At 34.9% G+C, this 286579-nt stretch overlaps 30 protein-coding genes, 1 long non-coding RNA gene and 1 pseudogene across 40 annotated transcripts; 20 read left to right on the top strand and 12 right to left on the bottom strand.

The window, feature by feature from the left end:
• Positions 1-10021: 10021 nt before the first annotated feature.
• On the top strand, positions 10022-13016 carry LOC145594626 (leucine-rich repeat extensin-like protein 7). Its single transcript, XM_081650954.1, has one exon. It carries the CDS (start codon positions 10639-10641, stop codon positions 12844-12846), a length of 2208 nt encoding a protein of 735 aa, XP_081507080.1. The 5' UTR covers positions 10022-10638; the 3' UTR covers positions 12847-13016.
• A 2706-nt stretch (positions 13017-15722) lies between these two features.
• Positions 15723-20989, bottom strand: LOC145594008 (uncharacterized). Its single transcript, XM_081650355.1, has 5 exons — positions 20815-20989; positions 19046-19185; positions 17806-17839; positions 17553-17698; positions 15723-16193 (listed from the first exon to the last, which is right to left on the bottom strand). Exons 2-5 carry the CDS (start codon positions 19182-19184, stop codon positions 15958-15960), a joined length of 555 nt encoding a protein of 184 aa, XP_081506481.1. The 5' UTR covers position 19185; positions 20815-20989; the 3' UTR covers positions 15723-15957.
• Positions 20990-22966: 1977 nt separating this feature from the next.
• Positions 22967-28220, bottom strand: LOC145595970 (putative plastid-lipid-associated protein 8, chloroplastic). Its single transcript, XM_081652400.1, has 5 exons — positions 27964-28220; positions 25728-25787; positions 24977-25100; positions 23711-23890; positions 22967-23505 (listed from the first exon to the last, which is right to left on the bottom strand). Exons 1-5 carry the CDS (start codon positions 28177-28179, stop codon positions 23315-23317), a joined length of 771 nt encoding a protein of 256 aa, XP_081508526.1. The 5' UTR covers positions 28180-28220; the 3' UTR covers positions 22967-23314.
• Positions 28221-39066: 10846 nt separating this feature from the next.
• LOC145595815 (DNA-directed RNA polymerases IV and V subunit 2-like) lies at positions 39067-44052 on the top strand. Its single transcript, XM_081652241.1, has 7 exons — positions 39067-39576; positions 39672-39884; positions 40018-40898; positions 41198-41492; positions 41884-42831; positions 43077-43348; positions 43551-44052. Exons 1-7 carry the CDS (start codon positions 39067-39069, stop codon positions 44050-44052), a joined length of 3621 nt encoding a protein of 1206 aa, XP_081508367.1.
• A 6354-nt stretch (positions 44053-50406) lies between these two features.
• LOC145594624 (glycosyltransferase BC10-like) lies at positions 50407-59057 on the top strand. Its single transcript, XM_081650952.1, has 11 exons — positions 50407-50627; positions 51808-52289; positions 53861-53959; positions 54808-54908; positions 55024-55095; positions 55735-55825; positions 57005-57085; positions 57950-58012; positions 58099-58221; positions 58304-58342; positions 58467-59057. The coding sequence occupies exons 2-11, from the start codon at positions 51909-51911 to the stop codon at positions 58593-58595; spliced, it is 1179 nt and encodes a 392-aa protein (XP_081507078.1). The 5' UTR covers positions 50407-50627; positions 51808-51908; the 3' UTR covers positions 58596-59057.
• A 1001-nt stretch (positions 59058-60058) lies between these two features.
• LOC145595177 (organelle RRM domain-containing protein 6, chloroplastic-like) lies at positions 60059-63181 on the bottom strand. Of its 2 annotated transcripts, none has more exons than XM_081651557.1 (5): positions 63023-63181; positions 62532-62838; positions 62375-62443; positions 62129-62235; positions 60059-60293 (listed from the first exon to the last, which is right to left on the bottom strand). In XM_081651557.1, the coding sequence occupies exons 2-5, from the start codon at positions 62620-62622 to the stop codon at positions 60213-60215; spliced, it is 348 nt and encodes a 115-aa protein (XP_081507683.1). In that variant the 5' UTR covers positions 62623-62838; positions 63023-63181; the 3' UTR covers positions 60059-60212. The 2 variants fall into 2 exon arrangements, with proteins under 2 accessions (XP_081507683.1, XP_081507682.1); XM_081651556.1 differs by having other exon boundaries at positions 62532-62751.
• Positions 63182-71941: 8760 nt separating this feature from the next.
• Positions 71942-75670, top strand: LOC145595784 (uncharacterized). Its single transcript, XM_081652206.1, has 4 exons — positions 71942-72425; positions 74171-74273; positions 74980-75045; positions 75194-75670. The coding sequence occupies exons 1-4, from the start codon at positions 72097-72099 to the stop codon at positions 75275-75277; spliced, it is 582 nt and encodes a 193-aa protein (XP_081508332.1). The 5' UTR covers positions 71942-72096; the 3' UTR covers positions 75278-75670.
• A 2423-nt stretch (positions 75671-78093) lies between these two features.
• LOC145594007 (fasciclin-like arabinogalactan protein 14) lies at positions 78094-78954 on the bottom strand. Its single transcript, XM_081650354.1, has one exon. The coding sequence runs from the start codon at positions 78952-78954 to the stop codon at positions 78094-78096; it is 861 nt and encodes a 286-aa protein (XP_081506480.1).
• Positions 78955-95987: 17033 nt separating this feature from the next.
• LOC145594005 (flowering-promoting factor 1-like protein 2) lies at positions 95988-96326 on the top strand. The gene has a single exon (XM_081650353.1). It carries the CDS (start codon positions 95988-95990, stop codon positions 96324-96326), a length of 339 nt encoding a protein of 112 aa, XP_081506479.1.
• Positions 96327-102021: 5695 nt separating this feature from the next.
• Positions 102022-106066, bottom strand: LOC145595280 (replication protein A 32 kDa subunit A-like). Its single transcript, XM_081651665.1, has 10 exons — positions 105893-106066; positions 105678-105791; positions 104525-104622; positions 104166-104207; positions 104010-104087; positions 103249-103327; positions 103047-103145; positions 102881-102960; positions 102537-102605; positions 102022-102392 (listed from the first exon to the last, which is right to left on the bottom strand). Exons 1-10 carry the CDS (start codon positions 105974-105976, stop codon positions 102311-102313), a joined length of 825 nt encoding a protein of 274 aa, XP_081507791.1. The 5' UTR covers positions 105977-106066; the 3' UTR covers positions 102022-102310.
• Positions 106067-107012: 946 nt separating this feature from the next.
• Positions 107013-114524, bottom strand: LOC145594619 (elongation factor Tu, mitochondrial-like). The gene is made up of 12 exons (XM_081650946.1): positions 114236-114524; positions 112698-112773; positions 112455-112547; positions 112297-112371; positions 111577-111681; positions 110791-110881; positions 110441-110646; positions 109955-110038; positions 109716-109781; positions 109563-109625; positions 108142-108382; positions 107013-107339 (listed from the first exon to the last, which is right to left on the bottom strand). The coding sequence occupies exons 1-12, from the start codon at positions 114424-114426 to the stop codon at positions 107269-107271; spliced, it is 1362 nt and encodes a 453-aa protein (XP_081507072.1). The 5' UTR covers positions 114427-114524; the 3' UTR covers positions 107013-107268.
• Positions 114525-122954: 8430 nt separating this feature from the next.
• On the top strand, positions 122955-129236 carry LOC145594618 (histone-binding protein MSI1). 2 transcript variants are annotated; one of them, XM_081650944.1, is made up of 8 exons: positions 122955-123103; positions 123348-123415; positions 123510-123880; positions 125567-125893; positions 126223-126375; positions 127406-127530; positions 127658-127753; positions 128800-129236. In XM_081650944.1, exons 3-8 carry the CDS (start codon positions 123536-123538, stop codon positions 129032-129034), a joined length of 1281 nt encoding a protein of 426 aa, XP_081507070.1. In that variant the 5' UTR covers positions 122955-123103; positions 123348-123415; positions 123510-123535; the 3' UTR covers positions 129035-129236. The 2 variants fall into 2 exon arrangements, with proteins under 2 accessions (XP_081507070.1, XP_081507071.1); XM_081650945.1 differs by having other exon boundaries at positions 123023-123037; positions 123346-123415.
• Positions 129237-131704: 2468 nt separating this feature from the next.
• Positions 131705-140289, top strand: LOC145595965 (protein ACTIVITY OF BC1 COMPLEX KINASE 1, chloroplastic-like). The gene is made up of 14 exons (XM_081652397.1): positions 131705-132232; positions 132835-133041; positions 133881-133970; positions 134060-134206; positions 135246-135410; positions 135706-135846; positions 135938-136117; positions 136577-136772; positions 137961-138088; positions 138961-139032; positions 139324-139436; positions 139543-139684; positions 139757-139826; positions 139911-140289. Exons 1-14 carry the CDS (start codon positions 131960-131962, stop codon positions 139970-139972), a joined length of 1986 nt encoding a protein of 661 aa, XP_081508523.1. The 5' UTR covers positions 131705-131959; the 3' UTR covers positions 139973-140289.
• Positions 140290-140601: 312 nt separating this feature from the next.
• LOC145594616 (uncharacterized) lies at positions 140602-147905 on the bottom strand. 3 transcript variants are annotated; one of them, XM_081650939.1, is made up of 12 exons: positions 147631-147905; positions 147308-147439; positions 146787-146954; positions 145957-146181; positions 145739-145801; positions 143817-144244; positions 143623-143733; positions 143041-143528; positions 142477-142645; positions 141420-141659; positions 141203-141337; positions 140602-141088 (listed from the first exon to the last, which is right to left on the bottom strand). In XM_081650939.1, exons 2-12 carry the CDS (start codon positions 147426-147428, stop codon positions 140957-140959), a joined length of 2280 nt encoding a protein of 759 aa, XP_081507065.1. In that variant the 5' UTR covers positions 147429-147439; positions 147631-147905; the 3' UTR covers positions 140602-140956. The 3 variants fall into 3 exon arrangements, with proteins under 3 accessions (XP_081507065.1, XP_081507067.1, XP_081507068.1); XM_081650941.1 differs by lacking the exon at positions 145957-146181 and having other exon boundaries at positions 140605-141088; positions 147631-147904; XM_081650942.1 differs by lacking the exons at positions 145739-145801; positions 145957-146181 and having other exon boundaries at positions 140605-141088; positions 147631-147904.
• A 3242-nt stretch (positions 147906-151147) lies between these two features.
• LOC145595962 (uncharacterized) lies at positions 151148-154977 on the top strand. Of its 5 annotated transcripts, none has more exons than XM_081652393.1 (4): positions 151148-151235; positions 152490-153573; positions 154528-154586; positions 154697-154977. In XM_081652393.1, exons 2-3 carry the CDS (start codon positions 152621-152623, stop codon positions 154562-154564), a joined length of 990 nt encoding a protein of 329 aa, XP_081508519.1. In that variant the 5' UTR covers positions 151148-151235; positions 152490-152620; the 3' UTR covers positions 154565-154586; positions 154697-154977. The 5 variants fall into 5 exon arrangements, with proteins under 5 accessions (XP_081508519.1, XP_081508520.1, XP_081508521.1 ...); XM_081652394.1 differs by having other exon boundaries at positions 154694-154977; XM_081652395.1 differs by having other exon boundaries at positions 154681-154977.
• A 2532-nt stretch (positions 154978-157509) lies between these two features.
• On the bottom strand, positions 157510-161480 carry LOC145594615 (cytoplasmic 60S subunit biogenesis factor REI1 homolog 1-like). Its single transcript, XM_081650938.1, has 5 exons — positions 161239-161480; positions 159344-159925; positions 159061-159230; positions 157984-158202; positions 157510-157857 (listed from the first exon to the last, which is right to left on the bottom strand). The coding sequence occupies exons 1-5, from the start codon at positions 161341-161343 to the stop codon at positions 157698-157700; spliced, it is 1236 nt and encodes a 411-aa protein (XP_081507064.1). The 5' UTR covers positions 161344-161480; the 3' UTR covers positions 157510-157697.
• Positions 161481-164804: 3324 nt separating this feature from the next.
• Positions 164805-174913, top strand: LOC145595961 (protein KAKU4-like). The gene is made up of 11 exons (XM_081652390.1): positions 164805-165198; positions 167460-167527; positions 168123-168196; positions 169686-169750; positions 169854-169984; positions 170405-170575; positions 172941-173121; positions 173338-173402; positions 173583-173634; positions 174060-174141; positions 174252-174913. The coding sequence occupies exons 1-11, from the start codon at positions 164934-164936 to the stop codon at positions 174568-174570; spliced, it is 1473 nt and encodes a 490-aa protein (XP_081508516.1). The 5' UTR covers positions 164805-164933; the 3' UTR covers positions 174571-174913.
• Positions 174914-175686: 773 nt separating this feature from the next.
• Positions 175687-176145, top strand: LOC145594004 (putative F-box protein At3g16210). Its single transcript, XM_081650352.1, has one exon. The coding sequence runs from the start codon at positions 175687-175689 to the stop codon at positions 176143-176145; it is 459 nt and encodes a 152-aa protein (XP_081506478.1).
• Positions 176146-176452: 307 nt separating this feature from the next.
• Positions 176453-180036, bottom strand: LOC145594614 (putative disease resistance protein RGA1). The gene is made up of 2 exons (XM_081650937.1): positions 177132-180036; positions 176453-176736 (listed from the first exon to the last, which is right to left on the bottom strand). The coding sequence occupies exon 1, from the start codon at positions 179988-179990 to the stop codon at positions 177156-177158; it is 2835 nt and encodes a 944-aa protein (XP_081507063.1). The 5' UTR covers positions 179991-180036; the 3' UTR covers positions 176453-176736; positions 177132-177155.
• Positions 180037-186748: 6712 nt separating this feature from the next.
• On the bottom strand, positions 186749-188825 carry LOC145594003 (putative disease resistance protein RGA3). Its single transcript, XM_081650351.1, has 2 exons — positions 187571-188825; positions 186749-187428 (listed from the first exon to the last, which is right to left on the bottom strand). Exons 1-2 carry the CDS (start codon positions 188823-188825, stop codon positions 186749-186751), a joined length of 1935 nt encoding a protein of 644 aa, XP_081506477.1.
• Positions 188826-198485: 9660 nt separating this feature from the next.
• Positions 198486-200481, top strand: LOC145595464 (F-box/kelch-repeat protein At3g06240-like). The gene is made up of 2 exons (XM_081651883.1): positions 198486-199358; positions 199982-200481. The coding sequence occupies exon 1, from the start codon at positions 198659-198661 to the stop codon at positions 199325-199327; it is 669 nt and encodes a 222-aa protein (XP_081508009.1). The 5' UTR covers positions 198486-198658; the 3' UTR covers positions 199328-199358; positions 199982-200481.
• Positions 200482-203061: 2580 nt separating this feature from the next.
• On the top strand, positions 203062-206044 carry LOC145594002 (putative disease resistance protein RGA1). The gene is made up of 2 exons (XM_081650350.1): positions 203062-205494; positions 205616-206044. Exons 1-2 carry the CDS (start codon positions 203062-203064, stop codon positions 206042-206044), a joined length of 2862 nt encoding a protein of 953 aa, XP_081506476.1.
• Positions 206045-208617: 2573 nt separating this feature from the next.
• Positions 208618-210376, top strand: LOC145596196 (uncharacterized). The gene is made up of 4 exons (XR_014103081.1): positions 208618-208953; positions 209553-209597; positions 209806-209852; positions 209963-210376. It is a non-coding gene; the product is annotated as an uncharacterized LOC145596196 (long non-coding RNA).
• Positions 210377-211228: 852 nt separating this feature from the next.
• LOC145594001 (putative F-box protein At4g38870) lies at positions 211229-211759 on the top strand. Its single transcript, XM_081650349.1, has one exon. The coding sequence runs from the start codon at positions 211229-211231 to the stop codon at positions 211757-211759; it is 531 nt and encodes a 176-aa protein (XP_081506475.1).
• Positions 211760-212066: 307 nt separating this feature from the next.
• LOC145594649 (putative disease resistance protein RGA1) lies at positions 212067-216053 on the bottom strand. 2 transcript variants are annotated; one of them, XM_081650979.1, is made up of 2 exons: positions 212760-216053; positions 212067-212334 (listed from the first exon to the last, which is right to left on the bottom strand). In XM_081650979.1, exon 1 carries the CDS (start codon positions 215959-215961, stop codon positions 212770-212772), a length of 3192 nt encoding a protein of 1063 aa, XP_081507105.1. In that variant the 5' UTR covers positions 215962-216053; the 3' UTR covers positions 212067-212334; positions 212760-212769. The 2 variants fall into 2 exon arrangements, with proteins under 2 accessions (XP_081507105.1, XP_081507104.1); XM_081650978.1 differs by having other exon boundaries at positions 212067-212349; positions 212760-216052.
• Positions 216054-222991: 6938 nt separating this feature from the next.
• On the bottom strand, positions 222992-227588 carry LOC145595957 (disease resistance protein RGA2-like). Its single transcript, XM_081652389.1, has 2 exons — positions 224741-227588; positions 222992-224273 (listed from the first exon to the last, which is right to left on the bottom strand). Exon 1 carries the CDS (start codon positions 227586-227588, stop codon positions 224751-224753), a length of 2838 nt encoding a protein of 945 aa, XP_081508515.1. The 3' UTR covers positions 222992-224273; positions 224741-224750.
• An 11497-nt stretch (positions 227589-239085) lies between these two features.
• LOC145595179 (F-box/kelch-repeat protein At3g06240-like) lies at positions 239086-241290 on the top strand. Its single transcript, XM_081651559.1, has one exon. It carries the CDS (start codon positions 239256-239258, stop codon positions 240363-240365), a length of 1110 nt encoding a protein of 369 aa, XP_081507685.1. The 5' UTR covers positions 239086-239255; the 3' UTR covers positions 240366-241290.
• Positions 241291-243541: 2251 nt separating this feature from the next.
• Positions 243542-246511, top strand: LOC145594000 (putative disease resistance protein RGA1). The gene has a single exon (XM_081650348.1). It carries the CDS (start codon positions 243548-243550, stop codon positions 246509-246511), a length of 2964 nt encoding a protein of 987 aa, XP_081506474.1. The 5' UTR covers positions 243542-243547.
• Positions 246512-259505: 12994 nt separating this feature from the next.
• On the top strand, positions 259506-261472 carry LOC145593999 (F-box/kelch-repeat protein At3g06240-like; annotated as a pseudogene).
• Positions 261473-266488: 5016 nt separating this feature from the next.
• Positions 266489-270119, top strand: LOC145593998 (putative disease resistance protein RGA1). The gene is made up of 2 exons (XM_081650346.1): positions 266489-268583; positions 270013-270119. Exons 1-2 carry the CDS (start codon positions 266489-266491, stop codon positions 270117-270119), a joined length of 2202 nt encoding a protein of 733 aa, XP_081506472.1.
• Positions 270120-274481: 4362 nt separating this feature from the next.
• LOC145593997 (putative disease resistance protein RGA1) lies at positions 274482-277478 on the top strand. Its single transcript, XM_081650345.1, has one exon. It carries the CDS (start codon positions 274482-274484, stop codon positions 277476-277478), a length of 2997 nt encoding a protein of 998 aa, XP_081506471.1.
• A 2100-nt stretch (positions 277479-279578) lies between these two features.
• Positions 279579-280970, top strand: LOC145593995 (putative FBD-associated F-box protein At5g53635). Its single transcript, XM_081650344.1, has one exon. It carries the CDS (start codon positions 279579-279581, stop codon positions 280968-280970), a length of 1392 nt encoding a protein of 463 aa, XP_081506470.1.
• The last annotated feature ends 5609 nt before the right edge of the window (positions 280971-286579 follow it).

Raw genomic sequence — 286579 nt, 5'->3', positions numbered from 1 at the left:
TAAGGCGACCAGGACAGAGGAAGCCTAGCAACTAATGACTGTCGGTCGGCCAGATGAGTTGAGGCCCCAGCCGGCCGGCAGCCACCAGGATATAGTGCTTGACTCCAACCACCCAGAACGGACGGTTAGTGTCGGCACTATAGCCTTGGAATTGCTTGGGAATGAGTTAGTGCGGCTGTTAAGAAAATTCAAAGATGTGTTTGCATTTGAAGTTGGTGAAATGCCAGGAATAAGTCCTGACCTGGCCGTGCACAAGTTGGCCGTGAATCCTTTGATAAAGCCTGTCCGCCAGAAGAAGAGAAATCACGGGGAAGAGAGGAATCAGGCGGCCGCAGCAGAGGTAAAAAAGCTGCTGGACGCCGGTTTCATTCGGCAATGCTTTTACCCAGATTGGGTGGCCAATGTAGTTCTTGTGAAAAAGCCAAATGGGACTTGGAGGATGTGCGTGGATTACACGGACTTGAACAAGGCGTGTCCAAAGGATAGCTTCCCCTTGCCTAAGATCGACCGTTTGGTTGACTCTACGGCCGGACACGCCCTTATGAGCTTCATGGACGCATACTCCGGATTCCATCAAATTCCTTTGTGGGAAGAAGATCAAGAGAAAACAGCGTTTGTGACCGAGCAGGGGTTGTATTGTTACAAGGTTATGCCATTCGGCCTCAAGAATGCCCCTGCTACATTTCAGAGGCTTGTTAATACAGTCTTCAGAGACCAGCTCGCCCGGAACATGGAGGCATATATTGATGACATGATTGTCAAGTCAAAAGAGCCGGCCGACCATCTCAAGGATCTACGAGAAACGTTCGCCGAACTCAGGCGGCATAAGATGATGTTGAATCCAAAGAAGTGTGTATTTGGTGTTGAGTCCGGCAAGTTTCTCGGATTTTTGATTGACCAACGTGGAATCGAGGCCAACCCTGAAAAAATTCAAGCCGTCCTTGACATGAAGTCTCCAAGAACAATCAAGGAAGTACAAAGACTGACCGGCTGTTTAGCAGCCCTTGGAAGATTTTTGTCGAGATCAGGGGATAAGTGCCGTTACTTTTTTCAAACCATTAAGAAGAAAGCCCTGTTCGAGTGGACAGAGGAGGCCGAGGAAGCATTCGTACAGTTGAAAAATCACTTGCATACATTGCCTCGCCTCGTCAGTCCGCTCAAGAATGAGAAGCTATACATCTACCTTGCCATCTCTGAACACTCTCTAAGTGCCGTCCTTCTTGCTGAAAGAGACGGCCATCAGGTCCCAGTGTATTTTATCAGCCACGTACTTCACAATGCTGAGCTGAAGTACCCCCCAATTGAAAAATTTGGCCTGGCCTTGTACATGGCATCAAAGAAGCTGCGGCCATACTTTTTAGCACATTCAATCGTGGTCTATACAGACCAACCCTTGAAGAAGCCGTTCTCAACTTTGGAGGCAAGTGGCCGCATGCTCAGGTGGGCCTTAGAGCTCAGAGGTTTTGATCTTGTATTTGAGCCAAGGAAGGCAATCAAGGGGCAAGCCTTTGCAGATTTTTTGGCTGAAATGACACGGCCTGATCTTCAGCCGGCCGGGGACCGAGTTTGGAAAGTGTTTGTGGATGGTAGTGCAACAGCGACCGGGTGTGGCGCTGGTATTATATGTGAATCTCCTGAGGGAGACAAGTATGAGTACGCGTTGAGGTTTCAGTTCCAAGCGTCAAACAATGAAGCTGAGTACGAAGCATTGTTGGCCGGCCTAAGGATGTGTAAAGCGGCCGGGGCAACCAAAATTGAAGTATGCTCGGACTCCCGGCTAATAGTCCATCAGGTCAATGGTGGCTTTGAGGCCAGGGAGCCGGCCATGATGAAGTACATGCAGCTAGTTAAAAATGAGGCCGAAGGCCTAGAGCTTTTTTCTCTCAAGCAAGTTCCCCGTTCAGAGAATCATCAGGCGGACGCCCTCTCCAAATTGGCTTCCTCGGCGTCATGTGATACTCCAAGATCAGTGTTTTGGGAAGTAAAGGAAAAAAGGAGCATTGATGCCGAGCCCGTTCAGGTAATAGATAGAAGTTCAACCTGGATGGACGGAATTACTTCCTACTTAAGGGATGGAATACTTCCGGACGATCCGAAAGAGAGTTGGCTATTGAAGAGGAAGGCGGCCTGGTTTGAGATGAAAGACGGAGAGCTATTCAAAAGAGCCTTTGTGAAGCCTTACCTTAAATGTATAACTCCTGAAAGAGGGCATGATGTGTTGGATGACCTTCATCAGGGGCATTGTGGTTCGCATATTGGAGGCCGAGCCTTAGCTGAAAAAGCGACACAGTTGGGATATTACTGGCCGAGCCTAAAATCGGACGCCATGAAAATGGTGAAAAAATGTGACAAGTGCCAGAGATTTTCAACCCTTATTCATCGTCCAGCAAATAGTCTATCAGCCATCAGTAGTCCACTTCCCTTTGCCAAATGGGGCATGGACATTTTGGGACCGTATACTCCTGCATCCGGCCAGAGACGGTATGTATTGGTGGCAGTAGACTACTTCACCAAATGGGTTGAAGCTGAGGCCGTCCGGGGCATTAAATGGACGGATGTGTCAGCCTTCATTTGGAAAAGCATAATCACTCGGTATGGGGTGCCTCAGTCAATGATGTTCGACAATGGACCCCAGTTTGAGACGCGTCAACTCAAAGAGTGGTTGGGAGACCAAGGCATTACCCATTGCTTCGCCTCGGTCGGCCGACCACAAGCCAATGGTCAAGTTAAGGCCTATAACAAGTTGATTGCAAATGGGATCAAGCGCAAGCTTGAAAAGGCAGGCGGCCTATGGGCAGACGAGCTGGTCAATGTGCTATGGTCCATACGGACAACAGCAAAGAGTTCTACAGGGGAGACTCCATTCTTTTTGGTCTATGGAGCTGAGGCCGTACTCCCAATTGAAATGTACGAGCCCACTTTGCGGGTAATGCTTTATGATGAATCGGCCAATTGGGAGGCCATGAAGACCGCCCTAGATTTCCTTCCGGAAGCTAGGGGCAATGCGGCGCTTAGGCATGAAATTTATCGCTTAAGGATGACAAGGGCATATAACCGCCGAGTGACTAAGCGGCCGCTCAAGATGGGGGATCTAGTGTTGAGAAAAATGGAAGCTGTTGGCCGTGCCAATGAGGACGGCAAGTTGACTCCAAACTGGGAGGGACCGTACAGAATCAGGGAAGAAGTCCGAGACGGCACATATCGCCTTGAGGCAATTGATGGCCGTCAGATCCCACGGACATGGAACACTGATAACCTGAAGAAGTATCATGTTTGAGCTTAGTTTCTTTAAGTACTTAGCCAAAAAGCTGTTTATACAGCTAGGTCTACTGACCGAGCCTTGTAATTAAAGCCGTACGGCCACAACAATGTACTTTTGACAGAAATTAATGAAGTCAGGCATTGTTGAATTGTTTGTTGTTTTTATGTTTAAAGGCCGAGTTAATAAGGAAGCAAGGTTTCTTCCAATATAGTAACACGGCCCACCATTCTTTTTGAATGGCCGAGTTAAAAAGGAAGCAAGGTTGCTCCCAATATAGCAACTCGGCCACACACAAAAAAAAAAAAAACTGATTTAATTCAGAGATCAATGCGTCCGCCCAAATCTAGGCGGACGATTGAGGCAAGGTATCCCGAACTTGTGTAGAGAACAAGTGTCCTTTACAAATAGGGCAAGGGCATACCTAGGCATTTAGCCCGGCCAATCAAGGGATCTCTGAGTTGAGATAATACTCAGGATTTCTAGGGTACGTCCGAGCGATAGATTCAACGGACTACTCGTACAATGATAGCCGAACGGCCAATTAAATTAATTCGGTGCTTCACCTAGCCCAAGGGCAATCATTACTATGATTTGATTAACTTGCTAGCCGTTATGCCCTTTTAAGGCATAAAAACTACCAAGTTAATCAAACCACTTAAAGAATGGACTAGGCGAACACCGAATAAAGGGGCATACCCCTAGGAACGTACGAAAAGGCATAATACTGAGACGTACGGAAAACTTGCAAAAAGCATAAAATTTGCAAAAAATTGCTAAGTATGAAACAGAAGTAAGAGCCGCCAAAAGGCGGACAAAACTTTCATTAATAAGACCGCACAAAGGCGGCCGAAATGTTTACATAACCGCTTATACAGGCGGCCTCAGAAGAGGAACAAAAAAAAAAAAAAAAAAAAAAAAAAAAAAAAAAAAAAAGAGTAGTACAAAATAAACTAAGTACATAGTAAGCTGAAAGGAAAAGGAAAGCTGAACAGACGGCTGCTGGAGGACCTGAGCTCTACTTAGCCGTATTATCTGTGGCAGGCTCCTCCGCTGTTTTCGCGTCCTTGGCCGGGGCATCCTTTTCGGCCGCCTCCTCCTCCTCCTCATCCCCTTCCCCTCCAGACTCAGGGGAAGTAACTACTAGGCCTGGAGGAGGCATGCCGGCCTTCCTTGCCTCTTCTTTAAGGCAGACGTACTGAAGCCGCTTCTTGAAGCGTTCCTCGTAATAGGCGGCTTCACCTGCGTCCACCATCAAGTTGAAGGCATCAAAGAAGTATGCCTTAAGCTTGTCTTCAGCATTTTGCTCGATGCGGATGACTTCTTCAACGCTGATCGGCCGAGGAGTTTTAAGTTGCTCCTCATAGTCCGCAAGGGACTTCTTTAGGGTTTCCACCTCGGCCCTCAGCGCGTCCGCCTCATCTAGCGCAGACTTAAGGTTGGCTTGTGCCATCTTCAGCTCGCTCTTCAGGGCCTCGGACGCCTCGAAGCCCAACCTCCATTTTTCCTTTTCCAGGACGGCCTCGTCCCTTTCAACCCTCATGGCCTCCCTGGCCAAGGACTCCTGTTCGAGTGCCTGGCCCAGTTTGACCAGGTCCTCTGTTTGCCGCGCCGCTTTGTCAGACAGCGCGGTTATTTGGGTCTCAAAGTGTACCCTTTGGACGGCGGCCGTCCCAGTTACAGCGTCCTCGGCTTTCCTGATTTCAATCCAAGCGTTCTTCAACCGTTCGTTCTCCTTGTCCTTCCAATCTAGGAAGGCGTTCAAACGGAGGAAGAGCTGCGGACAGAAGGAAGGAACTTAGTCAAAAATATGGAAAAGTTGGCTAAGTGTTGGAAAGCAAAAACATAAGGAGATAGAAGTATACCTCGGCGTTACAGTTTAGCATGGGGCCGAGGAAGCCTTCGTTGATCCCCCGCAGCTTATCACGCTGCGCTTGTGGGACCGCGCGAACCATGGCCTCGCGCATGGCCTTCCTGTCCGCGCCAGTAAGTGACTGGCCGGGTACCTTCAACTGCATCTCCTCTGATATATCTGCGGACGACCGTGTAAGAAAAGTTAGCTGAATTTTTCAACAGACTTATAAAAAGTGAGAAAAAGATGGCTAACCAGTGGAGAAGGTTGGAGGAGAAAGATTGGCGGGAGGAGGCGGTAAAGGAGCTTCCTCCTCCTCCGGACGGCTCCCTTCTGCGCCGCTGGACGGCGGGTTGACCAGCACCGTCCCGATCCAGCGACCGGTCATTTGTTCTGGGGTTAACCTATCCCCACCGTCCGAAGGGACGGACTTCTCACGGACCTGACCAGCAACAGGTTCCGTGGACTTGGAGGCCCCGCTTTGTGTCAGCCGGGGTTGTTCTCCTTTAGACTGCGTTGTAGCAGTCTGCGACTTTGCCATGGCCGCTGCTTGAGAAGACGTCTTGGAAGCAACCGTCTTTCTCCTCTTGGATGCGTTCGCATCAGGAGTGGACGTGGCCGGCTGCTTCCGCCTGGCCTTCGGGGTGGAAGAGGAGGTCTGCAAAAACACCAAGTTAGAACAATTTGATGGCGTCCGTGCGATTTGGGAAAGGAGCTCCCTGCCAGCATGCATGAATGGACATAAAGCGTCCGTGCAAACTCAGGAAGTAGGCTCCTTCCAATATAGCAGAACGGACGCATTAAGAAATGAGAAATTCAAAAAATAAGCTAAGTGTTTACCTCTTTGAGTTGCTCGTACATCTTGAAGCGAGCCTTGTATCTGGCCAAGTCCACCTCGGACATCTCAACCTCCGCTTTTTGGGCCGAGTCAAGCATAGCGTACGCCTCCGCTGCAAAAACAGAAAGCAAAAGTGTTAGAATATTTTTCTGAAGAATTCTATGTGCGTACAGAAAAGTTTATATATCTAGGTGCCCACCTTGGGGCATGTTCTGGTACAGGCCGTACGCAGACATGAAGATAGGGTCCCTAAGCCAATTGGCAAGTGGAACCCAATGGCTAGGAACCCGTTCAGTTTTGTTGCCCCGCCTGACTCGATTAACTTTGAAGTACTCGAGCTGGTGTTCGTGGCTTGGGTGGATGGGCGGCTTGTCAGGCTTGAGGTCTCCGCGTCCGAGTTGAATAGGCTCTGGACGGCACCTGTTCATGCGGAGGTTGAACTCCGCGTCCTGAGTTTTGATACGGTAGAAACGGTGCTTCCAGTCCCTCCACTTACTGACACGGTCGACCACGACCATGTAATCCCTGGTTGCACTAAAGATAAGCCAACCATCCACCTCCTTTTCCAGCCGAGTGAGTGAGTGCATCTCACAAAAGACCGCAAAGTCTGGTGTAAATTTCTTAGCGATGCACGTCACTAAGTACCCAAAGATGTTCAACCAACTGTTTGGCGTCAGTTGGAAGAGGCCGATGTCATACTCGTCCAGGACAGTCCGGACGAATGGGTGAAGAGGGAAGCGGAGCCCCACATCAAAGGCGGCCCGGTAAACGCAAAACGCTCGTTTGCGCGGCTTCTCCTCATCCCAGATAGCCACAGAAATGGCCTTCCTGGGGACTTGAATTTCGAATCCCTCCCCCAAATGGAGGGACTCCTTATACTTCTCAAAATCCTTCTTTAAAAACTTTAGGGCTGTCTCCCCAACCGTACAGGCGTACGGGTCCCTAAAGTTATCAATGTTGGCGACGGTCTCTTCGGCCGCCTCCTCGCCCTCGGCCGTCTCACCCACGGCCTCTTTTTCCACTTCCTCCTCTTCCACTTGGTGAGAAGGGGCACTCCCAAACTCTGAAGACAGCACTCTGTCCAAATCTGCTGCCTCGGCCGAGCTTCGGCCCCTTGAGCTTGGAACGCCCATTGAAGAAGGAACGTCCTCCTCGACCATTGGACGCTTGCCTTTATCCTTGGCAGCGTCCGCCCCATTTCCCGAAGGAGGGGCGTTGCGAATAGGCAGAGCGGACGGTTCACGGATTGAGATTCCTGTCAAGGGTCTGTCCGCCCCACCCAGTTGAGGCCGAAGTTGAGAAGAAGGGACGGACGAACCAGAAGCGTCCGCCCCAGGATTAGAAGGGTTGTCCATACAGGCTACCAGTTCAGCCCCATCCATGACTGAATTGGCAAATTGAGGGAACCTAAGTTCCGGAGCGGGTGCGGACGAGGCGCCTTCAGCTCTAAGGCGTTCCTCGAAGGAAGAAGTGACCTCCACGGCCAAGTGATGAGAGCCAGTGGAGGCGATCGTTGTTTGGGCGGTGGAGTCAGTCTCCACCATTGTACTTGGATCACTAGGGTCATAAGGGACCCTAGGATGAACCAGACTTCCGTCTGGGTTCCTGGCCGCGTTAAGCTCACGCGTACGCATGGTTCTCGCCATTGCCTGTTGGGACAGAGAAGAATAAGTGGGGGTGAGTATGTACGCATCAGACATAGACTCACTCCAGGGAGGAGACAACTCTTCTCCGTCCACTCTAGATTCCTCAGTCCCAGGCGAACGGCCGGCCTCATGAGAAGAGTCGGACGAAGCCGAGTATGGATCCAGAATTGAAGTAAAAGAAAAAGAAAACGAGTAAAAGAGAAAACGAGTAAAAGAGAAAATGTAGACGGCCTACCTCTGTACGTTCTGAAAGTTCTGAAGGTGGTGGTGAAGTTCTTGAAGATTGACCGGAAAGCTCAAAAATGCCCGGAAAACTCAAACTCACGGCGGCGCTCTTGAAGATTAAGGGAAAAATAACTTTCTCTCACTAGAACGCTCTGACTTCTCTCTAGATTTCACAATTGGGTAAAGTGTGAAAATGAGAATTCACCTCCCATATTTATAGAGTGAATTCATGAGGGCAAAATGGTAAAACCATCTTTCCCGCCTAAACACTCAAACGGTAATTTCTTGAGAAATCACTCGAAGAAAGGGCCAGGACGACGTTAGGGTTCTGTTAACTTGTGAAAGAGACCAGATGAACAATTAACACCTTCAGCACATAGTCTCCAAAAATTGAGAAAATCTAAGAGGAAAAGCGTCCGCCCAGTTCTCAGACGTACAAAGCATGATTAGAAAGCCAGGAAGTACATCTGAAATCATGGAAGCCCAGATTACCCCAAAGAAGATATGTGGCCGTTCTGGGTGGTTAGGAGATAAGCTCCTCCCAGAGTACCAGAACGTCCAGACCCATTAAAGTGGTCGTTCTGGTCAGTTAGGAGATCAACTCCTCCCAGAGTACCAGAACGTCCAGTCCCATTAAAGTGGCCGTTCTGGTCAGTTAGGAGATCAACTCCTCCCAGAGTACCAGAACGTCCAGTCCCATTAAAGTGGTCGTTCTGGTCAGTTAGGAGATAAGCTCCTCCCAGAGTACCAGAACGTCCAGTCCCATTAAAGTGGCCGTTCTGGTCAGTTAGGAGATCAACTCCTCCCAGAGTACCAGAACGTCCAGTCCCATTAAAGTGGTCGTTCTGGTCAGTTAGGAGATAAGCTCCTCCCAGAGTACCAGAACGTCCGGTCCCACTAAAGTGGCCGTTCTGGTCAGTTAGGAGATCAACTCCTCCCAGAGTACCAGGACGTCCAGAGTGCAAGATCAGAGGAGGCGGCCAGTAAGTGTACGAGCTACCCCCTCTGAGAGGCAAATGTTTAGGGTAAAAATACCCCAGGTACGTGGCCCAATCTCATAGTGACACGTGGCCCAATAAACAGGTGACACGTGGCCCTATGAGAATGTGACACGTGTCCACTTGTCATAGTGACACATGTCAGCCATCTCTAAATGCCCCAATGCTGAAATCAGAAAGAGAAAAGGGCCCTGATGACCTCAGGCCCAAATCCCGAGAAAACCTTGAAAGCCGTAAAACGGCGCCCCCTACGACATGTGGCGACTTCTGATTGCGCAGCCAATCATGTCACGAAATTCTAGGGTAATAAACCCTAGAGGGGTACATGTTCTCACCCCTATAAATACCCCAATCATTTATGATGGGAGGGGGATTTTTGGCGACATAACATAAATATAGAGCATTAAAAAGCTCCAACTTCTCTCTACTTTCTCTCTCTAGCCTTTTCCGTTTCCGTTCACTAACTTGAGCGTCGGAGGCGAATATTCCGTACACCGGAATATTCGTTATTTTGCAGGTGTCCGAGTCTCATTGCCAGCAGAGCGTGACCAGTATCCGAGGGAATCACAAAAAACCCCGAAACAATTTCCTTCTCTCATAAACAGTTCAGTAAATGAGAGCAGACCCTTAGTAATGAAGTGCAACTTCAAACCTAAAAAATGAATACTGTGTTTTGTATAATCTTTCATTACCTTTTTTTTTTTTTTAGACGGGAATCTTTCATTACTTATGTCAAGCTAGCTAGCTTAAACATTGGTTTTATTGATCAAAATGTGATTTTATCATGTATATCTAAATTAAATTTAGTGCCAATTTAAAGAGTGTAATAAAGTTGCATTAATTTAAAAATAATAAAAAATAAAATAAAGTAATAAAGTCTTTTGACCAATATTGATTTGCAAACAAATTTAATAATTTGTAGATAAAATTAGATAAAATAAGTTCGTTCAAATTAAGGATTAATTAAATACAAAATACTACATATTCTAAATAGTAAACCGTATGTTGATATAAATTAAGTTTAGACAAAATAAGGCGAATAAAACAAGCCTAAACACTTATACGCGGTCTCTATTAAAATAAAAAAGGCACGATTTTCGGTGCAAGTAAACTAGGTTATTCGGTGGTGGATCCGCCATTCAAAATGGTCACAGCTAAGCCATGGTCTCCATTATTATTATATCTTCCTATCTCTTTGTTTTTTACCTCTTACCAACCAAACCCTAAACAACAATTTTTTTTATTTTTCAAACCAAATAAATTTCACAAAATATAAAAATTTAAAATTAGCCGCTGCCTGCAATCTCCGAGTATGGCCCCACACGCTAACTCTCTTATTTTCTTTTATTTTTTTTGCAAATTTTATTATTTTAATTATTATATTTTATGTTTATTATTTTTATTTTTTTGAAAGACGAGGAACTCACTAACTTAACATTCAATCAACACACAGACATCCAATGTATATTCTCCCAATCACAGCTCACCAACTCCTTTAATTTCCCTTAATTTTGTTCCTAATTTTTGTAATCATATTATATTTACAAAAATTATTTGAATAATAAAATACTAATAATGGGAAATAGTCTAACAGTACAAAAATTAAATGTCTATGTCAGGCCAGCAGCCCAATAAATATTAGCTTTAAATTGATATAAAAATAATTAAAACTAACTGGTAGTAGTCCAGTAAAACATTATTTTATATCACGTCAACAAATACCCAACAAAGTAACACCATATATCAACACCAAGATTCATTTCTAAACTTTCAAAAATTGTGCTTTCTTTCTTCTCTCTCTTTACACCACCCCAACATAGATGGCTCCTTCTCCATCTCCTCACATCCTTCTCTTATTGTTTTCCCTCTTTATTTTCTCATACGTACATTCGTCGATCGCTGATGGCAGCGACGACGGCTACTACAACCCGATGGACTCGTCGAATGGTCCCGAAAATGTAACGGTTGATCCTAGTATTCAGTTTGAGAATGATCACCTTCGTAAAGCCTACATTGCTCTCCAAGCATGGAAAAACGCTATGTTATCGGACCCCTCCAATTTCACGGGAAATTGGGAGGGTCCTGATGTGTGTTCGTATAATGGTGTCTTTTGTGCGATACTACCTAATACGACTTCTGACTCGTATTATGGTAGTACTTATGATAACACCCCAACCCGGGTTGTTGCCAGCGTGGACCTTAACCACGCTGACATAGCCGGGTACCTCCCCGACGAGCTCGGATTATTATCCGATCTCGCCGTGTTCCACATTAACTCTAACCGGTTTTGTGGGACCGTCCCAAAATCATTTTGCTCAATGTCACTCCTATTCGAGCTCGATTTAAGTAATAACCGGTTCGTTGGTAAATTCCCCCCGGCCCTCCTAAATCTACCCTCATTGAAATATTTAGACATCCGGTTCAACGACTTTGAGGGGCCGATCCCACCCGCCATCTTCGACAAGCCACTCGACGCCCTCTTCATCAACAACAACCGGTTCAAATACGGGATCCCGAAAAACATGGGTAATTCCCCGGTATCGGTTTTGGTCATGGCTAACAATGAGCTAGGAGGGTGCATTCCCTCTAGCATTGGTGACATGGGGTACACCTTAAATGAGATTATAATGTCCAATGATAATCTCTCAGGATGTTTACCCGAAGAAATTGGTAACCTCAAACATGTAACGGTATTCGATGTGAGCTACAACAACTTATCAGGATCATTGCCACTTACCATTAATGGAATGTCTAGTGTGGAGCAATTAGATGTGGGTTACAATCAATTTACTGGGGTTATCCCAGAAGCAATTTGCTTGCTACCAAATCTCCAAAACTTTACATACTCCCACAATTACTTCACTGGCGATGCACCCTCGTGTACCGCCTCGGCCGGGCTCGGTAAGGTTATTGATGGATCACAGAACTGTATCATTGGTGAGGCGAACCAAAGGTCCGCTGAGGAGTGTGCCTCGCCATTGGCTACACCCGTCGATTGTTACTCATTTGGTTGTATTAAGAAGCCTGTGTATACGCCTTCGCCATCATATACTCCTACATATTCACCACCACCTTACACTCCTAGCTACTCACCATCGCCGTCTTACACTCCAACTTATTCACCGTCTCCGTCGTATACACCACCACCAACCTCTTTCGGTGGGGCGTCATCAGGGTCGTATTCACCGTCTCCGTCGTACACACCATCACCAGGGTACAACACACCGTCTACTCCAAGCTATTATACTCCTTCCCCATCATACCAACCTCCTACACCACCAACTTACACTCCTTCACCAGATTACTACTACTCATCACCTCCACCACCGTCTTACAACACTCCTTCGCCTTCGAATTATCCACCATCATCCTTACCCCCACCACCACCACCCGCCTCAGGGTACACCCCTTCCCCTGCTTACTCAACACCCCCTCCTGTAGGATACACTAGTCCTTCATATTCACCTTCGCCGTCTTACACACCACCATCAACCACCCCTTCACAGAGTCCACCATCATATACCCCTACATATTCACCATCGCCATCATACAGTCCACCATCAACAACCCCTACATATTCACCAACACCGTCGTATAGTCCACCATCAAGCACCCCTACATATTCACCATCACCGTCATATAGTCCACCATCAAGCACCCCTACATATTCACCATCGCCATCATACAGTCCGCCATCAACAACCCCTTCACAGAATCCACCATCAGGCACTCCAACATATTCACCAACACCGTCATACAGTCCACCAACAGATACCCCTACATATTCACCAACGCCGTCATATGGTCCACCATCAACCACCCCTTCACAGAGTCCACCAACATATTCGCCAACACCATCATACACCCCATCAACACCAGAACAACATCACCATAAACAATCTCCACCACCAAAAGGAAAATGTCCATCAGAACAATCACCCCCGCCATCACACGGCGAAACACGAATGCCACCAGTTTACGGTGTTTCATACGGATCACCACCACCTCCAATCTTCCCAGGCTACTAATTAACTACAACATCACCCCATTATCATCATATCATATTTTGTAATATGTTATAATATGTTCATTAATTATTTCTTGGGGGTTCATCATTCATCACATTTTGTCATAACAAATCCTTCCAACGATGTCAGGAAGTTCAAAAAAATACTTGACAGATTCTTTAAATTATACGTTTGTTTGTTTTTTTTAGTAATAATATGTACTTTGATAGATTCATTTTATTTTACTTTTGTGCTTATTTGTGTTAATTACATACACATACATATACATACATACAGTAAATTATAATTATACAGCAATTATACATAATATACAAGTTGATTCTTCAATCTTCATTGACAGCTATAAAATTTTTGTACAATATTATTATTTATAAGCTATAGTTTATTTTCATTATTAGTAGTTTATTTTGTTGTTGATATGAATTAATAATGTTAGAATTATTACTATTAATGATATCTGTCAACTCCCTTATATTATTGCTTTCAATGTTGGCTCGTGCTACAAAATTTATGTTGTCTGCCCCATTCAATTGCTTTTATTTTTTTGATCGAGTAAAAGCACTTTAATGTCCTTCAAGTACGGATTATGCCCCCTCACTTCAAATTTGCAACGTTCATATTCCGATTTTTTTTAAGTTAGCTAAAGTACTAGGGTGAAAATGAGCTTATACATCGACTGTGTACTCGGGTGTATCATATAACAGTATCGGACTATCAATGATATTGTACCATTGTGCTTGTCTCATTGGGTACATATAGTAGCCCCTTTAGCTTCCTCTCTATATGTTCTTTCTATTTTGGCTTTGTCCCCTAAAAAAAAGTTAAAAAGGAAAAACAAATTGAGAAGAGAGAACAATTATTGTGAAGGTGAATAACCTCCGATCCAATAATTGAATATATTATATGATTAATGATTTGGTGCTTAAATGAGAATAAAGCCGAGTTATTAATATCATAGTTTTAAAATCTATAATTGAACGATGTTGTAACAAATTACTGCAACATCATATGACAAACCCATCTTTTTATAAGAGAGGTGACAAATTAGTGTGACACAATCTCGCCTGAAATTGATCTCTAAAAATTTTTAAGTGTATTACTCCTTATCTAATCGACCATTTAACAATATGAACAAAATTATTACTTGTACTACTATAAATGTTTTAAGAGCAAACAAGATTTATTCTTTCCCACGTTCTTCATTCTGAACTATTCTATATATTCCCAACTCTTACAAAACTTTCACACTTTATTTAATAGAATTGAAAGAAAAATAAAGATGAATAATCAAGAAAGCATATAGTACAAGTATAATTTTTTTTAGGTATGTATCAATGTGAAATTAACTTTGGATACCTTACAGGCCAAACTCTTATAACAAATTTCTATTAAAACAATATGTGACACACACTGACTCCCAAAAAGGAAAACCAAAATTTTTTGAGAAGTCCCCAAAATTCAGAAAAAAAATTTCAATTTCCAAAAAGATTGGAAAAATATTCGAGAAACCATTATATTATTAATTAATAATTTCAGGTGATCTAAATTGATTTGTCTGCCATTGTCTCCAAATGGTCTTACACCAAACTAGAATTTAACAAGAAAAATAGAGGGAAAAAAAATTTGTTCATGTAATTATATGATTAACCAATTTTCTTGAATTAATTAAATGGATTAACTAGGACAAAAACATAATAATGCCACAAATTATTGATCTAACTACTTCAAATCTTGAAGTTTTCTGCCTTCTAGATATAAATTATTTGCCGGCACTATTCAAGACTTTGACAAATTCGAGCATTAACTAAATAATGCATAAGAATTAGTATAAGAGCGTACTTGATCGCTTCTATAAATAATATACTCCGTAGTTAATTATAATCTTATCAGAAATTATGTATATTCGCCGTAGTAGATGATAAAATTCAGGATATTCTTCAATAAGATCATAATCATCATGGTCATATTATGTTACCTAATGGAGATATAGCCAATGATTAATTAAAGCCGGCCGAAAAATACATTATAGTCATGGTGAACAACTAAACATTTTACGTGATTGCAAGTAATACATTGATAATCAATTTACATAAAAAGAGTCTTAAATATATTTGGTTAAAATAAATTATAATTCGTACAAATTTGTAATTTAGCAGTAGGAAGGAATAGAGAAAGTTCATGAAAATGAATAAATGATGATAACATGTGGCCGTCTTTAAATTGCACGTAATATGATTAATAGTAACAATTATTGTTCATATACTGTCTTCTTTGTTATCAGCTGCATGTGTTCAGACCTTCTGATATAAATGTTTAATTATTTTTTTGGTGCAATGCTATTAATGTTAAAGCTGTAATTGTTACTGATATAAGTCACGAGATCTAATTTCCCCCTTACTTCAGATGTGAATAAAAAGTACAGTGAAAATTAACATCTGAATTTTAGTTGAAGCTGTAATTGTTACTGCTATAATTTCAATCACGAAATCTAATTACGAGTACTTCTTTTCTTCGGATATGAATAAAAGTACAGTAAAACTTACCATCTGAAATTTAATTGAAGCTGTAATTGTTACAGCTGCTATAATTTCAATCATGAAATCTAATTTTTTTTGTATGCGTGCTAGTTGCCCAACTGTTAGGAAATTAATTAGGAAATTAATCAGACTCATTTCCGTATCTTCCCAATGTGGGCAATGTGGTTGTAGTGCTTATGAAAGGTTGACTAAAATTGTGCAGTTTTCTGGATGAAAATTCAAGAAATGGAAACAAATGGTCAATTCGGCGGTTAACATTTTCCTCATCTGATGAATGCAGAAAATCTGCCTGCAGTTGCGGAATTTTAAGCAAAATCTGATAAGGTTTGAGATATGGCATAAATTAACTCTGATATTAACAATTATCATAAATCCAGCAACAAATGGCTACACTTCTCAAACATGTCTGCTGATTCATACAATCTGGATTTGATTCTAGGCATAATAACACACAACCCAGCTGCATAATGTGGCAGAATTTTCAGGTCTGTCATAAAATCTTAATCAACAATCAGAATCCTAAATCCAATTATATCACCTAATAGAAGTCAAACAATGTTAATTGATACAAAAATTAACCAGGTCCCACTTTTGGAATGTCATAGTGGTCACTCAGATTAGCCAGGTACTGGTTAAATCTTTGAACCCGATCACGGTGTGATTCGTTAGCACTCTTGAGCAGCCGTCTTACTTCAAGGTGCTTCCACTGCTCTAGGTATCGTCTCTCAGCTGGTGTGAGCCGTTCATCATAGTTAGCAGACACTTCGTTCCCATCGTCCACATTTTTCTCAGTATTCATCTCCACAAGATCTGTCAAAATTACCATTTGTTTCCAGTTTCAGCCATTTATGCAAAAAGACAGCAATAACACTGATGCTAATCCAGTTAAAAGAACACAATAGTAGACCACCGACATCAAGCACATATCAAATAACAGGTAAATAAGTCCTACATTCCTACTTTAATACCAAATTAGGATATATGTTAAGGGTTTATAGAATCAAAGTTCTAAGCATAAAAATTGAAGTTAAAAGTCTCGATTGACATTTTTAGTCAAAAAGGAACTCACACGAGTTGCACAACTTTTATCAGCAACACAGTCATCGAAGTAAAACATGATCATCAAAGGTATAGATTTCTGAGGCTAGCATTAGCCATAGTCCTCATATACCAAAAAATGTGAATACAGACACTTGTCAATCCTTATCATATTGTACCTGATAATTCTTAATGCTTCTTTATAAGGACATCACCTGCCTGCCCACCCACCTCCATACTAACACACAACAAAACAAAACAGGACTAAGGAATCCATTCAATTTAACTTTTACACTAAAGATAACTTTTTATGTGACAACAAAATTGAGAACATTACGACCCAACTCCTCTCTTCTTTGCTGACCAAGAGCAAAACTGTTAGAAAATCTAGTCTCTATATCAATACACCCAGCCAATGCAAAGCTTCTTATACAGGTGCCAACCAAATTTAGAGGCAAATATTAGCAATTGAAACTCTAGTTCTGAATTTTAATCCTCACCAGAATAGAAATATCAGTCAAGAGGTTTATATGACTGGAAAACACTCCAAGACAAATTCTCGCTAAAAACAGTAAAGACAATGGACAAACCCATATCGTACAGATACGTAGTATGAGGCAAAAAGGAACAAGGGCAGAATGAGAATAGAAAACTTGAGAAATGTTTTCAGTTCTTTGACCTAGCTATGGTGTCATGTCTAGAGTGATGTTAAAAGAAGCTTAGTATATCTAAATATTGAAACTACAAAAACATTAACACGAACAAAATAAACAGTTTTAAAACAATCATAGTTGAGGTAAGCTTAGGAATAGTTAATGATAAACCCAAAGAAATGAAACAATAATTGAAATACATGCAAGCCTAACAAGTTGTTCCAAGAAACCAATCAATGCAGTGGATTTTTAGGAAGACAAAGAAATATAGGCAGTCATATAACTGGTCAACAAGGTACGTAGGTAACTGATATCCCATATTCCCATTTCGTAGGCTACCAATGCAAAATAGGTTTCCAAGGTATTAAGGAAAAAAAGAAGCAATGAAGGCACCAATTTGTAAGCATTCATAGAAAGGATACGCATTTGATATTGAGTTGCAGGCTTGCAACATAATTGGTAGATATATATAACATACATGAGTTGGCAAATTTAAATAGCATTGAAACAGCACTAGACAAGTAGACAAGGAGGTTTGGTGGTGAGTAGTATACATCAATGCAAGGTATGGTGTATATAGATCCTAGATCTGCAATTCCTCTTTCTTCAAGCTTCACTTCAATCCTATTAAGACAAGAATGATTTAGAAGTAAAAGAACAATGTATACTTAACAATCATAAATACAAGTATACATATTAGCATCATGGTTCATAGAAGAGTTCAAACATACCAATGCACAATATAAAGAGCATCATGCCACAATTCTCAAAATTAGAAGTTATAAAAAATGCAATTATTTAAAAAAGGTGAAAAGTTGCACTACATGTTAAACATTCCCTCTCTCTTTTAATCAAAGGCTGCCAGATGATTATTGTTCATTTACACATTTTTCTGTAAGTTCAAATCAGTGATTTATCATGTAAACAGTCATAATTGCTATTATTATTAAATTAATTGTTAATGGGACCATCACCACCTCGATGAAATGTGAATTGCTCCTGTGTGAGACAAGGATGGTGCGTAGAATTGCTTAGGAGTTGCTCTATTTACATAAATATGCCTAATTATTCAGCAACAAGATTGCATACATGGCCTACTTCTATCTCTTGCATGCTTAAATGGATATAGGCATATAGTCAATGGGCTATATGCTCTAATGATACTGAAGGAAAATACAAATCACAACCCCCTGTTATGGATCCACATACTGCCCTGACCCAGGCAGCCCATACTCCAATACGAGTTTATACAATGAGGCCCAGGGCTGACAGAGGGTCTAACGGGTAGAAAGGAGAAAGGCAGCAAGAGCAAAAAGGAGAGGGACAAGAGGAACAGTGATATTTGGTTAGTAAGCCATATATGGAAAGAATCAAAGAAGACAAGAAGACAAGCTGAGAACTGATTTTTCCTTGGTGCCATGACCAAGGCAATTTGCTATGCTTTTGTAGGCTAGAAGACAGTTAATGTTAGGGCATTGTATTGCTTGAGAGTAGCTGTAGTGTATAAGGCATTTTGTTTAACAGTAGCATCCACCCAGAAATTGAGTGAACACTTTGTGAGATTAGTAATTTAGTAGCCTCAAGCTACCATGAGAGTTATAGCCTAAAGCTATATTTATCTTCCCTTGATCTATAATTCAAACTATAATCAATCAATACTCAAGCATTTGCCTTAATTCGTGACTAATTAGCGTAATTTGATTGTGCGAAATCTGGTCCATAACACCCCCCCCCCCCTTTCGGTGGTTCTCCAAGAGCCAAGAGTGCAAGAAAGGTAATATCTCATAGAATCATGGCCTTTTCTTTTTAAATGGTAGATATAAGCAACCAAATGTGCGTGTATGCAGATTAAAAGAAAAAAAAAGACAGAAGCGAAGAAGAAAGGAAAATATCCATCAAAAGAAAAAGATACAAGTAAAGACATAAAGTGAAATAGAAGGGGCTGGGAAATTATGGTAACACAAATATTACCTGTAGCAGTTTTTTCCGTTATGAACCGTTCAATGTTCTTTCTGTGTTTCTTTTTCTTTGTGATTCCACCTGCTTTCACGTCAAGTGCTTTTCCCTTTAACCTCAATTTTCCAGTGATGACATTTTCATATTCCGACATCCTACATATTCCATTAGCAGAAATTAAATCTCAACATTGATTTTATATTTCGAAATTGAAAGTATGTCTGATATCAAACATCTCTAATCCATCATAATTCCCCTCCCCAGATTCAAAAGATCCCTAAGCAAAACCAATATGGTAAATCAACTTTATGGAATAAGGAGATATTGTCTCCTTTCAAATGTGATCTAAGTGTAATTGTTCAAGTCATACTTAGTCCTGATCACAATGAGCTATTCACATTACTATCCTCAGCACACTAATTCTATGTTCTTTTATCACATGCTAATATGCCATGCTCTTTGATCACAATCCCATATTTTACTATTTGCGTTCTTTGTTCAAGCTCTTGAGCATAGGATATGAGCATTGCCTTTCTCCTTGCTTACACTTTTGTTTAATATAAATCACAATATGCATGAATTTCATTCAAACCAAAATTTTGTTTGTGTCAACCACATCGTAATACACTAAACAAGCAGAACTTAAAAGTTGAATCCACTAAAAGCTTAAATCTGTTAACCCAATAAGTTGGCATTAAACATAAAACGCTGCATAGCTAAGACTGTCAACCTAATTAGAAGTGTAATAACTAATATGATCAGTTTGTCCAACAAACGATATGAAATTTGTTTTCCCAAGCCAAAGGATGATATTCAGGAAATTATATCTGAACCTAGAATTTAATTGGCAAATCAGTTAGAAGTTAATAAGCTACAAAGCATGCCCAAGAAGTCTAAATCTTAATTCTTAAAACCTATAGCGTCAACGAAATATTGGCAAAAAACTTCATTGGCAGTGTAAACTGTAAAGTTATTGTATGTCTATCCCACAACTATCTTATTTGTTAGCTATCACGCCTTTTCTTATTCGCCACATCAATGCCTCGGAATCAAAATGAGGCAGGACACCATATGATATATGAGAGATGTCTTATATAATGCAAAAGAAGGTACAATTTAAACTATATTAGAATTCCACTGCTATATTTCAATCAAATGAATTAAGTTCACTCTTTGTTAATTTTCTCCTCCGTTGAGCTCACAAAAGTATTTCTTGAGCTCCAAAATCAGCAAGCAACGACGCTATCGTCACAATCAATTCACATCATCATTCATAAACCCTACCCCTACATTTTCTCGGAGAGAATCATTCTGTTATTGTTGATTTTCTACCCCTTCGATCTCACTATAGTCTTTCGTAAATTCCAAATTTAGTAATCAACAACATCAATTCCACAATCATATAATATCTCCATTCATGAACAAACAACGTACACAAAAATCAATTGCCGGAAATAAAATTCCAAATTCAAACAATATACAAGAAGCCAATTCGTCCTAATAATTTCATTGAAATAATTTTTATCAATCAATTAAGCACCAAACCCTAGAAATACAAGTAAAGCCATAATACCAATATTCACAACAGATCATCAAATAAACTCATTATAAACAGTGTAACTGTCTGACTGATGATACTAAAACAAAAAAATCAACAAATTATTCAAAAAATCGAAGAAAAATTGCGCGAATTAAAGGGACGAAAAATTAAAAGGCTTCGAAATTCAAGCTGCAATAGAAAATTAAAGCTTAATTAACGACTATGATGATGAAATTGGACGTACCTTAAGAAGAAAATTGCAGAAGAACGCAATTATAATCGCAGATGATGTTTTAAAATTGATGGAGAAGCGGAACAAAGTTTAGGTAGACAGTGAGAAAGAATAGGAGGTGTTGTTGAGAAAGAAAGAAATAGAGAGAAATCAGGAGAGCTCTTGTGAAGTACCCAGTAGGCCAGTAGTTTCCAGAATTGTCCAAAAACAATCGTTTCCAGAAACATCCATTCCATATTTAGTTTTTTTTTTTTTTACTCGTAAATGATAAGGAGGACCCTGAAGCCCTTACGAGACTTCAACTCTCACGAATTTACCTCAAACTTCTAAGATTTAAGGTATAAACCTTTCTAAATGAGTCAAATGTCACGGGTCATCTCCCAAGTTAGCACGTGACACAACAAATTGTTGGAATTCATTTTATATTTAATTACTATATTTACATTAGGATTCATAAGAATATACAATCAAGTACTCCGTAATACAAATACGGAGTAACATAACTTGAAGTATTATACTCCCATTTACGGAGTACCCAAGCAATACTCGATCTAATTGAAAAGTTAGCATTTTACAACTATGAGGTTGAATCAAATTCCACTAGAGACTTTTTTGGAGTTTTGGATGGGGTTTCCTTTTCCTTCTACTACTAAAGGGCTTGACCCGATAAAATTATGTACTCGTAGTATTTGTTTCCGATTCTCTTATTCTGGGAATCGTGAATTCATTAATTTAAGCACTAATTTTAACAAATTTACATTCCGATTTTCTTATATTGGAAACCTATATTGAGTAACTAAGTTACAACATATTCCAAGTTTGGTAATTTTGATAGGCTACCTTGTGTTGTTCACCGTGGATTAGTATTGGCGGCTTGGCGCATAGGCCTGTGTATGTAGCATTCAAATAGGATGATATTTTTGTAAATAATAAGAATCTGATGGTGGAAGATATGATGGCAAAAATACAACTACATGCATAATAGTACACAAAAAGTACTACTCCCCCCATTTTTAAATATTTGCTCCATTTCTCTTGGGCACGAATGCTGATGCTAATCTTTTATCAATAACATCTTTAATTATCAATAAGTATAAATTCTAACAATTGAAAATCAATAATCTATTTAACAATTCCAACAAGTACCCACAAGACTATATTTTTTTCTTATGTATAAGGGCCTGTTCATATTTACTGAATTGAGCTGAACTGAACTGAACTGATTGGAGCTGAACTGAACTGAACTGAACTGATTGGAACTGAACTGAACTGAATTGAGCTGAAATGAATATTTTATGTGAGGGGGAAATTAAGAGCTGAACTGAACTGATTAGAACTGAACTGAACTGAAATTAAGTAAATGTGAACATGCCCTAAATCACAAACAATTGTCAAAGTTGGATGAATGAATGGTGTAAAAAATAGAAATGGAGCAAGTATTTAAAAACGGAAGGAGTAATAAACAACTTATACTTTAATGGTACATTAATACATTGTACATGTATAGTAGTACACAAACATGTACCACTATACCATTAAGAGAGAGAAAATGTGCCACCAAATCCCAGATTACCCTCCAATGTGCATAATAAATACATAGGCCCTCTGCACCTAGATGCACTCATTCACCGTGTTTAGTCATTTACTTTCTCTTTACATATAAATACAATATACGGAGTAATTAAAAAATAATTATATGATTAATGTTTGTTTGGCTGACAAGTAAATTTCTCAAAAATAATTAAGTCAATTATCTTTTAGGAATAGAAGCTATCTAATCCTAACTTCCCATGCCTAAAAAATTATTATATATAACTAAACCTATTCCACATAAACTAATTAGGGACATTAATGACATGGGATGATAATTAACATTCCCATTTAACCTTCATATCAAACACTAAGTTGCTAGATTCTTGGTTTAAAATAAAACAAAAGTTGCTTAGTTCTTAGAAGTTTTTGTAACTTCTTTGTTGACAATGTAAAAATTTGAATTCCTATTTAATTTTGATAGACCATGGATTTTGGCAATTTAGTTCCCATTGTACAAGTTTCAAATTCTCTTGAATTGTATGCATGGAATGTAGATTCATGTACAGATTTACTCTTGTTTGGTTGGCAATCACAATTTCACAGGAGCTAGAACTTTCTTGTTAGTTTCAAATTTCACAAAGTAGGAATTGCTTACCTACTAAACATCCATTCCTCAGCTGAAAATAAATCCAGATTGTTCAAATATGATACAAAGACAATTACTACTGTTTGTACTTTGTAGCTCGGTTTCTGATAACAGTCAGCATCTCTTGATGAAAATCTGCATGCTGGTTGTTTACTGTCACTCTGTCAGGACGGACTTGTGCAGTATGCATCAGAATGACAACCGAAGTTTGCAGGATAATTGATTTGCACTGATATGACAAAAGGATCAACCCAAATTGTAGTACAAGACTTCTGGGCAGTTGTGTATAATTGGTAAACGAGGATGAATATACATAAATAACATACTCCTAATTCATTGACGTCTTTGGAAAACAAACAATGATCCTCTAGAACCTTTCCCCAATCTGACTTTCTTATCTACGTAAGTAATCTGCAGCTTGACCTCACTTTGTCCACCGTACTGAAATTCAAGTCCTCCTACCTTCAATTCAGGTGCCTCGAATATAACCTGAATCCATTTCTCATCCAATGCTATCAGTTTACCTGTACAATAAGAATTTTGGCAATTAGCCATGAGAATCTATAGGATTAAGCTATAGAACAAGATCCAAGATGAAATTTTGAGGCGTTGATGCCTCATATCAAAGTGCATAGATGGTTGCGAATCTTGGAATTTGGACTGAAAACTAACTACTATCCATAGAGTATTACAGTAGTTTTAACACATGATCAAGTATTGATTGCTTACCTTTCAAAGATACCTCACCATCAAGGAAACCGAAAGCAGAAAAGGATACTTTGTTCCTCACAGTATCAGGAGCTTCAATAACTTGAATCATTTCATTTGTCTTAAACACAAGACGTCCTATTGCACTCCGGTAGCCACCACCAGGTGAAGTTGGATTTGAACAGTAAACCACATCCCACTCTGCAACATTAAGAATTATACAAGTTAATTATTTGAACTTTCATGCCAATCATCCAATTTCCAACAATCAGTCAATCACTATAAGCATATAACTAGATTTAACATGGATTTGGAGAAAGGGGAGTAGTAGTTAGGGGACAGGAGGAAGAGGGAGGCAAACAGCAATTCATGTTCACATAATAGACCAATCTTCTAGAAGCATTCTTCTGCCATTTTTATTAAACAAAAACATCTCAATTTAGATAGATTTGGAAGGAAAAGAACTCCCTTTTCCTTCCGTTCCCAAATCTTCAGTATTATCTAGATAAAAAGAATAGTTTTTCTCCTCTCCTCTCACCTTTCCTTCTCTTCTTTCTGAAATTCCTATACAAATACACAGTAAAATGTAAATGAAATTATCCATCAACCCGTTTATAAGTTTGCTAAGAAACTTAGAGACGATAGTGTCTGTTATGCCACAAGAACAGAATGTGACTGCACTTCAAAGTGAGCTGAACTACATACCTTTATTTATTTATTTATTTTTTTACGGAACTATCTATATATTTATGAAATAAATTAATTAGTAAAAGGTACACGGGGAAGCTGTCTTTAATCTGAAACTTCTATTAACATACATAGCACAATTACTTTGAATCTCCAAATCAAGCAAGAAGCAATACTTGAAAGCCCCAAAAGCAAGCTACATCAGTTACCTATCCTGAGGTTAGAAGGATATCTTTCTACTTTTGCATGCTATTTTATGCAAAAAAATAATGCGTTAATGATAGTTGCTGCTGCAACATTTGTTTTGAGTGAGTTTGATACACTATTATTCAATATCTCTCTCAAGTTCAAACATTCTCTAGTTCTACGATAACAAAGTAACGACTGACAAGCATCATTCTACTAATTCGCAGATAAACTTGTCATTGAACATCTTTTCAGCAATTATAATGGAACATCAATAGCAGATACAAAACAAAGTACGCGACTATATAGGATGCTGAAAAGACCAAATACAAATCTAGAATTTCTCTATGTCGAGAAAGACAATAGTATCACCTGGGTGCTGCTAGAGACTCTTAAATAGTTAAATGTATTTACCTCCAAAAATGAGAGGACATTTTACTGGAGCATCAACACAATATTTCTGAAGTTCTTCAGCAATTTCACCAACTTCCTTTTGCTCTTCTTTTGTTAATAAAACACCTCGATCTGTTTCAGTAACCTGTAGGGGAAACAAGCTAAAATTACTACCACCAAACTATGCAAGCTTACCATAATAGCCTCAGATAAGGTATGAAGTACATCATACAGCCTCCACTAAGCTTTCAGTCTGTTTACTTCATGATTAGAGGAGATTATTGGATATATTTCTGAAGAAGATAATATGCCACATTTTACTCCCATTCCTTACCATATCCTCCTACTCTCCTCCCTTGCATCTACATTCTTCATTTCCAAAATTTCTAGTACGGAACCAAACAAGAGCAAATGAAGTTTGAAAATGGATTATCACTTTACTTTTCTAATGAAAAATCATTTAGATCAAATCAATTTTCCTTCAAACTACAGCCAGCAAATAAACTGTTGGGAATTGTACTTTTCAGTTTGTAAATATCAACATCAAAATAAAAGGGGTTATTTTGCTTGGTATATTGTCTGATCAGTGAGCAAAATTATAAGAAATACAATAACTGAGTCATTGTCTCTTACTCCTCTTTCTTCCTTCACACTTATACTGTGTGCACATCTCACCATAAAATCAACCACCCAGTAACATAAATGTATAATAGCTTTATACCAAAAAGGAAAAATCTAGGTACAAAGGGGAAGAACAGAAGCAAAATCAAACCTTAGAGAGGATGTCGGAGACGAGATCACCGGCATTATTTGGTGAGAATTTGGCTTTGATCTTTTCACCTCAAATAAATAAGATTCAAAAAAGATATAATCAGAAAAGGGCCCAACAAGTTCAAATAAGGTTTACCAACTTCACCTTGCAAGTTACAACAAAATACAAGTTCAGATATGCCATATATGCTCAGATACAATCTATGAAAGGAAAGTATCATGTGTTTAGGACGAAAGCAATATGAGCTTTACTGCTTCAGTATTTTAAATTACAGTATATAAAGTCAAAATTCTGTCTAGAAGACATTTTTTAAATTATTTTGCAAAATCAAAATCAGCACCGTACATAAAATGTGTAATGAACCAGCCTAGGGGAGAGTCAGAGAGGCATCAAGGGTAGTTTAATATTACGGGAATTTTGCTAGCAGTCATCAGATTTAGTAAAAAGGAAGAGCAGGCATAGAAAAAAAGGTACCCAGAGTATTTGAGTTGTCATTTCGTTAGCTTTGAGAGAGGGTCAAGTCTCTCAAGTACTTGAAAATTATCTTTAATTTTCTGTAATTTCAGCTTTAACCGATCAAAATCATCATTATCTCATTAGAATTTCTGTATTATGCTGGTTCGTTACAAAATGTCACCAGAATACGAATTTCATAGTTGAGTTCTATTACAGAATCTAACATTTCTTGTTACCGCCCTCTAGATTGAGATCACTGATCAGTCTGTTCACCTCATTAAAAAAAACTCAGGCATCTTCTTGTGAACGCTTCCTAAACTAAGATCACTCATCAGTCTAGCCACTTCACAACAAATCACAGGCATCTCTGATCATTTTAAACTATCAGTATACATACATTCCATTTAGGATAGCTTGAAATGTGTTTCGCATTATGCTTCCATCTTCATGTGCATAAAGAGTTTCATTGGGTATGCAATGTCAAACAAGAAAAGTTAAAGTGTGCTTAGAAGCAAAGCTATCAACTTTTCTATCCTGAAATTCTCATTACATGTAAGTATTGCAAAGGTTGATCATTTCCAAGAGTGGAAATATTTATCCTGATCTAAACAAACAAAAGCCCCATACATCTATCCCCATCCTTTAGCTTCGTCCTCCTCTCCTCTCTCCATCTGTAGTCTACTAGTCTTCATATCTTCTCTAGATTTTTCCATTAGAAACCAAAACAACGAATGAAGTTTTATAGTTTGATATATAATCCCTCCATATTTAAAAGATGCTCATGTTCGAAATGTCTCAATCAAACAGAAAAAAAACACTAACCACTAATACATAGACAATTTGACTTTACAAATCTCACACACTCTTAACCGTCTATTGTGATCTCAATTATATAAGTTGAGTAAGGTAGTGGTGTTTAGATGAAATACTTATAGTACCCTAAATAGGTACATAGTCAATACTCCTTTAAATGGTTGGTAACTTGGTTTACACTAATCTAAATTTAGAGATCTAAAGCATGCATGGTAGATTCATATCAATACCAAGATTTATAACTTTAACTAACCTGAATCAAAGGTATTTATGTTCAAAATTATGCACTGGTTGTTATTGGAGAATTTAAGAGATATTTGTGTAACATGATATCATATACGAAGTATGAAGTACTATTATTATTCTTCGCATATCTTTAATATTATTCTTTGTACTCGTTAATATGTATCTTAATGATTGCTTGTATATCTTAGTGATTATGTTAGCCTAAATACAGTAAATAGTTGTATCAATTCAAATATAGTTAAGCTTTCCGACATTCTCTTTTTCATTAGTCATAATTGAAATATTTTATACGCAGCCACTAACCCAAAGTTAGTTTTTGCTCTTCATTTAATCATGATTAAATGAAAAACAATCATCAAAATGAGAACAAATAATGTTCATGGGTGTACCGGCACCCGGGCGTAAATAACAATCGCTCTAATTATGTAGTTGGTAAGCCTAAAACTCCAGTTGTACATTATGTACATGGAATGAACGGAGGAAGTATAAGAAAAAGGCACAAGGGAATTCATATATTTGTAAAGTTCAAATTGATTATTCCCAGAACAAACACACCCTAAATAATGTAATAGTATAATTCAATTCAAACTGCTATATCAATGTAACGCTAGTCAAATAGCACAATTACAAGACCTAAAATAACTTGATCACAAATTTTCACAATTAATAACAAAAAATCCCAACAAACAAGGGGAAGAACAGAGAAGTGTAAAATTCAAACCTTAGAGAGAATAGAGGAGACGAAATCGGCGGGAGAAGATGGGACCGCCGGCGCCGGCGAAGACACGGCGGCGGAAACCTTGAGACGGCGGTAAGGGGGGCGGAATTGACGGCGAGGAAGAGAGAGAGTGGTGCGGTTGGAGGAGAGAGAAAATTGAGGTTCGAAAGTAGAGAAGAGTGTTGATGAGGAAGCTGAAGCTGTAGCAGAAGCAGCCATGGCGGAAAACAAGTGGAGTACCAGATGATGATTGTGGTTGGTTATTGTTATGGAGATGAGAGAGAAAATTTTGTTGGATTGGGTGATTTTGGAGATGCCACGTCGGATGGAAATCTGTTGGGGTCCCATTGTTGCCACGTGGATCTTAGCTAAGTTATCGAAACTAGAGATTTTTGACTTCTAATAAAACGTTTTGATTTTTTGCACTATTCACCTACGAGTAAACTTTTTTTTGTTGAGATGATTCACTTATTTTTACTCCCTCCGTCCCTAAATTACATTCATCCTTTCTATTTTTGGTATTCCAAAATTACATTCCTCCTCTCTATCTTTGGTAAGTTATTTTAGTAAATCAACTCTCTTTGTCTGTTTTATATTTAATGTTTTCTCACTCGTCCTTACCTAATATCACTCATAATCCTTGTGTCAAATTACAATGAATATGATTGGTTAAAATTTTTCAATTAGGACGTCCTTTTTTTTTTGCAAAGGATTGATGGCATGTCATGAGTAATAACTAATATATCTTTGTACTTCCCATTGCATTATCTAATTATTATTATTTGTCTTATTCTTCCCTCCTTAATTCCCGTGTAAATTTCTAAACAGGAATGTAATTTAGGGACGGAGGGAGTATTAAATATGTTACTCGTAGTGATTGGTAGAGTAAATAAGGAAAAATATACTCCCGTTGTATTGTTGAGGCACAACTTAGATTATTAATATATGAATAGTTGGATTAATTCAGGTTTAGGATGATGAAATTATTTACATTTTTAGCATTAAGGTAAAGATGGCACAAGGCCGGGTCAAGTGTACATGCTAACATTGAGGTAAAGATAGCACTAGATCGGGTCAACTCGAGACACGACACGACCCAACACGAAATGAAATTTTTTAACGAAAATTGACACAATGTTGGCGCAACATGACACATTATTATTTGGGAGAAGCAAGACTAAGTATGTCCCGACAAAACAAAGCAGGCTGAAATAGGGAAATTTGGCGTGAACAACCAAGTTCGGCACATGAACTTGGGCCATGCATAGCATGGATCGACTTATTGAAAATTTTGGCACGAAATTAGCTCATGAGTCAAGCCTACGCCGCCTAGCTAACCCAAAAGCATGCAAGTTCAACACGTGACTCGACAAACAGCTATTTTTTACATTAAGGATTAGTATCAAACCCTACTATTAAAAAATAAAAGAAAAGAAAAAGAAAAAGGGCAAAGCATATTAGTGTACGAATTCTCTTATCCCCCACCATATTTTACATTGAATGCTTAGAACACTCTCACTCATGGTCAAAAATATGCCCATGAAGAGAATTTCAAGGTAAAAACCCAAAAACATGTATCCCACTGGAAAATAAGAAATCCCCAAGGCCATGACATTTTTGTAATGCTACGGTAACTTGTGTACTCACTAATTAAATCTAAAAATAGCTATTTTGACCAATTTAACATATTTAAAAACAAAAATAAAAATTATCAATGTTCATAATTTATTTTTATCTATAAGTAGATACCCATTTTGTTATATTTCTGTGCACTTCGAAAAATCACAATTTTCTAATTAATTCGTTATCATTAAAAAATTTACTTTTGTCGTGGGTTTATTTTAGCCCATGAGTGTGTGAGGACTTGTAAAAAAAATGCCCATGAAAAAGTGGAAAAGAGGAGTGAGAAAGTGGGTAGAAAGAGAATGTCATTTTATTTTTTTAACCATGAGTGAGAGTGGTCTAAAGTTGCTAACTCATGTTGGGTTGACCTATGTGTAGTTTTTAGGTTAAGTATTGGCGCATAGCACCTATATGTTTTAGAAATATATAGGATGACAAAATGTACCACTACAGCCTAATAAGTGATAGGTGGTAGGTATTTTAGGAGAAAATAATCAACGACATAAGATAACAAAAAGTACCACCACATGTATAATAGTACAGAAAAAGTACTATTAATACAATTTATACCTTAATGGTACATTATAATACACAAAAATGTACCACTGTAGAAAAATATCAAATGAAAAAATATAATAAAAACCCCATACTGCCCTCCTATATGCATGCTAAACATATAGGTGTTATGCGCCTAGATGCACTCTAGTTTTTAATCTATTAAGACCTTCTCCTTACCTATCAAAAAATAATTTCTTTTAGTTTACAAAATGTGTAATGAATCGAATTGAGATTAATTTTATTTTCGCTCACTCAGTATACATGGTTAGAGTAAAAAAAAAAAGATTTTGGGCCCAGTCGATGTCTCTGATTATTACATGGAACTGATCATTAATATACGTTATTTATGATTCAATTTTCTTGTAATTAAATTTGTTGTTCATATTGTCATTTTCTACAAATTAATATTTTGCATTCAAAAGATTGCATAAAAAATCGAGTTAAGTATAAAACAAAGGACTCAATTTTTGCAAAATGTGGGGAAAGGGGACTCTATTTATTTTATAGAGAAAAAAGGGACTGGGCTAGAATGGGTTTGGGTTTTCGGTGGGTTCTAATTAAATAAGGGAAAAAATTGAGTCCCCTTGGTTAAAGAATTGAGTCCCCTTGGTCAACTAAAAAAAAGGAGTATGTTTTTTTTGTTTTTGTTTTTTTTTTTTTTTTTTTTTTTTTTTTGGTAAATATTTTAATTTAAGACCAATAAAAAGAAAAAAGAGTTCCTTCCTCTTTTTGAAACAAAAATAAAGCATAAAATTACAATACTTTGAATGTTTATTTTCTTCATCATCTTCATTACATCCTCGACCTTCTAACTCCACATTTCTCTTTAATTAAAATCATGACCATCTCATAAACTAACTCTGACTCACGTGGACTGTCAACCAACCTACCACCTAATATAATCACACCCATCCACTTGTTTATAGTTTGGGCATATTAGAAATCTCATAAAAGGATGCTTGACTTTCTTAGAAACTCTCCTTAATGACCTTCTGTTGCAATATACACTAGGCTTATCGATATTTTTTTTTTTTTAAAAAAAATTAGGGCCCTACAAGCCTTCACTAAAATTACGATGTGTGCTTCTACTACAAATGCAAGACAAATAAGCTACAAACCAAAGAGATGAAGAACATTAAAAAATTATTGAAAGAATTTTTTTTTTTTTTTTTTGGATAACAAACATTAAAAAAATTTCAAGAACAAAGCTTTTGTATTGTTGTTGTACTTTCTTAATTTCAAACAGCCATATTTTCAAAACAATCCGCAGAAATTATCAATGAAGGGATTGAATTTGTCTGGTATAATCAAGGCAATAATGAGGGTATTAAATCTTCTTGGGTTAAAGGTGAGTTAAGTCACCTGAAAATACCCCCTAACACCAGAAATTTAACCCTAGTCCCCTTTTCCTCTATAAAATAAATAGAGTCCCCTTTTCCCACATTTTGCAAGAATTGAGTCCCCTGTATTATACTTAACTCTAAAAAATCACATAGCTTGATGGTAAAATACTTAGTCAAATTAGAGATTGTGTGTTCAAATTAAATTTTGTGGAGAAGTTAGTGCTGATCATTAATATTTATTAGCCCCCTTTTTTTAATGATTTTATTTATCATTAGTTTTCTTTGAACTTTTCCAAACCCCCCCCAAATAATTTCCCATAGCTCTTAAATTTTTGTAATAATCTCCTACTCCCTTCGTCCCCTTTTGATCGTCCCTTATGAGCATTTTTCACAGGAATTTATAAACACAAATAAGAAAAGTTAAAGTACATTGAAAAAGTAAATTAACATTGGGTATGCAAAAAAGTAGAGAGACAAAGTAATAAAAGTACATGGGAAAACAAAATTTACATGGGAAATACCAATTTGCACAAGTATTGTTGCAAGTTGGAGGGAATTTTAGTAAAAAATTAATATTAATGGTTGTTGGAAAAAACAAATGGGGTGAACATTTTGGGACTAAAATTTGTCCATAAAGGACTATCAAAAGGGGACGAAGGTAGTATATATTTAATTCTACATATTAAATTTGATTGAATTTGTTATTCAATTCATTAACCCTTTATCATCTACTCCTATAACCTCTCTTAATATAAATTTGCGGAGTATAATTAAACTTTTTCTTCACCTAAATAATGGTTTTGTTGTACAGTTTTTTTGATACGAAATAACTATCATCAAGTGTAATGTTATAAGATGCCATGAGACTGTAAAAGTTATTTCAAGTAATTTATGATTTTTGTAGCATAAATAATAACTTATACACAACTCGTGTGTAAAACGGGCCCAAATTCTAGTTTTAATTAATAACAAAGCACATGTGTTATAAATTGTGGTTGGTGCACCCGGGTGCACCATGCACATGGTGCACCCAAAGAACATTTAATATATCTAAAAGAACATGGGTAAAAAATGAACATGTTGCATGGTGCACCCAAAGAACATTTAATATATCTTAAAAGAACATGGGTAAAAAAATGAACATGTTTTTATTTTATTGCAATTGCAAATCAATCACTCTCTTCTCCAGCAATTTCTCACTCCTCTTTCTCTTCCTATCACCCTCTTTCTTACTGCCAATTTTCTCTCTCCTTTACTCCATTGTTTTCATCTAAGAATTTCAATGAAGCTCTTAAATTGGGCTCATTTTGCTTCAATCTCGTAATATTGGTACTTCTTCTACTGTTTGGGTAAAAACCATTTCCAAAGTACTAATTTTCTCTCTCTAGAACTTTTCTCTCTATCTTTTTCTATTTTTCCAAAAAAAAATCAAAATAGCAAAATTGTTCATCTTCAAAGTGAAACCCAAGAAAAAAATTGAACTTGTTTCAACAATTCAACCTTCAAACTTGAACAAATGGTGGATTCAAGTAAAATGTAAGTATAAATTTTGTACATGCAAATTATTTTTCGTCAATAAATTTAAAGTCAAAGTGTTTAATTTTGTGAATTTGGGGTTTTTTTAAAAAAAAAATAAAACTAAAATAAAGCTATGAAGTACAATTTGTTCAAAAAAGAACAATTGGAGGAGAAAGAAGAATAGTAACAAAGTGAAGCCAACTGGAAGATAACCAAGCAAGGTTAATTTTTCAAACACTAGCTTGTTCTTTTTCAAACAGTAACATGTTCTTTTTATTTCATGTTCTTTAAAATATGCCTGATGTTCTTTTTGGAAACCATGTTCTTTGTCAAACACAAACATGTTCTTTTGTTGAAGGTTATAATGCATGTTCTTTTTCAAATATTAGCATGTTCTTTTTCAAACACTAGCTTGTTCTTTTTTCAAACACTAACATGTTCTTTTTATTCCATATGTATTCTTTAAGCTATGCCTAATGTTCTTTTCGGAGGCCATGTTCTTTGTCAAACACAAACATGTTCTTTTGTTGAACACTAGCTTGTTCTTTTTTCAAACACTAGCTTGTTCTTTTTTCAAACACTAACATGTTCTTTTTATTCCATGTTCTTTAAAATATGCCTAATGTTCTTTTCGTAGGGCATGTTCTTTGTCAAACACAAACACGTTCTTTTGTTGAACACTATTATGCATGTTCTTTTTCAAATACTAGCATGTTCTTTTTCAAACACTCGTATGTTCTTTTTTTTTTTCTCATGTTCTTTAAAATAAGCCTCGTGTTCTTTCCGGGTGCACCATGCGCATGGTGCACCCGGGTGCACTATACTATTTTCACATGTGTTAATGGAATTCAATTAAAATTGACAATTTTATAAACATGTATGTTTAGTCATCAATGTAGTCCCTTTTAAAAGTTCTACTTCCTAACACATTGTCATACATCTATTACTCTTTACTAAATTGGAGTTTCTTTTTCCCTTCGAACTCCCTACAAATCCCGCTTAAAACTCACAGGTGACTTATAGATATACTCACTCCATCCCTTTTTTATTTACTCATTTGAGCAATTTTATGAGAATTAAGAAGGGAAAAGAAGTACTCCCCCGGTCCCTAAAATTTCGACCCTTTTGACCTAATTTTATTCATAAAATGATCGACCTATTTGCATTAAAATACTCATCAATTTACAATAATATTTATGCAAAATTAGCTTCCTGTATAATATTTTGTTTTTTATATGTATTTTTAATACTTTCTCTACTTTTTTACAAACCCCGTGTAAATTTATCTTTTCAATATGTAAATTCATTTTATTTAAGTTTCTTAAAAACTGTGAAATAAACTCAAAATGGTCGAAGTTTTGAGGACGGAGGTAGTAGTAGTAAAATTACATAGGAAAGTTAAATTCACATGGGTTTGCATAATAATAGAGAGAGAAAGTTATAAAAATACATAGAAAAGCTAAAATTCACATGGAAAAGCTAAACTTTGCACAAATATTATTGCAAAGTAAAGGGTATATTAATGCAAATGAGATCATCATTTACCAAAAAATTTGGCCAAAAGAGTCAATAAAAAATGGACGAAGGAAGTATGAAAGTATATTGGAAATTGAAAATATTGAAAATATGTTCTTTCTCATGCTTAATATCGGTGCATAATAATTGTTATCACCCTTCGAAAGTGATTTAAAATAGTAGGCATACTTCGTAAGTTCGACCTTAAATGGCCAAAAGCTAGTCCCAAAATGATCATCTCTCATTTGCATTACTCCCTTTGTGTTTTTTTTAAGTGTTACAATTTGACCGGCACATAATTTTAAGCAATTTAATTGATTTAAATAAAATAAGAAGTTAGTGGGGTAGTTGGAGTGTTTAAAAAATTGTAAAAGAACAAAAGATTTTGTGTGAGACCGAGCTCAATAACAAAAGTCCAATAAAAAGACGCAGGCTAACTAAACCCGATTGCGAGGCCCGCACACCAAAAACATGATAGTGGACTCACGTGAGTCCGTCTCACCCAAAACTTTACCGTAAAATAAAGATAGTGGAGTTGATAGTTTATTGAAAAGTAATGAATGTGAGAGGAAAAATATAATAAAAAAAAAGTAGTAGTAGGTTTTGGTGGGAACTATGAGAGGAGTATTATATAATTTTTTAATGTAGTCTTTTGCCAAAAAAAAGTGTAACACTTATTAAAATACGATTGAATTTGATAAGTGTAACACTTATTAAAGCACGAAGGGAGTATAATACTATACAATTTGCAATAATATTTGTGCAAAGTTAATTTCCCCATACAAATTTTGTTTTTTCATGTAGTTTTATTACTCCCTCCGTCCCAAAAAGAATGACCCATTTGGGTTGATTACGCGGGTATTAAAGAAGTTAAGTAAAAAGAAGTAAAAATATATTGGAAAGATAAATTTACATGGGGTTTGTGAAAAAAATAAAGAGAGAAAGTAATAAAATAACATGGAAAATCAAATTTTAATATGGGGAAGCTAATTTTGCACAAATATTATGGCAAATTGGTGGGTGTTTTTAATGAAAATAGGTCATTCTTTTTGGGACAGAGTTTTGGCCAAATGGGTCGTTCTTTTTGGGACGGAGGGAGTACTCTATCTCTCTAATTACTCCCTCCGTCCCCTTTTTGATAGTCCCTTATGGGCATTAATAAACACAAATAAGAATAGTAAATGTACATTTAAAAGTTAAGTTGATATTGGGTATGCAAAAAAATAGAGATAGAAAGTAATAGAAGTACATGAAATTTTTAAGTTTGCATAAATATTGTTGCAAATTGGAGGGAATTTTGGTAAAAAATTTACGAGTAATATTAATGGTAGTTGGAAAAAGCAAATAAGTGAACATTTTTAGACTAAAATTTACCCATAAGAGACTATCATTTGGGGACGGAGAGAGTATTTACAAGCCCCATATGAATTAAACTTTTTAATGTACTTTTATTACTTCATTTTTTTTTTCCAATCTAAATTCACGTGAAATTTGTTTAAAAAGGAGACGGAACTACGGAGGGATTATATGACACTCCGTATTACTCCCTCCATCCCATTTTGATAGTCCCTTATGCGCAAAAATCACATGAATTAAGAAATTTAAATAAAAGTAGTAAAATTACATTGGAAAGATAAATTTACATTGGGTATGTAAAATAGTAGAGAGAGAAAGTAATAAAAGTACATTGTAAAACAAAATTTATATGGGAAAGATAAATTTGCACAAATATTGTTGTAATTAAGGGCCTGTTCACATTTACTTAATTTCAGTTCATTTCAGTTAAGTTCAGCTCAGTTCAGTTCCAATCAGTTCAGTTCAGTTCAGTTCAGTTCAGCTCTTAATTTCCCTCTCACATAAAATATTCATTTCAGCTCAGTTCAGTTCCAATCATTTCAGTTCAGTTCAGTTCCAATCAGTTCAGTTCAGTTCAGTTCAGCTTCAATCAGTTCAATTCAGTTCAGTCCAGCTCAATTTAGTAAATATGAACAGGCCCTAAAGGTAATTTTGATAAAAAATTGATAATTATGGTACTTGAAAAAAACAAATGGGATTATCAATTTGGGACTAAAAATAGGCCATAAGAGACTATCATTTGGGAACGGAGGGAGTAATAGTAATTGAATAGCTTAAATACAATTAATATCCATTTAAGGAAGGCTTAGAAACTTCTCTTCTTTCATGCAATAATTGTATCTTATTAAATACTCCACACCAGCTTCATCTTTTATGCATTGTACTTGTATCTGTTAATACTGTCTCTTACATTCCCTTTGAATGTTTATATAACTATTACTCCAAGTACAACATTAAAAATTCAGAATTTTCACTTGATCAAATGATACAAATTCCCTGTTTCTCCAAAAGGCAATATCCCAAATGACGCTAAATTCCCTGTTTCTCCAAATCATCACATGCTACCCAATTCCCTGCTTCATTTCTCTTTATTATCTCTCTCCTCTTTTCTGAATTTCTATCAAATTCCCTTTGAATTACAGAACCCTTTTTGATTTTCTCTCTCCTCATTTTCTGGGTTTAAGCTTTCATGGTATTGTTACATCTATCTCATCCTCTTTGGCTCTTTAGTTCATATATATACGTAGTATTTTAGACTTGGGTTTTGTTCAATTTCACCATTTTTGGATTTTTACTTATGGGTAATTCTTTGAATGTTGAAATCTGTGACATTGGGTGATTAATTTTTTTTTTCTTTCTTTTTTTTGGACAAGTTGGGTGTTTTTTTGTTTTTTTTTTATTTTTTTATTTTTTTATTTTTTTTTTTTAAAGCATGTTATTTGTTTGGAATTTTTGGAGTAGATTGTTAGGCTTTGTTTTATTCGCCTTATTTTTCAAGTTTAAAGTTACTTGTAAAATAAAAAGTTTTAAGTTAAATGAGAAAATACTACGTATAAGTTTAGATTAAATGAGAATAAATAAGTTCATATCATATCATATCACAGCTTGTTTTTATAGTTAAATATCTTTAATTTTACAATGAAAATTAGATCTTAATAAAATACAGATTATTATGTATCTAATAACACTCATTTAATACATTTTTTTTATAGATTATATACCCTTAAGGTTAAAGTGTGGTAAATTAAACAATCAAATCATATCAGATTAGATTAGACAAGCAAAAATAAGATGAATTAACAAACTGTTTTTTAGGGTTCGTTCTCCGCAAGTACTATATGCATTATAAAATAATCTTAATGTCGGATTTTTTTTTTTTTTTTAAAAAAAACACTTAAATATGAGTACTAAAGACTGTTTCACACTTTTTGTAAACCACAATCTTCATGTACGTAGTACGCAGTACACTAACAAGCTTAAAATCTTGTCTTTTGATAATTTGATAAACAATTATAAACTTTTTTATGGCAGAGGAATATAGACGACAAATAATAAATAACCATTATTGTGTTCTTTAAAAATTCTAATATAGTTGTATGAGTTTTGACTATTACAATTTATTTTTTTAAAATGGTTGTGATAGTTTGTTTTTTCATTTAACTCTAATTAATAATTTTAATTTTAAATAAAATAAATAAATAATCTCAACCGTCATTTTAAAAAAATTGTGGTAGTCAAAAGTCATATTTATATGTTCTTTGTATTTTTATTTAAAGTGAAAATTTTTAAAAATTATTTCATCTTGCAATTTAATGAAGATGAAAAAATAAGTTAAAAATCTAAAATTTCATCTGGCATGAGATGTTCATGCTGCGTAGCTCTGAAAAGTTGTAAGTAGATATTGAGTGTAGGTTTAAAACAAGGCTAAGCTTGGACAAATAAAATTAGACAAAAATTAAGTTGTCCTGTACTTAACTAAAATAGGAATTGTTGCTATCTGTGTACGATGTTTATTTCTTATGTTTTGGCGATTCATTCTACTCAATTTGAATATTTGATACTCCTTCCGTCCCAAAATATTATTTTTGTTTGTGAAATTTCATGCGGTAACTAAGAAATTGGGAGAATAAAGTATCATTTCCCTTTTTCTTGCTTATTTGAAACTTTTCCGTTTCATTTACTTATTTGAAAGTTACCTCCGGTATTTGTTACTTTTAGTCCATACTAAACATTTAGAAATGAAAATACTTAATTGAATCCGTTTTCTATATCTAAAATTACTAAACCAAACATCCCCGTGTAGCCGCGTATGATGATTAGTGATTCAGATACGGTGATTATAATTCACAATCTAAGAGAAGTTCAAAATACCATTCTTTTATTTGATGCTTACTTTTACTTATCTCTTAATCCAATGCTTAGCCATCTGTTACTTTAATACATGAGTTCACTTCAAACAACATGCAAAGTGTAGCAATTTAAATGTTAAAATCTTGTTGTTCCATATCTAGTTATTTAAATTTTATTGTACGAGCCAGTGTAAAACTTTGTCACATCCCTTATGACATGACTGGCTACAGTCTTGCAGTTGTGGTTTTTAGCCTTTATTGTTCGTTTAAAAGCTGCATCATCATGTTTTTCATGTATATGTTTAAATAAAATTCCCTGATACATGTTGATTCATTCCTAATAGATGGGACTTGAGGGAAAAGATGGCTTGGGCACCAGTAGTAAAGGTAAAGATAAATTTGATGATATTGATATGGATAACTGGGATGATGAGGATATGTATTCGTCGGATGATGATGGTGATACTATGGACATGAGCTTGCAAGACCTTGGTGAGGCTTCATTAATGAATTTCTGCAAGAAAGCTTCGTCGTCTTTCTTCAAGCAGCACGGTCTTATCAGTCATCAGATTAACTCCTACAACAGTTTTGTCCATGAAGGTATAAAGAGAGTTTTTGATAACATTGGTGAGATAACTGTGAATCCAGGCTATGATCCCTCAAAGAAAAGTGAGAGTGGATGGAGATATGCTTCGGTGAGATTTGGGAAATTCGAGCTTGAGCGTCCTATGTTTTGGACTGGAGAGAAGTTTCATGCTGATGGTGGGAAAGACTATATTAAGTTGCTTCCTCGACATGCTCGGCTTCAGAAGATGACTTATTCTGCTAGATTGAAAGTTGAGGCTCACCTTCAGGTTTGTTGATGTCACTAAAATAATTTATGATGGTAGTATATCATTGTTGTGTAATGTTTTCATTTGTTCGTTCGTGGTTGGTTTTTGAATCGTAGATATATACTCAAGAGAAGGTCAAGAGTGACAAGTTTAAAACTGGTAAGTCAGAGTATATAGACAGAACTATATTGAGCGATGAAACAACAGATGTTATCATTGGAAGGATCCCTGTGATGGTGAAGTCTGATATATGCTGGATGAGTCAAGCTGAGAAAGATGATTGCGAATTTGATCATGGTGGCTATTTTATAGTCAAGGGTGCTGAGAAGGTAGGTTGATAAACATTTCCTCGTATCTTATCCATGGGCTTTATTCATTGTTTATGTCTTAGTTCTTAAAAAGAATGATCATGGTAACTCTTTATTTCGCTTTGACCATATATGTTGGATATGGTAAGTGCAGACATTTATTGCTCAAGAACAGATCTGCTTGACTAGGCTTTGGATTTCTAGTGAACCTTGGAAGGTTGCTTATCGATCTGTGCTCACTAGAAGAAGGGCACATGTCAAATTGGTAGAGAATCCGAAAATTGAAAACATCCGAGGAGGAGAAAAAGTTATCAGTGTGTACTTTGCATTTGTAGAAGTCCCTATTTGGATTTTCTTTTTTGCCCTTGGTGTATCATCTGACAAGGAGGTGGTGGAATTAATTGACTGCAGCACGGATGATGGCCGCATCAGTAACATCCTCTTTGCATCCATTCATGCTGCTGATGAGAAATGTGATGGATTCCGTCGTGGTGGCAAAGCTTTGGAGCATATTGACCATTTAATGAGTCAATCTAAATTCCCTCCCTCTGAGTCTGCTGCAGAGTTTATCGAAGCAAACCTTTTCCCTAGTCTTTCAGGGACCAAGCAGAAGGCCCGGTTTCTTGGATACATGGTGAAGTGTCTTCTGCAAGCGTTTTTAGGCAGGAGAAAGTGTGATAATAGAGATGATTTCAGGAATAAAAGACTAGAGTGTGCTTCTGAGCTTCTAGAGAGGGAACTTAGGGTCCTTATGAAGCAGGCTGAGTGGCGAATGGTGAAGGGAATGCAGCGAGACCTGTATGGAAACCGTGATCTGCAGGCTATTGAGCACTACTTGGATGCATCAATCATCACCAATGGTCTTAACAGAGCATTTTCCATTGGCGCATGGGCGCATCCTTACAAGAGATCAAACAAAGTTTCTGGTGTATCTGCAAATCTCAGGCGAACTAATCCGTTGCAGAGTACTTGTGATATGAGGAAAACTCGTCAGCATGTTGCTTACACAGGGAAGGTTGGAGATGCCAGATATCCGTAAGTATTTCAAATCTTGTATTATACACATACATCTCTTATTTGGTTTAATATGTTCAAATTTTGAAATGAGTGATTTCTCTTTATTTTTTTCATTATTTGGGATTGGAGATCAATTAATTGTTTAGTTTGACTTATGTTCTGAAATCAGTCTCTTTATTAGGTATGTTTGAATATTTTGCTGATTGTAAATGTATTCTAAGACTGAAATGACTTTAAACCAGTGAATGAAAAGTCGAAATATGGCCAAACTTAAATTGCATTGGGTACTCTAATTAAAATTGCAACTATGATTTCAGACACCCTTCTCACTGGGGAAAAGTATGCTTCTTGTCTACACCGGATGGGGAGAACTGTGGGCTTGTGAAGAACATAGCTGCTACTGGACTTGTCAGTTGCAATATTAGTAAGAAGGATCTGCCTGATATTTTGGTGAAATGTGGGATGGAAAAATTAGTGAGCGACACTTGTACTTCGCTGTGTGGAAAGGAAAAGGTTTTTGTGGATGGCGATTGGGTAGGAGTTTGTGCTGATTCCCTTTCCTTTGTTCAGAAGTTGAAACAAAAACGTCGGAAGAAGAGTATTTCAAGCCAGGTACTATTCATTTTTCTACATTTGTTCTGGATTGTAAAGCTGAATATGTCAGGTTTGTTATTATTATTTGTTGGTGCCTGATGGCTGCTAGTTACTACTGTGTGTGTGCTTTTTTCCGGATATCTTTTCATTACATTCATTCATGATCCCACATTTATGGTGCTTGGTTTGTAACATCTTTTTTTGTATGCTGCTAAACGCTATGAATCTCCTTTGTCTGTCTCTCAAATTTGTTTATGCTATGATATCCTGTTAGTTTTTAAATTCATCGTGCTGTTGTCATTTTATCTGTAGTCTGAGCCTCGTTAGACAATGGCCTTTCACTATCTTAACCACACTTGTGTATTTGTGTATTATAAGTTCCTGTGTAACATATTGTTGGCACTTGTAGGTTGAAATCAAACGTGATGTTCAAAATTCTGAAGTGCGAATATTCTGTGATGCTGGAAGAATACTTCGACCACTTTTAGTAGTTGAAAATTTAAAGAAGACAAAGTTACTGAAAGGGGATGAATTTTCTTTTGAGACCCTTCTAGACAAAGGAATAATTGAATTGATTGGGCCTGAAGAGGAAGAAGATTGTCGCGCTGCATGGGGAATTAAGTTCCTCTTCGAAGACCAGGGAAAAGAAGCTGTCAAATACACTCACTGTGAGCTCGATATGTCATTTTTGTTGGGAATCAGTTGTGGTATTATCCCCTTTGCAAATCATGATCATGCTAAGAGGGTTCTTTACCAAGCTCAGAAGCATTCTGGACAAGCCTTTGGATATTCCAGCACAAACCCGAATATAAGAGTAGATACCTTGTCCCACCAAATGTACTACCCTCAAAGACCTCTCTTCCGTTCAGTGATTTCTGACTGTCTAGGAAAGCCAGAATATCCATTAGGCCGCAACCAGATACTTCCAAAGGCGGAGTTTTTCAATGGTCAAAATTGCATTGTGGCTGTAAATGTTCATCTTGGTTATAATCAAGAAGATTCTTTGGTCATGAGTCGAGCTTCCCTGGAACGAGGCATGTTTAGGACCGAGCATTTCAGGAGTTACAAGGCTGAAGTTGACAACCAGGAGTCATCAGAAAATAGGAGGAAGTCTAATGATACTGTTAAGTTTGGGAAAATACAGAGCAAAATAGGACGGGCTGACAACCTTGATGATGATGGATTTCCATACATTGGAGCAAACTTGCAGAGTGGAGATATTATCATTGGCAGGTGCGCGGAATCTGGGGCTGATCATAGTGTCAAGCTAAGGCATACAGAAAAAGGCATGGTGCAGAAAGTTGTCCTGTCAGCAAATGATGATGGGAAGAACTTTGCAGTTGTTTCACTTAGACAGGTAATGGTGTGCTACTTTTTTTTTTTTTTTTTTTGGAAAGAAAGTATTGATGTACTTTGGATCAATTATGTGGGTTTAAATATAAATGTGTGAACATATTTTGTGATGTGATATGTATGTAATTAATCATACAAAACTACAAGCATTATAGATGTGACAAAATGTATGATCTTGGTTAAATTTCATCTTGATATCCACTTCTGTTTGTGATTTATAAGTCAGTCTCATGCTGTCAATTGATGCAGGTTCGTTCACCTTGTCTTGGTGACAAGTTTTCGTCGATGCATGGCCAAAAGGGTGTTATTGGATATCTTGAGTCACAGGAGAATTTTCCGTTCACAAAACAAGGGATAGTGCCTGATATAGTAATCAATCCTCATTCATTTCCCAGTAGACAAACTCCTGGCCAACTACTGGAGGCTGCCCTTGGTAAGGGCATTGCATGTGGTGGTTCATTGAAATATGCCACCCCTTTCTCTACTCCTTCTATTGAATCCATAATGGAGCAGCTTCACAGGTCAGTTTATACTTTCGTATTCGATTCCCTCCTGTTATTCTGTCTGCATTACTGTATTTTTGCTGAAAATTAACTCCCCTCCCGTAACAGTTAGTGATAGAGTATAAAACATATTTCTGAGCCTCAACTATCAGCTTAAGCTTTTGGTTGAGAGGGAATAGAAAATGCTTGATTAAATTCTTCCACATCACAATGATTGTAGGGCTGGATTCTCAAGATGGGGGAATGAAAGGGTCTATAACGGAACAACAGGAGAGATGATCCGTACCCTCATATTCATGGGGCCGACTTTCTATCAGCGTCTGGAGCATATGGCTGAAGACAAATTAAAGTTTCGAAATACAGGTCCTGTACATCCACTGACCCGGCAGCCAGTGCTAGACAAGAAACGGTTTGGGGGTATCAGGTTTGGGGAGATGGAACGGGAATGTCTGATCGCCCATGGTGCTTCAGCCAACCTGCAAGAGCGACTTTTCACTTTAAGTGACGCGTCCCAGATGCATGTTTGCAGGAAGTGCCAGAACATTGCTAATGTGATCCTAAGGACAGTCCCTGGTGGCAAAAAGATCCGAGGGCCTTACTGCAGGTTCTGCGAGTCTGGTGAAGAAATCGTAAAGTTGAATGTGCCATATGGGGCTAAGCTGTTGTGTCAAGAGCTCTTTAGCATGGGTATTTCGCTTCGTTTTGACACCAAGCTCTGCTGATACTAACCAGTCTTTCGTTCAGTATATCAGTAGCTATCTTGTAAAATCTGGTAATATGCTTTTGAACCTGTTCTTGACTAACAGAGTAACAGTAAACAGATCTGTTACTCGTAGTATTTATGTAAGATCTGGTATTAAGCTTTTGAATCTGTTTGATCCTTCAGGAAAAGGTGGATAGTTTAGCCTAATTTTCCTGCAGAACATGCTTGGAATCGTGAAGATTGTTTTAATCTGACATCTAGTTTGATATAATTCCAATTCTCAATCTGTTAATAACTTGAATATGCTACATGTTGTATGGTTTATCTCTTTTAACTTTGTTCACTTATGTGTGATTTGTAAATGAGCTTGTTCTCTAGTTTGTCTCTATAATCTTAGCCTATTAAATAAACTAAGCTTGCTCTACCATGTATTCATGCATGACTGGTTGTAATTTAATACGAACACTCTATAATTTCTCTAGAATGTGTGATAATGATAATTTTAAGCTTTTCAGCTTTTGCAAGTTGTCATTGGTAAAATTGAACTTTTTGCGTTGGATTGGGTTATAATCAAGTTGCGTCAAAATACATTTGGTTTAATTAAGTCACAGGTTGAAATGACTATGGCCGAAACATGTTCATTGTTTGGGTCTAATTTGGTTATTTTTAGTCTAATGTTGTATATGGTATCAATTGCCATGATTTGGATTGTAAACGGATTTAGCCAGTGTTTGGTGTAAGCAAATTTGTCCAGCGTCTACTGCATGTAACAATATAACTGCCCCTTATTAGATGATGGTAGAAATGTAGATTATCCTTCAAAAGGCCTCTCTTTATAGTCATGTAATACGGAGTAACACGTATGGTTTCTGTTATTGTGAATGTTTGGTCACTTGGAGAGTGCATGAGAGTAACATTTTTACTTGTTATTTTAGGAATTGAGGGTGATTTTATTTAGCTGAGCTCCCAAAACCCATAAAATTATAATATAAATACTCCGTATTTGTGTTCATTCTTCTTTCCACTTTTATCTGGAGCCTAAAAGAGAAAGTAAAAATTGATATCAGATATCAACAAAATTTGTATCAAGGTTAATTTTGTAAATTTAGCCACCACACCAAGGGTAATTTTGTAATTTTAGCAACCACAACCCCTTTCTCTCCCCCCTATCACCACCGTGCAACCTCTACTATCACCCACAACACCACCTTTACCTTCACGAATCGACCCTAGCCGACCACTAATCGACCCCAGCCGACCACCACACGGCCGCCACACCATCGCCGCAACACCATCGCCGTAATACCACTAGCTACCACCCACAGCACCACCTTTAGCTTCACTAGCCTCTACCTTCGTGAATCGACCACCACAGGCCGCTACACCAACATTCGACCGCCGCAACACCACTAGTACAAGCAAATCCCTTTCCCTTAAGGATTTGTATGGCCCCAATTTTCATAAAGTGCTATTAGGGTGTCGTTTTTTGGCCGGCCGGCTGGCCACTTTAGATAATAATTTCCAATAGTGAAATTGTGCTTGAGAAACCAAGCCTGGCACATGAATTTAGGCCATGTATGGATCAACTATTTTATGAAATATTGGCACTACATGTAGCTCATGAGCTACCTAACTAACCCAAAAACACGTAAGTTCAAAACGAGGCATGATTAACAACCATCTTTATATTAAGGTCATACTTCATGGTATAAAAAAAAAAAAAAAAGTATTTTAGTGTACGAATTTGCTTAGCTCCCACCCCCCTTAAAAAGAGCATTGCATGCTAACTCATATCGGGTTGACTTATGTGGAGTTTCAATCATTAAAGATTTCTCCTTACCTACCAAAAAGAATTTAAAAAAAATGAAATAAAAGTATTGACTCATAATATTCTTTTTTATTAGGTAATACTCGTATTAGATAAAACACATTGGTTTAGGAATACACAAGGTGGCCAAATCAAACTGGTAAGGCAGTATTTTCATGTTTTCTGATAGAGAATATCCATAGAATATTCTCATCCTAGGTTTAGGATATATTTTGTATAAGATTATCTTTGATATCTGTACATATCTTATAGTTACCTAATATGATTAGGTTTCTCATTGTAACCCTATAAATATTGATCAATGGAAATCACTCTAATCGAGGAGTTTATATTATCTGACATGGTATCACAGTTTAGGTTAGATCTTGGGATTGTTTAGATCTAAAATTTTCTCTTCCCCTGCCGGTGGGTTAGAAAATTAAACCCACCGGCGGGATTCACAAACAATTACACAAAACACATTTTATTTTTTTGCTTCCGCGTTTTAATTATAGAGTATGATGGTTGACCATCACCGGGAACCCCCTTTTGTGCTCCAACTTTCCACCACACACAGGAGCTTTATGATCTACCTCTACCTCTTGGTTCTCCACCTAATACACCATCTAGATCACTCATAGTTCTCCTTCTTTAGCCTAATCTGTGAGTGAATTGCAATCTTGCATAGTGTATTCAATGACTGATATAGTAGTCTTGGATGAGCCAGACCCGCGAGACAAACCACCCCTTTGATAGTCTTCTTTTTCTCAATGTCGTTGTTGGCCTCCACCACCTTAGTTACGTTGTAGTCTTGTTCCTGACCCCTTCCCAACGGAGGTCTTCTACTTGGCTGGAGCCTTGTACAACTACACTATAATAACTTAAAGGGAGTGTTGGATTTTTGGCACTAACAACACTTTTTCTTACCTTTTCAATTTATTGTCAATTTTAATTATCACAAGTACATGCGGTGGAATTTCTTATTCTCTAAATCCAGCCACTACTTAGCTTGTTTTAATTTGGTGGAATTTATCTTGTTGTGTGGGTCAATTTTTTTTTAGAGGTAAACAGTTCCTAGTGGTTAAGTGGTGTAGAATTTAGGCTATCTTATTTGTTTTTTTCTTCAACTGTGATTTCCCGTAAGTAGTTTAGTGTCTTCTACCCGATGATGGTTTGATCCCTTAGCTTCTTCTTTTTTTGGATCTGCAACTTAGCCCAAGTCTGTGCGGCTCCTCTCCTTCTCCTCCGGCTTAGCAGTGCTTATCTCTACTCTACGTAGGTCGTGGCTGTTGCTTCTCATCATTGTCATCACCGGCACATGTCTACTACTTCTCTTTTGATCATGGGTTATCATACTATCCTTACCGTCCGATGCGTGATTCAGATGCAGTCTGAGCATCCGATTTTCTCCCGCTCTAACTGCGGGGGTGTGATAGAGAATATCCATAGAATATTCTCATCCTAGGTTTAGGATATATTTTGTATAAAATTATCTTTGATATCTGTACATATCTTATAGTTACCTAATATGATTAGGTTTCTCATTGTAACCCTATAAATATTGATCAATGGAAATCACTCTAATCGAGGAGTTTATATTATCTGACATTTTCTTTCTAATTATCGTAAATAGAGTCGCAAACTACAATAATTTAATATACTACTCCGTTTCTTATCATGTACAACAAAGGAATATTTTGTGTTTCACAAATAATACCCTTTTGTTGCACGTAATAAAAAACGGAGATAGTAAAAGAAATCTTATTTAGTATATTAAGTACCGGTACCAAATCCAAAAACTTTAATCAAATAAATTAATTGATATTACATCATTGTAAAAAAGAAATATAAATAAATACGTGCCACACTGCCACCACAATCATCTTCTAGCTTCCTCCCTTATATATTTCTCTATTCACTAATTAATATAACAAGTTATATTACTTTGATTTTAAAATTGACAAGATTTATTTCCTACACTTTGAGCATCTGCATCTTCACCAAACCATACTGCCTTTTCTTATCCTTCAATTTACGTTATTTCAATCACTCATTATCATCATCCTTTTTTCCCTTTGTTGCTTTTCTTGTTGATATACACATATATTTTCCGATATCATATCTCTAACATCTATCAATCCTATTATGTCACAATTATTTCCTTGTATAATGATGCTTCTTCCGCTCTCATATAAAAGTCTCATTTATTTTATTAGGCCCCGTTTGATTCACCTTAAAAAAAGGAAAAATAATATTAAGTAAAAATAATTTCATTTCAGTAAAATTAATTTCAGTTCAGTAAAAATAATTTTAGTTCAGTAAAAATAAGTTCAGTTCAGTAAAATTCAGTTTTCTTAAAGAAGAATTATAATAGAAAATCAGTAAAAATAATTTCAGTTCAGTAAAAATAATTTTAGTTCAGCAAAATTAAGTTCAGTTCAGTAAAAATAAGTTCAGTTCAGTAAAAATAATTTCAGTTCAGCAAAATTAAGGTGAATCAAATAGGGCCTTACACTCTTTTTTATATAGTACTCGTGAATACTCCCTTCGTCCCTTAATTATATTCATATTCTCTCTATTATGTGAGTAATAAATAAAGTAAAAATGACATATAATTAAGGGACGAAGGGAGTATTATTTTGTAACTTAGATACTAGAACTTGATTACTTAAAACTTAAAAGTAGACATACAAAAGTGTGGAGTTTGAATAATTAATTTTTTTTTTTTAAAAAAAGAAAATTATGATAAGAATTTGTATGTGTAGTTTACATGAAAATACTATATGACATTACACAAAAAAAAAAAAAACAAAAAAAACAAAAAAACAAAAAAACAAAAAAAAAAACATGACCTTTTAATTATAAGAAACTAGATTGGTTCCCGTGCCATGCACGGTTATTTTAATTACCCCATATTTTCTTTTGATAAATTAATTTATTTATAGCATAAAATATAAAAATTGTTTAAAATATCTTGAACAAAATTGAATAAGAATGGTAAATATTATTGCTCATTTTATATATTTGACAAAAACAAACATCTTTTTTTAAAATAATTTCCTTACCCTTACTCCATAAACATTTCAGTAGAAAAATGCATTTTTTTCTTATCCCCCATTCCAAAAGCATAGCTTTAGCTATTACAACCGTTTAGATAGAATTTCAATTTCATTTAGACAGTCTCATAATCAATCATTCATCGTTGGACAAATTATGGATACAAATAATATCCAAATACCAAATGCGCCCTCTATAGAATCCTCGTGAGATAGAAGAATTCTTTACAGAGGACGAAGAATTCTTTATAGAAGAATTCTTTAAATAAACTATACTTCGTAGTAATTAATTATTAAAAAATAATATACTAAGGACACACCAGAAATTGACATGTGTCATTGCTAGTGTGTCTATTGACCTTTTATTATATATTATTATTATTATTAAAATTATTACTATTACTATTATTATTATTATTATTATTATTTTAATCTTTGTTAAGTCTTTTGAAGGGTATCCTTCTTAATTCTGCAAATTTAAAATTAAATTTTCCTTATTTTTTTTAAGGGAAAAATTGCATAATTATATATCACTGTATATATGTTAGGATAATCATGGTATATTTAGTGAATATTTTCTTGGTGATTATTATTGTTACCTAAATTTTGTGAGATAATTGATGGTGGGAATATATATTCATATCTTTTTCATTATTGTATCTTTGTCATATTATTTGTTTCTTTAAATAAATTTTTATTTTTTAAAAAAATAAATAAAATATACTATGGACACACCAGGAGATGATACGTGTCATGGCTGGTGTGTCTTTTAGTATATATTATTGATTATTGATTGATTGATATCTATTGCATAAATACGATTAATATGTCTTTGAACTTTAAACTTGAGAATCATTTATTTTAATCACCATCCTCTAAATTGATTTTTTTGTCAAGATACTATGGATAGGATAAATGATGCATTCTTGTCAGCATACAAAATACGAGTAATTTTTAAGGCTAATGAGATCTAATTACGATTGATCGAATTCAATCGGGCGTAAAATTAAAACATAATAACAAATTAACGAGTGAATAAATTCATTTAGATTAGATGTAATAAGTTCAATTCACATAGGTTTGTGTAGGTAAACAAACACATCTGAACACCATGAAAAAAATCAGCATCCCCTAACAACAGTCAAAATGTCTAATACTGCAATAAAGTGACATTTTAAAAGTCTAATACAACTTAAATAGAGTTTAGACCATTAAACCCTTTTTTAAACAATACCTAAAAATAAAATAAAAAATGCACATTATCTTCCCAACAGTCCACTTGTTCAAACTTTACAATACTTTATAAACTTTCAAAAAAAACATTATTATATAAATTCCTTCCTTATTTTACTCAAGTTTTTTCTTGGACTACCCAATCAAAAAACAAAACCATTTTTATAAAATAATCACAAAATCAAACCTTAAAATATACAACTTCCAAAAAAAGAATATTAATACAGTATTAATTAGGGTATCAGTATAATATAATGTATAAAAATAAAAATAGAATACAAATAATTAAGACATAATATATGAATTAAAACTTACTATTATACGAACATATAAATTCGTCATTTTTATCATTAGATCAGTGTTATCGCTCTTCCTTTTTTCTCATCATCATCGATTCATCGTCTTCGATTTCGTAGATCGTACGAGAACCAATTTTCTCTCTCCTCTTTTTGGATTGATTCTTGCATTTTATTCTTCAGCTAATCCGCACTTAATCAGGTACTACATTTATTCTTCATTTTTTTGTCGAATTTTGATTTTGTTGATTTGTTTGATGATTGATTGTACTGAAAGAATTAGGTTTTTTTTGTTTTGTTGTTTTTTCGGAAATGATTGATGAGAAATTACGTTGATTTTGGAAAAATTAGGGGAATGTGTAGTAATGCTGTAATATGTATGTGAAATTTGTGTGAATTTGATTGTTTTTGAATTGAATTGTGAAGTTTTGTTGATTATTTTAATTTGGTGGTTGATTGTTTCAGTTTAAAAAATAGCACTTTTTGACGTTTGGTTTCCTCTTGTTCTTGGAATTAATTTGAATTTTTCTTGACTTGATTACATTATATTTTATGATGGTATTGTATAATTTGATGTGACACAAAACCTAAATTACTGGATATTATTCTCTTGCGTCATTTTTGTTCAAATTAGTGTGTATCTTGAAATAAACTCATTTTTAGTTGTAATTATTGGATTTGTCAGTTGTAATTTACATGGTGTATTATGAGCTTTTGGATTTTGGCAGTCTGAAGCCCTTGGATTGTCGTCTCATTCTGCGTGTATATTTAAATTGAGTATTTTAGCAATTGGGATGTAGATGTATTTGCATTGGTTATTTGGAAAAATGCAATTAGAAAACTGGGTTTGTTTATTCCTGTAATGGTTCTTGTTTCGAGCCTTGCTTGATTCACTGTTTCATTCCGTAAAAGGCGTTACAGAACATAATTATTTAATCGTAGCCACTGGGGTTATTTAGATGAAACTGAGTTGAAAATTTGCTAAGTTTTGTAGGGAATTATTTCTGGTGGCCTATGATTAATGGGACGCTGTTTTTAGGTAATTACGAGTAACTTTTTTTTTGCCCTGAGTTTTGTGGTCTACAACAAATATCAAGATATGATATATGTGTAGTTTGTTACTTAATTGTCAATAAATTTCATGTTTAGGCATCGTTGCCCTGAGTGCTTAAAGGATTTTGAGCCGGTGTGAAATTTCTTGTCAGCCACCTGATAAGTGATAACAAAAGCTCTATGCCCACCAATTAGAAGCTTTTTTACATTTTTGAATGTTTAGTATGGCATGGAAGTGAATACATCAATAGAAAAGACTGCTTTTGATTTTATTCTTGGAAACCAAGTGATTACTTGTCTTAATTTGTGAATTATGTCTTTCAATGCAGGGCAATCTGGTTAGGATACCATTTGAGCCAATCAAGACTATTGTTATGTGGGATTTGAATTGTGAATGATGTGCAATTCCAAGATAATGCCAGGTTTCTAAATGAAGACATCTCGTGCATGGCAGTTACGTGTAAGAGACCTGGTGACTATGCCTGGGTCGCGTCAGCGGCCACATATGAAGAGGCCAGTATGGATTATAATACTGGTCTCTATGGTGTGTCTTTTTCTCATTGCTGCCTATGTCTATCCGCTCCGAAATTCTGCCTCCTGCAGTTTCTTTTCCTCTAGTGGCTGTCTAATTTATGCTGAAGAAGAATCCACTCCTACTAGGGAGCTGACCGATGATGAAATTTATAGCCGTGTTGTAGTTAGAGAAGTCTTAAAAACACCTCATGTTGAATCTAAAAACCCAAAAATTGCCTTTATGTTTCTGACCCCAGGTACCCTACCTTTTGAAAGACTCTGGGATAAGTTCTTCCAGGTAACTGCTCATATCCCTTCTTTCCTTAGTTTTCTGTCATTATTTGGTTTATGTCTTGTTTCTCTTGGCTTTCATCTGAATGAGATTGTTTTTCTGGGTTGTGTGTCTTGACACTGCATTGAAGCATTTTTGTTTACATTGTCCTTATTTTCTTACTCATGTGAGGAGTTGATGTTTCTAATCTAACCTTGTGCAATGGATGCATCATCATGGTCTCCAATGCAACTGTTTGACCATAAATATCTTTAATTGTACATTAGTAAGAATTATAAAAATTTAATATTTGTATTATTGATTCCGTGGGTGGATTTACCTGTGAAAATATACATTGAGATGAAACTTAAAAGATATCACGTGACTATTTAAATGAGAATTTACGGTTAAAATAATATAAAATTGAAGTTTGACCCTCAAAAGAGAAACGGTGCAACTATAAGTGAACAGAGTAAGTATTGTATATCTCTCTGTTCACTTGTATGGAGATGTTATCCTCCCAAGGGCTAAAAGGTCCGCGAAGATTTTGCTCCCCTCATTCTTTGACTTGTATTTTGGAGGCTGGGAGGGGTTGATTGACTTTTGGAGATTAATTATTTAGGACATTTCTGTTGTAGAATATATGGGGTGAAGATGTAAGAGCCTGAGACTTAGTACACTGGTATTTGTAATTGTGCTTGTACGGTGCACATAATAATTTTCAGGTATTCTGGCCAATGTGTATTAAGGAGTGATTGAAAGAGTAAAGTAAACAGAAGAGCGCTGGCAGCATAGATGCCACATATGTAATGTCCTCTAAATTCACAATCAACTTGGGTTTAGGTGATTGCTAAAACTGTTACTTTTTCCTACTGGTATTTAGGCTTTATGCTTTATGTTTGCTTTCCTTCTTGGGGACATATGGCATAAATACCACACATCAAACACCCTTTACACACATGTTCATTGGACCAGCAATGTACAAGTGTCTTAGTTAGGAAGACTTGTATGTGAGATGATTGGGAGTTTGGGACTGAAACTCTTCTGTCACTTGTCTGATATGAGTAAACCGTGCTTGAGCTCGTCTACTTGCTCCAAAAGGCTTGAACAGCTCGAATTTGGATTTGAGGAATTCAATGCTTTTGGATTGAGTCATCATATTGCTTTCAAATCAAAGTATTATTTGCACGTATGTTTTACGTTGTAGTTTTTATATTTTCTATGATTGCTTATTCGGAATTTGATTCTCTTATGTGGTCATATAATAAAACATGTCTACATATTGGCATGAAATTTTTAGAATAAGGCCTATTTCTTTGATTGGGAATGTCCGAATACCATAGCCTTGCCAGCTATCCTAATTTTACACTAGCATATTAGGGTTACTATGGTTTTTGGAGTTGAATTTTGAATTCTACCAATACATGGGCTTACAGAGTTAATAGCATTGCTCTAGATTTAACACTTTATTGTCCTTCACTTTTGTCACGTTGATTTTAGATACTAAAAAGACTGGCATTTGTATAATTTCGGACTCACTGACCCGTCTTTACTCTAATCATCATATAAATGATATAACATGTTTTTTTGGTCCTCAGGGTCATGAAGGCAGATTTTCTGTATTTGTACATGCATCAAGAGAAAAACCAGTGCATGTTAGCCGTTACTTTCTTGGTCGTGACATACGCAGTGACTCGGTAAATTTGTTACTTTGCTGTTAATTGCTGAGTCTTACCTCATATATTTTCTTGTATTATCAGTGAACATTGTAACATGATTACTTTTAAAGACAAAAAAAAGCATGTGGATGGGAAAAAAAAAAAGTCATGGTCATATTATTTATTTGGCTGTTAATAGCAGCCAATGGACTATTATCAAATTAATATTCTTCTGTTGCAGCATAAGAACAAATCTTGAAGTGGTATTTGTTTTGAAATTTCCGCTAGAGTTACTCTAAAACATTAATAGTTGTTTGGACAAGGAAATGAAAGAAAAATCTCTTGGTCTATTCTTTGTCATTCTCTGTATTAAGGAAGCTTATTTATAATGTTCTACCAGTATTATGCAGCTCAATATTCTTTTATTGTGTTTCCAGCATAAGTTGCATATCCAATATTTCAACTATTATTTGTTGTCTGTATTTTTTGTGACTATTCAATGTATAGTGTTAGTAAAATTTAATTGGCTGCTTTCTAATGCTAAATCTCTTGAAGACCTATACCTATGATTAATTCACAAATCCTCCATGTGAACTGTGATCTGAGAAATGTGAATTGGTACTATTTAGTGGTTCATTTGTGGACTAATATAACATACAAGCCTACTAGGTAGCAAATCGTGTTCCCATACCCACACTTATACCACGAATTAGGTAAAACTACCCTGAACATAAGACATATTGCAGGTTTTGAACTTTTTTTTTTTTTTTTTTTTTTGTTTTGATGAGAAATTACCCTTTTTTTTTTTTTTTTATTTTGCATGTAATTTGACATCGTTTGGTAATTAAATAATATTCTGATATATACCTCTGTCAAAATTTTCACAGGTAGTCTGGGGTAAAATCTCAATGGTTGATGCCGAAAGGAGACTACTTGCTCATGCTCTTAAAGATCCTGATAACCAGCACTTTGTATTACTGTCAGACAGGTAGGTACTTTTGATTAATTGCTTTTGCTGTACCCTGGTACATATTGTTTGGACTTGGAAGATAAGCTCAATATCAAATGTCATCATGATAACATTTTTTTTTTGGTCTTTGCAGCTGTATACCGCTTCATAATTTTGATTATATCTACAACTATCTCATGTTCACAAATGTCAGCTTTCTTGACTGGTAAGAAGCTAATTCTGCAACGATAATATTGTGACTTAGTGCCTTAATTGTTCTCAAACACCACATGGTTTCTAAATTCTTGTATAATCATGGGAATTGGATGTTGTATAGCTTCCACTAATATCTATGAAACTCAGACCTGGCTGCTAGTTTATGGAAGCTACATGTTTAAGTGTCAACTTATCCATCCTTTGAAGTCTGGACATGGTTAAAATTGAAATGAAGTGTCAAGCATCCAACTCATGGGTGTTTGAGGTTAAATGAAGAGTTTGAGTAACGTAGGTGTTGAATTTGAGTGTTATTTCCAAAGTTCAGCATTAAAATCAATTGAATCTAACATATCTGCTTTTCATTTATCATTGTTTGTCACTAGAACATTTCATATTTCTGTAGTACAACTATGTTGTTTAGAGCTGATACTGCTTCTTTGTCTAATTAAGCAATCATATTTTACTGTTTTTTTTTTTTTATATTATTTTTTTTTTCAAGTTTGCTTGATGAATCCAATATCTGTATATGGCCTTGAAAATGAACATCAATATATGTTTATTGATGTTGATTTTACACTTCTTTTTCTGATATATTTGTACCCTTATTTTGTTGAGACAAAGCTAATCAGCCCTGATTTTCTCTTTTCAGTTTTCTTGATCTAGGACCACATGGTACTGGAAGATATTCTGAGCACATGTTGCCTGAGATTGAAAAGGATGACTTCCGGAAGGGATCACAGGTATTAATTAACTCAAATCTAGCTTATGTGACTATTGGACTGCCATATGTTTCACAGTTGATCTCCCTTTGTTAAGAATTATGCCACCATGCTTGTCAGAATTTAGTCAGATTGAGTTTGAATGTGTGATAACTTATGTGTCTTTTCTAACCAAAAATAGTAAAAAGAATGAAGGATTTCTGTGTGTATTTTTCTATCTCATTTGTATCCTTTATCCCCTTGTTTAAATTATGGTTAATACTAAGGATTCTTATTTTTGAGGTTCTTTAACCAAAGTTCTCATTTGTAACTCAATGTGTAAACTCGCTGAAGAGAATTTAGTTTCCATTTCAAATTATCCCACTAGCAATTCTTTTGGAAGGTTATTTATTTCTTTGTTTTCTGCACTATGCACTTGCATTAAATTAGTGTGTTAAATACTGAAAATCGAAATTATTCTGATAGGAAAACTAATTTGGACCTTTTGTGTATTTCTGAGCTTTCCTTCTGATTTTATGTGCTGTATAGGTCCTCTATAGAAGCATATATTCTGTTCAATAATCATAGTCAACCGTTGCCTATCTTGAAAGTACTGGTAAAGTCATGCATGTTAGAATATAGAAATTAGAGAAGAAAAGTTGTGGCCTTCAAGATGATAAATTTTCTTGTAGAAAACTTGTATTCAGGCCTCCTTGTCTTGTCAATTTCATGTTGCGGCTTCTGCCAACTTCACTTTTCCTGATTAGGGTAAGTTTAATCATCCTTGATTTCAGACAAAAAAAAAAAAAAAAAAAAAAAAAAAAAGGAGATTTGAGTAGGTTTTCCATGAGTTGATGTACTTAGGGAATGCTTTTTGAGTAAAAGTCACTCAATCCTCGAAGACAAACTAGTTTTTTTTCCCTCTGTTTTACAGTCGTATTAAGGAAACTTTGGGCTTAGTACTTTTTTGAGCATCTCTATCCTTTATTTACGGTTCTCGCAGTCTCTCTGTTTGCACCTTTATATCTGAATCTGCTGGTCATTGTGTGTGTGTGTGTGTGTGAAGGGGAGAGAGATAGAGAGAGAGAGAGAGGGATCCGTTCGTAACTGTAGATCTTTGTCTTCATGCTTCTCTTGTTTGCTACTTTTAATTTTCTCTGACATGTTATTTTTCCCTGTGATTGAGAGATAAAATTTAACTTTTATAAATTACTTTTTCAGTGGTTCACCATGAAACGCCAGCATGCCCTAATTGTTATGGCTGACAGCCTATACTACAGAAAATTCAAGCTATATTGCAGGGTAAACTTTACAATTTATTGTATTTGTTTTGATTCTATGTAAGATTTCTGCTTTCTTACAGGGGCAGTGTCTTGCAATGATGATTTCTATTCTTTAGAGTATTGTTCTTTGAATTGCTATTGCATCCCTTCATATGCATTTGGCTTGAAGGTTACATAGTTTTCTTCTGATGTACATAACCTTATCCTGCCTGCACTTCATTTGAAGTTACAGCCAACTGTAGCATCTTGGAATAAGGGTCAACAGTAACCAACACTTTGAAAAGGTTTGGCCTGTGTTTCTAGGACTTTTCATTTTACCTCAAGTACCCTCCTTAACCCTTGGACTTGGGTATGATCTTTTGATACCTCTTTTTAATTAAAGTGTGACACTTAAGACTTGTACCAGTGTCTGCTCACAATACCTGAGTCCGAGCACAGGGTTGTTTATATTTTACTCACTCTCTCCATTCAGTATTGTAACAAGGTTGTGCAAGTTTACTCTTGAGTGACATGCTAGCTAACTCTAAGTTGTTTTGAGTACAAAATCCTTTACTATGTGAGGTTCCAGTATTTCCAAAGCTTGCGCATACTGGTGGAATTGAGCAAAGTTTGGAAAGTGAACCTGACGTGGATTGAACTTTGAGTGTTCCGATTGACCGATCCTCTCCTGGAATCTGTTCATCTTTTGTGCAATACATATGATTGTTACTGAAGAATGAAGTTATTGTCTTTTTTAAATTCACCTTTATGCCAATAATTTGGTGCTTAGACTTTGGATATGGCATAGTGTCACAACTAGTGAAGTTTTTTAGTGTTTCTCTGCTGCTAGATTGTTAACATTTTGGATTATGTTGAAGTAGGTTTTTTCTTTTTACTTCCACAGCCAGGAATGGAGCACGGGAAGAACTGCTATGCTGATGAGCACTATTTGCCAACTTTCTTCCATGTCAGTAGTCTACTCATATAAATTTTCCGTCTGGTAGATTACCTTGTTCTGTATGTTCCTGAATTTTTGTTTATATATATGTTCAGATGACTGATCCTGGAGGAATAGCTAATTGGTCAGTGACATATGTTGATTGGTCTGAGAGAAAGTGGCATCCCAGGTCCTTTAGAGCCGAAGACATCACATATGAGCTTCTAAGAAATATGACAGTATGATTTCTGTACAGTTTGACTTTTGCTTTTGCAGTCATTGATAATGAGTAATTTGCTAACTTTTTTTGGCATGATGCAGTTTCTTGATCAGTGTGCGCATCTGACAAGTGATGAGAAGGTATAAATTATTTTTACTCTACCACTAAATTCTTGAGAGAAGACTTGAACATGCATGGTAGTTTTTGGCTGACAATGTACCTTAGACTTGAACCACTTGATAAATAAAGTTTTTTGTGTTACAGAATCCAGTGACAATAACACCATGCTTGTGGAATGGACAGAAGCGGCCTTGCTATCTATTTGCTCGGAAATTTTATCCTGAGACATTAGAAAAGTTGATTACTCTTTTCTCCAATTATACGGTGGTATAGTGGGAGAACTTCATTCTTTATGGTCGATTGATATGGTTGACCTCGTATTTTTTGGTATATATAAACAATAGGATGCAGCGAGGTTTAAACATGGAGTATCCTTGGATGAATTTACTGCACACAACCATTGCAATGTTCAGAAATGTTCGGTGATCGGCTAAGCTATCAGCAATACAGCATTGCTTGACATGAGGGCAAGGAGATGAGGGCTTGATTTCTTCCAATGGTTCCTGCTTTGTAGGCCAACTATGTGCAGTCCCTTCTGCCTCTCCTTAGAGCTCTTCTTGTTTGGTCATTTATAACCGTAAAATTTTGGGTTGCAGATACTCGATTAGGCTTGTTTTTAAGCGAGTAGATACTCCTAGTATATTTAGTCCCTCTTTGTTTGGGGTGTAGTATTATTGAACCTTGTATTTTAGTGCTGTGAGCTTTTGCTTTTGGTAATGAAATATAAGTTAGAGAGATTTGTTATGTAGAATTAGTTAAAGCCAATATGATTACTGTATCTCGAGAAAAAGTAAAAAAAAAAAAAAAAAAAAAAAAAATCACCAAATAATGGATTAGCTAAAAATGACGCATGGAAGTGATCAACAGATACATATATAGGTGGAGAATTGTACTCCATCAAGTTAAACAGCAACTTGTACTTAATGTGACCAGAGTATTATGAAAAATTCTGTTAAATAAGCATGCAATAATTTTGGAACAATTCTAGCTCAAGTATTACTTGACAAGGAAAAATGTTCCTATTATAATGATGAGGTGTAAAAAAAAAATGATCGAAAATGCCTTGAAATTTTATGACATTATTTATTTATTTATTTATAGAGTAGTATTATTTTGTTGGCCAATGGCAAAGGGACTTTATTTAGCAATTGAATGGTTAAAATATTGCCCTCCCTATAACATGAGAAAGGAACAAAGAGTGAGGGACAGCTTAGATGGTAAGAGCTTTCCTTCCACTTTCAGGAGATATTGGGATCAATTCTCATCGCCGCCTTTGGCTCTCTAAAATCCCACCAAAAAAATGGTTGAAATGTACCATAACTCATAACGTCGTCAACTATAAAACTTACCACATTATATGGCTTCAATTGTCATAAAATCTTAGGCAAGTTGCTATTACACGCAACTAACATCATGGTTGGTGTTTAAGGTCATGCTTCCCCACGCATGACCTATAATTGGTGTCAGCCATTTGTCTATTGTAAATGCCCAAAATGTTGTTTACATAGCCCAACCACATACTTCTATAGCTTTGGAACTCGATTTATGCTTGCAAGCATGATAATCAAGAAACAATTTGTAAAGGCCCCTTGTATTGTGTCTACTTTCGACTAGCTCGTACCCTATAGAAAGGCAAAAAAATGTTGTTTGACAAAGTAGTGCATGAGCTTTAAAGATATAGTTTTTTGACAAAATTTGTGCAAGTTTATTGCAACCTATTGACTTAAAAGCAGTAGAAGCTCAAAATTGAATTTGGTATATGTAGTTGCAATTCGTTTACAGGAAATTGGGAATGCCTATCATATTTCACAATAGATTGGATGGTTCATAAGACAGACCGACATGCAATGTGTCCACATTAGACTTCAGCTATTGTGGGCGGTGGAGATTTCAGCTTTTGGATTTAGCATCATTTCCATCAGCCTTCGTGCTTGTGGCAGATTCCACAAAAATCAGTCGTCCTTGAACTATCTGCATTGAAAGAAAAGTAACAGCTCAGAAGGCAACCAAGTGAACTTTGCTTCTTGGTCAGTCCAGGAAAGAAGAAACAAGAGAACCAACAAGACGAGAATCACAGGAACAAGCAGTTACTTAAAAACTTTCGAACATATTCTTTGCCAATAAAAATAGCATTGATTGGTGTAGTTTCCTGCCAATAAAAATAGCATTGATTGGTGTGGTTTCCCTTACGTCCTTACAAATTGAACCACCAACCACAAATATGTATGATAATAGCTACTAAAGTAACTAGGCATCAGAACTAAGTTATAGAAAGTAAAATTTGCAAGTATGTATCCATCAAAGCTTCCATGAGAAATTGGTAATGAAACCATAGATAGCCACAACAATCTTCCTGGAAGGTAAGCTTCACACATAGCACATCATTATATTTTCTTACACCAATTTCAGCAATTTGATCCTTGTATTTAAATTTACATTTTTTACATAAATGTTAAACAAGCAAACACCACAGTCCTATGAAAACCATGTCTTTCCATGTACCTACGACAAATTCAACGTATAATGAGAACTCCAAATAAACACTTCTTTCTCAAATGAAATTGAAGAACACTTTTTCAAATCTCCATCAGGCCGTCTTCCAAATAGAAAACACTCTCCTCCTCAAAGCTCAATTCCAGATGTCCCCATCTCAAAGTCCCAAAGAAGCCACTTATACAAAGTGTCGTCCAATAGCAAGAAAAAGTCTTGATTATAATTTGCTATAAATCTCTGTAAAAAATTTATTTTCTCCGTTTCCAACCTTTTTTTCTCCACCCCAGACCTTTGGTACATGCAACAATACAATACAGGAAAACTCCAACACCACCCACCATGGCATGTATAGCTTATGTACTGATGTTCACTGTTCATAAACTGTAAAAACCAGAGTATTACCTACTTAAAGGCCTTTCTGTAGGTATCCCCTCCACTTCCATTTAAACAGTAAGGTACTTTTTTTTCTTTTTTTTTTTTTACTTGCAACACTTCTAATTTCACGTTTGCCAATAAAATTTAACCACAACTATATAGTTATCAATAAGTAAAAGTTGTAAACACTTGATATGGAGTATTATGAAAGTTCAATCAAAACGAATTTAATGAGATCCCATATAACTACATTTTCCTTAATTATAAATCAATAAAGCCAGTCAAAGAGGAGTATGTGAATAGATAAGTCAAATGTTGCAAGTAAAAAGAAAAGGAGGAAGTATTATTTTTAGTTAGACTCCTCATTAGAGTAAGGGAAAAAACATTGAAATCTGATATATAGGGCTATAGGCAATTAGGCACTAAATGTATTGGAATTTCTTGCACTAATAAAGATGCACAACATGAGTGCAAAACTTCAATCTTCATCTATGAAGCACAAAAATGTACTTTTTTACGTTTCAACATTTTGAAACACCCATGGAAAAGTACAAAACGCTCCGAAAAGCATCGAGCTAACAAAATTCAAACATACCAATATACCATGTTGTCAATACGTTCAAATTACCAATGTTAGACCAGAATAAAAAGTGGCTTGTGACATATGAATATAAAAGGCACAAAATTTCAAAGAAAAAGTGGACAAATTTTGAATTGCTTATCAGTTATCAATAACCAAAACCCAAAATATACTCAATGGAGCTGTTACAATTTGCAATTTTTGGCAAAGCCCGAATTACAAATTTACAATCCCAAATAATGCAAACCCAAAACTTCAGGCAAGTTTTCCCAAATTCAAAATGTAGCCCCACAACACAAAACAAACAAACTGAAAGCAAGTAGAATGGTGAAATTATGAGAATGAAGTATAAAATTACCCTGCCATTCAAACCCTTAATAGCTTTATCCGCCTCCTCTTCCGTCTCAAATGTAATGAAACCAAATCCCTTAGTCCTTCCAGTTTTGTTATCCATGATCAACCTAGCTGTAAACAACACAATTGAATCCCATTTAGCATCACAGCTGAGAAAACCACAATTCAATGGCTAAAACTTTCACATATAGTAGAGCAACGACTCAATCAACAATCCAAAAGATTAAAATATGTGACCATTGCAATCTACCTTCTTTAACCTTGCCGAACTGCGAAAACATGTTGTGAAATTCATCATGTTTTGTGTAAAATGAGAGCCCTGCATCGTTTCGCCAATATACAACCAATCAAACAAAACACTATAACATTAACAATCTGAATTTACCTAGTAATTTCAAGTATCTTACTGCTGACAAAGACCTCGGAGCTATATCTAACAGTTGAAAACCGAGACTTCAATACCGTAAAGCATCGGATATTTGCCGCAATTCTCATCATTTGATTCTTACAATTTTCTTAATCAAATCAGGGAATTCCTCATTAACATATTGGGCATTAATTTCCCAAGTTCAACCACCAAATGGGTTCAATTTCTCCAGATTAATGTATCATTATACACCAATTTTCCTGCACCAAATTGCATTTTCTCAATTAAGGAGAAAGGTCCATTTTCATGGTTTCTTCCTAATATTAAAAAGTAATATTAACCAAAGCCTGCAACACATTAGCAACCAAAATGGATTCAATTATCAAAATAGGTCAAAAAAATAGGTTTAAGTTCTTCGAGTCTCGATAATCCAGCTAAGAAGAACCCTAAATTGACAATACTGGCAACTAAATTAACGATTAACACTAGATTGGGAAATTGATATTCGATAATTAGCAAAATAAAAAATACCTAGAAGCTGGCAAACTGCTTCAATGGAGGGGAGAAAGCTCGCAAACCGCTTCAATGGAGAATTCAGAGTGCGCTTCAATGGAGGAGAGAGAGTGTAGGAGGAATAGTATAAACATGCATATGATATCCAACGGTTAGTGTTTGACGACACCAACAAAGTGTTAGTGTAAATACTGTAAAAATGATTTGGGATCGATTGACATAAATCTTATACCAGTAAATTATTATACGATTGATTTTAAAAGTTTAAAAAAGCGGGGTTACAATAATTTAATGAATAGCGGTGGTTGAAGCACAATTTACACATACGAAAGTATCACGTAAGTTTCTATTTTTCTCTCTCCTCATGGGAATCTATTTACGAAGTAATTTTTTTTTCTGCCAGGGATGGCAACGGGTCGGACTCGAAGCGGATTATGCTAAATCCGACTCCGACCCGACAGGAAGTCGGAGGCCAAATCCAACTCCGACTCCAACATCCGACTCCGACTCAGACTTCAATATCCGACCTCCGACTCCGATCCAACCGGACTTCGATTTTTTTTTCGTTATTCAATATACTTTGAGAAATCGGGCCTTTACACCCACACCCAATGCCACCATGACTTACACAAAAATCCACTATCTATTGGAGGTGGAATCGAATAATCCATCAAAGCCGGACATTTTTCGGAGTCGGATTATTTTCTCGGTTTTTTTGTAGGATCTGACTCCGACCCTCCTCCAACTAGGAGTCGAATTATTTTAACGGAATCGAACTCAGATTACTTTTTTCTCAGACTCGAAGCGGATTTTTTACCTCGAATTGGGGCGAGGTAGGGTCAGATCCGGACTGGTTGCCATCCCTACTACACTTCTTCTTCTTTCTCTCTCCTTTGTTCTTCAATTTCCTTCTTTTTTTCGATTTTATCTTGATTTTGTAACATAATTTTTCTGTTTTGATCAATGATTCATTTTCTACAGCCAATTTCGAGGTATGTATGTTCATCTAATTTTTCACCCACTACGGAAGCCACCGCCGCCATTGCCGCGAGCTTAAGCCTCGTCAACAGTGATTTGACGGTCGTTGAGTGTTTGGTCTTTCATTCCTTCGATCGCAACATCAAGCTCTTCTTTGTTTCCGAATGTAACAAAGTCAAATCCTTTGTTTTGTGAGTAACAATAGTAGCAATAGTAACATATCAAAGTAGTAGCAAAAATTTTCGAATCAAAGTAACTGAATTTGGGTTACTTTTGAAAAAAACAAAAAAAACTAACGAGATTTTGATACTTTGTTTTGCAATTTGCATATGTGGCTTTATTACATTTGTGAAAAAAAAGGGGGTCACTTTTGTGAAAAAAAAAAAACAAAGGCCTCTTTTGTGAAAAAAAAAAAGAGTCAGTTTAAACTTTAAAGGTCACTCTTATGAAAAAAGGGTCACTTTTGTGGAAAAAAAAAGGGTCACTTTTGTGGAAAAAAAAGGGTCACTTTTGTTATTAAAAAAAATAAAAAATAAAAAAAATCACTTTTCTTAAAATATTAGATGTACAATAAAATTATTGTAAACTTGGGGCATGCAAAAGTTTTTGTTATACGATATTTTTATAAAGAAAAAAAAAAAGAAAAGGGACAAAAGGAGTAAAATTAGCAAAAGAAAAAACATCCAAGAGAAATGAAGGAAGTTTTAAGACTGTGAATCAAGAATAAGATTTAAGAAAGTTTTCAAAGAGTGGTTAAAACATTTGAGTAAATACATAAAGGTTTGAGAAAACTTGAGCAAAAGAAATCAATACCGTTCATTAAAGAATATGAGATAAAATAATAAAAATTATATCAAAATAAATTTCGAAAGCATATATATATTCATGATACGTCGTTGACATGAATTGTCTCCCTCCACATTGCCTTATCCAACACCATAATTTCCTCAATTCCCAAATCCCAAAGCAATCACCACTCTCAATCATCCTCTTCCAAGTTTTTTTAGGTCATCCCCTACCTCTCACAATCTCACGATCCTAACACTTTGCAATTCTTCAAACCTCTCTATTGGAGCGTCACTTGGTCCCCTACTTATATGGACAAACCATTTTAATTAAGCGATTCGCCTTCATCTTGTACTCAATCGATGTAATCTCTACTTTCTTTATAATTATCTCATTCCTCAACCAATCCTTTCTAGTATGACCACACAATCATCGCAACATATGCATCTTCGCCATTCGTCTTATGTACGTGACAATGCTTTATAGCCCAACATTTTGTACCATATAACAAAGCATGTCTTATTGTCATTCGGTAGAATTTCCCCTTTAATCTATGGGGTATGCCGGGATCACATAAAAAATCCGTCGCGCTCTTATAAATTTAAAATAGGTTTTATAAAAAAATAAATAAATAAATAAACCAGTAAATCTCACTTATTTTAGAAAAAATAAGTATAATAAGTAAAATTAATCTAGGAAATATAAGTTATGACGAGAGTTAAGCTTTCAAATTTCAATATAATTAAAATAATGATTAATTAACCAGCAAGTTTAATAGTTTTAATAAACTACAGAGTGTAATAAGATAAATAATTTCAAATAAGATAAATTTTGCATTAAGTGAATAAAACATTAAAACCTATTTAGAATTACATGAGCGCAACGGATTTTTTAATAAGCTACAGAGTATAATAAAATAAATAATTTTAAATAAGATCAAATAAGATAAATTATGCATCAAGTGAATAAAACACACTCTTACTCCCTCCGTGTTTTAATAAGTGTTACAATTTGACTTTTTCACTATTCACATAATGGTTTTGACTTTAGTAATTTACTAATATATAATAATAAATATTAATATTGTATAATGCATTGTTGATTACGTTATAATGTATATTCTCATAATGTCAATTATCTATAATTTTACTAACATATACTCCCTCCGTCCCCGAAAGAACGACCCATTTGGGTTGATTACGCGGGTATTAAGAAAGTTAAATAAAAGGAAGTAAAAGTATATTGAAAACATAAATTTACATGCATGGGGTTTGTAAAAAAATAGAGAGAGAAAGTAATTAAATTACATGGAAAATCACATTTTTATACGGGGAAACTAATTTTGCACAAATATTGTTGCAAATTGGTGGGTGTTTTAATGAAAATGGGTCATTCTTTTTGGGACTAAAATTAGGCCAAATGGGTTATTCTTTCAGGGACGAAGGGAGTAATTATATAGATTATTAGTCAAAGTTGTGTCTCGATATGCGTGTTTGGTCAAAATATAATACTTGTTTAAGTGCATAACTTTGACTTTACATTATTTATGGAGAGTTATTTTTTTTAAGTGCATAACTTTGACTTTACATTATGTATGTACTAACTTTGACTAAGTTGTTGTTGTTTTTTTTTTTTAATTTTTTTTATTTATTATTATTATTATTTTTTAATGCAATAGGAAGGGGTGATTTCATTAAATATATTTTAAAGTAGTGTGTATTATGTAAACGTTACAAAAATAATCACAATATATATTTTCCCTTTTTTTAACACAAACAATATATATTTTCATGTTTAAAACTTTTTTAAAATTTTAATTAATGACATATAGACTATAAAATATATTAATAGTCAAATTTATACGTTGAAATGCGTGACGGTCAAAGTGATGAATGTAAAAAAAAAGATGGGAGTAAGATTTTTCACATCTCTTAATAATTGTCACACTTCTTTTGACACGTATTTTAAGAAAAAAAGTAGGTGGGGACCATATATTTGAGTTGTTTAATGTGAAGTTGTATTAATGTGAAACAAAGTTTTTAAATCCAGATTCTTGCTACATGAATGGGATAATGTGAAACAAATTTTAGTTTATATTATTAAAACAGAGACGTGAGACACTAAGAGGGTGAAACAAATCTCGTCAAAAAAAAAAAAAAAAAAAAAAATAAAGAGGGTGAAAAAAATTAGTGGACCATAATAAGTAGTGTAAATAATTTTATTAAAGTGGTCATATACGGTTATGGTATTTATTTGGAAATGTGTCAACTGTTTTAAAACAACAAAAAGAGATATATGTGTCAATTTTAAAACAAAAGGAGTACAGTAATAACTAAGGGTCTGTTCTAGTTTATTGAACTGAACTGAACTGAACTGAAAAATAAGCTGAAGAGAACAGGCCTAATAGGGTCATGTTAAAGAGATAGATACCATAAAGTCCACAAAGATAGTGAGTGTGATTGTTTTCTCTTCCTCCATTTGTCTATGTTTTTTTAATAATTAACTAAAGCGTTTAACATGCGTACCATAGATAGCCATAATTAGAAAGCTCTTAAATTTTGCATTATGCCACAAATTGAGTTGTTGACAGTTAACATTAACTGGAAAAAAAAAAATATGTAAACAAATTTTTTAAATAGTATAAATGTTTGAAATTTTTCATCATAGCTCTATATATATATAACTTTATATTAAAGGCGAAACCAGGAATGACACATGTCATTTCCTGGTTAAAAATTTTCCCTCCAAAAGTTTTCTTTTTTTATTTTTTTTATTTTTTGGCCAAAGCTTCTTAGAGAAGTTTTAAAACTTTGTAATGTAATTCTTAGCTATTTTTATTAGTCGTGCATATATTTTTTACTCTGTTTTCTTTAGAATGATAAATTTTAATTTTTTTTTTTGTAATTACAGAACTTTCATCATATTTTGCAATTAGGTATAATTTTTTTATAATTAAATAGTAGTCTTAAACTAATGACAAGTATTAAAAATTACCGTGCATGGCACGAGACTTAACCTAGTATATATATATATAAAGAAACGGTTAAAATCAACTATGGTCCGCACAATATTCATTAGAATTTACTTGATAACTCCTATGTTAGGGCACAACAATAACTTAACACCACCTCCATCCCACCCGACCCGGCCCCTCCAAATCTTTTTTGGTCACATTCAATATCGCGACTTGCAAGAGCAACTTCGACTAATTGATTTATTCTTATATAAGCCTTTATTGATAAAATAGTATTTAACGACAATATGTAATAAAACTTTTATATTTAGAGTGTAGTTGTTCATAATAGATGTTACAAACTATCTGATATGTGTTCAATCCACGTAATATTCTAATTATGAAACTACTCGTATACATTATATTTTGTTAAAAAGAAGAACATCTTGGATTTATTATCAAATTATTTACCTATTACGGAGACACGGAGTACTCTATTATTTAGAGGAGATGGTTTATATTATTGAGATCATCGTCCCTAAATTTCACAAGATTATAAATGGATAACCGTTTCTAAATTTCACAAGATTATAAATGCGAAATTCTTAAAAAAAACAATAAAATCTAGTGAATATTCATAACTTAGGGCCTGTTCATATTTACTGAACTGAGCTGAACTGAACTGATTGGAGCTGAACTGAACTGAACTGAACTGAGCTGAGCTGAAATGAATATTTTATGTGAGAGGGAAATTAAGAGCTGAACTGAACTGAACTGAACTGGTTGAAGCTAAACTGAACTGAACTGAACTGAAATTAAGTAAATGTGAACAGACCCTTAGAGCTACCTTTTATACTTGCGAGTCGAGGAAGGAACGCGTCTCACTTTTCTATTTTTTAAAAATAAGTTTTTAAAAAGTTTTGCAGTATCTTGTTTGTGTCTAGTCATAACACTTGTTTTGTGGAATAATCATCATTCTTTAAAATGAGAAATGTCGTATATTCATGGGCATATACCTTTAATTTGTCCATAAGAATGACCCTTATTTATTACGAAGTATATGAGTAACATTAGTCAATTTAAAAAATTAAGTAATCTCATTTGTTTATTCGTGTAACTTTCTACTTTTATTTGACTACTAGTTTAAGGTCCCGTGCAATGCACGGTTTTAATTAATCAAATTATGAATTACAATGTTACTATAACATTAATATATATATATATATATATATATATATATATATATATATATATATATATAAAATTAAAACAAATACTTGAATTTCTCTTCAAAAAAATTTAACTTGAATTAATTTTATATTGTTATCAAAAGTTATTGATTACTAATCATTAAAAAAAACACTCAGATTTAATGATTATATTGTTTTATATGAGAATAAAATTTATGTTAATTATAACCCGTACAATGTAATTATATACCCCATATTTCCCTATTTTGTTGGCATGTTTTGACCGGCACAATATTTTATATTATATTATAAAAGGAAAAATATTTTATACAAATTTAATTGACTTAACTTTTATGACAATTGAATAATTAAGGTTTTTTAATTTTTGATTTATATTTATGTTTATAGTTATTGAATTGTAGCGTTATTATTATAAATAAATCAAAAAATTTATAGTAAAAGCTAAAGTGTCTAATCTTGGTTGGAGCCAAAAACAAAACTTTCAAGGAAAAAAATACATTGTAGAATTAATGATACGAAGTACGGGATTAATACATTGTTCTAATTTAATATATTACCTTATATGTTTGTTTAATTTATTACAGAAAAATACCTATTATAAAAAAAATATAAAAAATATGCATATAGAATATATTTCGAATATAATTGCCAAATTGAAGGTTAAATATTATAGATTATATAAATTGATATCAATGAAGATTTTGTACAAAAAAGAAAAAAAAAAAAGCTAAGGAAAGAAAAAAGTGGCGGGAAATTTTTTAATCAGAACATGACAAGTGTCATGTTAGATTCGCTTTTAGTATTATGTAATTGATTAAGAAAATAATTCCACTTGTTTATAAGAGTAATTTCATGTTTCCATAGTAGCTAGTATCCGTTTTTGTCAAGGTAACTCAATTTGATTACTGGTGTAACCCTTATTAGTTACTCCATCCGTCCCTAAATTACATTCCCCTTTGGAAATTTACACGGGAATTAAGGAGGAAAGAATAAGACAAATAACAATAATTAGATAATGCAATGGGAAGTACAAAGATAGAGTAGTTATTACTCATGACATGTCATCAATCCTTTGCAAAAAAAAAAAAAAAAAAAAAAAGAACCTATCACATGCTCCTAATTGAAAATTTTTAACCAATTATATTCATTGTAATTTGGCACAAGGATTATGAGTGAGATTGGGTAAGGATGAGTGATATCACATTAAATATAAAAAAAAAAAAGAGTTGATTTACTAAAAAAAACTTACCAAAAATAAAAAGGAGGAATGTAAATTAGGGACGGAAGGAGTATCACTTTTAACAATTATACTACAGCATATCATGTGGTTAGTTACATATAAGATTTTTTTGTTTGAATGACTATCACACTAAAAACATAAAAATGGAAAGCCAAGGTGTATGAAAGCAAAAATGTGGTGTATGAAAGCAATAAAGTAGAGCAATAAATTCGACTCATTGTTGTCTCATTATCTTACTACTTCTAATTTACAATATGTTTGGCTAGAGTGAAATAGATGTAAAGGAAGAGTTGAGAAAAAGAGAGATGCATCATCCTTTATTTTGATACTCCGTATTTAATATAAGAAAGGAAGGGGGGGATCCATTTTCCTTTCAGGGCTTTTTAATAAACCAAATTCCTCCCCTCCCCTAACCTCACCTTCCCTTTCCCTCGTGCCTTTGTCCTTCATGCATCTCCCTTTCGTGTCACTATAGTTAGTTAAACATATAGTATAATGACTAAAAGTAATTTAATATTTTATAGTGAATCCTAATGTCCTCATAAATCAAAAATGTTGTTTTAATTATAGAGTACAAGAATGCAAAACCTCTGTGGAGTTAATCTTAGAATTCTGTATTACTCCGTATAAAGCTATGTTCTCTTTACCTTAAATAGTTTCAATTTAGTAAAAACGTGTTCAATAGAAATAATTTTATTTCAATAAAACAACTTTTTAATCAATAAGAGTCAGTAAAATAAATGTTAATTAGTAAAAGTCAATAACTTTAAAGAGCAAAGATAAAAGATACTCTGTAATTAGTAAAAATAAGTTTTAATAAGAAAAACTGATTCTAGTTCAGTAAAATTGATTTGAATTTAGTAAATTAGTAATAATTTTCGGTTTAACAAAAATAAGGTACGTGAAGAGAATGTGCCTAGTATGTACATTTTAACTCGTTGGAAAAGGAGAAAAAACTCTCTCCACCTCTTACCAACTTTATTTTCATTGCATCAATTTACGAAAAAACAAGTAATAGAAAATACACGTGCCATCACATAACTAAGTATTATTTCATGCCAAAATTTTGTTAAAAAGATTACTCCATATTTAGTATATATGTATGAAGTTAAAAAACTATGGTGATATATGGGAGAATTGCAAATAGATAATACACATATCATCACATAACTAAGAACGCACTATTTATCACGGGGATTTTTTCTTAAATATATTTATATGCCTTCAACATAAACTCCGTATGGTATCCTTTATTATTAGTTTTATCTTTTTTAAAGGATCCTCTACAATTTTTTTTTTTTTTTTTTAAAGGATCCTCTACAATTTTCTTTCTTTTTTTTTTTTTTAGGAATCCTCTGCAATAATGTTTTATTATTTGTAAAAAATCCTCTATAATAATTACAATCAGACAATATCTTTTAGATTATGGTAATATTAGATACTTATACATCTTTTTTGATACATAATCCTTCATCAATAATAAAATTATATCCAAAGTCTATCCTAAATTCACAATTATACTGTCATTTATTTTAAAAATATTTATTATTCCACTTGGAAAAGCAAATTTTCCTCTTTGATACACAAATACATAGAAAAATGAGCTCAAGATGAAATCTTGACCGTCCAAAAACGCGGGAAAACAGTAACACCCTTCCATTTTCTTTTATTTTTATTTTTTTTATTTTTTACATTAATTCAATTCAATTTATTTATTATTTATTCATAAAATAATGACAACCAAAAAGAAGCTGTGAAATTGTCAGTTATCTTACACTTCCTTCTTCTTCCTCCTCTTCTCCATACTTATTACAGTACCAACAACAACAATCACTTTCTCTCTCATCCATTTTCCCTCTCTAAAAAAAACCCCCATTTTCTGATTTTCTCTTTCTAAAAAAACCCTTCATTTTCTCTCTCCAAAATGCCACCAAAGAAGCGTAGAAGTGAAGTTGACGACCTCGCCGGAGAAGTGAAACCGACCGTCGAAGTTCCGTCGTTAAGAAGGGTGACTCGGAGTTTGACTCGTGGTGACGCGGTCCCACCATCACCACCAACTAAGGTGGCTTCCAAGAGGAAAGGGAAGAAGGCCAAAACGACGGCTGAAGTGCCCAAAACGACGGCTGAAGAGGAGAAGAAGGATGAGACTGATGATTCTGAGGAAGAAGAAGAAGAACCTGTTGTTGATGATGGTGATGCTGGTGCTTCTGGGTCTGGTTCTGCTGCTGCTACTACTATCATCATTGAGCATTGGTATAAATTTCTTCTTCTTCTTTAATTTTTCTCTCTTTTTTGTGAGTTTTTCTGGGTTTTTGGTGAATTTTGTTTTAGGGGTTGATTTGTTTATGGAAGAAAGAAAATGGGTTTTCATTTTTCTGGGTTTTCTGTGGGTGAATTTTCTGGGTTTCTTTTTGTTTTTTGAATGTGTGCATTTATTTTCTGGGTTATAATTATATCTGGGTTTGTATTTTGCAGTAATTTTTTTTGGATTTTTTTGGGTTTGTATAAGGGTTTTAAAGATTTTCTGTCTTCGTTTGTTTGGGTTAATAATTGAAGTTCTTTTGATGGTAATTGATAATGGAAGTTCATGTCATTATTATCGTATTAATTGTGAAATTATTGGTAAAATTTTGAAGAAAGTGGACGATTGTGTTGTGTGTGTGTGCTACATTTTGTAATTTTTTGAGCCATTATTATCTGACATTTTTTTGTTGTGTCTTCTGTACTGTGTTCTTTGACTATTTGGAATGTTGGTGCATAATTTACGTTTTAATAATGTGTTAATATAAGATACAAATAGCCAATGAGTAGTGTATTCGGGATTATCTAAATGGGTGAATTTAGATGAATTTTGTGTCACTCGACTTCTTGAATTTGCATATGGTTTTTGCTTGATACCTTTCTTCATTATAATTATCAATGGATCTGCTTCGAAATTCAATTTACAATGTATTTTGGAGTTGTGTTTCAACATTTGACAAGTATGCAAGAATTTGTATCAAGGGATTTGTGATAATGTGGACTCACATTCTGCTAGTTATATCATTAGGGTAGTGAGAATGTTCCTGAAATTGTGCTTTTGGCTTTACTTTATTCGGAAAAGATGTGTTGGGGTGAGGGTAAACAAGATGTTGTTTTGGTGGTGATAAAATGTATGTATGCTATATGATGGCAAAGGCGGGGAATGTGGGATAACTGTTCTCTTTAAGTCATTAGAAGAGAATCTTTGAGATCCTGTGCACGAGCTGATTTTCATTAACAATAACAACTTATGGAAAGAATTTTGCTTGGAAGATTTGAAACACGTCTGATTTTAGTGTATTAGTTTAAGCTTGTTCACATAAGGCATCATTTACAATTTGCGTTTATAGTTCCCAAATTCTGAAGAACTTTCTGTAAGATTGCATAGGATAAAAGTTTGCTTTGTGCTCTGATCGAGTCTTAGATTGCATGGTGGTCTGTAAATTCAACTTTCATCTGATTGGGATGCTGTGTACCTTCATTGACTAATTACATCTTGTTTATTTGTTTCGTTATTGTCATATGAACTTTGAAAAGCTGAAAGCTGTGCCCAGTTACTCATATGGCTATTAAACTAGCTAGCCAGTGGTTATTGTTTTGCTTTTTTTTTTTTTCAAGCCTAAGATGTTAGTTTGCTAACTTGCCCCAAGTATGCCTTCTTCTCCACATGTGTGTAGCAGAAAAATTTAGGAGGGATAGTCAGACAACCTGCAAGGCTTGTCCAAGTTTGTAGCTTAGTTAAATTCCACATGCTCATACTGATTGATTAGCTTTGGTGATAGATATTATTTCTGATGCATACATGATGTTCAACTGTTCAAGTGCATTTTATTGGCTTTTTCCACAATCATAATTGATTAATAACAGATTAAATAGTGCTTACGTTTTATGGAGGTGCCTCTAATATCAACAACGTCGACAACTGGACATGTTTATGCTTCAGTTTTACTTAATTTTTTCTCCGTTTCCCTTTGCAGTACGCAAGGGCTATGCAAGTCATTCGCAACCAAGGCTGGAGAAGTGCGAGCAGGCTTAGAGCAGGGTTTACCTGGTACCAGAGTGCTGATTAACCCTGAGCCGGTTAGTTTAACTATCTTGTTCAGTTTTCCTTATTTTTGCAGTGTGAAAGTTCATCCTCTGATTGTGTACACCTTACTTCTCACACAATATTATTACAAATTTACAACCACCTTGAACGGGATAAAGGGATGTCAAATGCCATGCAATTGTGTTGAAGTGCTTAGATTGTGAGTTGTGATAGGTCTAAGCATTCATATAGTAAAGCCATTTCACATGCTTTTAAAATATTGACATCATGCTTTATCAGTCAATCACAATACGGGCCTTTAAATGGCTCAGATTTAGGCAAAATTGCATACTATCTCCGTTTCATGTTTTTTGCAACTTTGGATTATTTTATATCTCACAAAAAATGGCCAAAGTTGCAAAAAACATGAAACAGAGTTAGAATTTTGTATTAGGTAATATTGAAAACCTTGGCTGTTTTAATATTTGATAAAAAATTTCCCTCTGAGAATAAGTAAGTTTTCATTAATAATTTAATATGGTGCCTTCTGTCTTTATGTCTACTTTAATATCCCCTTAAAGCTTAAAACTCATAAAGTTAGAAGGCTTGATTATTAATAAAGGCTGTACTAGCCCCTTGCTTTGGGAACTGATGTCATGCATTAAAAGAGAATGAACAGACATGATAATGCCATGTTAGTTTCTATTCTTAGACTCAATAGCCCCTCTTAAATATTGACATTTTTCTCTCGTTTTTTAGCCAAGGAAAGGATGTTTTGAGATTCGGGCAGAGGGTGAGAATGAACAGACATTCCTTAGTCTTCTGGTAAGCTTCTTGCTTTATTAGTACTCCTATCTCATCATGCTTGTCCCAAGTATAATTGTTATACTTGAGCCGTTGAGTGTAGGCATTGTTGTATATTACTTGTAAACACTTGATTGATGGTTTGTTTTACTTGATGTATGAATTGCAGGATATGAAGAGGCCATTTAAAACACTGAAGGAACTAAGCATGAAGGAAGTCATCGCAGACATCATCGAGAAGATTCAGGGTTGAAGGTTGGTGTGAACCTGTGCTAAGCTGAGAGGAGCTTCATTCTTTTGTGGGTATTTGAGAACATTTGCTAAAATGTCAGCAATGAGCCATATTGCTTAAACTAGCTAGACCATTCTAGTAGTATTTCGTAAACCTAGAAACTAGTATATTACAATTGATGTAATAGGGTTAATACTCTTAGCTTATATCTCATTTCAAAACTGTACACAGGTGCTAGCGTGATCACTGATTAGTCAGTAGTCACTTTGATCAGAGCTTAAACTCAACTTATCTGATGATTCTGATCATCACATTTCTGCTATGGAAATTATTGTAGCTAGCTGGTTTTCTCTACACAGGCTCTACTTGTGGTTTAATTTTGATGTGAGATTATTATGTGATTTTGATCTTGCATATATCTTGTTCTGAGCGCGTCCCATTTGTGCTTGTTTCTCACTTGTTAATGGCTCAATAGTGAATAAGCAGGTACCATTTCTTCCCTTGAGGTTTTCAACTCTCGCAAGCATTGAAGATAAGTGAACTTAATTTATTTATATATTTGTAATGATGCATGTTTGTTGTTTTATTCATATGAATGTTCTACTCTTGATGAAAATACAAGCTGTCCTGCTAATCATATGCACTCTTATATTAGTACTTTGTATATACATTTTGGAGTTGAAAGTTCATGCTAATATACCATACAAAGCTATTAGATGATAGTACTGTGGCTTTGCTAGCAATCATTTTCAAAGCTCTCAAGCCTTTACTGCTACTTAATATGTGAAGTTTAATTGCATTCTTATAACAGGCGAAACGTAGTTGCCATACTTGCCAAAGTATGGAAAGGTGTCCAATTAGAGTTACAACAGGCGAAATGGAACAGCAGTTTGGATGATCGGAGTCTCAATGAAGATCTAATGCAACAAAATACTCTGTAGTAGCTTTCTCTGCTTCAAGCATTAGCATAGATAACATATAACTGGATTTTATATCAGACTTCATAGTAATGATGAGTTATTTCAAAGAAATCGAACGTAGATATTAGAAAGGCTGCATTTGAGATAATGCGAATTACTGAATAAACACTTGAAATTCAGCAGTTATGATCAAACTAAGTTGTTGTCACCACACAATCAATAAACTAAACCATACGAGTCAGGATATTAACCAATACGAGTACTTGTTACTTGAAAACAAGATAAACCTGCAGTAACAAACTAACAATTAGAGATCGAAGATCTAAAACAGCAAACCTTAGGTGAATCCAGCATGAAAGCGCGATTATTCCAAGTTTAGAAATATATCAAAGACTTACCCTAAAGAATATTAAGACTAATAACTCAAGTTTTATAGGCATTGCATAATACCTGGCAAGTAATTTTTGTACAATATTAATATAAAATAGGGTTTTCTTAGAATCCGAGAGAAAATAAAATGATTCTAATAAAGTTATATTTTGTAGCACTACCATCACAATTCACAATTTAAGATAACATCATACATTCATACATGCACAAATCCCACAATTGAGGCACCAAGAAGATAATCAATGAATTACTGTTCGACAGTAGTGGAACATGTTGCAATAAAAATTTCCAGTGGTATATATATATATATATATATATATATATATATATATATATATATATATATATATATATATATATAGGGGAGGGATCCGGTGAGAATAGGTTCATATGTGAGAATTCATAGTTATATGAGAACTGATTTAAAATTTAGAACATGTGACTCAAATTAAAATTTTGAACATATGAGTAATAATTTACAACATTTGTGTGAGTAATAAGTTTAGAACATCTGATTTAAGAATTAGAACAAGTGATTAAATATTTATAAAATTTGCTTTATGAAATTTTAAACATACTAGTAAAATTTAGAACATCTAATTTAAGATTATGAACATGTGAATAAAAATTTAGAACATCTGATTTAAGATTATAAACATGTGAATAAAAATTTTGAACAAACTAATATAGAATATCGAAAGTGTGAGTAAAGTATTTAGAACATACGAGTAAAAAATAGAACATATGCTTTGAAATCTTGAACATATAATTAAAATTCTTTAAACACACGTTTTAAAATTTAGAACATATAAATAAAATTTTGGAACAAGTTATTTAAAATTTATGACATCAAACTTAACTAATTTATGGTTTAGAACATGTGAGCACTAAATTAGAAAATTTGATTTAATTTAGAACACCTAGGAAAAAGTTTAGAACATCAGATTTAAAATTAAGAACATATGAGTAAAAATTTAGAACATAAAGAGTGTTCTCACATAAGAAAAATTCTCATATAAGAAAAATTCTCATGAGAGCCTTCCCCTATATATATATATATATATATATATATATATATATATATATATATATATATATATATATATATATATATATATATATATATATATATATAAGCCAAAAAAATTACATGACAAAATCATGCAAAATCATCCGTGTATATAATGAATGTTTAACTTCACTTATATTAAATTTATATCATTCCATAACTTTCCTAATATGTTCAAAATATAGAAATATCAAATATGTAAATTCTTTTTTTACCGACAATCAATATAAGTTTCTGGTCCATGTATCGTACACAAAAAGTGAACTAAAATTTTAATTCACCGAGATATCCTAACAACATGCAACGACATTTACCAAAGAATTGAATACTCTTCTATATATCTTCCATTTTCCTTACCCCATTACTCCTTTGGACATAAAACCCCAATATATGAAAAATCAAAGCACATGCAATAACATTCAAATTAAACATTAATGTCAATTAACTTGCTAATTAAGTTATAGGTAATGTGCCAATGCTACCAAACCCACAACACCAGTAACCACACCCCCAGCAACACTCAACCTTGCACCACCATTCTTATGTGGGGCCGACTTAGCAGGCGCCTCCTTGTCGGCTTCGTCCGCTTGTGGGGCCGGTCCAGGGGCTGGACCACTGGCCGGAGCCGAAGAAGGGCCTTCATCATCAGCCCTTGGACTATCCGCGGAACAACCATCATCATCTTCAAAGGGGCCAGGGGCGGGGGCCTCCACCGACTTAGGTGGTGGAGCGGCCGTAGGAGTAGGAGGGGAGGCTGTAGGGCTACTAGATGGTGCGGTGGGAGGTCCTTGTTCAAGGCCAGGAGTAACAATAGGCTTACTAATTTGAATCACGGAAATGTGGAAAGGTTGAGAAGCTAACACTTTCACCATCTTGGAGTCTTGTGGGGCCCCCTTGGCCGTTGAGCCGAAGACGATATCCCCGCCGGACTTGGATATTTTCAGAAGTCCTTGCCCTCCGTTGGTTTTCCCTGTTTGTTGGAAGAGGTTGGTGGCTTTGACTGACTTGCCATCCAAGTTACTTAATTTTATGCTGTCATAATAGTCAAGGATGACTTGGGTGGCAAGTATGTACCCTAGGGTTGTTTGTGGTACGCTTGTGAGGGGTCCCACGGCCGAGTTGTCAACAACGAGGACGGTGACCGTACCTTGCTTGTTGATTCCGGCCGCCACACCGGTTTTGGTGAGGAGGTTATTGTAGGTGCTAAATTGTGGATGTTGATCTAGGAAATAAGTAATGTTAAAGGCATATATTGAGGTGGTTGTTGAGAAAAAAATAATTGAGATTAAGAGGATAATATTAGATGCCTTGAGATTCATCTTTGAGATTGAAATTAAATTTAACAAATTATTAATGTTAAAATTCAATTTTCAAAGATGAATATATTTAGTTATTGAATTATCCTCTTAATTAGGTTAATAACGTTTTTATTCATGAAGAAAAATAAGAGCATACATTATAAGTCTTTATAACAAAAAAAATTTATATAGCCTTTTTGTTGATGTTCCGATTAAATTATTTACTCTAATTATAGTTTTTTCCAACAATTTTGCTTGGTCATTATTGTGTGGATGTCTATTTCAAGCTATTTTTAATGGTGAAAAATAATGTTCATCAAGAAAATTAAGACTATATTTAAAAATATAAGTACGTGCTAATTATAGTCTTATTTATCAAAATTGTCAAATAAAATTATATAGTCAATAGAACACAATACCAGAGGCTTAATAAAAATAGGTAGATTTAGTTTTACATCATTCTTTTTTTTTTTTTTTTTGACAACATTTTTACATAATTCTTGAAGCTCAATGATAACGTTTTCGTCTCGCATAGTTACTGAGGTCCAATTTTCATAACCCTAACTTATGTTAGTGTAGTTCGTTATTATAGCCTCTTCTTAAAAAATAATATATATACATATACTCGTACTCACTCTCACCATTTAATTATATTTTTACTTCCTATATATTTAAGATGCATAACCTTCAATAAATTCACACCTTAAAAAAAACTCATAGAAGATAAGATACGGAGTGTAGTGTACTCGTACAAGATTCACTATTAACGGGGATACATTGAACGTCGTCCTAGAGAGCGAGGCCTAATAGTCAGAAATCAGAATCACAAAATTTAATTTATTTAATATAAATGGAAAACAAGAAGAATAACAATCTAAACCTAAAAAATGATGAATATATGATGGTATATAATAAAAGAACAAGTGAGCAAGCAATAGTATGAAGCTAAGCACAAATTTTGGAAGTAATTATTCTTTTTTTAGGTATTAAATTATTAATCTATTAGATAGAGAAGTCTTTGTAATGTTAGGCATCTTGCCTAATAAGAATTACGATGCAATTAGAACAGAAGGAATAACAATTTGAGATAGAGATAGAGATAGATAAACATTATCTTACCAAATTTTTTTAGTTAATAGAAAGATGAATTGTTGCCAAATAGACTTGATTCTTAATAATGAGCATGTCAAATGTTCTTTACAATTGATTAACAAAATACTAGTCATTGATTTTAATTATTACTTACTAAATGATAAAGAGTACGGAGTATTAGAGTTGAATATCCTATAATAATTAAGTAGTGACTAGGATTTGAGGGTCCATCGTTTTTAGGCTCAATGAACATTATGGCCTGGTGAAGTCGGATTTTCAATCAGGTGGGCCCGAAAACGCTTAGATTGCACTAAGAGCAAGTTTAGCCCTAAGACTTGAGGTGACATCATCATTTTGAGTCTTAAGATTTATACTTAAGACTTTTCCCATTTTTCTTCAAAAATCTCCAGGTCGGATTGGGACCCACTTCACCCATTTCACTTTTATTTTTATTTTCATTTTTTTTATTATTATTTTTTTTCTACATGTAATATGTCAAATATTTAAGTCTTAGGGCTAAAGTGTTAAATTTGTGCAAGTCTAAGTGAGTTTTAACAAGAATTTGATGACATCATTTTCAATGGGGACCATCAAAAATGATGTCACATCCGGACTAAACTTGGCAACTTGCTCTATAAGGTTTGGGAAATGACCTAGAATCTTCTAGAACTTTCTAGGGAAATTTAGTACCTACTCTAAGAGAGTAAGAATGTACTTAGAATTGTGTAAACTTCTCTAGGACTTTGTGTGTGTAGAACCCTCAAGAGAAAAATGTTCTAGGTTATAAGGACTATAAGTAGAATATCCCCTCATTCTTGTATCATTCACAAATTGTAAACTTTCTCAACCATTAATACAAAACATCCTATAAGAAAATAGTCATCACGTGCAATGGCGATTCCAGACATTGCTCGTTATATAATTAATAATACTTGTATAATTAACAAAGTATATAACAAATTTTGAATTCAATTGACAATTTAAAACATTTCAAAAAGTTAAATAATAAAAGCTCTAACCAGTAGTTCACGTATTGTGTATTATATATAATCGCATAGTTTTATATTTAACCTATTAATTAATATACATATTTTTTTTTAAAAAAACCCTGTGAACCCATATGGGAATCGCCACCGATCACGTGACACGTTTATCGTGATTCAACTATCTAATATGCATTTGCTTAAAAAAAAAAAACTCATGTATATGACGAAATGATGTAAATACTAAAATTATTTTATAAATTTATTCGACAACTTCATCATTATTCTAAGTAAATATGGTTTTTAATAATACAAAGAATAATACAGAAATGATATATAATCACATCAAATTACTTTAACAATTTATCAATATATAAAATTTAACTTGCATTATAAAATATTGAAAGAAGTCGGCAAAATAATGTTGTTATTACTATTACCTGAGATTTAACTACAGCGTATTGTTCTAGACAATTAATGAAACCTAAACATCGATCGATTTTCAATAATACAATCTTTTAATTTGTTTAATAATTTAAATCCACCAGCTTCTTTCTATTATACATGAATTGATTTTTTCATGAACTTGGAATTCTTACCATTCATACCACAATTGTTTTTGTGTTTGCCGTCTTTTTCCTTGATGCTACATTTATAATAATCACTTTTTTTTTATCTTCGTTGGACTTTCTATATCCTTTCTTGAATTAGCAATCTTAGGCTCTCATTATTTGCTCAATCTCATCATAATTAGTGAAATCAACTTTGTTATATATTTTGACTATTACACTCATCACAACAAAAATTATTTGGACTATTAGGCTTTATTTAGTCCACCTTATTTTTACTTATTTCAGAAAAAATAAGTTAAGATCAAATCAGATAAAAAAAATGAGTTCAGATCAGAAAAAATAGGATCAGATTAGATCATCGTTTTTTATGCAGTGTTTTATCGCTAAATATCTTAATTTCGCGATGAAAAAAATTATGAAAATCACATATTAATAAATAACACATTATTACTAATCTAACAAGACCCCACTTATAAATTTTTATATATTTAAGGTCAAAGTTTGGTCAAATCAGACAATTAGATCAGATCAGACCAGACCAAATCAGATCAGATCAGACCAAACCAGATCATATCTTATTAGACCAGATCATATCTGATTAGATAAGCAAAAATAAATTGAATTAAACAAGCCCTTAGTACTTAAACTTTTGTATTTGTTGATACTTGATACTCAACAAGCAGAGGTTGTAACACAAATATTTCACCCAAAAAATAAAAAAAAATTACTATTAGTAATTTTTTAACTCCATCCTCAAATGTAGAATTTAATTACTCATGTGCAGCGATTGGTATTGGATGGTAAATAGTTAATTTGATTTTGTAAATAAAGAATCTTAACCATTATGGTATAAAATTTATTAGAGGAGCACGTACTATATTTATAGCATTATAAGGCCCTGTTCTCTTCACCTTAAAAAAATAATATTAAGTAAAAATAATTTCAGTTCAGTAAAAATAAGTTCAATTCAGTAAAATTAATTTCAGTTCAGTAAAAATAAGTTCAATTCAGTAAAATTAATTTCAGTTCAGTAAAAATAATTTCAGTTCAGTAAAATTCAGTTTTCTTAAATAATAATTATAATAGAAAATCAGTAAAAATAATTTCACTTCAGCAAAAATTAAATAACATAAGTTCAGATGATGGTGAGTGTACAGTTTTTATTTGTTGGAGGTTGCGGGTTCGAATCTAGACCAAAACATAATTTATTTATTTTGTTAAATGAAGTTGCAAACTTACGTGTCGCTTGTAGTTTGAATAATGATGTGGCATAGTGACATGATGTATATACATTGAAGAGTGCCACGTGGCACTGTTCCTTAGAAAGTAACGCCTTTTAGTATATAACTAGTGTGTGGCCCGGGCGATGCCCCGAGTTGCTAGTTTGTAATTAACATTCGATTAGTTTTTGCTTAATATATTGAAAATCATCTTAAAAATTTAATATTTTGAAAAAAGATTTGTTTTAGGAGAACCAAATTTAATATTTGTAACAAAATTTAATCAAAGTTGTTAAATTATCCTATGATATAACAAATAGTACAATTAAGGACTAATCATCTTATCCAAGTTAATTATAATTTTGTTGGATAAATTTACACAACATATGGATAGATAAAGCGGTAAGACTTGCATAGTAATACTTGTTGGTCTCAAGTTCAAGTCTTGCTATAGACATTTTTTAGATGTCAAATCTAATTCTTATTGTGGAGGTGACGTGACATATATTGATGACTTGGCACATTTATAGAGCTTAGATAAATAAAAGTATATATAAACTTTGAAATAACCATCTAGGTAAATACCCCAATTATGTTATGTTGCATACTAAATAACGCCCAGGCTACTCACTAGTTAAAGGTAATCAAACCTTTGCCCTTTGGGCCGGAAAAAGTTGTGCCCAAATGCTATTTTATGCCAAAAATAGCGTTTTTTTTATGCCAAAGATTTAACTAAAAATAGATTTTTCGGGTTGCGGCCCAAATTCGTTTTGTATTGGATCAAGCCGACAAAATTTACCAAAAGCCAGACTTTTTGGGCCAAGTTGGGCTTGATTTGATCAGGTCTATTAGGGCCTGTTTTGATTTACTGAACTGAACTGAAATGAATTGTTTAAAGAAGAAAATTAAGAACTGAATTGAACAAAATTAAAATAAGTTGAAGAGAACAGAACTTAACTATACACTTCCAATAGCATACCTTAGATTAGAATTTAATATACTTTTATAGATGAACTATATTATATACTTGTATTCCCTCCATTCCCTTAGCTTTCTCATTTATGATCATGACTTTCAATAAAATAACACACCTTAGCAACTCATGTTGTATGAGTCTAAAACGATTCGCTATTAACGTGGACAGTACATTTAATGTCTTAGTGAGGATTAATGCATGCTGAACATAAAGCCACAAAACAAGCAGAATACCAATCTAACCCTAACAAATTATGATAGTATAAATTATTATATGTAGGTAATTATAAAATGAGCTAGTGAACAATAGTATAAAGCACAAATTTTGTACGTAATAATTATTCTTTTTATAGGTATTATTCTATTAGATCGACAACTTTTCTCTAAGCATCTTGCCTAAAAAAGAAGCATGCATGACATATAATTGGAACTAAAGGAAAAATAATGTAAGATAGACATGTATAAATAATGTATCTTAATACCATACAGAATTGACAACTTTACACAATACATGCTAAATGCCCTATCATATATATACTTCCTCCGATTCTATGTAATTGTAACACATAATACACTGACAATGTAAGTATATGTCCAGCCTAAATGCCCTACATAATATACTTCCTCCGATTTTATGTAATTGTAACACATGCACCACTTTAACACGTGCTTTAAGAAATATATTAGATTAAATATACAGGCAAATTAATTCAAATAATTTTACCATCAAAAATAAAAAATAGTATTAAGTTATTACGGTTTAGATTTTATATATAACTTAATGTATAGAGTGCCAAGAACGTATGTTGCAATTAAAAGTATAATATACATGGTGGAAAAATAGCTTTTTTTTTTTTTTTTTTTTTTTTTTTTGAGGAATGGAAAAATAGCTTATATAGTTATTGTTTCATGAATCTAATATGATATGACGGTTTTAAAAAATTGCTTAACTCTTGAGGAGCTAGATAATTATATATTACGAGTATATAATAATTACGGAGTGCTAAACTACTCCATTTTTCTTGAATATAACCCTATGTCTTGTGGATACACTGTTTTAGAAGAGGATTGGAATTGAATAGCAATGTGGTATTATTGTTAATTACAGTCAATTATAAAAAGAAGGTATAGAAAAAAAATATAGTGGGATAATGAAATACGTTGATTAAAAGTGAATAAAAATATTAGTAGATGATGATACACCTCAAGCTAAGCCACGCCACCAAGATGAAAAGTAGGGCCGGCTTTTATAGTTTTATCTACAGATAAGAGTTATTCTGGTATAAATAAAGCTTAGATTCTATTTATAAATAGAGGGAATAAGGTTATTATCTAAAATGTCTTCTATTAGTATGTGTGACTCTTCCATGCTCATATAGCTAATTAATGAGCTTGAACTTCATTAGTTGATGTCATCACATATATATGCTTTACTCATCTTTTCTTTGATTTATTAGATTAATAAGCTTAATTAGTTGCTAGCTAGATGACTACTTACATATAATGTATTTATATATTAGCATGGAAGATGCATCTTTCTTTCTTTACTTTTTAGGAGTTGATATGCTAACTAGCTTACTTTTGTTCGATCTCCTCTTTGAATTTTCACGTCTATCGCCATGCGTATATCGGTATATATGATGCTTCAATGTATAATCAATCTAACTTTAAATATTTTTTTCCTTCATTTTTTTTTTCTTTTTTTTGGGAAGTATATAGGAAGATCAAGAACATTGTAATTTCAAGAGATAATAATTTTGCTCCTAGATTAAGCGATTACTATAATAGGTACCTAGCTAATTGTAATGCTTCACTTTACTCAATTTCAATGGGGATTTAAAGAGATTGTGGTCACTAAGGCCTGTTAAATTCAGCTTAATTTCAGTTTAGTTTTTAGTTTGTTTAGTTTAGTTCAGTTCAGGTTCAATCAGTCCAGTTCAGTTTAGTGATTAGAAATGTTTGTAAGGTTAGACGCGAATGCTTATGAGATCAAGTGCGAAATTAACACATCTAGAGATAGGTGTGGGAGCATTTAGCTTCATATCAAAAGTGAATTAGTTAAAATGGGATTTTATTTAAAAAAAAAAAAGTTACATTTTCCGTTGTAGCTAACAATACAATGTTTTTAATATTATTATTACCTTCGTTGCTTATTGTTATTGATAGATGCAAATAAGTGAGAGCCTGGCTATTTTAAATGTTAACTGATATTTGTAAGGGTCTGTTCTGATTGACTGAATTGAGCTGAACTGAATATTTTATGAGAGGATCGGAGGATATTATGAACTAAATTGAACTAAAGCTGAAGAGAACAAACCCTAAATTATAACATGTATGTTGTATACTATAACCAGTTGATCTTATAAATTTTAAATAAGACTGTAACCAACAGATTGTACAAATTTTTAAAGGCCGCCGGAGAGAGAAATGAAGTCATACATCATACTTTGGTCGATTACAACTCTCAAACTCCAGTTAAGTTACGCAATGAAATACAATAATACATATAGTTTTTTCTTTTAAAAAAAAGGTACAGAATTTATGCCCTTTATTAATGGGAAATGAAGTCATCAAACTTTGGCTAGCTGCTTCCATACAAAGATGAATACCACCATATTTTTTTTCTTTGAAATTAAAGTTGAATCACATTCATATATAATTATAATTCCTTCTATCTAACCTAGCTAATTAGCCTCTAAATTGCAATCCTTCTATGTTAAATATTCCCATAATCTCGATTAGGTAAATTAATTGCCTAAAAGCATATTATGTTTTATATGAAAGACCAATTATCTTATAAGCTTTTTTATGGACCTTTGGGACCTTCCTTATTCCTAATTTTCTAAGAAATAAAATGATGTTTAAGAATAAATTCTTTTTGCTTACGGCACGCATTGTTAAGAAGAAAATCTTTATTCTTGTATAATTTAATAAGAAGTTTATTCTCCTAACTTTTGTTTATCTTTCCTTACAAAAATTACAAGAAGTTCGTTCTCGATTTGAATTAGTACTTCGTATTAAACTATTAATGGAGATTATATTGAAAAAGGTATTTATAAGCTTTAGTGATATAACAGCTATGATTCCCCATCTCTTTTCTTGTGTTAGTTGCTACCTTTCTATAAAGGTTGTGCTTGTTTGGTATTGATTGTGAAAGGTATGTAAGAGAGTACAAATTGATTTAATTAATGAAAGTAACTATATAGATAATAGATTTAAAAGAACTATCAAATTCCACAATGAGGATTATATATTCCACAATACTTCATTCTCATAATATTGTGAGCTAATGAGTTTATAAACTAGTCAAACCTTCCATTTTAACCAACTATTGTGATTTATATGCAAGTAAAAATATATTCATGTTTTTTTTTTTTTTTTTGATATTTCACTCAGTTCACTCTTTGGGCTAATCCGGATTCGAGGATCAGTCATGGGTGGTTAGGTTCCAGTCCCCTCCCAATTGTTGTTGTGAGGGATCGAACACAGGTCCTCCCTACAGGTGTAGTCTTAATCACCACTACACCAACATCCAATTGGTAAAAATATATTCATATTATATTGAACTTTGGTAAATTAGTTTGGATATATACTTGTAAAATTTCTAAAACAAAAATTTACATATTAATAGTATTTTTATTTTTTTTGAAGGGATCACTAATAATTAAAGATATTAACAACTAAAGTTCTGTTGAAAAACGAAAACCACATATATTGCAATATTTATGGGGTGGAGAATATATTAGTTAGGCCAACCCCTATTGGCCCTATGAATATTATATTTGACTTATTTTAAGAAAGGTTCACATTTACTGAATTGAACTGATTGGAGCTGAATTGAACTGAACTGAATAGAGGTGAAATGATTATTTTATGAGAGAAGGAAATTAGAAACTGAACTGATTGGAGTTGAACTGCACTGAACTGAACTGAATTGATTAGAGTTGTACTGAATTGAAATTAAGCTGAAATGAACATGCCCTTAGTTATTTGTTATCTTCAATTTGGCAATCTAATGTGTATTTGAGTTTTTCAAATCAACTATATATCCAAATAAAAACTCAATTCGAGTCATTATGTACTGATATACTAATATAAAACTAAAATAAACAAATCAAACCCCAATTTGACTAATAATTAATCTGAATTATGCTAATTTAGAGATCCACACTCAATGTTTACTAAAGGATTTTAGGGCCTGTTCTCATTGACTGAACTGAACTGAACTGAGCTGAGCTGAACTGAACTGAGTTGAACTGAGCTGAACTGAACTGAACTAAATTTCAACGTAAGAGAACAGGCCCTTAATCTGACGCAAATCGTACTTGAGTTCTAACTATTTACATACGATTACAGATTAAATCATCGCCATTTCATATAGTATCATTAATTTTAAATTTCCTTTGTGTATAAATTACGTACAAATGATGATAAAAGTGAAGTTTGATGTCAAAAATGTTATTATGAACATTATGATAAATAGGTAATATTTCCCAACAAAATACACTACAAAGTTGACCTCGAGAAAATTCCTTACTAAGCTAATTAGAATCTGAAACCTAGACTAGAAACATAATTAATGATGAGAAGAAGAAAAACATGCCTTTAGTTTTGTCGTCTAAAGTGTGTACATCATTTTAGTGGCTGAAATATTGAAATGGAAATACGGAGTACTTAACTAAAAGAATTAGAATCTATGTGTTTGCTTTGCCTTAATTTTCTTCTTTACAATTTTATGATGTATAAATTTATACGAGAAACATTGTAAATAAATAAATATGCTAGTCCTTTTTATATTTCGTAATTGTGTTTTAGGTATAAGATGAACAATTTGTTTTTCCAAAAAAAAAAAAAAAAAAAAAAAAATAATGTAACCATGCATATACATCTATAATAATAATAATAATAATAATAATAATAATAATAATAATAATAATAATAATAATAATAATAATAATAATAATAATAATAATAATAATAATAATAATAATAATAATAATAATAATAATAATAATAATAATAATAATAATAATAATAATAATAATAATAATAATAATAATAATAATAATAATAATAATAATAATAATAATAATAATAATAATAATAATAATAATAATAATAATAATAATAATAATAATAATAAATAAATAAATAAATAAAAAAGATGACGATATCTTCAATCAATAATAAATTGAGACATGAAAATTAAAAATTGTAAAATATATGCATGTTGCATGTATTGCATTTTACCAATTTTAGTATTGACTTTTCATTTTAATTTTAGAAAGATACTCGTAATTCATATACAAAGATGTATAGAGATGGTGATTGCTATTGCTTTAGCATGTGGAATTGTTGGTGGTCCGGTGTTGGTACAATGGTACTAAATACTAACTAGTCATGTTGTTATTGTTGTTGTTAAGATTGCCTCAATTTTAATGAATCACTTCCTCCGTTTGAATTTAGGTGGCATATTATTATATTTATGTTAGCTCAGAGATATTACACAACATGTTTAATTATAACGACTTGACCTTTATATCAAATATTTAAAATGAAGTAATATGTACATAAATCAACTAAAATGAAGAGAATTAGAGAAGGGCTTATGATAGCATATTAAGTTGGGAATCAATCGTGTTGGCATGAAAATGCCTTAACCCGCTAGCCAAACCCAACAAAGCAAGTGATATATGGACATTATTTTCAAAATTTAACACAAGTAGTCTAGCATAAGCACGAAAGGGTAGTTATGTGTCGTCCCTTTAATAATTGACAATTTTACAAAAAGTACATTTTGTGTAAAGATTAGTAGTCTACCCCCATTAATTAACATGCACGCAAACTGGTTCATATATAGACTATGTATAAAATATCGGTTCGACACGACACTTTTTTTTCTTAGACCGATCCGAACATTATCCACTTAAAAATAATGAGCGATTGCCCGTGTGTGGGTCTGATCGATCCGACTCATGTCCAACTCTAGCAAATATATATATTTGATGATATAAAGAGGATATATATATGGATTTTTCTTTAAAAGAAGGATATATCCTTGATGAGTTGATGGCAATGGTTTTGACTAGACAAATAACTTTGCCAAATGGCAATAGCGGCTTGTTGAGATGTAGGACCAATGAGGCCATGTGAGTATCATGTGGTTGTATTGCATATTTCCATGACATAAGTTAGCATGATGTTGGAAGTTCATTAAAGCTTAATTATATGGTGTGGTCAGTCTATTTTTCGTATAAAGTAGCTAGTACATGCTCTAATAAGATTAATGTGCATGTGTAGTAGGACAATGATTTATCATTTCATTTGTTTGCAACAAAATAAATTTAATTGATTTATCATTTTTGTACGAATTGGTTACTAATATGTAAGACATGATTTGTCTATATGATACAATTTTATTATATTATTTATATCTAATCTAATATACAGTGCTTATTAATTTAATTGAGATGACTCCTCCACCTCATCATTTCAACTAGTTTGGCCCATGTCTCTAAAAATGACATTTTAATTTATATGCCAATGATTGATTTGCATTTATATGCACTAATATAACATCATCAATACGTCAGATTTTCGTTCTTAATAATACCAATCATTAGTGTGATTCAGCTTGTATCAAATATTGTTCTATCTCACTACTTTGTAATTAGAAAATTAATTAGTCTCTACAAGAGACACTTTAGGGTTAGAAATTTTCTTATTTTCCACCTAGATATGTATCTTGTTGCCAGCGGGTCTGAATGGATTTTGCAGGGTTTCGTTCTAGTAAATTGAGCAACTTTTTCTTACTTGCAAAGTAACTGAATCAACTATCGGATTGGTACGATCATGCTAAAAGTAGACATCAACTAAGTAAGTTAAATAAGGCTATACCATTGTATATGCACACGATATGATGTATTTGTGTGCTTAATTTAAAAATTTTATCATTAATGAATTTGCAAAAGATTTGATTATAACAAAATAGTCTAACCCGAATGCATTGACCCATCACCTTTATAAAATCCATATTCAGTCAAAAGATCCGATCGGCTAGTCACCTCGATCTTATGTCTAGTTTGAACTTAATAATGTGTGTGGAACAAAAATCTCCTTTGCCCATATGAACTCCTTTCTTTCATCATATGCTGATGAGTACATTGATATGACCTTTCTCAATGCTCCAACTCAAAACATGCATGCACTCTTACCTTTTTTTCATGTAGGACCATCAAATACCCTGTAAGTAGCGTAAAACACGCTTGAGAGCATTCATATGCTCGTGCCGTGGATCATGCATATGAAGACAAATTTGCTGCACTGCATAAGAAATGTCGGGTCTGGTGAAAGTAAGGTACTGCAAAGCACCGGCCAAACTGCGGTACTTAGATGGGTCGGCACATGGTGAACCTGCTGAGGCACTGAGTTTCGGTTTGGTGTCAACCGGAGTAGCGCAGGGACTACAATTAGCCATGCCAGCTCGTTCTATGATCTCTGTGGCGTACTGTGTTTGAGACAAGAACATACCATCGTCATTGCGAGAAACCGCAATCCCCAAGAAAAAACTAAGAGGACCTAAGTCCTTCATAGCAAACTCGCCACTCAAAAGAGCCATGAAATGCTTCCTTAACCTGTCAGAAGAGGCGGTAAGGATAATATCATCAACATATAATAAGAGGTAAGCCATATCCGAGCCCTGCCTGTAAATGAACAATGAGTTATCAGATGTACTGTGAATAAAACCAATAGTAGCAACAAAATCCGCAAAACGCTGATACCAGGCTCGGGGAGCTTGTTTAAGGCCATAAAGAGATTTATCCAGTAAACACACATGATCAGGTCGACTCTTATCACGGAACCCCAAAGGTTGATGCATGTAGACAGTCTCATTAAGATGACCATGTAAGAAAGCATTCTTGACATCCAACTGATGAATAGGCCAAGATTTGGAGATAGCAATGGTAAGAACAGTACGAATAGTAGCCGGTTTCACAACCGGACTAAAAGTCTCATCACAATCAACACCCTGCTGTTGAGTTTTTCCATCACCTACAAGACGGGCTTTATGCCTCTCAAAAGAACCGTCAGAATTCTTTTTGTGACGAAAAATCCACATTGATCTAATGACATTCACATTCGGTGGCCTAGGTACCAATTTCCATGTTTTATTTTCAATTAGAGCATTAAATTCATCTAACATTGCCGCTTTCCAATTAGGGTCACGAATAGCACTAATCGGGTCTTTTGGTATTGGAGAAATGGTAGTAGTAGTCGTGGAAGCTAGGTTGGCAGCATACTTGGTGTTTGGTTTGTAGATTCCATTTTTAGCTCTAGTTGTCATAGAATGGGAAGGTAATAAAGGTACGGATGTGAGATGTGGGGTGGGCTGATGTATGTGGAGTTGTTGGGCTGGCCCAGGTGAGGAAGGAGAAGAGTGAGGTGGCGAATGGGGCTGATCTGTGACAGTGCCATGCGGAGGTGGGCCTGCTGTGTTCGGCCCAGGTGAGGAAGGAGGAGAGGGAGGTGGGCCTGCTGTGTTCGGCCCAGGTGATGAAGGAGGAGAGTGCGGTGGGCTTGGATTCGGCCCAGCCGAGTGAGCAGGTGAGAGGATTGGGCTTGCTTGCGGCCCAGGAGAGTTAGGAGTAGAAGTGGGCTGTCCAGAATCATTAGTGGAGTGTTGGTGCATATAGCTAACTAGGGGATTGACATCCAGAAAGTTGTAATCATCAATATGAGGAGTGTGAAGTTTAGCAAAAGGGAATTCATGCTCAATAAATTTCACATGACGACATATGAGTATATTTCCGGTTGACATATCATAGCACTTAGACCCTCTATGATTTGGAGCAGGACCAAGATAGACACAAGGGGTGGACCTTTGTTGTAACTTGTTAATGGAAGTGGAAGGGAATAGGGGAAAACATAGACAACCAAAAACACGTAAATCCGAGTAAATAGGATCACATTGGTATAGAATTTGAGTTGGAGACTGAAATCCTAAAATTTTGGTTGGAAGAATGTTGAGTAGGTAGGTGGCCATGGCTAGAGCATGGTGCCAAAAAGAGAGAGGTAGAGAAGCATGGGCAAGTAAGGTCCGGATGATATTGTTGATTGATTTTATGTGTCGCTCTGCTTTTCCATTTTGAGGTGAGGTATGGGGGCAAGAGAGGCGGAATAGCATACCATTTTGATCAAAGAACTCATTAAAAGTGCCATTGATATATTCAGTGCCATTGTCACATTGGAAAGTCTTAATGTTACGATTAAATTGTGTGCTTATAAGGCTATGAAAGGATTTAAACAAATGTTTAACTTGGGATTTTCTAGCAATAGGAAAAGTCCACAAAAATTTACTGTAATCATCAAGAAAGAGCACATAATAACAATGGCCAGAAGAACTCACAATAGGCGAAGTCCAAAGATCACTATGAATAATATCAAATGGAAAAACAGTGTTTGACATAGAATCATGAAAAGGTAACTTAGTAAGTTTCCCTAGAGGACAAGAAGAACAAAAACTCTTACAAGCCTTATTACAATCAATAAATTTGCTTTTACTAAGAGAACGAAGCACAGCATCACCGGGATGTCCTAAGCGGTTATGCCATTGATCGGAGGAGATAGTAGTAAAAGCTGAATTTTTGACTAGAGAATTGGCTTGAGTATTTGAGAAAATAGGATAGAGGTCACCGGCACTGTCACATCTCATTATTTTGACTCCCGTCTGTAAATCATTCACAGAAAAGCCAAAAGGGTCAAATTCAACGGAAACTGAATTATCAGTGGTGAATTTTCGGACAGATATTAAATTCTTAATTAATTTAGGAGCATGTAACACATTTTTGAGTTGAAGGGGTGGGTGAGGTAATGGTAAAGTAGTACTACCGTGACCGACAATTGGAATTAAATGTCCACTACCCACAACAATGTTATCATTTATATTGCTCGAATTAAAATAAGAGGAAAATATACCTTGATCGGAAGTCATATGAGCCGTGGCACCGGTATCCATATAGAAGTTGCTGTCGAGTTGAGAGTAACCAGAAGAAAGAGCATTCATTGCCGCTTCAATGTCCGTGGGAGAGTAACTGCCAGTACGAGCCATGGCATTGTAGGCTTGGGGACGTGGGCCCAGAAGTCCAGGCCCAGCTGAACGTGGCCCAGACTGTTGGGCTGCAGCAGGTCTTGGAGCCCAGGAGGTGGCAGGATACGGGCAAGGAGGAGCCCCGACCCACGGATTGTAGGCCCAAGGAGTTTGCTGCCAACTATATGGCACATGTGGGCCGTGTAAAGGGGGTTGCTGTTGGGCCCCAAGAGGTGAATTGTTGCGGCCCTTTCCAGAATGTTTAGAAGATGATTTCTTTTGCTTTCCCCCTTTTGAAGCAGAGTGATTCAAGGAAGAAGAAGAGGAGTTGCTCGCGACGGTGGATGTCACGAGTGCTTGATTACGGTTGCCTGAACCACCCTCCTTGGCTAGCCGATTTTTGATCGTCCGTTCAGCAAGTTTAAGGCGAGAACGACATCTTTCGAATGAAGGCAATGGTTCTTGGTTCTGAATTATATCCACCGTGCCGGCATAGGCTTCGGGTAAACCGGCGGTGAGCTTGAGGACTAGGCGGCTTTCGGAGAGAGGAGCATCAACATCAGCGAGTCGATCAGCAAGAGATTTTATATGATTGCAGTAGGCATCAATATTTGAGAAATTCTCGAACACAAGATCGGCAAGTTCCTCTTCAAGGTGGGTTGCACGAGAGGCTTTGTTGTCTTGAAACATTGATTCGAGACGAGCCCAAGCCCCTTGAGCGGTGTCATCTTTGAGAAGAATGGCATGAAGGAGATCGGGGGATATGTTTCCATAAATCCAGTTCAAAACCGCAGCATCAAGTCGCTTCCATAGAGCCGGATCAGCAGCTTTGGTGGCTTGATAGGCGGCAATCTCCGTTGCCTCCGTAGGAGGTATGATATGATGATATAAATCATGGACCCTAACAAGTACCTTGAACAAGGTAGCCCAAGAATGATACATGCCTTGATCATCCAATGTGATGGGGATGAGAGATTTGACATTGGTGATGGTGAGAGCGGGATTGAATTTTGAGGATTCGGGAGACATGGTGAGCAGCGGAAGAGAAGGTGGGCGATTGTTAGGGAGGTTGAAGCCAAGGTCGAAACCTTAATCTGATACCATGAATGAAGATAGAATGTAATTGCCTGATTTGCATTCCATACGATAGCTGAATATATACAACTGTACACAGAATATTGAGCCTATAATTGAGGCTTAGATTAGGGAGCTAACTATGCTATTCTACTGCTATACTTCCTAAATATATGCACTAGATAAATACATGGCATAATTAGAAATATACAATAAATCAGAATATAATTAACATTATATTCTAACAGGCACTAAAATTATCCCTTTTCACAATCATATAACATAACTATATATATATATATAAGACATATCAAAACTTTGTGACATATAATTATGAACACCAAACAAATTATTAACATGACATGACCCAATATACATATCAATTTATCATTAGCTCTTGTCCTCTATATAAATTCTCTAGCTCAAAGCAATTATAAACCATAAAATCATAGTATCTAAAGTACACAACATGTTAATTACATGCTATGGACCAATAATATAGTGTTACCATCCCCCATACACCTTATTCACATGGGCTTAGCGTGATCAAAGTGGGCACTACCTTTTTTGCCATTGGATTAATTTTCCTTTTGATGTCTAGTGTTGTAGGCTAGACTCTTCCTTTTTACTTGTTCTTGGTTCCCTAGATTCTTCTATTTACACAAACATAAGCATCAAAATTCCTCCTAAACTAAACCCACGTGTGCCCTAAATCACACCATAAGGCATCTTCTTGTACCCCCCCAATCAAAATTAAGAACACCCATGGTAGTGGGACCCTTTTCATCTAGATTCTTATGCTAAAGGCAATGATAATTTGATAATTGATGGATGTATTGTGATAGTATTCCCCCCTTGTTTTATCTTAACCCATGCCCCCCTAGCTATATATATAAATACATCCTCCCATACCTCCCCATTCACTCATCCATCCACCTCTAAACATTAGTTTACCTTCTATACTACTCGAGGAAAAACAAAACACAATCCAATCCTTCTCAATACCTTAACACTCAATCTAGTAGAGAAAAATCAACAAAACTAAATTAAGATGTCAGGAGTTTGGGTGTTCAAGAACAATGGTGTGATTCGTTTAGTGGAGAACCCTCAGGCTGACCAGGGTGGAAGTGATCAGGCAAGACCAAGGAGGAAGGTGCTCGTACATCTTCCTACCGGAAGAGTGATTTCATCATACCAAACCCTTGAACCAATTCTTAAAGATCTAGGGTGGGAGCATTACTTTGGAGGTGATCCTGATCTCTATCAATTCCATAAGAGATCTTCTATTGATTTGATATCACTTCCTAGGGAGTTCTCCAAGTTTAGCTCGGTCTACATGTATGACATTGTCGTTAAGAACCCTAATGTCTTCCAGGTTCGCGACATGTAGATCCTATATATATCTACATGGACTACCATCAATCAAAGCTACCTACTTATCGTCTCTACACAATTAGTTAGGGTTTGTGCTTGCATGTAAGTATACATAAGCATTGCTTGTTTGATTTTGCGCACTTTTTTGTGTCCCTTTTAAGGAGTGTTTAAGGTTTTCTTCAAGAGTGATAAAGTATTTTTCATGTTTGCAAAATTTTCATTTCATCCAAAAAAGCAAGAAATTGATGTGTACCATGGAGGTACACTAAACTATATCATCACCTAATTTATGTATTTCTCGGTTATTCAATATATATCGATCAAAGTTCAAAGTAAGATCACATTACATTCAATCTTCTCGGATGTAAGATTTCTTGTAAGATTGTTATTTCCTTCTTATATATAGATGTTTCAATTGTTTTGGTTTGTTTCGACTCCTGCAAGTTTGTTATACTAGCTAGCTCCTTGCGTTTCTTCTTCGAATCCATGCAAGCTAAGCTTATAATATAATTAATTTATATTAAAATTTAAAAATCACAACAAGATTAACGCTCCATATATCTATTCTTATGATTTTATAACTATTATAAGTGCTTTATTTGAGGATTATATATACTAAATCTCATAATTCTTTGTCATTAAATTAATTTTATAGAATCAGATAAATATGAAACACGTACCCTACCATGCACGTACTAATTAAGCATAGAATTAAAATCACATGATTCTGATAACAGTTTATAATTTCATCTGCTTTTTTTTTTTTTTTAATACGAAGTATATTGTTTTAGGGTATTAAGTATAGAACCTTCTATGGAACCTTCTTATTCTTAAGCAACTAAGTGTTAAAATATATTGAACAAAGTGAGAAGTGGGTCGATGTTTTTGTTGAGCCCCACTTTACGTGATATTATAGTTTTATAGGTGTACATCGAACGAAAATATTAGGGTAAAACTACTTGAGTACTTAAATGTACGGTGCATTGTTTCAAGATTTTTTGTATTTTCAACGTGATGCTAATTGGTATCGGGATAGATATGGTGGTTGGTGAAGTGGAGGAGAGATGTAGTCGTCGGGAGGTGGTGAAGGGCAACCGAGTGGTGATGGTGGTCATTCACAACCATCGTCGAGCTTTGTAGGCTAAGTAGTGGACTAGTGGTGGTGGTGGTTATGGGGAGTAACTAGAATAGAGTCGGGGTGGGTGTGAAAAGATTAATTAAATGGTCAAAAGAATGGGGCATGCTTGCTTTATATATTCGCCTTTTTTGTTACTGCTTTTAATTTCTTGCATATTAATCACATTATTATTTGATTTGTTATGGTGAAGTCGGCAAATTCGTTTTGCTTTGATGACTAGAATTATTCGATAAGAGGTGTAAGGTTTTGAGACTCAATAAAGCGTGTTTTCAAAAAAAAAGTTTAAAAGTTATATATTGTTGGACCAGTCCAAGCAATTTTCATGATACATCATTTTTGAGATAGTATGACCGTGTGGGGTTCACGTCACTATCACGTAGATGATGTCATGCGGTGAGTTAAGAGATTATAAATCATATACTCATACTTCTTAATACATATATGTGAAAATTAGGATTGTGTTTATTTCATTTATTTGCTAATGACCTCATTTTCTTAAACTCTTAAACAATATTCACGCACACTTATTTCATCTATGACAATTTGGTAGAGTCCCATAATCTTAAGTTTTTATATTTTTTTTTAAAAAAATTATACGCCTCCATACCTATTAGGACATATACATAAATTTGTATTTTAGATTGGCTTAATATATACACTCTAAATTCAATTATCAATCAGTATAATTGTAGTTAAAAGTTTAATTTTTATATTGTTCATTCTTTAAAAAATTAAATTAAATTAAAATTTAAAAAAAATTATATAAAAAAAAAAAAAACATTATACTATATGTAGGAGGAGTATATATGATCAATTATTAACTGTCAGACGTTGACATCCTCTAATTTAGAACACAAACAAAAAGAAATGAAAAAGGTAAAGAAAAGAAGATAAAGACCTATGTTCAAGTGGGGTACTGCATTGTGATTGGCTGTTGGTCAAGATTTCAACTCCCAGAAGTGTGGATATGGAAAAAATCCTTAATCCTTATCCAATTGTATTTCAATTTGAATTCTAATAATAATAATAACAATAACAATAATAATAATCATAATAATAACAATCATAAATTGTTGGTTTTAATTTGTAGCTGTTGTTTTCTGGACATGCAAATAGTGGCTGGGGTCCTTCAATAATTGTGGGTCCGAACCAACAGAAATGGGTCTTCACGTGAACACTATCACGGCTGCCCTGAAAAGTCCTTACTTGCAATTTCAAGATATCTTATCGTACTACGTAATTGTTTGATATATAATCGGGTAGTCGGGTGTATATATAAGCTGTTTTTTATTGTTTATATGGTACTTATACCATATAGGCATATAGCTAAATGTTCGGCTCATTTGTTCATTTGGAGACTTTGTTTACTTTTATTTCATTGAGAGCTTTAAGTGATCATACAAACGGATCCTGGACGTGAGTGTAAAATCGTGCACGTACCTACCTTTTGCCTCTTTGTTAGTCTTACCTATTTCTAATGATGACCTTTTCAAACAATTGTATGTTATAAACTCCGCAACAAAGTGAAGTTTGTTTTTTAACATATATACACGTATGTGTTGCATTGAAGACCTATTAAATGAACAACATATAGCATCATTAATTATCCTTTATTTAAATTTTAAGGTGAAAAGACTCTTAAACTTGATAGTGTAAGGAATATCATGATAATTTTTGTAAAGGTATTCAACTGAAAAGTTGATTCTTGTTTGATATTTTATAGAGGATAACTAGATAGCATTTTATAGCAAAAATTATAATTCATTCTAGTTTAAACCTTAAAGAATAAAAATATGCACTTGAAATAAAGTTAAGAAAATGCATCAATTTGAGTTTGAAAACATTTTTAGACAACATGAGTTCTATATTGAGAAGGGATGTCAGAGATGAGAAGTGGCAAGCAAAACAAAGGAGCTCTTCTCACTATTGGATTGGAGGTTGGATCACCTCATTTAGCGCATGTTCACATTTACTAAACTGAGCTGAACTGAACTAAATAGAGCTGAAATGAATGTTTTATGAGAGAAGGAAATTAAGAGCTGAACTGAACTGAATAGAGCTGAACTGAACTGAACTGAATAGAGCTGAACTAAACTAATTGGAGCTGAATTGAACTAAACTGAAATTAAGCTGAAGTGAACATGCCCTTAGTTATTGAGTTATTGCTGAAAAGGACTACTCAAACTAGTTAATTTGTACTTCTGAGTCATTATAAAATATGGATGCACACGAAAGTTTGATGGGACCAAATGTAATGCAGAGTAAATTAAAACAAATTAAATTTTCCATAAATTACATACAAATACTTGATTACATTACAAATTGTACTCAATATTCTGGTGGAAAAATTACTCCATACCTACACGTGTACACATGTACTTAAGATGAGCATTTATAAGGGCAGGATTTAAACCTTCAAGCTATAACTAAAAATACAAATAAATACTTAATCATTGTGACATAAAATTGTATATCAATATTTAAGATAAAAATAAATAATTTTTTTTCAAATTTCGATGATCACTTCATAAAATTACTTGAGGTAGAGCCCTCATGAGCCCTAAAATGAAGATCCTCCCCTTTATTGAGTAATACTTCCCCAATTTTGTGGGAGCTCTTAGCTCACTATCCAATAACTTCGGTAGAACACTACTCCGTATTATTTCTACACCCAAAGATGATGTATGCATGCTATTTATAGTTCTACATATTTGGTCCATGCACTTATAAATTTCTTCACCAAATTTACTAGTGTTTCCATCATAATATATCTTGTGTCAATCCTTAAAGAATGTTTCATGCACTTTCTTTGTCTCATTTATAGATCTTTCTATTCAATGCTATTTACTGCCTCGTATTTTCACCATTTCTAGATTTTTCTAAAAGTTTTTCGTTTTCTAAAATTACTCCAACAAGTTGAAAACCAAGATATTTGTGATATCACCTAAACTATCACCATTTAATTTTAAACACACGTGATATCACCTAAAGTATTCACCATTTAATATGTTGATGTCAAGTAAAGGTTTATCTTAGAGTAAGTGAAATTTCAACTTTTAGGACAAGTATGTAATTCCACCCATAATAAATTCGTTTTAAATTTAATATGCAAATGTCAACCTTTTATTAGATCACAAGATCGAGGCTAAGGGTTGTAATTCGAACTCGCCACTTCATGACCAAATAGTCACTCATATATAAGGTCTTTTCTTCAAACAACTATATGTCTATATATGCTTGTCTATGATGAATCACTTTGGCACACCACATATATGTATGGACCTATCAAATGATGGATACTCATCTTCATAATTTATTATTCAAACTTATATTCTCTTTAATCCACTATTGAGAAAAGAATCAAGATATGAAAAGGTAATGACCCTACCAATTCATTTATTGGATTAAAAAGCTAAAATCTAACTTTTGTGGTTAAAGGATATTTGTGAATCCAACTGTATAAGTGGTCCAATTCCATATCATTCTTGTAATGGCACTTTCAACCCAAGAATGAGAAGATTGGTTTAGAATTGTCCATGAAAAATCAGAAAAAGATTGCAATATCTTTTTCTTTTATTTTGGGAGTGGATGTTAGAGATGAGGGGAGGTGGCAAAAAGCGACCCCTTTTTTTTACAGTTGGATTGGAAACTTGACTCTTTGACTATTTGAGCATCTTGAAATTGTCTTCGACACTTCTAGTGTCTTCTTGATCATATTTACTTACTATTTTTTATTCTTAAAAAGACCAATACATTAAATGAAAAAATTCAAAATGATCAATTGTAAAAATAAAAAATTAAAAAAAAAATAATCAAAAAACACTAGTTTTGTGACTGTGGTTGTGATTGTAATTGGACAAATTATATATTTTACAAGAATTGTTTTCAAAAAATCAACTAGAATGGGTCTTGTTAAAAATAAATAATAAAAACAGGAGAAATATTAAATTCATTCTAATAAGGAAATAAACTAAATAAAATCAATTAACTAAAATGGGAAAACTTATGGGATTATCAGGAGAAAGGTGGGGAAAGATCAAGGAATGAGAGTCAAAAGTGTATAATGATAAGGAAAAAAGGTGCACAAGGAGCAAACATAGGGTAGTATTTTTTATTTATAACTATAGAAACAAACGGCCAGAAAATTTTATCACTACTCATTTTCTATTTTACATGGCTTTTAATGCACATTTTAAATTAGCTTACATTTTAAATAAGCTTGTATGGTTTTATTGTGCATTTGCCATGTTTTACTCTTAACAAAATAAGACTAACATATTGGTTTATGGTTATGAAAAACTTCAAAGCCTGAAAGATATATTTGTTGCAAAAACTTGATGGTCAAGATTGCCTCTTATTAGATGAATTTCGTTGATGACTGATCAAACAAGAGAAGCCATTATACAAGCTCCAATCTCATTATTGATGGCAGCGACCTGTGCTTCTGGTCATATGCATATACATCCACATATAAGGTGCATATACATAACTTATAAGTAAACTGATTTTATATCAAAAAACTACAATATCACGAGGAACAAATTCTAACGACAATTCATATTCCAACTAAGGGTAGTAAAATTCTACTAGATGAAACATCCCTTACTTCAATTTGTGCAGTTATTGATCGAAAGCCAACATATACATATATCATACTACGAAACAGGAGCTATGTTACTAGATATGATTCCTTCAGGGCAAAAAAAATAAAAAGTATAAAATGCTACTAGATATGAAACCTGAACTGATTATGTCAGTACTAATACTAATACTAATACAGTAATAACAGAACATGCATAGGATTCAACCTTAATTAGTATATTATAGCCATCCTCTCCCTGGTCCATTGCCAAAATATGGATTTATGCAGCAGTAAGCTTGAAGTGAAATTCATCAATTGTAGAGTATATTAAGCCTTCATCCTCCAAACATGGGATGGATTCCCTAAGAACAGCAGGAAAACAACGGGTCATGTGTTATGTTATGACTAATGAGGCGTGCTTCTCATCTTTTAATTTTATATCTACAAACTACTTTAGCGGGGTAAGGGGATTGTATAAGAGAAATAACAATAGAGAGAGGGATTACATGATCTTCTCCACTGGAATCTTTAAATGCCGAACAATTTCATCCCTGTGTACACCCTTTTCTTGGGCCCTAAAAGAATGCAAATTTTCAGTGAAACAGCATATAAAGCGCCAATGTGATCAGGCATGAAGCAGTACCAAAGAGACTTTGATTTGCACATAAAACTAGAAATGTGAATTACTTAACTTGCAAAGAAACATTCCCACATATTATGGAAAAAAGAGGATAGAAAGTAGCACAATTGAAGAATCAACAGAAAAATGGAACAAACATCTATCTAGACAACGAAACTTGCAGTCCAAAACATGAAAAGACAAGGGATTTTAAAGTGATTCACAACTTACAGGCTTGAAGATTGCATTAAATAATCAAGTATCCTCTGATCAATGTCTTTTAAGCCATCAACACTCATTTGCATTGAGAACTGTAGTAGAAAAAGAATAATCAGAAAAGGTGCAAGATAAATTAAAGCTAGCAAGCTGATAACAATCATGGGTGTCTCGAGCTTACTTGATTAGGTGGAGATGAGTGAATTCCATTGGATTCCACTTTGACTGGAGTGCTATGTGATGATTCCATTGTCTGACCTTGAGTGAGGGAGTCACCTTTCTGCTTAAGTACAAGTACATTCAAAGTGAGATTAAATTCGCACTGCAAATACAATTTTTTTGAACTTGTGGAAGCCCTGTAGTGGGAGATAAAAATAATCTACCTGTGACTTTTGGTTGACAATATGCTGGTGAATGCACTCTACATGATGGAGGGTAACCTCGTTAAAATTAACAATAGGCCTGCAAGCACCAAATTCCAAGCAATTATTAGTCACCAGATTGCTATAATGAACGTCTGGCTAACATTCAGTGAATTACAAGTAACAAGACATTTCAGATTGATAGCAGCCTAGTGTTCTGAAGGCTACATTTATTAGAGGTTCTTGCACCCCCTCTTATAAACTTATGAAATTAAATGAGCCCTCAGAAACATCTAAGCTGCTATTGCTTAAACAAAAATGTTTCATGTGACTTCCTCCAATTCTTCAAAGTGAAATTAATCAAAATTCACAAAGACAACAACAACAAATGAAATCTTGAAAACCAGCAACATTTACCGGAAACAAATTCTGCGCTTACATATCCTATTACAATATAACTATTAGACCATGATCTTGTTTCAATATATTGGCAAAAAGTAAAACACTCATTAAGCTATATATTATTAACCAGCAACATACGAGCATCTTCAAAGATGTGAAATGTGATAAGCAGCAATATGATAAAAGTCAATAAACACTTGAACAGCGGAAAGTGATTTCTGCAATTTTTAATGCTACAAACTTATATTATTAAGCCATTATAATTGTTTACATTAACTTTTACTGTCCTTAATTAATTAAAAGAACGCAAGAATGTGAGATCACCATGTAGTAACATCAAAAAAATTGAAGGAATATCAAAAAAGGAGTTTAAGACATACCGCATGTTAAACACAGCTATTTCATTGTAGCCTCTGGTGTTCCTTAAGTGACCAACTAGCCGAACGTACATGCCCTCTCTGTTGAAAACAAAACCATCTCGCCATCAGGCATTGAGGCAAACAAGAAAACACAACAAATTCAAGTCAAGAACTTACTCTATAACCTCCATTTGCTTCCTATCAAATGGTTCATTCAGCCTGGACAGATATTGAGCAAGATCATTAAACATTAACAAGTCAAGCAAGAAAGAAAAACAGGACCTTAACACCATTAAAATTAACCAAAGTGAAGAAAGCAAAGACAATCTGAAATTGCCAAGTCACCATCCAATTCAAACATAACTCTCATTGAAAGAACAGATGCAAGTTGCATCATGCAACAGATAACTCAAAGTGTTGAGCTCAAATCTAAAAAATGAAAATAACTGTTTCATCTTCATGTTGACACAAATGATTATTAATACAAACATGTTGTATCATTAAGAAAATATAACCAATGAAATGGAAAATGTTACCATCTTTTACATCCAATACGTCCAGTTCCATCATCAAGGGTGAACGAAACATCAGTCACTTTCTCTGTTTTATCAAGTACCATTCCCACCAATTTGACCTGAACCCATCAAACAATTTGACCAAAATAAACTCAGTTGTTGTAAGCATAAAACACAAGAACAGGTAAATTTAACAATTTAGATAATATGAATCACATTACTCCAAAAGGTGACTTTAAATCCTTAAACAATCCTAACATCAAACTTGTCACTTTTACAACTTACTACTACCTCTATTTTTTAGTACAATAAATCCTTCCTTTTGACTTTTCAAGATTGCCGACTCAAACTTTGAACAATAATATCTTTAGCTCTCAAGAGGTAAAATTATAAAAAGTTGATATAAGAAAACTATACATCGAGAAGATTCTAAGATCCTACATGTTTATGTAATTTCTTGTATATACATCACCACCATTGGTCATATTGGAGTATATATGACTAGCCTAACAATATTTTTGTACAAGCTAAGAAGCGCACACAACACTTGCAGCACCAATTATTAGTTAGTTACAAGATTCTTATTAGTATTTACACTCATGAACACCTTAATTTGACACTAAAAGGCTAAGATCAAAGAGAAAACCAAAATTACTATCTTTAAATTTCAAAACACATACTTACAAAACATAAAGCAAAAACATCAATAAATCACTACTACTTCCAAGGGAATTTTTTATATCTCAGAAAAAATACCTCTTTGTTGCAAATAATGATAAACGGATGTACTCCGTAGTACTTTTAAGTAAACCTTCGAAAAGTAAATGCTCTTTAAAAATGACAACATCTATCACAAAACGTTAATTGCTGCAATTTTTTGTTTTATTGTTGATTTAATTATTGGAAATTTTTCACCCCATTTAAATAACATTATTTTACCAAAAACAATATTTCCAATATTCAATCAAAAATAAATAGCATCAATATACATACCACAAATCATACAAGCATTTTTCTAATCTTAAATTCTTCAACATATTGCATCAAAAAGAAAACACAGCAATTAGCAATTCAATTCAAATCAAATCAAATCCAATAAAAACCCTAGATCAAACAAAAAAAATCATTCCAAAAAAATTCAACTTTCAAATAAGAATTTTAGAAGAAATGTTACGTTGGTGACATCGACGCCGTCGAGGTTAAAACTGGATTTATCGTCGGCGTTGGAGTGAGAAGCTTGGCTAATTTGCTTCACTGTTACTGGAATTGTTCCTTGCGGATCTCTACTCTGCTCACCCAAAATCAAAATCAAAATCAATATTAAAATAATCGATAATTAAATGAAAATAATTGCAATAATAATTGAGAAAAAAGGGGATTAGGTTATACTTTAGCAGGAGAAGGAGTGGAATCAGATTGAGTGAATTGAGAAGATGAGAAGCCATTGTCGTACTGGCTTTGAGAGAACATCATCTTGCTTTTTTAGAGAGAGAGAATTATTTTAGAGAGAGAAAGAGTAAGTTTGTGAGTTTGAATTGAAATGGGGGAAACGGTGGAGGAGAGGGGTTTTATGTGGTAGAGGTAAGTAAATGGTTTTAGCGCCATTTTTTGTAGGTTTTCCCGCCTTTTTTATGCTTTTATACGGTTATTGAAGAATTTGAAAATCTCCCTTTTTCATTTTTTTTAGGGGTTAGATTGATGCTCCTCTCCTTTTATCCACTTTTAATGGCTCCGAAGATGGAAGAGGTTTTTTATTCTTGGTTGAAAAGAGTTGACAGAAGAAAAGAAAAATTGACGAGATTAAATGAAGTGATTGTGAGAGTAAAGTTGTGGTCCCTAAAGTGATTGATTGAAAAAGAAAAATAAGACAAACATTAGGGGAATGGAAGGTTTTTTTTAATTTTTTTGAATTGTAAAATAATACGAGAGTATTATTAAGGAAATGGAAGGGATATAGTATAGAGAGTTTTCATTTTTAAATTTAAAGAATGAAAAAATTACAAATGTAAAATGTATGGAATGATAGGAGTGTACCTACTTTACAATTTACAAAGCAGGTTAAGTTTGACCCATTGGATAGCAAGTTTCGGGCAATTGTGTTCAATTTTCAGATCATTCTTTGGTTGGGTAAATATTTTGGTCATGTTTGACATTGAATGCGGCAAGAACTGAGGACGAATGATCAAGGCATTTTGAAATGTGTCCAAGAGTTCTAGGTAAAGTGATAGAATCGCACATCTGAGATAAGCATTCTGCATCCCAAAATTCCCAATACTTACACGAAACTTCGTCAATGCAGCATCCAGTAGTTGGTAAAACCAAGTTGCAACAGTTTGATTTCTGGGAGGTTTGAGGATTACAGGAGCATTGTGCTCCAGGTGGAAAACATCCAGCCTTGGGGTGCACTGTGATCAGTAGGGCTAAGTCCATTACATATGCATAGACATGCAGAATCAAAGACTTCATTGGTTAGAAATTTAGAACGATGACCAAGGTTGTGGCCAATGGTAACAATTATGCAACTCCAAGAAAATTATTTACTCAACCATCAAAACCGGTTGAATTATGAGCGTTTCTTGTGAACTACAAAGTGAGCATTTGCTTGATAAAGAAATCAATTCTATCTGATTTTAAATGATTCCTACTACTTTTCATGTCAAATTCAAAAGTACACGGATCCAGACTCGTCTTCAAAAAACAAGGCATCCCTGGTGTAAAATCCAAGTATCCAACTTCAACGTTCTCTATGTCCAACCTCAGCACTTCTAGCTGATAACTTTAGAAACCACACCAGCACCAACTGTTCGACCTCCCTCCCTCAAAGCAAATCTTTGCCCTGTTTGAAGACAGTGAGTTAGTGCTACTACATCAGTGGATTATCATTTTATTTAACATAACAAGAATCTGACAAAGTTGAAGTGCTAAACAGAGCAGAACCAACTATCACTAATGGTTTTTTGGAATAAAAACTCGTCAAAAGCACTAGAAAGCAGGTATCATTGAATCAATCTGTCACCGAATTCTGTTAGATTCATCTTCTTACTACAATGGCCAGAATCTCAGAACAAAGGGCAAGTTTACGAACAATTCAATTACAGATCTACGATATTAAGTATTGCAAAAAAGAGCATACATATTTGACTCCTATCAAGCCATACTTACTACTTCCAAGAGAAAATTTTTAAAAAAAAAAATCTCCCAATCTCTGGTAAAAACTCTTCCTTTCATCGGGAAAAGGGAAGGGGACATAGAAAGTTATAAAAATGAGGCTGCAATTTTCATAAATCAATTTTTGTCACAAACTACAGTTTTTGTGCATCAATTTAACTAACTTAACATTATTCTCAGAGTTTTAACTTACAGATTTTTATTTTTTTGAACAAAAGTTTTAACTTACAGCTCATCCAACTAAAGTCCACTTTTATTGATTACTTATTCTACCACATACAGACAGTCAGAATGGCTATTAGCTAGCCAGGCTAGGATCTAGGAGCCGCGAAATGTAGGCTGTAACTAATGAGATGAAAAGACAAGCCTTATATAATATTAACAACCACAGACACTAGCATTGAAGTTACAGTCTTAAACCAAACCACACAGCATCATAACTTAAGCAATGGTACAAAAGAGCTTCATACCTGGTTCAAGAGGAACAGGTGATATCAATTCAAAAGTAGCAGTCACATTGTCACCAGGCAAAACCATCTTTACTTCTTCTGGCAACTCAATTTTTCCAGTAACATCTGCTGTTCTCAAATAGAACTGAGGCCTATAGTTGGAGACGAAGGCTGTGTGACGACCACCCTCATCTTTGGTGAGAACATATATTTCTGCTTCAAACCTTTTGAATGTTTTGCAACTTCCTGGTTTAGCAATCACCTAAAGTAATCAAGAGATATAGTACATCAATAGCAGATTAATGATTTAGTTTCAAGCACAAACTGAAGTTGATCATCAAAAATGTAGGTAAACACAACTTTAACTTACATTTGAAGAAATAAAACGAAGAGTATAATATTTCATGAGAAACCATAGGAAGTCCAAGCATTTGCTAGTCTTACAGGTCCTTCACATGCCTTCTATTATTTCTTTCCTTATCCATATACTCCCTCCGTCCCCAAATGATAGTCCCTTATGGCCTATTTTTAGTCCCTAATTGATAGTCCCATTTGCTTTTTTCAAGTATCATTAATATCAATTTTTTATATCAAAATTCCCTCCAATTGCAACAATATTTGTGCAAATTTAACTTTCCCATATAAATTTTGTTTTTCAGTGTACTTTTATTACTTTCTCTCTCTACTATTTTACATGCCAATGTAAATTTATCTTTTCAATGTAATTTTACTACTTTTATTCAAGTTTCTTAATTCCCGTGATTTTTGCCCATAAGGGACTATCATTTGGGGACGGAGGGAGTAGATGATAAAAAAAACGGTTGGTTGAACCAATTATAAATTATCAAATGCCTTCCATAATTTCTTTCCTTTTTCATCCAGTACTTGAATTGGTTTCTTTCCTAATCCGTCCTATACTTGAAGTTTTTCCCTTTAAGACATTAGGAACTCAACTATTATCTTTAGTGTAATGCCACTTGAGTGATTAAGGTATGGTTATAGAATTAAAATTGCCTTGCTTTTCATTAATACCTTGTAAATGGCTAAGCACCTATGTCCCCATGAGTATGACCTTATCCTTGACTTACGGAAAGCTCTGTATACTCTAATATTATCATACTGAATATCAAACCCTTATAAGGTCTCCTAGTCTTCTACACTACATCTTCAATTATGAGTTCATAAACCATAAAGATTACATCAAAATTATTTGTATAACAAAAAAAAATATGAATAATAATAAATAAGCCAGAAAACAGTGTTAAAACATCAACTGAAATAGAGCACACAATGTTCTTCTGACTTTTTTTTTTTTCCATGTGTGTGTCATGTCTCATGTGTGGGAAGAAATAAAGGGGAGGGGAGGAATACCTAAAAATCAAAAATTGATTGCAAGTGAGATGAGAATGTGAGATTAACAAAACAGACTAGATCCAGTGTACCTGTCCTCGCTGTACATCTTCCCTCTTCAGTCCACGCAAAAGAAGACCCACATTGTCTCCAGCCTAGGATACATTATACACGCAGAATTTTTAGTCACATACCATACAAAATACATATATGCAAATTGCAAGAATCAACTTCAATCATTTTACCTGACCGTGATCCAAAATTTTCTTAAACATTTCCACACCAGTCACTGTAGTTTTCACTGGACCACCCTGCAGTGTAAACAGTAGGATCAAAATGAACACTAGTTACAGTTTGAAGGAAAGAAAACATCTTCATCAACATTTCACCAGTAAAATTTGTAAAGCATACATAAGTTTTAGGTTTAAAATAGCTCATCATATTACAAAAAATTAAAAATCATAGCAACAAGTTTCAACTGTACCGGCATTAACCCCAAAATCTCTACATCCTCTCCGACTTTGATCATGCCCTGTTCAACACGACCAGTCACCACTGTTCCACGTCCCTGTATCAGGAGATAATAAAAATCAGCTTTGCCAATGTAGGCCCTCTCACCACTACTTTATCTATAATGAATTGTCACTTAATATCTATAGAATGTGTCAGAAACAAACCTCAGTTTACGAGAAGGTTAGCATAGTAAACTATGCTAGTTGCTCTACCAATATTATTTATAGCATTCAGTATTACATTATTACTATCTACCTTAATTATCACAAAATAGTAAGCAGTTAAGCACAACCTTACTGTTTAATGTTCACAAATCTTCATGTTTAAAATATGAATTTCAAGCAATATCAAGTACAGACTCATATACCATCAATGCCTAACAATATTACAAGTAAGCAAGCAGCAAATGTCAATTACTCTTAATTCTTTAGAAAAATCCGACATAAGTCTAGTGTACCTGAATCGAGAAAACATCCTCAACTGGCATCAAGAAAGGTTTGTCAAGAACACGGACAGGGTCGGGAATGTATTCATCGACAGCATCCATTAGCTTCAGGATAGCTTGCCTCCCAATTTCATCATTTGTGCCTTGCAAGGCAGACAAGGCTGAACCCCTAACAATAGGGATGTCATCCCCAGGGAATTTGTAGAAGCTGAGAAGTTCTAAATGCCCCCAAAGTATTGCATCAACAGACAAAAAGGTCATGTTAAAGCAAATTGCTAGTACATAAATCATCACTCAAAAAAATCCACTACTTATTTTTTTGGCAACAATCCTATAATAACAGTTAAAATTTTTAAACTTACCACGGAGTTCCATTTCTACCAACTCAATTAGCTCTGGGTCATCCACAGCATCCACTTTGTTCAGAAAACAAACCAATGATGGCACACCAACCTACAAGGAAAATGAGAAACAAATTAAAACATTTAGATAGTTGAATATGACAGCATCTTACTCCCACCATCCCATGAGTTATATATATCTTATTCGTATGTCCCATAGTAAATAATTTTTCTTTCAAGTAACTTCTCTACTATTGTTTCTAAAATTTGGCCCCGCATCCACCCAATTTTTGCTCCATGATTTTTCACTCGCCATAAGCTCAGTGCAAAATTCAACATAATGCTTGTTCACTAGACAGAAAGACTAATATACTATCATGAAGAGTAGTGATTCAACCAAAACTTGTATATCTCACAAGACTCGGAGAGCATGTGCTCCCCTAACCTTTTGTATTCTTCAAATGATGGTCATTCTCTATATAGACCAGAAATCCAGCATCTTTAGAGTCATTACTAGAATTCTAACCCAAAAATATGTATTTTTGCTTCAGCAATTTGAATCTTACAAACAACTGTATCCCACTCATGCTAATACAAAACCCATTATTAATTAGCCTTTTTCCCTTCATCACTTTTCTTGCTCTGAAAATGGGATATTGGAACAGCTATACTTCCAATTTGCAAAAATATAAACAGGAAAGTACATGGGATGCACTGTCTGATGTAAAATAGAAAATGGACAAGAAAGAGGGATGCAGCCCAGTACATAATGCACCAATGCAGATATTCTAACAGTTATTGAAGCACCTGACGGGCAAGTAGAATATGCTCCTTGGTCTGTGGCATGGGCCCATCAGGAGCAGACACAACAAGAATACCACCATCCATCTGAGCAGCTCCAGTAATCATGTTCTGTTAAATCCAAAACAAATAAAATTTAGCACGTAAGCAGCAAGAACTGTACAGACCTCTACTATAACTCCTGAACATTACAAATGGTGGCTGATAAATAAAAATATCCTATGGACTATAATGTCAAACTCTAAAAGAGATTACAAAAGGGGAAATTTCACTGCTATCTACCAACAGATATTTCACTGTCTGACACAAAGGACATATAGAAGCCCACAAGCAAGAGGAAAACATTCATGAAAGAAAGCCATGATATAATAGCTTTCAGTAGGGTTTCTCGGTAACAAGAAATTCACAATAAACAAAAATACAAGTACAAATAATAGGAACAAATAAAAGAAGCAAAGAAGCTAGCAAAAGTTCAAAGACACTACTGTTTCAGGTGAACACAAGAAACGATATATGGAACTTCCAGAAAAAGCCTATAAAAGTTCTCTACTCCTACCTATGGCACAAAAGATGCCAAAGCAAGATTGGATTCTATAAATAAAAGTTCCCAAACAAAACATGTCAAAGCACAGAATCATGTGTTCCCAAACAAAACTTTTATCCCCCTCGCCACCCACCTACCCACCCCCCTACAACAACAACAACAACAACAACAAACCTGCTTACCTTGACATAATCAGCGTGTCCAGGACAATCAACATGTGCATAGTGTCGCTTTTTAGTCTCATACTCTACATGTGCCTGCAAAATCAATTAATTTGATATTGGATCATAAATTTTCAGTAAAGTAAAGAGGCACTAAGACAAGCATGCAGTCTGCTAACCGTTGCAATGGTAATTCCTCTCTTCTTCTCTTCAGGAGCTTTGTCAATTTCATCAAAGGCAACAGCCTTGGCATTCCCTTCTTCTGCCAAAACCTATCCAAATAAAGATCACAAATTCAGTCATACATCCTATTTGACCTAGTTATGATAGAGGGAAAATATGAGGCATCTACCAGCAAAGCCAAGGGAGGAATAAAAGAAGCAAGTCAAAGGAATGAATATAAAAGTAATAGCTCAATCCACCTTTGTGATTGCTGCAGTCAATGTTGTCTTCCCGTGATCAACATGTCCAATAGTTCCTACGTTGACATGAGGCTTTCTGTATCATCAAGAAAGAAAAACAATTAAGAATCTACAAATAATAAGGAAAGGTAAACTACTTCAACTGATTATCTTGTTATGTCCCTTTCCTAAATATCTTAAGTTTCCATATGACGATTCATTAGCCGACCCCAAATCATTTTGGGAAAAAGATATGTTGTTGTCGTTGTTGTTGTAAAATGAAATCAGGAAGTCCTTCATGAATTCTACATCTCAGAACTAAGTAATCTTTATTCAGGAACTTAAAAGCTTGTGGAATTGAGAGCTAATTGGTCAAGACAACTTAATTTATGCCTCTATATTGTGCACAGTGCAGGTTCGGTTCGGTTCAGTAATTATAACACATGTGGCACATGAACTTAATTGCTCCAAATTTCTAGAGTCATATTCATGGCATAACCAAAACTGTAGACATAATTAAGACATGTACTTCCTCCATTTTCTTTTACCTGCAACACTTCCCTAAAAAGGAAATGTCACAATATTTGCAACACACTATAAAAGGAAAGATACTTAAAGGAAAAAACTATACTATATCTCTTATTTAAAGCACATGGCCCACTAAATTACACTCCTAACAACCACTCATCCTATTTAAAAGTTTATATAAAAGTTTATTATATCATGTAAACCCCACCTTTCTTAATTACCGCCTAAAGGGTATGTTGCGCCTAAAAGAAAACGGAGGAAGTATATCTTATCATTACAAGAGCTAACAAAGTATGTGGCTATAATAACTAGTGGAAAAGATTAAATGGTTAATGATTCGATCACTACTCATCCATTTATATACTATTTTTTTATCATGTTCCTACAAATCATTTCTTGAGCTACTGAACACAGACATTATCTTTCAGATGAGCAATACGTTGACTTCAAGAATTACGTTGACTTAAAGAATTTACAGGTTGAGAACAAATCTGTGAGGGGTGATTAATAATTTAGTATAACCTGGGTAACATTTTGCGGGGATAGCGAGATTTCAGTATAGATAGTCAAAAATTGACTTTGACCCCAAAATGCATACTAAAGCAAGCGAAAAAACACTAAATGTCTGTAATGACTTAATTGTAAAATCCAATTGAAATCCTACAAATTGTGTTACCAAGAGATCAAATCATTTCAACAAGATAACAAATGCAGTTCTTACAATTAACCGAAAATTGCTAAAGTGAGCGAAAAAACAGTAAATGTCAACATAAATCCAGATGATTCCCCAATTTTTATTTTATTTTTAATTAAATCAACATAGCATTTTTTTATTCAAAATGACTACTCAAGCTTGATCTCAAAATGACGAGCTCAAATGATGCACAAAGATCATCAAAACACAATCAACTTCAAATTCGAAGAATTCATCAACCAAATGTCAGATCATTTCCTACTAACTCAACACAAAAACACACTCATTTTCAAACACATAACAACAAAATCAAATTCAAAAGTAAGAGAAGTCATACGATCGTGTAAAGGTAGCCATAGATCGCAACCAAGAGGAGAGAGAAGAAGACTCATTTCTGGAAGCTTGTTCAACAATGGCGGAAGTAGGAGAGAGAAGAGCTCGGCAAGCGTTGGAGTAGAAATGGATTTGGTGGGAAGAAGAAGGAAGTAGTCGTTTGGAATTAGGGTTTCGCAGAGCAATTGACGCCATTTTTGGGGATTTGAGGAAGAAGATTTGGGGAAAATGAGGACGTAAGAGGGTTTTAGCCGCACCAGAAAACGGAATCTGAGGGTTTTAGGATTTTGTGTTTTTAGGGGTTTTTCTTTACTTTCGAATGTGGAGGAAGAAGAGTGGTGTGTGGTTTCTGGGCCTTTTTTTGGGCTGTCTTTATTACATGGAATGGGCTACTAAGTTTGTTTCTTTACTATTGGATTGGAGCCCAACCTTCTAAAAAAATATATGGTCGGGTCAGGTTGGATCAAGTCGGGTCCATTTTGTCTTGTCGCGTAATCAAATAATCGGGTTTTGAAGAAATTTTTATAACTCCAACAATTCGCGTGGCAATCTCACTATATTTAGTGAAAATTAAATGATGATATGTAACATAAGAAACAGTGTAAATAGAATTATCTCTAATTACTAGACAACTTTTTCATGAACAACCATTATTCATAAATTCTCACGAACAATTAAGCATAACAACTAGGTAATAAGAAAAATCACAACAATGTTTGACGATCGGCCTAATTAGTGAAAACATCTCTAGTAGATGATTTTTGTAATAAGGGTCTGTTCTCTTCAGCTTAAGTTCAGTTCGTTCAGTTAAGTTCAGTTCCTAAAATCCTCCTCTCATAAAATATTTAATTCAGTTCAGCTCCAATCAATTCAGTTCAATTCAGCTCAGTTTAGTAAATCAAAACAGGCCCTAAGTAAAAAATAATAACAACAACAATAAAAAAATAAAACACAAAATATTAACATTAAAAATAACAATAACAATATTAAGATATTAACATCATTTTATAAAATATCATTCTTTTCTTACATTTGATATGTTCTGAGTCGACTATTAGGTTGAGTGTATGTCTTTTTAAACACACTAGTGTTGTAAGTTTGGGAGGGCATTGTTCACATGATGGGGTTGGGACGGAGAGTGATTAAGTATATCTTTTACTCGCCACATAAATGAGAGTTGAGTGTGTGAGCACTAATCTTGAATTCTATATGCTCTTGCGGTTTACTCTATTTGACAATTGCTAGGGATGATGAGTAGTTGGATGGATTAGATTGGTTGACTTTGATGCATATATGTTGGATTTGCCTTGAATTGGTTATGCTTGGTTTTGATTGATTTGGGGTGAAGTATGTTTTATGTGTTCATTGATGAGCTATTTGCTTTGGGACAAGCAAAGGTTTGGCTTGGGAGAGTTTGATATGTCTATTGTATATAGTGATTTACCCCCGTCCCTTGGTCATAATTAGGAGTACTTTTGGCTCTTTAGAGCCACGTTTATTATAAATATGTGTTTTCTAGTGTTTTCGTAGTTTTGGTATTATTTTATAGGAGATTGCAGATTTCACTAGTAGAAAAATTCAAAAAAACTCCGGTCAATGGCCACCGGTTTTTGAAAATCGGTGGCTTAAAAATGAGCGGGATAGGCTAATTCACATTGCCACCGGTTCAAACCGAACCGGTGGTGTAATACCCCGTATTTTTAACGTATTTTATATTTTATTTATTTATTTATAAAATATATTTTGGGTCAAACTATTTTGATTATTGGATTATAGATTAATCAAGTATTTATATTTGGGCCAACAAGTATTTAATCCAAATGTAGCCCATCTTCATTATAAGCCCAATCACCCTATTTTTACTTTTGGGTCACCTATTTCAACATTTAAAGTCCATGATTATATGAAGCCCAAACCTACACTAATTACCCTACACTATATATATCTACTAGATCCCCAAAATTTCCCACACAAAAAGGTTAGTCTTATTTTCTTTCTTTTTCTCTCCTCTTTTCATTCTAGCTATTTTGATGATTTTATTTATGGATTTTGGTTTTAATTATTCAAAGTATGTTTAATTAGTATCATAATTATGTTTTGATGATTAAAGATTGTAAATTTTAAATAATAAAGTGTTTTATTTTCAGATTTCATAAAATTATAAATTAGGGTTTTAAAATTATTAAAGACTTGATTTTTAGGGTTTTTATGAACAATTGATTTAGGGCTTTTATAGTAATGATGTCTTGAAATTTTGGTGATTATAACTACTAATTAGTTTAACTTAATTCTAGATTATTTTGAACTCATAATTCGTGCTTTAATTTATAGATTTCCTGTTCGTTAATATTAATCCCGTTTTAATCCCGATCAGGTTCTAAACTCATCCGATTTTGACAAAAAAGTAGTGTTTTCCATGTGGAAACAACGTTTTAAGAAAGACTCACTACGATTGGTAGTGAGCACCACCCTCTCGTGGCCAAATTCAGCCTCTAAGTATGATTTTCGGGCAGTTTTTGATTTTTAACGAAGTTTTTTTTAAATTTTATCCTTGAGTTTAAAGGGTAAGATATAATCTTATTTTTCTATGGATAATTTAAGTATGAAAATATATTTTGATGAGGTTTTGAAGTGGTTTTGATTAGTTTAAAAATGCTGGAATTTTATTAAAAGTAGTATAATTGTGATTTTAATAAAAGGGTGTGATAACCTATTAAAAAGGAGTTTAATTAGGGGTTCTTAAATAATTTTCAGATTATTCTAAATAGTTTAAAGTGAGTTTGAGTTGCTGGAAATTGTGTATACAAGAGTAATTAATTTAGTATTATTGTCCCTTATTGTAGGAGACTTGATTCGGGAATTGTTGTAGTATTTTCGGCCACTTTATGGGCTTAATTAAGGTACGTTCGCGTACTTAGCATATTTGATGGAGTAGAATCATGCTATGTTTGGTTTCAATCAATTACAAGTAGTATCATGCTAAGGTTCATGTATTGAATTGTGAATTATTGGTGTTGGTGATTGAATTGTGAAGCATGAATTATTTGTGATGATCTATGGATTGGAAAATTATATTTTGGCATGATTATGTGGACTACATATTTATTTATGGCATGTTAGAGAGCATGTTTAATTAAACTAATTGTTTAATTATGTTTGGAATATTGAAAAGGAATTTTATTATGGTTCATATAATTTTTATTGATGCTTTAAGCATGAGGAATGAGCTATATAAGTGTCTATGTACACAAGGAATAAATTGTATGTCGGTGCCTTTGTGCACTTAAGGTGTTTTAACACCGAGGGATAGGATTGTTGGCGCTTTATGCGCTTAAGGTGTCTTTGACACTGAGGTAGATTTAAAAAGGGTTCAACATTAAATTATATGTGGTCACTAATCATTCAAGAATTAAATTGGTATGTGTGTTTGTTTAAATTATTATGGATGATTGAATTGTTATGCTTTGTGAGTCATCACCAAGTCTAATAATATGTAAACAACGTAAAGTGAAAGAGATTACGCACCAAAACTCTTGGAACGTATATACCTTGAGTATGAACATATGGGGGGAGTTATGGGGTTTTATATTTAACCATAACTTCTAATGGAGTACAGGACGCTGTATATTCCCTTTTTATTATTATGCGCTGGAATTCCGCCACCAATGTGTGGCACAGGTGATACTGGCACGGTTAGCTCCCGTGTCAGTGGTCCTCAATTTATTGAGGCAGGTTTGGTTGGAAACCCGTTCGATGTGTAATCAACACTAAATAAATTAATCTGTGTCCAGTAAAGAGTCATGTTGATTGTTGTGTGTGCTTGTAAACAGGTGCAATGAGGTAAGTATGGGTGATGCTAGGAGTTGCATGTTAGTGTGTTTAAATACGCTTATGTACTCAGCTTTGCTGATTGTGTGTGTTGTTTGTGTCTGGCTATGTCTTTATCTTGGCCCTACGATGATCCATTTTAATGGAGAGTAGTGGGGACAAGTGGAGATAATCTTTTCAGGCGTTAAAGCACATATTCATGACGGGGCATGAGTGAAGAACGAATCATGCTAGTTTCTATTAGTTGAGATGTGGTTTATTTCTTTCAAATTTTATATTATGTTATGCTTATGAGACTAACGCAAAGGTTTTCATAATTTAATTGGTTTTGATAAGGGCCTTCAATGGTTCCAAGTTGTAGGTTGATTTTATTTGACTTCGTTTGACTTTGGTTGACTTTTAAGTTGACTCGTTTTTGAATGGTTTTGAGTTGAGTCTTCCGCTGTGTGTCTTTGATAATTGCCTTAGCCATTTTCACGGTGGCGGTAATGTCTTAGATATTCCTAAATCGTATTTTAAAAAGAGTAAAGTGTGTATTTAAAGGAAAGGAATTTCTAGGGTGTTACAGGTGGCATAAATGGTAAGGCCACCGGTTTGAACCCGTGGCAATAATCAATTTAAAAAAAAAAAAAAGCGCCCCCTTTATATTCTCCAAACCCTAGCTACCTCATTTCCCCTCACTCCCTCAGCCGTTCTTTCTCTCTCCTGCTCTCCCCTCTCTTCTTTCTCTTTCAATTCATCTAATCTGCACCCTCGATCTCCTTCTCCCTCTTCTCTTCTCCCTTCGATCTCCTTCGTCTCCTTCTCCCTCTTCGATCTCCTTCGTCTCTCTTCTCCCTCTTCGATCTCTTCTCTTCTCCCTCTTCGATCTCTTCTCTTCTCCCTCTTTGATCTCCTTCGTCTCCTTCTCCCTCTTCTCTTCTCTTTCATTTCCATCATCACCAAGACCACCACGAAGACATGCATCACGAAGAGCGGCACGAGGTTTGTGTTTAATTAATCGATTTTTCTTGGTTGATTAATCGGATATTATTGGGTTTAATTGTTTGATTTTCTGGGTTTAATTAATCATTTTTGGAATTGTTTGAGTTTCTTAATCAATTTTAATTTGGTTTTAACTTGATTTTAATCAATTAATTCTGGGTCTTTGTTTTTTGAGTTCGTGAATCAATTTCATGGTTTATTTTTCCTCGATTTTTTTAACTTATTTCTGGGATTTTGTTATTATTTTTGTTTAGTTTATTTTTCTGGGTTTTTGTTTCATTACTAGCTATTGATTTTCCTGGGTTAATTAGTCGATTTTGGATTTTTTGAGTGTTTTCATTGATTTTAATTCGTTTTTTAATTGATTTTAATCGATTCTAAGTCGATCTCCTTCTGGGTCCTATTCGATTTAATTCTGGGTTTTTTTTTCTTTTTTTTTTTGAGTTCGATTTGATTCACATTTTGTTTTTAATTCTCATTTTTAAAATCAATTCGATTTTTTATAGTTCGATTCAATTCTCGAGTTTTCACTAATTCTTGGGAATTTGTTTAATTTTTTTTTTCCCTGGGTTTTAGTTTTCTGGGTATTTGTTTGATTTTTTTTTCTGGGTTTTTTTTTCTTTTTTTTTTTGGTTATTAATCGATTTTTTTTTTGTTTGATGCAGGTATATTGATTTAGATGTAGATGTTAAATTGAAGAATAAAGATGCAGGATTATTGATTTAGGTGTTATATGGGTTGTTTTTTAATTTAAATGTTGTAATTTTTTTTTTGGGTTTTTATTGTAATTTTTCTTTTTATTTTAATGTTGGAATTTTAGTTTTGTGTAATTTGATTAATTTAGTTCTTGGAATTGTTGTATAAGTAATTTAGTTGTAGTTATTAATTTAGTTTTTTTACTCTTAATAAGTGTATAATTACTAGATACTGATGAAAATATGTGTGTTTTTATGTATTTTACATGTAAATATATTTTCTGCTACAATTTAAGTGAAATAAATGCAAAAAAAAAAAAAAAAATTGTTTTTTATGGGCATTATTGCCACCGGTGGCAATGCTTGTTAATATCATAAAAAAAATTGCGGGAATCATAACCGGTGGCAATATTTGTTTTTGCCACCGGTTTTGAACCGGTGGCTTTTTAATAAGATTATTGCCACCCCCCAAATGGCCACCGGTTCAAAACTGGTGGCATAAGGGGGTTTTGAACCGGTGGCCAATTCATATTTTCGCCTAGTGTTTGGAGCATTTTCCCATAATTATTGGAGCCACTACGAGCATTAGAGGATCATGACCGTTTTCCAGAGCCCAAGGTGGTTAGAGTTATTAAACCAAGTTAGAAAGACCCAATGAGGAAATCCGGATTGGGCCAAGGAATAGCCCAATCGAGAAGTCCAAGCGCCCGAGATCTCGCTCGATTCAAGAGTGTCCTCGCCCTGAGGTGCGCCCGACCAAGAGAGGCCGAAGAAAAGGAGTCTCGCACCCGAAGCTTACCCCGAGGAAAATAGGCAGGCCCGTAGGGCGAGATGGCGCCCGATCGGGCGCGTATTTTGGAAGGCTGATAAGCGTCTTATCTAGTTTGTTTTTACTAAGGATTTTCTAGCTTAGTATAAATACGCTTTTGTTAAGTGAGTTTAGGACACTCTCCCCCCCCCCCCTAATTACTTTTCTCATATTTTAGTTTTAAGTTTTGAATTATTTTTCTCTTATTTCTCTCTCTACACTTTTGGTTTATGCAATTCATTAATTCCATTACGATTTCTTTCCCTTTTACTTTCAGTAATTCAATTCATTTGTTTAATCATGTCTTGTTTAATTACTTTGCTTTGTTTAAGTTTCATTATGTGTGAGTAGCTTTATTTCTAGGGTTCTTGGGGATCCATAAATAATATGAATGGTAATTTATTATTGTTGATTGTCAATGTTTGATTAATTTCATATTGATTGATTTAATGCTATGCAATTAGATTTAATGATATGTTTGATTAATTTATTATTGTTGATTGTCAATGCTTGATTAATAATATGAAGGGTAATTTATTATTGTTCATGTATTTTTTTTTTTTTGAACAATCATTCTACTTCACTTGTGTAGTGAAGTTCGTATTCATTCTTTTGTTGATGTGTTACTTTATAAAATTTGATCGAGTATATTAATTTACATAAGCAATAATTTTTTGTTATTAATACTTCTTTTGATGATTTCAATGTCGCCGCATACACATGTGATTGATCACTTTTATCAATTAACATTATAATAACGACCCTAACAATTGTCGCAATTTGTTTATGGCATCACCATTTTAGCTCTAATGGCTTGTAACCACATTAGAGAACAAATCTATCCTTATTCTCAGCAGAATTAGCACCTCCCTAATGATAGCTTTATACTTCACCACGATCCACCTTATTTTCTCTTTTTTGTTCAACTTTGCAACTTAGCCCCAATTGTACATTCTATGTACAACCTTCTTCTTGGAACCATCTTTGCTCCCCTTTTATTTCCTCGACTCGGACTTTGGTTATTGCTTCCCCTCGACATATTTGGCTGACTATTGCTACTTATCCATTTGATCATAGCTTACCATTACATATTTCCTCGTTCAATACCAATTCAAGCATAGAGAAGAATTCATGGCGAATATTTTCTTCATATTCACAAGATATGCATGTTTTCAAATTAATATCTTTACTTGCCTAATTAGTTTTCAAGTCCACTCCTTCAAAAACTAAAAACTACCATTTACCACTACATTGTTAAACACTATTAATGAATCAACTAATGTTTTGACTGAAACAAAACAATACGGGGTCGTTTGGTTCACACGGGGTAAATGGAATGGAATAAACAAAGGGAAAGAAAGATAATGGAATGAAATTACCCAAAATTTTCTATGTTGTTTGTTTTAAAAACAAAGGAAAACACTATCACCAATCTCACCACCATACAACCACCACACCACCACCTAATTTCTTCACTTCTCACCTTTTCTAGCCACCACCCAACCCCCCCACCACTCGCCGCACATCCCCAACCACTCACCGCCCTTCGCCGTCGCTCCCCTACTCCTCGCCACTTCCCCCCGCCCTCGTAAAACCTTCCCCGACCCTGCAAAAACCCTAGAATCAACTCCATCTCTCTGTGCGTCAGCTCTCCCACCATCCTCGAGGGTGGCCGACAGTTTTTACATGGAGGAGGAGACCGAGATTATAGGGTTTTCGAGGTAGGGGAGAGATTTCTAGGCGGCAAAGAAGGGTTGCGAGAGGAAGGTTTTTGAGCGGCGAAGAGGTGCGGCGACTCGGCGCGGGGTAACTGGGTGGTGGCTGGGCAATGGGATGGTCGAGTGGTGGCTAGAAAGTTTAAGAAAATAGCTATTTATGTGGTGGGGGAAGGTTTTTAGGGGAGGGGAAGGGTTAACGGTGGGCGGCGGTGGTCGGGGAAGGGGTGGCTATGGCGGTGGAGGTGGAGGTGGAGGTGTGACTGGTGGCAGTTGGGTGGTGAGGGTAAGGTAAAAGGGTGGTGGCTAGTGTGGGTGTGGAGGAGTGGCTAAGGAAAGAGAATGGAAAATTCTAGGGGGGGTGGGAATGAAGTTGGAAGGATTTGGGGTAATGAAGGGGGCAAAGGGAATGAAAAAAGAGTGTTTAACAAACAACAATAAAAGGAATCAGGTCAGTTGATTCCCATTTCTTTTAATGAATACCCCCAGCCAAATGACTCCTAAAAACTACCCAAAATATATTATCAAACACACTCTTTACTATTAACGCGAAACAAAAAATGAATAGTTGGTTTTCAAATCGGGTTTCGAAGCCGATCGAGTAGATTGTGGTATAGATCAAATCACCCATCCATCATCTATGAGTCTTATGACCCAACCCTTAAGCCATAACCTTAAAGCCCTCTTGTTTTACACTAGGATTTCCCGCTTCTTCTAATAGCTCACTCTTCCGTAACCTCCCTTTATAGTTTCTCTCTCTCTCTTTCTCTCTCATCTTCCTCCATTTTCTCTCTCCTAGCCGCTCCCGCCACCGCAGTTGCCATTTCTTTCTCTCCTATCAGGTGACTGATTCTATATCTTTTTCATTGTTTCTGATTTTCTATTGATTTCTGTAACTTGATTGTGTAATTTAACTGTAATTTGCATTTTAATTGCCTTACTGAAGTTTCTGTTTTTAGGGTAAAATTCTGCCATTTTTGATAGTGTTGTGGGATTTTATGAATTGGTTTTTGAATTTAATTTGATGTGAATCTGTAGATTTGTGGGTTGATTTTGATTTTGGAATTTTGATTCTGTTTTTTTTAGGGTAAAGGGTTTCAGGAATTGTAGTGTGAAGACTGAAGTGTTTCAGTTTTTAATTTAATTGGAAAAAGGTGAGTGATTTTGAAAAGAATGGAGATTTGTTGATGAGAAGTTGAAAATTGTTTTTTTTGTTTTTGCTGAAAGTTTGAATTTTGGTGTTTCTAGGGTTTTTGGGTAGACAAGGGTTTCTGATGGGGAAGGATGAGGAAGAGATGAGAGGGGAGATTGAGGAGAGGTTGATTAATGAGGAGTACAAGATATGGAAGAAGAATACCCCGTTTTTGTATGATTTGGTGATCACTCATGCGCTTGAATGGCCGTCTCTTACTGTTGAGTGGCTCCCTGATCGAGATGAGCCTCCCGGGAAGGATTACTCGGTGCAGAAGATGATTCTGGGGACCCATACTTCTGAGAATGAGCCGAATTATCTTATGTTGGCTCAGGTTCAACTCCCTCTTGAAGATGCTGAGAATGATGCCCGGCATTATGATGACGAACGGTCTGATATGGGTGGATTCGGGTGTGCCAATGGAAAGGTATCCTTTTCTTCTTGGTTCTTTTCATTTATTTACATGTTTGAATTTCTGTCTTTTCACGGTCATTTGCTTGCATTTGTGTCATTCGTTGTGTGGAGTTATTGAGTTGAAATATTGATATGATGTTACAGATAAAGAATAAAAAGATTTATACCTAATCGACGTGCACAAGTAGATACTTCCTTCACTCCATATCACCCGCATTATACCCTTACGGCACTCATTTTAAGAATGAGATTTGATTGTATAAACGAGCAAATTAATCAAAATAATTTCAACACAGGCACAAGGTAACCTATAAGTTATCGTTGCTGCTAAACTTATTTTGATTAATTTGCTCATTTACGCCATCAATTCCCCTTCATAAAATGTGGGGCCAAGGGGTATGTTGCAAGTAATATGGAGCCGAGGAGGTATATTGGAAAAAGTTTCATATCTGGATTTATGGAATGATTTTATGCTTATCGTGCCTAGTTGGTGTATCATAAATTCACGTTGGCTTCCTAGCTTTATGTTTTTGTGATGCGCACAGGCTATAAGGCCCATAAATGCATGAAGGGCCTGCCAAATGCTCGTGGATCACGAGTATCTCACTATCTTGCTCTCAATAAGATATGTATTGATCCCAGGAAAATGGTGGCTCATTTATTGGTGATTGCTAGGGTCAAAAAATAGTTTCATTTATTGATAGTGTTGGTCAGTGGATGTATTATTGTAATGTCAACTTGTTGTCGATTCTGCTGGAATTACTCGATCCACCCGATAATAATAGACCCTTATCTGTTACTTGTGATCTGACCTTGTTAGTTTGCCCCATGATTCTGTACACTACTGGTCCCAGCCTCCCAAGGTTCTAAGTCATGCGTCCATGCTTGGTGTGGATATTCAGTGTTTTTAGAAAGTGCCTAATTGTTTACTGAAAGTGTGGAAGCTCAGATAACGCGCTGAATTTGAATGCACAGGAAATCTTTAATTGTGTGTTTTATAAAAATGACAAGGAAATGTAGAAGGTATTTTGGAATCAAATTACTTCATTATCTTGAGTTAGTGATGCAACCAAATGTGCCATGTTTAACACTCGTCGCTGTTATGGTGAACTAAGTATTTGATATGTTTGCAGTTAAGAACTTAAAGAAGGCCACTTATAAATTTATTAATATATTTTCTTAGTATGGATTATTTTGCTGTGAATGTTCGTTTTAGCCCTAACTTTATTTTTAAAATTTGTGGTTGAACTACTGCGAAGTGGCAACATGTTTTTTTCTGATTTGTTAACCTTGCAAGGTTTGGATGTTGTTGCTTTCTTTGCTAGATAAATGCTTAAATCCCTGTACGTTTATATGACCTTAATATATTGATCAACTCTGTTGGGTAAAGTATTTATTGGACTTTTGTGCTCTTTTATGGTCCCATATTAGCCGTGTTTAAATGCCATGTCTTTCCATTTTCTAGTAACTATAGTACAATGCTACTTTTTATGAACTTTTTTGGATAGTATCTTTAACTCATTGATCAATTTGCATGAATGCATGATATTCATTTCTTAATGAGCTTTCAAATTATCATGTTGTACAAAGCCGTACCCCTACATGAAGACTGGTATATTGTTTGCCTTTATAGAGCTAACTCGGGAGTTAAGATATTATCATCTGTGCTACTTTAATATGCTTCTATCTGTGCTTTCAGGTACAAATTATACAGCAGATAAACCATGATGGAGAGGTTAATCGGGCCCGTTATATGCCTCAGAATCCATTCATAATTGCCACCAAAACAGTGAGTGCAGAAGTATATATATTCGACTACAGTAAACATCCATCAAAGCCACCACTCGATGGTGCATGTAACCCCGATTTGAGGTTACGGGGCCACAGCACTGAAGGTTATGGTTTGTCATGGAGTAAATTTAAGCAGGGCCATTTATTGAGTGGTTCTGATGATGCTCAGATTTGTCTTTGGGACATAAATGCGACTCCTAGAAACAAAAATTTGGATGCAATGCAAATATTTAAGGTATATCTTTCTGTCAGACATAAACTAAAAAATTGCTTTGTATGTATTCATATGCTTGTGCAAATTCTGCAATTCATAGATTAAAATTCTTAGCATCTGTAAATATTCTTTCGCTTAAGATGGCCAAATATTACCTGTGAATCTGTAATTATTGTTAACTTTCTCCTTTTTTTGTTAATATTTACTAAATGCTGTAAATTATGGTATCTTAGATGAAAACTACAATGCACTAAAGGGGTGTGTTTATCATCTTAGTGATGTTTTATGAGCGCACTTTAATTTTCTTTTTTTGGATATAACATCATGATGATCATGATTTGCATATGTAGGTTCATGAAGGTGTTGTTGAAGATGTTTCATGGCATTTGAGACATGAATACTTATTTGGTTCTGTCGGAGATGATCAGTATCTTCTTATATGGGACCTTCGAGCTCCATCAGTTACCAAGCCTGTCCAGTCTGTTATTGCCCATCAAAGTGAGGTGAGCCATAATTGTTAATTGTTATGGGGGTGAAGACAATTTATATTATCAGAATATTGTTATGAGTGGCTTTGGTTTAATTAAAGCTTTATTCTGTATTCTGCTCCCCCTATACTGATTATTGGTCTAAGATTTTAAATTGCCTACAGATATAGCCATCATAATTGCTATTTTAAACACAGATCTCACTCTCTTTTGGCTAAACAGTCAGAATTCCCAAATTAAGTTATCTAACTTTAATTACTTTGATTCTGAGCTCTTGGAATGACGTAGTTGGTAAAGAAATATCCTTTTAAAATATAGGAGTAGAAAGGAAAATATAATTGTTATGACAGCAAAGACCCCTAATATACTGATTTAAAAAGTTTACTAATAAAATTTAATTACATTTCCGGTTAACTATTAAATTAGGACTAAACCTTAAACACATGATACTTGACGTAACTTGTATATTGAAAAAAACAATACATTAAATTTGTGAATTCTGACGTTAGATAGAAATAATCTGAAAATTGGGTTAGATAGGAAAAACATATGGATATGTGTTTAAACCTGATTTGCCATTGAGGTGAGCCCCATCACTCTTTTATTAGCACGTATCATCTTCAATTGCAATATAGTAAAGTGTTTTATACTATACTATTCCACTTATTTAGGTAACAGTTGCTGCCCCTAATAGTTGCCTGACTCAGGTTGTTAATCATTTGTACTGTGGTCACGCCCTCAACCTGCCCTCACCCCACCAAAAAAAAAGAATAAAGGAATTGTTTCCTGGCGCTTTATTTAATGATTTTTAAAATGTATGAAATTTGGTATGTGTATGTAAGAATGTATCATTGTGTTGGGGTGTTTTCATTGTTCATGGAATTCAGAAGCTATCTTTTTTGTTAGGCTAAAAAGATTGTTGGTGCGTGATTTTGTTTCTTGAATCAGTCTCTTTTCTGGAGGCTGCTTTGTCCTCTCTGGAATTAAGTTATATGTCTTCTCTGGTAGTTATACTAATTCACATGATTTATTTTCAACCTGTCAGGTGAATTGCTTGGCTTTTAATCCCTTTAATGAATGGGTTGTGGCTACGGGTTCAACTGATAAGACTGTCAAGTTGTTTGATCTAAGGAAACTCAACACTGCACTGCATACTTTTGATTGTCACAAGTAAGAATGAACAATTCTTTCCTATTTGTTTCCCTTTATCAGAGAACTTTGAAGTCTCATACAATGATTTAATGAGGAATTGCTCTGCTACTTGACGTCTAATTGTGAAATGTGTACGATGTGGCAGGGAGGAGGTCTTCCAAGTTGGGTGGAGTCCTAAAAATGAGACTATCTTGGCTTCGTGTTGTCTTGGTAGGAGACTGATGGTCTGGGATCTTAGCAGGTAACTGCTGTTTGTTTGTATGGCTCTTGTGCTTGTTAGTCCATACTTTATAGTCTAAAGGAATAATCAGTTTTTGGTGAGTACTTTGTAATTCCAATTTGTGATGTTAAATGTCTATTAGAGCAAGTAATAGTAGGTATAATCAGAATTTAAAGTGTCACTTGTGATTGTATTCAATAATGGTTGGACAACACTAAACAAGTTAATTCTGCTAACTTGCTACGTTATACGGCAGTTAGCTGCCAGAAATGGTAGGGGGCTGTATTGCATGTCGCTTGGCACATCATTGAATGATTTTATATCAATTACGGACTTGGTTTAGACATGTAGACTTGTCTTGGAGGGTTTGAAATTCTGAATGCATTTGTTGCAGTCCATTTATGGTGGTAGGGGGTTGTATTGCACGTCTCTTGGAATTCGAATGATTGTTTGTTTTTATTTTCTTTGACGAGGGGGAGATAACATAATAATTAAATAGCATTCCACTTTTAGAAGTGATTTAATTGGCTAGCCCGAGTAGGCTCACTTACCTTGTACAGAGGGCTCATTTAGCATTTGTTTGTCCTGCGTTGGAGTAATGGAGTACTGGAGCTGCACAGCCGCAGTAAGGCTAGTGACTATCTTTTGCTTGCATGTTTGGGATTTTTATCACCAAGGAATAATATGTTTTGCGTTCTGTATTATTAAATTTTATAAAACTATCTTCTGTTACATTTGCGTGGAGCAATGAGTGAAAGGATGTGCATGCATTAGCTTTAAATAGAATAAAAAGAAATTCCCGGTCAATTCTACTTACTAATGTTTTTGTTTGTTTCTGAAATTGAATATAAAATAACTGCAAATAAGTTTGTATGTTTGCTAAGCATATGGGTTTAAATGAGCAACAAAATGTATGTTAATTTGGTGAGAAGGAAGTCTACATGAATATCAAGTGATGCATTCACTTGTATAATGTCTGAGGGGTTGTCAGTGCAGTTGCGGCTCCTTTCTGTTAAGGTACAACTAAGTTTTTTCTAAATCTGCTTGAATTTTTTCCTAATTCGCAGAATTGACGAAGAGCAAACGCCAGAGGATGCTGAAGATGGTCCGCCGGAGTTGCTCTTCATTCATGGAGGCCATACCAGCAAAATCTCTGACTTCTCATGGAATCCGTGTGAAGATTGGGTTGTTGCTAGTGTCGCCGAGGATAACATTCTTCAAATATGGCAGATGGCTGAGAACATATACCATGACGAAGATGATTTATCAACAGATGATGCAACTGCTGTCAAGGGCTCTTAGATTTAATTGTTAGGGTTAACTATGGGGAGTAGGTACATTTAGGGTTTGTGTATCTCCTGTTTTCTGGGTTCAGGAATTTGCTAAATTGAACCAGCCATCTTTATGTTCTAATCTCCTATGAGTTGGTAAAATTGTTCGTTATGTATTATCCATCTTTGTGAATTTGTTAGGCGTATATGATGAATGGTTGGCTATTTTGATTTATGTTTTGTTAGTAGTTTAGCGAAATTTGGACTCAGAGGTCAGAACCTAGAATCCCAAGCATGTTGCAGGTTCTACTGTGCTTTTTACTATTTATTTCCTATACCTTGTATATCATACTGTCATGTTGTTTCTCTAAACTGAGGGTGTCCTTGATGTTAATATTGATGTTTGCTTAACTTTTAGGAACGGTTGCTTTTACACAGTTCTTGTTCTTCAGCATTCTTTCAGTTTTTAAAGCGCAGAAAACTTTTACCCCAGTAGGTGAAAAAACCATACAATAGAGGAAAATTTGATTTGAATAATCCAACCTTTACGTGATTCTATTTTAATAATCCGACCTTTTGATTATACATGAATAATCCGAGCTTTATATCCCATTCTATTCTATCAAGCCAAACCAGTCACCAACCTATAACACTAGGTTACCTTGCCACATGTCGAGTTTTGATTCGTCTAAACATATATATTTTTAATTAATTTTTTTTAAATCTTAATTCTTTTTTTTACTTTTTAAAATAAAAATGATTATATTTTTCAAATTTCTCCCTTCCTCCATTAAATCTGGCCATCATGACCCTCACCACCTTCTTTCCGGCCACCCTCCCTTATCAGCCAGGCAGCCACCCGAAAACGACCACAACCCACCTGACAGTTGAAAATGGCCACAACCAACCTGAAACCAACCGCAACCCCACCCGAAAACCCCCACCCTTGAAACCCCCAAAACCCCCACCTTTTAAACTAGCAAACCCTAAAACCCCCACCACAAACACCGACACCACCCAAAACCTTCTACCCTCTCACCTCAAAGCGTAACCCTTCTCCGGCAGCAACCGCAAGCAGCCGCCACAAATCGTCCCCGTTGCTCCCTCACCACCGCCACAAAATTTCGCAAACCCCTGCCTACCGGATTTCTCTCATGGAGAGCTCCCTTTGAACACTGATCAAGCCCGTAACAGAAAGTCGATACCTACAAGAACCCCCCCTCAAACACCGGAACCCCAACCACGCAAATCTGGGTTTTGGATTTTGGGTTTTTGGGTTCTGGGCTTCATGGGATAGAGGGGTGGCTGGGTTCGGGGGTTGATGCACGGAAGAATTGGAGAGGGTAGAGATGGCTGGGGAGAGTGAGGGGCGGCAGGGGAGTGAGGTGGTCGGAAATTAGAAAAGGGAGGGGGACGTTTTACGGGGTGGGGGAAGGGAGGGGGGGTATTCGAGGGTGGGGGTGGGTTTTTCGGTGAGCTCCGGCGGCGGGGGAAGGCAGGGGAGATGTTTTAGGGATATGTGGATATTTCCCGGCGGGTTGGGGAGGGATGTTGGTGTTTTCCGGGGGAAGGGGCTGGTAATTACTTTGAATTTTTTTTTGTTTCTAAGATTTTTCTAATTTTGTTATATTTTTTGAATTCATTTTTTTGTTTAAAAATTTTTTAAAGAAAAAAGAAAATTTACCTGAAGAAAAGGTCACCGGTCATCTTGGCCTAATAAAAAAAGAATACCCCCTAAAGCTTGGATTATTCTTGAATAATCCAAAGGTTGGATTAATAGATTTGAACGAGGAAAAGGTTGGATTATTTAAATCAAATTTTCCTACAATAAAATGTAAAAGGATAGAGGACATAAGGAAAGGAGAGGGGGGGGGGGGGGATTCGATTCTCATCAGTGACAAATCCCCTCCCCTTACCCCCCGGGCATTGTCGTGGGGAGTATGCTTCAAAATAAAAGTCCCCTTTCTATTTGGTTTTGTGCGTATTTACCTAACATATCTCTGGTTTTTTACTAATGAATTAACATTTCAACAATATAATACTCCCTTTGTCCCCTTTTGTTTGTTCGATAGGAACACTTTATGTATTGTAGAATATGCCTCAAAATATACTCCGTCTTTCTATTTGGTTTGTGTGTATTCAGTCTATTCACCTAATAAATATCCGTGATTTTTTCACTTAAGAACTACTACCCTCGCAAGTCTCAACAACATACTACTCCCCTTTGTTCTCTTTTGTATGCTCATATTTTAAAAATATGTTCACTTTAAGTTTTGGTCGTGTGAAGTTGATGAGAAAGAAAATTGGTGGTACTAAGGGCCTGTTCATATTTACTGAATTGAGCTGAACTGAACTGAACTGATTGGAGCTGAACTGAACTGAACTGATTGGAACTGAACTGAACTGAACTGAACTGAACTAAACTGAATTGAGCTGAAATGAATATTTTATGTGAGAGGTAAATTAAGAGCTGAATTGAACTGAACTGATTGAAACTGAACTGAACTGAACTGATTGGAGCTGAACCGAAATTAAGTAAACGTGAACAGGCCCTAAATATACCATTTGGAGAGTAATGTTCATAGTTAGGAATCGGACAAGACTCGAGAACTTGAGAGTATCTGGTAAACACCGGAACATTACAAATTTACAATCAAACATGTTGCAAATTGCAGCTTGAAACAACTGCGTGACAAAGAGGATCAAGTATCAGGCTATCTCCAACTCCCATTATCCACTCTTTTTCGTAACGTCTCCAAATTACCCTCCTTTTTTTCGTGGTTGTTTTTTTATCACACATTCATCCTAACTTACACTCACAAAGTACTAAATTTCATTAATTTCACTTCCCAAACTACCAAATTTAATCCAATTTCTCTCTCCTTTTTCATGGGTTTTTAATTTTTTTATTGATTTTGATTTTTGATGTTGATTTGAGTTATTTTAGTTATTAATCATGGAATTTATATCCTCAAATTGTACAATTAATTCACCCCCATCTCTCTCAATTTCACTCCCTTCACCCCTTTTCTCAAAATCACTAAATTTCAAGTCAAAATTCAATACCCAATTCAATTCTTTTAAAACCCCATCAAAATCATTAGTTATTAGAGCAAATGCATTGCAACTTAGCAAGAATAGTGATAAAAATGGTGGAAGTAGTGCCTTGGATCAGCTTGATATTGAACGTGGTGTTTGTGTACCATTTCGCAAGTATACGCCTGAGGCGGTATTATGCTGAATTTTTGATTTAATCGTTGTTATTTTGAGCTATTTGTTTTTTAATTTATGGTAGTTTTGATGAATTTGGTTTGTGGGTTTTTGCATGTCAGTGAATTTAGTTTCTGGGTATTGTTTCTGTGTGCATTGGCAAACGTGCACAGTCAAAACAAGAACATAAAAAATTACTGAAAATTGAAAACTTCAGACCCTAATTACTGAAAAGATGGTTATATGATTTGGTTGTTCACATTTTCTCATTACATTTTGGTAGTTGTTCAATTGTTTGTGTTATTAATACTAATGAATGAGGATAGGATTATGTGACTTTTGTTATGTAGCTGATGTAGGCATGTAGTATTCTCTTGCAGTCTTGCATGAATTTAAGGCTAAATTACAGGGGCACGTCGTCGAACTGATGTAGTGGCTAACGGGTTTGGTTTGCTTAAAGGTGAAATTGAAGTTTTCATGTGTTTAAACTAAAAAACGCGCATACAAAGTACATTCCTGGTGTTAATTAGCATAATGGGTATCATGGTCTGATTGTTTTATCTAATTTGGTATTGATAGTAAATTGGTAAATTGACAGTTTTTGTTTGCTTTAATTGTTAGGTGAGGAGTAAGGTGTTGGAATCCAGAGGTGCAATTTTGTCATTGGTTGAACGTGGCGTTGAGATAGTGTGGAACTTAGGCCTATATTGGGCTACATTATCATATGATTTTTTTGTTGGTAGAGATGAGGAAGTTGTGCCATATCGAGCAAGGCAGCTGAGGAATCTGTTATGTGACTTAGGGCCATCCTTTATCAAAGCTGGGCAGGTTAGTGAACTTTCGGTATTGAAATTTATTAGTTGTTTTGACCTTTTCATATCTGGACTTTTAAGTTCAAAAGTTGCAGTACACGTTAAGGGATAATATCTTGATGTGATGTTGGAGTGGATGAATTGATTGTTTATTGCCTGTGAAATGAGAATTTTCAGTCAAATTAACCAATACCTAAACCTTATGGCTGCATAAATAGGTAGAATTTACTGAATTGAAGTCAAATGTTTTCCATGAGGATATAGGCTGGCTTGCGTAATCTCAGCTACTTGATCATAATATGCAAAAAAGATGTCTCTGTGTCTTTGAAGTGGTAGTTATCTAATTTAAGGGGATTAGCATTTTAGCACCATCTTGGGATGCTGATAGGCGATAACTTGTTATAAGGCCACAAAATATATGCTTTAAGGGTTCATGGTTACAAGGAATATCAGTTTTTTTTGTTGGCTAGAGGTGGTTTTGGCTAAATCTTTATCCAATTAATTTTGTGTTTTGGCTAAATCTTTATCCAATTAATTTTGTGTTTTTAGCCCCCTGCTCATTACTTCGTTGAGTTACTCTCATACTGTTGCCAACTTTCGTTTACAAAACTTCTGCGAATGATCAATGGCATGCAAATTTTTCCTCATCCAATCCTTCATTCAGATATTCGATAAAGAAGTAGAATAGGAATTAAACATTGAACTTTCAAGCAGAGCCTATATTTATTGACATTTTCTTGTTGAACCACATTTCATTTGGTTCTAATTATAATCACATTTAAATGGTTTCTCAGCTGGTAATCGTAGCCCTTTCTCTTATTAGTTGCTTTTTTTGTTGGCTGACATTGATGATAGGTTCTTGCTAGCAGACCTGATATAATCAGAGAAGATTACATGAACGAACTGTGCATTTTGCAAGATGATGTTCCACCATTTCCTAATCATGTAAGCCTGCTCCATATGGCTAGATATACATTGTTTATTCATTTGCTTTATGATAGTCAAAAGCTGAAAATATCTGGCAATGCTGATAGGTTGCCTTCAAAATCATAGAAGAGGATCTAGGGCAGCCCCTTGAGGCCATATTCAGCAAGATTTCATCACAGACAATAGCAGCTGCAAGTTTGGGTCAAGTTTATCGAGCCACCCTTCGTGACACTGGGGAAGACGTAGCTATTAAGGTGCATCTAATGTCCTTAATTTTCCTGTCTTTAGTAGAAGAAATATAGACTGTTGATTATCCTATTTTATGAGAGTTGTTAATGCCTTTCTAGATCATCCCGAAGCCCGCCGGGGGCGGGGGGATCACAGTAGTCATTTACCCTTTGATTAAAATTTTTATGTCTGTGAGAGAAGGTAGGACTTGATTAGAGAAGTAAGCAGTTTTTTTTATAATCTTTTTAACTTAGTAACGGAGAGAGCGAAGATATGTCTAATAACATTCGTGAATCCAGCTGGAGATTCTTTCTCCAATATCGTGTAGAAATATTGTGTTTTTCCTTTTTGTTGACTATCAATTTCTTATAACTTTGATAGAAAATTTTGTGCCTGGTCAAGTAGTTGTAGAGGTAGCAAAGAGTAAAAAAAAAAAAGGAAGCAACTTGTCCACAAGCTTGTTTCATCAAATAGTGATTTTTTTTTTTCTTGGGGAAACTATTAGACAATCTTTTTCTTTTAATCCTCATATACATTTAATAAAAAGATGGTTGGCTCCAAAATTATTAAAAAATATATACCTGTTAATGGTTTCTTGCTCATTTTTGTAGCTGTCTTGAGTCCAATCATTGTATTACTAAGAAATTCTAATTCCAATTGTGTTCCTTTCCTGTTATTTCATGTTTAAATATAATAATTTTACTGAAACTTTTCCTCTTAGCCAAGTAATTATTGGCAGAACAAAGAGAAAAAGTGATCAAGGAATTGCTCTACTTCCTCTTGTACTTTAATTTGTGCAGTTTTAATTGAATATTTTTTTCTAAAAAAAGTAGCGCATTGCCCCACTTTCTTCAACCCTAGTCTTTCTGTTGGAACCTTGGAAGTCTCATGTTTCAGGAATATTTCGTGGCAAGGGGAAGTATTTTCCAATTTAGTTTCATAGCAATTCTATAAAGTTTCATATGGCTCTGCAGCCTCTGCCTATTTCTGTTTCTACTACTTACATCTCATTTTGGAACAAAATCTAAGAACTTATAAATGAGACGTGTAAATGTGCACTTGCAGGTACAAAGGCCTAACATAGAGCCAATAATATATCGAGATCTTTTTCTCTTCCGTACTCTTGCATCATTTTTGAATGGAATCAGCATTCAGAAACTAGGCTGCAATGCTGAGTTGATTGTTGATGAATTCGGTGAGAAGCTTTTGGAAGAGCTTGATTACACCTTGGTAAGATCTCTTCTAAGATTTTCATAATAAGCTATCATAAGTGATTTGATTTATTGATTTTGGCTACTTAATGAACCATGTCTGTTTCTCTAAATGCTATACAAATAAGTTTTCTCTTTGATAGAAGTGTAACGTCATTGTCTTTTTTATCAATAGATATACAGGATTTAAGCTCATTAATTTGAGAGGAAATTCTTCTGTTATGTCATATTTAAAATATGTATATTAGCTGAAGCTGATACAATTATAGTACTATCACATTATAATTTTCCCCTTTTCCACTGATAATCTACAGGAAGCTCGTAACATTGAAGAGTTTTTAGAGAATTTTAAAGATGATCCAACTGTCAAAATTCCTAAAGTTTACAAGCAGTATTCTGGCTCGCGCGTGCTTGTGATGGAATGGATTGACGGAATTCGATGTACTGATCCTCAGGTTTGAAAATACTGGGGTAATTATTTTCCTTATTACTTTCTGGTGAAGGCTTTTCTTTTACTGACTATAACTTGTTCTTATTATTCGTTAGGCTGTTAGGGATTCAGGCCTTGACATGGATGGGTTTTTGACTGTTGGAGTAAGTGCTGCCCTGCGGCAGTTATTAGAGTTTGGGCTGTTCCATGGAGATCCTCATCCTGGAAATATATTTGCTATGCGTGATGGGCGGATTGCGTATGTGGACTTCGGAAATGTTGCTGTTCTGAGCCAGGTAAGTTACAAAGGAGGCACAGAATTCCTTAATTGTTTAATTATTGTCAGTCCTGTTACGTATGTGATGTCATAGGCTATAAGATTTCTTCTCATTTAAGCTTGCTAAAGCTGCTACATGAAGAGTAGAAATTTCCAGCAGGTTTCAATACAAATTTATTCTCTTCCTTCTTAAGGATATCTAAAGAAATTCTCGGCCATTATATTTGGAAAAAAAGAAAAAACTAATTTGACACAAGATTTGTGCTATAAGGCACGTGTCATGAACTCATTCAGTGTTTGAATTTATTGAAATCTTTACCTGGCGTTCTTTTTACTTTTATGGATAAAATTGTGCTAAATGATACTGGTCACGGGCCTCATGGCTTCATTTTACTCATGAATAGGTAATGTTTCTGTATGAATATTCTTCCCTTGGGAGTTTTCCATGAATTAATATATTTTTGTGGTCGTGTTTCAGCAAAATAAACAGATATTGATAGATGCTGTCGTCCATGCTGTTAATGAGGATTATGCAGAGATGGCAAATGATTTCACTAGGCTTGGTTTCCTGGCAAAGGGGACTGATGTGGCTCCTATTATTCCTGCATTAGAAGCCATATGGCAGAATTCTCTTGGGAAAGGGGTATCAGAATTTAATTTTAGAAGTGTCACTGGTAACTTCCTTTCCCATTTTACGTTCTCTGATAAATAACTCATTGAGCACTGCTTTACTATTGAACATGCTTATATGTATGATGTTATCTCTTGACTTTTGAAGCGATGTTGTGATGAATAAAAATGTTAATTTGATGTTGCTATTGCATGTGAATGTGAGTAATGTGATCATGCTTGAATTATAATCATCGTATATATATCCTTTGAGGTGAATCAATGATAACACAGTCATTACTCATACTATCCTTGATTTCATATGAGGTATCTATTTTTAATATTGATGCACAATAATCTCCCATGTTTTCCTAAAACTTTTCTTCTACTCCTTTCTTTTTTGGGGAATAAGTTCACGTGGATCCAAACTCCCACCCTAGACCTAGATTGGAGCTGTGAAGTGTCTGTTTTTAATTTTAATACATAATAATTTCCCATGTTTCTCAAAACATTTCTTCTACTCCTTTCTCATATTGGGAATAAGTTCACGTGGCTCCAAACTCACGAGTCACTCCCTAGACCTAGATTGCTCTTGTTTGTGAACTGTGAAGTATCATGTTAACCTTAAGGAACAAATTGGTGAATACTATTTAGCACCTTGGTCACATCAAATATTGTTTTCAAGTCAATGGCTTTCTTTGCCATGCTATGACAATTTATACTTATTCTTGAACAATTTCTTGTTCATATTATTTGTATTGCCATGAGAACACATAATGTTTCTAACACACAGTGGCAATACAAAATAATATGAACAAGAAACATCATGTGTTCTCATGGCAATACAAATAATATGACCCCTAAGGTGCATGACCCCTGAGCACTTCGCCTAGACCACAAAAGGTGCATGACCCCTAAGCAATGCGCCTAGACCACAAAAGAGTTAACGTTTTGTTTCCTTGAGCCTCTAGAGTTGCTTTCTGGGCTCTAATTATATTTGGAATCCTACTAGAGATCAAAATATGAGTTGTGACCTAACTGAAGGAGAGAACCTAGAAAACTCTATGTTGTTGTGCCCTCTTGAGTGTAATTTTCCTTACAAGTCAGCTAAAATGATCATGACTAAAATGGTGTTGCTAATTGGTAATTACTTCCACATTATGGACTTTGATTTTGATGCGAGATAGTTTTAAAATCTAAAATCCTTTATTCTGGATAATGTCTAATGAAGATTTGTAAACCATGAATTTCAGGTAAATTCAATCAGCTTGTTTACAACTATCCAATTCGTATTCCAGAAAGGTTTTCACTTGTCATCCGATCTCTATTGACGCAAGAAGGAATATGCTTATCTCTGAAGCCGGATTTTAAATTCCTTGAGGTATTTACTTTTTACCAATATCCTTGCTATGTATCTAGCCAAATGTAAATACCCACTAGTAGAATTGTTTGTTGATTGACCAAAGAAGCATATTCATACAGATTTAGGTTGAATGCCTGATGGCTCGGATTATGTGATTCACTTGTGTTGGGAACTTGAGATCTCTATTTCCTTTAAAGTACCGAACTAGAATTATATGTTTTGGGTTTCTTATGAGATAATCTTGGAAACACCTATCATTTAACATTTTGATTGTAAAAGATGGGTTTCAGTAAACAAGTAATTCAAAATGCTTCTATGTGAAAAGTAAATGCTTCCTGGGTTCATATGCTTGATCTATGAGGGAGTTCATGATAAGCTATAGGTCTTCTGTCTCAGAAGAGAGCAGAGCTAAGTATACTTTATCATTTGTCCATCATGTCTATGCATATTGACACCTTTGTCTAAACTCAGGCGAACCAGATCTTTAAAAGTGTTTCCTGTCAAGTTTTCTTTTCTTTCTGTTGCTCTGACAATAGCTGGTTATTCCCAAGATTGCTAGTTTAGGATCTGTAATGAACTCCATTTTCTTGAAATGTTGTGGTATGTGGAATTAGGCCCACCTTGCTCAAGAGGTTAGTCATGTGACTTGCTTCAAAAGTTTAGCCTGCATATAGAATGACACTTTCTATATTGATATGTTTGTCCAAGACTTAACTATATTCTGTAACAAATTGTAGGCGATTTATTTCTACAAGTTTAATTGCTTGATTTTATTGATTTATTTTTTATTTTTATGCTGATAGCTTATTCAAGCTCTGAGATGATTTATGATTTACTCTTTTATATTCTGACTATTTATTTTTATATGCTTATTGTTTGCAACTATCTAGGTAGCTTACCCATATGTGGCGAAGCGTCTTCTTACAGATCCAAATCCTGCTCTTTGTGATCGTCTTATCCAGGTGAATTAGATGATCGCCTCCTTGCTCATGCTTATTACAAGTCAAATTTGCTTATTAGGTTGTCATTATTCTAGTGTCCTGTTGAGAGCTTGATTCTGACGCTGTGTAATACATTGCAATAATCGAGAAAACCATTCTTTACCACCTTACAAAACTTTTTTTAAAAGGCATGATATAAAGCCAATAATAGGTCTTCATAAAATGAAGTGCTGTTGATTTCATATAAGAATCGTATACCAAGTGCTAGCCCTTACTCTGAATACCCTCCTCATCTTCTTCACCCTGCATCAGGTACTCTTCAAAGACGGGGTTTTTCAGTGGAAACGGCTGGAAAATTTGATTGTGTTGGCAAAGGAGAATGTTTCAAGGATGAGCAGTACTCCAGCATTGCAACTAAGGGACAAGTCAGTATAGTTACTTCATCCTTATCAAACTCTCCCATTCCACACTCAATGACAACTCTGGCTCATATTTCTAACTGTCACCTGGCTTATTTGTCTTCTTTCAAAGGAAAGGGAATGAACAATCAACCTCCAAGTTGGACCTTACAGACACCATCAAGGACGGAACACGACTGTTCTTGATCGATGAGGGGATTCGTAGACAGCTTGTTCTTGCTATGACTGAAGACTCAAAGCTTCATATACAAGAGGTATTGTATCAAAATTCTCTTTCCCTCTCATTAAACTTCGGGTGTTTCTTAAATTTGCCTGTTATGCTGCAGCTTATAGATGTGTACCGTTTGGTTGAGGATCAAGTAGATGTACCGAATGTTGCTGTGGAAGTTGCTCGAGGTTAGTTTCTTTTGACATGTGTGAAATATTGAATATTCTGAATTTGGTGTTGGAGTGTTGATCAAGCGTATACTTAACTTGCAGACTTGCCAAGTATGGCACGCGATGTTCTGCTTTCTTGGAGTAATTCAATTTTATATGACTGAAGCTGGGAGATTACTGGCTGTCATGAATTCATATTATTCCTTGTATATGCTGGAATAAAGGAGGAAAATTGATTTTGTAGAACAAATAGGGTTTGTTAGACCCTAGCTATGTCATATTTTGTATTATATGTATAGGCAGGAAACCACAGTTTTTGTATATAGAACTGTAAAGAATTAAAGATGGCTAGGTTCTCACCAAGTCACCATACCATGATACGTTCTTTGGTGCAATTTTGTACGAAGTATATTACAGATAATTATTGTATCGGAGGTTAAATTAATTGTAATTAAATCATTACAGTATTATTTTCATACTCCATGACATTTCTTATAATGACATTCTGTACAAAGTTACTAAAACAAGTGTTAGACACCCGACCTACTACAGATCGATTGGGAGCATATAAGAAAATAAGCATCAAATCATCACACTTCATCCCAAAGAAACCGTATTAACATCTTATTTTCATCATAAATTCAGTATTAGACTCCATACAATATTATAAAGTTATAATTGGCATTTAAAATGTTTTAACAGACAAAGTTTAATGTTACTGTCCATACTCAATAGTACATTTACATGCTTAATAAAACTGCGATGTCTTCTATGATGCGCTTCAATAACATTGTTTTAACTTTATTTCCATCAATAATCTAATTGAGGGGAAAAAAAATTGAGATACTGATCAACAATAAATGAAGGGCATTCTTTACAACCAGCTTAAAAATGGAAAATAAATAAAACTTGTGAATTACAGTAGGGCGGATCATCAACCGATGAATACACAAGAAAGCTGGTGATGTTCCCCAATCTTATGTAATACTTAAACTACTTTGTAATGTTGTACACTTACGCCTCTTTGTAAGAGTTGTAACTGATTGCCCAAAAAACCCTCACATTATCTCTGTGTGCTTATAATCTGAGACCTACAATCTAATATTTGAATTTAAAAATATAACAATGTACAAACCAAGAGACTGCTGTTATTTCTGATCGTCAATCACTCGTGTCACTACCCCTACTGCTATGGTTCTTCCTGATGAACGCAGGAAAACCCGCCCAAGAGCTTTACAGCTGGTGAAATCCTCAACACAAATTGAGTCTTGTAAAGCTACCTGAAACGACAGGGAAAAAAAAACCTATTAATAATGTTGAACACTTGAAGACTCTACTGCAAAAAGATTATCATCCACAAAAAAACTCAAAACCAGAGCAAAATCGTATCTAACCTCTATTATAGCAGTCTGCTTTGCTACAAGACAGCGGGGTGCTTTCTTTGTCTCCTTGCCAGTTTTGGGGTCAAGCAATGACACTATTTTCACAACTCTAGCCGCTTCCTTTGCATGGTGGATATGGAACTCCAACTGCAATTCATAGGGACTAAACTATAAGTTCCCATTACAAATTTAGTAATTAGTAAATTACACAAACTACAATGATGCTCACCTGAGAACCAATCAAAATAGGGATTTTTATATCAAAGATAAGAATCTTCAACTCCAAATGAGATGCAACTCTCACAGGATAATCTGGATGACACAACACTCCCCCTGCTATCACATGAGCAGCATCAATGCCCTGTAGAACAACAGAAACATTCTCTCCAGCTCTTGCAACGGCACAAGGTTGGGAGTTGCACTCAATGGAGCGTACCGTTGCTATTTCCCCTACAGGCATAACTAAAACCTGCATTCCAATATTGAGTTATTGACTGCGATTATGAGCAAGTAGAGAGAGTTATGATATCGAGTTAAGGGGAAATCTATATTTAGAAGTATACTGGGATCCAATGAGAAGAATGAAAAACACAGATACATCTTGCTATTCTAGCATACACTACTATACATACATTACCATTCTTTTTAGTCCTCAAATTTGACATATGTATATAATACACCTTTTGTGTGCTCATTATAGAAACATGAAGCCCCAGCCATATCTCGTTCGTCACTCAACCCCTAAACTCATACAAACGAAAAAAAAAAATCCACAAAACCAGCAAAAATTCATAATCTTGCTGCACGAAAAAACAACCAACCCAATTACATAAAAGCTCCTAGTTCAACTTGTATATCTCTCTGTTACTTTGTTAACTTCTCCAAATTGCAACATTAGTATGCAATTTTCAAGGTTTTCTCTGTAATCTCATTTTAACATTCTCCATTAAATTATCGATCAAGGTTGTCACTTCAGATAAGTGATACATTTCCTTCTTTAATTGTGACTTTTGGGTGATAACTCTCTAATCTCATAAGATTTTCCATTAATTATTGACAAAGGTTTATTTCAAATTTGTGTTCAACTATAATATTCGGGTGGCAATGATACGGGTCAAATACCATGGCTTGGTCAGATACTAGTTGAAGTTGTAGGTCATTAGTAGGTTGATATAAAAGAAAGTGGGAAAATATAAATAAAAGAAAAGGAAATGTAAAAGCTTGTCCACATCCGGTCAAGGTGTTTATACCAAAGACAATTTCTCAAAGCTCATAGTGATATATACCTTGCATCCATTACGAAGGGCTCCAGCTTCCAGCTTACCACATGCAGATATCTGAGCCATCGAATGTGTCTTGACAATATCACAAATGGGCATGAGCAGGGGTTTTTCATAGTCTCTCTTAGGTGGGCAGAGTGAATCTATTGCATCCAAAAGATGAGACCCCTTGTACCTGCATATCAAGCATCACAACAGATCATAACCAATAAGCAGATAGCAGCACAGGAGTTCCAGAAAATGACAGTTTTATGCGTAGTATATTGTCAACATAATAATTCCCCTCAGAAATCCCCTCTGAATGTTGCTCTCTTTTATAACGTGCTCCAAAGTCTTCAAGGAATAAGATACAAACATCTATAAACTGAAGACTACAAGGGCCTAATAGAGTTAAAGATTAATAAATTGGAAAACCAACACCACATACATTAAAGGCCTAAGTCAATCGCCAGTTCGCCACTACAGTTCCTGAACAATTAGATCTGGCCACCAAAGTAAAAACCTACATCTTTGTATTGGAAAGCAAACGGTTGGATTTTATGACTGTAATTTAAAAAATTACACACTCACCAGGAATTTAGCCGTGAATCGGAAGCTGCAGCCACCATATTTTGATTTTCCATAGCACTCACAGGAACCCATGAGATGAAAGATTCCTTGAAACCACACTGACGAAGAAATGATCCAACTTGATGCTTGATCAACTCAAATCGTTCCTTGGAGTAACCCACTACATCCATTTTGTTAACAGCAACAATAATTTGATCAACACCAAAACTTCTGATAAGCTGTGCATGCTCCCGTGATTGCCCACCAGTATTATCCATGCCCGTTTCAAATGCACCAACTGAGGCATCTATAACAAGAATCGCAGCATCTGCTTGGGTTGCGCCAGATATCATATTTGGGACAAAATCTTTATGTCCAGGAGAGTCTAGCACAACCACATGATACTTTTTGGTGTCAAAATAAGCAACACCTACTGTCATTGTTATACCCCGTTCCCTTTCTTCGGCACTCTCATCCAGAGCCCAAGCATAGGCAAAGGAACCTTTTCCCTAAACGGCCACACAGATGTATAACTAATTATGAGAGGCAAAAAAGATATAATCAGATAAAAAAGCTTTACACTGAACCATATCAATAATTTACCTGTTGTTTGGATTCTTTTTCGAACTTGTGCATTTGTCTTTGAGATATTTGGCCCAAGAGGTGTAAGAGTCTTCCTGACAGTGTTGACTTTCCAGAATCCACATGGCCAACCTGTGGCACCACCAACGGCATTATATAATCTTTCCCTAAACAAGATGACAACCAAAAGCTACTAATTGGCATCAGATACTTACAATAGCAAGATTTAGTTGAGCCATTACACCATCTTCATTGTCAGGTAGCATCCACTTCTCAGGTTTGTACTGTGCAAGGTTTTTCTTAGGAATAACAAGTTTGGAAGAACCAGGTTTACTATCAATAGACATATGATTTATGTCACTAGAAAGATTCTCAGGCTCTGTTCCATTTGCTGGAGAAATACTCGCACCTGCGCTATTGTGTTTGGATTTTGGGTCCTTAGCAGGGAACTTTTCAGATCTTATAGAGCTTGATAGACCCTCAGCCATACCATTGTTACTTGAAGATTTTGAAGTTGAGGCAAAACTGTGATCTTCTGGAGTGGTTCTTTCAATTTCAATGTAACTATCAATTTGTCTTGGACTAGACTGTGTCACTGTAGTTGTATTGTTCGCAGGAAAACCTGGGGGTGCACGAGCAGATCCTGAATAAATAAAGTTAAGCGCTAAGACATCAGTACGCAAATTTATACAAGGCCCAAAAGAAAGTTTTTGTGATCTTTACAGGAATAACAGAGAGCATACTATTCAAAAACATTAAATATTATGAGTCTTACAATAGCTAGAAATTCATATATAAGACATAAATTAGCTCAATACATTAAACATTGTACCCATAAAAAGAAAGGCAAAACATAATACAAGAAGAGTTTTGACTACTTGCTACAATGCTACATAGGTTGTCCCCTAGGCCCTAGGAACAGGTAAACTAGAAACCTAGACAAGGAAGTTCACATAGAACTTCAGGTTGGTGCATGCCTATGAAACTGAATTACCCTAATGTATTAGTAGCAAGACTTCAGAATTCAAAGAAGGAGGTGTGAATCCAAGTGTCAGATAATGATACCAAAAAATGAGGAAGTCGGGACTGTATGAAGAATAAGGGAGCTGGACACAATATTTTCTCAGCATTTGATTAAGATTAAAACTGCATCATGATCAATAGTCATAATATTTCCCAACATAGTATTAGAATCAGAATTAGCAATTGTTTGCACAGCAGTCTGCCTGTCGACTTCTCTCTACAGTGGCCAGCGGATGGTCAGATAAATTCAAAGACTACATTGTCTAAGTCAACTCACCATGCAGGATAAAAGCCCTAATATTTACTCACACTTTTCTTTCTATCCCTTTTCAGATTGGAACAAAACACGATACACATCTTGTTAGAATATCAGCTTATCAGCCAGGTACCAAGCAAACAACTACTTCCACTGTTTTTTTTTTTTTTTTTTTTTTTTGGTATCACCTTATTTTGAAGTTTCATTACAAAATCTGGCTATGTATTCTCTATCTATCTCCTTATAACCTGATTCCCTTATACTATCTCTCTACTCTCCTAAAAATAGTGCGTCCCCTAAGCGTTGCAGATATTATAATTTTTTTTTTTAATGGAGGATATAGAATTAATTTAACAAAAAATTTACTAGAAAAAACCCATGAATAAACCAATATCAAGAGTTTTGATCCTGTAATCATATCCGTAAAATTAATACTCCAGTGTTACTGTACAAGGTCAAAGATTAAATCCTCATTGATGACTAATCCCAGTGGGAAACTGATAGTTAAGTTAACTGCAAACAAAGTTACGTAAATTGATCCGTAATTAAGTGATCAACGTTCTATTTAAATCTTCATTATCTGACCTCTGTATGAACACACACACATGCACATTTTAGACACACACAAACACATATTTTGCTAAAGCAAAAAATAAAGATGCTTTGATTAATAACTGATAATGCAGTGGCAAAGGATGCGAAGGAGAGTAAAATGAGAAGGATAAAAAAAAAAAGTACCATACTACACAAGCAACAGCTAACGCCTAAGTGACAACTCATCTGCAACATGCATATGATAGGAGATGACAGCAGTAAACTAGAATGCTAAAAAAGTTTCTTGCAGTCAATATTATGTACCTTTTTTAACTGTATTCAAGGAGATGATATCATCTGGTGAGGGAACATCGAACTTGAACGGGGCTGATAAGAACCATTTAAAATCAGAAAATATTCAGTAAATAGGCTCTGCAATCTTATTATGAGTGATTCCATAGTTATGACAACTATCACGGTGCAAAAAAAGATCATAAATAATTTCCTATTAGGACATTCTTGCTTTTGAATTTCTAGCAGACCTATAGTTGTGAGGCGGGAGCTACGTGGTGCACTCTGCCCATCAGAGTACACATGATAATGTTGTTGAGCATTTTTAATGTCATGGCATCTACTGCCTTCTCCAGTTAGATTACAAAAATTCTGTGGATGAGAGACTACAGCCATTTTGGGTGTCCGACACGACACTGATGCAAATAGAGACTTGGCCAATTGGGATACTCCAGAACCTTTGCACGTGCCACCAACTGCAGCAAACAGATCTATTCTATAAATAACCACTCCAGAACAAAAAACCTAAGTGTAACTAGAAGGCCACTGGATGCTGACACTGACATGTACCAGAGCAAGGCAACTTTACAGACTTTGAAGCACAAAATAGTTCTTATCAAAGCTGAACAGTGATAAGATCACATAGAAATGAAGCTGATACGCTAGGCTTTTCCCCGTTGATGGAAGAGTCTCTTTTCATTGGACAGGTGGCAATCTAAGCTAAGAAAAGGCCAAAGTTCCAAAACCCTTCAGTCTTACTAATGGTCAAGCATAGTGACATTGGCTTAAAACAAACAATAAATACACAAAAGGAAGATAATAAACCATAACTCTAAAGTACATGTTCAAATAGTTCACATGAAGCTACAGACCACATAGATAAACCCTCACAACAGTTGCAACTATCCTGTCCTCTTCTCCAGAAAGGATGAAAAAATTAAAAGACCAACTAACACTCCATTTATTATCCTTAAGCATAATGAGCTCAATACGGGCAAAACCAAACAATGGCTGTATAATTGATTATATGAACAAAACACTGACACAAATGTGAAATCTTAAGTTTATACACTTCCATTACCTGTTTTCTTATCAATACTGCCGCTATTGCTGCTACTGTCAGAAGGGGGAACACGAAGAACACCACATATCTCACAATAAGTCATACTCTCTTCATTATCATAGGTACATACAGAACAGCACCAAACCCCGGGCTTCTTTGCTTCCTTTTTCACTACTACTTCTTCAGCTGCAACATCAAATTCAAGGATAGATAAATATAGTTTGATTTTCGTACAAAAGATCACCGGTAATCTAGACTATTAAACATACTTTTATTGCACATTAAATGGGAGAAAATGATGGAGGATAGGATAACAAGGGTAGGGAAGTTTTCGAATCTTTCCATATAATAACTACAATACACAATGTAATACTAAATCTTCATAAAAGTGTAACCATACAACAAGAATTCTATAATTAGTCTTTTAACTTGTATTTCATACTTCGAAATCAGCCATAAATTACTTTCATTTACCAACTCAACGCCGCGATAAGCATTAAAAATACTATAAAACACTCAAAATCAAAGACAAGACTTACAATGCTCTACATGAACATTATCATCATCATCATCTTCATAATCATATGCATAATCTTCATCATAATCGTCGTAAATGTCGTCCTCGTCGTAATCATATCCATGATTAGCTTTGCGAGACATGGCTCTACTATCTAACACATTACCAAAATAAACAATCCGTATCAATTGGAAACAATTATATCAACTAAAAATCACAAACCCAGAAAAATTCAATCTTTGAGGCAATATACCAATTTCCTACAATTGTAAAACTGGGGATTTATAGTGGAAGTAAAGTAAGGATCCAAAAAAAAATTGATAAAATTAAAGGAAGATACTTTACCAATGGATTGAAGGCAACAAATTACTTCAGCTTTGTTGCATTGGTACCCAGAAGATTCGAAAGAGGGAAATTAACAAACCCTAATTGGATTTCTAAATTAGTAATTAAACCTCAGTTTGTTTATTCACTTTGAATTGGGTATTTAAAGAAGATCAATGCAAAGAGGTTTAATTGATTAAAATAAGAAGGTTTTGCAGATGATTAGAGATGGTACAACCGTACAAACTCTGGAACACTTCAACGCTTTGTGTCTTTGTAAGTTTGTAGATGCAAAGTGGACTACTTTATCTACCTTGTTTAAAGACTCTAGTCGGAATTAGAAGGCACCCGTATTAATACACGAGATATTCTGTAATTAATAATGTATTCCTAAGGGAAATCAAATAAGGAGTAATCCGTATATGATTTTGGGATTTTTTTTTTTTTTTTTTCTCTTTGACTCGAGGGGAAATTGAATCCAAGAAACTTTATATTTTAACATTATGAGCAGAAAATCAATCAAAGTTTCAAACTTTAAGAAATTTAAATTGTAAGGTTGCAAATTTAGGGCAAAATATAAAGTTACCCAATTACTATTAGGAAACATTTATTCCAAAAAAAAAAATTACCCCATTACTTTTTTTTTCAAGAACACAATTACTAAAATTTTTTAAGACTAAGTAAAATGCAAAGATTAGGGAAATTATATTATACTTCGCACCTTTAAAGAGGATAGTAAATTGGATTGAAAGAGAAAGAATTGGTGCTTGAAGTTACATAGGCGGAATTAAGATAGATTGCGGTAATTTCTCACTTTGCAATTACTAGTATAAATCTACCTCTACGAATATTTATGTTGAAGAAGCATGAAGCCAATCAAAGAGGTTTTGATCTTTTGTTTTAAGTCAGCTATCTTTGGCAATATCCTAGTAGATAAACTCCTACTCTCTACTTTCTTTATCTCTTTTATATCAAAATAAAAATAATGAAATTCTTATTTTTACATATATATATAAAAAAAAAAAAAAAAAAAAACTAATATAATACAAGTTTTTTTTGTGTGGTTATAGACAATAATTATTATATACATACTTTGTACATCATTGCATTTGGGTAAATAATACTTCATTTTTTTTTTTTTTTTTTTTTTTGACAAGTATTTTATCACGTTTGTCAAAGAAAAAATTTAATGATAATATCTCTAATAATCAACAAATAAAAAGTACAAAAACTAGATTTTAATACGATATACATTGATAGAATTCAAATAAATACCACATGACTACGTTTTATAAATTACTATAGTTAGTCAAAAACTAAAAAAAAAAAATGAAAGAAGTATTGTTAAACATTAACAAATAAATAAAAAAATAAAAACTTTTCTTCTTGAAATTGTTTATTAAAAATAATAGATGTTGTTGCAATTGTTCTCCCTAAGCAATATTTTGTGTCTTTGTTGCAATTGTTGAGTCCAAGCAATTTCTAAAAACATGCATAATCAATGTAATAATGCTAAAGAAGTAAAGATTTTGAAAAAAAAAGCATTAAATATATTAATTCTAAATATGTGAACTGTGCACTCAAGTGCACCATGCGCATATACGCTGCACCCGATTAAAAAAATAGAACAAAAAGAACATTGTTATCAATTGAAAAAATCATGATATATATAGAAAAAACATGTCATTGTTTATTGAGTTCTCATAATAATTTTGTCTAGAAAATTAAAATCTCCCAAAAATAATTCAAGATTTAATTTTGAAATATCTAAATTTTAAATTTTAAAATTTTATTTACAAAATTTCACTTTTCAAAATTTTTATTTTTGTCATTTTTTTTCACCATTTTTTTAATATATACGATCCCTCCATATATTATTACTTGTTCCACTTTTCTTTTGCGTTTGTATTTAATTATTTGCTTCATTTCCTTATTTGGAAATATTAATAATAGTTTACTAATTTCTTCAATCCTAATGGACTCTTAATTATCATACATTAATACTTTCATATTCTTTCGCCTTCCAACGACTATTATACTTTATTTTTCCACTAAACCTCACTTCCTTCATATTTTATTACTTTTAAACTATTTTTCCTAAAATTCCACCTGGAGAAATGGAACAAGTAATAAAACACGGAGGGAGTATATAGTTATAAATTCATCTTAATAATGGTCATGTGTATTTCTTGTGATGTTCTTATATGATTAATAATGTTATTTACCTGAAAAAACATGATGTACTTTAAATTTGTTTGTAATGTACAAAAATTTATTAGCACTATGTACTTTTCATATGTAATTGTAATGTACTTTTAGTCAAATGTTCATTATTTATTATATATATTTCACTACCACATGACTTATCCGTTACTCTTTCTGTTAATTGGGTGTAGCCACCATTCAACCACCATACAGCCACCCCTCCACCTCACTGCCGCCCCTCCCTCCTGCCGGTGTCGGCGCCAATGCAAACCCATCCCCCTCCCTTTCCCCCACCCCTACGCAGCCAACGGAACCCCCCTTCCCTTCCCCGTTCTCGCTGCCCCGACCTCACCCCGGAACCAAAACCACCCCCACCGGAATTCGATCCCCAGCCCCATTCCCCCCACCGAAATCGACCCCCTCCCCTTCCCCTAACCTTTTCGGCCTTCCTAATCCTAAACCACCACCCCAAAACCACCATAAGCAAAACCCTAAATTCGTTTTGGGTGGTTTTGGGGTGGTGGTTTAGGGTTAGGAAAGGCCGAATTAAGGTTAGGGGAAGGGGAGAGGGGTCGATTTCGGTGGGGGAACGGGGCTGGGGATTGGATTCCGGTGGGGGGAAGGGAAAAAGGGGTGGTTTTGGTTTCGGGGTGGGTTCGGGGCAGCGAGAACGGGGAAGGGAAGGGGGGTTCCGTCGGCAGCGTAGGGGTGGGGGAGGGGGATAGGTTTGCGCCGGCGCCGGCAGGGGGGATGGTTGTGGTGGCAGTTGAGGGGAGGGATGGCTGGTTACTTTTCTTTTTTAATTTTTTTTTTTTTTTTTTTTTTTTTTTTTTTTTGGGAATAAATTTAACGAATTCCGTTAAATGGTAGTGAAATGTGAATTTTGTGAATTTGGGTGGTAGCAAAATAAATTTTTTTTTTAAACGGGGAGCAAATGTAACAAAGGGTGCTTTCGCTGGTAGTAAATGTCAATTTTTCCTTATTAATATTACGAATGCTCTTTAGATCTAAAATCAATCACCTATTGATGAGCTCTTAAAAGAATATTGTCATCATCAACCTTCATACCGGACTCTCTTAAAAACGGGAAAAAAACTCTAATCACTTGAGCTATCCCTTACTTTCATATGCTCATTGTAAATGTATGTAATGTTCCTTTTTTGCCAATGTTCATTCCGGGTTTACCCTGCGTATATTACACTCGAATGTACCATAGAAAATTAAATAAATTCAGATCAAATTAAAGTAGCAAAAAATAAAGTTGATTTTTAAAATAAAATATTTTATATTAGGTTTTTTTTTTTTAAAAAAAAAAATCGATATAAAGGAGAGAGAAAAAGTAAGAGTTTACCTACTCCCAAAGAGCTGACTTCTACAATCAAACCTCTCTGATGTCGTCTTCATGCTTCTTCTTCACTGAGGTTTCGTATCTGAAATTTTCATCCATTTTTTCCCATTTTTACAATCTGGGTATTTTAATTTTGTTCCAAATTTATCTATTTCTGTTTCTTTACTCAATTCAATGGCTTAATAATTCTGGGTTTGTGATTTTTTGCCCTGTTCTTGTCAGATTAACCATATAATAATTGATTTATGGAATTAAATTTATATTTTCTCTTATGTATGATTTTTATTGGACAGTTTTATGATTGAATTGGTTTGTGGGGTTTTCTGGGCGTATGTTGCTCATTTTGATGATCCAGTTTAATTATACTTGTTACGGAGTATAATATTTGTACGTTTTATTTTAATATAATAAGTGGATTTAATGTATTTTTTTGATTGATTGATTTGAAATCTTTAGGTATGTATAAGAAATTGGGGTTTTAGATCTTATTAGTTAGTAAATTGAGTTGGAAGTTTGGATTTTTTTGGGGTTTAATTCCGACATATTTATTTTCTATAAGCTTATTGATTATATTACAGTGTTATTCATCTATAATTTTGTGGGTTTTTGTTTATTTGTCGCCATGAAGGTTTAGGTCTTTATATGAATGAAAATTGTTTATGGTCTCATAGACCCTTAGACTTAGGAAGGGCCAAGGGATTTATAATATTTTCTATGAAAATCTTTTGTGATTGGATGTAAAATGATAAGCTGCCTCTTGGGAATTTGCCTGAACTCCTTAGCAAACACGGTTATTGACCGGTTTATGGTGATTAGTGGTAAGGTTGGGCACATTTGATCCTCTCTAGACTTGTTTGTCCTATGAGATCTATATTGAGTGGTGGTTGTTGATACTTGCTAGCTTATATGTTTTTTCCTTCTTTACCTTTGGGATTATGTTTGAAAAAGTAGCCAATCGTCTGCACAAGCATGGAAACGGAAACTGGATAATTTCCTCGATGTCATCATCTAGTTTTTCAAGGGACCGATCTTACTTGATGAGTGCAAATAAATTCTATAAAGTTGAATGAGTGCATTAGAGAAACTGTTGGAGTAGACCTTGATGTACTTGTGCCATTTTGTGGTCCAAATAAATACTGTAAAGTTGAATGTCACTTTTTGCTTGCATTTCTATCTTCCTTTTATGAATGCCTTTGATGGTAATTTTATAAAAAAATTCACTATGCATTTGTGGAGGCTCAATTGTGCTCTCCATCTTCTTTTATCTTGTCTTTCTTGAGTGGCTTAAACCTGTACATGTTTTGATAGGTAGTGTTGTCTTCTGCAGAAGTGGCATCATGTATTAAATCACTGCGTAAATTAGTCATTGGCTAGTGTTCGGTGAAGAAGTTGGTCGAGTCTCTTAGTGGCTTGAAAATTGTGTGATTTATGTAATATTGTTCAAGTTTTGGGTGTAGCATGTTCATGGCCTTTCAATGTTTTTATAAAAGAGGGCCTCAACGAAGCACTGGTGGAGGTGAAGATATTAAGCCTCGATTGAAGTCTTCTGAAATAGTGGAAGTTCAGTTGGATACAAACTGGGATGATATATCTTGTCCAGTATGCTTGGATTATCCTCATAATAGTGTGCTGCTTCAATGCTCATCTTATGATAAAGGATGTCGTTCATATGTGTGCGACACCAATCACTTGCATTCAAACTGCTTAGATCGCTTCAAAACTGCATATGGGATACCTTCACAATCAAATTCACCACCAACATCATTTTCATTGGGAAATGAAAATTCAGCTGCAGTAGTTCCTGAAAGCAATTGTAAGCCAACTTGTCCATTATGTAGAGGGGAGGTAAATGGTTGGGTTGTTATTGAGAAGGCCCGAGAGTATCTGGATCAGAAAAAGCGTTATTGTGAAGAGGAACGATGTTCTTTTGTTGGTACTTTTTCGGAGCTTCAAAAACATGCTCAAGAAGAACACCCTGATTCCCGTCCATCAAAAATTGATCCTGCACGTCAGCTTGACTGGGATAATTTCCAGCAGTCATCAGAAATGGTGGATGTTCTTAGTACCATTCATTCAGAAGTTCCGCGTGGAGTTGTTCTGGGTGATTATGTGATTGAATATGGTGACGATGATACAGCAGACGAGTTTGAGGACTTCCCTGGTGATGAAGGAAATTGGTGGACTTCATGTATCCTGTATCAAGTATTTGATAATCTCCGCAATAGTCGAAATAGGAGGAGGTCAAGAAATAACGATACAAGAAGAGGAAGCCGCCGTTCTAGCAATGATACGTCAAATTCAGATGATGGCTCTGTGACATCTGTAGAATTTCCAGACTATAGAGGAGATGAGTTTGATGATGAATTTATACACTCCAGAGGTCCTGCAAGAAGTAACTTTAATCACCGAAGGTTAGTTTTAGACTTTTAGCACTAGTCAATTCTTGTTGGAATATTTTCAGTTTTTATGTGGATTCTACTAGTTTGTTCTCACCCCTACCTTATGCTATTTTATTGGTTTCTTCTATGTTCAGTGTTGTTGAATTGGGCATTATGTCTCTACTACAGAGAGTATTTTGTGCATGACAGAAATTTTCTCAATGTTTGCTTCTATATCTCTTCAGGTTTCTTGCCTGCAAGTGAATGGAACCTTATAAGCATATTTGTCTAAAATAAACTGTAAACAAGAGATTTCAAACAACTAACAGAGAGAAACTAGATTTTTCTTCCCTTTAAGCTATTATTGATGTGGTGAATTTTAATTTTCAGTCATGCAAGTTTCATGTTAGTGTTCAATTTGCTACGCGTTGTGGACTTGAAAGTCATTAAAGTGAATTTTTATTTCTTACAAGGTGCTGCTTCATAGAACTACATAGTAAATGTTTCCATAAAGTAAGTTTCATGTTAGAATTCCATCACTACTATGTCGTATGTTCTAAAAAGTAAAGCGTTCTTTTGGAAGTATTTTACGTTCGATGTGCAAAATAAAGAACAACAGGAAATTATCTAAAATATTCCATAAACAGGTATTCTTTTTAATGGGAAATAAAATTTATTTTTGCAAAATTTGTGTGATTATATTTGACTTTTGTTTCTCACTTGTTCAATTTTGTTTAATTGTACAGCATTACTGTTTATAATCGTGCCATTCTATCTCTTTGCCTCACTTACTTGGTTGATAAAAGGTTAAAAGCCTTAATTTTCCCCCCTTTTACATTCTCCATTAGATCATTCTAGCTGATCGCCTGATCTTTCATTATTGAAGGCAGATGCATGTACCATGTGTTTTGTGCAACACAAAATGAATTTAAGTCTTGTTTGCATCTCTTGCTGAACTCTTCTAAATTGTAATGGTACTGTCTGCAGTTCTCGAAGAAGACGCTCCCGCTTCTATGATCATTAGGTGCATTCGTGCTAACTTGTTGGTACTTATTTTTTCTTTTCCCAAAAGATTAATCTTGCAATGATTTCAGTTTTGAAATATGACTTGTTTTTAGCTGCTTCCTAAAATTTCCTAAGTTCATGCTTGAAGCAGAAGCTGAGGGGATATGATGAAAAGCCGAAGCAGAAAAGAGTACTGTGATGCTATCTACAGCATCCTGTCTTCCGCTGCAATCAGCTTATAATCAGCTCATCTAGTTAGATATGAAATCCTAGATGTTAATGGATTTTAGTTCTAGATATAATTTTTTTTCATTGATTAGTCCCTCCTTTTTCCGTTGATTTGAATGGAATATTAGAGATAAAGAATATCTGGGTTTTGTTTGCCTTTTGTAAGAAACTTTGGGGTAATGCATGTACATATTTCATGGTAAATACTAGATTTTGTTTTCCTTTACGTAGTTTCTCGAAATGGCAATCTTAAGAGTTTGGGATCTACACATGTCTATCATACACTCGGGTATGCTTGGAGGTACACTCAAGTGTATGAAGAAAATGTAACGTGTTGGTGTTTTTATGAAGCTATTATAAATGAAAAGTTAGCAAGTGATGTTGCAATAAGAGCATATTTTAGTGCTTATTGAATGTTTTATGTTTTTATTTATTGCGTGAGATATATTTTCTTCTTATCCTTGTAGATTCTCATCAACCATAATTTTGAATTGGTCAACAGTAGAAGTTTAAAAATAAATACTGTAAATTAGGAGACTTATATGGTGGATGCTTGTTTCAGGGTCTCAATCATCAAACTTGGACCAAGTATAGTTGGTTAAAAATAGATTTGAAAAACACACCAATTATTGAATTGCGGCAAATTGTAACAATACTTGTGAGAAAAAGAAGGGAGAGCAAGTCTAAAATGATTTTTTAACGAGTTGGTCAATATAGAAACTAATTATTAATTTTTGGTATTTTATTACGGAGTATTATCTTTTATGTATAATAAAATGAGTAGCATTTTCTTAGAGGATCATGGAGTGGAGGAATCGAGGGATGGTGATGGTTTGTCCCTCCATCTTCCCCAGGAGTGGCTCGTATTCGATTCTCACCCAACCCCTCCTATGATAGGAGGGGCACCCCCCGAATTTTACCGTGTAAAAAAAAAAAAAAATTGAGTAGCATTTTTATATTTTATATTTTCATTTCATACTACCCCTGTTTCATATTATTTGCAATTTTAGTATTCATACAGTGGTAGAAAAAACAAATTGCTAAATTCAATTCAATGTAGATTGTACGACAACGATAACTTTAGCTACATTTATCAATCATCCACGGAGGTTTTCATATTTTATTTATTATATAAAAAAAAACAGTTAATAGTAACGAGTTGAAAACCACTATCACTAATCTCTATTTAAAATGAAAAAATTATCAATCAATAGATAGGAGTATAGGACATGATTTTCCAATCGTTCTATTTATAATAATAACAATAATATTGTATACACGCTCTATCATTTTATGTTATTAATTATATTTGTTGACTTGTATAAATTGTTTAAAAGTGATTGGGGACGAGGCCATGGGAGGTGTTGGCGCATGAGATTAAAGAAGACTTAATGTAATCATATTATAATACAAAAGATAGCTTGTGCTTGACAAAAAGTCAATTTCTTTTATAGTGATTTGATTATTTTATCTTTATTTGTCTTACCATGCTCTTATTTCTCACTAAATTTATTTTTAAAAAAAAAAATTTTTTAAAAAAAACATCTCCTTTTTGGCTTTTTGTTATTATAAGTTGCTCTCTTTTTTTTTTTTTTTTTTTGGTTGAAATAATTGTGTCAAGTAACCTTAGCTTTTCTATGATAGTGTCTATGATAGTTATACCATCATGTCACAATTCTTTCTCTTGAGGTGTTTATTTCTTATTAATGGGGTGACTAGAAAATTTGACATTAAATTATGATATGACTATAGTTATGATCCCTCAAGCCGAAATTAGTAATCAATTTGAAGAATTAATATTTAATAAAAGTAGTAACCCTTTTGAACAAGTCTTTAGTACTAATATTTAATATAATATGATCTAGTAAATTAATGGTAGGAGAAGATAGAGATGACTCTACAAATCTACAATAACAATTAAAAAGGGGTCAAAGTGTCAAACTTTATTAATCATGTCTTAATCTTAATCTTAATCTTAATCATAATAAAAGGTTAGGGAAAATATAGTAAAAAAAACTAACTCCTAGTTGACAAGTAAACTTCACCTACATATAGTTGTTAATAATAAGCTAACGTTATATTCACTTTGTATTTATATACGACATTCAATCAAAGTTAGGGTTAGGGAATTGAGGACTTCCTATGATTAATTTAAGATTATTTTTACCTAGATGAGTATCAAATTTTTAACATATTAAGTAAGACAAATGGAACAAAAATAGTCGAACACCATAACTGTTAGCTGTTCAGATGATAAAAGATCAAAGGCTGTTCTTTGCAATTAGGGCCGGGGTTACCAATGACAATGGTGAAGCTTGTACTAGCACCGCCGCAGCCCGTAGGAGCATAGAGCAGTAATCAATGAATTCGTATTTGTTCATATGTCAATTAAAGATGAGGGGGTGAGCTTTAGAGTTTGTTTTGCTATTTAATTCATGCGAAATTCAAGCACTGGTGAATTCTGGGTTAATGCGTTAGCATACCATTCACTCTTTGCTTCAAAGAATGATAGAAGTGCAAATTGATCATGTTTGATACTTGATAATTCAACTTTGTCGAACCGGAAATCCCTAAAATCCAAACCAAATTTGATCCAAATGCATTTGCTACTTTCATTAGCTGTTCCCAGTACTAGATTTGAAACTCGAGGCTCAACATTTGTAAGCGTCACCAGAACGTGGCTATGGAGAGACATCTAGTATAAACTGCCAAGTAATCTGTTGAAACTCCGGCAAATAACAAAACATACTGCATATGATTGACCAAAGGCAAACATATAAAAATTCCTCAATTATAGTCACTAAATTGTAGTACACTACCATTTTCAGAAGTCAGTAAAATACACATTCCATTTTCAGGGTGTATAAATATAGAGCATTTTTAAATATAACCTTACAAAAGTAGGCCAAAGCAAACAAAAAAGCTTAATATGGAACATTATTGGGAAGATTCCGAATAACGTTGCTCTTCATACCCATCTTACTCCGCATGTGTTCTACTCCAGATCTGTTGATCTCCTTCAAAACCTTCATTCTTATCATTCGATCCTTTGATTGCACAGTTGCTAGACCCATGCTCTTATACCTGAAATACAAATGGTATAACATTATACATTGCAAGGGGTGAAGGGGTAGACTAAGTACTAGTATCGAACAGCACACTGTAATCTATGAAAATCTCAATTGGATACAAAGGTTTTGAAAGGCATACCTTGCAGCTAGCGCCAAAGAAATAGCCATATCATTCGCAGGAGCAGGGCGTGGGTTTTGCTTGTAGTAGCGCAAGAATTCTCGTGATCCAAGTGTCTTTGCAGATGCACCTTTATCAGTCCTGCTTTTGATGATGAGCTCAGCCCCGCCACTTCCAAGTTCAACTGAATTAGCTCCATCATCAACTGCAACAAGCTGTTTTCCATCTACATCCATGAAGCTACCAAAATCAAAGAAACCAAATTAGTACAAGTATTTAACAGGGGAAAAAAAAACCAATAACAAAAAAATAAATTATGAGAGAACAGAATATTGGACCAGTCTTTACTACACAGGATGGAATAAGTGGGATTCACTGGAAAGTAAAGTTGTAAGGGGTGGAAGCAACAAAGGGTGAACAAAAAAATCAGAACCTGTTAGGTAACCTGCAATACCCATATACGGAGTAACAAAATTGGGAACTTGTTGCAACAGGTTACCAAAACAATTGGGTAACCAGTCAACACCGAATTCAATACTGGGTACAAGGAACCAGAACCGGGAAAAAAAAAATGCTATTTACACCCAAATCATGAAACAATATAAGCTCTATCATAGAATAGTTTTATTTGTTTGTTTGGCAAAATTTTATCAAGTCAAGATAATGGCAGGGTTCCCTAAACCCGAACTGGTACCCATTGGTTCTCATTTTCCAATTCTGGGAATTTTGACTAATTTCTCTGCATTGCTCACCCCTAGAAGCAACCTGTTCCCTCATTACTCTCACTTAAGAACCCATCATTTAAAAAAAACCTTTTGCACCTTAAAAAGAAAACCCATCATTTCCTGTCTTAGATGTCCCTAACTTCCACATGTATCCTTCACTGCACTAATTAAGTAATATTAGACTTTACCTAAATTTTGTTTCACCTACAATATTTCATCACCTGTAATTACTTCTTTCTCGGCTGATTCGAGCTTTAACTATTGTAGTTTTCTATTTCTAGACCTCAAAAACCCACCAGTCAACCTCAAGTGAAAAAAATGGGAAGCCCTTAGATTGGTATTAATTATAAACTAAATATAATAGAATTAGTACCTGGTACTATAATCATAAAATTCTTCTAATTCCACCTCCTCTTCATCACCACCATCACCAAAACGAACTTTGCAGTGACTTTTTGCTTCCATGTGCTTCCGAACTGCCTCCAAGCTGCTAAATGGTTGACATCTCTCGTTGCAGTACAAGCACAAGAAATCCCTTTTCACCTAACAGAGCAGAAAAATCAGAAGGGACATAAATTAAAATAAGTGGGGATATGATAGAGGATTTGCAAATCCACATCATTCCTTGCCATATGATAGTTGCAGTAACTTGATACCTTGATCCCAAGATATGTGAGGAACCCCTTTGGATCTTTCAAATACTCGATATCTGGAATGAAGAAACCGTGCTTTTTGTGCATATGAACCATACATTTTTCTATTGTTTGGTGCTTTAAGTCACACATAAAGCAACAAGTTGGGTCCAGGCCTTCAAACTCTTCTTCTTCATCACTATCAGAATCAACCACAGCAGCAGAATCCCCATTCATATTCATAGATGTAAGAGAATTTGTAGCCTCATCAATGATGTCATCCTCAGAATCTACCTCCTCCCACTCACTTTCATCACTCTCCTCCATGTCCACATCTTTTCTAGGAGGAGGTTGAACTGGGGTACGACGTGTCAGTGGCCTAACTATGGCAGTGTTTTCATTTTGATTATTATCTCCAGAAAAAGCTCGCATGATGTGACTCTTTGATTTGAGATGCTGAGCATGAGCCTTGGAGCTTCTGTAACCCTTGCCACAAATTCTACAACTGTAAAGCATAGGGGCCTCATTTAACTTATTCTTTTCCTCGGCAAGTGCAGATAGCCTTGCCAAAAATAGTGCTTCTGTTACCCCAGGAACCCCAGCAATCTGCAACATAAAATTGGAACACAATACAGAAGTAAAAATTAATTAAAAACTATAAAGAATGTTGCATGGAAAAAAAATAAAATAAAAAATAATAAATTAAAAAAAAAAAAAAAAAAAAAAAAAAAAAAAAAAACAGCATCACTTAACAGAAAACTAAATTGACGACATTGCAGTATAATTTTTTCTATCATAGACCTAGCACCTAGCCATCTAAAGCAAAGTTACATAGTAGCAATTGAAGAACCGAAGAAATGTAACCTCCCCTAAGAGCACTATGAAGATAATATAACCTCTTACAGCTACAGAATATTCCCTTAAGGATCCCCGCAACATGGCTCCTACCACCTTTCCAAAACATACAAGCCTTTGGAAGGAAATGAAATCCCAGCTCATTCCATGACGATATTTTTTTTCTTTCAAGTAGGATAAAGGCTCACCCTATCGGGATAAGGAAGAGATCCCTAAGATAGGACTGGTGAAAAACGATCCACGGCTAACAGCTCTAACTCCTACTCTAATGATCAAGATATAAATATGATAAAAGACGCATTCTAAACTCTAGTATCTCTGTAAAAATCCTTGAAAATCTAAACTTCACAAACTACTTTGCGCAACAGTTATCATACAACTTTTCTAGAACTATGATAATTCTTTGCAGCCTACTTAGCCAATCATTTATGTCGTGCTTATTCTGATAATTTGGTTGTATTAACAAACGGTCACAGAAACTATGGCTGTGAGTTTACTCCTTGGCTCATTGCCAAGGGGATTGCAGTGGGTTTATTGACAAACAGCGTAAAGCTATGTCAGATCCACAAGATGGTTCATGCAGCTAATGATCAAGAGGCTCAAACAGGATTCGATGAATTATAAACTCACATAAATCTAAGAAAGAAATACTCAAAATTAATCAATACAGTAAACATTATTCTACTAAAATAACACACAAAACAGCCCAAACCCCAATAATCAGGGAAGTCCAAGCATAATTAATAAATTTCTGAACTTCAGCAAACATAGACAAGTCCAAAAGTTGCCGATTTATCAACCAAGTTTTGTTTGTTCCCACAAACACGTCTAATTCTGGGTAATATTTTGTTGTTCACATAATATTCAATTCATTTAACCCTAGAGGAACCAGAAACACTCCAAACATGTTATATATACACACAAATTGGTGAAATTCAATTACCCAAAAAACAAAAGGCAAATTAAGCAATAACCCATAAAAATTAAACAAAAACCCAAATCAAAAAGAGATATAAACAGAAGAAAAAACATAAATTTAAGAAATTCAGTGAATTTATTGTTACCTTGCGTTTGAGGTTGTAACGGTGCCATTCAGATTTATAATGAAGCTTTTGTTCTACATCATCGTTAAATTCTTTGTTGCAAGCATTGCAGGAAAGCCCAGACATAACTATTTCGAATTCGATTTCCTGAGTTAGGGTTCTAAAATCTGTGATTTTTCCTAATGGTGGCCGCTTATTAGGGAAATAGGGAGTACTCTGTAATCGGGTTAAAATAGGTATTTTAGGAGTGCGAAGGTTTACGACGGCTCAAAGCCTCAAGTCGGCGTAAGTATTTGTATTGCTTTTCGTCTCCATTTCTTTTTACTTGTCACGTTTATAAGTCACGTTTGTCGATGTACAAATTCAATGATAGTGAGGGATAACTCAAGTAGTTAGAGCTCCCCTTCCGGTCGCAAGTAATTTTAAGATCGATTCTCATCATTTGCCTTTGTGGCTCTTTAAACACCAAAAAAAAAAAAAAAAAAAAAAAATTATCCACAAATATGAAAAAAATTAAAAAAAAAAAGTGAACCCACATGAGTATATTTTTCATTATGTATAGATCATAAAACACGGTCAAGACAAGTGTATAAATAATACTAAAGTCAAAACGTGTCAACTAAAAAAACAGATGTATTTGACATGTTCAAATTCAGCTATTAATATGTTTAAAATTACCGATGAGTAATAAGTATAAAATAAAAAGTTCATACGATACTTTGTCCTGTATATTTAATGATATATATCGTGATGTTTCTAACATGATCCTACATAACTATAATTTTCATTACAAAAAATCACAAATACAATTATAGAGAAGTGTGTGAATAATGCTAAAGTCAAAACGTATCAACTAAAAGAAACAGAGTAGTCGTATTGCATTTTCGTTTGGTACTTAATTGTATATTGTACCCCGACCTCAAACAAATTAGGAACAGCCGAAGAGGCCCATTGTCACAAAATGTGCATCAAGGGCCAATGAAAAACTATCCTCACAAATAACACAAGTCCTTCCGGCGCATTTTGTCCTTACTCATGCGCACCCGGGAAAACTTCCTAGGAGGACATGCATCCCAAGACTACTCCCAATTAAGCTAAATGTAGTCAAATAAACATCCTAGGAGGTCACCCATCCCAACACTCCTCGAATCAAATAAAGTGAAGATAACCTTTAATCGATGTTAAATACTTCCTCCATTTTTCTTTTATTGCACCATAAGGACTTTTACAATAGTCACTTAATCTTGTTTGACCATCTTTTGTGATTTATCCATTAGGCAAAACATAGTCATGTAGGATCTAGTTAGATTCGTCTCGAAATCTACTTTTCAAATATCAATTTTTATAATTTGACTAAAGTATAATTAAAGATGTTAATAGCCAAAGTTATGCATTGGGAAGCGTGAAACCTCTTATGGAGCAATATATAAAAAAAAGGGGCTTTTCTACACAGTAACCTTGTTTTTTTTTCACTTTTCTACGTTACGTTGTGCCCCAACATATATGACTTTCTACACTATAACCTCAATATACTTTTTGTTTCCATACGGTAACCTTGCCGTTAAAAAATTCCGTTAGTGGGGCCCACTCTCCATTTATTAATATTATTTTTATTGAATTGGTATTCCGTCAAAGGTTTCGGGGGCTATTTTGGTTCTTAAGGGACCAAACTGAGCTCAGATTTGACAAAAAAAAAATAACGTAAATGTCTCGTTTTGTGTGTTAAAATGACAACACGTAAATCGAGACATTTCTTAATAAGCAAAACGAGGCATCTACGTTATTTTTTTTGTCAAATCTGAGCTCAATTTGGATCCTTAAGGGCCAAAATAGCCTCCGAAACCTTTGACGGAATACCAATTCGACAAATATAATATTAATAAATGGAGAGTGGGCCCCACTAACGGAATTTTTTAACGGCAAGGTTACCGTATGGAAACAAAAAGTATATTGGGGTTACAGTGTAAAAAGTCATGTATGTTGGGGCACAACGTAGAAAAGTGAAAAAAAAACAGGGTTACTGTGTAGAAAAACCCAGAAAAAAAAAAGAACGGAGAAAGTATATGAAATTTTGTCATGAAATACCACATAAACGGTACGTCATGTTTTATGAACAAGTAATCGATTTATTTTCCGTAAACAACTACCCCTAAGATGTAAAAACTTAATCTAGCATTACCCTTTAATAGTTTCCGTCCAATTTTTCCATTTGTAGCGTAGTTAAGTTTTTCCAGGCTATCTAATTAACTTTTTTTTTTTCACCTTTTTAACACTTGTAATGTTTTTTTTTTTCCCAATCACAACCAAAAATCCAAGAACTATAAATCCGAGCAATTGAACACAATTTACTCATCACCAAATGAGGTAATTTTTAAAGTTATTGGTAATTCGTTGGCAATGTAATCAGTTTAGTGGTTTTAATTTGCTTTAATTATTATAATTATGGAATCAATTTAGGGTTATGGCTTCAATACTTGAGTGATGAAGAGATTTTTAATTTTTAGTGTTTACGGTTGAAATTAGATTATATTAGGGGTTTTGTATTTTGGGGTTTGTGGTTATGGCTTCAACTGTTCGATGAAAAGGTCATAAGTTCATATCAATTACTATATTACTTTGTCCATAACATTACTTTGAGTCACTAACATGGACTTACCCACACAAAGCAAGAAGATGAGTAAGAAAGAGATAGTAGTGTCCAAGAGAAAAATGACATTTAACCTGTTAATTATTGAAACAGAGTAGATATTTGAAGCAATAAGATCAGATTAGGTCAATCTATAGATAGTGAAAGGTGAAAGGAAAATGGAGGGAAATCTAATGAAGGATAAGTGAGGTAATTAGGAAGGGCGGGATAATTAGGTGGTGAAAAGTAATTATGGGCTCCACAAATGGAAAAATTGGACGAATTCCGTTAGATAGTATTGATAGATAAAGTTTTTACCTTAAACTCGGATAGTTTTTCACAAAACAAACACATTTATGGGGTTGTTCTTGACAAAATTTCCTAAAATATAAGTATATTAATTAGTTAAGTAAATCCACATGAATCAAATAAACCTAATATCTTTTAATATATTCGAAATAGATTTGTCAACTTGACCCGATTTGATCCATCATCATATTTTGCAATGATAATATGATTTTTTTTTTTGAATAACAATGATAATATGATTATACATTATTTGAGATAGTTTTTTTATTTTTTATTTTTTACACTATCCAAAATCTAATTCGAACCGACAAATCTACTTTGAAATGATTAGCAATAACATAAGTCCAACACCTCAATTTGCTCCATACCTCTCCTTCACTACCTCAAGGTCCTCAAGTAGAACATAACATATAAGTCGATTCCAAAATTTGCTCCATACCTCTCCTTCACTACCACCAAAGTATCCAAATTACAAAATTACCCCTTTCCCACACCCAAAAAAAAAAAAACAAAAAAGCCCTAAATCCACTTCAATTCTTCAAACCACACGCTCACCATTTCACCAACGGCTACACTACACCAAACATCCCCACTTCCCCAAAAAAATTAAAATAAAAAACATAAAAAAACAGTTATAAAAAAAAAAACAAACATTACAAAAATAAATAAAAATAAAAAAAAAATTAAATCTGAACCCCTCTTTTTCTCTCTCATCCGAAAACCAAAACCGTTGCATTCCACAGTTCGTTGTTGTTGTGCAACTTTCTCTCTCCTCCCAAAAATGGCGACCACCTCTTCCCGGCGAACCGCCGGAGACGGCGGCGTCGGCGGCAAGATAGTGAAGAACCGGCGAGTTCGAAGCACTCCGTATTCTCGACCATCTCCGCCTTCTCCTCCTCCGCCTTCCGACGACCCTGAAAACCCTAATTGGCTTTCTGGTTTGATATATCCTGCAAAAGTCATTGCTTCTGGTGCTGGAAAGATTCTTTCGTTTTTCGCGAATGATTATTCGTCGTCGTCTTCTTCCTCTGATGGGAATTCTTCTGGTAATTTTGATTTTGTTGGATTTTGAGTATTTTTTTTTGAATTTTTTGTTTTTGTGTTGTTGGTGATTGTTTGAGGTTTGAGGATGGGGAAATGGGTATAGTGAAGGAATGTTTGATGGTTTGATTGGTTTAATTTTTGTGTAGTTTGATTTTGTGGAAATTTGTTGAAGATTATGCATCTGAAAAGCTGTTTGAGATTGTGTAAATTTGTAATGTAGGGGTATTTTGATTGGGTGGAGGGGTATTCGGATTCGGGGTTCGGAATGTGTTGGATTATTGCTTGAATGTTATGCAAAGAGGAAACTTTGCATGTAATTTCTATATTTCATGAATTTTTTAATTTCTACATTTGGTTGGCTTTTTATGGAGTCTTATTGGTAAAGTAGTATTGGTTTGGTGATCGGGGGGTGTGACGAATGCCTCACGTCATAAATTGAATCAAGTTAGTCACTTTGTTATGGTTAGGATTGGTGTGTTGACATTTGTGAAAGGAGTTGCCTGGCTCTAGAGATGAGTGGTTGGTTTTCCGTGGTGTTCGGGATTTCGAACATGGCCTTTTTGGAGCTCATGCTCTCAAAGCTTGAAGTAATGTGCAATAAGAAATGGGCAGTGGAAATTATCATCCTTTTGATGCATTAGAGTTGAAGTGAAAGAGAAAACAGTGCAGAAGATTAATATATCTTGAATAGCAGAATAGTGTTTTAGATTGTCAATGGAATCTAGCTGATGAAGTGCGAAGTATTTTTCATTTTTGTTTAAGGATTGAATTGATGTTTGGGAAAAAGCATAAAAATTTATTAGCTGAAATTTTCCCTTTTGGAGAAATATGTGATTATCAGAGTTAGAAGTAGAATGGTTGCTCTTGGCAAGTTAATATGAAGAAGCAAGGGCTGTGCTAGTTTTCAATTTGTCTCATAGCCAGGTTTATTTCTGGAAGACTACTGATTAGAGTTGCACAAAGATGCAGTGCACAGTGTATGATTAGGGATAGATGCCTTTATGAAAGGGGGGAGGGATGCAGATTTGATCCTCTGTCATTGTAGACCGGAAGGAGGGGGGACTTTTGCTTTTGCTTTCTATCACAGTATATAAGAGAATTAGGTTCTTAGGCTGTCAATGCTTGAAGATATAATGTGTAGCAAAGGTTGTTGTGCTCCAGTGCTTTAGATAGTCAATCCACCAAGTGCCATAGATCACATTTCGCGTGAGTTGATGTGAATTTGAGACATATACCTTTACAGGGGTTTTATAATTAAATATAATTAAATATGATATGATATCCTGTTTGTGTATTGTAACCATCTTTTTAGGTTTTTGCAAATAGATATAGGATTGGTCGCCGTTTGCAGGTACAATGTGAAATGAGAAACCATTTTTGACCAGAAAAGCTGGCGAGTAGGCTATTCTAGTGATATCAAGTTATTTATTTATTTATCTATCTATTTTTGTTAATCTATGATTATGTCACTAAATTAATTCCCAGAAACCAACATTACAGTTGGCTGAATTCATTTGTTAAACAATGCCTGAATGTATCCTTCATTGTACACCTGATAAATCTATATTTTATTGTTATTGTTAACTCCTGTTTTTTAATGTTTGTTTTTTGCACAATTTTCAATGCACGATTGTAACTAATGCAAAAAGTTATAAAATTTATATATTTGAAAACTAAAAATCGAAACAAATCTAACAAGATCCAAACAAAATAAAGAGGCATCTAAGTATAAGAATAGAAAAGACATTTAAGTATAAGATTCTATTTGCATTATAATCTTCCAAGATTTCAAATGGGACAAACAAAATATAAAGAGTGTTATTTATTTATTTTAAACAATGACCTTTATTTGTTTGATTAAAATTTATTGTATATTTATAAATTGGTGCAAACATGTGCTTTTACTTCTAAAGAGGCATTGATCTGTTTTTCTTGATGCTTCCACAAGTTGATGGTTTGTCACATTTTGATTTTTCTGAATGATTATGGCTTTCAGTTCTGTTAATTTGGAGTCATGATATTCATATTATTTTTCACTGTCCAAGCATGCCAGGCTATCATAGCATAAGTAAATAAATTTATATACACTGTTATGCACATCAGTCTTCATTATTGCTGCAGCTATCATTGTGGGGGCTACTTTTCTTATTCTCTGCATTAACTAGTGCTAAGTAGTGTGATTATATTCTGAAGTTTTTGTGGAGTGGATTGTTTTTCTTTGTCTCTATCCACAATCAAAAGCATGGGGTTTGTTTGATTTCAGATAATGATGACGAGGAGGAGAAGATTGGGAATGACATCTCATTTCAAGAGGATGATAGACTAGATAAGGTTAGAGTCTATTTAATTCCTTGTTTTTTGCAAGTCATAAGCCTTGATTTAATTTGTTTTAGTAATTATAGATATCTGTATGAATATGTAAGCTGTTTCATATCATCCACAGTTGAAGGCAATCTTTCTATTTTTGTAATCTATGAAGGATGGTTGTGCAGTTCTAGCCTATATTTAGGTTAAGCTCTAGAGCTTTGATTTTGTATGTATCCTTAGGGTGGTTTGAGTTTTATTTCCCATGTTTTATTAGGTTTGTAATTGACCGCGCTTTGATTTTGGATATATCCTTATGGCGGTTTGAGTTTCATGCCCATGCTTTTATTGGGTTGTGTGTGCATGTGTGTATCTTTGCGGTATACATATAATCTGGCTGAGGTTTTGGCACAACAGTTAGCAATCATTTGTAGGTTGTTTCAAGCTAATAAGGGTTGGTACTTTGCTTACTTAGAGCTATAGTGTGCATTTGGGACTTGAATGGGTGTTTTCTACTGTCCATAATTTGCCTCTTGTTACATTTCATGAATATTTGCAACCTCTAGCGGTACTAAAATTTAGGGCTAAGATGAGAGCTGACGTGTTGTATCTCATTTCTAAGGTGCTTTCTCCATCCAGCAAGAGTGATAATAAGCGTGCAATTGAACAATTGGTGACTGAAGAGACATATTCAAGGTACTAAATATTTGCAGATTTCTGCTTATTTTTCTATTTGAAGCTTCTTGGTCCACATGTACAATGAGTTTGGATAAGGATAATTTTAAGGGAAAGGGAAGAAAAGTGAGGGATTTATCTTTCCTTGTTGGGACCTTTGGGTATGATCTCGGGGGTGGGAAGGGTGCAAAATTGGAAGGGATCCATTTTCCTTCCATTTTAATAAACCAAAACATTCCAATGAAAGATTTGGAAGAAATATGCAAGTTAACATCTTCCTTTCCCTAACTTTCGTTTTTGTTTACTCTTCGTTTATCCCCCACCCCCTTCCTTCATTCCACAATATCTATTAAGTAGGATCATGATTTATTACTAATGGCAATTATGTTATTTATGAAGTGAATGTGGTTTATATATGCCTATAGACAATATTATTTGATTGTAGCTTTTTAAAAGGTCATTTCATGGACTCATATTCATGTATGCCTATAAAATAACTGATTCCTATGTATTAGGGCCATACTCAATAAATTAGAGTTGACAACATAGGAGCCTAAGCTAGACTATACACTATACTTATGCTCAAGGGCATATGCAGATATACTACTTAATGGACTATAGAAGGGTCAAAATAGTCAACATTAATGGTGGATGAATGGATCATGGGATAGTCTGTTCTCTGCATTGTTACATGCCACTGAATGCTGATAATTTTTTAATATAAATTTGACAAGTGGCTGAATATGCCTTCCCTTAAATGTAATAAACTAATTTTAGGAGGGGCAAACTGGGAAGTCTAGTATTATAGATTAATAGTTTTTAGCCTTAGTATCAATAGAGTGAAGGGAGAAAGGAGAAAGAGGCAGAAATTTTAGAGTAAATCCTTTGAGGGTTGTGACGTCAAGTCACTATTTTGAGAGTGGTGACCTAACTAATTTGAAATTCGTAGGCTAAACCTACTACCTTTTGTAAGAAACCATCAAGTTTTATATAATTTCAAGCTTTCAGCTTTAAATTTCTGCTTGATCATATAATTACACAAATCAGATTCCTAGTCTATTACATGCAATATATTTTGAGGCATGAAAAATGGCGATTTCTCTTTAGGCCATGGGGGATTGTAAATGCTTCTCTACTGGATTAATATGGCTTGACAGTTCCCTGTTCTTTCATTATCCTTCTATTTATGTTTTTTTCGCTCACTGCCTTTGTTAGATCTATGATGCCTGACATTTGAATTTTTATGACTATACAAGGTATCTTAGCTAGCTTAAGAATAGTTTATCTCAAAATAGCAATGCAATTACTTTATAAGCATACTTAAGGATATCATATACATAATTGGTACTGGACATTGGCTTCAGGGCAACAATTAACTGAATCAACTATTCCCCTTTTTGCTGTCTGTCATTTACAGCAGATATGGTTGACTTCATATCTTTTTATCAGTTTACTTAACATGTTAATTTGGAGTTGTATATTCATGTCAGTTGATGTTTTCTCTGACCAGGAAAGAAGCAAATGAATTGATAAAACTTGTCAGGTCTCGTATAGTGGACAGCAATGGAACTTTTGGTAAACTGCTTTGCAAGATTTTGATCCTGATATTGACAGCAATGTCTATGTAAATTGCCTGATAGAACTGTTCTTTTTTTTTTTCCTGATATATTTCCTCAAGGCGAAACTACTCCAAATATGCGAACCTCAGCAATCATGGAAGCCAGGAAATGGCTGCAGGAGAAAAGATCAGGCTCAAAGAAAAAGTTTGAGATGGAGCTTGATTCGGCAAATGTGGCATCACCATTCCAAGTCAGTATCAGCTTTTGTGTGTTGATTTACTGTTTTTTAAAATTCTGGGTATACTCGTCTTTGTCCTGCGTGTGTTTATGATTACTTTGTACAACCTTGCGTCTGCTGTATATGTTCATGAGTGTCCTTAACTTTGGTTGCTATCAGGTTCTGAGTTACTGGCTGATATGTGGGCATAGGTATTTTGTTAGAACTGTGCTATTTTGATGCTTTAAAGGGTGGGAAGTGCTGTGATGTTTGGAGGATTGCTTATAACATGTTACTTAGACAAAATGTTGTCATATGTAATATGTATTTCTATATCGGCTATCTATATGAGCACACAGCAACTTGTGTTAAGGCTTGTTATTTTGAATTTTATACCGGCTATGTATATGCCATTTGCGGGTAACTTGCTATCATATTTTTTCATTGAACTAGATCTCCAGAAGTGAGAAGGGCTCCCCTGTGGATATGGCAAGATCATATATGCAGAATCGTCCTGCCTGGGCATCTCCGACTTTGAAGCAAGTTGAGGCTGGATCTTCATCACCGTTGGGCATGCTCCATTTCAAGGAAGAAACACCGGTGTCAACCTTACGCAGCTCTGAGGTATTATATTAGATTTTTGTTAACTTATCCTGCTGCCTTCAAAGGAACTCACCATCCAGTTACTTTTTATTGCTACTTCGACAATCATATTTTGAAAATGTTTTATATAATTGTGTTTCCTTGAATTTCTCCTTGAAGAGACATGATGAGTTGTTAGGTTTCCCTTTGGGTGATGTTTCTTATTGTGGCGGTGTTATTTTCATTTTTTATGCTGAAGGTTTCTTATTGTTTTGCTAAGAACATTTTTGCTTGCTGGTTATCCTCTCAAGTGATTGCCATTTTGTGCTTTAGATTTATACACATGGATTTAGGTTAGGTGTACATGATATATATTTCATATTCTTGGTGTGGTATGCTTAATATGAAATAGGAGAGACAACATTATCTTTTTTTTTTTCCTTTGTTTTTTTCTCTTCTTCTTTGAGGATGGTATTGGAGTTCATCGCCACTGGCCTCATAAAATTTGGAAAATAATCTTATATTGCTTGGCAAGTGACATTTGCCCCATTGCTCCAATTTTGAAGTACTTGAGTTTGAACTCCTTTTCATTGTGCTGACTGACCTTCAGTTGAGATCTTTGTTTCCGGAGTTTAAGTACTCCAAATTATACCCTTTCCTTAATTATGATATTGCAACTTGTTACAAAAAATTATGTACTTAACCCACATCTTGAATACAGCTTTATGCATTTGGGAAATAATCATGTTAAACTATCCCAGTCTATCTATCTATCTATTAAGTGTCTTTTTCTCTAGATGTCTTCTGCTCCTTTGAATTTCCATTTTATCTTTCTATCTATCTATCTATATGTCTTTTTCTCTAGATGTCTTCTGCTTCTTTGAATTTCCATTTTCAACTTGTGTCGACCAACGATACACGGAACGCGGGACGATGGTGCGTTCCGCGAACTGGATCGTGTGTCCCGAAACGCGGAACTGACTCGTTCCGGTTCGTGGTGGTTCGCGATCCTGTTCATCTTTGTTGGAGTACCCATTTGTGAGTGTAGGAAGTTAGGAACCTTCTGTTTCTTTCTTGAGTTGCAGCTGTATTTTTTTTTTTTTGTTTAAAATTTTGAGGTTTAATGGAAGCTTTTAATGGAGGAAGATGAAGAAATATGAAGGCAAGAGGAAGATGACGGCTGAGTGGGCTGATGACTGATGAGTCACATGTATACCTAACCTAATTAAAAAATACTTGTGGTCCCGTTCTTCTTAAACTATTATTATTATTTTGTTTTTAATTTTTTAATTAGAGCTGTACTACAATGTACTATTTTGCTATACATTAACTTTTACTGAATTTTACTTTTTTGCCTTCATTGGGAAGTTTAGCCTTGATAAGTGTATAGTCTATTTTTGGGGTTTATTAATACTAATAATACGAGTAGTCAAGTACTAGTTTATATTACAGAATACCGAATACTTACTATTTTTTTACAGTCACGAAAATGTTACTTGGTTATTTCAAAAAGAAATTAATGTTTTCCCTAAGCGTTCCGGGAACTCTAGGCCTTACGTACCGCGTTCCCGTTCCTGTACCACGTTCTAGAACGTCCCACGTTCCGTGTAACATTGGTTTGGACTTGCATAAACATTAGGTCTAGTAGGTTATTTCCAGCTTTAAGATGGATCAGTATATTTTTATCTTAAAGCCTCTAAGAGAGATATCAATGAATTTGTAGTTGTGCAGTTGTGCTTATAGGTATTAAAGTTGGGACGTAGGAGATTTATTTTGGTTTCGACTTTCCTTCAGTTTTACAATTTCTTACTTTTTCCCCCTTGTATACAATCTTCATATGCGGACATTTGACTTGTTCCTGGGGTACTCACTTGTGAAATTGATCTTTTGTGCAATTTGTAGCCGATCCTGCTTGTGATTCCTTTAGTTTTGTGAAACTCTAGAGCTTCAATCTAATCTTCTTTACTATCGTGGTTTGATTTACAATGCATAGCAAAGTTTATTATAGTACTTCTCAATCTGGTAAAATAGGTTGCCATCCTAGTCTGACTTGTGCTTTTTATTATATATATAAAAAAAAGTTTAGTTCACCTAAGTTGCACATCAGAACATAAAAATAGAAGGTAGAACTAGTATATGGTGCTTTTCATTAGTAATATTGATGTGTTCTTGTCTTGTCCTTGCTTGATATAGCTTATGGCACATGTGATGCAGTCTTGCAATTTTGTTGGGGGGTTTTATATGATTGTTTTTTTGCTACAAAGTACTTTGAATTACTGATCATTATTGCTTCCTATTTCTGTTATCTTCAACATGTGCTTGAAGTATAACTTTTACTGAAAAAATAGTTAGTAACATATAGTTTTTCCTCTTGTTAATTTTTTTTTGGAATATCATGTGCGTGCAGATGAAAAAGAGTTCTTTTACATCTGGTTCTTGGAATTTATTGGAGGAAATTCGAAGAGTGCGCTCCAAAGCTACAGAAGAGTTATTAGCTGCTGCACCACTGACAAAGACCATTCTGTTTTCTTCTGAAAGTAATCTGCCTCAAGATTCAGTGTTGAATAAAGCAGTTGAGGAAGGAGCAGGTCAGTTGTATATCCTGTACTCTCTGGAATGTAGTTTTACCGAAGCATTTACTATGGCATTAAAGTAATGTGATGTGAATTTATTATCGTGACCCTAATGGAAATTTATTTTTGGACTAAATGATAAATGTGGACTGATTTTTAGCTAAGCAATTTGGTTACTCTGCTTTCAAAAGGACCTTTTAATCTTTAAATTAATTTTGACTCTATTTTCAGGCCCTGCAGAGTCTACGCATGATAAGCCAGAAAATGAAACAAGTACTCTTTACAGAGTCAGCCAGGTTTGTACTTGATAGATCCGTGTGCGCTATTTTCTTTTATACCACTTTTTTTTTAAAAAAAATATTAGTTGTAGTTATTTTTGGGGCAGAGAAGGGGGTGGGGGGCTGTCAGGTATGATTAAGGGAGGTTTTTGGGTTTGTATGTTTATGTTTTGATTTTCTTAAATGTTGTGCCTGAAGGAGGGTGAGGCTATTCAATCTGTGGAGCAACAACAGTCCCAGGAAGCTGCTGGTAATACTTTCGTTATCTTTAATGCATTACTTATTGCTCAGTTGTACTCATAATGTTAAATGGAAAGGAAGAAAATACATGATGGGAAGTCAGCCTTTTTCTTTTTCCATTGTTGGTTTGATAAGAAGAAAAAATGTGGAGCAAGTGTCTTAATTTTGAAGGAAAAGAGAAATAGATCTGCTTCATTGGTAATCTACTAATGAGATTTTGTGCAAGGATTGAAGTATTGGCATATTTGGTAGTAGAAAAGCCTGATTTATTATAAGTTGGAACTGGTATAATTTTGTGCGTAGATGTTAGCTTTTAGAAGTTGCTTCCATGATTCGAACTTTCTCCCTGCCCCCCCCCCCCAGTCTAAAGTAGAAGAATATTGATAATCTGTTGTCTGTCGTCGGCTAACTCTTATGTTATGCTATATGTGTTAGAGTTGACGCAGAATGATAATGATGAAGTGAAGCAGCTGAAGGACACAGCAGCAGAAAATGGCTATGGGTGTTCTGCATCTGGGTGAGTCAGGCATAACTTGTACACTTTTTTGAGAAAAACTTGTCTATATATAAAAAAGAATTGTAAGGGAAATAAAACCTTATCATATCTATACCTCATCTTTTGGGCAGTTTGGCTCAAGGACAGGACATTGTTAATGAGGCAAGGCCATCTGAAGGAGAGAATGGGGATTTGGATGATTCAAGCCAAGCAGAACGTGATATTCATATGGAAGATAACGTAAACCCTCAAGAGGAACCAGTTATTGACATACCAACTGATGCTGTGGTTAATGGTTCCCAAAACAGCTCTAGCATGCAACAGGAGGAACTGTCACAAAATTTTAGCCAGCCGGTTGCAGGAGATAGCCCAGCATCCAAAGTGAAGGACACACAAAAGGAGAGAAAATCGAGAGGTTACACACGGAGAGGCAGAGGAAAGGGTAAATGAACTGCTGACTCCAAATTGTAACTCCATTAGTCCATTTGTATCATGCCTTGTATGCTAGTGTAGATGTAATCTTAACACAGATAGAGAGCATCTGTAGGGTTTGAACTTTGAAGCGGACTTGTAGCAGTAATTTATCAGCCTCCAATCAGTCCAATTGCGGTAATTATAGGTCCTTTGTAGTGGGCAATTTGTATCTCAGTAGAGTGCTTGATTTACATGATGTTTTATGTAGTTATTGGGATAATTCCCACATGATTTAATTTCTCAGTGATCTCCAACATTTGGAAGCTTGAAAAACACTTTAATCTTAATCTAAATGGAAAAGTTACACGAATAATCTCAACTTTTGGTCTTTTGCTCATCTTTTCATAGTAAATTGGTACGAGTAACTGTTTCTCTTACATGCGATAACTCTGTCAATTAGCCTTCCCCTTTTGTTACAAGCTCTCACTTTAACATAAATAGATAAATATACCGAGTAGAATAGAAGAGGACACAATCAAGGGTAAAAAGAATACCTAGTATTAGGAGTATTAGGACTTGCAAATTAGATGGTGCATCTGGTCAAAATAACAACCTATATTATTCGGGTTTGAATTAAGAGTATGTTGTTTTACTTTATATTCGTTGCAAACTTGCAACACAGGCCATGTTTTTTTGATTATGAATTAGTATTATATGTTATGAATTTTTTTTTTTTATTAAATTAGTTACAAATGTGGGACACACACCATGCAAATTTTAGTCTCACAATTATCTGATCTCAGACAATAAGTAATTATTTTTTCTACAGTAATTTAGTAAAAATAGGCCAATTTTCAGCAATTTAACATGAGTAACCAGTCTAACCACCTAAAAATATGTAAATACTTTTTATTTATTTTTCTTTTAAATTAATACTGAGTATTTTAAGTGTTTTACCAACACTGGGAATTGATATTAGCTTCAAATGCAATCCATTAAATGCTCTAATTAATCTTCTTTGATTATATTTGAATCCTCTGGAGCCTCTGATTGTCATTCCAAAAAGTCCAAATAGCCAGCATACATGGAGGTGCTTCCACAAGACATCATTGTCAACATACTCTCCCTGCTACCTTCAAAATCAACCGGGAGATGTGTGTGTCGAAGCCATGGAAGTCTCTTCTTTCACAACCCCATTTCATCAAAACCCACCTAAATCGAATCAAACATATCCCAACAACACAAGATTCACTCCTCTTTGTTTCCAATGACTCTGCCTCATCTTTCTATTCTGTCCATTTTAAAAATGCCCACTACAGGAGTGAAGAAATCACTGTTTTTGCTAGCAAGCTTAATCTCAGTGATCGCATTTATATTTTGACCGAAAGGAGTAATGTTGCCTCTTGTGATAGGTTGATATTGCTGCATAATGAACCATTTAAGACGTGGTTATTAGTAAATCCAACTACGACAGCCATGAAGGAGTTGCCTATCTCACCTTTTGCTCTTAAAAATAACATTACAATGTGTGGACTTGGGTATGATTCAGTTAATGATGATTATAAGGTTATTAACATTTCTTATGCTGAAAATTATAAGAAGCATGGCTAGAAGCCTCACTGTACTGAAGCATTTGTTAATGTTTGTAGATGCTTCTCAAGTTCTCATCAAAATAAAAATTTTAAAAATAAAAACACGATAGGCAGGACTGATGCCTCTGACCAACACTAAAAGCCTAATAAAGCTGGCAGAGACTCGATTTCACATTACGCAACACAGCTGCATATCCAATATGGTTTAGAAACAAAACGAACCTCATGGACCTTCAGGTTGTAAGAATGATAACAGCAAGCAAATAATGAGTTGGGTTAGTCCTACCCATTGAAGCAAATTACTAGAATGACTTCATTAGTATGAAGAATTATAAATTAAATTCATTAGCATCTCAACTGTTTCATAATCACACAAGAGTGCATGAGAAAAACTTTATGACATAATCTCATTCAATTTTACAATCTACCCAGAAAAGAAGAAAAATGAAAAGATTGCACCAACATTTGGATAGTAGTGTACTAATACAATTTTCTGATGGGAGAATGGCTGACTAGTAGCAACTCCGTCTTCAAGAAAATAGCGAGTCAGGGTCCTTGATTGAAATATAAGTACAAGATTCTTGGACACCATTTCCTTCATGAGAAAAACCTGAGCATCAATACATAAAAATTAAAAACAAGATTCTCAAGTATAGTCACTCTCAAATATTATAATAAGAACATCACTTAAAATGGTGACAATGCTCATCTAGGTCACAAGGCTATATAATTAATCCATCTCAAGAACCCATTTCATCATAGATTCGTGATTTCGTAGGAGAAAGAAAAACTATTACTATAATAGCTGAGATTTGTAGTATGAGAAGTCATTTCATCGAATAGGTGGTGTGCAAAAAGGATTGTGAAAATAACAGAAAACAGGAATTAGTAATTCTTCTTCATTTACAAACTAACACAACAATGCAATCTTTAAGTCTAGAAATACACTAATAATTTGATTGGTTACACTAATTTAACAAGAGATGAAAAAGTTGAATAGTTCACCTGAAAATTAGCAAACCAGAAGAGCTAATAATCACAGTGCATGAATTCAATGGAAGGAATGTGTTGAATGCGGGGCCAGTCCTCTCCGGTTGATTCTTGGCATCTTTCTTTCAGTCGTGCTGAACATTTCGTGACTCTAAGTTCTCTAAGAGAGGTGAGTTTGGACATCCATTTCGGCATTGATTCCACTTTTTCGCAAGCTTCAATATGAAGGGTTTGGAGGGAAGACAAGTACTGTATCCAATTCGGCACTTCTACCATCTCACTAAGATAATAAAATCTCAATGTGCGAAGGGATTGACAAAAGGATACTCTCTCTACTTCTTCTGATTCACTCAAATTATTGCAAACATTAGCAATTACTAACTCCTCCAAGGCAGAGAGATGCTCTAAACCTCCACGTACTACACTCTTCAAGTTGTCGCATCTGGCAATTGTCAACTTTTTCAGGGAAGCCGAGAAGCAAAGAAACGCCTCCATAGCTTCTCCCAAACTTTCAACCTTCTTGTCCCCTTCTATGAAAAGTTCCGCACCATCATGAAAAGAGTTGATGGGCAGCGAATTAAGCCATGCCACATTGTCGATTCTAACATACCTTAAATTGAGACCAATTTCATAAGATGAGGCCTCTCCCCCTGATATTGCTATTATTTTCAATCTTTCATTGAATGAATTTAATACTAGCACTTTTAATGCAGGACACTCCAGTATAGCTGTTAGGTGTGGACAATTATACAACTCAAATATTTTCAATTGAGGAAGTCCTAATTGTCCCAAATACTGCAATTGATGACAATCACGAAAACTTAGTTCAACAAGATTAGGGAGAAAGGTTGCCAAGTTATAATTGTCCCTTGCCCAACTTGGCATTCTCACACCTTGATATCCCTTCATATCAAATTTCTTGAGATTAAAATGTGGTTGCAACTCTTCCATCATTGCTTCTTCATACTCCTTTCTTCCATTCTTGGAGAAATCAATGAACACTTCTTTCAGATGTTCCTTGTTCACCATGCACCCACCATCCTTTCCACCATTTATTTTATAACCTGTCTTCATATATCGAACAATGATATCAAGAGAACCTTTCAGGTTACTTAGAGCTTTTAGATCTTCCAACCCTTCAAGTAAGCTATTCTTACTTGAACTCATGTCTCCCAACACAAACGAATTAAGAGTGTGAAGGCAACTCAACTTACGCATGCCCCTTGGCATATGCCTCAGCTTATAAAATTTATAAAAACCTTTTAAATCCAAGACCCTCAACTTAACCAGTTTACTCAAATCTTTTGGTAATTCTTTCAAACTCCAACATTCACGTAAGTTTAAAGTCTGGAGATTGTATAGTTTTGTAATAGATCTTGGGAGAACTTTCAGACCTGTAATGTCTGAGAGGTCTAGATACCTCAAGTGTATCAGATCACCTATTGAGCCCGGCAAACTCTTGATTCTTGAACAAGGCAAGTTTAATGCCCTTAAATACTTCCAATTACCTACTAATGCAGCCACACAAAGCTGATCCATCTTGAATTCTTCAGGTATAAAATACTCATGACCATAAGTATGAAGAAATGAACGTAGCTGGCTCTTATTATAAGTAGAAGAGAAATTTTTTGTACGTCTAATAAGAGTGAGATGATGAACTTTTTTATCTACATCCCCATTCATGGTTTCCACTCTGCAAATCTCCTTTCCCACAACTTGTTGAGCAAGGTCATGCATTAAATCATGTATCTTACATGATTTAATATTACCTTCTTTGTCTTTCTTCACGTCTTGCAAGAAACATCTCCGCAATAGGATCGAGAAATAATCCTCACCAAGATCTTCCGGACTTTGATGATCATCATTCAACTGGATGTAGCCTTGTGCCATCCAAAGCCTTATCAATGTATTCTTCTCCATCACATAATCTTTAGGAAACACTGCACAATAACAGAAACAACTTTTCAGTGGGGATTCAAGCTGATAGTAACTCAGCTTCAGTGTAGGTATAATGCTATTTTCGCTTCTATTAATTTGCGCTAATCCCAGCTTTTGAATTTTCAGCCACATATTTTTTTCTTGGCCAAAGAGAAGACTTCCCACCACTCTAATTGCAAGAGGGACAAAAGCACATTCCTCTACAATATCTTCACCAATTTTGACCAAGTCTTCGGGAGGGTTTGAGTGTTCTGATCCAAATGCTACTTTTTTAAGTAAACACAATGAATCTTTCTTTGACAAGCCTTCTAGTTCATGCTTTAGACCGTCTCCTATGATTTCCGCAGTTCGATGTGAGCGTGTTGTAACCACAATCCAGCTTCCTTTCTGACCTCCCATCAAATATTGCTTCAAATTTTGCCATTGCTCATAATTTTCGGTCCATACATCATCCAAAACAAGCAAGAATTTTTCCCCAACAAGTTGTTCTCGAAGTTTGCTTTGCAACGTATCCATGGTAAAATCCTCATTCATCTTCTTTTCACCTTTGGCCGAAGCTAGAATCTTATCAAGAACCCCTGGCACATCCAGCAGCTTCTGATTCTCATCAGCGACACAAGTCCACAACTTCAATGAGAATGCAGTTGTGACTCTTTCATCGTTATACACAAGTTGGGCAAGAGCAGTCTTCCCCAACCCACCAATCCCCACAATAGAAAGGAAAGATACATTTTGTTGAACATTAGAATCAAGCAACACACCAACAATCTTCTCTAAATCAGGTTCTCTTCCAATGATATCATCAGCATCATACACATAGGAACAAGTCTCAGGCCTTCGATTCTTAATAGGCTTAGGATCAATGCTCAAGCTGAAGCGTTTATCATAAGCAATAGCATCCAGCTTACTCTTGATCTTCGTAACCTTCTGACTCATTTTGTAAGCAGTACCAAACTTGGTAAAAACAGAAAGCACACGATCGTTGATACCCTGGTTGAGCTGCTTACGCTCAGCAAGAGTGACAAACTCATTGAAGAGATCATCGGCTTCATAAACAGCATCCTTGAGTTCTTCAATAAAGAGCCGTTCTTGTTCGGACAGCTCTTGCTTGGCCTCAGCATCCTTGAGCACGGCTTCGATTCTTTTGACAGTGAGACGGAGTTCATTGAGTTTGGATTTGTAGTCAGCAGTGGAGCAAATCTTATTAAGCTGATCACAATCCAATGCTGCTAACAAAGTTTGAGCAACAGAAAGGATTGTCCCAACATCCATTTGCAGAAATTTGTGTGAGAAAGAGGAGAAGAGAAGAGTGATAGTAAAAGTAATGGTAAAAATGGGGTGTTAAACAAAGACCATCCAAGTAATTGTATTTGAGCAATGATCCGTACAATAATTGGTTGATATTATTGACATCACAATTATTGAATCAATAAAGTCACTGACCACCCATGTTGTAATTGCTTCATCTTCTTCAGCGATAATACTGATGAATGGTGACACTTTTATTACAGAGTACGGAGTAGTATTCAGTAAGTTGTAATTTCTTCCAACTTTCACTTTTAATAGGTTCATAGAATTTAAACCAAGCAATTTTATTCAGATACCGAGTTTATGTGAAACAATAATGATACATATAGGAAATTTTGTCAATAATTACCAATTAAAGCACGTGTTTTGAAAACAACTACCTATTAAAAATGTTTTTAAAAAAAACTACCACAAAGATATAAAAAGTTCAACTAGCACTACCACTTTAACAATTTTGGCTAAAATCTCCGGTATTTGGGTCTCACTTTTTATCACTTTTTACCTTTATGAAGGGTAATTTAGTTAATTTAGATGATGATTTTATGAGGTAAAGGTAAAAAGTAGATCCTACATGCCGAATATTCTAGTTGGAATTATTAAAGTGGTAGTGCTACTTAAACTTTTTACAACTTTGTGGTAGTTCTTTTAAAAAAAAATTTTAATAGGTAGTTGTTTTCAAAACACGCACTTTAATTTAAAAAAAAAAAATCACAATGTATCCCTCTATATATATATATATATATATATATATATATATATATATATATATATATATATATATATATATATATATATATATATATATATATATATATTAGAAACACATTATGAATTTTGCACGCATTATACCTCCATGTAAGGGTTATGGTTTAATTACATTTTTTTTGAAACCTTATGGTTTAATTACATGATAACATTAATAACAAGACAACGAAAGATTGTTGCTTTATGTGCGTGTTAATTTAAAGTAGTTCAACTAAAGTTTAGAACATTGTACAAATACACAATATCTAACACATTTATCGTCTATATGCAAATATCTTTGATAAAATATTATACACAAACCGGCATAGAATATAAAGAAAATCGATAATAATTTTTCGCAAAGGCTAGCTATATACCACGGTTGGAATCCTAGTCTCTTTAAAAAAGAAAGGAGCAAACTTTTAATAGGCTTTTAAATTTTAAGCAACTTGAATTCAGGTTAATATGAAGAAAAAAAAAAAAAGATGGTAATTGCATATCTTTTCCACATCTCAATTATTTCCTCACTGACCCAGCTAGGCAGCTAGCATCTTGTTTTCTTGCCTTGTCAATTATTCACAATTGCACACCAGACACCACGGAGTACAAATGTGCGATAGTGATTTATGAACCACAATTGTACAAGATGGACCAACCTTTTATTTTTTTTTATTTATTTTTTTTTTTATTTTTTTTTTTGAAATTGTTGGTTCTTTCTGAAATTAGACAACTAGATGCATTTACTTTTGTACTTTGTGTAGTTTTTGGTATAATTTTGTAGGCAAGTTTAAGGGTCTGTTCTGAATCGAGCTGAACTAAATTAAACTGAATTGATTGGAGCTTAACTAAATTGAATTATACCGTCTATTTATACTAAATAGAGATGAAATGAATTGTTTATGAGATATGGAAATTAGAAACTGGACTGATAGGAGCTGAATTGAACTGAAATTAAGCTGAATAGGCTGTTTTCTAGTAGTACTTTGTATATCATTATTATTTTTAGTGTTAAAAATATACGATTAAGACAAATTTATAAGTAAAATCATTATTACTCATTAAATCATTTTATTTTAAATTTTTTATGAAATAAATATAAGTAAACCTTTGTCTTTTTTCTTTCTACTATTAACATATGTTAAATATGGTACACATATATTTATGTTTTCACTCATCTGAATCAATGGTATATGCACTTAATAATAATAATAATAATAATAATAATAATAATAATAATAATAATAATAATAATAATAATAATAATTTCTTATCGCTGTGTGTTGTCCTATCGGTTGGGTGTTCCATTGTTCTCTATCTCGACGTCGTGCTCTGCTTGTTCAAGGGTTTTTGCTGGAGATATTTTCGGTGATCACGTGGTGTCTTGTGCTGGTATTGTGGGTATTAAACATCTGCATAATGTTCTTCGGGATACCCTTGTTGATGTTTGTTATCGTTCTGGGATTTCAGCGAGAAAAGAGGTTGACATTGGGTTGGCTGGAGGGAACGACGAGGCCCTCAAACCTGCGGATGTGTTACTTTATTCATGGGATCGTGGTCGCGATGTCTGTGTTGATTTGACAGGGTCTTCTCCTTTGACACAGTCAGGGCTATCTGACTTTATTCCTGAGCGGGTTGTGGCTGATGCTGCTCATCGGAAGCGGGTTAAGTATGAAGCTTGATGTCAGGCGATTGGATATGGTTTCATCCCCTTCTCCTTTTCTTCGCTTGGGGAATTAGAGAAGGAGGCTGTTGCGTTACTGAAGCGGATTAAGAGGTTCTCGACGACGCAAGACATTGGGGCTCGTGCTGCAGCTCATATCTTCACTAGGGTAGGATCTGCTATACCTAGAGGAGTGGGGGCCCAGATTGTATCTTGGCTTCCCACTAATTTATTGTAGGTTGTATGACTTTTGTTTTTGAGATATAATAATAATAATAATAATAATAATAAATTCAGTTTATTTGGACTATAAACAAAATTTTTTTTTCCAACCCAAATTAGTGAATTAAACAGGATTTAGGCCCATTGGAAGAAGTTGGGTCGGTCTAAATTGGTAGTTGCTCCCATGGTTGATTGCTCTGAGCTTCTGTTTATGGTGCTTTGCCGTAAGTATGGAGCTCAGGCTGCTTATACTCCAATGTGTCATTCTAGAATCTTCTCTGAGAATATAAGAAGTACCCTCGTTACCCACTTCCAATTTGATTTACTGTTGGAAATCCCAATTTGGAGGGGTTTCCAATGATGTAATGAAGAGAGAAAAATATTGTACCCATGGAAGAAGAGGGTCAGTGGTGAAGGAGAAAATAATGTCAGGTATTAAATGTTTATTGTTTGGTATTAAATGTTTATTGTCAGGTACTCCGTATTATATTAGTATTGTAAGCATTAGATTAATATTAATGTTGTTTATATTTGTCAGGTATTAGAAAATTTTAGTCAAGAATAAGATTAATTTAGTCGGGAATAAGAAAATTTTAGTAAGGAATAAAATAATTTTTATCAGGAATAAGACAATTTTAGTCGGGAAATAAAATATTATTGTCAGGTATAAGAATATTAGTGTCATGTATTAGAATATTATAGTCAGATATTAAAATACTAGGTTAACTCCCGTGCCATGCACGGTAATTTTTAAAACTTAATACTTATCATTAATTTAGCATTATTATTTAATTTTAAAAAATTAAACCTAATAACAAAATAGGATAAAAGTTCTGTAATTACAAAAAAAATTTAAAAAATTGATCACACTAAAGAAAACAGAGAGAATGTGAGTGAGGGATAGCTCAAGTGGTTAGAGCTTCCTCCCGGTTCCAGGAGATCTTGGGATCGATTCTTACCCCCCGCCCTTGTGGCTCTCGTAACACACACAAGAAAAAAATAAAAAAAAAGTAAAAAATAAAACAGAACGAATAATATATATACCAAATAACTATGAATTACATCATTAAGTTATAGATAGAAAACAATTATTGCATAATATTGTATAAAAAAAAATTATATATATATCTTTGTTTGATTGTGTACAAATAGAATATACTTATAAAATAGGAAGTGAAATATTATTGAATAGTTTGTATTAAAAACTTCTCTAAGAAGCTTTGACCAAAAAAAAAAAAAACTTTTGGAGGGAAAATTTTTAACCAGGAGATGACATGTATCATTCCTGGTTTCGCCTTTAGTATAAAGTTATAGATTAGTGTCATGTATTAAAATATTACTGTCATGTATTAGAATAATACTGTCATGTATTAGAATAATACTGTCATATATTAGAATAGTAGTGTCATGTATAAGAATATTATTGTCAGGTATCAGAATATTACTGTCATGTACTTCGTATTAGAATATTATTGTCAGATATTAAAATATTAGTGTCATGTATAAGAATATTATTGTCATGTATTAGAATACTATTGTCATGGATTTGGTGTTGCGGGCCTCGCGATCGGGTTTAGTTAGCCCGCGCCTTTTTGTTGGACTTTTTTTATTGAGCCCGGTCTCACGTAAGTCCGGTCTCATACAAAACCTTCTGTTTTAAAATTTTAAAAATCAGAATATAAAATAAAAATTTAAAAAATCAGAATATAAAATAAAAAAAAAAAGTTATTGTTAACGTTAAAGGTTATTGTTAATAAAAATTAGTTAGGTTGAGGGCACAACTTAGATGTTTGAAAAAGCATGGGCACAGCTTAGAAACCGAGGAAGTTTGAGAGCATAACTTAGAAAAACCCTTTTTTTTTTTGAAGAATAGAAAAAAAAGTTAAAAATAAAGGTAGTTATAATTATGTCGTCATCTTGCACATCTCAATTATTTCATTACTGTCTCAGGAGAGACTATTATGTACACCCAAAGTCATTTGCTCATTCAATAAACAAATGAGAAAAAATATTAATGATTCATTTGTTAATTATATTAGCAAATGACCCCGAGTATACGATACACCCGGATATATATAACAAATTCTACTGTTTAAGCGAGCGTCTTGTTTTTTTTTGTCCAGTCAATTATTCACAATTTCACACAATGGAGTACAATATTGATTTATGAACCACAATTGTACTACATAGACCAACCTTATTAAAAGTTTTGGTTTTTTTCAAAAAAATTAGTTGACTAGATGCATTTTCTTTTTCTTTTGTACTCCATTTGTATAATGTTTGGTATACCTTTGATCCCTTTTTTTTATTTAAAGAAAAAGAAATTTCAAGTGTTTCTTTGAATAAAAAAGGAATCAAATTTTTAAAGATAAATTATTTAACTGTTAATTAACTTTCTTGAAAATAAGCATCTGTCCAGAAATTGACATAGAGTGAGTCACTTTTCATGTCTCATAGGAAATTTAACTTCTCAAGACAATCTAATTGAATTTAAAGACACGATCATCTAGATATCAAATTAACAAGAAAATGTGCAATTGGTATTTGAAGGGAATTGGAGATCTTCTTTTAGAAATCAATTTATCACATTTTTTTTTTTGAAACCAAAATTCATTTATCACATCATTTACATTACATTTTCGTAATTTTTTTTACTAATGAAAAATTAATGATATTTAACAAAACTATGCCTCCAAAAAAAAAAAAAAATCAGGACCTGATCGTAAGGTTAGTAACAAGAAGTAAATAAACAGTTGAGTTAGTCATACCCCTTGAGCAAATTACTAGAATAACAACGTTAATATGAAGAGTAACAAAGCAAATTCATTAGCATCTCAATAATTTTAGAATCACATAAAAAAGTACATGAGAGAAACTTAGCTAACATAGTTACATATATAATCTCATTTTAATCAGAAAAAAAAAAAAATGCATTGAAGTTTGAAAAGTATACAAGTTTCTGATGGGAGAATATCAGCAACAGCGTCTTGAAGAAACATATAGGTCTAAATCGCTGAGGCAGGGTCCTTGATTGAGATGTAAGCCCAAAATTTCCCGGACACTTAATTTTGTGACCGAGAAGAACAGAACATAAGTACATGGAATGAAAAATTCGAACCTCTCTTCCAAGTACCATTATAAGCATTGAGAGGTGGTTAGGCCTATAAGAATAATAACAGCATGCAACTAACTAGTTGGGTTAGGCCTACCCATCAAAGTAACTAGAATAACAACATTGGTATGAAGAATAGCAAAGTAATTTAAATCATCAGCATCTCAACTGTTAGTAGCAGCTCATTTAGGTTAAAGCACTTCAACCCATCACAAGAACCCATTTCCTCATAGATTTGTAGGACTTAGAAAAACTTAATTTAAAATAGCTGAGATTTGTTAGGAAGTAATTGTAAATTAGCGACTCTGCTTTATTCACAAACTAACAGAACAATGCAATCCTTGTCTGAAAATTCACTTGAAAGAAGTATTTTCCTTGAATAATTCATTAAGCAACCTTGGCTTATATACAAGATTACAAGCGTAATGTTAGGCTAAGAATATAAACTGACTAGCTATAATTAAATGATAAATATAAAGCTAAATATACACCTAACAAATATAACAACTATACAAATGAGACTATATCACAATATATGCTAACAACAGTATACTAATTTTTCAATTGGTACACTAATTGTGCAACACTGATGAATATATTGGATAGTATACCTGATCACAGTGAAACTAAAGGAGCTAATAATTTCAGTCAAAAAAGTAAAATAGAAATTTGAGGGATGTGTTGAATGTGTGGCCAGTCCTCTCCATTTGGTTTTCGGCATCTTTCATTCAGCTGTGTTGAACAATTCCTGAGTTCAAGCTCTCTAAGGGAGGTGAGTTGGGACATCCAATTTGGCATTGATTCCACACTTTTGCAACTGTTAAAATGAAGAGTTTGGAGGGAAGAGAAGTACTGTATCCAATTGGGCACTTTTACCATCCGATGAAGAGAATATAATTTCAATATGTGAAGGGATTGACAAAAGGATACTCTCTCTACTTCTGATAAACTCAAACCAAGGCAGTTGGAAATTTCTAAATGCTCCAAGGCAGAGAGATGTTGTAAACCTCCACGAACTACACTCTTCAAGTTGAAGCAATTTCTAATTTCCAAGTATTTCAGGGAAGCCGAGCAGCTACGAAATGCCTCCATAGCTTCTACCAAACACTCCACTTTGTAGTCCCCATCTATGAAAAGTTTTGCACCATCATGAAAAGAGTTCATTGGCAGCGACTTAAGCCATGCCACGTTGTCGATTTCAACCTTCCTTAATTTGGAACCAATTTCATAAGATGAGGCTGCCGGTTCCCCTGATATCGGTATTATTTTCAATCTTTCATTGAATAAAGATAATTTTAATTCTTCCAATGCAGGACACTCCAAAATAGCTGTAAGGTTTGGACAACAACACAACTTTAATATCTTCAATCGAGGAAGCCGAAATTGTCCCAAATACTGCAATTTTTGACAATAATTAAAGTTTATTTCAACAAGATTAGGGAGAAAGTTTGCGAAATTATCTTCCCTTGCCCAACGCGGCATTCTTTAACGGAGATTCAAGCTTATGGTAACTGAGCTTCAATATAGACATGATGCTATTTTGGCTTTCTTTAACTTGTGCTAATCCCAAGTTTTGAATTGAAAGCCACTTTTGCTTATCTTGACCATAGAGAAGACTTCCCACCACTCTAATTGCAAGAGGAACGTTAGCACATTCCTTAACAATATCTTCACCAATCTTAACCAAGTCTTTGGGAAGGTTTGAGAGATGTGATCCAAATGCTACATTTCTAAATAAACACCATGAATTTTCCTTTGACAAGCCTTGCAAATCGTGCACTAAACCATCTCCAACAATCCTCGCTGTCTCCCTAGAACGTGTAGTTACTACAATCCAACTTCCCTTCTGGCCTCCCATCAAAAATTGTGTCAAATTATGCCAACAATTATGATTTTCGGTCCATATGTCATCCAAAACAAGCAAGAATTTTTTTCCAGCAAGTTTTTCTCGAAGTTGGATTTGTAACCCATCCATGGTACAACCCTCGTCCACCATATGCCCTGTAGCTGAAGCTAGAATCTTGATGAGAAGCCCTTTTACGTCCAGCAGATCCTGATTTTCATCAGCAACGCAAGCCCACAACCTCAAAGGAAATGCAGTTGTGACTCTCACATCGTTATACACAAGCTGGGCAAGAGCCGTCTTCCCCAACCCACCAATCCCCACAATAGAAAGGAAAGAAACATTTTGTTGAACATTAGAATCAAGCAACACACCAACAATCTTCTCTAAATCTGTTTCTCTTCCAATGATATCATCTTCATACACATAAGAACATGTCTCAAGCCTTCGATTCTTAATAGGCTTAGGAACAATATTTAAGCTGAACTGACTATTATAAGCAATAGCATCCAACTTATTCTTGATCTTCTTAACCCCTTGAGCCATATTGTAAGCTGTACCAAACATGCGAAAAAGAGAAAAGACACGAACCTTGATACCCTTGGTGAGTTGCTTCCGCTCAGCAAGAGTGACAAACTCATCAAAGAGATCATCAGCTTCGTAAACAGCATCCTTGAGTTCTTCAATATAGAGTTGATCTTGCTCGGACAACTCTTGCTTGGACTCAGCATCCTTGAGCACAGCCTTGATTCGCACGACAGTGCGACGGAGTTCATCGAGTTTGGATTTGTAGCCAGCAATGGAGCAGATTTCTTTGAGTTGATCACAATCCAACGCTGCAAACAAAGTTTGAGCAACAGACATGATTGTTCCAATGTCCATTTTTGATTTGCAGAAATTTTAGTGAGAAAAAGGAGAATTAGAGTGATAGTAAAGTAATGGTGAAAATGGGGTTCATATTTAATGACATCTCATCAATTATTTAAGTCACTTTCCATTAAGTTGTAATTGCTTGACTTTTCCATGTTTATTGTTGACATTAGTGATACAGATGAATGGTGAAAGTTAGTTGTGATTTCCTTGAACTTTCGTTTTTAATTTAGGCTTTTGATACGAATTGGTTCACATGTAGTCAAGTTTTAGAACTTTCAAGTGCTTGTTTGAATCAAATAGGAATCCAAATTATAACGAGAAGTTAATGAGTTAACTTACTAGTAAATTACATAAGGAAATTACTCTTGCTAGGTTGGTTGGTATGTATAAGGAATACGGCAAGAAAATGACATGGAAAATTTGATTTAGTCAAGATTCAAGAATAGTTTGGCAAGTCACTTTCCATGTCTAATACTAGTAGGAAATTTAACACTTCTCAAGACAGTCAAACTAAATTTAAAGACAAAAAATAAAGTTTTTAGGATCATCCAAATTTCTAATTTAACAATTAAAAATTTATATATTCCTCAATTATATTCATAGGCATCCTTCAAAAAAAAAAATAAAAAAATAAATAATCATAGGCAGCACAGAACAGAACATGTTGTTAAATAACTCAAATGAGCAAAATTGCACCACAAACATAGGACATTCCTAGCTTAGCATTTCTAGCAATACATCAATTAAAGGCCCTGTTCTGTTCACCTTAAAAAAATAATTTCAGTTCAGTAAAAATTAGTTCAGTTCAGTAAAATTAATTTCAGTTCAGTAAAAATAATTTCAGTTCAGTAAAAATAAGTTCAGTTCAGTAAAATTCAGTTTTCTTAAAAAAGAATTATAATAGAAAATCAGTAAAAATAATTTCAGTTTAGTAAAAATAATTTAATTTCAGTAAAAATAATTTCAGTTCACTAAAATTAAGTTCAGTTCAGTAAAAATAAGTTCAGTTCTGTAAAAATAATTTCAGTTCAGCAAAATTAAGGTGAATCAAACAGGGCCAAAGTATATAGTTAAATCAAAATTAAAAAAATAATAATTAAAGTGAACTGAATTTATAGGATGGAGCAATGGAAGGATTGGAAGCTAGTTAAAGCAAATTACCTGAGCTAGCTTGGTGGCAAATGGTTTTTTTGTCGATTAGTGATGTGGATTGGGAAAATGAGAATGAGTTCGATTCAAGTAAGTTTGATGAATTGGATTTAGATAATAAGTGATTCCCATGTCCATTAGACCATTACGAGTATATTTTAGGCTGTAAAAAAAAAATTAAAAAAAAAGAAGTATATTTTAGGCAAAATTGGTATAAATTATCTTTTTTGTCCAATATTTTTGAAAAAACCACCTTTTATTTTTTTATTTACTAAACCACCTTAAATACCTAAATTCTTGATTGCACCACCCTTATTTTAAATTTTGACGAAAAATATAACTAAGACGTCAAAGGGGCCCACAACTTGTGTCTTTCGCTCCCAAAATCATGTATTTTTTAACCCCAAAAACATTTGACCCTTCCCTCTTTATAAATGCATGACTAAATTGAGTAAATTAAAGCTCTAAAAAATCAAACTTAATTTTGCTACAAAAATTAAATTGTAGTATTTGTTTAATCTCAAGTCCTAAATTGAGGTAATAGAAGTGATGGTTAAGATGGAAGAGAAGGTTTTGCTACGGTTGATGATTTGGAAGTGGATGGTTGAGATGCAATCTATTAGATTTGAAATAGGGGTGGTGCGATAAAAAATTTAGGTACTTAAAAGGTGGTTTAGTAAATAAAAAAACATAAAAGGTGGTTTTTTAAAAAAAGTTGAACAAAAAAGGTGGTTTATACCAATTTTACCTATATTTTATTTAAAGTGAGTTGAGTAACAAAAAATTAGAAGATACTTCTTCCTTTTCTACTTAGTAGACGCGTTTAATTTAGGCACATATTTTAAGAGTAGACCTGGCAAACAGGTCATTCAGGTTGGGTTCGAGTCGGGTCAATTAAGGTCGGGTCAAGTTCGAGTCAGCAAATGTTCGGATCGAGTTTGGGTCAAGTCGGGTTGATTCGAGGTTTCAGGTCAAAATCGGGTCAAGTTCGGGTCGGGTTTAATTTGTTCGAGTCAGGTCAATTATTAAGATCAATTTCGAGTTGGGTCAAATTCGAATCGAGTCAATCTGTATCGGGTCTATTCGGGTCAAGTTTGTGTCGAGTCACCAAAATAAATTCACTTTAAAAAAAATAGTTGGAAAATAAAGTAAAATCGTTTCAAAAAAAATTATGAGTACCTATTACGTAGGAAATAAAGAAGCCCTAAACTAAGTAATTCACTATTTCACCCTATTCACTTAGAATTCAGGTCAATTCAGGTCGGGTCACTACGGGTCATGTCGATTCAGGTCAATCAATTTGGGTTAAAATCGGGTCGGGTCACTTCGAGTTTCGGGTCATTTCAGGTCGGGTCAAGTTCAAATTTCGGCTTAATTTCGGGTCTGGTCATTCGGGTCGGGTCACTTCGGGTCATGTTCGGGTCAATTCTATTTCGGGTCGGGTTAGTTCGATTTCGAGTCAACTTTCGAGTTACGGGCCGAATCATTTGGGTCAGGTCAATCAAGTCGGGTCAGGATTGCCATGTCTATTAAGGAGAAGAAGAGAATGAGAGATAATGTTATAACAAGTGAGGTACATTAATAAACTCAAACTATAAAATTTACCAAAAAAGAAAACGTGTCAACTACTTGTAAAAATAAACTTCCTAAAAATGTATACATATCAACTACAAAAAAGGGAGGTAAGTATTAAGATTTGGAAGTCTTATTACTCGTATTTTTGTGTTTTTTTTTTAGAAATCATTTATCACATCATTCACATAATTTTTTTGTAATCCTATATACTACTGAAGTTAATGATATTTAAGTATTTAACAAAATTGAACGCAAAATAAAAGACAAGGTATAATCTATCTATCTAATCTGTTTATTGCTAAAATAGTCGTAGGACCTGTTTACATTTACTTAATTTCATTTCAATTCATTTCAACTCTTAATTTCCTTCTCTTATAAAATATTCATTTCAGCTCAGTTTAGTTCAGCTTCAATCAGTTCAGTTTAGTACAGTTCAACTCAATTCAGTACATGTGAACAGGTTCCTAGTCCTAATTGGGGATAGTTGAGTATGTTAAGTTGCTTCTATCTTTGTATATTCCCTCAATTTTTAAGTGTTCCTATTTGATTGCAGCATATGCCGATGCTAAATTTAGCAATCTTAACTATCGATAAGTATAAATTATAAATGACAATTGATATTCTGAACTTATTTATCGAGACTGATACAATAAGTTTACACATGATCTTAAATTTTTATATTTAGGCCCCATTCACTTTCTTATTTTTTGCAGAACTGAAATTATTTTTACGGAAATGAAATTACTTTGCTGAGCTTAAAATATTTTTATTGAACTGAAATTATTTTTGGTAAACTGAAATTAATTTTACTGAACTGAAGTTATTTTTGCTGAACTGAAATTATTTTTATTGATTTTCTATTAAATTTCTTCTTTATTGTTATTGAATTTTACTAAAGTGAACTTATATTACTGAAGTGAACTTATTAACTGAACTGAAATTATTTTAACAATTATTTGTACTGAATATTATATTTTTTTAGGCCTTAAAGATGTACTTTCTTGGATTTTTAACTTTTTACTCTCTCCGGGTTTAAATAAATAAAACATATTGACTTTTTGTTCTATTAGTCTAATTCACTTTGAGTAGTGTTTGAGATTTATGCGTAAGAATAAATATAATCATGTGGGTGTTTATTAGAGTCGTTTTAATGAAAAGTTTATTAATGTTCAAATGTTATAAATTTTACTTATTGATAGTTAAAGATATTTTTGGACAAAGATTTGTAATGACATACATACACAACTAAAATGTTTCATTTATTTAAACATGGAGGGAGTATTTAATTTGACTTGCTTCATTATTTATTACATTTTCTTGCCAACTATTGCATAATTTTAACAATCAACGATGCCTTCCCTGGGTCATATTCGGCATCGTTGATTGTAAGCCTACCCCGGGTCATATTTAGGCTTGCCAGTGGAGTTAGGTCGAAGCAAAGTCGTCTCAGATTTTGGTTTTCTAGTTGATAAAGTGGTTCAGAGACAAACAAGCTTTGCTTCTCTAGGCCTGTCTTCGGCTGCCAAGTTGGTTATTATTAATTCGGTTATGGTTGCCTCATTCAATCATATACTCTTGGTATTTAAGGTTCCTTCTTCAATCTGTGCTAAGGTGGATAATTTGTTGGCTCGCTTCTGGTGGAAATTGGATTCTCAGTCTTGAGGACTAGCTTTACGGTCGAAAACTCTTATGCATCTTCCTAAAGGATTAGGAAGTCTCTGCATTCGCCGCTTGGGTTCCTTTAATTCCGTGCTTTTGGCTCGACAGTGTTGGCGTATTAATCACAACCCTCAGCTTCTCGTTTCCAGGCTTCTTTTTACAAAGTATCCTCGTTCTCGTTCTTTTCAGACTAGAACGATTCCCGGGTCCTCCTGGGGTTGTCGCGGGTTGTTGTAAGGGCTATCAGTCTTGTCTGAGGGTATAGAGTGGAAAATTGGCTCTGGTTCTCATGTTCGTATTCTTGAAGACTCCTGGGTTCCGGGGAACCTCTCTCTTTTCGGGACAATTGTGAGATGTCTCTTCCATCTCATGTTTCTTCTATCATTAATCCACGTTCTGACGCGTGAAATTCGACTCTTGTTCATCAGCTTTTTTATTCCTCTGCTGCAAGCCGTATTTTGGATCTGGAACTTCCGAGTAGACCGATGGATGATTTTGTTTACTGGAAGTACTCCAGAGATGGCAATTTTACTACCAAGTCTGCCTATGCAATGTTGCTTCGCAGACTTCATCGCTCCAGTGGAATGTCTTCCTTCGCCCCTTCATGGTGGAAGGTGTTCTGGAACTTGCCTCTTTTACCGAAATTACAGTGTTTTGGATGGAAACTTCTTCATAATGCCTTGCCTCTTTATGAGGTTCTGCAGGCACGAGGAATCCTAGTAGACTCCACTTGTGTCCTCTACTTTGGTGATCGGGAGACAATTGATCATCTGTTCCGAGACTGTCCTTTTGTTTCCAATCTTTGGTCTACAACTCCTGCAATTCAGTCGTTGGTTGTTCGTCGCAATCAGTTGTTTACTGAATGGTTTGTTGACCAGGTGTTATCTCTGCGGAAATCCAAGTAATGGGATTTTTTGACGAGTTTGGTTTCCTTTATATGGGCCATCTGGATAGCTCGTAATCTTAAGGTCTTTCGACAAGCTGTGATTTCCCCTGTTTTTGTTCTTCACATTATGCAGGATTGGGTCTCTTGGGGTCTTGCTGTTTAGGATTTTAAGGCGTCCGTTCTCACTTGTAGGAGTTTATAGGTACTACGCAGCGGAAATAACATATATGAATCATATTCAATAAAGTACCTAATCCCAAGAATCGCATGCATAACACACAAGACACATAATCATACCTTTGAAGCGTGAATTCCACGAAGCTATTCGACAGGCAAATCAGGGAGAAAATAGAGCCCCAAGTGTTGCTCCTCTACTTAGTCCACGAGATTCGAACGAGCCGTCCACCAATACTAGATTGGTCGAGTGATTGTGGAAAACCGCGATCACCACCTTTACGGACAACCGACCACCGCACGAACCACCACCACCACGAAGCACCACCGGCGACGGGAGGAGGAGAGTGACGTGAGAGAGGGAGTATGAGAGGGGTTGGTTTCGTGTTTGCTAATTAGGGTTTGATCTAAAAGATCAGTTAATTCCTTATCTGCAAACCTAGGCACCTAGTCTATTTATAATCTCATTATAATTAGACTAGGGCACGAAGCCCAATAGCCTCTTAAAGCCCTATATGGCCGGCCACCTAGAGTGATGAGGCCCATGATGGGCCTCGTCCTCTAATGCTCGATCTAGCCTCTTTGTGTGACCTTATAGGATCCGTCCAATTGGGCTTTGGCCTATTTTACTAGTCCAAAGATCGTAAGTACCTCTAGCTATGGCAAAACGACGACCCAAATGTCCGGACTTAATTATCTCCATAATTTGATCCAATTATATATCTAGTATTTGCACACGACGAAGACATAACTCCTTCATCACTTTCACTGTTGGTTCCCATTCTCGTCATAGGCCTTCTTGGTGGCCCGGCCCTAGTGTCTTCAAGGTCCCTCGGATGCTACATATGATGTATGTCTGGTTTTTGATGGAGCTTTCAATGCTCATGATAATTCTGCGAGAGCAGGTTGGGTTTTCCGAGTTGCAGGTTCCGATACAGTGATAGGTGGCGGGACAAGAGCTTTCCTTTCCTCATGTGCTCTTCATTTAGAGTTATAGGCTCTTCTTTGGGCTCTTAAGGCAGCTTGTCGCCGTAGTTTTGGAAGCTTGTTGATTTACACAGACTGCTCGACTTTATTATCTTTAGTTCAAAATAATGGTGGTCGAGACATTTCTTGTTTCTGGCTGATTCAGGATATTAGAGACATCATTCTCAGATTTTCAGCTTGCGCAATTTGGAAGGTTCCTCGCCAGTGGGTAGCTCCAGCTCATTGGTTGGATGTTCAGAGCCGTCGTTGTCGGTTATATACATATATATACATATATATATACATATATGTATATACATATATATATGTATACATATATATATACATATATATATATATATATATATATACATATATATATATATATATATATATATACATATATATATATATACATATATATATGTATACATATATATATACATATATATATATATACATATATATAAAACAATACTTAACCTCCTAAGTTCATTCACAGCCTCTTTACACTCCTCTCTCCTTATACTGTTTCTTTCTTTTTTTCTCTTTCATTCTCAAATCTCAACCAAGCACATAATTCTCAAATCTCAAGCAATAGGCTCAGGATATGAATTGAAGAAAAAAGAAGGGATCAAGATCAAGAAGTAAAAGACAAATTTAACAGGGAACCCACTTTTCATATTGCAGTTGCATTGTGTTACGGAGTACTATTTTTTGTTGTAGTCTTGTAGATCTGTAGTTCTTATAATTTTATTAGATTATTGGTTAAATTTATTCAAGAAGTTGGACAATTTTTAATGTTCTTGAGAAATTAGAGATTAATTTGGGCGTTTTTTCTAGTAGAGGGCGAATTTTACAATTAATTTGGGTATTTTTCCCGATAGATCTTGTCGAATTTTACAACTAATTTGAGCTTTTTTTTCCCCGTAGATCAATTTTGCAATTAATTTGGGCGTTTGTAATATGTGTGGACAAGGATACAATCAATTTGGTGTTTGCAATTTGGGTGTTTTTAATAGATCTAGCTAACTGAGCAATCGAAGGTTAACGAGTCACGAGCCGAGTCGAGCTACGAAAAAATTAAACGAGCACGAGTCGAGCAGTAGGTTAACGAGCTTAGCGAGTAACGATCACGATTTACGAGTCGAGCACGAGCCACGGTTATCGATCACGAGTCAAGCACACCTTAGCTCGCGATCGACTCGCTCGATTAGCACCCGAACATACATGGACCGCAATTGATTATTGATATACGTTTTACTTTATGACTCAAATTTCTTGTAATTAAATTCGTTATTCGTATCAATATTTTGTGTAAAATATCATATAACTTTAGTGGTAGGACAATTAGTTCTAGAATTAGAGGTTGTATGTTCAAATCTTGTAGAGAACTTTTTTTTCTTAAAAATGTGTGACATATAAAGAGAAACAAATAAAAGGGGGAGCTATGTGGCATAATGATAATTTAAGTGGGTGACGTGGTGTAATGAAAAAGTTTATGTGGTATATAGACGGATAGACCTAACCAATGAATAAAAATTAGACATTGAAAACTATTTATTAGAACAATTTTAACAAAATCTCACATGACAATTGTTTACGGAGGATTCTCCAACTCACAGCCTCATTAATATCAACGTATACACATATGACTACATATTTCTGGTGGTGTATGCACCTTAGACTATAGGTTATGTTGTTGTATGCATCCCGTTAACAAATACTCCCTCTGTTTTTAAGTACTTGTTTAATTTCCTTATTTATAAAGCTTTTACAGTATTTAATTAATTTCGGTCATCTAATGAACCCACCATGAATCATATTTAATTAATTTCACTCATCTAATGAACCCACCATGAATCATAGTTTATTAATTTCATACTCTCTCCTCCAATTCTATCCTCTACTTTTGTTTTATACAATTCTTAATTTTTCCACCCACCCCACAACCTCCATATTTTATTATTTTTTTTCAATTTCTTCAAAAACCCCGCACATAGAGAAATAGAGCAAGTATTTAAAAATAGAGGGAGTAGTGTCATTGATTTAACCAAAAAAATAAATATGTGGTGTCATTGTGATTTGTGACCAAATTTACTTAATTTTATATTGATTATAATATGCTACCTCCATTTTTTTAGTTAACATCTTTTTATTATCACACTTGCCAATGTATTATTTTAACAATTAGTATTTCTAATTATCGATATTATATAATTATAAAAGTGAATTTTAAATTAATTTACATTGAAACGATTCAAACAAGTTCTCACATGACTGTATGTTTTATCGTAATTATTAATGATAAAAGGTAGTCAGAGTGTAGTTTACGAATAGTACAGAACTCAAATGGTGTCAACTAAAAAAATAGTGGAACTAAATTATGGTTTAGTTGAATGTAGCGGTTTATATCAACAAGACCCATACCTGTATTTTAAGGTAGGGTCCTATAGGGTCTTGGTAGAGTCTTGAATCAACTGTCATCCTTTTAAGATGTTTGTGATTTACAAAACATACTAAGGGCCTGTTCACATTTACTTAATTTCAGTTCAATTCAGCTTCAATCAGTTCAGTTCAGCTCTTAATTTTCTTACTCCCATAAAATATTCATTTCAGTTCAGCTCCAATCAATTCAGTTCAATAAATGTGAACAGGCCGTAAATTATGGTTTGCAATGCACTTTGGTCATGTTTCAAAAAATTCAAAAATTCATATCCTACCCGACTCCACAGGGTTTTTAAAAACAAGAACTATATTTGTATTTTAAGGTACAGTAGGATCTAACGAGTATTAAAATACAGTTTGCAATGCTGTTTGTTCGTGTTTCAAAAAATTCCATATCCGCATCAAAATTGCTAACCGAATTGGTTATAGTTCCAAACCGCTCCACAAAATTAAATTGTTACACACCGCACAATGATTTCGGTTTGGTGCAGTCTAGACCACACTCAAAACGAACATAACGGAGCCCACAATTAGAGTAAACAACAACGGTCTACGGAGTAAGATTAATTTCTTCATTCAAATACAAACAACAATCCAACAAAACTGACAAAGATTTACTAGCATTTCATATTCACTATTGATTTGATATGATTCATTCAGTTATCTAAAATTCAACACTTCTTATTGATTTTGGGAGATTGCCACCAGTTTTCACAAAGATGATCCATCAAGAAGAAATCTTAAAATTCGTATTAAAATATTGATTCATACATTTATCTGAAATTCTGAACAACCACAATTAATTTCTTTATTTCCCGTCAAAAAAATTAATTTCTTCCTTCAAATTAAAACAAAAATCCACCAAAACTGACGAAGATTGTACTTCATAGTTCATACTTCATATTAAAATATTGATTCATACATTTATCTGAAATTCTGAACAATTCGTATCGAACTTGGTAGATTACCACCAGTTTTTACAAAGATGATCCATCAAGAAGAAATCTTATTTGAAATACTTTCCCGACTACCTGCAAAATCTATTGGCCGATTTCGGTGTGTTTCAAAACCATGGAAATCTCTTCTAACCCAACCCCATTTCATCAAAACCCACCTTTATCGAACCAACCATCTTCCTAACCAATATCAATCACTAATCCTTGTTTCTGAGGAACCCCATTCCCTGCATTTAACCCAATTGAATAATGCCCACCACCTGTTCGACGAAATTACCACTTTTGCTACCAAGCTCTGTTTTGATGATCATCGTTTTGGTTCCACCCTTGTTAATAATGTTTGTTCTTGTGATGGTTTAGTCTTTGTTTGTGACGAGGAAAGCAAGATGTTGTTAAGCCCGACAACAAGAGAGATGAAGGAGTTGCTGAGTTCGCGGTATGCTATTGATCCTTATGCTAGTTTTACCATGTATGGACTTGGGTATGATTCAGTTACTGATGATTATAAGATTGTTATGCTTTCGTATTATGACACTTATAATAAGCATGAACCTGATTGTACTGAGATGTTTATTAATGTGTACTCAGTTAGAAATGGTACTTGGAAGAGAGCTGAGAGTTCTCAGTATGATCATGGCATCCCGGATGGATTTTGTGTTGGAGGACCTTCTTGGAGAGCCTTGTCTCGCCTCGTTTAGAATATTGAAGCTTTGGAAGAAAGCTAAGTTAGTAAGTAGCTACTTGGTCATGGAGAAGTTTGTGTAGAACATAAATTTTTGCTTATGCTGTATTTCTCTTGCATTGTTTTGGTGTTTCTGGTAATCAAATGGCTGCATGTTATTTGGCTGTTAGCTAGCCCTCATGTTTGTAAACTTGGTTTTCTAGGCCCTCGTATGTGATTTATATCTAAGCTACTTTCTACGATCCATAATGCTGGTGATTTTTTTTAAGGTTTGGGGATAGCTCAAGTGTATTGTTGCTAAGATTTCTTATTTCCTAAATCTCACAAATATCTTCCAATGTATGCCTATGTACTCTGTACTGCTAAGTGCTAAGGCCATTTATTGCATAATGTGCTTTTTTATTTTAACTTTCACAATGAAAGAAACAAAATAAACGTATATGGATGGAGTATCCTTGCTTTGTTCCTTAGACAGAGGAAAAGATTGAAGAGTCTGGTGATATGCAGTTGCTGCATCACTTGAAATACAGCTAGCAAATTGATGTTGTGAGTCTAGTTAAGAAAGATAAGTCTCTCAAAGTGCCACACCTTTGTTTGGTTGATGGAGAGAAGTTTGTGCTTGATTTTTTTTGGAAGATGCTTGTGTTTGATTATCTTGTATTGCTTGCAGGGTACTTTTGTGGGTTTCCTTCGAAGTTCCTGGCAATGGGTGTGTAAATGCTGCCTGGATGATAAAGATTATGGTGTCGAGGATAGATTCTTGGAGTAAATTCTTGACATTTGGTTATGAATCAGTGATCAGGGCTATATGTTGTTAGGGAACAAATGGTGCTGGTGATACACGAGGAGACCACTGCTGAGGAATGTATATGTTCAATTTGGAAAAAGGACTTTCAAGGATATCATAGTTCTTGGCAGTCCAGATGTTTTGGGGGTTGGAGGCAGCTTCATGGAGAGCCTTGTCTGCACTTATTGCATGCGTTACTGATGTTGGCTATTAGGGAGCGTATGACAGCTAAGTATATTTTTCTTTCTAATGTTTCATTCTTTATTTTCTTGCTTTGTACATGATTGTGAAATTAAGTGTTGCCAAGTTTCTTGAAGACAGATTGCTGTTTTCCCAAAAGAGACTGGTAATGTTTATATTGTTGTATCACGCTACGATCAAAATTCCTTAGCTTGCTTTTGAGTAGAACCTTCCTTAATATGCCAGTAATGTTTTTTCTCACACACTCATGTGATTGCATGAATTGTGAGGTTTTGTTGAATTTGCTTGAATTTCGTATGGTTTATACCAATGGTCAAGTTTATATTTGTAGAATGAGCAATCATGCTAGTATTTTAATTGCACTGTCATATGCCTTGATGAAAGTTGGGATTATTATTTCTAATTTTTCTTATTTTGAAACCACAATTATGTTTAAATTTTCTTAAAAAAATAATCAGTTGCTTCACCAAAAAAATCCAATGAGAATTCCTTCTTACCCAATCTGTTACTTTAGAGGAATACTACAAGAGGGGGGGGGGGGAATTGTAGTTTAAGAGAATTGAGCTAAATTTTTGCGGAATTGAAAATAACTAAGTTACAGGAACTCAAAGTGAACACAAAGAGATTTTACGTGGAAAACCTCTTGGCCCTAACAAGAGGAAAAACCACGACCACTTGGGATTTTAGGAAAGATTCTCCACTATAACAGGGGCAAACAACCTATTACAAGCTAAAGAATCAATCTTCAGGTTCCTCTATGAACTTAAAGTTCCCGGCAGCAAGTCCTACCACTTGCCACTCTTCTCTTCTCTCTCTTTCTCTTCTAACTTCTCTTAGAGTTTACTCAAACTCCCAATTCCCAAATTACATCTCAATGATAAACTCTAGTGAAAGTAATTAAGAAAAACACTTAAGTGGAATGCGACTCTTGACTCGTTTATTAACAAGAAAGAAAGATGAAAGTATTTGAGCAAGGTAAAGTTATCCAGAAAATAACTTCGATATTTATAGGAAAACATTGCTTGGAGAAAACGCCGCACTTTCCACCACTCACACCACCACTGCTGCATATCAACGCCACTACTCTACACTACTTCTAAAACTCTCAATCGTGTCCTAAAACCAGGGCACGTTGAGCCTTAAGGAAGCAGTATGTTCGTGAGTGGAGAAGACTGAATCAACAGTCAGTTGTGTAAGCTTAGGAAGTTTGTTTTGCAAAAATGTATTTTTTCTGAAAATAAATTATCAGCTTAAAAGATAAATCACAAAAGATTTTCTTAAACAAACTATCCTATTTTTTAGCAAGTCAATACTAATCCTTTTTCAAACGCATTCCACTTAGCATTAATCCTAATTATTTTTCACTTACATAAAATCTAAAATAGAAAACTACTTCAGACTTTATGCTTCTCTAAGAAATCTCTGCTTCGAGTCTTCTTTCCTTAGCTTCTGCTCCGAAGCTCTAGATCCTACACAGGAACTCTTCAGCTGATCTCTTTGACTTTTAGCTCCTTGTGTTCCTTTGCCTTGAGTGATTCCTGTAACTTATAAATAGACTACAAGACTCACAAAATACATTAGTCCATTGATTTGACTTGTGTCATCATCAAAACATCAAGGGCAACACAATCCCAAGTTCGTAACATAATACTGTAATTCCCACAGCCCCACATGCCACAACAAAAGAAAAACTCATATTCATTTCATTTTCCCAAGTATCTTGAGCATACTATATATATCACCGAGTTATATATAATGCACACCACCTGTTCGACAAAATGACAACATTTGCTAAGTTAAATTTTCTTCATGTGATTGATGGATTGGTATTAGTTAATTAACAAACCCAATTAACGAGGGAGATTAATTAAGGTAAGGTTTTGCCGAGGTCTTCTTATACTCGATCTTGATGATTTTCAATACGTAGTTTATACGTTACGTTTGGACTTGAATTGGGTATGATTTCTTTTATTTTTGAGGAAATGATTTCTTATTTTTTGACTGTTAAATAAGGTTTATGGTTCACAAATCACATGTTATTAGTTAATTTTTGAGAAGCAAAGTTTGCTTTTTTTATTTATTTATTTATTTATTATTATTATTATTATTATTATTATTATTATTATTATCAAAAATTATTATTTTCACTTTATATATTGCAACATCCTGGGGAATAGCAAGTCACCACGTGCTCCACTATGCCTACACGTGATCCTATCCGCCAATAACTCGGTACCATATCGAACAACTATAAATATATGGCTTACCAAGAGGAGAAGTTGACCCATACCTGCTACTTGCTATAGTACGTCGAAACAAAGACTATTTAGTAGACTAGTTGCTTTAAGTTACATTTGATTATTCACAAGTTTAGAGTTGTTGGTCCATTATTTAACCTTAAACCAAGATTAGTTAGTAGAACCTTGCCATGAAATGCGGATATCATCATGTTGGGGTCACTACTAATACCACTCCCATTCATTTTTAATTTGGTCAATTATTATATCTTGTTAATTGGTAAGTGGCCACTAACACCTTTCTCACTCATTTTAAGAAGTTGGCATTGTATTGAATTCTACTAGTTACTACCCCACATGTACACAGGTAATCTAGATAATTTTTTATACCTTCAACATTGACTCAGGTAATTTAATTTAGTACTAAGAACAACCTTATTATTCGGTATCACTTTCTATCACTCACTATCCTTTTCTCCTTCACTCACTCATTCTCTCAAAGACTCTCACTCTCTGCAACCAAAAATGGATATTGGAACAGCCATGTCTGTAGCTCAAACTTTGTTTGCAGCGTTGCAGTGTTCTCAGCTCAAAGAGCTATGCTCCACTGCTGACTACAAATCCAAACTTGATCAACTCTGTGGCACTGTCCTAAGAATCAAGGCCGTGCTCAAGGATGCTGAGGCCAAGCAAGAACTCTTTGAACAACAACAGCTCTATATTGAAGAACTCAAGGATGCAGTTTATGAAGCCGATGATCTCTTCGATGAGTTTGTCACTCTTGCTGAGCGCAAGCAGCTCACTAAAGGTATCAAAGTTCGTGTGCTTTCTCTTTTTACCAAGTTTGGTACTGCTTACAACATGGCACAAGAGGTTAAGAAGATCAAGAATAAGCTGGATGCTATTGCTTATGACAAACGCTTCAGCTTGAGCATTGATCCTAAGCCTTCTAAGAATCGAAGGCTTGAGGCCTGTTCTTATGTGTATGAAGCTGATATCATTGGAAGAGAACCTGATTTGGCAAAGATTATTGGCATGTTGCTTGATTCTAATGTTCAACAAAATGTTTCTTTCCTTAGTATTGTAGGGATTGGTGGATTGGGAAAAACAGCGCTTGCCCAACTTGTGTATAACGATGCAAGAGTCACAACTGCATTCTCATTAAAGTTGTGGGCTTGTGTTGCTGATGGATATGAGGAGCTGCTGGATGTGCAAGGAGTTCTTGATAAGATTCTAGCTTCAGCTACGGGTTATAAGATGAATGATGGTTGTACCATGGATGGGTTGCAAAGACAACTTCGAGAAAAACTTGCTGGGAAAAAATACTTGCTTGTTTTGGATGATGTATGGACTGAAAATTATGAGCAATGGCATACATTGAAGCAATATTTGATGGGAGGTCAGAAAGGAAGTTGGATTGTGGTTACAACACGTTCACATGTAACTGCAGAAATTATAAGAGATGGTCCAAGGCACGAGCTTAAAGCCTTGTCAAAGGAAGATTCGTTGTGTTTATTGAAAAGAGTAGCATTTGGATCACAAGACTCAAACCCTCCTGAAGAGTTGGTCAAAATTGGTGAAGATATTGTAAAGGAATGTGCGTACGTGCCTCTTGCAATTAGAGTGGTGGGAAGTCTTCTCTATGGACAAGAAAGGAGTAAGTGGCTTTCAATTCAGAAGATAGGATTATTAGCAGTTAATAAAGAAAGCCAAATTAACATAATGCCTATTTTGAAGCTTAGCTACTATAAGCTTGAATCTGCAATAAAGGCTTGTTTTGGATATTGTGCAATTTTTCCTAAAGATTATGTGATGATGAAGGATACATTAATAAGGCTTTGGATGGCAAATGGCTACATCCCATTTAATGAGCCTCAGACCCCGGAAGATCTCGCGGAAGAATACTTCTCAATCTTGTTACGGAGATGTTTTTTCCAAGACGTGAGCAAAGATGAAGATGGCAATATTGTGTCATGTAAGGTACATGATTTAATGCATGATGTTGCTCAAGAAGTTGTGGGAAAGGAGATTTTCTTGATGAAAACCTTGAATGGAGATGTGGACATAAAAGTACGACATCTCGCTTTACAAGGTAAACCTCTAAATTATGTTTCTAATAACACCCGTATACGCTCATTTCTTCAATTTGAAGTGTTGCATGGTTTTTTCAAGAAGGATCAGCTTTGTGTGGATGCATTAGTAGCTAAATGGAAGTACTTAAGGGCTTTAGACTTGAGTGAATCAAAGATTGAGACTTTGCCGGGCTCAATAGGTGAACTAATACATTTGAGGTATCTAGACCTCTCATACAATTATGTACTAGAAGTTCTTCCTAGATCAATTACAAAACTATATAATCTCCAAACTTTAGACTTAAGATTTTGTGATTATTTGAAGGAGTTGCCAAAAGATTTGAGGAAGCTGGTTAAATTGAGGGTCTTAGATTTAAAAAATTGTAATAAGTTGTGGTGTATGCCAAGGGGCATGGGTATGTTGACTTGCCTTCATACTCTTAATTGGTTTGTAGTGGGAGGAATGGGTCCAAGTAAGAAAGAGTTGTTTGATGAGTTGGAAGATCTAAAAGCTCTTAGAAACCTCAGAGGTTATCTTCGTATCTGGATCCGATTTATCAAAGCAAGTGCAAACACTTATAAGATATTTAAAGGAAGGGAGGGAGGGTGCCTGGGTAACAAGGAACATCTCAGAAGAGTAGAGTTAATATTTGATAGTGATGATGAGGTGGCAGAGAAAATGGAGTATGATGAAGCAGTGATGGAAATGTTGCAGCCACTTAATTCTAATCTCATGGAGTTATGTGTGTCTCGATATCATGGTGTGATAATGCCGTGTTGGCCAAAGAAAGATAGCCTGGCAACCTTTCTCCCCAATCTTGTTAAGATGGAATTTTACGGTTGCTTGAATCTGCAGAAGTTGGGACATGTAAGGCTTCCTTATTTGGTAAGATTATTCGTGCAGGATTGCCCAAACCTAACTGGTATTCTAGAGTGTCCTGCATTGGGACACCTAGAATTATACAATTTCCATGATAGAAATAATTGACATCGGTTCTAATTTGAAGCAAGTTAAAATAGACAACTTGGCATGGCTTGAATCGCTGCCTTTTCAGAGTGGTGCGAATAAAGCCATACAGAAGAATCTTGCATGTCTCTCTGCATTGGAGGAGTTAGTAGTTACAGAATGCTCTAATTCAGTAGTAGCCGCAGTAAGAGAGCTTCCCTTTTGCCAGTCCCTCCGCTCGTTGTCATTGAATTATGTCTCAAAGATGGTAGAACTGCCCAAATGGATAAGCTACTTGACTGCCCTCCAATCTCTTCAAATTGGGGATGGCAGAAAATTGGAATCAATGCCAAATTGGATGTCCAAACTCACTTTTCTAAGGGAACTTAAATTTGCTTATTACTCAGCACGCCTAAAAGAAAGATGCCAAGAATCAACTGGAGAAGATTGGCCCCACATTCAACACATCCCTAACATTGTATTCGGGTAGCCTATTGAACTTTTTCATGTTGTGAAATTTTTACATCTGTGTATGTAACCAATTATAATTATAAATGTATTTGTAGTCTTTATGATTGCTTTGCTCTGTTACTAGTAAATAAAGAAGAATCACTCACTCAATGTTTCCTGTGATTCTTTCTACCTTAATTTATTCTACCTACACTGTTCGATGAAATGTTTCTTTTAATTTGCTACAAATCTCAAGTTGCATTAATGAAATTGTGTGAATAGTATGTGATTCTTGCTCAAGTGGCATCTTTTCTTACATGATTGTGGATTTTTCTTGCTGCTGAATTTCTTCAAGACAATGTTGTGAAACTTGAATGACACTACTATTCAAATTTTCTTGCACGCTTTTCTCATTTGATTGTAATTATGTCACTGTTATCTAAGTTTTTCTTGTGCACACTTATCTCTTATATGATTGTCAAGCAGTTGAGGTACTGTCATTCTAGTATAATACTTTGAGGGGTAAGGCTAACTCGACTGAAGGTCATGAACTTATGAAATTTTTGACTCAAGTCTTGCAAAGGTTTGATCATCTTCGTTCTGTCTTGTATCTTTTATACGAAGTATAAAGATGTCGTAGTGATCACTTCTTTTAACACCCTCAGTTTCTTATTTTTAGTAGTTCATCTACATTCAATTTTTGCATGGTTGAACTTGTGTGCAACACTTCCCCAAATTTTTGCTTCACAACAAGAATTCCTGAATCATTAACGTAACAAATATATCAGCTACTGAGCTACAGGTGGATATTTCAGATATATTGATTTTAGTTTGCCTATTTCACAGATATCTAACAGGGGATTGCTGTTCTATATATAACGAGTCAACTGGTGAATCAATTGTCTGCCGTTTTGCTTGGCTCACTTACAAATTCAAATAACTTAGCAATAAGTTAATTTACTCATTATCTTCTTAACCTCAAGAAAGAAGCAATTTTGTTATATATAGTTCTGTCATTCTGTGTCACTCTTTGTTTTAATTGCGTTGGGTGCTAATGTGTTTCTGTTGGATGACTGGGTGTGCTTCTTAGGTCATAACTTATACTATATTCTCATTAATCAAACCAGCAAAACACGAAGCTGCTGCTCTACCTAAGTATTAACAGTAGCTCTGTTAGTAGTTCTACATCAGCTCATGTTTTATATTTTCAGTGTATTTCAAAGTTTTTGAATGTATTCCTCATATATATATTACCTCATATTTATATAATTGAGGCTTTCAATGTAAAAAATATTTTCGATTGTTTGTATAATTTATATCTCAGGTGCTTGTAAATCTGTTAGTTGGTTATTTGTCATTTACTGTTGTGAATATACACTCAGGGAGCACCGGAGCAGCAGAGCGTACAGAAACATAGACTTGGCTGCAATAATCATGCTCAACGTGACATTAGGTGTCTAAGATAAATCTAGTTTAGTAAATAGTTTAGTAAAAATTGGTAAATTTAAAGAAAAAATATAAGGAAAAATTGCCCGTAATTCCAACTTTGAGGCGTCTGCTAAATATAATCCCACCTTCGGGTTAACTTTAAATAATCTGACCTTTATAATTAATCCGCTCAAAATGGTCCCAACCGCTCATGTACCCCCTCCGTCCCGATTTTTTTTTTACCCCATTGCCAAATTTGGTCAAACTTTACAAACTTTGACCATAAATTCTCGTTGTTTACAAAAAGAATATAGTCATGTGCAATCTTGTTTAGTTCGTCTAATTGTAAATTTAATTGTTATCAACTTTTTATAATTTTTTCGCATATAAAAACGAAGATCTAAATGTTTTAACACATGTCTTGGAGACCACTGGTAGGGGGAATAATCGGTCGTTGGACGATCACCCTCAAGCCAAACAATATTTCTACCTAAACCAACCTAAGACAAGTCTAGGGTAAGTAAAGAAAATTCATGTCCACAATAATAAAATTTTGCAATAAATGGAGTAATCACATATAAAAAAAGGTTAATGTTTGTTTTTCTTAAAATTTTTAAAAGGTTTTTAAAAGAAAAAGTATTGACAACTACTTTGCAATCAATATTTGGACACGTGAGAGGTTCCGGCCTGGTAAGGCCTTCTCCTTACCGAAAAAAAAAAAAACCTTTGCAATCAATACTTTGATTTTTTTTTTTAAAGTAAAAAAAAAAAGTTAGGTGGAAAAAAATGAATGAGAAGCTGACACATGTACAACTTGAAAAAAGTAATGAAGTCGGTGGTTGTTACTTTAGTAATATTTATGGACTAGTAAGACCTCGTTTACTTCATCTTATTTTTGCATAACTGAAATAATTTTTACTAAAATGAAATTATTTTTGTTGAACTGAAATTATTTTTACTGAAGTGAAATTATTTTACTTATATTTTCTTCATAAAGGAACTGATTTTTACTGAATTGAAATAATTTTTAATAAACTGAATTGAAATTATTTTTTGTTGAATTGAAATTATTTTTACAAGACCTAATTCATATAATTATACTCCTTATGAAATTCTGAAAGTAGTATAAAAAATATTGGGAGCTCTCCCAATTTAAACAAAACAACCAACTTATTTCATATTTGACATTCTTTCACGACTATCTGCAAAATCCGTGGCCATGGAAATCTATTCTAAGTTCTAACCCAACCTCACTTCATCAAAACCCACCTTTATCGAACCAAACATCTTCCTAACCAACAACAATCGCTAATCCTTGTTTCAGAGGAATCCCATTCCCTGTATTTAACCCAATTGAATAATGCCCACCACCTGTTCGACGAAATTACCACTTTTGCTACCAAGCTCTGTTCGTTTTGGTTCCACCCTTGTTAATAATATGTGTTCTTGTGATGGTTTAATTTTTGTTTGTGATGAGGAAAACAATATGTTGCTGGTGAACCCGACAACGAGGCTATTCCAGTGAGTATTCAAGTTTTATTTAATTATCTGTCTATTTTTATTAGTGTCTGATTATGTCACTAATATAATTCCCAGAAATAAACATTACAGTTGGCTGAATTGGCAAATTCATTTGTCGAACAATGCTTGAATGTATCCTTCATTCTGCACTTGACAAACCTATAAAATTTCTTGTATATTGTTAGATTGATGCAAAGTGCATTTATTATCAAAGAGGCATTGATTAGTGTGTGTGTGTGTGTGTGTGTGTTTTTTTTTTTTTTTTTTTTTTTTTTTTCTGATGCTTCCACAAGTAGTATTTTTTACATTTTGATTCTTCTGAATGATTATGGCTTCCAGTTCTGTAAATTTGGAGTCTTTATTTTACTGGCCAAGCATGCCATCTGGATCTCTTAGCATAAGTATAATTGTGTAAGCATGCCTGGATCTCTTAGTCTTCATGTTGATGCAGCTATCATTATGGCGGCTACTTTCTTATTCTCTGCATTAACTAGTGCTAACTGCTAAGTAGTGTGATTTTATACTGAAGTTTTTGAGGAGTGGATTGTTTTTCTTTGTCTCTATTTGCAATTAAAACAATGAGGTTTGTTTGATTTCAGATAATGAATGACATCTGATTTCAAGAGGATGATAGACTAGATAAGGTTAGATTCTATGTAATTCCTTTGTTTTTGCAAGTCATAAGCCTTGATTCTATTTTGCAAGTCATAAGCCTTTATAGCTGTGTTCTTGTCTAATAATCATTTCTTCCATAGTTTAAACTTTCTCGCACTCCCCCTATTTTGGACAGCAGTCCACTATGCTTATTAAAGTAGAAGAATATTGATAATCTGTCCCTATTTTGGACAGCAGTTGAAGGGCACAACAGCAGTAAATGGCTATGGGTGTTCTGCATCTGGGTGAGTCAGGCGTAACTTGTACACTTTCTTGATAAAAACTTATCTATGTTCAAAAAAGCATTATAACGGAAAGAAAACCTTATCATATCCATACCTCATCTTTTGGGCAGTTTGGCTCAAGCACAGGACACTGCTAATGAGGCAAGGCCATCTGAAGGAGAGAATTGGAATTTTGGTTGATTCAAGCCAAGCAGAACGTGATATTCATATGGAAGATAACGTAAACCCTCAAGAGGAACCGGTTATTGACATACCAACTGATTATGTGGTTAATGGCTCCCAAAACAGCTCTAGCATGCAATAGGAGGAACTGTCACAAAATTTTAGCCAGCCAGTTGCAGGAGATACACACGGAGAGGCAGAGGAAAGGGTAAATGAACTGCTGACTCCAAATTGTTACTCCATTTGTATCATGCCTTGTATGCTAGTGTAGACGTAATCTTAACGCAGATAGAGAGCATCTGTAGGGTTTAAACTTTGAAGCGGACTTGTAGCAGTAATTTATCAGCCTCCAATCAGTCCAATCACGGTAATTATGGGCAATTTTTTATCTCAAGAGTGCTTAATTTACATGATGGTTTGTGTAGTTAATGGGATAACTTCCCACATGATTTAACTTCTCAATGATTAGTCCAACATTTGGAAGCTTGAAGAACTCTTTAATCTTAATTTAAATGGAATAATTACACGAATAATCCTCAACTTTTGGTATTTTGCTCATCTTTTCATAGTTAGTTGGTAATTGTTTCTCTTTACATGTATTAAGAGTATGCTTTACTTTATATTCGTTGCAAACTTGCAACATGAGCCATACCTTTTTGATTTTGAACTAGTATGATATGTTTTGAATTTGTTTTATTAAATAAACTAGAGGACACAACATGCAAATTTTATTCTCACAATGATTTGAAGTTAGCATAATGATTATTTTTCTACAGTAATTTAGTAAATAGGCCAAATTTCAGCAATTTAATTGATATGAGTAACCACCTAAAAATATTTAAATACATTTACTCGTACTCATACTTTTTATTTATTTATTTATTTATTTGTCTTGTAAAATTAATACGGATTAATTTCAATGTTACGGAGGTACTCCGTATATAACATACCAAGCGATGTGAAGAAAAGACAGTCCTCACTTGCAGTTGGACAGACAGTTACACTTGAGAGATTTTGAATCTGGGAACATAGCAGGAATGTAAAAGGCTTCAGTGAAAGTATTCAGCTCGTATTTTAAGTGTTTTACCAACACTAGGAATTGATATTAGCTTCAATTGCAATTTAAAAAATGCTCTATTTAATCTTCTTTGATTATATTTGAATCCTCTTAAGCCTTTGATTGTCATTCCAAAAAGTCCAAATAGCCAGCATACATGGAGGTGCTTCCACAAGACATCATTGTCAACATACTCTCCTGGCTACCTTTAAAATCAATCGGGAGATCCCGTTGTGTATCGAAGCCATGGAAGTCTCTTCTTTCACAACCCCATTTCATCAAAACCCACCTAAATCGAATCAAACATATCCCAACAACACAAGAATCACTCCTCTTTGTTTCCAATGACTCTGCTTCATCTTTCTATTCTGTCCATTTTAAAAATGCCCACTACAGGAGTGAAGAAATCACTGTTTTTGCTAGCAAGCTTAATCTTAGTGATCGCATTTATATTTTGACCGAAAGGAGTAATGTTGCCTCTTGTGAAAGGTTGATATTGCTGCATAATGAACCATTTAAGACGTGGTTATTAGTAAATCCAACTACGACAGCCATGAAGGAGTTGCCTATCTCACCTTTTGCTCTTAAAAATAACATTACAATGTGTGGACTTGGGTATGATTCAGTTAATGATGATTATAAGGTTATCAACATTTCTTATGCTGAAAATTATAAGAAGCATGGCTAGAAGCCTCACTGTACTGAAGCATTTGTTAATGTTTGTAGATGCTTCTCAAGTTCTCATCAAAATAAAAATTTTTAAAATAAAAACACGATAGGCAGGACTGATGCCTCTGACCAACACTAACAGCCTAATAAAGCTGGCAGAGACTCGATTTCACATTACACAACACAGCTGCATATCCAATATGGTTTAGAAACAAAACGAACCTCATGGACCTTCAGGTTGTAAGAATGATAACAGCAAGCAAATAATGAGTTGGGTTAGTCCTACCCATTGAAGCAAATTACTAGAATGACAGAATTCATTAGTATGAAGAATTATAAATTAAATTCATCAGCATCTCAACTGTTTCATAATCACACAAGAGTGCATGAGAAAAACTTTATGACAAAATCTCATACAATATTACTAGCTACCCGGAAAAGAAGTAAAATGAAAAGATTGCACCAACATTTGGATAGTAGTGTATTAATTAATACAATTTTCTGATGGAAGAATGTAGCAACTCCGTCTTCAAGAAAATAGCGAGTCAGGGTCGTTGATTGAGATATAAGTACAAGATTTCTGGACACCATTTCCTTCATGAGAAAAACCTGAGCATCAATACATAAAAATTAAAAACAAGATTCTCAAGTACAGTCACTCTCAAATATTATAATAAGAACATCACTTAAAATGGTGACAATGTTGTTAGTTTAATTAGTAGTAGCTCATCTAGGTCACAAGGCTATATAATTAATCCATCTCAAGAACCCATTTCATCATAGATTCGTGATTTCGTAGGAGTAAGAATAATTATTACTATAATAGCCGAGGTTTTGTAGTACTCCTTATAAGAAGTCATTTCATCAAATAGGTGGTGTGCAAAAAGGATTATGAAAATCACAAGACACAGGAATTAGTAATTCTTCATCATTCACAAACTAACAAGTAACAAAGTATTGCAATCCTTAAGTCTAGAAATACAATAATACAACAAAGATGTAAAAGTTGAATAGTTCACCTGATCATTATCAAACCAGAAGAGCTAATTCATCCCAATAACAGAATTTAATGGAAGGAATGTGTTGAATGTGGGGCCAGTCCTCTCCGGTTGGTTCTTGGCATCTTTCTTGCAGCCGGGCTGAACAATAACTGATTGTAAGTTCTCTAAGAGAGGTGAGGTTGGACATCCATTTCGGCATTGATTCCACTTTTTTGCAACTGATAATATCAAGGGTTTGAAGGGCAGACAAGTACTGTATCCAATTCGGCAATTCTACCATCTCACTAAGATAATACAATTTCAATGTGCGAAGGGATTGACAAAAGGATACTCTCTCTACTTCTTCTGATTCACTCATATTATTGCAATCATTAGCAATTACTAACTCCTCCAAGGCAGAGAGATGCTCTAAACCTCCACGTACTACACTCTTCAATTTGTCGCAACCTCTAATTGTCAACTTTTTCAGGGAAGCCGAGAAGCAAAGAAACGCCTCCATAGCTTCCCCCAAACTTTCAACCTTCTTGTCCCCTTCTATGTAAAGTTCCGCACCATCATGAAAAGAGTTGATGGGCAGCGAATTAAGCCATGCCACATTGTCGATTCCAACATACCTTAAATTGGGACCAATTTCATAAGATGAGGCCTCTCCCCCTGATATTGCTGTTATTTTCAATCTTTCATTGAATGAAGATAATTTTAGCTCTTCCAATGCAGGACACTCCAATATAGCTGTTAGGTTTGGACAACCATGCAACTCAAATATTTTCAATTGAGGAAGCCGTAATTGTCCCAAATGCTGCAATTTCTCACAATAACAAAAACCTATTTGAACAAGATTAGGGAGAAAGGTTGCCAAGTTATAATTGTCCCTAGCCCAACTTGGCATTCTCACACCTTGATATCCCGTCATACCAAATAATTTGAGATTAGGATGCGGCTGCAACTTTTCCATCACTGCTTCTTCATAGTACTCCTTTCTTCCATTTTCGTAGAAATTAATGATTAGTTCTTTAAGATGTTCCTTGTTCACCAGGCACCCACCTTCCTTTTCACCATTTATTTTATAACCTGTCTTCATATATCGAACCAGGATGCGAAGAGAACCTTTCAGGTTACTTAGAGCTTTTAGATCTTTCAGCCCTTCAAGTAAGCTGTTCTTACTTGATGGCATGTCTCCCAACACAAACAGATTAAGACTGTGAAGGCAATTCAACTTACGCATGCCCCTTGGCATATACCTCAGCACAGTACAACCATCTAAATCCAAGACCCTCAACTTAACCAACTTGCTCAAATCTTTTGGCAATTTTTTCAATCTCCAACAACTTGATAAGTTTAAAGTCTGGAGATTATATAGTTTTGTAATAGATCTCGGGAGAACTTCTAGACCTTTAATGTGCGAGAGGTCTAGATACCTCAAGTGTATCAGATCACCTATTGAGCCCGACAAACTCTTGATTCTTGAACTATGCAAGTTCAGTGCCCTTAAATACTTCCAATTACCTACTAATGCAGCCACACAAAGCTGATCCATCTTGAATTCATTTGGATTGAATTCTTTAGGATAATACCAGTGATCATAAGCATGAAGAAATGAACGTAGCTGGCTCTTATTATTAGTAGAAGAGAAATTTTTTGTACGTCTAATAAGAGAAATATGACGAACTTTTTTGTCTACATTCCCATTCATGGTTTCCACTCTGCAAATCTCCTTTCCCACAACTTGTTGAGCAAGATCATGCATTAAATCATGTATCTTACATGATTCAATATTACCTTCTTTGTCTTTCTTCACGTCTTGCAAGAAACTTCTTTGCAACAAGATCGAGAAATAATCCTCACCGAGATCTTCCGGACTTTGATGATCATCATTCAATTGGATGTAGCCCTGTGCCATCCAAAGCCTAATCAATGTATTCTTCTCCATCACATAATCTTTAGGAAACACTGCACAATAACAGAAACAACTTCTCAATGGGGATTCAAGTTGATAGTAACTCAGCTTCAATGTAGGTATGATGCTATTTTCGCTTCTATTAATTTGCGCTAATCCCAACTTTTGAATTTTCAGCCACATATTTTTTTCTTGGCCAAAGAGAAGACTTCCCACCACTCTAATTGCAAGAGGGACAAAAGCACATTCCTTTACAATATCTTCACCAATTTTGACCAAGTCTTCGGGAGGGTTTGAGTGTTGTGATCCAAATGCTACTTTTTTAAGTAAACACAATGAATCTTCCCTTGACAAGCCTTCTAGTTCATGCTTTAGACCGTCTCCTATGATTTCCGCAGTTCGATGTGAGCGCGTTGTAACCACAATCCAACTTCCTTTCTGACCTCCCATCAAGTATTGCTTCAAATTTTGCCATTGCTCATAATTTTCAGTCCATACATCATCCAAAACAAGCAAGTATTTTTTCCCAGCAAGTTGTTCTCGAAGTTTGCTTTGCAACACATCCATGGTAAAATCCTCATTCATCTTCTTTTCACCTTTGGCCGAAGCTAGAATCTTATCAAGAATCCCTCGCACATCCAACAGCTCCTGATTTTCATCAGCAACACAAGTCCACAACTTTAATGGAAATGCAGTTGTGACTCTCGCATCGTTATACACAAGTTGGGCAAACGCTGTTTTTCCCAACCCACCAATCCCCACAATAGGAAGAGAAGAAACATTTTGTTGAACATTGGAATCAAGCAACATACCAACAATCTTCTCTAAATCAAGCCCTCTTCCAATGATATCATCAGCTTCATACACATACGAACATGTCTCAGGCCTTCGAAACTTAATAGGCTTAGGATCAATGCTCAAGCTGAAGCGTTTATCATCAGCAATAGCATCCAGCTTATTCTTGATCTTCTTCACCCCCTGAGTCATTTTGTAAGCAGTACCAAACTTGGTAAAAACAGAAAGCGCACGATCGTTTATACCCTGGGTGAGCTGCTTGCGCTCAGCAAGAGTGACAAACTCATCGAAGAGATCATCGGCTTCATAAACAGCATCCTTGAGTTCTTCAATATAGAGCTGTTCTTGTTGCGACAACTCTTGCTTGGCCTCAGCATCCTCGAGCACGGCCTTGATTCTTTTGACAGTGAGACGGAGTTCATTGAGTTTAGATTTGTAGTCAGCAGTGGAGCAAATCTTATTAAGATGATCACAATCCAGCGCTGCTAACAAAGTTTGAGCAACAGACAAGATTGTTCCAACATCCATTTTTGAATTGATTTGCAGAAATTTGTGTAAGAAAAAGGAGATAGTAAAAGTAATGGTGAAAATGGGGTGATGAATGTAAAGAATATCAAATTGTATATCAATAATAATCCTTACAATAAGTGGTTCAACAAATTAAAGTCACTTTCAAGCAAGCTGTAATTGCTTCGACTTCTCCATGTTGACGTTGATTTTTCATCTTCACACTTGTAAATAGTGATATTGATGAATGGTGACAGTTTTATTAGTAAGTTGTAATTTCTTCGACTTTTCCATGTTTATAAAGTTGCTTTTCCATTTTCAAACCAATGATACTGCTGCTGAGTGGTGACAATTTTATCAGTAAGTTGTAATTTCTTCCAACTTTCGCTATTAATAGGTTCATAGAATTTAATCAATTTATGTCAAGCTAATTTTATTCAGATGCAGAGTAGTACATGCATAAGGAATTAAGGAGTATTGATATCATGGAATTATGGAAATACGGATTATAACAGAATCAACAATAACATACGGAGTAAATTTTAAATAGATACTCGTAAGTAAAATGAAAATTATAACAAGTGAATCGTGCTAAAAAGCATAATGTGTCGCTTAAAAAATAAAGGGAGCAAACTTTAATACGGGGAAAGCTTATAAATTTCAAGCCAATTGAATTTCCCGTCAATTATTCACAATTCACACCACGGAGTACAATACTGTTTATGAAACACAATTGTACAAGATATACCAACCTTCTTAAAAATTTTTGTTTTTTTTTTGTTTTTGTTTGTTTGTTTTTTTTCTTTTTTTTTTTTTTTCCGGAAATTAGACTTAGATGTATTTACTTCTGTACTATGTACGAGTATAATTTTTGGAATACTTTTGTTCGCAAATTTAGAACTTTCAACTTTCAAGTGTTTATTTGAATCAAATAGGAATCAAATTTTTATGTGTTGACTTGCTAGGAAATTACATACTCACTCTTGTTTGGTTGGTATGTATAAAGCATTCTTCGAGAAATTGACATGAAAATTTTAATTTCGTCAAGAATTGGGAACGTAAGTCACTTTCCATGTCTCATAAGAAATTTAACTTCTCATAAGAATTGGGAGGGTAAGTCACTTTCCATAATTCCATGTCTAATTAAATTTAAAGACACGCTCATATTTTTGGATCATCCAAATTTCTAATTTAACAAGAACTTTATTGCAAAAACATAAAATTAATAGTATGGAGCAATGTAATTAAATAACTTTTTTTTTTTTTTTTTATTAAACTAAAGGTGTAATTTACTCTCTCTCTCTAAAAATCCTCTCTCTCTATCTCTCCCATAACCGCCGCCCCTCTTCTTCTTCTCCGGCCATGAGGCTCGCTGGCGGGCGTGTGGTTCACCGCCCACGCCACAGCGTCGGCGAGCCTCCGATCTACCCTTTTAGCTTGTTTATTTCTTTTTCCGTTATGGTTTTTCGTGTTTTCAGCCTTTCATCTTGCGCCGCACCGCTCCTTCGTCCGCCGTCGTTGTTCTTCTCCGACCATGAGGCCGGCCTGCCGTCGTTTCTTTGTACCGCCTCCCCGCCGCGCCTTCTCCCCACCCTCTTGTCCATTGCCGCGACGTGGTTTACGAGAACGGGGAGGGGGAGTTTTCTCCCTCTAAGTCCCTCGTGTAGGGCCGTTCTAAGTCCCTCGTGTAGGGTTGTCGTTGCAGCGGCTCGGGGGCGTGTGGGGTTCGGGCTTCTCAGGCGGGCCTCGGTGGTCCGTGCGTTTCTTTCCGGCGGTTCGTGGGCTGGGTTGGTGTCTCCCAGAGCGTTGGTGGTGGGAATCGGTTTGACGGCGGGGTGGGATGTTAGGGTTTCGTATTTTGTTTTAGGGTTTAGTTTTCGTTCTGTTTTTCCTTTTAGAAGTCGTTGTGTGTTTTTTAGTTTTATTATTTTTTCTGTTTGTGTGGTGTGTTGGAGTGATATGGGGCTTGCAGATCGGTGTACCGATCTTCTGGTGCAGGATTTAAGCCGGGTTTTTTGGCTATGGGGCTTCGGTTTGATCTTCTGTTGGTTTGGGCTAAAGGGTTTTGCTTCCATGCCGATATCCGTGTTTGAGTCGGAGTTGGTCTTGTCTATGGTGAAGTGTACGACACCAATTTTGATTTCAGGTCGAGGAGTACGGGATTCTGAGCCAATGAAGGTTCTCGTCAGAAATTACATCATATTGCCAGACCCCCTTGCAAGAGGCTGCATAGGACAGTGTTATATGAGCCAAGGGTACTTAAGAACGTCATTCTGCGCGTGCAATTGTAGTTTCTTTTATTTCGAACTTGTAATTTGTTCGGTCGTCTTTGTATTGTTCGATTACGATCTCTTATGTAAGTGCCGTATGGCTTTTTATTAATGAATTTAATCTCCCCCCTTCAAAAAAAAAAAAATTAAATAACTTTTTTCAAAAAAAAAAAAAAATGTAATTAAATAACTCAAATGAGCAGCGTCGCAGAACAAACCTAGGATAATCCTAGCTAGCTTAGCATTTCTAGCAGTAAAGAAATTAAAGTGTAGTAAATCAAAATTAAATAAACTATTTATAAAAAAAAAAAAAAATTAAATAATAAGAACTGAATTAGTAGTATGGAGCAATGGAAGTTAAAGCAAATTACCTGAGATTGGTGACAAATGTTGTAATTTTGTCAAAATTTTACTAACGAAGTTAATGATATTTAACAAAAACTAAACCTAAATAAAAAGACAAGGTATTATCTGATCTGATATGTTTATTATTGAAATAGCAATGATCTTGACTCTCCAATAGTTGAATGTGTTAAGTTACCTCCATAATGAGTTGTCAGATTCTAACCCAAACCGTTAAACACAACTGTTTCGAACCGATCCGAAAAGCTGTTAAACCATTAAAAATCCGAAATTTTGGAAACCGAAAACCAACCCGGCTCAATTTTTTAAACTCAAAACTAAACTAACCCGAATTTATGCGAATGGTTACTAACCCAACCCATTAACAAGCCAAATCGTACAACCCGTGTAACACCCCGACCCCAAACAAATTAGGGAGGAATCTATTTATTGTCACAGAATACGCATCAAGGGCCAACAACTGTCCTCACAGACCAACACAAGTACTTCCGGTGCATCTTATCCTCACTCATGCGCTCCCCGAGAAAACTTCCCAAGAGGTCCCCTTCCCAAAACTACTCCCAGCCAAGCACGCTTAACCATTGAATCTTAGCATATGAGCTCCCTAAAAAAGAAGATGCTTCTAGATGGTACAAGTAGTATATCAAATCCTTTTAAAGCAATCATGAGGGGTACTACAACCCGAAACTAGAAACCACTCGAACCGATTATATATGTCTAAATAAACCTAATAGTAAATCAAAAACCATTTAAATCTGGCAAAAATCCGATAAAACTGAGCTGGTCCAGCCCGTAACCCGTTGTGACCAAACCATTTATAACCCATAACCCGCTATGAATGAACCGTTTCCAACTGTAACCCGTTGAGACCGAACTGTTTACGACCGTTGAGACTGAACCATTTAAGACCGATAACCCATTATGACTAAGTTATTTACAACCTATAACCCAATATCTTTTTTATTTGATTTGGTTCAACCTACTACTCAAATAAACCAAATTTATTTATGATTTAACTTGATTATAACATGACCAGCTCCTACCCATTATTAGACTAACTCGACTAGATAATAACCCGATTTGATTTCAACTAACCCAATATGATTTGGACTGAAACCGCTTTAAATTGGGTAAACCCGTTTTCAAACCAACCAAGTTCAATCCAAACCGATTATGACCTAAATCGATAATGATCAGATCCCTAATTTCACACGATCTGTTTTGAACCGAAATCCATTTTCAAATCGACCTGGTTTAACCCAAATTGATTATGACTCGAATTGATTACAGACTGACCTTATTAAAATCCAGACTGTTTTGAACCGAAACCCACTTTAAACTGGCTAAACCCTTTTCAAACCGACTCGATTCAACCCAAACTGACTATAACTCGAACCAACTACAACCCGACTCGATTAAGACCCGACCCGAATAGAAACCACAATTAAACAAAAAACCAAATCGAACTAACCCTATGATTTTCAAATCCGACCCAAATCGACCCACTAAGGGCCTGTTCATATTTACTGAATTGAGCTGAACTGAACTGAAATGAACTGGTTGGAACTGAACTGATTGGAACTGAACTGAACTGAACTGAGCTGAAATGAATATTTTATGTGAGAGGGAAATTAAGAGCTGAACTGATTGGAACTGAACTGAACTGATTGGAGCTGAACTGAATTGAAATTAAGTAAATGTGAACAGGCTATAATCATTTCAATCCATTATAAAGCGATCCTTTATAGCTCGAAACTGATGAATCCAACCCAAATTCGAACTATTTATCCAAATTGACACCCCTACCTCCATATGATATATTTCCCCAATTTTATAAGTGTTTCACTTAGATTGGATGTAGGTAATGTATGTTGAATCACCACTAGAAAAAGGGTCATTTCTGACGGAAAAATTCCGTCGGAACCACCCCGAAATCCGTCGGAAAACCAGTTTCCGACGGAATTCCGTCGTAACCGGTTGTCGGAAAACCTTTCGTAGGAAATCTGTCTTTTTCCGACGAAAATTCCGTCGGAAACACTTTTCCGACAGAATTTCCGACGGAATTTTCCGTCGAAGAGGTTTTTACAGCACCAGGAAAATCCGTCGGAAATTTCCGACGGATACAATTCGGTCGAAAATTTCCGACGGATACAATTCGGTCGGAAATTTCCGACGGAAATTCCGTCGGAAACTGCTTTTATGGAATAAAAAAAAAAGCCGCGCCACCACGGCACGGCGTATCATCCACCAGACCACCACCTACCACCAAATAAACCCTTACCCCTACATCAGACCACCGCCACTACCACCAGCCCCTAACTAACCCCTCACCACCACCCCACACCACCAGCCCCCTAACCCGTATCACTAGCCCCCCTAACCCGCCCCTTACCACCACCCACACCACCGAATCCCATACCCTCCTAACCCTAACCCACACAAACGAGCCCAGATCTACCACCCCACCACCCACCTCAAACATCCACCGTCACCACCACCACCAAAACAAACTACCACAACCCAATCAAATTAAACAAAAAAAAAAAGAAAAAAAATCAAAATCCCAACCCAACACCCAGAAACCCGAAAAACTCCCAACCCACCTCACCCTAAAACCGACCCACCCTCCTAAACGACCCAGATCCGACCAAAAACCAAACCACCATGGCACCAAACAACCACACAAGCCACCACAACAACATCGAACAGCCAAAAACCGAAAATATTATTAAAAAAAAAACCAAAAAAAAAATTAAAGACTCGAAAAACATACCTTATTAACTGAAATTGGCTGCGCTTTGAATGCTTGAATTTGGTTTAAATAGGTCAAATTCGACCATAAAAAGTGTAGATCTACACTTTTCATGGTCGAATTTCACCAAAAAACCATTAATTTGGCCATGGAAAACACCAAGCTAAGTATAAAAAAAACGAAGAGAGAGAGGAGAAGGTCGAGAATGAGAGGAGAGAGGAGAAGAGAGAGGAGGAGGATCGAGAATGAGAGGAGAAGAGAGAGGAGGAGGTGAGAAGAGAAGAGAGAGGAGGAGGTACATACGGTGATACGACAGAGAGGAGATAGAGGGAGAATGAAGAGGAAAGAGGATAAGGAGAGGAGAGAGAAGAGGAAAGACAAGGAGGGACTTTAAACGCTTCTCTATATGAATGTGAGGTTATTTGTCGTACCTTTCTCAGCTCATTGATTACAAAAGGATTTTTGGGTTAGGGGTACATTAGTAATATACAAACTAAATAATATACAAGATTATTAACATAATCTATCATTCTCTACTGGATTAGGCTTGACAGTTCCCTGTTCTTTCATTATTTTTTGTTCTTTTCCGCTCACTGCCTTATTAGGTCTAATATTTGAACTTGTTTTACAACACTACTATATTAGCAAGCTTAAGAAAAGTTTATCTCAAAGTAGCAATGCAATTAATTTATAAGCATACTTAAGGATATCACATACTTGGTACCGGACAGTGGCTGCAGGGCAAATATTCCCCATTCTTGCTGTCTGGCATCTACAGTCTTTTGATCAATTTGCTTAACATTTAATTCTGTGATGATAGTCATACCATCTAATTTGCTTTATTTCAATCTGGAGTTGTATGTTCACGTCAGTTTAGATGCTTTCTCTAACCAGGAAAGAAGCAAATGTATTGATAAAACTTGTCAGATCCTGATAATTGAAATGGAAATAGAACTTTTGGTAAACTGCTTTGCATAATTTTGATCCTGATAATTGACAGCAATGTCTATGTAATTGCCTGATTTAATTATTTTTTGTTTTTCCCTGATTTATTTTCTCAAGGTGAAACTACTCCAAGAATGCGAACCCAGCAATTGTGGATGCCAGGAAATGGCAGCAGGAGAAAAGATCAGGCTTAAAGAAAAAGTTTGTTTTCAGTACCATTCCAAGTTTGGAGAAGGGGAAGTGCTGTGAGCCTGTGATGTCGGGAAAATTGCTTTATTACATGTTACTCACACAGATGTTGTATTATATAATGTGTATTACTATATCGGCTATCTATATGAGTTAGTAACAAGAAGTAAATAGACAGTTGAGTTAGTTGTACCCTTGAAGCAAATTACTATAATATCAATATTACTATGAAGAGTAACAAAGCAAATTCACCAGCACTCAATTAGTTTCAGAATTGACATAAAAGTACATTAGAGAAATTAAGCTAGCTAACATAGTTATATAATTTCATTTTAATCAGAAAAGAAAAAATGCAATGAACTTTGAATACTGGAATAGTGTCATAAAACAATAGTACAAGTTTCTGATGGGAGAATAGCAGCAACTGCGCCTTGAAGAAACATGTACTAGTAGGTCAAAACTGCTGAGGCAGGATCCTTAATTGAGATATAAGCCCAAAATTTTCTGGAAATGAAATCTGTGACCGAAAAGAACGGGAAATGAGTAAATGAATCGGTAATTTGCAACTCTCTTCAAAGTACCATTATAATTTATTAACATAGTCATATAGATTTAAAACAGTAGAAGATCACTTCTTGTGGGTTTATTAGCTGCAGCTTATTTAAGTCACCAGACAGTAAAATCAACCCATCAGAAGAAGTTGCTTCATCATTGGATTGAGAAAACATCTTGAATGATAAGTGAGGTAGGTTGGTTAGTAGCAAAAGATTTCATATATTAGTCAAATAGGTGAGAATCACAGGAATCAAAGATGGAGTGACTCTTCTTTCATTACAAACTAGCAGATCGAGCAACACAGTTAAGAATACAAATGCACTAATTATTCTTATTTACACTACATAATGTTTTTATTTACTTCTAAAAAATTATGGTATGAAAGATTGAATAACTAACCTGATCAGAATGCAACTTGATCAGAAATCGCTGTCATAATCATCTTGTAAATAATGTTTTTGTAGTTTCTATGATACTCAACCTTTTGCCACATGCAATCTTGTAAATAGCTTAACATCAGGATCATATGCTGTTTCTTTGAGTATTTTTTTCTTGATTTCATCTTTAAGAAGCTGCTCATACCATGTAGGTATTTTTAGGATGAAAGTTAATGTTATTTGACATCATAGAAGTTCCATCAACCAAATTTCTAGAAGAACTCATAAGAGCCCAAGTCTCTAGGACTGTCGCTTCTGATCACACTTACAGCTTAATAAACCTGGCAGAGACTCGATTTCACTGGTGGATCTAACAATGTACACATTACACTACACAGCTGCATATCAAATATATGATTTTTTTTTCAGAAACAGAACGAGGTCTAGTGGTTCAGAAACAAAACGAACCCCCATGGACCTTCTGGTCGTAAGAATGATAACAGCATGCAACTAACTAATTGGGTTAATTAGTCCTACCAATCGAATCAAAATACTAGAATGACAACATTAATATGAAAGATAACAAAGCATGTTCATCAGCATCTCAACTGTTTCATTATTGCACAAGAGTGCACGAGGAAAACTTAGCAAACATGTAATAGAATCTCATACAATCTACCCGGAAAAGAAGAAAAAACAGAAAGGATTGCAAGAACATTCAGATAGTAGTGTATTAATACAAAAGTGAAACATTACTATTTTCTGATAGGAGAATGGCTTGCTAGTCGCAACTCCGTCTTCAAGAAACGTATAGAGCCAAAATAGCAAGTCAGGGTCCTTGATTGAGATATAAGTACATGATTCGTGGACACCATTTCCTTCCTGAGATAAACCAGAGCATCAATACACAATAAGGAAGATTCTCAACTTATTCCCAAGAACCTGAATAATAATAATAAATAGATAAATAAAAACATAAGAGCATCACTTAGAATGGTAACAATGTTATTAGGTTAATTATTAGTAGCTCATATAGATCTCAAGGCTATATAATAAACGCATCACAAGACCCCATTTCATCCTAAAATCGTAAGATTAAGAAAATCACAGGAAACAAGTATTAGTAGCAAAAGAAATCATTGCATCAGGTGGTGTGCAAACTTGTTCTGTAATAGCTGAGATTTGCAGTAAAAGAAATCATTTAATCACAGAAAACAGGAATTTGTAATTCTTCTTCATTTACAAACTAACACAACAATACAATCTTTAAATCTAGAAATACACTACAAGTAATTATTTGATTGCCTACAATAATTTCACAACAGAGATGAAAACATTGAATAGTTCACCTGATCTTTATCAAACCAGAGGTGCTAATAATCCTTGTAGGGGCCAGAAACTAATAGAAGGAATGTGCTGAATGTGGGGCCAGTCCTCTCCGGTTGATTCTTGGCATCTTTCTTGCAGCCGTGCTGAACAATAACTGATTGTAAGTTGTCTAAGAGAGGTGAGTTTGGACATCCAATTCGGCATTGATTCTACTTTTTTGCAATCCCAAATATAAAGGGTTTGGAGGGCAGACAAGTACTGTATCCAATTCGGCAGTTCTACTATCTCACTAAGACAATACAATTTCAATGTGCGAAGGGATTGACAAAAGGATACTCTCTCTACTTCTTCTGATTCATTCAAATTATTGCATCCACTAATTTCTAACTCCTCCAAGGCAGAGAGATGCTCTAAACCTCCACGTACTACACTCTTCAATTTGTCGCAATCACCAATACGCAAGTTTTTCAGTGAAGCTGAGCAGCTACGAAACACCTCCATAGCTTCTCCCAAACTTTCCACCTTGTTGTCCCTATATATGTAAAGCAGTGCTGCACGATCATGAAAAGAGTTGATGGGCAGCGAATTAAGCCATGCCACATTGTCGATTCCAACATACCTTAAATTGGGACCAATTTCATAAGATGAGGCCTCTCCCCCTGATATTGCTATTATTTTCAATCTTTCATTGAATGAATTTAATTCTAGCTCTTCCAATGCAGGACACTCCAGTATAGCTGTTAGGTGTGGACAATTATACAACTCAAATATTTTCAATTGAGGAAGTCCTAATTGTCCCAAATACTGCAATTGATGACAATCACGAAAACTTAGTTCAACAAGATTAGGGAGAAAGGTTGCCAAGTTATAATTGTCCCTTGCCCAACTTGGCATTCTCACACCTTCATATCCCTTTATACCAAATTTCTTGAGATTAAAATGTGGTTGCAACTCTTCCATCATTGCTTCTTCATACTCCTTTCTTCCATTCTTGGAGAAATCAATGAACACTTCTTTCAGATGCTCCTTGTTCACCAGACACCCACCATCCTTTCCACCATTTATTTTATAACCTGTCTTCATATATCGAACCATGATATCAAGAGAACCTTTCAGGTTACTTAGAGCTTTTAGATCTTCCAACCCTTCAAGTAAGCTATTCTTACTTGAACTCATGTCTCCCAACACAAACGAATTAAGAGTGTGAAGGCAACTCAACTTATGCATGCCCCTTGGCATATACTTCAGCTCATAACAACAAAATAAATCCAAGACCCTGAACTTAACCAACTTGCTCAAATCTTTTGGCAATTCTTTCAATTCTCCACAATATCTTAAGTTTAAAAACTGGAGATTATATAGTTTTGTAATAGAACTCGGAAGAACTTCTAGACCAGTTGATGAGAGGTCTAGATACCTCAAGTGTATCAGATCACCTATTAAGCCCGGCAAACTCTTGATTCTTGACTGACGCAAGTCCAATGCCCTTATATACTTCCAATTACCTACTAATGCAGCCACACAAACCTGATCCATCTTGAATGCTTCTAATATAGGATTATGATTAATATCAGCACGATAAAATGAACGTAAGTGGCTCTTATGTTTAGTAAAAGAGAAATTTTTTGTATGTCTAATAAGAGTGAGATGACGAACTTTATTGTCTACATCCCCATTCATGGTTTCCACTCTACAAATCTCTTTTCCCACAACTTGTTGAGCAAGATCATGCATTAAATCATGTATCTTACATGATCTAATATTACCCTCTTCGTCTTTCTTCACGTCTTGCAAGAAACATCTTCGCAATAGGATCAAGAAATAATCCTCACCAAGATCTTCCGGACTCTGAGGATCATCATTCAATGAGACGATGTAGCCATGTGCCATCCAAAGCCTTATCAATGTATTCTTCTGCATCACATAATCTTTAGGAAACACTGCACAATAACAGAAACAACTTCTCAATGGGGATTCAAGTTGATAGTAACTCAGCTTCAATGTAGGTATGATGCTATTTTCGCTTCTATTAATTTGCGCTAATCCCAACTTTTGAATTTTCAGCCACATATTTTTTTCTTGGCCAAAGAGAAGACTTCCCACCACTCTAATTGCAAGAGGGACAAAAGCACATTCCTTTACAATATCTTCACCAATTTTGACCAAGTCTTCGGGAGGGTTTGAGTGTTCTGATCCGAATGCTACTTTTTTAAGTAAACACAATGAATCTTCTTTTGACAAGCCTTCTAATTCATGCTTTAGACCGTCTCCTATGATTTCTGCAGTTCGATGTGAGCGTGTTGTGACCATAATCCAACTTCCTTTCTGACCTCCCATTAAGTATTGCTTCAAATTTTGCCATTGCTCATAACTTTCAGTCCATACATCATCCAAAACAAGCAAGAACTTTTTTTCAGCAATTTTTTGTCGAAGTTTGTTTTGCAACCCTTCCATGGTATAACCCTCATCCATGATATGCCCCGCAGGTGAAGCTAGTATCTTACCAAGAAGCCCTTTTACATCCAACAGCTCCTGATTTTCATCAGCAACACAAGTCCACAACTTTAATGGAAATGCAGTTGTGACTCTCGCATCGTTATACACAAGTTGGGCAAGCGCAGTCTTCCCCAACCCACCAATCCCCACAATAGAAAGGAAAGATACATTTTGTTGAACATTAGAATCAAGCAACACACCAACAATCTTCTCCAAATCAGTTTCTCTTCCAATGATATCAGCTTCATACACATAAGAACAGGTCTCAGGCTTTCGATTCTTAATAGGCTTAGGATCAATGCTCAAGCTGAAGCGTTTATCATCAGCAATAGCATCCAGCTTACTCTTGATCTTCGTAACCTTCTGACTCATTTTGTAAGCACACGATCGTTGATACCCTGGTTGAGCAGCTTCCGCTCAGCAAGAGTGACAAACTCGTCAAAAAGATCATCGGCTTCATAAACAGCATCCTTGAGTTCTTCAATAAAGAGCCGTTCTTGTTCGGACAGCTCTTGCTTGGCCTCAGCATCCTTGAGCACGGCTTCGATTCTTTTGACAGTGAGACGGAGTTCATTGAGTTTGGATTTGTAGTCAGCAGTGGAGCAAATCTTATTAAGCTGATCACAATCCAATGCTGCTAACAAAGTTTGAGCAACAGAAAGGATTGTCCCAACATCCATTGTTGAATTGATTGCAGAAATTTGTGTAAGAAAGATGACAGTAAAAGTAATGGGGTGATAACCAAATACCATCCAAGTAATTGTATTTGAGCAATTATTGACATCACAATTATTGAATCAATAAAGTCACTGACCACCCATGTTGTAATTGCTTCATCTTTTCCATGTTTAAAGTTGCTTTTTCAATTATTGAATCAATAAAGTCACACTAGTGGTAATACTGATCAATGGTGACACTTTTATTACAGAGTGGTATTCAGTAAGTTGTATTTTAACTTTCACTTTTAATAGGTTCATAGAATTTAAACCAAGCAATTTTATTCAGATACTGAGTTTATGTGAAACAATAATGATACATATTGAGATTATGGAAAACGAATTACGGAGTATAACACAATGAACATATTGTGCAGTAAAAAGAAAAATCTAACGAGTTAATTTAATTTAAAAAAAAAATTCATAATGTGTCCCTAAATATTTCACGGACCATTATACCTCTGAAAATGTTTATTTACCTTTTTAACTCCATGTAAGGGTTATGGTTTAATTACATGATAACATTAATAACAAGACAACGAAAGATTGTTGCATTATGTGCGTGTTTTATTTTAAAGTAGTTCAACTAAAGTTTAGAACATTGTACAAATACACAATATCCAACACATTTATCGTCTATGTGCAAATATCTTTGATAAAATATTATACACAAACCGGCATAGGATATAAAGAAAATTCATAATAATTTTTCGCAAAGGCTAAACGAAAGGAGCAAACTTTTAATAGGCTTTTAAATTTTAAGCAATTTAAATTCAGGTTAATATGAAAAAAAAAAAAAAAAAAAATGGTAATTGCATATCTTTTCCACATCTCAATTATTTCCTCACTGACCCAGCTAGGCAGCTAGCATCTTGTTTTATTGCCCCGTCAATTATTCACAATTGCACACCAGACACCATGGAGTACAAATGTACGATAGTGATTTATGAACCACAATTGTACAAGATGGACCAACCTTTCTTTCTTTCTTTCTTTTTTTTTTTTTTTTTTATTTTTTGAAATTGTTGGTTCTTTCTGAAATTAGACAACTAGATGCATTTACTTTTGTACTTTGTGTAGTTTTTTGTATAATTTTGTAGGCAAGTTTTAGGGTCTGATCTTAATTGAGCTGAACTAAATTAAATTGAATTAATTGGAGCTAAACTAAGCTGAACTGAACTAAATAGAGTTGAAATGAATTGTTTATGAGATAAGGAAATTAAGAACTGGACTGATTGGAGCTGAACTGAACTGAAATTAAGCTGAATAGGCCTAGAACTTTAAACTTTCAAGTGTTTCTTTGAATCAAATAAGAATCAAATTTTTAAGGAGAAGTTGTTTAACGTGTTAACTGTAGGAGTTTATAGGTACTACGCAGCGGAAATAACATATATGAATCATATTCAATAAAGTACCTAATCCAAGGATCACATGCATAACACACAAAACACATAATCATACCTTTGAAGCGTGAATTCCACGAAGCTATTCGACAGGCAAATCAGGGAGAGAATAGAGCCCCAAGTGTTGCTCCTCTACTTAGTCCACGAGATTCGAATGAGCCGTCCACCAATACTAGATTGGTCGAGTGATTGAGGAAAACCGCGATCACCACCTTTTCGGACAACCGACCACCGCACGAACCACCACCACCACGAGACACCACCTGTAACACCCCAATAATTCTCCCTTTTATAAACCACTTACTTTAAATAAAATAGTGGAGAACCATTGACATGTTACCGCCACGTGTTAAAACGTTAAGGCTTTATCAAAGTATTGCAGCGGAAAACCTAACATAAGTCTTTAAAAATAACACAGTTTAGAAAACGAATAAGTCAAAGCTTACAAATTGGAACCATATAAGGCCCTTATTTAAAACCATACCAATAATCAAAGTCCAAAACATAAATGAAATAGCAAAGCATAAATAAGTTCAACACAAGAATCGAATACTCTCAATCACACCAATCCCTTGACAATACGTATGTCAAATCCCCGAACTTCACATCATCAAGCTAACCTGTGTAATACTGCTCCCCAATAATACAAGTGTAATAATTGGATCATCACAGGGTGGGTCATTGAAAGGCGAAGGCCATGACCAAAAGAAAACACACACAAAAGCACGCAATCAGCAAAGCTGAGTACATACAAGCTACAACGTATAAAACCTAGCATGCTCAATCAATTAAAGTAAATAAACATACAACACGAATTCATTAATCAAGTCTCCACACTTAGACAATTCAATTGACTCAACATACTTTACTAACCAATTCCAAACACTTGACTCATCATATTCAATTTAATTAATTTAATTTAGTTTGGAGTAAGCAATAGACCAGGTTGTCCAATCCAGGTCCCAAATGACCATTTGAAGTAAAAGTTTAGCGCGATGCAAGAATGGGCGCGACTCCATTCTCACAAAGTTAGTCTAGGATCCCATCTAACTTTCATTATAAAATAAAATGTAATACCAAAAGAGAAGAGGACATGTTGATCAAACAAGCCTCGAAAAGCCACGGGCTACCACCGTGTACCCCAACCCATAATTGTCAATACTCTAGAAGTGCACGCTTTCCAGAGTTTTATTGCTCATCCATGTTTCACTTTACGTGATTACAATTTTAATTAATAGCCGACTCAATCAAGAAGACCATACATAACAATCATACATCAATTCGTTTTTAATCTTATTTAGGACAATGGTGATCACATCACAAATTAACCTTTAATTCCATTAAACTTCCAAATTATCCAAAATTGTTGAACATAGTCAACTCACCTAGCCATTTCGGCTTAATCCACCTTTACTCAACATACTAACAAGTTATGATTGAGTAATAAATAAATAATAATAACCTTGTGGAATAATTAATAAATTCATTCCACTTAAATCATTCAATTCCAATCCTTTAATAATCCAAATGTCGTTAACAAACCAATCCAATAAAATATGTTTGTATCAACATTCCATACAAACAATTAATCCAATATAATTCAACATGTTTGCATCCATAATTCCATACAAACATAATCAATTCACCAAAAACGTGTTTCATAAACATAAGCACATGAATTAAATCAATGTGTAACCAAACAATTTCCATCCAAGTGTTCCCTAATCATGAAACTAAGTTCTTTTCTTTTAGTACCTAAACATGATACTACTTATAACGAAGTAGACATGTACGTACCTCGTACAAACAATCCTTTGAGCCACTTTTAATCACTTAAAATTCTCCTAGGGAATAATCACTTCCTAGAAAACAACCAACAATTAATATTACTATCCCAAGTAATTTCCAACAATATAATATGATGAAAAACTTATTAAAATAAAAAAAACATATTTATATGCTTAATTAACTTTAAAAATAATTAATTTTATTAATCAAAATCAAGGATAAAATTTTAAGCATAAAAAACTTCGTTAAAAATGAAAAACTGCCCGAAAATCATATTTAGAGGCAGAATTTGGCCACGAGGTGGTGGTGCTCACTACCAATGGTAGTGAGTCTTTATTAAAACATCGTTTCCACATGGAAAACACTACTTTTTTGTCAAAATCGGATGAGTTCAGAACCTGATCGGGTTTAAAACGGGATTAATATTAACGAACCGAAATATAAACATTAAAACACGAATTTACGTGTTCAAAATAATCTGGAAACTAATTAGTAATATAATCACCAAAATTTCAAAACATCATTACTATAAAAGCCCTAAATCAATTATTCATAAAAACCCTAAAATCATGATTTTCAATAAATTGAAACCCTAGGTTTATAATTCATAAAATATGAAATTTATAACATAAGTATAATCTGAAATTTATAACCTTTATACCATTAAAATATAATTTAATACTAAAAATATAATCTTTATACTAAAATCAAAACCCAAAACAATTAAATTAACATTAAGCAAAATAATGAAACAAAGAAGGATGAAAATAAGACTAACCTTTTTGTGTGGGAAATTTTGGGGATGTATGGGGTATTTATAGGAGAGAGAGTGGTGTAGGGTTAGTTTTAAGATTGGGCCTCATAAAATTAATGGGCCAATTAAGAAAGGAAAGTGGGTTTGGTTTGTTTGTTGGACATAAATTATTGAAAAAAAGTTCATAAAAAGTTTTGTATAATAAAATCGTTCATCAAACCCAAAAATAATTTGAAACTTTTGAAATTAAATCCGAAAAAAAATACAAATAAATATTATGAATAAAATATAATTTCATTAATAATATATTTAAAAATACGGGGGATTACACCACCGGCGCCGGGATGAGGAGAGAGCCGTGAGAGAGGGAGTATGAGAGGGGTTGGTTTCGTGTTTGCTAATTAGGGTTTGATCTAATTGATCAGTAAAAACCTTACATGCAAACCTAGGCACCTGGTCTATTTATAATCTCATTATAATTAGAGTAGGGCTTGAGGCCCAAAACCCTCTTCTAATCCCCTTATGGCCGGCCACCTAGAGTGATGAGGCCCATGATGGGCCTCGTCCTCTAATGCTCGATCTAGCCCCTTTGTGTGACCTTATAGGATCCGTCCAATTGGGCTTTGGCCTATTTTACTAGTCCAAAGATCGTAAGTACCTCTAGTTATGGCAAAATAACGACCCAAATGTCCGGACTTAATTATCTCCATAATTTGATCCAACTATATATCTAGTAATTGCACACGACGAAGACATAACTCCTTCATTAACTTCCTAGGAAATAACATACTCATCACTCTGGCTCGGTTGGTATTTAGCATTCGTGGAGAAACTTACATGGAAAATTGATTTCGTGAAGAGTTGGTAGGTTAAATCACTCTCCATGTCTCATAGGATTTACCTCCGAAGGCAGTCTAATTAAATGTAAGGAGACATCTATATTTTGGACCATCCTCCCTCAAAAAAAAAAAAATAAAAAAAAAAAAAATAATAATAATAAATAAATAACAATCTTGTTAATTAGAAATTTGGATGGCCCTATTTTTTTTTTTTTTTTTTTTTTTTTAATTTTTTTTTTTTTTTTTTTTGCAAAAACATAATGTATGGTGATTGTAGTTAAATAACTCAAATGAGCAGCATCCCATTTCGCAGCACAAACGTAGGACATTCCTAGCTTAGCATTTCTAGCAGTAGATAAATAAAAGTATATAGTTAAATCAAAATTAAAATAAAAAAAATACTACCTGAACTGAATTAAAAGGATGGAGCAATGGAAGCTAGCTAAAGCAAATTACCTGAGCTAGCTTGGTGGCAAATGTTATTTTGTCGAATAGTGATGTGAATTGGGAAAATGAGAATGAGTTCGATTCAGAAGTTTGATGAATTGGATTTGGATAATAAGTGATTCCCATGTCCATTAGACCATTACGACTATATTTTATTTAAAGTGAGTTGAGTGATTAAAAAATTAAAGGATTTTTCTATATAGTAACCCTGTTAATTTCACTTTTCTACGTCGTGCCTCAACATATATCACTTTTCACACTGTAACTCGAATGTACATTTTGTTTCCGTACGGTAATCTTGTCGTTATCCCGCTGTTAAAAATTCCATTAGTGAGGCTCACTCTCAATTTATTAATTTTTTTTATTGATTTGCGCATTGGAAAATGTTCCATTAAAGGTTTTTGGGGCTATTTTGGTCCTTAAGTACCCAAATTGAGCTCAGATTTGGCAAAAAATAACTTAAATGCTTCGTTTTGCTTATTAAGTAATGTCTGGATTTCCGTTAAAAAAAAAAAGTAATGTCTGAATTTATGTGTTCACGTTTTAATACTTATAACGAGGCATTTACATGGTTTTTTTGGAAAATCTGAGTTCAATTTGGAATATCTTAAGGATCAAAATAGCCCCCAAAACCTTTAACGGAACATTTTATAGCGCGCAAATTGATTAAGAAAATATTAATAAATTGAAGTGGGCCCTACTAACAAAATTTTTGACGGCAGGATAACGACAAGGTTATCGTATCGAAACAAAATGTATATAGGGGTTACAGTGTATATATAGACTGATATATGTTGGGGCACAACGTAAAAAAGCGAAACTAACAGGGTTACTATATAGAAAAACCCAAAATTAAAAGATACTCCTTCCTTTTCTACTTAGTTGACGCGTTTAATTTAGGCACTTACTACGTATGTTAAAGAGAGGAAGAGAATGAGAGATAATGTTATAGCAAGTGAGGTACATTAATAAATTCAAAATATAAAACTTACCCAAAAAGAAAATGTATCAACTACTTGTAAAAATAAACTTTCTAAAAATGAATAGATGTCAACTACAAAAAGGGAGGTAAGTATTAAGATTTGGAAGTTTTATTACTCGTATTATTGTTTTTATTAGAAATCATTTATCACATCATTCACATACTCCCTCCGTGTTTTTTTAAGTATTACAGTTTGACCAACACATAGTTTCACTACTAGAAAAAGGGTCATTTCCGACAGAATGCTTCCGACGGACATGAAATTCCGTCGGAAACATCAGAATTTCCGACGGATTTTTATTCCGTCGTAAATTTACAACAAAATAAATCCGTCGGAAAAAATATGCTTTCCGACGGAAAATTCCGTTGGAAAGTTAAATTTCTGACGGATTTTAATTCCGTCGGTAATTTCCGACGGAATTTTCCGTTGGAAAGTTAAATTTCCGACGGAATTAAAATCCGTCGGAAATTTCCGACGGAATTTTCCGTTGGAATAAAATTATATATATACAAAAAATTTCAGCCCTTTTTTAAAACCCTATAGGCCTAAACTCCTCCTTCATTTCATTTCCATCCTCTCTCTCTTCTGCCCCTGTCTTTCTCTCTCTTCCTCTGCCCCTTCTCTCTCTTCCTCCGCCCCTTCTCTTCTCCAGTTTCTCTTTCTCTTCTGCTCCTCTCTTATCCTCCATCTCTTTCTCCACCATCTTCTCCTTCTTTCATCTATTTCCTCATTTCTATTATCTTAATTGGTGTTTTCCATGGCCGAAACTAATGGTTTTATGGTAAAATTCGACCATGAAAAGTGTAGATCTACACTTTTTGTGGTCGAATTTGGCCTATTTAAACCAAATTCAAGAATTCAAAGCAAATTTTTTCAACTAATAAGGTATGTTATTCGAGTCTTGAATTTTTTTTTTTGTTTTTTTTAATACTTTCGGTTGTTGGCTTTTCGGTGTGGTTGTGGTGCCTTGGTGCCATGGTGGTTTGGTCAGATCTGGGTCGGTTAGGAGGGTGGGTCGTATTTTAGGGTGAGGTGGGTTGGGATTTTTTTCGGGTTTCTGGGTGTTGGGTTGGGATCTTTTTCGGGTTTCTGGGTGCTGGGTTGGGATTTTGATTTTTTTTCTTTCTTTCTTTTTCTTTTTCTTTTTTTTTTTTTTTTTTTTTTTTTATTTAATTTTTGGGTTGTGATACTTTGTTTTGGTGGTGGTGGTGGTTTTAGGTGCGTGGTGGGGTGGTTTTCTTAGGTGGGGTGGTAGATCTGGCTCGTTTGTGTGGGTTAGGGTTAGGTGGATAGGGGTTTTGGTGGTGTGGGTGGTGGAACAGGACGAGTTAGGGGGGCTAAGGATATGGGTTAGGGGGTTTGTGGTGTAGGCTGGTGGTGGGGAGTTAGGGCTGGTGTAGTGGCGATTGTTTGATGTGGGTGGTAGCGGCAGTGGTTCGATGTTTGAGTAAGGGTGTAGTTGGTGGTTGGTGGTGGTTGATACGCCGTGCCGTGGTGGCGCGGCGTTTTTTTTTAATTTCTTAAAAAGCGTTTCCGACGGAATTTCCGACGGATTTTCTTGGTGCTGAAAAAAATTTTTCGACGGAAAATTCTGTCGGAAATTCTGTTGGAAAAATGTTTCCGACGGAATTTTCGTCGGAAAAAGACAAATTTCCTACAAAGGCTTTTCCGACAACCGGTTACGACGGAATTTCGTCGGAAAGGTGTTTTTCGACGGATTTTGGGGTGGTTTCGACGGAATTTTTCTGTCGGAAATGACCCTTTTCTAGTAGTGTTTTAGGCAATTTAATTGACTTAAATAAAATAAGAAGTAAGTGGGGTAGTTGGAGTATTAAAAAATTGTAAAACAAAGATAGTGGAGTTAATAGTTTATTGAAAAGTAATGAATGTGAGAGGAGGGATATAATTAAAAAAAAAAAAGTAGTAGTGAGTTTGGGTGGGGATAATGAGAGGAGAGAGATATAATATTTTAATGTAGCTTTTTGCCAAAAAAGAAGTGTAACACTTATTAAAACACGGCCGGATTGGGCAAGTGTAACACTTAAAAAAAACACGGAGGGAGTAAATTTTTTGTAATTTTATATACTAATGAAGTTAATGATATAAGTATTTAAAAAAAACTGAACGAAAAATTAAAAGACAAGGTATAATCTATCTATCTAATCTGTTTATCGCTAAAATAACCTTAGGGCCTGTTCACATTTACTTAATTTCAGTTCAGTTCAGCTCAGTTCAACTCCTAATTTCCTTCTCTCATAAAATATTCATTTCAGCTCAGTTCAGTTCAGCTCCAATTAGTTCAGTTCAGTTCAGTTTAGCTCCAATCAATTCAGTTCAGTTCAGCTCAATTTAGTAACGTGAACAGGCCGCTAGTCCTAATTGGGATAGTTGAATGTGTTAAGTTGCTTCTATCTTTGTATATTCCCTCAATTTTTGAAGTGTTCCAATTTGATTGCAGCATATGCCGATGCTGAATTTATCAATCTTAACTATCAATAGTATAAATTATAAACTACCATTGATATTCTGAAATTATTTATCAAGACTGATACAATAAGTTTACACATGATCTTAAATTTTTATATTTAGGCCCCGTTCACTTTCTTATTGTTTGCAGAATTGAAATTATTTTTACGGAAATGAAATTGTTTTGCTAAACTTAAAATATTTTTACTGAACTGAAATTATTTTTGCTAAACTGAAATTATTTTTACTGAACTGAAGTTATTTTTGCTGAACTAAAATGATTTTTATTGATTTTCTATTTTATTTCTTCTTTATAGTTATTGAATTTTACTAAAGTGAACTTATTTTTTTTTACTAAAGTGAACTTATTTTTCTGAACTGAAATTGTTTTAACAATTATTTTAACTTAATATTATATTTTTTAAGGTGAAGTGAACAGGGCCTTAAAGATGTATTTTCTTGGATATTTAACTTTTTACTCTCTTCGTGTTTAAATAAATAAAAGGTAGACTTTTTGTTCTATTAGTCTAATTCACTTTGACTAGTGTTTGAGATTTATACGTAAGAATAAATATAGTCATGTGTGTGCTTATTAGAGTCGTTTTAATGAATAGTTTATTAATGTTAAAATGTTATAAATTTTACTTATTGATAGTTAAAGATATTTTTTGACGATGTTTTGTAATGGCATACATGCACAAGTGAAAAGTTTCATTTATTTAACATGGATTGGAGGGAGTATTTAACTTGACTTGCTTCATTATTTAATACATTTGCTTGCCAACTATTGCATAATTTTAACCATCAACTAGTATTTGGGCCCACCAATTCAGGCGATGCCCCGGAACATACATGGGCCACGGTTGATTATTGATATACTTTTTACCTTACTCAATTTTCTTGTAATCAAATTTGTTATTCGTATAAGTATTTTGTATTCAAAAGATAATATTTTGTATAAAATATCGCATCTAACTTTAGTGGTAGGACAATCACTAGAATTTTAGGTTGCATGTTCAAATCTTATAGAGAACTTTTTTCCTTAAAAATGTGGAGGAATTGTAAAGGAAGAAAAGTTAGGCATTTGTAAATGCATAACATTGATTAAAATATTATTAAAACACATGATATAGAGAGAAAAGATGAGAGAGATAGGAAAAGAGAGGCCTGTAGGTGAACCCCACCTATTTTTTAGTTGGATTATATCACGTGATGGGGGACCACATGTTGATTGTTCAACTGAAAGTTTATATGGTACCATTGAATCCTCAGTGGTACAATGGTACTATTTAGCATGTATAATACCAATATATGCATATATAGTATCACTGTATATTCAGTGGTACCATTTGATCATCCAATGAATGATACCAGAATATGCAATCGTTTGTACATATGTATAATTACATGAATACCCCTTGTTATGCATTTGTAAATTAAATGCCTAGCTTTCCTCCAATTCTGGTTTCTCAAAAATATGTGATATTAAGAGAAACAAATGAAAGGGGGAGCCATGTGGTATAATGATAATTTAAGTGGGTGAGGTCGCGTAATGAAAAGGTTTATGTGGTATATAGACCTACCAATGAATAAAAAATAGACATTGAAAAACTATTTATTAAAACAATTTTAACAAAATCTCACATGACAATTGTTTATGGAGGATTCTCCAACTTCCAGCCTAATTTATATCAACCTATACACATATGGCTATATATGTCTGGTGTTGTATGGACCTTAGACTATAGGTTATGTTGTTGTATGCATCCCGTTAATAAATACTCCCTCCGTTTGTAAGTACTTGCTTCATTTCCTTATTTATAAAGCTTTATAATATTTAATTAATTTCTCTTATCTAGTGGATCCACCATGAATCATATTTTATTAATTTCATATTATCTCTCCTCCAATTCTCTCCACTACTTTTGATTTTTACAATTTTTAATTCTTCCACCAACCCCACTACCTCCATATTTTATTACTTTTTTCAATTTATTTTAAAACCCCGCACATGGAGAAATGGAGCAAATATTTTAAAATGGAGGGAGTAGTGTCATTGATTGAACCAAAAAAAATAAATATGTGGTGTCATTGTGATTTGTGACCAAATTTACTTAATTTTATATTAATTATAATATGCTACCACCATTTTTAGTTAACATCTTTTTATTATCACACTTGCCAATGTACTATTTTAACGATTAATATTTCTCATTATCGATATTATAAAATCATATAAGTGCATTTTAAATTAAATTTACATTGAAACGATTCAAACAAGGTCTCACATGATTGTATGTTTTATCGTAGTTATAAATGACAAACGATAGTCAAAGTGTAGTTTACGAATAGTGCAAAACTCAAATGGTGTCAGCTAAAAAAGTGGTGGAACTAAATTATGTTTAGTTGATTGTAGCGGTTTATATAAACAATAAGACCCAAACCTGTATTTTAAGGTAGGGTCCAACAGGGTCTGGGTAAGTCTTGAATCAACTGCCATCCTTTTTAGCTGTTTGTGTTTGCAAAACTGACAAAGATTTACTAGCATTTCATATTCACTATTTATTTGATATGATTCATTCAGTTATCTAAAATTCAACACTTCTTATTGATTTTGGGAGATTGCCACCAGTTTTCCCAAAGATGATCCATCAAGATGACATCTTATTTGACATACTTTCACGACTACCTGCTAAATCCATTGGCCGATTTCGGTGTGTTTCAAAACCATGGAAATCTCTTCTAACGCAACCCCACTTCATCAAAACCCACCTTTATCGAACCAAATGTCTTCCTAACCATGATCAATCACTAATCCTTGTTTCTGAGGAACCCCATTCCCTGCATTTAACCCAATTGAGTAATGCCCACCACCTGTTCGACGAAATCACCACTTTTGCTACCAAGCTCTGTTTTGATGATCTTCGTTTTGGTTCCACCCTTGTTAATAATCTCTGTTCTTGTGATGGGTTAGTTTTTGTTTGTGACGAGGAAAGCACTATGTTGTTGGTAAACCCGACAACGAGGGCGGTTAAGGAGTTGCCGAGTTCGCCGTATGCTCTTGATCATCATACTAGTTTTACTATGTATGGACTTGGGTATGATTCAGTTAGTGAAGATTATAAGGTTGTTACGCTTTCGTATTATGACACTGATAATGAGCATGAACCTGATTGTACTGAGATGTTTGTTAATGTGTACTCTGTTAGAAATGATACTTGGAAGAGAGCTGAGAGTTCTCCGTATGATCATGCTGTTGGTCATCTTACTTCAGGGGTTTTTGTTGGTGGGTGTATTCATTGGCTTGCTAGTAAGACGTTGGATTACTCGTCTGTTATTGTAGCATTTGATTTAGAGGAAGAGAGGTTTCGCGAAGTGGCACCACCTAGTTCGGTTGATAGGAAGAAGTTTGTGTTTGATCATCTTGTGGCGCTTGGTGGGTGTCTTTGTATGTTTCATTTGGGTGGAAGTTGTGAAACTGATGTTTGGGTGATGAAAGAATATGGTGTGGAAGAGTCTTGGACCAAATTAACAATCATTGACCACGAGAAGTCGGAGTTCAGGCCAGTGTGTTTGTTGGGGAAGGAACAAGTGGTGCTTGTGAAGGACGAGGAGACGGCTGATGAGAAACTGGTGATTTATAATTTAGAAGAAGGAACTTTTAAGAACGTTGTAGTTCATGGCATCCCGAATGGATTTCGTGTTGGAGGGACCTTCATGGAGAGCCTTGTCTCGCCTCGTTTAGAATATTGAAGCTTTGGAAGAAAGCTAAGTTAGTAAGTAGCTACTTGGTCGTGGAGAAGCTTGTGTAGAACATATTTTTTTGCTTATGCTGCATTTCTCTTGCATTGTTTTGGTGTTTCTGGTAATCAAATTGCTGCATGTTATTTGGCTGCTAGTTAGCGCTCATGTTTGTAAACTTGGTTTTGAACTTTCACAATGAAAGAAACAAAATAAACATATGCGGATGGAGGATCGATCCTTGCTTTGTTCCTTAGACTGAGGAAAAGATTGAAGAGTCTGGTGATATGCAGTTGCTGCATCACTTGAAATACAACTAGCTCATTGATGTTGTGAGTCTAGTTAAGGAAGATAAGTCTCTCAAAGTGCCACACCTTTGTTTGGTTGATGGAGAGAAGTTTTTGCTTGATTTTTTTCGGAAAATGCTTGTGTTTGATTGTCTTGTATTGCTTGGAGGGTAATTTTGTGGGTTTCCTACAAAGTTCCTGGCAATGGGTGTGTAAATGCTGCCTGGATGATAAAGAATATGGTATCGAGGAGTGTTGGACTAAATTCTTGATATTTGGTTATGAAGAAGTGAATAGGGCTATATTTTGTTAGGGAACAAATGGTGCTGGTGATACATGAGGAGACCACTGCTGAGGAATGGATATGTTCAATTTGGAAAAAGGACTTTCAAGGATATCATAGTTCATGGCAGTCCAGATGTTTTGGGGGTTGAATGCAGCTTCTTGGAGAGCCTTGTCTCCACTCATTGCGTTACTGATGTTGGCTATTGGGGAGCGTATGACAGCTAAGTATATTTTTCTTTCTAATGTTTCATTCTTTCTTGTTCTGTACATGAGTGTGAAATTAAGTGTTGCCAAGTTTCTTGAAGACAGATTGCTGTTTTCCCAAAAGAGACTTGTAATGTTTATATTGTTGTATCACGCTACGATCAAAATTCCTTAGCTTGCTTTTGAGTAGAACCTTCCTAAATATGGCAGTTACGTTTTTTCTTACACACTCATGTGATTGGATGAATTGTGAGGTGCTGTTGAATTTGCTCTAATTTCTTATGGTTTATACCAATGGTCAAGTTTATATTTCTAGAATGAAAAATGCAATCATGCTAGTATTTTAATTGCTACTGTCATATGCCTTGAAGGTTACAGGCTTTTCAAACAAATGTGGTCTAGTAACTATGTTCTATGTTGTTTGTGTACTGCTAGACATGCCAAACCTAGAAAATTCATTTCCAGCCAAATCCTTTCATATGAAGTGTAACGACACTGTAGAATTGTACATCAGATACCCCTATTTAAATCACTACTTTGAGAAAATGAGATATATATAAATTATAAACCTTTTTGTGAGTGTATTGATTCTTGCAGTAGATAGGCCACGACAGTCTGACAGATCCTTCTAAGGTGATATGTAAGATTCAGTTTATGTGTTGTGTGCTTGAGAAGTAGAAAAATTCCAGCAGGTATGCTGTCTGTCAAGAACTTCTGTAATTTGAATCGTGGTATTTGAATATTTTCTTGCATACTTCTTTCTTAGCATAGAATATACACATGATCAAAGGATTAAAGCATAGAGTATGTATAGTCCATGCTAAGTATGCTATCCTGTTTTCAGAAGGGCTGGAGTGCTGGCCTCCTAACTCACCAAAATCAAACTCCTACTCATTTTCCCAATTCTCTATATTCACCAAGTTATATGATTCACACAACCTGTTCGACAAAATAACAACATTTGCTACCAAGTTTCAGGTGCTATTGAGTTTCTTTTGATTCCTTTATACTTCAGAATTTCAGATTATTGATTTTGTTGATATTTACTATGGAGTACATTATAATGCGATCATCCTCACTTTCCATTCGTAATTCCCTCAAATTCACTCAGTTAAATAATGCACACTACCAAACTCATATTGATGATCACAGTACAATTTTCCCTCGTTTCGTGTTGAAATTGCTTCATGTCTGTGATAGATGATTCTGAATTTTCTGAAACTGGAGCTGGGGACTTTGAGCTTGATCAGTTGGCCAAACTCGGTTTATGTCTGTGTTTTTCCTTCATATGTTAGGGACACATGTAAGTGTTGTGTATAATTACGTAGATTTAAATATTTTTTATCAAATTAATGTGTACAAAAAGTAGCGTTCAAATTAGTGCGTTAGAAAGTTGAAAAGTCAAAATAGTAAATCTATTATGAAACCCACAGTTATATCACTTATATGTCAATTTATTTATTTATTTATTTTTTTGGTAAATAATCAGTAACTTCACCAAAAAATCCATAATCATTTTCCCAATTATCTTGATCATCCTATATCACCGAGTCGTATAATGCACACCATCTGTTGTCAAAATGATAACATTTGTTGAGTTGAAATAGCTTCATGTGATAGATGGGTTGGTTTGAATTAATAAACCCAATAATAAGGGAGATTAATCCTCAGTAGTTGTTTCACCATGTTTAGACTTGAATTGGGTATGATTTCTCATTCTTTAACTATTAATTACCATTTCTTATTCACATATCACATGTTATCACAATAGTTTATTTTCGAGAAGAGAAGTTTGCTTTGTTTTTATTTTTACTTTGTATTAAAATTGCAACTTCATGGGGAAGAACAAGTCACGTGGTCCACCATGCCTACACATGATCCATCTGTTCTGGAACAACTAAAATATATGGCTAACCAAGAGAAAGATGAGCCATATCAAAACAAAGATTATTTATTAGACTAAGTTGCTTTAAAGTTACATTTCATTATTCACAAAGTTGTTGAAAATAGAGTCGTTGTTCCATTATTTAATCATAGACCAAGATTAGTTAGTAGAACCTTGCCATGAAATGCGGATATCATGTTGAATTGGAGTCACTAAAACCATTCCCACTCATTTTTTTAATTTGGTATTGCACAGAATTCTACCAACTCCTCTTACAAATTTTAAATTGACCAATTGAAGATGCTTTTATTTTGGAAAAAATTGCAATTTTCACACAAGGACCACCTTCTTGTAAGCAGCCCCATATGCTTCGCAGGTAATTCAGATCATTTTTTAAGACTTCCAAGATTGACTTCCTAATAAAGCCATCAAGTTCGGTATTGTATATTCACTATCACTCTCCTTTACTCTTTCACTCACAAAACTCTCTCTCTCACACTCTCATTTTCTCTGTCTCTATTCTGCTGCCTAAAATGGATATTGGAACAGTCATGTCTGTTGCTCAAACCTTGTTAGCAGCGCTGCAGTGTCCTCAGCTCAATGAGATATGCTCCATTGCTGGCTACAAATCCAAATTTGATGAACTCCGTGCCACCGTCGTCAGAATCAAAGCTGTGCTCAAGGATGCTGAGACTAAGCAAGAGCTGTCTGAACAAGAACAGCTCTATATTGAAGAACTCAAGGATGCTGTTTATGAAGCCGATGATCTCTTCGATGAGTTTGTCACTCTTGCTGAGCGGAAGCAGCTCTCCAAGGGTATCAAGGTCCGTGTGCTTTCTCTTTTCACCAAGTTTGGTACTGCTTACAGTATGACTCAGGGGGTTAAGAAGATCAAGAACAAGCTGGATGCTATTGCTGATGACAAACGCTTCAGCTTGAGCATTGATCCTCAGCCTATTAAGAATCGAAGGCTTGAGACCTGTTCTTATGTGTATGAAGCTGATATCATTGGAAGAGAGCTTGAATTGGAGAAGATCGTTGGTGTGTTGCTCGATTCCAATGTTCAACAAAATGTTTCTTTCCTTTCTATTGTGGGGATTGGAGGGTTGGGAAAAACAGCGCTTGCCCAACTTGCGTATAACGATGCTAGAGTCACATCTGCATTCCCGTTGAAGTTGTGGACTTGTGTCGCTGATGAAGACCCGAAATCGCTGGATGTACAGGGTGTTCTGAGTAAGATTCTAGCTTCAACTACAAAACATAAGAATCATAAGATGTTTGAGGGTTGTAGCATGGATGGCTTGCAAAGCCAACTTCGAGAAAAACTTGCTGGAACTAAATACTTGCTTGTTTTGGATGATGTGTGGACTGAAAATTATGAGCAATGGCATACACTGACAAAATATTTGATGGATGGTCAAAGAGGAAGTTGGATTGTGGTTACAACACGTTCACTACGGACTGTAGAAATCATAAGATATGGTCCAAGGCTCGCTCTGCAAGGCTTGTCAAATGAAAATGCATGGTGCTTATTTAGAAAAGTAGCATTTGGATCACATCATTCAGACCTTCCCGAAGACTTGGTCAAAATTGGTCAAAATATAGTTAAGGGATGTGCTAATATCCCTCTTGCAATCAGAGTAGTAGGAAGTCTTCTCTATGGTCAAGAAAAAAATAAGTGGCTTTCAATTCAGAAGCTGGGATTAGCTGAAGTTGAAGAAAGCCAAATTAGCATTTTGCCTATATTGAAGCTTAGCTACTATAAGCTTGAATCTCCATTAAAGACATGTTTTGCATACTGCGCAATATTCCCTAAAGATTATGTGATAAGGAAGGAGACATTGATAAGACTTTGGATTGCACAAGGCTACATCCCATTTAATGATCTGCAGAGACTGGAAGATCTTGCTGAGGAATATTTCTCAATCTTGTTGCAGAGATGTTTCTTCCAAGATGTGAAGAAAGATCTTAATAATCATACTACATGTAAGATACATGATTTAATGCATGATGTCGCTCAAGAAGTGGTGGGAAAGGAGATTTGCACAATAAAAAGCATGGATGGGGATATAGACAAAAAGGTACGACATCTCTCTCTTACACAAAGTGAATCTTCAAAATTTGTTTCCAATAAGACCCACATACGCTCATATCTTCAAGTTGAAGATTTTTATACAGATAAGAATCTCGATCAGTTTTATGTAAATGCATTAGTAGCTAATTCGAAGTATTTAAGGGCTTTGGACTTGAGTAGATCAAATATCAAGAGTTTACCAGGCTCAATAGGTGATCTAATACATTTGAGGTATCTAGACCTCGGAGACAATAATGAATTAGAAGCTCTTCCTGAATCAATTACAAAACTATATAATCTTCAGACTTTAGTTTTATCATTTTGTAAATTGAAGGTGTTGCCAAAGGATTTGAGAAAGCTGGTAAAGTTGAGGATCTTGCAATTAGGTGATTCTGATGAGCTGAAATATATGCCAAGGGGCATGGGTATGTTAACTTGCCTTCACAATCTTGATACGTTTATAGTGGGAGGAATGAGTCTAAGTACGAAAGAGGTGTTTGATGAGCTGGAAGATCTAAAAGCTTTAACAAACCTTAGAGGTTTTATTGATATCAGAATCCAATTTATGAAAACAAGTACAAATACTTATAAGAAGATAAATGGAGGAAGGGAGGGAGGGTGCCTTGGTAACAAGGAACATCTCAAAGAAGTAAGCTTATCATTTGTTGGTGATGAGGATGTAAAGGGCAGGGAGGAGTATGATGAAGCAATGATGGAAGCGTTGCAACCAAAATATACTAATCTCACGTTTTTAGTAGTGGAAGGATATCGAGGTGTGAGAATACCAAATTGGGTCAGGGAAGATAACTTGGCAACCATTTTCCCCAATCTTAATTTTATGAAATTTGAAGATTGTTTGAATTTGCAGTATTTGGGACATTTATGGCTTCCTCGATTGGAAACATTAATGGTAGAGAATTGCCCAAACCTAACTGGTATTCTGGAGTGTCCTGCAATAAATTGGCTATACTTAACCAATTTCAATGATAGATTGGAAATAATCAACATTGTTTCCAATCTTAAGGAGGTGAGAATAGACAACTTGGCATGGCTTGATTCTCTGCGTTTTCAGAGTGGTGCGAATAAAGCTAATATGAAGAGTTTTGCATGTCTCTCTGCCTTGAAGGTGTTGGATATTCAATATAGCTCTAATTCAAGTCTATCAATGGTAGCCGCAGTGAGAGAGCTTCCGTTTTGTCACTCCCTTCTCTCCTTGACGTTTACCTCAGTCTCTCATATGCCGAATTTGCCGAATTGGATAAGCCACTTGACTGCTCTCCAATACCTTTACATTTGGGGTTGCAAAGAAATGGAATCAATGCCGAATTGGATGTCCAAACTCACCTGTCTTAGGGAACTTAGAGCATATGGCTTCTCAGCACGCCTAAAAGAAAGATGCCAAGAATCAACTGGAGAGGATTGACCCCACATTCAACACATCCCTTCCATTTTCATCCGGTAAACTATCGAAATTTCATCTGTATTGTGAATTTGGTGTATTTGCTTTGTTTTTTGTAAATAAATATGAATAACTCATTCTTCCCCCTTGTACAATGCCCACCCCCTGTTCAACGAAATGTCTTCTTTTAATTTACTACAAATCTCAAGTTGCTGTAACGAAATTGTGTGAGTAGTATGTAACGTAATTCTTACTGAAGTGGCATCCTTACCTACATTATTGTGGATTTTTCTTTTTGCTGAGTTTCTTAAGACAAAGTTGCATCATTTGTATGTAAATAATTTGTCGCTGAGTTTTTTAAGACAGAGTTGCATAATTCTTACATGATTGCCCAACTGTTAAGGAATAGGGCTAACCTTACTGAAGGTTATGAACTCATGAAGTCTTACAAAGGTAAATTGTTGTTGCTTGCAAAAACCAAAGGAAAAAAAAAAAATTGTTTCATTTGTTTATAAGCCATATATTGATTTGTATTTAGTATATACTATTAAATGATTAAAAAAAAATCTTACAAAGATACATTGTAAGTGGGTAGCCAAATGAAACAGGGAATTGGAAAATATTTTATTAGTAAATATAGATTAAGCAAAGATCATTTCTGTTGACTATAAAATTTTAATTTTGTTTGGCAAAATTCAGTTATAAATTTTAGTCAAATCTTAAGGCTGGATGTTAGTAGACAGTTGATTAGTCGAATTCAGCAGATCTAGGGATGTTCTGTTTTCATTTAACACTTGAGTTGCAGGGAGCTTCATGGAAAGACTTGTATGTGAACAATCTACAGGGGAGGACTGGTCCCTCATTCAATGCAACCCCTCTATTTGTTGGGGATTTTGTGTTTACAAGGGTCACAAAGAAAATTGCAAATGAAATTAACTGAAAAATATTCGAGGCGTGAACGGGATCACTTTCTCAAAAGTATAATTCCGATCCTAACCTTCAACCGGGTATCACGGAAATTTGCTCAGGATATATAACGAAAAACAATTGCAATTACAAGTAGGATGATTACAATACAATATAAATAAGCTTTTGTGATTTGTGATGATGAACAATAACTTGCAAATGGTTTCAAGAGAATGAGAATAAAACTGATTTATTGAAGTTATATCAACAATATGAACTATCATATTTATATCAAGAGCAATAAACTAAGCAAAACTGAAAAATAACCGCCAATATTGCCCTCCGCGCCCTGCCAGGCAAGAGAAACCAAGCAACCCATAAAATTATGGGTGCTCTCGCGCCCGACCAGACGATGACTCTTGCCCTACTGGGCAGTAACAACATTTAATTTTCCTTTGCTCTCGCGCCATATCAAGCAGAGACCCGCCCTACTGGGCGGACTACGAATGGTTTAGTTGAATGTAGCAACTTATATAAAGAAGACACATACCTGTATTTTAAGGTAGGGTCCAATAGGATCTGGGTAGAGTCTTGAATCAAATGTCATCCTTTTTTAGCGATTTGCGATTTACCAAACATATTAAATTATGGTGTGCAAATAAAGGTGGGCATCGTGCCGTGCCGGGCCACCGCGGGCCGTGTCGTGCCACCTTTTGGCATACCCCAGCCCACGGCAAGACATGGCCCACGTGCCTAGCGGGCCGTGTAGCATGCCACCCCGGTTTTTTCAATTTTTTTAAATAAAAAAACCGATATTTATTTGTTTTGAATAACTTTAAATGAGTATATTAAATAACTTTATTAATTATTTATGTTTTTGTATTATTATATTACTCCCTCCGTTTTTAAATACTTGCTCCATTTCTGCATGCGCGGAGTTTTTAGGAGAAATTAAAGAAAGTAATAAAATATGGAGGTAGTGGGTAGTAGGGAGAATAAAAAATTATAAAAAGCAAAAGTAGTGTAAGTCTTGGAGGAGAGAGTTTAATGTTGTGTGAGGAATGAATTAAATAAAGTAAAAGCTTTCCATATTAGGAAATGGAGCAAGTATTTAAAAATGGTCGTAAATGAATATTGGAGCAAGTATTTAAAAACGGAGGGAGTACTTATTATAATACTCTGTATTATTTTTAAAAAAGCAACAATGCATATAATAAAAAATTTACGAGTGCGATAAGATGATAACACAAAAATTGATTAATAACCTATTTTATTATATGTCGCCAATGTCGGTACGATAAATCGGTAACGGGCCATGTGTAGGAGATTATAGGATGACATTTGATTCAAGACTCTACCCAGATCCTATTGGACCCTACCTTAAAATACAGGTATGTGTCTTCTTTATATAAGTTGCTACATTCAACTAAACCATTTGTAGTCCGCCCAGTAGGGCGGGTCTCTGCTTGATATGGCGCAAGAGCAAAGGAAAATTAAATGTTGTTACTGCCCAGTAGGGCAAGAGTCATCGTCTGGTCGGGCGCGGAGTTTTTAGGAGAAATTAAAGAAAGTAATAAAATATGGAGGTAGTGGGGTAGTAGGGAGAATAAAAAATTATAAAAAGCAAAAGTAGTGTAAGTCTTGGAGGAGAGAGTTTAATGTTGTGTGAGAAATGAATTAAATAAAGTAAAAGCTTTCCATATTAGGAAATGGAGCAAGTATTTAAAAATGGCCGTAAATGGAAAGTGGAGCAAGTATTTAAAAACGGAGGGAGTACTTATTATATTACTCTGTATTATTTTTAAAAAAAGCAACAATGCATATAATAAAAAATTTACGAGTGCGATAAGATGATAACACAAAAATTGATTAATAACCTATTTTATTATATGTCGCCAATGTCGGTACGATAAATCGGTAACGGGCCATGTGTAGGAGATTATAGGTACTAAATGCGGAATTAACATGAATCATATTCATATAGCACCAAACCAAGGATCTCATGCATAACACATAAAGAAGTAAGAATTATACCTTTGAAGCGTGATTCCACGATGATCGAGCAAGAACAATGGGGAGATAAAGAACCTCAAACGTGATTCCTCTATTCAGTCCACGGGCACGGATTAAAGCCTCCACTAATGCTAGTTAGTCTCGAGAGAACACTTCTATCGATCTTCTACGGAGATGGAAGAACAATCAACTAGGCAAGGAACACCGTGCAACACCACGAGGGCCACTAGGGTGGCCGGCCGTGAGGGGAGGTGAGAGAGAGGTGGCGTGTGAGAGAGGGAGGAAGAGGGTCTTTGGATGGTGGTTGCTTGTTTCACAATTCACTGTAATGTTAATTGTGACTTGTCTCCAACCCTAGGCAAGGCTATTATTTATAGATCACATCTCTAAATAATAGCCCAAGTCCAATTCCAAGCCCACTTCTATTCCTACTCAAACTATACCTAGCCCACTCAAGCTTATGACTAATTGATTGCTCATGAGGCCCATAAATGGGCCTCTAACTTGCTTTAACCCAATACCCTTGTGTGTGACCAACATAGGATCCACTCTAAAGGGCTTTGGGCTATTTGACTAGCCCAAAGATCATCTCTCATAGTCTAGCAACAGATGATGACGCCCCAATAGAATGAACTTATTATCTCCATAATAGTGATCCTTGATATATCTAGTAATTGCACTTATCGAAGACACAATTCCTTCAATCTCCCACTTGTCTGAGACAAGTGCGCAATATTCAAATTCCTTAAGTCGCTTTGTGTCGATTTGATAATATGATTGCATCTCATGCTAATCCATATTAATCCACAAATCGTTTCTTGAAATCTGAGTTAGAATTACAAAACAAATGTTTACTATGTAACACATTTGAGCACGGCCATGCATTTTCTGAATTCTCCCTCTTCAAGAGGCCAAAACATGACACATTCCTAATTTAATAGGTAGACTCTATCCAATCTTGTGGCAACCAAAGCTCCCACTCAATTTCTGAAATAACCAGGAAACACCCTTTATAATCTCCAGTTACGGGCAGACGTTTGAATGTACCACAGTTACATCATCCATTGAATGAAATCAATGTTCCACTCATGTCAAAGGAATCCACTAATATATCCGGAAGTCTTATACTTGAACTTCAAAGTTTGGTCTATAGTTCGATCCTGCATCATTCATGCATATCTATGTGATTGACCGAGCCTTATCACTATGCTCCTATAGCCCATGAAACCGAGCTATCCAATCAATCTTACATGCTAGTCCATTCATTGAAATCATTTATGTCCACTTTAATGATTTCGAACTAGGAACTTAAATAATATATGGATCTGTTCACCTGTGGGGTTTCATACACCAGGTCTGCATCGAATGCACAACCTGATGAGCCCATCAATCCACAATTATTTTTTTTTTGGACATTTCATTTAATTTTGAAACCACAATTAAATAAGAGAAGAAAATAATTTCCAATTAAACATAATTCTGCAAATAAATGTATTACATATGTAATTTGTTTTCTCAAAACAAAAACAATTTCTAATTACACCATTCGCTTCAATCCAGTTGCACTAGTATGCTTCTCATGCTTGTGCATTGGAAGGGGTTTAGTAAGCGGATCAGCGATGTTCTCATCCGTGTGAATTTTGCTCATCTTGACATCTCCTCTGTCAACGATCTCTCGAATGAGGTGAAACTTCCTCTCTACATGCTTGGATTTGAAGTGTGACCGAGCTTCCTTGGATTGAGCAATAGCTCCATTATTGTCACAATATATCTCGATACCCTTTTGAGAACTTGGTACAATATCCAGCTCAGTCAAGAACTTCTTTATCCAAACAGCTTCCTTGGCTGCTTCAACAGCAGCCAAATACTCTGATTCTGTTGTAGAGTCTGCGACAGTGCTTTGCTTCGAACTCTTCCAGCTCACTGCTCCTCCATTCAGACAGAAAATATATCCAGATTGGGATCTGAAGTCATCCCTGTCTGTTTGGAAACTCGCATCCGTATAACCATTGACAACCAACTCATCCTCGCCACCATACACTAGAAACATTCCTTTCGTCCTTCTCAAGTACTTAAGGATGTTCTTGGCAGCTGTCCAGTGTGCTTCACCTGGATTTGCCTGAAACCTGCTGCACATGCTTAAAGCATATGCAACATCCGGCCTTGTACAAATCATGGCATACGTTATCGATCCTATTGCAGAAGCATAAGGAATGATAGCCATACGTCTCATCTCATCTGGCGTAACCGGGCCTTGAGATTTACTGAGCGTAATGCCATGGGACATGGGGAGATGACCTCTCTTGGAGTTTGTCATCTCGAACCTGTCAAGAACCTTATCAATATAAGTTTCTTGACTTAGTCCAATCATCCTTCGAGACCTGTCTCGATGGATTTTGATTCCCAAAATGTACTCAGCTTCACCTAAGTCTTTCATGGAAAAACAACTCTTCAACCATTCCTTGACTGACTCAAGCATTGGTATGTCATTTCCCATGAGAAGTATGTCATCTACATACAAGACTAAGAAAACTACGCTGCTCCCACTAAACTTCTTGTATACACAAGGTTCCTCTTCACTTTTGACAAAATCAAACTTTTTGATCGCTTCATCAAAACGAAGATTCCAACTCCTGGATGCCTGCTTTAATCCATATATGGATTTCTCAAGCTTGCATACCTTTCTAGGATTTTCTGGATCTTCAAAACCCTCAGGTTGTGTCATATACACTTCCTCCTTCAAGAACCCATTCAAGAAGGCGGTCTTGACATCCAGCTGCCATATCTCGTAATCGAAGAATGCGGCAATCGCTAGAAGAATCCGAATGGACTTAAGCATTGCTACTGGGGAAAAAGTTTCATCATAGTCAATACCATGAATCTGTCTGAACCCTTTTGCAACTAGTCTTGCTTTATGGATGTAGGCATTTCCATCCTTGTCTGTTTTAATCTTGTAGACCCATTTGCAACCAATGGGTTTTACCCCATTAGGCAAGTCAACTAGGGTCCACACTTTATTTTCAGACATTGACTCCATTTCGGATTTCATGGCCTCAAGCCATTTATCTGAGTTGGGGCTCACCAAAGCTTGCTTGTAGGTTGTGGGTTCCTCATTCTCCAATAAGAAGATTTCAGAATCCTCAGTTAACAGAACATCGACAAACTGTTTGTTTTTGATTCTGTCAGACCTACGTGGGGTTGGAGCAACAATAGAAATTTTCTCTCCAACTCCTTGAAGATTTTCGCATGAATTAGATTCAAGTGGGGCGATAGGAGTTTCGCTAGTGGAATTAGCTTGCTCCGACGCATGATTACTCGTTTCATGCGCCCTCGCCTCTGATGTGGTGTTATCCACATCCATTTGTTGCTCGTCTCGAATTTCTTCGAGAACCACTTTACTCCCACTTGGCTTTCTAGATAGAAATTCCTTTTCTAGAAAGACACCATCGCGAGCAACAAACACTTTGTTATCTTCGCGATTGTAGAAGTAATACCCTCTCGTTTCTTTGGGGTAACCCACAAAGAAACACTTGTCTGATTTAGGGTGTAGTTTATCGCCTTGTAAACGTTTTACATAGACTTCACATCCCCAAATCTTGAGAAAAGACAATTGTGGAGCTCTTCCATTCCACATCTCATATGGAGTCTTTTCTACAGCTTTGGATGGGCTTCTGTTTAGTATTCTTGCAGCTGCTTCTAATGCATATCCCCAAAAGGATATGGGAAGATCAGTAAAGCTCATCATGGACCTAACCATATCTAGTAGAGTCCTATTTCTCCTTTCTGACACTCCATTTAATTGAGGTGTCCCTGGAGGTGTTAATTGTGAAAGTATTCCACAATTAATCAGATGTTCATCAAATTCTTGGGTTAAATATTCGCCACCACGATCGGATCGTAATGCCTTAATCGTCTTCCCAAGTTGATTTTGTACTTCATTCTGGAATTCTTTGAACTTTTCAAAGGCTTCCGACTTGTGCTTCATTAAGTAAATATAACCATATCTACTTAAATCATCAGTAAAAGTTATGAAGTAGCTAAATCCACCCCTAGCTTTTGAACTCATTGGTCCACACACATCTGTATGTATGAGTCCCAAAAGATCACTAGCTCTTTCACCTATACCCGTAAAGGGTGACTTAGTCATTTTCCCAAGCAAGCATGACTCACAGTTTTCAAATGATTCATAATCAAAAGAAGAAAGGAGTCCATCCTTATGTAATTTTTGGACGCGCTTTTGGTTAATATGTCCAAGTCTACAATGCCATGGGTAAGTTGGGTTTGAACCATCTGTTTTCTGCTTTTTATGATCAATGTTGTAGACATGAGTTGTATATTCCAAAACATACAAACCATTAATTAATCTAGCATTAGCATATAACATGTTTTCTTTCGAAATAAAACAACGCTTGTCTCTTATTTCAAATGAAAAACCTTCAGTATCTAAAACTGGAACTGAAATAATGTTTTTGGTAATGCTAGGAACGAAATAACAATTATTAAGTATTAAAATTAATCCAGAAGGAAGTCTCAAATGATAACTCCCAATAGCAAGTGCAGCAACTTTTGCTCCATTTCCTACTCGAAGTGTCACTTCTCCTGGATCTAGCCTCCTACTTCCTTTCAAGCCCTGCACGTCATTAACGATATGAGCACCACAACCGGTATCAAATACCCAAGTGGAAGATGAAGTAAGATTTATTTCTACAACAAAAACATCAAGTAACTCCTTACCTTCTGTTTTTACTGGTGTATAATGGGGACACCCTGGTGTATGGACTTGCCATCCACCGCAATAGAAGCACTGGCAATCTCTCCTAACCAGGTACTCCTCAGCATGGTTAAGTAGGATGTTGATCAAATTCACTGTTGATCCCTCATCATTGTGAGAAAGTCTCACAATGTCAAAACCAGCATGGAGCGAGAACAAGATAATGTCACGTGCATAGTCATCATCAATCGGTTTCCCGAGAACATCCATTTGGTTGATCATATCAACCAATTCTGTGACATGCTTCCTCACTGACTGACCAGGCAAGAGTTTCTTTGCCATAATGTTACTATGAATCCGGTATGTCTCATACCTCAAACTGTCAGCCCAGGAATAGTAAATCTGAGGGATCGAGTTAACGATCTCTCTAACATGTGGATCGTTTGATCCTCCGCTCCCCAATGCCCCCATGCCACCTCTGCAGATAGCACGAAGACATTGATATAAGTTGGTCACTTCATACCTTCTGAATTTATTATACCAACAGTTTGGTATAGAATCCAGTATAAGGTTCTTGACCTTTATTGCATCCAAAACCAGTTTTGCATGCAATGCAGGATCCTGACCAGGAGCACACTTGTTCTCAACGGGAACATACAGACGAGCATCAAGCTTAAAGCTTGTGAGAACACTTCTCAATTCGCCCTCCCATTGCCTGTAGTTTCTGAGATTAAGCCTTAGATTGAGTTTCATTGGCAGTTCTGCGTTGTCATATAAGTTATTCATCTACAAACAAAACAAAAACGAGGCAAAATTCAATAATTATGTTTAATAAATTTAAAGTACCATAATTTTAGTTATTGGTGACTTTAAAGCATTTATTCAATATTAATTGATCCCTATTGAATAAAATGATTCCAAGATCCTTTATTTGTGCAATAATTAACCGGACTGAGGCCCTGCCATCAACCATTACATTTTCAAGGTGAGTAAACTCTTTACTGATTACAACTCTTGTAACTCTTGGTTGAATAATTAATCATCACATGTTTAATTATTACCCTTAGCTTCAAGGTTCTAAACTGAGTCTTTAGGTAACCCTGTTGAATATAACCAATTAAAAGTGTAGAACGTGATCTACCCCCACTTCCCCAAGATATATTATGACGCTCTGCTGAGGCCGACCCATCACAAACGATCAAGGTTTTCATCGGGTTTTTAATTGGAAAAGCTGCATCAATATTTCTGGGATCTAGATTTATTATGTTGTGATTTTATAGTGAACTCTAACGCATCATCAAGCAACATAAATAAACCTAAACATGCATAATCTACTAATGCAATAAAACATGACATAGTATGGCCCCTTAATCCTAAGAAAACTAATAAAGTAAAATGCTCCCACTTGAACCTTCATGGATCTCATCCATCTTGCTCCATTGGGCCTTTACTTCATTGGCTTTTGGATCAACTGCAACCTGTAATTTTATTCTATTCTACCACTACTTAAATAAAATAAAATAAATTACAAAAATACTCAACGGTACGCAGACCGTATTTAGATTACAAAAATACTTCACGATGCGCAGATCGTATTTTAGAATCTATGGGCCATACTAGTCTATATATATAGCAATAAACAATATCATATATTATAAAGTGCCATATAATAAATCACTCATCATGCTTTCCTAAACTACAACATCGAATGTTCATAATAAAGGTGCATGGCTATAAATATCTCATATTTTAATTAATTACCGTAATTAGAAAATATCATATATTAATCATCACCAATTATAAAATATCATATATTTTAATTTAGGTATGAGATAGAATCAAATCTTATTTGAAATTATGGAATATAAATCATATTTATTTTCCATGATTATCCTAACTAATTTAGGAATTCTATCATAATTACTTGCCAATCACATATTTTAAGTCAATTATTATCCATAAATAATTGTGAGATTATTTAATCAATTATTATCCTTATAGAATCTTTTGCTCCATAATTATCCAAACTTAACAAAAATAACAACTTTACTTTGTTAATTATCCTTTTCAAAATTTAAACTTTTCTTTTAAAATTTTGAAATCTGATTTTATCTAAAATAAAATAATAAATTTTTTTTTTTTTTTTTTTTAAAGAACCGTCAGCCACCGTGGTGTGGCCAGCCGGAGCCGGCCACGGTGGCTGCTGCCCCTGCAGTAGCGCAGGAACAGGAGCAGCAGCAGCACACGCAAGGCTGCGGCACTGCTGCGCTGCTCCTTGCTGCTGACCCAGCCCCGCCCCTCCCTCCTGGACCACCAGCAGCGGCACCACCGTGGCAGCGCCACCCAGCCGCGGTGCTGCTGCTGTTTTTCCCTTTTTTTTTTTATTTAAATTTATTTAATTAATCAAAACAACTTTTGTTAAAATTAATTAAAATTTTATGTGGTCCAATTAATTCCAAAATTAAATCATATTCAATTTTGAAATTAGGGTTCTTGATGAAATTAATCCCCAATTTAATTTAACACTTAAATTAAATAATTTGACCATGAAAAATTCATAATTTTAGCATGTAATCAAAATAGATTAAATTCCTTAAACATATTACCATCGAATTAAATCAAAATTTAAACACAAATTTCACAAATTAGGGTTCAAATTTCGAAAATTTCGAAATTAGGGTTCTAGGGGTTCGAATTTTTCGATTTTATTAGGGCAAATTCGGATCTAAATTATGGTTAATATGGAGCAAATTAAACACCTTTAATGATTCTATATTGTTAAATCACATTTAATATAACAATTGACTCATAATTAAATATTCTCCCTCCTAATTGAATTAAAATTGTGGATTATCAAAGAATTATTACTCAATATATGTAGATGCAAGAGGCTAACTGATACCACTGTAGGAGATTATAGGTACTAAATGCGGAATTAACATGAATCATATTCATATAGCACCAAACCAAGGATCTCATGCATAACACATAAAGAAGTAAGAATTATACCTTTGAAGCGTGATTCCACGATGATCGAGCAAGAACAATGGGGAGATAAAGAACCTCAAACGTGATTCCTCTATTCAGTCCACGGGCACGGATTAAAGCCTCCACTAATGCTAGTTAGTCTCGAGAGAACACTTCTATCGATCTTCTACGGAGATGGAAGAACAATCAACTAGGCAAGGAACACCGTGCAACACCACGAGGGCCACTAGGGTGGCCGGCCGTGAGGGGAGGTGAGAGAGAGGTGGCGTGTGAGAGAGGGAGGAAGAGGGTCTTTGGATGGTGGTTGCTTGTTTCACAATTCACTGTAATGTTAATTGTGACTTGTCTCCAACCCTAGGCAAGGCTATTATTTATAGATCACATCTCTAAATAATAGCCCAAGTCCAATTCCAAGCCCACTTCTATTCCTACTCAAACTATACCTAGCCCACTCAAGCTTATGACTAATTGATTGCTCATGAGGCCCATAAATGGGCCTCTAACTTGCTTTAACCCAATACCCTTGTGTGTGACCAACATAGGATCCACTCTAAAGGGCTTTGGGCTATTTGACTAGCCCAAAGATCATCTCTCATAGTCTAGCAACAGATGATGACGCCCCAATAGAATGAACTTATTATCTCCATAATAGTGATCCTTGATATATCTAGTAATTGCACTTATCGAAGACACAATTCCTTCACCATGCCGTGCCAATAACACAAAAAAGGCTACTTCCCTCTAACGGCTACTTTGCATGAGTCGGGCCATGCCTGGCGGGCTGTGTGCCGTGCTGGGCCGTGGCACGTGCCGTTCTGGTGACCGCGCCGGCAGGCTATGCTACGGGCCGAGTGATCGTGCCACCCACCGTGCTCATGCCGTGCCTGTTTTGAAAATTTTTGTTCACGGCCCGGCCCACAAGTGGGCCACCATGCAGCGTTGGGCCGTGCCAGTTTCGTGCCGGCACAACCCATGCCACCTCTATTTGCAATGTTGTTTGGTCGTATTTCAAACATTCATAATCCCATACCCTACACGACCCCACAGGGTTTGTAAAAACAAGACCCATACATGTATTTTAAGGTAGGGTCCAACAGGGTTTGGATAGAGTCTTGAATCAACTGTCATGCCTTTTAGCGGTTTGCAATATACTTTCTCCATTCTATTAATATTGCAACAAGGAGGAAATTACGCATCCCTAAGCACATTTTAAATGCTAAATATCTATAATTGTGTAAGAGTAAAAATTATAAAAAGTTGATATCTTGAAAGTATTTTTTGAGACGAAACCAACAAGATCCCACATGACTATATTTTGCTTAACGTATAAATTATATTATATGGTCAAACAAGAGTGATGAATAGTGCAAAAAGTCCATTGTTGTAATATTAATAGAACGGAGGAAGTACAAAATATAGTAAATTATGGTTTGTAATGTGGTTTGGTCATGTTTAAAGAATTTCGAAATCCGCACCAAAATTGCAATCCAATTTGGTCAAAGTTCCAAATCGCACCACAAAATTAAAACCACCTATTATATCAAACTGCATAATGATTTCGGTTTGGTGCAGTCCAGAGTCTACACCACACTCTGAACTAGGTCTGGCAATCCTGACCAGATGAGATGACCCCAAATTGACTTAAAAACATTGACTCGAAAATGACCCAAAACCCGAAATCGACCCGACCTGACCCATACCCAATTCGAAAATAGAGTTGACCCGATTCCGACGTTGACTTGACACCTGAACTGAACCGACCCCAAATTGTCCCAAATAGACTAGATACCCGAATTGACCCGAAAAGAACCAATTTCGAAATGTTTTGAACTAAAATTACCTTATAATTGAATTAAAAATGTCTTATGCCAAAAATGACTCAAATTGTTCATATACAACCGTAGCTAAGCTCATAAATTGAATTGATAGTAACAATAAATATATACTCTGTATAAAATTATTGATTTGAGCTCTATCCACAAATGAAACAACCCGAACTTTACCCGACCAGATTTTGACTTGACCCGAACGTATTTAATCCAAAATTGAGCCGACCTGAAACATGACATGAGGCATAATCAAAACCCGAGTTGACCTGACTCGACCCATACCCGACCCGAAAATTATTTGACCTGACCTGAAAGTAACTCGACCCGATGACCCATTTGCCAGGTCTAAATTATGAACAGACCTCATGGAGCTCACAATTAGAGTAAACAACCACGGTCTACGAAGTAAGATTATTTTCTTCATTCAAATGAAAACAATAATCCACCAAAACTATTTGTACTAGCACTTCAAATTAAACTATTTATTGATTTGATTCATTCATTCATCTAAAATTCTAAACAATTCGTATCGAACTTGGGAGATTACCACCAGTTTTCACAAATCACAAAGATGATCCATCAAGAAGAAATCTTATTTGACATACTTTCACAACTACCTGCAAAATCTATTGGCCGATTTCGGTGTGTTTCAAAACCATGGAAATCTCTTCTAACTAGCACTGTCAAAACGATTTGACAGTTCGGTTTCGGTTCGGTTTGAAATCGGTTCGATAGTTAATCGGGTCGGTTTGGAATCGGTTTAATTGTCTTGCGGGTCGGTTTTGGTTCAGTTTAAATAGTTATCGGTTCGATTCGGTTTCGGTTTATTCTTAAGCGGTTTTAATTCGGTTCGGTTTGTAAACAGTCCGGGTAGTAAACGGTTCGGTGCAGGCGGGTTGCGGTTTGTTAACGGTGCGGTGTAAACGGTTTTTATCCCGGTTCAAACAGTTTCGGGTTGGAAACGGTTTCAGGTTAATTAGAAACAGTTCGGTTCTTTTTTGGTTCAATTTATAACTGGTTCGGATCTTTTTCGGTTAAGTTTTTAACTGGTTCGGGTTTTTTTTTTTGGTTCAATTTATAATTGGTTCGGTTTTTCGATGGTTTAACCACTTTAACGTTATTCATATCGGTTCAGTTTACTAAATTACGGTTCGGGTCGGTTTTCGGTTTCAAAAAATAAATTGTTTATCGAGTTGTTTGGATTCGGGCAGTTAAATGGCTTTGGTTTGAAATTTGATAGTACTTGCTAACCTTTTGCGTTCACAAATTTTATATAAAGTCGGCAAGTCGCGAATCATTTCATATTTATGCAACATATTATAAACAAATTCTCATTGATTTTATAAATACATATTATGTTCTGTTTCAAGTTTAGTCATACTGATTTTACTAATTATTACGAAGTAGATTATAAGAGTTAGTGTATTAATGTATTATTGTTATACAATTAGGTTATTATATGCTTTTTATTTAATCATTTATATATATACTACGCCAATCATAATCATGATTTGATGAGTTCTTGACTTCTTGTGAAATGGAAATTTGCAGTTTGGTTCATAAACGGTTCGGTTTATAACCAGTTCGGTTTACAATCAGTTCGGTTTTTAAATGGTTCGGTGCAAACGGGTAGCAGTTTGCTAACGGTTCGGTGTAAGTGGTTTTTTTGCCAGTTTAAACGGTTTCGGGTTGGAACCGGTTTCGGTTTACATACGGTTCGGTTCTTTTTCGGTTCGGTTTTCATTCAGTTCGGTTTATATTCGGTTCGGTTTGTTAACGGGTTCGGTTCTTAAACGGTTTACCATTACTCGGGTCGATTCGGTTTCGGGTTTACTAAAATACGGTTCGGGTCGGTTTTCGGTTTCAAAAAATTCGGTTTTTAATTGGTTCGTTTCTCATTTGGGTCGGTCGGTTTCGGGCAGTTAAACGGTTTCGGTTTGAAATTTGACAGCACTGCTTCTAACCCAATTCCACTTCATCAAAACCCACCTTTATCTGACAAAACATCTTCCTAACCATGATCAATCCTTGTTTCTGAGGAATCCCATTCCCTGTATTTAACCCAATTGAATAATGCCCACCACCTGTTCGACGAAATTACCACTTTTGCTACCAAGCTCTGTTTTGATGATCATCGTTTTGGTTCCACCCTTGTTAATAATGTTTGTTCTTGTGATGGTTTAGTCTTTGTTTGTGACGAGGAAAGCAAGATGTTGTTGGTAAGCCCGACAACAAGAAAGATGAAGGAGTTGCTGAGTTCGCGGTATGCTATTGATCCTTATGCTCGTTTTACCATGTATGGACTTGGGTATGATTCAGTTACTGATGATTATAAGATTGTTATGCTATCGTAATATGACACTGATAATGATCATGAACCTGATTGTACTGACATGTTTATTAATGTGTACTCTGTTAGAAATTGTACGTACTTGGAAGAGAGCTGAGAGTTCTCAGTATGATCATGGCATCCCGGATGGATTATGTGTTGGAGGGATCTTCATGGAGAGCCTTGTCTCGCCTCGTTTAGAATATTGAAGCTTTGGAAGAAAGCTAAGTTAGTAAGTAACTACTTCGTCATGGAGAAGTTTGTATAGAACATATTTTTTTTTGCTTATGCTGTATTGCTCTTGCATTGTTTTGGTGTTTCTGGTAATCAAATGGCTGCATGTTATTTGGCTGTTAGCTAGCCCTCATGTTTGTAAACTTGGTTTTCTAGGCCCTCGTATGTGATTTATTTCTAAGCTACTTTCTACGATCCATAATGCTGGTGATTTTTTTTAAGGTGGGGATAGCTCAAGTGTATTGTTGCTAAGATTTCTTATTTCCTAAATCTCACAAATATCTTCCAATGTATGCCTATGTACTCTGTACTGCTAAGTGCTAAGCTAAGGCCATTTATTGCATAATGTGCTTTTTTATTTTAACTTTCACAATGAAAGAAACAAAATAAACTTATATGGATGGAGTATCCTTGCTTTGTTCCTTAGACAGAGGAAAAGATTGAAGAGTCTGGTGATATGCAGTTGCTGCATCACTTGAAATACAGCTAGCACATTGATGTTGTGATTCTAGTTAAGAAAGATAAGTCTCTCAAAGTGCCACACCTTTGTTTGGTTGATGGAGAGAAGTTAGTGCTTGATTTTGTTTGGAAGATGCTGGTGTCTGATTGTCTTGTATTGCTTGGAAGGTACTTTTGTGGATTTCCTTCAAAGTTCCTGGCAATGGGTGTGTAAATGTTGCCTGGATATAAGGAATATGGTGTCGAGGAGTCTTGGACTAAATTCTTGATACTTGGTTATGAATCAGTGATTAGGGCTATATGTTGTTAGGGAACAAATGGTGCTGGTGATACACGAGGAGACCACTGCTGAGGAATATGTTTAATTTGGAAAAACGACTTTCAAGGATATCATAGTTCATGGCAGTCCAGATGTTTTGGGGGTTGGAGGCAGCTTCTTGGAGAGCCTTGTCTCCATTCATTGCGTTACTGATGTTGGCTATTAGGGAGCTTATGACAGCTAAGTATATTTTTCTTTCTAATGTTTCCTTCTTTCTTGCTTTGTACATAATTGTGAAATTAAGTGTTGCCAAGTTTCTTGAAGACAGATTGTTGTTTTCCCAAAAGAGACTTGAAATGTTTATATTGTTGTATCATGCTACGATCAAAATTCCTTAGCTTGCTTTTGAGCAGAACCTTCCTAAATATGCCAGTTATGTTTTTTCTCACACTCATGTGATTGCATGAATTAATTTACTATACATCGGGTTAACTTTTGTCAAATTTAGTGTCACTTTTGTCAAATTTATCAATGAACCATAAATAACTCGCATATGTCAGAGTAACTTTTGTGCGTTTTAGTGTGACCCTCACGTGACGAGTTAATACCGGTAAACCAAAGTCTATGGTCTGGAAACCGGGGAAGGTGTTTTGTCACCCAAAAAAAAAAAAAAAAAAAAAAAAAAAAAAATCTGCTTTTAGGTTTGTTATAATAAAAAAATATAAAATTATAAGCTGTTTTTTCACAAAAAAAAAAAAGATTATAGAAGGTGTTATTTGCCAATTTTCCTTTTTTTTTTTTTTTTTAAAGAAACTTAGAGCTAATGCAATAACAATTTTGATTGAAAATATACAGTAATTGAAAATAGAATTGATGAAGTGTACTTGTATTCAGCCTCTTACGAAATATCACAAAAAAAATGACATCATTGTAATCACAAATTTTAAATCTGCAAAATATAGATTTAAAACAAATGCAATAAAGTATTAAACTTATTAATTTCATAATTTTGGATACAATCTCTAATTTTGATTCTCTCATTCGATCTCCACTTTGACTTAGCTTTGATGTAATCCAAATTGACTTGATTCTTGAACATGGGCCGTTGAAGCTTGATCTCGATCGAAGATTTGATGCAAAACTTTGACTTAATTATTAATGTAGATATTTTACTTGAATTATTGAATGAGGGCCGACAAGGCTTGCTTTCGATCAATGACTATTTGATGTAGAGATTATAAGGTGTTCTTGATGATTTGAAGTCCTTCTTTCCTGCGTGTTGAGAGTCATCGAGGCTTGATCTTTTCCACGGGTGATCTTCTATAGAATAACAACACGTCAAATGCTTGTTGTTCTTCTTCCAGGTTTAGAAAGGTTTAGAGTATTTGATGAGAGGTTTAGAGTGTTTGAGAGACCTTTTCTATATTTTGATTCTCCTTGTTTCCTTTAGGTTTTCATCTTCTTCATTTATAAAGTGAGACACCTTAAGGTGAGTTAGGGATTGATATGTATTTGGGCTTTAGATTTGATAATCATGACTCATTTACAATAGCTAAACCCATTTTAGTAGGTTTTCACTATTTAATAAACAAATTAATTCAAAGAATTAGAATAGGCTAATTTAATTTATTTTACCCAAAATAATTAAATTTAATTAATTGTCAAATAAACAGGAGTGAATACTTTGACTCTTGACCCGTATGTATAATATCCGATGTGGCACTTTAATACTACAATCATCAATGCTTTTAGGCAAGAAAAAAAATTCATTAGAAAGCAACACGTATACAATTTCGAAGAGAGATGATATCAGCGGTTGTAATTTTAGTAATAGTCATTGATAGATTAGTAAATGGGTATTTTTGAATTAGTGTGAACATTTTTAAAATTTAGTTTCAATTTTTTTCAAAAAAATATTAATGTTAAAAAAAAAAAAAAAAAAAAAAAAGAGGGTGTCCTAGTTAATCTCAGATTAACATTTCTTAAGAAAATTAAAAAGTAGAAATTTTCTAAGAAAAAAAAAAAAAAGTTAGAATTTGAAACGGAGCTTACATTTCAGCTCCAGGTAGGAAAACAAATCCTTCTAACCCAATCCCAACTAAGTAGTCCTACAACAAAAGAATAACTCATACCAATATTCATTTTTCCAATTATCTTGATTGTCTTATATATATCACCGAGTTCTATAATGCACACCACCTGTTCGACAAAATGACACTTGAAATGGCTATATGTGATTGACGGGTTGTTTACTTGTTTTAGTTAATAAACCCAGTTAACGAAGGAGATTAATTAAGGTGTTGCCAATGCAACTGCCAAGGTTTTCTTATGCTCTTGATGAAATGATGATCCTCAGCAGTTGTTTCACCATGTTTTGAATTGGGTATGATTTCTCAAACTTTTAACTGTTAAGATTTCTGATTAACTAATCACATACTGGGTATTATTTAATTTTTGAGAAGAGAAGTTTACTTTATTCTTATTTTCACTTTTTATATTGCAACTTAATGGGAAAGACCAATTCACGTGCTCCACCATGCCTACACATGATCCTATCCGTTGATAACTCGCTACCATACCGGAACAACAATAATAAATATATCTGGCTAACCAAGAGAAGTTGACCCATACCTACTTACTATAGTCATAACAAAGATTAAGATTATTTAATAGACTAGTTGCTTCAAAGTTACATTTCATTATTCACAAGTCTCTTGAAAATAGAGTAGATGTTCCATTATTTAACCTTAAACCAAGATTAGTTGGTAAAACCTTGCCATGAAATGCGGATGTCATGTTGGGGTGCTCACTAATACCATTCCCACTTAATATTTAATTTGGTCCATTATTAGCTTGTTGGTCGGTGCTCACTAGCACCATTCTCACTCAGTCACTCATATTAAAAATTTGGCATTGCATTGAATTCTACTAGCCAGCCCACATGCACACAATGGATCATATTTTAAACCTTCTAGATTGAACCAAGTAATTTAGTACTACCCTCCGTTCCCTTTTATTTTTGACGTTTGGAATCATGCGCGGTTATTAAGAAATTGTGTAAAGTAGAGGAATAGTGGAATAATTCAATGATTGAAAGTACAATTTTACTTTGGAAAAGAATAATGTACATGTGGGGTGAAGAATGTAAGAAGGAAAAAGAAGAGAGAGAAGAGAGAAAGTAATAATGAGTATTAGAAAACCATTAAAATAGAACTAAAAGTACAAATGCACATGACAAAGTAAGGATATTTGAGTATTTATATTGTAAAGCAAGGGTAATTATGTCTAAAATTTATGACTATAAAAGGAAAAAATACTAAATGTAAAGAATAAAAAGGAACATCTAAAATGGAAACGTAAAGAACAAAAGGGAACGGAGGGAGTACTACTTACAACCTTATTATGCGGAATTAAGACATCAAGTTTGAAATTGTGTATTGATTATCACTTACTTTCACTTACTATCACTAACTATCCTTTTCTCTTCCTCTCAAAAACTCTCATTTTCACTGTCTCTTTTCTGCAACCAAAAATGGATATTGGAACAGCCATGTCTGTTGCTCAAACTTTGTTTGCAGCGCTGCAGTGTTCTCAGCTCAATGAGATCTGCTCCATTGCTGGTTGCAAATCCAAACTCGATGAACTCCGTTGCACTGTCTTAAGAATCAAAGCTGTGCTCAAGGATGCTGAGGCCAAGCAAGAGCTGTCCGAACAAGAACGGTTCTATATTGAAGAACTCAAGGATGCTGTTTATCAAGCTGATGATCTCTTCGATGAGTTTGTCACTCTTGCTGAGCGGAAGCAACTCTCCAAGGGTATCAAGGTTCGTGTGCTTTCTCTTTTCACCAAGTTTGGTGCTGCTTACAATATGACTCAGGGGGTTAAGAGGATCAAGAATAAGTTGGATGCTATTGCTTATGATAAGCGGTTCAGCTTGAGCATTGATCCTAAGCCTATCAAGAATCGAAGGCTTGAGACCTGTGCTTATGTGTATGAAGCTGATATCATCGGAAGAGAGCTTGATTTGGAGAAGATTGTTGGTGTGCTGCTCGATTCTAATGTTCAACATAACGTCTCTTTCCTTTCTATTGTGGGGATTGGAGGGTTGTAAAAAACTGCTCTTGCCCAACTCGTGTATAACGATACAAGAATCACAAGTGCATTTCCTTTGAGGTTGTGGACTTGTGTCTCCGATGAGAATGAGGAGTTGTTGGATGTGCGGGGGGTTCTTAATAAGATTCTAGGTTCAGCTACGGGTCATGAGGGCTCTACCATGGATTCGTTGCAAAGACAACTTCGAGAACAACTTGCTGGGAAAAAATACTTGCTTGTTTTGGATGATGTATGGACTGAAAATTATGAGCGCTGGCATACATTGAAGCAATATTTGATTGGAGGTCAGAAAGGAAGTTGGATTGTGGTTACAACACGTTCACATCGAACTGCGGAAATCATAGGAGATGGTGCAAGGCACGATTTGCAAGGCTTGTCGAAAGAAAATTCATGGTGTCTATTTAAAAGAGTAGCATTTGGATCTCATCATTCAAGTCTTCCCGAAGACTTGGTTAAAATTGGCCAAGACATTGTTGAGGAATGTGTGAATGTCCCTCTTGCAATTAGAGTGATGGGAAGTCTTCTTTATGGCCAAGACAAACAAAAGTGGCTTTCTATTCAGAAAATGGGATTAGCGAAAGTTAAAGGAAGCCAAAATAGCATCATGCCTACACTGATGCTTAGTTACTATCAACTTGAATCCCCATTAAAAAGTTGTTTCGGCTATTGTGCAATTTTTCCTAAAGATCATGTAATGGAGAAGGGTACATTGATTAGGCTTTGGATGGCACAAGGCTACATTGCGGTAGATGACCATCAAAGCCCTGAAGATCTTGCCGAGGAGTATTTTTCGATTTTGTTGCGAAGATGTTTCTTCCAAGACGTGGAGAAAGACGAATATGGAAATATTAGATCATGTAAGATACATGATTTAATGCATGATGTTGCTCAAGAAGTTATGGGTAAGGAGATTTGCATAGTGAAAACCATGGATGGGGATGTGGACCAAAAAGTTTGTCATGTTGCTATCAAAAAGAGTGAAAATACAAACTATTCATTTAATAAAACCCAGGTACGTTCTCTTCTTCAATGTAGTGAGTATGTAAGTTACAATAACGTCGATCCGGTTGCATTAGTAGCGAACTGGAAGTACTTAAGGGCATTGGATTTGAGTTTCTTGAAGAGCAATAGTTTGCCAGGCTCAATAGGTGATTTGATACACTTGAGGTATCTAAACCTCACACACAGTGAAAGTCTAGAAGTTCTGCCAGGTTCAATTACAAAGCTAGGTAATCTTCAGACTTTAATCTTATTTTGCTGTAGAAATTTGAAAGAGTTGCCAATAGATTTGACGAAGCTGGTTAAGCTGAGGGTCTTAGATTTAAAATTCTGTTATGCGCTAAGGTATATGCCAAGCGGGATGGGTAAGCTGAGTTGTCTTCACACGCTTAATTGGTTTTTGTTGGGAGATACAAGTTCAAGTAAGAAAGAGGTTTTTGATGGGCTGGAAAATCTAAAAGCTCTTAAAAATCTAAAAGGTCATCTTTATATGAAGATGGAATATATTAATACAAGTGCAAGTGGTTATATGATACTTGGTGGAAAGGAGGGAAGCTGCCTGGGGAATAAGGAACACCTCAAAGAACTGGTGTTTGATTTTGGTAATGAGTATTATGTTTTCGATAAAAGGGAGAATGATAAAAAGGAGGAGTATGATGAAGCATTGATGGAAGTGTTGCAGCCACATTCTAATCTCATGAGTTTGGAAGTATGGGGATATAAAGGTGTGAGAATGCCGCAATGGGCAAGGAAAGATTACTTGGCAATCAATCTCCCTAATCTTGTTCATTTAACATTTGTTGATTGTCCAAAACTGCAGTATTTGGGACAAATAAAGTTTCCTCAATTGAAAAAATTAAAGGTGTGCCATTGCCCAGACCTAATAGTTATTCTAGAGTGTCCTGCATTGGAACACCTAAAATTAGCTTATTTCAATGAGAGATTGGAAATTTTACCAATTTCAGGGGCCTCATCTTATGAAATTGGTCCCAAATTAAGGGAGGTTGAAATTGACAATGTGGCATGGCTGAAGTTGCTGCCCAAGAACCCTTTTCGTGATGGTGCAACGCTTGTCATAGAAGAAGACAGGGAAGTTGAGAGTTTGGGAGAAGCTAAGGAGGTATTCCGTTGCTGTTCGTCTTCGCTGAAATACTTGAAAATTAAAGGTTGCCGCAAATTGAAGAGTGTAGTAAGTGGAGGATTAGAGCATCTCTCTGCCTTGGAGGATTTAACAATTAAAGGTTCCTATGAATTGAGTGAGTCAGAAGAAGTAGAGAGAGAGTATTCCTTTTGTCAATCCCTCCACTCATTGACATTAGGTTCACAAATGCCCAATTGGATACAACACTTGACTTCCCTTCAAAGACTTGTTATTTGGGGTCGGGTAGAACTGCCAAAATGGATGTCCAAACTCACCTCTCTTAGGTTTCTTCTACTCCCCAAACACCTGAAAGAAAGATGCCAACAATCAACTGGAGAGGACTGGCCCCTCATTCAACACATCCCTGAAATTCAATTTATATTACTCCCTTCGTGATTTTTTAAGTGATATACTTTCTATTTCCGGCCGTGTTTTTTTAAGTGATATATTTTCTTTTTTGGCAAAAATATACATTAAAATATTATATCTCTCTTCTGTCATGGTCTCCACCCAAACCCACTATTACTTTTTTATAATATCTTTCCTCTTACATTCATTACTTTTCAATAGACTATTAACCCCACTATCTTTCTTTAACAATTTTTTAATACTTCACTACCCCACTTCCCTCTTATTTTATTTAAGTCAATTAAATTGCCTAAAACTATGTTCCGGTCAAAATGTATCACTTAAAAAAACACGGAGGGAGTATGGTAGTTTCTCTGTTTTCTGTGATTCTCATTCCCTCTGTACAACACAGCTGAATAATGCCCATTACCTATTTAATGAAATGACTTCTTTTGTTACGCATCTTACTTTTAATAGATAATGTTTCTCTTACTACTATGATTTTGCCTTTTGATCATGATCTATCTGCTGCTGCTTTGGTGTATCTCAAGATGCTCTAGTTTCCATTATCCATGTTCCAAGATATGTAGACCAACTCTGCTCTCAAATATATATTGTATGATTAAAAAACAAATAGACGTTTTTGTATAATTCGGCCTCTTACAACTTATACTCTCAGTCGTCTCAGATACATATTCTATGATTAAAAAACCAAATACAATTTTTTAAAAAAATCACCCTCTTACAACTTACTCTTGAATATGCTAACAAGCTTCCAACTTATCTTTATGTTTAAGAGTAGAAAATTTAGTACTGCAACATGCATGACTACTGAATCTTGGATGATCTTATGATCCTTCCACATTTTAAGCAGTTTGTATTGCCTTAAATCATATCTTCTCTCTGTTACTTAGTACCTTAGCACATTTAAACAAGCTAGTTTAATTACTGCCTTGCATCATATCTTCTCTGTGCTATTGCAGAGATAGATCTGCTACAGAGTTTTGTACTTTCGCCAAATGTAATGAATTGTTCCCCTACGGACTCATTTCTTAAAGCCCCAAACTAAAGCATTTCTGAAGGTTTGGAGCATCTTCTATCGTGTACATATTACCATTATTATAAGGCTAGTATAGAACATAAAGTGGGACTTGAGGATGGCTTGTCATGGTGATAACACGCTGTATTGGTCATAGTCACACATGCTGCTGTTGCTACTGCTTCTGCTGCTGTTATTAATTCTGCTGCTTTTAGTGATCTCATTACAGTCATCAGCATCACAAGAAAGATCAAACTGTTATAGCCCTGTATGTAGTTCTGTTTCAGTTTTATTGACTAATCAGATTTATAGGATTCAAAATTCCGAATATATATATCTCGGATCCAAATGTACTACCTGTACATTTTCTTCTTCAAATAAATAGAAGAGCAACCTTTCTTCTGTTTTCTTTCAAAGAAGTATACATCTCCGGCACTATTGTACTACTCGTACATATTTAATTCAAATAAATAACAGAAGCTAGCTAGCCATCCAAAAATCCAAACCTATTCACTATTTTTGTTTGCTCATTCGTGCAAAGTGTACAATCTTGGGTGCATTTGTCCTGCTCAACCTGAAAATGATTGCTGTCTAAGAATTTTGTAGCTTTGGATATAGCTTGATGATTGATTTAATATCGATGATAGATTGAGCAGAAAATCCTAAATAATTTCTATGGTTTGCACATCGTGTCTGCTCGACTTTTATTATTTGATCCAGCCATGTATTTTCCACTTCATAACTTCATTTTAAACTTTTGCAAGCTATGTTTTATGATTATAGTTGAAATATCTCTATTTATTAGCTTTAACTTTCTTTTCTACCATTATAAAACCATCAACCAGGCGCTGGTGTCTGTTTGAACAATGTTGAACAATCAACTTTGTTTGTTGATAACACAAATATAATTTGCACAATTCATTCCCTTGTAGATTGATGACACTGGTCAGTAATAAACTAATAACACTGGTGAGCAATGTGTAAACTTAACTTAAAAAAATGTCACAATCTTTTGTAAACTTAACTGAAAAGTAGTTAACTAAAAAAAATGTTACCAAAAAGACTTGCGTGGACCTGGTCCACAATAATATTATTGTGGACCCGAAGTTTATACATACGCAATTGAAATTATATTGAACATAGTGACCCTTATTTTCAACATAATAATCTTATTTTTAACATATTAACCTTTATTAAAACTTGTATAACGTTTAATATTATTGTGAACTTGAAATATGGCGTTATGACCCTAATTTTAACATAGTGACATTTATTATCTATATTGACCTTATAAAATTTTTGAGTAAAAAAGTTTACCTCTTTTAGCCTATATATTACCAAAATGATTTTAATTTTAAACACATTGACCTTTATTTTATTATAGTGACTTTTTTTTAATTAATTAAATAACTATAGTTTCTCTAATGTTAGTGGTACAAAATAAATTAGTGTGAACCTAGTCCAATTAAGAATTTGTACACATACTTATGTGAACTTAACTAATTAGCATTAATCATCCTCTCCAAATCAATGATTTTATAGGATAAAAAAACACAATAGTAAGTAGTGACGTCACATGTTTAAGTGCTTAAAACGAGTGATACATGACGTATATTCTATTATTTTATACTCCCTCTGTCCCCGAAACAACGATTCATTTGACCTAACTTTAGTCCCAAAAAGAATGACCCATTAGCATGAAAATATCCACCAGTTTGCAACAATATTTGTGCAAAATTAGCTTCCCCATATAAAATTTAGTTTTTCCATGTACTTTTATTACTTTCTCTCTCTACTTTTTTATAAACCCCTTTAAATTTATCTTTCCGATATACTTTTACTTCTTTTATTTAACTTTATTAATACCCGCGAAATCAACCCAAATGGATCGTTTTTTCGGGGACGGAGGGAGTAATAATTATGTTTTATGATACGTACTCCTTCCGTTTTTAAATACTTGCTCCACTTTCCTTTTTTGGCCGTTTTTAAATTATTGCTCCATTTCCTTATTTGGAAAACTTTATCATATTTATAATTAATTTCTCTCACTTGGTGGACCCAACATATATATTCTCTCTCCTCCAATTCTCTCCACTACTTTTGCCCTTTTACATTTTTTTATTTTTCCACCAACCCCAACTACCTCCATATTTTATTACTTTCTCCAATTTCTCCTAAAACTCCGCGCAAAGAGAAATGGAGCAAGTATTTAAAACGGAGGGACTAATAGATAAAAAATACGGAGTAAATAGATTTACCCATCATGTTTTATTTAGCTTTCGGTATTGTATTTGCACAAATATTTGTATGCGGCTGGCCACATGGTGCGGCAGGGGTTACTTGTATGGAGTTACTATAGGTGTTACTTGTTTCTGGGGTTACTTGTATGGGTGTTACTGGTTTTGTCAGGGGTTACTTGTATGGGTGTTACTGGTTTTGTCAGGGGTTACTTGTAGGTGTTACCTGTATTCTGGGGTTACTTATATGGGTGTTACTGGTTTTGGTCAGAGGTTACTTGTAGGTATTACTTGTATTATGGGGTTACTTGTATAAGTGTTACTAGTTTTGGTCCGGGGTTACTTGTAGGGTGTTATTGGTTTGGTACGAGATTTTGATCTGGGGTTACTCAACCCATTCAAGTGTTCCATACAAGTAACCCCAGAATACAAGTAATTCTAGAATTGAAACAAGTAACCCAGAATACAATTTTTTTTCTTCAAGAGTTACTTGTACGATGTTACTTGTTTTGGTCAGGGGTTACTTTTAGGGTGTTACTAATTTTGGTCGGGGTTACTTGTAGGGTGTTACTGGTTTGGTATAGGGCATACGTACAAGCAACCCTTGAACAAGTAACCTTGAATAAGTAACTCATACAAGTAACCCATGCATACAAGTAACCCTTAAATAAGCTAGTAACTCATATAAGTAACCCTTGAATAATTAATCATACAAATAACTCTTGAATTAACTCATACAAGTAACCCCTGAATAAGTAATCCATACAAGTAACCCCTTAAAAAAAAACAAGTAACCCCTAAAAAATACAAGTAATCAGTAACTCCTGAAAAAAAAAAAAAAAAACAAGTAACCCTGAATAAGTAATCCATACAAATAACTCTTGAAAAAAAAATTATAAGTAACCCCTAAATAAGTAACCATACAAATAACTCTTGGGAAAAAAAAAAACAAGTAACACCTGAAAAATACAAGTAACCTTGACAATACCAGTAACTCTCATTATTTTTGCTGACTTGACAGCAGGCCACACCATGTGGCTTGCTGTACCAAAAAGGCACTGTTGTATTTGTATTACTGTATTAGTGTAGCACATTCAAGAAATCAAGAATGGGTTTGAGTCTAAAAAGGTAACATTATGAAAAAAGTGAAAAATGCAACCATTAATCTTTTTGTATTCTCCCAGATCCTAGGTGAAAATCAAATCATTCCTTTTACTCACTCCAACTGAATTTGCAATTCCTTCTTGCCTCAATTCATTAAAACCAACCTCAATTTATTCATCCTTTTCCAATTCTCACAAAATTTCAATGTTGGTGAGTAAAATATAATGCACACCAACTGTTCGACAAAATAACAACTTTTGGTACCAAGCTTCAGGTGCTTTTAAATTTCTTTTAATTTGCCATGCTTCATACTTGTAATTTAGTTGATCTTCATACATTGTTATGAGGTTATGCTATTGAATAATTTCCAATACTATACGAATTATAAGATTAACTCGTTCACATTCGCTTTCCATTTCTTTCATGTTAACAGCATTTGCTAGCGCGCTCAGTATTGATCATCACCGTTTTTCTTCGTCAAAATGGTTTCGTGTGATTGGTTTTAGTCATTAAACCCAATAAGCAGCTAAGGGAGATTATAGAGATGCCGAGCTCACCTGATGCTCTTGATGATCCCCCATTTTTGGACTTGGGTATGATTTCTCTCTAGTCTTTATATCTTTTATAATAAAAGTAAACTTGGTTGAACTTTGTTGTTTAATTAATGCAGCATGTTCAATTTTAAATCACATGTTATAGCACTAGTTGTAGCTAGCTAGTATTTCATTCTTTTTACTACCTTTGTTATTTTATAAATCACAACATATTAGAGAAGGACAAGGCTTACGTTTAACCATATCGATCTGCACGTGACCGGCCATTTGTATTATACGATACTTAGTACAAGACACCCATTCCATATTTCAATCCTAATGGTTATAATAGAGAATACCACACCCATATAATACTTGAGCCCTTCATTGTAGACCCAGATAATTTAGTAAAAGATTCATTGTAACCAAGTTATTTAAACAACTGGAAAACAAAAAGAGTACGAAAGCAGAGGTACTACTTGTATTATTAAAACTTCCTTAACTTGCTTTTGAGCAAATCATAGCCATGATATGCGGATATCATGTCGGAGTGGTATAGTAACACCATTATTCCCACTACAGTCAACAAACATTGGTTTAGTAACTTTAATAAAATAATGCTTAGTGCTCTTCAATTTTGGTGTTGAACACCAAAGTAAAATCAAACTTTCTATCACTCACTCGATCTCATCATTTTCTCTTTCTATCACACTCTCCCTTTTCTTTCTCTCTAAAAATTTCTACTGTCAAAAATGGATGTTGGAACAGCCCTGTCTGTTGCTCAAACTTTGTTTGCAGCACTTCAGTGTTCTCAGCTCAAAGAGATATGCTCCATTGCTGGCTACAAATCCAAACTTGATGAACTTCGTGCCACCGTTGTAAGAATCGAAGCTGTGCTCAAGGACGCTGAGTCCAAGCAAGTGTTGTCCGAACAAGAAAAGGTCTATATTGAAGAACTCAAGGATGCTGTTTATGAAGCCGATGATCTCTTTGATGAGTTTGTCACTCTTGCTGAGCGGAAGCAGCTCACCAAGGGTATCAAGGTTCGTGTGCTTTCTCTTTTTACCAAGTTTGGTAAAGCTTACTATATGTCTCAAGAGGTTAAGAAGATCAAGAATAAGTTGGATGCTATTGCGTATGATAAGCGGTTCAGCTTGAGCATTGATCCTAATCCTATTAAGGATCGAAGGCTTGAGACAACCTCTTATGTGTATGAAGCTGATATTTTTGGAAGAGACCTTGATTTGGAGAAGATTGTTGGTGTGTTGCTTGCTTCTAATGTTCAAGAAAATGTTTCTTTCCTTTCTATTGTGGGGATTGGAGGATTGGGAAAAACAGCACTTGCCCAACTTGTGTATAACGATGCCAGAGTTACAACTGCATTTTCGTTAAAGTTGTGGACTTGTGTTGCTGATGAAAATCAGCAGGTGCTAGACGTGCGAGGTATTCTTGATAAGATCCTATTAGCTACGGGTCATAAGAAGGATGAGGGGTCCACCATGGATATGTTGCAAAACCAACTTCGAAAGAAACTTGCTGAGAATAAATATTTGCTTGTCTTAGATGATGTGTGGATTGAAAGTCGTGAGCAATGGAATAGATTGACACAATATTTGGTGGGAGGTAAGAAAGGAAGTTGGATTATTGTTACAACACGTTCACATCTAACTGCAAATATCGTAGGAGATGGTCTAAGACACGAGTTAAAAGGCTTGTCAAAGGATGATTCAATGTGTCTTTTTAAAAGAGTAGCATTTGGATCACAACACTCCAATCCTCCTGAAGACTTGGTCAAAATTGGTGAAGATATTGTAAAGGAATGTGCTAATGTTCCACTTGCAATTAGAGTGGTGGGAAGTCTTCTCTATGGGCAAGAAAAAAATAAGTGGCTTTCAATTCAGAAGCTGGGATTAGCAGAAGTTAAAGAGAGCCAAATTAATATTATGCCTATATTGAAGCTTAGCTACTATAAGCTTGAATCTCCATTAAAGGCTTGTTTTGGTTACTGTGCAATTTTCCCTAAAGATTATGTTATGAAGAAGGATACATTGATAAGGCTTTGGATGGCACATGGCTACATCTCATTTAATGATCCTCAGAGCCCGGAAGATCTTGCTGAGGAATACTTCTTTATCTTGTTGCGAAGATGTTTTTTCCAAGACGTAAGCAAAGGTAATGATGGTAAAATTAGATCATGTAAGGTACATGATTTAATGCATGATGTTGCTCAAGAAGTTGTTGGAAAGGAGGTTTGCACGGTGAAAACCATGAATGGAGATATAGACAAAAAAGTACGACATTTCGCTGTACAAGGTAAACCTTTGAATTATTTTTCTAGTAAAACCCACATACGTTCATGTCTTCAATTCAATGTGTCAATAGGAATTTTCAAGATGGATCAGCTTTGTGTGGATGCATTAGTAGCTAATTGGAAGTATTTAAGAGCTTTAGACTTTAGTGAATCAAGGATCGAGTGTTTGCCGAGCTCAATAGGTGAACTAATACATTTGAGGTATCTAGACCTCTCATGCAATTATGATCTAAAAGTTCTTCCTGAATCAATTACAAAACTATATAATCTCCAGACTTTAGACCTAAGATGTTGTAGAAATTTGAAGGAGTTGCCAAGAGATTTGAGGAAGCTGGTTAAATTAAGGGTCTTGGATTTACAACTTTGTGGTAAGCTGAGGTATATGCCAAGGGGCATGGGTGTGTTGACTTGCCTACACACTCTTAACAAGTTTGTAGTGGGAGGAATGAGTTCAAGTAAGAAAGACGTGTTTGATGAGCTAGAAGATTTAAAAGGTTTAAAAAACCTGAATGATTCTCTTCGTATTTTTATCCAGTTTAAGAAAACAAGTGCAAACACTTACAATATAAATGGAGTGAGGGAGGGAGGGTGCCTTGGTAACAAGGAACATCTCAAAAAAGTAGAGTTACTATTTTCTGGTGATGAAAAGGCGGTGGGAAGGAAGGAGTATGATGAAGCAGTAATGGAAATGTTGCAGCCTCATTCCAATCTCAGGGTGTTGTTTGTGTGTAGATATCATGGTGTGAGAATGTCGCGGTGGCCAAGGGAAGATAGCCTGGCATCCTTTCTCCCTAATCTTGTTCAGATGGAATTTTATGGTTGTTTGAATCTGCAGAATTTGGGACAAATAAGGCTTCCTCTTTTGAAAATATTGTCCGTGGAGAAATGCCCAAACCTAACCGCCGTTCTGGAGTGTCCTTCATTGGGTATAATAAGATTAATCAATTTCAGTGATAGATTGGAAATAACTGATATTGATTCCAATATTAGGGTGGTCAAAATAGACAACTTGGCATGGCTTGATTCGCTGCGCTTTCAGAGTGGTGCGAATAAAGCCAATATGAAGAGTTTTGCATGTCTCTCTGCCTTGGAGGTGTTAGAGATTACACATCGCTCTGATTCAAGTCTATCAGAAGTAGCGGCAGTGAGTGAGGTTCCGTTTTGTCACTCCCTCCGCTCCTTGACATTAAGCTCTGTGTCTCATATGGTGGAGCTGCCCCATTGGATAAGCTACTTGACTGCCCTCCAATCCCTTACACTTTGGGGTTGTAAAGAACTGGAATCATTGCCGAATTGGATGACTAAACTCACCTCTCTTAAGCTACTTCGATTTGATTTTTACTCAGCACGCATAAAAGAAAGATGCCAGGAATCAACCGGAGAGGATTGGCCTCACATTCAACACATCCCTAACATAAAATTCGGGTTCAAGTCTTAGTCTATCTAGTTTCACCGTGATGAGGTAAACTGTTGAATTTTTTCATTCATTTTACGAAATTAGTGTAACAAATCGAAATTATTAGTGTACTTGTAGTCTTTAGGATTGCGTTATTCTGTTATTTGTAAATGAAATCAATCCTCTGTTTCCTGTGATTCTTGCTACCTTATTCTATATTTCTTGTTCAACGAAATTGTGTGATAAGTAGTGTAACTGTTACTCAAGTGGCATCCTTTCTTACATGATTTTTCTTGTTGCTGAGTTTCTTCAAGACAAGAGTTTTATAATTTGTATGACACTGCTGTTCAATTTTCTTGCACGCTTTTCTCATTTGATTGGGATTATGTCACTGTTATCTAGCTTTATCTCATTCACTCTTATCCTAGTATAACCTTTTTTTTTAAGCTCAAGTCTGGCAAAAGTTAGTAATCCTTTGCTTATAAATCACAATTGAATACCCAAAAGAAGAGAAAAACATCATTTTATTTGTAAAAAAAACCACATTTTATTTTTGATGTTGTATATACTACTAAATATTGTAATAAACATAATCTTCTACAGATACATTGTAAGTGGATAGCCCAAAAAAAATTAAAAACAAATAACAGGAAATAAAAAATTTTAATTTTGTGTGGCAAAAAGTCAGTTATAAACTATTAGTTAAATGTTAAGACCGACGTTAGTATTAACCCTATTTTTAATACTATGCATTAATATTTTTAGATTTGAAACTCTTAATTAGAGGTGTCAATTTAGGTAAACGGGTCGGGTTTGAGTCGGGCTAGTCTAGGTCGGATCAACTTAAGTCTAGTCAATTATACCACAAGAACTATTACACGGATTCACACCTATATATATATATATATATATATATATATATATATATATATATATATATATATATATATATATATATATATATATATATATATATATAAAGGGGAGTTTTTTCTCGAGATTTTAGAGTGCCACATAGGATTTAATTTTCTTAGGGTACCATGTAGGATTATAAATTTAAGTTGTAGCCAATTGAATAAGAGATTATTAATTTCTTTTACAATTAAATAATGTAAGCAAAATTGACGAATGAGATTTTAATGTTTAAATTAATTAAATACAAATTATTATCTTTTGAGATTAGGAATTTTATCTAATATTTTAAAATTAATATAATAACAATTTTAATCACATAAATATGAAAAATATTTTTTTTTTACAAAAATTACTAACAAACAGTGCATCGCACGGGCTTCATAAAAGGGAGTTTTTTCCCAAGTTTTCAGAGAGCCACATAAGATTTAACTTTCTTAACGCGCCATGTAGGATTATAAATTTAAGTTGTAGCTAATTAAATACGAGATTATTAATTTCTTTTACAATTAAATAATTCAAATGTCACGTAAGCAAAATTGACGAATGGGATTTTAAAGTTTAAATTAATTAAATACAAAATATTATCTTTTGAGATTAGGAATTTTATCTAATATTTTAAAATTAATATAATAACAATTTTAATCATATATATATATATATAATATTTTTTAAAAAAAATACACGAACCGTGCATCGCACGGGCTTCATCTAGTACAACCTAAACCAAGTAAAAAAAACTAAAAATTAAAAATTAGTACAGTAAGAGTATATGAAGAGTATACAAATCTAAGTATTTTATAATTTGATATAATTTTAATTTATTTTTTAAATGAATTTTATGACGTAAAAATATGATACTTCTAAGATATATATATTGAACACATAGAAACTTTATCGCGAATAAAAGTCCAATATATTTTTTTATCTTTAAAAATTTATCCGAATTCGCTTATGTCTACAACATTCAAGTTTTTAACCTTTAATAATAGAAGCGTACTTTGCACCAAAAAAAATTATAGAAGCTTACTTAGTATTTACTTAGGATTAGGATTAGGATTACTCCGTATAATGCCCTCAGTGTTCGTTTGATCATCTAAATCATATCGTATATTATATAGATATATAGATATACTCGAACAAAAACAACCTGGCCTTTGAAGTTAACAAGAAAGCCAAAGAACGTAAACTGAAAAAATCTTTAGAGAGAGTGATCAAAGTTGCATACATATGGAGTCGGGCAAAGGCCAAGATCGATTGAGCTCACTTCCAGACGATATCCTCACCGAAATCCTCTCTCGCCTTCCAATCAAATCCGCCATTACTACCTCCGTCTTATCCCACCATTGGCGCCACCTCTGGACTGGCGTCACTCGCCTTGAATTCTGCACTATTAGTACATTCGAACTCAGTTACATCCTAAGACATCTGACTTCCCCGAAACTTGAGGTCCTAAACTACTCGCATAATCTCGGTCAAGATACTTTCCGTCAAAAATTGCTACAAGTCATTAGCAGTATGTTATTTCCGATACCTGATTGTTTGCTTAACAATCGATCTCTTGTGACTTTGGATTTGATTGGTCCGTTTGCTAGGGGGGGTGATGCATATAAAGATGTTGATATTCAACTTCCGAATTTGAAGAAGCTTTCGTTACGATCTCTTACTTATCTGCCTCATTGGTTAGGGTCTTTACATAAATGTTGTCCATTATTAGAAGATTTAACTCTAAGGTCTTGTGAATATTTTATGGCTACAATGCCCTCAATGAACATATTTTCCCCGAATTTAAAGTCATTGGAATTAGGGTTGGTCCCTTATAATGTATACCAAACGCCGGATTTCTATTCGATTTTTTCTATCGATGCTCCCAAATTGACAAACCTTGTAACATATGGTTGCGTTTTACCTTATGGATTTCGTACTAAACCAACTGCATTAGTCAAAGTGTGTATCGACTTGAGGAGGTGTGAAATGAGATATGACGAGTTTGAAGACCTTGACGTGGAGCTTCATCGGTTCTCCGAATTTTTCAAAGGAATAATGACTAGTGTTACCAACCTTGAGTTAGTGGTGCAGTGGCAAATGAATATATTCACTTTCTTGAATGTAGATCCGCCCATGTTTTTTAATTTAGTCCGTCTTAAAATGACCTTGTGTGAGTTTAGTCTTAATAATTGCAACCAATTTTTGGTTTCGCTGCAATGCTTCCCCAACTTAGAGCATCTTTGGTTGATCCTCCCTAGAGAAGATCTTTACCAAATAGAGCGAAAATGGTGTGCACCAAATGTTGTACCAGCAAGCTGTTTAATAAGTAAGCTCAAGACGATATCGTTGAAGATAAAGGGACTTGCTAGGAAATATTGTTGGCTCAGTTTTCTAAGTTACATTCTAGGTAATGCAGCAGTTTTGCAAACCTTAAATGTTTGCTTGGTTCATAGATCGCCTGAACGAGAAGAACGTAAGTTTTGTAAGTCCTTGTTTAAGCTTCCAAGGAGCTCATTGACTTGTGAGGTTGTATTTTCGGGTAAGTTTATTACATTATCAAGTAATGAATTCAAAATCGGAAAGCATGTCAATTGTAGGCGATGGTTGATTGACATTTTTTCGTGCTACTTCTGATTTACCAAAAGACAATTTAATATTCAAGCAAAGATGTTAAGTGCGACTGACTACATACTTTATGATGATGGAAGAAAAAATTGGTGTTGGTGCTGGATTCATTAGTGATGGAAAAATTTGATGAGCAATATGGATGAATATATTATTCTCCTAATAAGATCAATACGGAAAATATATCACACATATATTTTCCGATATTATCTCTAACAGTTTTATTTAACATATCATACACGGCATTCCGGATAAATTTGGTGTTAGAGAGAGCTTCATGGAGAGCCTTGTCTTGCCTCATTGCAGTAACAAAGCTATGAGATTATGTTACATGATTGCGGGATATCTTGTTGCCAATTTTTTTTTTGAAACATAGTGTCACATTGCTATTTAAATTTCCTTGCTTATAGATTTTATGTTAGATAAGAACTTATGCATTTGCTTTGCTATGCTAACTCGACTGTGTAGTTTCTGCTTGTTAATTCCGTATTTGTTGTACGTTTGTAATTCGATGGAATGACTCTTTTTGCTACAAAACTCACTTTTTATAGTAGTATATAGAATCTAATACATATTACTTGCTCCTACGGTGAAATGAATTCTTGTGATGGCTTGATTTTTCTGCCCCATGACTTAAATAAGCTTGTTGCAATTCCAAGCTTGTGATGGTCTGAGGCCAACTTAAAAAAAAAAAAAAATTTTTTAAAAAGAATACGGGTCAACTAAAAAGAAAGGGAGGTAGTATTACTTATAACTAGCCGATGAACGGGTTGTTACTTAGGTTATTTTTCTTAAAAGGTGTCGGTGTTGTTGTGAAATTTAATTGGGTATATATACATAGATATTGTAGGTAGGCCTGTACACAGTTTGGTCTGGACCGTTACGATTTGAAAAAATATGGTTTGGTTTCGATTTTCCAGGAAATACGGTTTGTGATTTGGTTTGGTTTTTTAAAATTATAAACCAAACCAAACCGTAAACCAATAAACCGCATTTTAATATTTATATAATTTTTAAATAAATTAAAATAGTTATTATATATTATAAAAAAGATAATAAAACAAAAAAAAATGAAAAATCATTAGAAGACTATACGATCAGTATACTACTATACTCATTCTCAAATATCAATATTTAAAATTCAATAGGTCATTTAACTAAACTTGTCACATGTTGCTACCAATTATTAAAACTATAATGTAGTATGAATTTTTTTTTTTTTTTTGGACAAATGTATTTGTTAATTTGTTATGTATTTATTATGTGTTATTGTGTTAGCACATAGCACTTGATTTTGGTTGTTATTTTTATTAAAACTTTGTAGTATAATTTAATCCCTTTGGGCTAATTATTTGAACTTTGTTATTAATTTATTAATATTTGACAATTTTTAGGAAAAAAATGTCGTCTCATCATAAACCGTAAACCAAAATGCACCAAACCGCATTATTACGGTTTGGTTTGGTTTGGTTTCAATACTAATATGGTTTGGTTTGGTTTGGAAAATTGACCAAACCGTATTTTGCGGTTTGGTTTGGTTTAGACTCAAACCGCACCAAACCAGACCATGTTCACCCCTAATTGTAGGGAATGAAATGACACATTGGTTTAGTTATATTTAAGTTTAGGAGATGAAAAGACTATTTTATTGTTAATGTAATGAACACTAATTAGTTTATCTTTAATATATTATATTGAATATGAAATACTTAATTTTCTTACTTAAATTTGTATGTTTTACTGTTTTAGAATGCATAAAGATTAAAGACTCGAACAATATTTATATATTTTGTTTTTATACAAATGGGAATTTAAAAAGAAAGGATTAAGAGAGGTGACATGTGGCATATGAGTGATTATAGTGACATGTGGTATATGAGTGATTATGGTGACATGTGGCTTAGTATAGATTTTTGGTTTGTGTTTTTAAATACTAATATATAAGTATAGATATAGATTTTGTCAGCTGATAAACTGCAACTTTCTGAGTAAAGAATTTTGATCCTCAACCCCTCCGATAGGAGACTACTCGTATTTTACCGTGTAATAAAAAAAATTATATAGAAAAAATTCATCAATAATATCAATCATCAATCAATACTATATACTAAAGTAATCACCAGCATTATCCCCAAAGTACACGTGTCACACTCACATTAAAAATATTCCCGCCATAAATCCTTTTTTTTTTTAAAAAAAAATAATAATAATAAGATAGCTAATAAGTAAATAAAAAGAGAATATACAACCTAAAAAACAACCTAAAAAATAGAAAAATAATAACAACTAAGACAAATAAATAAATACATTTAATCATTAATCTATAAATGCATTATATATTCCCTTTAATCTATGTATTGTTTGTTTTTTACATAAAAAAAAGGATTTTCATTTGACATGTCAACAAACTAAAATTAGAGATAAGTACTTTACATTAATGTATTTAATCTATATAAATTTGATAATATAGATAATACTACGTATAAGTTATATATTAAAAAAAAAAAATCTTTTGAATATCCGAGCGTTTACTCGGGCAAAAAACTAGTATAATACTAAAACAGACACCAAGAATGACACATGTCAATTTCTGGTTTAAATTTTTCCCTCCAAAATGTTTTATTTTTTTATTTTATTTATTTATTTATTTATTTATTGTCAAATGTCAAATCTTCCTAAACAATATTCAATCACCTAAAATATATATTTTTTTTCCATGTTTAATTACCATATATTTTCCCTTTTGTTTATTCTCGTTCTATATTATACCATTTATATTAGGTAATTTGTATTTTTCTAAAATGATTACGGGCCTGTTTACATTTACTGAACTGAGCTGAAATGAATATTTTATGAGAGAGAGAAATTAAGAGTTGAACTGAACTGATCTGATTAGAGCTGAACTAAACTGAGTGGAGCTGAACTGAACTGAACTGAAATTTAGTAAATGTGAACAGGCCTACGTATAAAAACAATATTATTACTAAGATGTCCATGATGTTATCATTTGTGACCAATCAACTATTGGTGTAGTGGTGATTAAGACTACACTTGGTAGGGAGGACTGTGTTCGATCCTCGCAACAACAATTAGGATAATACTGAAACCTAACCACCACTGATTCTCGAATCCAGATAAGCCCAAAGGGTGAATCGGGTGGAACACCAAAAAAAAATAGTATTATCATTTGTATATTATTTGGTGATACTCATTTTATTTTTATTTAAATTTAAATATAGTACAATAATTTTGTTAAATTCGTGTGTTGCACGAGATCTAAACTAGTGTAGTTATATTTCATAGATCTCTCTCATCTTTCCTTTTGCTCAATTTTAAGTACTTCGTCTTGCCGAACTTCAAAATCCAATCGGACATGGAACGGAAACACCTTCTTGAAACTATCTAAGAGTTGCAATTGAACAAGGCACGTACACCACCATGTCCACACGTGATTCGTCACTAGAATATATGGCCAAACAAGAGAAGATAATTTAAAATAAAGATAATTTAGTTTAAATAAAAAACTACAGAGTACTTTATATGGATTTGCACGTCATTATTCACAAATTTCTTGAAAGCAGAGTTGTTCTTCCATTATATTACCTTAAATCAAGATCATTTAGTGGAACCTTGCCATGAAATGCGGATGTCATGTTGGGTGGGTAATTTGCTCTCATTTTTAATTTGGTCTATTAGTAGCTTGTTGTTGTCAGTGGTCATAAACACCATTACTAAGAACAACACTCACACTCTTTCTCTCACAAACTCTCTTTCTAACTCTCATCTTCTCTCACAAACTCTCATCTTTCTTTCACAAACTCTCTTTCTAACTCTCATCTTCTCTCACAAACCTCTCATTTTCTCTCTGAAAATTTCTGCAACCAGAAATGGACATTGGAACAGCCATGTCTGTAGCTCAAACTTTGTTTGCAGCATTGCAGTGTTCGCAGCTCAATGAGATTTGTTCCATTGCTGGATACAAATCCAAACTTGATGAACTCCGTGGCACCGTCGTAAGAATCAAAGCTGTGCTCAAGGATGCTGAGGCCAAGCAAGTGCTGTCCGAACAAGAACAGCTCTATATTGAAGAGCTCAAGGATGCAGTTTATGAAGCTGATGATCTCTTCGATGAGTTTGTCACTCTTGCTGAGCGTAAGCAGCTCACCAAGGGTATCAAGGTTCGTGTGCTTTCTCTTTTCACCAAGTTTGGTACTGCTTACAATATGACTCAGGGGGTTAAGAAGATCAAGAACAAGCTGGATGCTATTGCTTATGACAAACGGTTTAGCTTAAGCATTGATCCTAAGCCTATAAAGAATCGAAGGCTTGAGACCTGTTCTTATGTGTATGAAGCTGATATCATTGGAAGAGAACCTGATTTGGAGGAGATTGTTGGTGTGTTGCTTGATTCTAATGTTCAACATGATGTTTCTTTCCTTTCTATTGTGGGGATTGGTGGGTTGGGAAAAACAGCACTTGCCCAACTTGTGTATAACGATGCAAGAGTCACAACTGCATTCTCATTAAAGTTGTGGACTTGTGTTGCTGATGAAAATCAGGAGTTGCTTGATGTGCAAGGGGTTCTTGAGAACATTCTAGCTTCAGCTACGGGTAATAAGATGAATGAGGGTTGTACCATGGATTGGTTGCAAAGGAAACTCCGAGAACAACTTGCTGGGAAAAAGTATTTGCTTGTTTTGGATGATGTATGGACTGAAAATTATGAGCGATGGCATACATTGAAGCAATATTTGATGGAAGGTCGGAAAGGAAGTTGGGTTGTGGTTACAACACGTTCACATGTAACTGCACAAATCATAGGAGATGGTCTAAGGCACAAACTAAAAGGCTTGTCAAAAGAAGATTCATTATGTTTATTTAAAAGGGTAGCATTTGGATCACAACACTCAGATCCTCCCGAAGACTTGGTCAATATTGGTGAAGGTATCGTAGAGGAATGTGCTAACGTTCCTCTTGCAATTAGAGTGTTAGGAAGTCTTCTCTACGGGCAAGAAAAAAACAAGTGGCTTTCAATTCAGAAGTTGGGATTAGCAGAAGTTAAAGAAAGCCAAGTTAGTATTATGCCTATATTGAAACTTAGCTACTATAAGCTTGAATCTACATTAAAGAGTTGTTTTAGCTACTGTGCAATTTTCCCAAAAGATTATGTGATGGAGAAGGATACATTGATTAGGCTTTGGATGGCACAAGGCTACATCCCATTTAATGATCCTCAGAGTCCAGAAGATCTTGCCGAAGAATACTTCTCAATTTTGTTGCGCAGATGTTTTTTCCAAGACGTGAGCAAAGATGAAGATGGTAATATTATGTCATGTAAGGTACATGATTTAATGCATGATGTTGCTCAAGAAGTTGTGGGAAAGGAGATATGCACAGTGAAAGCCATGAATGGGAACATGGACGAAAAAGTACGACATCTTATTGTACAAGGTAAATCTTTAAATTATCTTTCTAATAAGACCCATATACGCTCATTTATTCAAACCAAATTTTTGAATGGATTTTTCTCGATGGATCATCTTTGTGTGGATTTATTAGTAGCTAATTGGAAATGTTTAAGGGCTTTGGACTTGAGTAGATCAAGGATCAAGAGTTTG

Source organism: Chenopodium album, chromosome 19 (assembly GCF_948465745.1).
Source record: "Chenopodium album chromosome 19, dcCheAlbu1.1, whole genome shotgun sequence".
NCBI classification, from domain to species: Eukaryota; Viridiplantae; Streptophyta; class Magnoliopsida; order Caryophyllales; family Amaranthaceae; genus Chenopodium; species Chenopodium album.
The sequence above is the reverse complement of the archived record's forward strand: the minus strand, read 5'-3'. Positions and strand labels throughout refer to the sequence as shown.

Bases quoted from the DNA above. Each gene is read 5' to 3' on its own strand.
- LOC145594626 (XM_081650954.1), top strand. From the start codon at position 10,639: ATGGCTCCTTCTCCATCTCCTCACATCCTTCTCTTATTGTTTTCCCTC.
- LOC145594008 (XM_081650355.1), bottom strand. From the start codon at position 19,184: ATGTCGGAATATGAAAATGTCATCACTGGAAAATTGAGGTTAAAGGGA. The intron at 17,840-19,045 runs GTAATATTTGTG...TCTAATTTTGAG, and splicing joins AACGGAAAAAACTGCTACAG to AATTGTGGCATGATGCTCTT. The intron at 16,194-17,552 runs GTATGTTATATA...TAATTTTGACAG, and splicing joins ATTTAAATTTGCCAACTCAT to ATCTTGTGGAGATGAATACT.
- LOC145595970 (XM_081652400.1), bottom strand. From the start codon at position 28,179: ATGGCTGCTTCTGCTACAGCTTCAGCTTCCTCATCAACACTCTTCTCT. The intron at 25,788-27,963 runs GTTTGAATTTTA...TGAGGTGAAAAG, and splicing joins TCTCCTCTATTCTCTCTAAG to ATCAAAGCCAAATTCTCACC. The intron at 23,891-24,976 runs GTAAATACATTT...TTAATGTTGCAG, and splicing joins ATGTCCTCTCATTTTTGGAG to AGTGGGATGTGGTTTACTGT.
- LOC145595815 (XM_081652241.1), top strand. From the start codon at position 39,067: ATGGGACTTGAGGGAAAAGATGGCTTGGGCACCAGTAGTAAAGGTAAA. The intron at 39,885-40,017 runs GTAGGTTGATAA...TGGTAAGTGCAG, and splicing joins TAGTCAAGGGTGCTGAGAAG to ACATTTATTGCTCAAGAACA. The intron at 41,493-41,883 runs GTACTATTCATT...TGGCACTTGTAG, and splicing joins AGAAGAGTATTTCAAGCCAG to GTTGAAATCAAACGTGATGT.
- LOC145594624 (XM_081650952.1), top strand. From the start codon at position 51,909: ATGAAGACATCTCGTGCATGGCAGTTACGTGTAAGAGACCTGGTGACT. The intron at 55,826-57,004 runs GTATTAATTAAC...TTACTTTTTCAG, and splicing joins ACTTCCGGAAGGGATCACAG to TGGTTCACCATGAAACGCCA. The intron at 58,222-58,303 runs GTATGATTTCTG...GGCATGATGCAG, and splicing joins AGCTTCTAAGAAATATGACA to TTTCTTGATCAGTGTGCGCA.
- LOC145595177 (XM_081651557.1), bottom strand. From the start codon at position 62,622: ATGATGAGAATTGCGGCAAATATCCGATGCTTTACGGTATTGAAGTCT. The intron at 62,444-62,531 runs GTAAGATACTTG...GAAACGATGCAG, and splicing joins CTCCGAGGTCTTTGTCAGCA to GGCTCTCATTTTACACAAAA. The intron at 60,294-62,128 runs GTAATTTTATAC...CTTTCAATGCAG, and splicing joins TTAAGGGTTTGAATGGCAGG to ATAGTTCAAGGACGACTGAT.
- LOC145595784 (XM_081652206.1), top strand. From the start codon at position 72,097: ATGCCACCAAAGAAGCGTAGAAGTGAAGTTGACGACCTCGCCGGAGAA. The intron at 74,274-74,979 runs GTTAGTTTAACT...CTCGTTTTTTAG, and splicing joins TGCTGATTAACCCTGAGCCG to CCAAGGAAAGGATGTTTTGA. The intron at 75,046-75,193 runs GTAAGCTTCTTG...TATGAATTGCAG, and splicing joins AGACATTCCTTAGTCTTCTG to GATATGAAGAGGCCATTTAA.
- LOC145594007 (XM_081650354.1), bottom strand. From the start codon at position 78,954: ATGAATCTCAAGGCATCTAATATTATCCTCTTAATCTCAATTATTTTT.
- LOC145594005 (XM_081650353.1), top strand. From the start codon at position 95,988: ATGTCAGGAGTTTGGGTGTTCAAGAACAATGGTGTGATTCGTTTAGTG.
- LOC145595280 (XM_081651665.1), bottom strand. From the start codon at position 105,976: ATGATGTTCTCTCAAAGCCAGTACGACAATGGCTTCTCATCTTCTCAA. The intron at 104,088-104,165 runs GTAAGTTCTTGA...TGTTTTCAACAG, and splicing joins AAGCAAATGGAGGTTATAGA to AGAGGGCATGTACGTTCGGC. The intron at 102,961-103,046 runs GTAAGCTCGAGA...TTTCTACTACAG, and splicing joins ACTCATCTCCACCTAATCAA to TTCTCAATGCAAATGAGTGT.
- LOC145594619 (XM_081650946.1), bottom strand. From the start codon at position 114,426: ATGGCGTCAATTGCTCTGCGAAACCCTAATTCCAAACGACTACTTCCT. The intron at 112,548-112,697 runs GTGGATTGAGCT...TTATTTGGATAG, and splicing joins TGACTGCAGCAATCACAAAG to GTTTTGGCAGAAGAAGGGAA. The intron at 107,340-108,141 runs GTATGAAGCTCT...GTCTTCAAACAG, and splicing joins ACCTGTTCCTCTTGAACCAG to GGCAAAGATTTGCTTTGAGG.
- LOC145594618 (XM_081650944.1), top strand. From the start codon at position 123,536: ATGGGGAAGGATGAGGAAGAGATGAGAGGGGAGATTGAGGAGAGGTTG. The intron at 127,531-127,657 runs GTAAGAATGAAC...ACGATGTGGCAG, and splicing joins CATACTTTTGATTGTCACAA to GGAGGAGGTCTTCCAAGTTG. The intron at 127,754-128,799 runs GTAACTGCTGTT...CCTAATTCGCAG, and splicing joins ATGGTCTGGGATCTTAGCAG to AATTGACGAAGAGCAAACGC.
- LOC145595965 (XM_081652397.1), top strand. From the start codon at position 131,960: ATGGAATTTATATCCTCAAATTGTACAATTAATTCACCCCCATCTCTC. The intron at 134,207-135,245 runs GTGCATCTAATG...GTGCACTTGCAG, and splicing joins GGGAAGACGTAGCTATTAAG to GTACAAAGGCCTAACATAGA. The intron at 139,033-139,323 runs GTGAATTAGATG...ACCCTGCATCAG, and splicing joins TTTGTGATCGTCTTATCCAG to GTACTCTTCAAAGACGGGGT.
- LOC145594616 (XM_081650939.1), bottom strand. From the start codon at position 147,428: ATGTCTCGCAAAGCTAATCATGGATATGATTACGACGAGGACGACATT. The intron at 141,660-142,476 runs GTATATATCACT...ATTGGAATGCAG, and splicing joins CCCTTCGTAATGGATGCAAG to GTTTTAGTTATGCCTGTAGG. The intron at 141,089-141,202 runs GTTAGATACGAT...CTGTCGTTTCAG, and splicing joins AGCAGACTGCTATAATAGAG to GTAGCTTTACAAGACTCAAT.
- LOC145595962 (XM_081652393.1), top strand. From the start codon at position 152,621: ATGTTCATGGCCTTTCAATGTTTTTATAAAAGAGGGCCTCAACGAAGC. The intron at 153,574-154,527 runs GTTAGTTTTAGA...TACTGTCTGCAG, and splicing joins AGTAACTTTAATCACCGAAG to TTCTCGAAGAAGACGCTCCC.
- LOC145594615 (XM_081650938.1), bottom strand. From the start codon at position 161,343: ATGTCTGGGCTTTCCTGCAATGCTTGCAACAAAGAATTTAACGATGAT. The intron at 159,231-159,343 runs GTATCAAGTTAC...CTGCTCTGTTAG, and splicing joins TCACATATCTTGGGATCAAG to GTGAAAAGGGATTTCTTGTG. The intron at 158,203-159,060 runs GTACTAATTCTA...TGATTTTGGTAG, and splicing joins TTTTATGATTATAGTACCAG to CTTCATGGATGTAGATGGAA.
- LOC145595961 (XM_081652390.1), top strand. From the start codon at position 164,934: ATGGCGACCACCTCTTCCCGGCGAACCGCCGGAGACGGCGGCGTCGGC. The intron at 168,197-169,685 runs GTACTAAATATT...TTCTCTGACCAG, and splicing joins ACTGAAGAGACATATTCAAG to GAAAGAAGCAAATGAATTGA. The intron at 169,985-170,404 runs GTCAGTATCAGC...TCATTGAACTAG, and splicing joins ATGTGGCATCACCATTCCAA to ATCTCCAGAAGTGAGAAGGG.
- LOC145594004 (XM_081650352.1), top strand. From the start codon at position 175,687: ATGTGTGTGTCGAAGCCATGGAAGTCTCTTCTTTCACAACCCCATTTC.
- LOC145594614 (XM_081650937.1), bottom strand. From the start codon at position 179,990: ATGAGTCAGAAGGTTACGAAGATCAAGAGTAAGCTGGATGCTATTGCT.
- LOC145594003 (XM_081650351.1), bottom strand. From the start codon at position 188,825: ATGGACATTGGAACAATCATGTCTGTTGCTCAAACTTTGTTTGCAGCG. The intron at 187,429-187,570 runs GCAAGGGAAGAT...CAAACCTTACAG, and splicing joins GTTAAAGAATGCCGCGTTGG to CTATTTTGGAGTGTCCTGCA.
- LOC145595464 (XM_081651883.1), top strand. From the start codon at position 198,659: ATGATCCATCAAGAAGAAATCTTATTTGAAATACTTTCCCGACTACCT.
- LOC145594002 (XM_081650350.1), top strand. From the start codon at position 203,062: ATGGATATTGGAACAGCCATGTCTGTAGCTCAAACTTTGTTTGCAGCG. The intron at 205,495-205,615 runs GTAAGATTATTC...TCTAATTTGAAG, and splicing joins ATGTAAGGCTTCCTTATTTG to CAAGTTAAAATAGACAACTT.
- LOC145594001 (XM_081650349.1), top strand. From the start codon at position 211,229: ATGGAGGTGCTTCCACAAGACATCATTGTCAACATACTCTCCTGGCTA.
- LOC145594649 (XM_081650979.1), bottom strand. From the start codon at position 215,961: ATGGATGTTGGAACAATCTTGTCTGTTGCTCAAACTTTGTTAGCAGCG.
- LOC145595957 (XM_081652389.1), bottom strand. From the start codon at position 227,588: ATGAGTCAGAAGGTTACGAAGATCAAGAGTAAGCTGGATGCTATTGCT.
- LOC145595179 (XM_081651559.1), top strand. From the start codon at position 239,256: ATGATCCATCAAGATGACATCTTATTTGACATACTTTCACGACTACCT.
- LOC145594000 (XM_081650348.1), top strand. From the start codon at position 243,548: ATGGATATTGGAACAGTCATGTCTGTTGCTCAAACCTTGTTAGCAGCG.
- LOC145593998 (XM_081650346.1), top strand. From the start codon at position 266,489: ATGGATTCGTTGCAAAGACAACTTCGAGAACAACTTGCTGGGAAAAAA. The intron at 268,584-270,012 runs GTGAGTCAGAAG...TATTGGTCATAG, and splicing joins TAAAGGTTCCTATGAATTGA to TCACACATGCTGCTGTTGCT.
- LOC145593997 (XM_081650345.1), top strand. From the start codon at position 274,482: ATGGATGTTGGAACAGCCCTGTCTGTTGCTCAAACTTTGTTTGCAGCA.
- LOC145593995 (XM_081650344.1), top strand. From the start codon at position 279,579: ATGGAGTCGGGCAAAGGCCAAGATCGATTGAGCTCACTTCCAGACGAT.